Raw genomic sequence first — 285,071 nt, 5'->3', positions numbered from 1 at the left:
CACACACACACTGGCAGCACACACACCAACACACACACTCAGCACACACACCAACACACAGCACACACACCAACACACTGGCAGCACACACACACTCACACACTGGCAGCACGCACAAACACACACTCACACACTCACCCGCAGCACACACACACCAACACACACACACTGGCAGCACACACACACTGGCAGCACACACACACACTGGCAGCACACACACACTGGCAGCACACACACACACTGGCAGCACACACACACACTGGCAGCACGCACACACACACACACTGGCAGCACACACACACACTGCCAGCACACACACACACTGGCAGCACACACACACACTGGCAGCACGCACACACTCACCCGCAGCACACACACACTGGCAGCACACACACACACACTGGCAGCACGCACACACACACTGGCAGCACACACACACACTGGCAGCACGCACACACTCACCCGCAGCACACACACACACACTGGCAGCACACACACACACTGGCAGCACACACACACTGGCAGCACACACACACTGGCAGCACACACACACTGGCAGCACACACTGGCAGCACGCACACACACACTGGCAGCACACACACACACTGGCAGCACACACACACACTGGCAGCACGCACACACTGGCAGCACACACACACACTGGCAGCACACACACACACTGGCAGCACACACACACACTGGCAGCACGCACACACACTGGCAGCACACACACACACTGGCAGCACGCACACACTCACCCGCAGCACACACACACACTGGCAGCACACACACTTGCAACACACACACACTGGCAGCACACACACACACTGGCAGCACACACACACACTGGCAGCACACACACACTGGCAGCACACACACACACTGGCAGCACACACACTTGCAACACACACACACACTGGCAGCACACACACACTGGCAGCACACACACTTGCAACACACACACACACTGGCAGCACACACACACTGGCAGCACACACACTTGCAACACACACACACACTGGCAGCACACACACACACTGGCAGCACACACACACTGGCAGCACACACACACACTGGCAGCACGCACACACACTGGCAGCACACACACACACTGGCAGCACGCACACACACACTTGCAACACACACACACACTGGCAGCACGCACGCGCACGCACGAGCAGCGTGCTGCTGCTGCTCTCCGTGTGTCCGAGACGCCTCCTCGCACGCAGCGCGCGCTGCGCGGTGTGGGCAAGACGAGGAGGATTCAAGTCCCGGGCCAATGGGAGGGGCGTACGGGGTAGGGATGGCTGGGGGGGGGGGGTCCTCCGCCCCCCCCCGCCCAAACGACACCCCCCTCAAATACCCACCACGGGTCACACACACAAAGACCCCCCCCCCCCCGTATCTTCTTGGCAAGACTGTTTCGGCAAGCGAGTCGCGCCTATGACGGCGGGTGCTGCGCCCGAGGGGCTGCGTGGCCAGCACCACGCCCGGCCGCCTTTGTCTCCCTAAGTGGCGATGTTTACACACGGCGCCACGTCTTTACTCATTTGAGACCCGTCACTGGGTTCGGATAATCGCCACTGGTGGTGGCCATCAGCGGGAATCGAAGTCGTGTCGCTTGGTTCGTAGCGCAGTGCGCTAACCATTGCACCACCGCTCCCCCACTATATACTGTGTACAGTACCTCTTATCACACAACCGAACGACGCACTGCCACTGCACGTATCATGCTACGTACTGTACCCCAAGCACAAGTCAACGAATTCCACTTCACAACCATACCCCAACCCCCGATCACACACACCCCCAATCACAACCACAACCCCGATCACACACCCCCCCAATCACCACCGCAACCACCAACAACCCCAGCTACGATCGCCACCCCAACCACACCCCAACCACCACCCCAACCACCACTCCAACCACATCCACAATCACCACTCCAACCACATCCACAATCACCACCGCAACCATCAACAACCCCAGCTACGATCTCCACCCCAACCACAAACTACCCCCCCTAACCACACCCCTAACCAGAGACCCCCCCCCCAACTACAACTCCCACCGCTCTCCAGCGCTGAGCGGTGCACGTGGGGACGTGATGTCACGGCAAGGCACCAGCCAATCGGCGAGCGGCGTTTGAGCCCCCGGCAATTTGCGCCCCGCCCCTCGGCACGTCAATCAAAGTAACGTGGCGGCGGCTCTGTCGCGTGAGCCCGCGCCGCTCTAATTGGTGGTAATTGCCCCCCCCCCCCTCGCTCATCCCGAGTGGGGTGGGGGCTGCGGATCTGTCGTGCGGCCGCGCGCAGTGGCGGTTGACTGGTTTACTAGTTAGTGGTAGTGGTGTACTAGTCAGTGGTAGTTAGTGCACGTGGCTAGGTGAGTAGGGGTAGGGTTAGTGGGTGTGGCTAGGTAGGTAGGGTTAGTGGGTGTGGCTAGGTGGGTAGGGGTAGGGTTAGTGGGTGTGGCTAGGTGGGTAGGGGTAGTGGGTGTGGCTAGGTGGGTAGGGGTAGGGGTAGTGGGTGTGGCTAGGTGGGTAGGGGTAGTGGGTGTGGCTAGGTGGTAGGGGTAGGGTTAGTGGGTGTGGCTAGGTGGGTAGGGGTAGGGTTAGTGGGTGTGGCTGGGTGGGTAGGGGTAGGGTTAGTGGGTGTGGCTAGGTGGGTAGGGGTAGGGTTAGTGGGTGTGGCTAGGTGGGTAGGGTTAGTGGGTGTGGCTAGGTGGGTAGGGGTAGTGGGTGTGGCTGGGTGGGTAGGGTTAGTGGGTGTGGCTAGGTGGGTAGGGGTAGGGTTAGTGGGTGTGGCTAGGTGGGTAGGGTTAGTGGGTGTGGCTAGGTGGGTAGGGGTAGGGTTAGTGGGTGTGGCTAGGTGGGTAGGGGTAGTGGGTGTGGCTAGGTGGTAGGGGTCAGTTAGTGGGTGTGGCTAGGTGGGTAGGGGTCGGGTTAGTGGGTGTGGCTAGGTGGGTAGGGGTAGGGTTAGTGGGTGTGGCTAGGTGGGTAGGGGTAGGGTTAGTGGGTGTGGCTAGGTGGGTAGGGTTAGTGGGTGTGGCTAGGTGAGTAGGGGTAGGGTTAGTGGGTGTGGCTAGGTGAGTAGGGGTAGGGTTAGTGGGTGTGTAGGGGTCGGGTTAGTGGGTGTGGCTAGGTGAGTAGGGGTAGGGTTAGTGGGTGTGGCTGGGTGGGTAGGGGTAGGGTTAGTGGGTGTGGCTAGGTGGGTAGGGGTAGTGGGTGTGGCTAGGTGGTAGTGGTCGGGTTAGTGGGTGTGGCTAGGTGGGTAGGGGTCGGGTTAGTGGGTGTGGCTAGGTGGGTAGGGGTAGGGTTAGTGGGTGTGGCTAGGTGGGTAGGGGTAGGGTTAGTGGGTGTGGCTAGGTGGGTAGGGTTAGTGGGTGTGGCTAGGTGAGTAGGGGTAGGGTTAGTGGGTGTGGCTAGGTGAGTAGGGGTAGGGTTAGTGGGTGTGTAGGGGTCGGGTTAGTGGGTGTGGCTAGGTGAGTAGGGGTAGGGTTAGTGGGTGTGGCTGGGTGGGTAGGGGTAGGGTTAGTGGGTGTGGCTAGGTGGGTAGGGGTAGGGTTAGTGGATGTGGCTAGGTGGGTAGGGTTAGTGGGTGTGGCTAGGTGGGTAGGGGTAGGGTTAGTGGGTGTGGCTGGGTGGGTAGGGGTAGGGTTAGTGGGTGTGGCTAGGTGGGTAGGGGTAGGGTTAGTGGATGTGGCTAGGTGGGTAGGGATTGTTTTCGACTCGCCAGTCTGCTTGTCCCGCAGATTGCTTGCCTCTCATCTCGCACGTCACTCAAACCAGGAGTTCCGGATTCCAAGAGCAGAAATTAAGAACAACATCGAGTCCACGGGAGTCTCATAGGAAGGGCACTGGTTGTCCGAACGTGGCTGAGTTCAGGCTGAGACCCCGGGCTTTCATCACGGGCGGCCGAGACCCAGATTTGAACCCAGGACCCCAATAGGTTAACTTCCTCGCCTGTTATATACAGGAAAACGGGGGTTCGATCCCCAATCCTGACGCTTGCTGTATATTTGGAGTTTGCGTCTCTCTCTCCGTGGTCGCGTGGATTTTTCTCCGGGCTCTCGGGGTTTCCCTCCACATTTAGAGTCAACCCCACGTGTTTAGAGTTATTTAGCTGCAATGTTTCCACGCGAGGATAAGCCACTTCGTTGAGCTATCACTTGTGATAGCCAGGTCGCTTCTAAAAAAAAAGAGGTCTTTAGCTCAGTGGGCGTTACCGGTAAATTAAATAAGTCGTGGTGGCGGCTCGGTGCTGATGACACCTCAATGGTCCCCCTTGAGCTACCGGGCCCAACTCTCCCCTTCATCTTGAGACGAGGCAATTCCCACGCATGCGGAAAGCTTCCCCCCCACCCCCACTTTGCTCGGCACGATGTTCCCCCCACCGCCCCGCCCCCACTCCTTCCACAATTAAGTTCCATTTCTGCCAATCTCGCCGTGTCCTCGGCACAAGGCAATCGGCGCTCGCTCAAGAATGCTCACCCAGCTGGACTCCTACGAGAGGCGGGCGTTGGTATCCACAGCCAGCGCCTCAGTGCAGCCTGCATGGCCTTGAATCCCAAAAACGAGGCTCAATTTCTCTCACTTGCTGCTCCACCATTAGAATTCGCCTCCCATCGTCTTTCTCGTATTTTTCTTCCGCGAATTCCTGCAACTAAAGCCCCCTGGTGGCCTTTAGTTGCGGCCTCCCGACAACACAAAAATGTGAATACACTCCCCCCCCCCCATCATCATGCTGTGGTTACAACCCCGCAATTGTTTCAAATGTGTAGCGGCCCCTCATGCTGATGATGGCTTATCGGCGAAAGTGGGCCCTCCCCTCCTCTGAAAATTAGTGAACAACACTGCCTGATAACCTTACTCGAGTCAAGAAACGTATTAACTATTCGGTTGTTTTTTTTGCTATCAATTTCTCCACAGTGCTGTTTCTTGCTGCCCACTTGGTGTTTTGGTCCCGCGTCTCAGCAACCGTGGACATGTCAACAGGGACCGGCCCAAGAAATTAATTGAGATCATCTCTCGCTGGCCCTGCGCAGAGTGTACGGATACAGTCATTGGGGGGGTGATTAGAACGCACAGTTGTTTGGCTCCAAAGTGAGCGCTTGACATGGATCGTGTTTTGGTTTTGTGTGTTGTGTGTGTTTCTGTGTAATGTGCGTGTTTGTGTGTGTTGTGTGTGTTTGTTGGGCAATGGTTAGCGCGCTGCTCTACGAACCCGGCCACCCGAGTTCGATTCACGGCCAACACCAGTGGCTCACGGCCAACACCAGTGGCGATTATCTGAACCGGTCCTGGGCCTCCTTTAGGTCGACTCAGCCTCAAATGAGTCCTGGCGCGGTGTGTAAACATCGCCACTGGAGAGACAAAGGCGGTCGGGCGTGGTGCTGGCCACCCACCCCTTCGTGTATCGTTCCGGCTGTCATAGGTGCTCGCTAACAGCACTTGCCCCCAATAGTCTGTTCAGGCTATACGGGGGATCTTTATCTTTGTGTTTGTGTGATTGTGTTGTTTGTGTGTTTTTCTCCACAAAGTGCAAGATGCAATCGCACGTTGCTAAGTGCGTGTGTACGTGCTCGCTAACAGTACTTTCCCAATCAGCCTCTTTTAAGGCTATACGAGAGGATCGTTGTCTTTGTCCTGTGTGTGTGTGGAGTTTTCACATCAAGGCGAGCAGTGGTGGGCGACAACCACCCAGCGACCAGAGTTCACTTCCCGCTAGGCCTCGGCAAGGTAAGGTAAAAGGTAAAAAATTAACCCGTAAAAACAAAGTTTTTCACTATAAAAATATTTATATGCGTGGCATCGGTTTTATTTTATTATTCATTTCTGTTTTTCTTGAGTAAGAGTTTCATTTTTGTCACATTGGTATTTTAAATTAAATATAAGGAAAGTCGTATATAAGGACATTGGTCTTTGAAACGGGCGGCTAGAGTCCTCTCGTCCTCTGGCTTGAGATGGCTGCCACCTATGCGTCAGATGATTGCCTGCCAACATTAAGCAATTGGTAATTAAATATAGAATTTTTTTTCCTAAAAAGTGTAAAATTTTGGAAATTCTTTTTTCACGAAATTTAATTGTCACGCACAACGAGTCTGTGTGGAAAATGTCAGCTCGATTGGATCACGGGAAGTGGGTTAAAAACGACCGAAAGATTTGCACGGTCGTAAGCGCGCAAGCAAGCAAGTGAACTTAATATAAAGGATTTAAAAACAACGAGCCTACCTTTACCCTACCCTTTACCACAATACAATCACTCTACCCTTACCTTTTACCCTTTAGCAAGGAAAGGTTAAAGGTAAAAATTAACCCGTAAAAACAAAGTTTTTCACTATAAATCCTTTATATGCGTGGCGGCTAGAGTCCTCTCGTCCTCTGGCTTGAGATGGCTGCCACCTATGGGTCAGATGATTGCCTGGCAGCATTAAGCAATTGGTAATTAAATATAATTTTTTTTTCCTAAAAAGTGTAAAATTTTGCAAAAAAATTTTCACGAAAATTTATTGTCACGCACAACGAGTCTCTGTGGAAAATGTCAGCTCGATTGGATCACGGGAAGTGGGTTAAAAAAACGACCGAAAGATTTGCACGGTCGTAAGCGCACAAGCAAGCGAACTTAATATAAAGGATTTAAATAAAAAACGACCGAAAGATTTGCACGGTCGTAAGCGCGCAAGCAAGCAAGCGAACTTAATATAAAGGATTTAAAAAGTAATTAACCCATAAAAACAAAGTTTTTCACTATAAATCCTTTATATGCGTGGCGGCTAGAGTCATCTCGTCTTCTGGCTTGAGATGGCTGCCACCTATGGGTCAGATGATTGTCTGCCACCATTAAGCAATTGGTAATTAAATATTTAATTTGTTTTTCCCTAAACAGTGTAAAATTTTGGAAATTCTTTTTTCACGAAAATTAATTGTCACGCACAACGAGTCTGTGTGCAAAATGTCAGCTCGATTGGATCACGGGAAGTGGGTTAAAAAACGACCAAAAGATTTGCACGGTCGTAAGCAAGCAAGCACGCAAGCACGCAAGCAAGCAAGCGAACTTAATATAAAGGATTTAACAAGCCTACCTTTACCCTACCCTTTACCCTTACCCCATACAAATTACCCGATTACAGGGTAATTACTGGGGTACTACACATGAAAAAGGTTTATAACAGGTACATGCTAGGTAGAGCGTTTTATTCAAATAGAATACTCTCGATGATTCCAATTTTAAATGGAGATCATGGACTGTGCCACGGAGCTTTTAGCGAGCGGTAAACAAGGTATTTACCGGGTAACACTTCACGCTACCTTTACCCTAACGGGTAATTCTTCGACGCTACCTTTACCCTACCCTTTACCTTACCCCTTGGCATGTCGACACCTTTACCCTTTTACCCGGTAAAAATGGTAAATTACCTTACCTTGCCGAGGCCTACTTCCCGCTCGCGATCAATAACAAGTGGTGAATATTTGAACCGGTCGCTGGGCCTCCCCTAGGTTGACTCAGTCGTAAATTATGCGGTGGGTTGTGTCTACATCAGCAATGGGGAGACAAAGGCGTCCCAGCGTGGCGTTGGCCCATACCACCCCCTTCGTGCGCGCCGTGCCGACCTTCAAAAGGTGCTCGCTAACAGCACTTCCCCCAAAAGTCTGTTTAGGCTATACGGGGGATTTTTGTCTTTGGAGTTTTCACCCAAAGGCGACGGTTTAATATGTAACCGTGGCAGCTGGCTTAATGAGCCGCATCTTAGAGCCGCATGTTTTTTTTACATTCTAAAAATCATCCCAACAATTCAACTTTTTTATCAGCAGATTCTTCTCCAGTTTTTCCTCCACTCACAATTTTCTGAGAGCAAACTCGGACTTTGCTAATGTATAAAAGACATCGCGGTGATAGTATATCTATATCGGTAAAAAAATTATAATACCCCCCCCCACCTCCCACGGAGTCATTAATTTGGCCCGGCACGATTTCGTTTTTTACATTGAGTGACCGAGGCCACGTTGGGACCAGGGTGCAGGCAATGAGGGCAGAGTCTCGAGGCCACGACCACCAATTCACATAGCCCCCCCCACCACTCCCCTCCCCCGCCCCCATCGTTGAAGACAATCACTGACAATCTATCACAGCGCCAGGAACGTGAAGGGGCTCTCATCGAGATCATTGGTAAGCCATCAATCAAGGCGCCAAGGCGGGCGCAATTTATATTTTGTCCTCCTTCGTGTTGGTCCGAGGTAGCCTGAGATTGGTGGCCAGAAACCATTCACACCTACCCGCCGGGGGGTGGGGGAGGGGGGCTGGGGGATAGGGGCGTGTGAGAGTCTGTGAAGAGAACTCAAGCAGATCTGGGGGAAAAAATGCGGAAAGGTTTTTTTTGGTCTCTCTGGATTTCAGAAAAAATGAGGTGGTAAGCAACGAAGACAGAGAAGTGACGTGCCGTGTGTGTGTGTGGTGTCGGTGAGGGGCACGTGGTGTCTTCACTGTCGGTGAGGGTCGTGTGATGCCTTTATTGTGGGTGAGGGTCGCGTGGTGACTTTATGGGGGCTGACGCCCACCTCCTCCTCTCCCCCCTCCTCCTCGGCTACTTCTCGCCGGGCCCCTGCCGATCGGGTGATCGCCCCCCCCCCCCCCCCCCGCTGGTGCGGGGGGGCCGAGAAAAAAGATGCTGGAAGGTGACACTGACGGCTGCTCTGTGCTTCCAGTGTTCAGAGGCCTGCTTAAGGCGCGGCTCCGGCTGGAGCACGCCATGTACCACACACATGTCGGTGATGTGTACGTCTTCGAACACTGGGGAGCCGGAAAACCCCTCTCTGCACCAGCGTGGACGGCACCCTCGTGTTCACCTTCTGAAGCGCTCGCTCGTCACCGTGGCGTGTGCGATGTCAACCACAACCACGTGACTTTTCTTTAATGTTGTGCACGGTGCTTTTAGCGCCACAGCGCGTGGATTTGTAGCGTTTATTTTCATTTGTTTGCTGGTGACTGTGTATTTCATATCGAAATTGCCTCCAGTGCTTTTGCTGCTGGCGGCAATAAAAGTTGTTTAAAGTCTCTCTCTGAGGGACATGGCTAAGTGGCTGGCTCACCACCGCCCGGAGTTACCCCACACACTCCCCACGTACACCACCACTAATGCGGAGTTGGCTGCGTCCACGCGCGTGCCCACGTAGGCGCACGTCACTCACCACGGCTCGCGCTAAAAATAGCAGTATGAATATGCACGCACCCCTGCCCCCTCCTGTGGGTCGGCCTTAATCAGCTGCTGGAGCGTGAGCACGCGTAAACAATGACGGCCGTAAATTTCGTAAGGCACATGCGTCCCACCGTTAAATGCTATTGTCGCTACGTAAACACACTGCGTAAAACGCGCTCGTGAACGGATTTTAATTCACCCCTCCCTCGCCCTATTAATCGCGCGGCTGCACGGACACAGGAGCCGTTAATGAATTACTGCCCGCGTGCCTCTCACACACACGCTAGAATTACGCACCACGCCGACACTCTCCCACACAGACAGAAATCACGCGGCGCCGATGCTCTGTGCTAAAGTTTATTAATGGCGTGTCTATAGCAAGCCCTGGGCGGCCCGGAGTAAATACGTAACGAGCAGCGCCTAGCCTACCCCTATTCAATCCCTGAGTGTACCCTCCCTCTACTTCTCACCTCGCGGACGTACTCACGGGGTCGTACGGACGCAGTGGGGGTTGGAGGGACGAGGGTACGAGAGGTCTCTGCCTGGGGTCGAGTTATAGCAGCACCCGCCAGCGTCGCTCGGACGCTGCGAGCGGCTGGGAGTCGGACCGGGCAGCTGAACGGCTGGAGGAAAACTGCTCAACGTTTTTCCCCTCCCTCCCTTTATGCTCTCGGAATCCAAAGATCCAGGGTCACGTGGTGTTATCCTGCACGGCCAATCGGGCGCCTACCTTTATCCATTGTCTATGCCCCCGTCCTCCCACCCCGTCCCGCGGCTTTGGCAGTTGCAGTCAGTCCACGAATATTCCTCCCACCTCTTATGCGCTGCCCGCTGAGTGTTTGCCCTCGAGGCCCTATCCCCATGTGCTGTGTCTCCTTGTGGTTAGCCTGGTGGGCTTCATCGTGCCCATACAATTCTAATTCACGGGGGCCGCAATGCAATTTGGCCTTGGGGGGGGGGGGGGGTCGGCCAATCTCCTGGCACTGGGAAACCATAGGACATCCCCGCTAGGGGCCCCTCGGGTAAAAACTCATGGTACCAGGTGACCCCCCCACGAGACCCTACGTGGGTGCGTGTGTGTGTTTAGTGGGGGTGTGCGTGTGTTCGTGTGGAGGGGTGCGAAGGGATGGCAGCGCCGGCGGACATGCTCTGTTGCTGTGGCACCACAACTTCACTGTTGGTGAGGGTCGCGTGGTGACTTCTCTGTCAGTGAGGGTCACGTGGTGACTTCCCTGTCAGTGAGGGTCACGTGGTGACTTCCCTGTCAGTGAGGGTCACGTGTTGACTTCACTGTTGGTGTGGTTCACGTGGGGACTTCAGTTTTGGTGAGGAACTACATTATCAGTAGCATAGTAACTGGATTAACAGTGGCGTAGTAACTACATTATCAATTTCGCAATAACGACATTATCAGTGGCATAGTAACTACATTTTCAGTGGCGTGGTAACTACAATACCAGTGGCATAGTAATGACATCATCAGTGATGTATGAACTACATTAACAGTTGCAGAGTAACTACATTAACAGTTGCAGAGTAACTACATTTTGAGCGTTGTGGTAACTATAGTACCAGTAGTATAGTAAATACATGATCAGTGGCGACATAACTACATTATCAGTGGTGTAGTAACTGCATTATTAGTGGCGAAGTAACGACGTAATCAGTGACGCAGTCAGTACATTATCCGTTGCGTAGTAACTAAATTATTAGTTACGTAGAAACGACATCAGTGGTGTAATAACATTACTAGTGGCATAGTAACTACATTTCTAGTGGCATAGTAACTACATTATCAGTGGCGTAGTAACTACATTATCAGTGGCGTAGTAACGACATTATCAGTGGCATAGTAGCTACATTATGAGTGGCGTAGTAACTAAATTATCAGTGGTGTAGTAATAACATTATAGGTGCGGGAGTAACTACATTATCATTGGTGTAGTGTCTATATTATCAGTGGCGTAGTAACTACATTATCAGTTGCATAGTAACGACATCTGAGGGGTAGTAATGACATTACCAGTGGTGTAGTAACTACATTATCAGTAGCATAGTAACTACATTACCAGTGGCGTAGTAACTACATTTTAAGTGGTGTGGCAACTACATTACCAGTGGCGTAGTAACTACATTATCAGTGGCATAGTAGCTACATTATCAGTGGTGTAGTAACTACATTACCAGTGGTGTAGTAACTACATTACCAGTGGCATAGTAACTACATTATCAGTTGCGTAGTAACGAGATTTGCAGTGGTGTCGTAACTACATTATCAGTGGTGTAGTAACTATATCGTCAGTGGTGTAGATACGAAATTCAGCTTAGTTATAACGCCATTATCAGTCGCGTAGTAACTACATTATCATTGGCGTAGTAACTACATTTTAAGTGGTGTGGTAACTACATTACCAGTGGCAGAACAAGTACATTATATGTGGCAAAAAAACTAATGACATTATCATTGGTGTATTATCTACATTATCAGTGGCATAGTAACTATATTATCAGTTGTATAGCATCGCCATCAGAGGGGTAGAAATTACATTACCAGTGGCGTAGTAACGACATTATCAGTGGCGAAGTAACTACATGATCAGTGGCGTAGTATCTACATTATTAGTGGTGTAGTAACTACATGGCCAGTGGCATAGTCACTACATTTTCTGTGGTGTAATAACTACATTATCAGTGGTGTAGTAACAACATTATCAGTGGCGTAGTAACTACTTTATCAGTGGTGTGGTAACGACATTATCAGTGGCGTTATAACGCCATTATCTGTGGCGTAGTAACTACATTATCTTTGGCATAGTAAATACATTATCAGTAGCTTCACAATGGCATTTTCAGTGGTGTAGTAACTACATTACACTGGTCAACAAAAAATAATAATTCTGGCCTGGACTTTTGCAGTTGTTTTAGACTAATTTCAGGGTGCTGATTCCAAATCTGATCTCAGATTTGCTCTATCACATCTCATTTTTATGCTATCGGCATACCCCATTTTCATTGATTTTATCCGAAATTAACTCTGTCACTTATGATTGCAAGTTGTTGCGAGTCAGTGACTGCTTTAGTGTTAAAATATGGTGCTGTATTTTTAGGATAGTGTGTTTATAATATCATTTTATGTAGATATCCACATTTATTTAATATTTTTCTTCTGCAGGGCATGATCTAACAATGGCTACAATATCCGAAAGAAGGAAATGCAGTAATGACCCAGATATCTTCTGCTACATCTGTGGCAGCTTCACTTAGCAGGATCAAAGGCGCAACATCAATACCTTTGTCAATAAGGTTTATCTTGCCTACTTTAAAGTACGACTTGGAGACCAAGACAAAAATTGGGCTCCTCACAAAGTGTGTAAAACCTGTGTTGAAACTTTGCGATCATGGTCTAAAGGAAAGAATGCTAAGCTGAAGTTTGGTGTGCCAATGGTTTGGAGAGAACCTACAAACCATTTGGATAGCTGCTACTTCTGCCTTGTCAATGTAAAAGGTTTCAATAAGAAAAACAAACAACACTTACAATACCCAGATATCCCATCTGCCAGACGACCAGTTGAGCACTGTGAGGAAATACTTGTGCCTGTATTTACTGAGCTACCAGAGATTGATGTTGAATTCCTCAGTTTACCTGCTTCTACAGATGATGATGCTTAGATGGAATATACGCCATCTGATGCAGATTGTGATAAAATGTCTCTGTTTAGTCAGCTTGAATTGAATGATCTTGTAAGAGATTTGTATTTGCCAAAGCAGTCTGCTGAATTGTTGGCTTCCAGGCTGCAAGAGAAAGGACTACTCAGACCTGGCACGAGTGTCTCCTTAAATCGTAACAGAGAAGCAGCACTGCGAAAGTACTTCCATTCAGATGGTCAACTTGTTTATTGTAATGATGTTGAAGGGCTTCTTCTCAATGTGGGACTGCCCGCATATGATTCAAGTGAATGGAGACTTTTTGTTGACAGTAGTAAAAGCAGTTAGAAATGTGTGTTACTTCACAACAGATATATATATGGTTCAATCCCAATAGGACACTCTGTAAAAATGAATGAAGAGTATGCCAACATCAAGATTGTTCTGGATAGATTGGAATACTATGTTCATGGATGGCTGATGTGATCTGTTGGATCTCTCCAAATCATTGGCACTGCAAAAGGCACAGATTTACTTTTTCACCAACCTGTCGCCTCACCCCCCCCCCCTTCCCCGAGCTTCTCAAACCGTGGGTCCCTCCCTCCACCTTCTGTGGCCGCCACCTCGGCGGCTAACGAGCTATGGCGGTATTGATGCGGCGAACAATCAGCTTTTGTTACTGAGCAGAGTGTTTCGTCCACACAATGGTGGGACTATGCGAAACTTGACGATGCCGAGACGACTCCTGGGAGGCTCGGGACAAATCTCACGCACGCGCTGGTGCCCAAAGTGTTGCAAATTTACTCTGAAATAATATATTGCGAATAAAAAAAATCCTGCCACAGATGTGATTACATTATATATGTAAACACGTGTGTGTGTGTGTGATGCAGTCTCATAATTGCTCTGTGCCGGTTTGCACCAGCGCTCTTTGGTTGTGCGTGTGGGGAGCGGTGGCGCCGCGGTCATCGCGCTGCGCTGCACACCCAGCGACACGAGTTCGATTCCCGCTCACGGCTGACACCAGTGACGATTATCTGAACAATCAGTCGTGGGGCTCCCCTACGTCGAATCAGCCTCAAATGATTACCTGGTGCGGTGTGTAAACATCGCCACTGGGTAGACAAAGGCGGTCGGGCGTGGTGCTGGCCACCCACCCCCCTCGTGTGCCTCTCCGGCCTTCATAGGGGGTCGCTAACAGCACTTGCCCCAACAGCCTGTGAAGGCTACACGGGGGGTCTTTGTGTGTAGCGGCATTCGGGGGAGCGTAGCGCAGTGGTTAACGCATTGTGCTACGAACCCGGCGGCCAGAGTTTTATTCCCGCTCACAGCCCACATCGGTGACGAATTTCGACTCAGGCTTCAATGAGTAAGCAGTACCAGGTGCGATGCGTTAACAACAGCACTGGGAAGACAAAGGTGGACGGGCGTGGTGGTGGCCACCCCCACCCCCTCGTGCGCCGTGCCAGCCTTCAAAGGTTGCTACTCGCTAATGGCACTTGCCCCAACAGCCTGTGCAAGGGGATACGGGGGAACGTTGTCTCTGCATCACCAATGACAACCACAATGGGGCGCCACGGAGGCGAGTTAACCACCTCGTTGAGTCGACAGGAGTTCGTATAAGTTCGATCCCGACCCTGAGACGCCTCCTGTATATTTAGAGTTTGCGGCGTCTCTCCCCCCGTGGCCTCATGGATTTTTATCCAGATCCTCCGATTTTTCCCTCCACGTGTATAATTAAGATGCGTTTAGAGTATTTGGCTGCTATAAATGTCCACGTGATAAGCCACTTCGTTCAGCGATCATTTGTGATAGCCAAGTCGCTGATGAAAAAAATCTATATAGCTCAGTGGGCCTCACAGCAGACATACACTGCATACACACACACTGCATACGCACACACACTGAATACTACACACGCATACTGAACACTATACACACTGCATATTGCACACACACACTGCACACACACACACGCGTGTCGGCTCCCCGGTGTGTTCTCGCGTAGTCCCGCGTGTGGTTCTACGCAACGTTCTCACTCTTTGTTGTGACGCTGCCTTTTCGCACTATCACGGTGTCTCATCATTTTTGGGCACTTTGACAAAGGTGCTGGGCCTTTTATTATTTTTTTTTATTCATTTGTGTTAACACACATACACACATCTGCTTCTTACAACAACAAAACACATATCTTTAATATTATCATCTTCGTGTGCTCTCAACTTGTGAATAAATGAAGATGATTCCTGCCTATGCTTCTATTGAGACCAAAGCAAGCACGTGGCTGTGTACCCGTGGCTCTGTATTTGTGTTTCTCTCTCCCAGCTGTGAGGCAGCTGCAGTGTTCATCCCTGCGATCTGGGATTCGGGTTGTCCAACTTGTCCCATGCCGCTGTTGTTCATACGGCATGACGCCTCTACAACGTAGTTCCCCAGAAGATGCTCCCCAGGAAAGTGCAGCAAAACATCGGACATCGTTGCCGAGATGTTGACTTCCTCGCCTGGTATGAAGGAGGTCGTGGGTTCGATCCCGACCCTCACGCCTGCTGTATATTTGGTCTCTCTCCCCCTGGTGGCGTGGATTTTTCTCCGCGTCCTCTGGGTTTTCCCTCCACATTTAGAATCAACATCACGCGTTTAGAGTTATTTGGCTGCGATGAATTTCTACGTGAAAAGCCACTATGTTGAGCTATACATCGCGATAGCCAGGTCGAGGTCGTTAATATCTCGCTACTACAAAACTTCCGTGGATGCGTGCACCACCGTGCATTGACACCGTCACGATGAGACTCAACACTCACTCAGAACTTGAGAGACACCCAAGGAATAGGAAAGAGCCTGGGCACCGGGTATGAATTGGTAACGGTGGTAGGGGTTGCACATACTCGTGTCGAGATGCGAGATCCTCCGTCTGTCCGCATGAGTGCCCAGTCTTAGAGGAGGGCGGCTTGGTGGATCAGAGATCAGATGGGAGTATGACCTATTAGCACGGTTGGCTACGTACGGTTACGAAATAAGTTTAACATACACATCCGATTAGCATGGTTGACTACGTACGGCGCGAAATAAGTTTAACATACACCTCCGATTAGCACCGTTGGCTACGTACGGCGCAACAGAAGTTCAACATATACCTCCGATTAACACGGTTGACTATGTACGGTGCGAAATACGTTTTACATATAATACATACATATGAAGTGACATCGGGGATGTCACTGTATGGTGCCGGCCTGAGAGGGCCACGGTACGCGATGTACCGTCATCGCGTACACCCTGTGGGTGGGTGTAGTACCAGCTGTAGAGGGGCTTGGCGTGCGCTGGGATAGCGCGGGCACCACGTACAGCGTGTGGTGGGGGATCCCACGAGGGGGAGCAGGAGAGTGTCATCCCAGGGGCCGGGTTGCCCCGGGCCATGGCACTCTGGTTGACCCTGCAGACACGTGATCTAGAGTGTCCATAGAGAGGGCCCCAGGAGGGGGGACTCGGGGGTGATCACGTGTCCGGGGAGAGCTCTCGAGAGGGATCGAGAGGGAGCTTGAAGGCTCCAGAAGGTGGGTGGGGCCGAGGGCGGAGCAGCCTAAACCCGTGGGGGGATATATGGCGGGTCCCTGAGAGGGACCGGGGTCGCTGCATCCTACAAGTTGAAGCTCTACGTCCTGCAAGACATTAACACGTGGTCGAGGGCCCGAGTGAGAGGGCCCGACCCTTCGTAGCAGTAACTCCTCAGTATAGTGTAGTTAGCTGGGTGGTCATCACCCTAGGCTGTATCTGGTGAAGGGGCAGTTACCCCTTTGTGTTACGTGTTGATGTTATAATAAAAGTGTTGCCTCCAAAGAACAACGTCTGCGACTCAGTTGGACTCACTACACATACAGTGAGGGAAAAAAGTATTTGATACCCTGCTGATTTTGTACGTTTGCCCACTGACAAAGAAATGATCAGGCTATAATTTTAATGGTAGGTTTAAAACGCATGTCAAAAATGTTATAAATTGATTTGCATTTTAATGAGGGAAATAAGTATTTGACCCCCTCTCAATGAGAACGATTTCTGGCTCCCAGGTGTCTTTTATACAGGTAACGAGCTGAGATTAGGAGCACACTCTTAAAGGGAGTGCTCCTAATCTCAGCTTGTTACCTGTATAAAAGATACCTGTTCACAGAAGCAATCAATCAATCAGATTCCAAACTCTCCTATAATGTAGACTGTAGCCTTGTTCTTCACCTGAGTGAGCGTACTGGGAGTTTTAAGTCAAAATATAATACAGTACATACAATTCTACATTCGTCCGATAGGAGACACTAGCCGCTCTGTAGGGGATGCAGGAAATTCACCACGGAGTGAACGGCGAGCGGGGGGGCGGAGTGGGGGGCGGTCAAGTTACTCGGTTCACACCGAGGCTCGTTCTCCTGCCGTGCGGTGTTTCGTGTTTCCTTTCACAGTGACGTGCGGGAGACGACGCAGCGATCGCCCTGGCATTTGCATTATTGGTTCTGTTGGATCACAAAGAGAACCAGCTGCTCACAGCGACCGCATCCCACCCCCGCCCCCTTTCTTTGTAAGGACGAGGCTCGCCAACGCTGCTACAGCGTTACCTTGATGGGGGGCAGTGGGGGCTGAGGGGGCCGTGACGCAGTCAACGCTCAACGATCTTCTCTCGACGCCGACCGTGCGTGCAGCGCTCACACTCCCCATGCTATACACAAGGTGGACCCAAAGTCACGGCACGTGTCATTTATTTTACTTGAATTGTCTACCATTTAAGTGAACGTTGTATCTATCTAACTATCGAGTTATAAATATCCATGTTCCGTCTCATTTTTGTTGGTGTTGCACCTAATCTGCCGTTTACAAAACCCGACCAAGAACCCCGAATGAATTGACGAACACTCACAGTAAGTGATGAACGTTCAAAGAATGCAGCTGTAATGTAAGAACAAAACCCCTTCGTCATTCATTTTTAAAAGAGAGTTCATGCGCCACGCATTAATGTCAATGGAAGTAGGTTTGAATGTTTGTTAAAATAAATGAAATAATCCTTCGCGATTTGGTAAAAACATAATAGAACGATGTTTCCTGACTTTTGGGTCACCCTGCCTCCCGATCGCCATGGAGCGACAGGCCAGGTGACTTCCACACCACAGAGGGAACCCTTTCCACTGACTCAGGGTGACACCTCCCCAACCAAAACCGGAGCTGCTCATTAACCACAGCCTAGGGCGGACGAGCGACGGTCACAGCAATGAGCGGAACGCCGGGCGGGATAAAAACGCAGCGATGTAAATGCTCAAGGAGGCAATGGTGCCGCTCCGCGCGTGCTGCGGCTTACGGGGCCACCTCTCAATGTCCCGCGGCCAGGCCAGAGTTGGGGGCCCGCAGGACTCCGGGCAGGCCGGATGAGGCCCGCATTTACCGTGGCAACTCCCCCCCACCGCCGGCGTGTTTGTCTCCGAGTGGGCGGCGCGTTTCGGTCTAATCGAGACAAATTGATTCCGCTTACGAGGATAGCCGTTTAGCTACGGAGGGAGAGGGGGCGAGGTGGGGTTGGGGGGAAGCGCGGTGTCGATGAATGATCAGGAGCCCCAATCCACCATCGATAGAGACGAATACAGACGAAAGGACGGCGGTCTAATTGAGGGCCTTAATTCTAGATGTGAAGTTTTCGTGACTGCAAGGATTCATACTCTTTGGTTTTTTCGGTAAAGTCACGTAGGTAAAAAATTAAAATATATTTAATCACGACGTTTCGGAGGCAACACAAGCTTCCGTCTTCAGGTGGAACCGTCACAGCAAAATTACTGTATCAATTTATTTTAATTTTTTACCTACGTGACTTTACCGAAAAAACCAAAGAGTAGAATGGAGGGCCCTCTCGCCGTAATGTGTGTGCCCTCTTCTCCGCGTGTCACCGCTTGTCTCGGAGAGTCGCCCTCGTTTGGGACACGGCTCCGTCGCCCGCCCCCCACCCCGCCACCAACTCCTGCCCCCCCCCCCCACCTCGATCTCGGCATGGAGGCCGGAGACGTCCGTGGCTCTCCGGGCTCCCTTCGTGCTGCGGTGTTCGTGCTGGTGATGTGCCCCAGAGCGTGAGCGCGTTCGCCCCTTGTTGTTGCGCAGAGGTGCGCGGTTTGTATCCAGAAGGCCGCCCTGGTTATCGCTACTGTCAGTGGCCATGAGCCGTAGAACACTATGCGTGGCCTGCTTCACTCACAGTGGACGTGAAAGATCCCCTGACGTCATGGGAAACAAGTAGGCCATTGTGTGCCGGGCGTGGTGGTCCAACATTTGAAAAAACAAAAACAAAGATTGACATATATCTTCAAATTACTCATCACGTACACAAAGCAACATCTCCCCCCACCGTCAAACGAATGATTTGTTTACCTTTCATCTACTTTATTTTGCACTCCTATCGTGTGTTCGGGTTGTTTGTTTTTGTAATGTTCTGACCCGCCTCTACTGGACATCTGTGCAAAAAGGAGCTTTATATGAGAATAGGTTTTTTCCTTTTTTCTGGCAACAAAAGAGGTGTTAAGATGTTCACTTAACTGAAACCTTTTACAAGGAATCATGTCTGCATTAACCACAATACTTGTGGTCCGAATGCAAACAAAAAACGTACTCTGATAATATATGCGTCGTCTTTGACACTGATTGGTCCACACCGTTTTGAGACGAGGCTCAAAAGAAAGCTGTTTCTGGTACCGTAGCACCTTTTGTCAGGATCCTCTTGGAACAAGGAGTCTTGAGACTCGGCGTGGGATTCATGGGTAAATAAAGGACATGACCAGGGGGTGACCCAGACGATACTTCCGCACCCGGCACACCGCATTCAGTCCACCTCTCCCTCACCACCACGGCTGTGAGGACTACCAGGCACGTGCAAAGCTATTCCAGTCGACGCCAACGACCCCTGGACATACGCAGTGACCAATTACGCTACGTGCATGTTTACTCCTATTAATTATTATTATTGAAATCAATGTTCACCGGCCCTGTGGTTCACCTGCCCGGCGAGAAGTGTCAGCTGTCCAAAGGTGAACACACACAGTCACGGTGGCACTGTGTGTGTGGCGTTGTTAGGTTATCCCACAGCGCCCCCTCTTGGCTACGCCTGGGACCCAGAGGGGACCATCAACGCCCCGGGACCCGCTCGCCCCGCGCCTGTACGCTGGGCCTGAAGAGCCACATCGACACGAAGACCCCCGTATAGCCTTAACAGACTGTTGGGGAAAGTGCTGCAAAGACCCCCCGTATAGCCTTAGCAGACTGTTGGGGAAAGTGATGCTATCGAGTAGCACATATGAAGGCCGGCACGACACACCAGGGGTTCATCACTGCCAACTTTGTAAGCGTCGCCACACTTCGCCACCACTGCTGCTGACCCTCCAGGGTTTGGGGTTTGCTCAATCTCAATCCCACTCCTGCGTGGGTCACGTCTGGTGGTGCCCCACCCGGTGTCCCTATTCCTGTGTCCAACAAATCACCGTCTTTGTCCGATGGGCAGCTAAAAGTAGCTGCGAGGATAACCGGAATCCATGTGATGATGGTTTATTATCCTTGACGAGATCCCCAAGTGGCACAACGGGCGCGAGATGTTAACTACAGGAGGTCGTGGGTTCGATCCTGACCCTGACGCCTGTGGTATGTTTGGAGTGTGCGTGTCTCTCTCCCTGTGGTCGTGTGGATTTTTATCCGGGTCCTCCGGGTTTGCCCTCCACATTTAGAATCAATAACATGCGTTTAGAGTATTTGGCTGCAATACATTTCCACTTGATAATCCACTTTGTAAAGATATAATTTGTGATAGCCAGGCCGCTTCTGCAAAAGACATAAACAGCTCAGTGGGCCTTACCTGGCAAAAAAAAAGTTGTATGGTTTAGTTTAGTTATTGTGGTTCATTTATGAACGCCGTAGTATTTATTAGTATTATTACTACAGCGCATTACACACTGTAGTTATTAGCATTACTACTACAGCGCATTACACGCTGTAGAAATTAGTACTACTACTACAGCGCGTTACATGCTGTACAAAGTATTACTACTACAACACATACGCTGTAGTTGTACCCATGATGCAATGTGCCAGCAACATGTTATGATTTGTACTCTGAATGCAAATGTATTTCTTGAGTAGTGCAATTGGTGAGTAGTGAAGGGTTTGTCACTTGGCTAAGAGACAGGTAACTATTTGCACGCCAATTTAAAAAGCAGGCTCCATAGTGACAAGTGCAGTAGCAAAACTCTTATTATTTATTATCCACTCTCTCTCCCTATGGTCACATCTATTCATGCATCATGGAGAAGGGCGATTGCATATTATACGCCTTTCATTTCAAGGCCACGGTGTTATTGACGAACGTGTTGAGGTGATTTTAATTTGAACACCCCCTTTTACAGGCGTATTTGTGAAACAGTTGGACAGTTTGCTGTCACTTTAGTTTTCACTCTTGTCCTACTTAACCCCAACGTGCAATCGCTAGTGGCAACAAATACAATCCACCTCGTTTTTCCAGCCTCAAGAGGTGATACCGCGTGCAGGTGGCTTCCTTGAGAAACTACAATTTGCTGGACCGTGGCTCCATCATAAGTTCTTCCTTGCATTGGAACCCATAGACACGCGTATAGAAACATGGACTTTACACGACAGAGGCCCACAGACGCACACTGAATCCCAAAGACTCAAATTGAACCCGATAGGCTCAGTGATCTATTGACCTTCGTAGATGACCCAGATATTCATGGAAACCAATTGAGAAGCTGGAATACGCTGGCAATGGCTTAATCATCACCATCATCGGCGCTTTTTCACAGAGACCCATAGATTCAAGTAGAGACTATATAGACTCATATAGAGGCCCATAGACTTACATGAAGACTCGGAGAGTCAAACAGTGACTCTGTAATGGAATGCGCTGCCAGTGATTTAATAAAATTACTCAACCTGGATTATGAGGAGTGATAAACGCGCCTGACGGCAAACAATAACCTGGAAGGACTATATTAAGCATAAGCTACGCCTCGAGTGTCCTGGCTGGCTGGGCTCCTGTCCACCCCAACAATGACTCCGTTGCTGTTAGTGACTGCTGCGGGGCCATTGCCACGGTAGCTTCTTGGGTCATTGGCTAAAGGGGATTTTTCCTTTTAACAAATAAACATTGAGTTGAGTTGAAACGGCGGAAGAATAAGTTTGTAAGACGTTTAATAATAATAATGAGTGATACCACAATGGTGGGAGTAACTAATACAGAAGACTGACCACGGTTCATTTGAAATTGTTCTAACTTTCAATTTGTGCTCCTATTAATGTATTTTTCACCAGAATATGATTTAAACGTATATATATATATATTATCTTAGCATTTTATTACGACGTAAAAAAGTAGATTATTTTTAGTGCTCCGAGTACAAGAGGATCGTGAAAAGAGCATTGCAGCGAAACGCGTTCTCTACTTCAGAATAATAATTATAACTATAATTATAATACCAATAAATGTTAATATTATTAATATTGGGGCTCTCTCTCTCCAGTCGATAGGCGCTCGCAGCTCACGCAGACTCCCAGGAGAACCGGTCTGGTGGGAGTCCAGCACAAGTGCACCATCGACATCATCACGATCGTCACCATACGTTGCCTTCGTGTTACAATCATCAATCAGTCCCATATACTCCGGTTATCAATGAGTCAACCTGCGGGCATTCGCACCCTAAAATGAAAAACCCAAGGCGGACTCCGTTGCTTTGCTAAACCCAAAGCCACGAACCGCCACTGAAGCGCGCGTTGACTGAGCGGTTTTCCATTACGGACCACGTGGACACGGCGCGGTGGTCCTCTTCATTAGTGGCCCCTAACTGACGGCGGAAATTAGACATTCCTATGGCCGGATGGGATTCTGGGTCGAACTAGATTCAAACCCGCGTCCTCGTGCTTGCGACTTTGAGGTTTGTAGCTGCAGCATCGTCGGGAGCCTGAGGTCGACATTCACATTGGCAGCGAGAGACACCAGCGGTGACTCCTGCGTGCCCAGCGCACTTGTATGCTGCACGGAAGAAATAAAGCATTTGATAGACCCGTGCCAATCCACTGCTGGATGAAGGCCTCCCCACAACGCAAATAAGTGAGCGCAGGCTGGTGGTGGGCTGAGCTGCCTCGCCGCGGGCATCACGCGTTGCGAGTTTAATTTGGGTCTCTCGGAAGACGCGCACTCAAACGCGACAGATTGTTTGCGAGCGACCGCTCGGCTGTCTGGTGTTGTATTTATGCCCCTTTTTCCAAAAATTTATATTAAGAATAATTAGGCCAAAATATATATATATCTTCTTGGTTCTTTCGGTAAAGTCACGTAGAATGGAAATAATAAAATAATAAAAATAAAACATAATAAAATAATTCATACGACGTTTCGGCCACAACGCAAGTAGCCGTCCTCAGGTAGAGAACAGGTCTGTCGAGGAGACAGAGTCTGAATGATAAGCCCCAGGCTTGGAGCGACTATTTAAGCTGGGATGGAGGGGCGAAGAGCACCTTTACAAAATAATTTGCATATCAAGAGGAATTTAGCATATTTATGGGAAATGCAGATATGCGATTAGTACTTCTTGTGAAATGCGTAGGAGGTTTGGCGAGGGGTTTAAAGTCATTATGCCCGTGCATTATGCAGGATTAGCAGCATCAAAGGGAGGGGATAGGGGTAGCATTAATAAAGGGAAGGAGTGTTAATAGTATGTAGCTGCAGTAACTAAACCACCACGTAAACAACTAAAGTATAAACTACATAGTATCATCAGTATACTAAATATACTCTACAATAAGCTGAGTTACTAACAGTAAGTAATACATTACAATTCTACGTCGCAAAAAATATAATATGCTTCCATCTAAACTTTATTCTCTTACATCACACGAGTCTACACCGTACTATATACTGCCATAGACAAACCCAATATTAAATTATATACTGTATTGCTATAGATTGTAATATTACACTATGTATTATTCTACCCACCCTAATGTATATCACACTGCTGTATATTCACTATACAATTACGATACTATGTATTACTTTGTACATTGTATTAAGCATTACAATTTTATACTATTTATTATTATACACTACCATTGACCGTCGTGTGAAAGATACTAAGAGGAAGCAACGAAATATGTCAATGGGAGAGTAGCTGGAGGAGACTTGCAGCGGAGCAAAGAATCCATTCCCTGCAGAGAATACAAGATTTATAGTCAATGCCAGTGAGTGGAACGCGGTCTGAAATTCACCGTAAACGTGAACAAATCAGTTAAGATCCGAAATGGTTTATTACGTCCTTCCAATGATTGCTGAGCCAGAATCCATCTTCTCGGTCAAGAGGGATTTAGCATATTTATGGGAAATGCAGATATGCGATTAGTACTACTTGTGAAATGCGTAGGAGGTTTGGCGAGGAGTTTAAAGTAATTATGCCCTTGCATTATGCAGGATTATTATTTCCATTCTACGTGACTTTACCGAAAGAACCAAGAAGATGAATCCCTGCAGTCACGAAAGCTTTAAATCGAAAAAAAAATATATTGTAATTAAATAATGAAAACAACCCACTACTCGTCACATTCCACGCTGGGCATCTGGAAAACGTGGAATGCCATCAAAAACAGCAAACGTCAGGACCTCCCCGCCATCTTTGTCTTCCAACGGTTTGGCACAAACACATGCCTGCCATGAAATACGTATGGCGAGGTCTGGCCTCGGGATGACCCACTCAGGGGGATGAGGGGTCAAAGGGTCGCGAGGGGGGGGTCTGTGCCTGGCATTCCTAGCGTCTGTTTTTTTCATGTTTTTGGGTTTTAAGCACAAACGCACATCACGCAGTTCAGTCTGGTTCGAGTCGTGCTCAGTCTTGTGACTCGGCTTGTGATGCAGCGTTGCGAGGGAGGCTCGCAAGGGAGTTGGGGCGGAGGCTTGCCGAGGCATCAACACCAACCATGGGTGCCGTGCCTCGAGGGGAGATGGGACGAGGAGGGGTCGTTAGGGGCTGAGTTCGGTATGAGCCGACAGAGTTGCGACAACAAGCAATCAACCTGGAGAGAAGGGCAGAAATCGCAAAGCATCGACCAAGCGAGCATCGCAGAGGACTAGCAGCAGCGGATGAGCAACGAGAGCTATCGTGCATCGCCAGAGAGAACGGAGCTGTGGAAAGAGCCTGATCGGCCGCCCGTGAGGAAGAGGAGAGCGCCATCGAATGTGCCGTGTGTTTAATACACACACATCGACCAGCACCCGCTGAGAACCGACTCCTCATCCAGCAGTGGAAGAGCTGCGCGATATCCGACGACGGAATCATCGCGCACCACGACGGCGAGCGTCGTGCCGACGCCACTCATCTAGCAGTGGAGAGAGAGAGTGCCCGAGCAGCACCACCCGGGCGCCACCGAGCGTCAAGCGACTGAGCCTCTTCGAGGACATCGTGCCAACGCCGCTCAATCTAGCTGCGGAGAGAGAAAGCCGGCGACGGGCTCGCTGCGGCCACGCCCAAGCGAGAGGGAACCTCTGAAGAGCTGGTTGTATACCCCTCCCCCACCCCACAAGCTCCGACACAGCGCCCTGCCTCTGCTTAAAACAATAATTATCAAGGGAACAATACAACGCACACACAACACGCACACGAAGAAGACTATTTCAAAAAGTTATCTTTGTGTTTCGAAAAGGGTTGCCATTTGAAGGTGGTGCGTTCAATATCAACTGATCATGCAAAGCAGTTGCTGCCCGTCGAGTTACGTGAATAAGAAGTGTTTTGGTAATTTATTTTCGTTCATTGCATAATCTTGCCGATGAATCTATTGACGTATACTTTTGCCTTTGCATATTAGAGTGTCATATGTTTCGATTTAAAGCTTTCGTGACTGCAGGGATTCATCTTCTTGTTTCTTTCGGTAAAGTCACGTAGAAGGGAAGTAATAAAATAATAAAAATAAAACATAATAAAACAATTCTCACGACGTTTCGGCTACAACGCAAGCAGCCGTCTTCAGGTGAAGAATGAGACACTACCAAACTAGGAGCTTATATATAAGCTGCATTGGGGGTTGAAGAGCGCCTTAACAAAAAGAATGTGCATGTGAAGAGGAATTTAGCATATTCATGGAAAATGCGTAGGCGTTGGGCGGGGGGGTGTCAAAGTCATATTATGCCCATGCATTATGCAGGATCAGCAGCAACCAAGGGGGGTGCAGGGATTAGCAGTAACAAAGGGAAGGAATGTTAATGATATGTAGCTGCAGTTACTCAACAACCACGTAGAAAACTAAAGTATAAACTACATAAAAAACTAAAGTATAAACTGCATCGCACCATCAGTATACTTACTATACTCTATAATAAGCTGAGTTACTAACAGCAAGTAATACATTACCATTCTACCTCGTAAAAATTCTATAATATGCTTCCATCTAGACCTTATTCTCTTACATCACACGAGCATATACCGTACTATATACTGCCATAGATAAACCCAACATTAAATTATATACTGTATTGCTGTAAACCAACCTATATCTTATACATTTAATATAACACTATGTATTATTCTACACACCCTAATGTGTGTCGAAATGGTTTATTACGTCCTTCCAATGATTGCTGAGCCAGAATCCATCTTCTCGGTTAAAATTGTCTCTGTGTTTGTATATGTGGATCGCCTCATGAACGAATCTCTCATGATAGCCAGATGGCTTGCAGAGAACCTCTGTCTTGGAGAAGTCAATATCATGTGAGCCCACTGAGTTGTAACAGTGATCTGCCACGGCTGAGGTGTTTGTCCTACCGTGTTTCAGGTCAGCTTTATGTTCACGGATGCGGTCCGAGACATGTCGTTTGGTTTCCCCAATGTAACTGCTACCACAGAGGCAACTTAGTTTGTAGACGCCAGGGTACTGTATGTCTGGAACCACATCTTTTACAGACGGTACCAGATCACGGATTTTATGTACTGTGTTGAATCGGACCTGGATCTTGTGTTTAATCAGGATTTTGGAGATCTTTTTTGTGACCCCAGCAATGTAGGGTAAGGTGATGGTCTTGAAAGGCTCCTCAACAGGATCCTTCTTGATGGTTGGAGTGATGGCTTTGCGGATTGTATAGTCGGAGTAACCATTTGCCTTAAGAGCTTGGCGTACGTGTTTGAGTTCACTGGAAATGTGTTCATGGTCGGAGATGCATTGGGCTCTATGATATAGAGTCTTGATGAGGGAATTCTTCTGGGATGGATGGTGGTGGGAATCCGGTTTTAGATAAGCATCCGTGTGGGTGGCTTTCCTGTAGACAGAGTGGCTCATTGAACCATCAGGTCTCCTTTTGATTAGGACATCCAAAAAGGGTAGCTTGCCATCATTTTCGACTTCCATGGTGAATCTGATGGCTGGGTGTATGGAATTGATGTGGTCGAGAAATTGGTCTAGAGCAGGCCGGCCATGTGGCCAGATGACAAAAGTGTCGTCTACGTACCTCTTCCATAAGGTCGGGCGTAGAGTGGCAGTCTGGATAGCGTCCGTCTCAAATTTCTCCATGAAGATGTTGGCTACAACCGGAGATAGGGGGGAGCCCATTGGGGTGCCCTCAATTTGCTTGTAGAAGGTTCCATTCCAGGTGAAGTATGTATTGGTTAAGCAGTGTCTCACCAGGGGGGGTACCCCAGCATTCAGTCCTTGATGAACCAAGTCTTCAATGATTGCGATGGTGTCAGGCACAGGTACCTTGGTGAACAAGGAAACCACATCAAAACTGACAAGCAGGTCGTCTGGGGACAGGGCAATCCCCTTGATTGTCGATACCAGGTCAGTAGAGTTTAGTACTGCAGAGGTGGTTTTTCCAGTGAAAGGCCGTAGGATTTCGGACAAAAAACGAGCCAGTTTGTAAGTGGGGGAGTTGATAGTAGAGACAATGGGACGAAGAGGTGTATCTTCTTTATGTATCTTTGGCAAGCCGTACAATCTTGGTGGTCTGGCTGCAGAAGGTTTCAACGAGAACTGTTTGGTCTGATCAATTAATGCGGTTGAAGCAGAAATGATGTTGTTGGTTTTGGAGACGAGGCTGTTGGTGGGGTCTCTTTTTATTTTTGTATAGCTGCCATCGTTTAATAGTTCTTGAATTTTGTTGTTGTATTCTATTTTGTCCATGATGACAGTGGCATTGCCTTTGTCGGCTGAGAGGATGACAATGTCATCCCTCTTTTTTAATTGAGCTAATTCAAAACGCTCCTCTTTGCTGATGTTGCTAGCTGGCATCTTAGCGTTTTTGAGGGTTACAGAGATTTCAGATCTTGCTACGTCTGCAGCGATGTGACTCAAGCCCTTGAGAGCTACATCTACTCGAGCAATTATATCATTAACTGGTATGTGTCTAGGTGTGACTGCAAAGTTTAGTCCTTTAGCTAAACTTTGCAGTCACACCTAGACACATACCAGTTAATGATATAATTGCTCGAGTAGATGTAGCTCTCAAGGGCTTGAGTCACATCGCTGCAGACGTAGCAAGATCTGAAATCTCTGTAACCCTCAAAAACGCTAAGATGCCAGCTAGCAACATCAGCAAAGAGGAGCGTTTTGAATTAGCTCAATTAAAAAAGAGGGATGACATTGTCATCCTCTCAGCCGACAAAGGCAATGCCACTGTCATCATGGACAAAATAGAATACAACAACAAAATTCAAGAACTATTAAACGATGGCAGCTATACAAAAATAAAAAGAGACCCCACCAACAGCCTCGTCTCCAAAACCAACAACATCATTTCTGCTTCAACCGCATTAATTGATCAGACCAAACAGTTCTCGTTGAAACCTTCTGCAGCCAGACCACCAAGATTGTACGGCTTGCCAAAGATACATAAAGAAGATACACCTCTTTGTCTCTACTATCAACTCCCCCACTTACAAACTGGCTCGTTTTTTGTCCGAAATCCTACGGCCTTTCACTGGAAAAACCACCTCTGCAGTACTAAACTCTACTGACCTGGTATCGACAATCAAGGGGATTGCCCTGTCCCCAGACGACCTGCTTGTCAGTTTTGATGTGGTTTCCTTGTTCACCAAGGTACCTGTGCCTGACACCATCGCAATCATTGAAGACTTGGTTCATCAAGGACTGAATGCTGGGGTACCCCCCCTGGTGAGACACTGCTTAACCAATACATACTTCACCTGGAATGGAACCTTCTACAAGCAAATTGAGGGCACCCCAATGGGCTCCCCCCTATCTCCGGTTGTAGCCAACATCTTCATGGAGAAATTTGAGACGGACGCTATCCAGACTGCCACTCTACGCCCGACCTTATGGAAGAGGTACGTAGACGACACTTTTGTCATCTGGCCACATGGCCGGCCTGCTCTAGACCAATTTCTCGACCACATCAATTCCATACACCCAGCCATCAGATTCACCATGGAAGTCGAAAATGATGGCAAGCTACCCTTTTTGGATGTCCTAATCAAAAGGAGACCTGATGGTTCAATGAGCCACTCTATCTACAGGAAAGCCACCCACACGGATGCTTATCTAAAACCGGATTCCCACCACCATCCATCCCAGAAGAATTCCCTCATCAAGACTCTATATCATAGAGCCCAATGCATCTCCGACCATGAACACATTTCCAGTGAACTCAAACACGTACGCCAAGCTCTTAAGGCAAATGGTTACTCCGACTATACAATCCGCAAAGCCATCACTCCAACCATCAAGAAGGATCCTGTTGAGGAGCCTTTCAAGACCATCACCTTACCCTACATTGCTGGGGTCACAAAAAAGATCTCCAAAATCCTGATTAAACACAAGATCCAGGTCCGATTCAACACAGTACATAAAATCCGTGATCTGGTACCGTCTGTAAAAGATGTGGTTCCAGACATACAGTACCCTGGCGTCTACAAACTAAGTTGCCTCTGTGGTAGCAGTTACATTGGGGAAACCAAACGACATGTCTCGGACCGCATCCGTGAACATAAAGCTGACCTGAAACACGGTAGGACAAACACCTCAGCCGTGGCAGATCACTGTTACAACTCAGTGGGCTCACATGATATTGACTTCTCCAAGACAGAGGTTCTCTGCAAGCCATCTGGCTATCATGAGAGATTCGTTCATGAGGCGATCCACATATACAAACACAGAGACAATTTTAACCGAGAAGATGGATTCTGGCTCAGCAATCATTGGAAGGACGTAATAAACCATTTCGACACACATTAGGGTGTGTAGAATAATACATAGTGTTATATTAAATGTATAAGATATAGGTTGGTTTACAGCAATACAGTATATAATTTAATGTTGGGTTTATCTATGGCAGTATATAGTACGGTATATGCTCGTGTGATGTAAGAGAATAAGGTCTAGATGGAAGCATATTATAGAATTTTTACGAGGTAGAATGGTAATGTATTACTTGCTGTTAGTAACTCAGCTTATTATAGAGTATAGTAAGTATACTGATGGTGCGATGCAGTTTATACTTTAGTTTTTTATGTAGTTTATACTTTAGTTTTCTACGTGGTTGTTGAGTAACTGCAGCTACATATCATTAACATTCCTTCCCTTTGTTACTGCTAATCCCTGCACCCCCCTTGGTTGCTGCTGATCCTGCATAATGCATGGGCATAATATGACTTTGACACCCCCCCGCCCAACGCCTACGCATTTTCCATGAATATGCTAAATTCCTCTTCACATGCACATTCTTTTTGTTAAGGCGCTCTTCAACCCCCAATGCAGCTTATATATAAGCTCCTAGTTTGGTAGTGTCTCATTCTTCACCTGAAGACGGCTGCTTGCGTTGTAGCCGAAACGTCGTGAGAATTGTTTTATTATGTTTTATTTTTATTATTTTATTACTTCCCTTCTACGTGACTTTACCGAAAGAAACAAGAAGATGAATCCCTGCAGTCACGAAAGCTTTAAATCGAAATTTAACCGCCTCTACGGGGAGGGTTTCCACATAACTTTGAGATCCTTCAACAAGCTCCGGGATAAGAAGGCTCAGCTAATCGAGTCTCTCACCTTTCTGAAGAGATGCCGCGACTCTAAGGTAATACCAAACGCATTTACACTAACATCTGCTGCTGTAACTTCTTCTAATGCGAAACGAATTCTGTCTAGAACTAGCTTAGCTCTTATCTCAGAGAAAATCAGACTTACGCGCACCGAACTAGATCAGTTAGACAAGACACTCTACAAATCACACTTATCTTTGAGTGTAACAATGTCCACATCGGATTGGGAACATGTGGAAAAAATGACTGCCTCTTCAGCTGCCGCTATGTCGACTAAATGTAAGGACAACTTGATTTCCAAATTCAATCGCCTCTCAAACAAGAAACCGGACCCACACATTGAAAAGCTAGATATTAACAAAGTCGTAATTAATCGCAGTAACAGTCCTATTTCTGAAGGTTTGAAATCCGTTTTAGCTAAAGGACTAAACTTTGCAGTCACACCTAGACACATACCAGTTAATGATATAATTGCTCGAGTAGATGTAGCTCTCAAGGGCTTGAGTCACATCGCTGCAGACGTAGCAAGATCTGAAATCTCTGTAACCCTCAAAAACGCTAAGATGCCAGCTAGCAACATCAGCAAAGAGGAGCGTTTTGAATTAGCTCAATTAAAAAAGAGGGATGACATTGTCATCCTCTCAGCCGACAAAGGCAATGCCACTGTCATCATGGACAAAATAGAATACAACAACAAAATTCAAGAACTATTAAACGATGGCAGCTATACAAAAATAAAAAGAGACCCCACCAACAGCCTCGTCTCCAAAACCAACAACATCATTTCTGCTTCAACCGCATTAATTGATCAGACCAAACAGTTCTCGTTGAAACCTTCTGCAGCCAGACCACCAAGATTGTACGGCTTGCCAAAGATACATAAAGAAGATACACCTCTTCGTCCCATTGTCTCTACTATCAACTCCCCCACTTACAAACTGGCTCGTTTTTTGTCCGAAATCCTACGGCCTTTCACTGGAAAAACCACCTCTGCAGTACTAAACTCTACTGACCTGGTATCGACAATCAAGGGGATTGCCCTGTCCCCAGACGACCTGCTTGTCAGTTTTGATGTGGTTTCCTTGTTCACCAAGGTACCTGTGCCTGACACCATCGCAATCATTGAAGACTTGGTTCATCAAGGACTGAATGCTGGGGTACCCCCCCTGGTGAGACACTGCTTAACCAATACATACTTCACCTGGAATGGAACCTTCTACAAGCAAATTGAGGGCACCCCAATGGGCTCCCCCCTATCTCCGGTTGTAGCCAACATCTTCATGGAGAAATTTGAGACGGACGCTATCCAGACTGCCACTCTACGCCCGACCTTATGGAAGAGGTACGTAGACGACACTTTTGTCATCTGGCCACATGGCCGGCCTGCTCTAGACCAATTTCTCGACCACATCAATTCCATACACCCAGCCATCAGATTCACCATGGAAGTCGAAAATGATGGCAAGCTACCCTTTTTGGATGTCCTAATCAAAAGGAGACCTGATGGTTCAATGAGCCACTCTGTCTACAGGAAAGCCACCCACACGGATGCTTATCTAAAACCGGATTCCCACCACCATCCATCCCAGAAGAATTCCCTCATCAAGACTCTATATCATAGAGCCCAATGCATCTCCGACCATGAACACATTTCCAGTGAACTCAAACACGTACGCCAAGCTCTTAAGGCAAATGGTTACTCCGACTATACAATCCGCAAAGCCATCACTCCAACCATCAAGAAGGATCCTGTTGAGGAGCCTTTCAAGACCATCACCTTACCCTACATTGCTGGGGTCACAAAAAAGATCTCCAAAATCCTGATTAAACACAAGATCCAGGTCCGATTCAACACAGTACATAAAATCCGTGATCTGGTACCGTCTGTAAAAGATGTGGTTCCAGACATACAGTACCCTGGCGTCTACAAACTAAGTTGCCTCTGTGGTAGCAGTTACATTGGGGAAACCAAACGACATGTCTCGGACCGCATCCGTGAACATAAAGCTGACCTGAAACACGGTAGGACAAACACCTCAGCCGTGGCAGATCACTGTTACAACTCAGTGGGCTCACATGATATTGACTTCTCCAAGACAGAGGTTCTCTGCAAGCCATCTGGCTATCATGAGAGATTCGTTCATGAGGCGATCCACATATACAAACACAGAGACAATTTTAACCGAGAAGATGGATTCTGGCTCAGCAATCATTGGAAGGACGTAATAAACCATTTCGACACACATTAGGGTGTGTAGAATAATACATAGTGTTATATTAAATGTATAAGATATAGGTTGGTTTACAGCAATACAGTATATAATTTAATGTTGGGTTTATCTATGGCAGTATATAGTACGGTATATGCTCGTGTGATGTAAGAGAATAAGGTCTAGATGGAAGCATATTATAGAATTTTTACGAGGTAGAATGGTAATGTATTACTTGCTGTTAGTAACTCAGCTTATTATAGAGTATAGTAAGTATACTGATGGTGCGATGCAGTTTATACTTTAGTTTTTTATGTAGTTTATACTTTAGTTTTCTACGTGGTTGTTGAGTAACTGCAGCTACATATCATTAACATTCCTTCCCTTTGTTACTGCTAATCCCTGCACCCCCCTTGGTTGCTGCTGATCCTGCATAATGCATGGGCATAATATGACTTTGACACCCCCCGCCCAACGCCTACGCATTTTCCATGAATATGCTAAATTCCTCTTCACATGCACATTCTTTTTGTTAAGGCGCTCTTCAACCCCCAATGCAGCTTATATATAAGCTCCTAGTTTGGTAGTGTCTCATTCTTCACCTGAAGACGGCTGCTTGCGTTGTAGCCGAAACGTCGTGAGAATTGTTTTATTATGTTTTATTTTTATTATTTTATTACTTCCCTTCTACGTGACTTTACCGAAAGAAACAAGAAGATGTCATATGTTTGTTTAGAATAAAAATTGCTTAACACAAAGTGGTTGAGTGTTTCTTTCCAAGTCCATGCAAAACTCTTATTTATAAGAACTGTATCCTGCGTTGAGATATGAATTTGGAGACCTAACATAACCTAAACACACTAAGATAATCAATAAATGTTTAATCAAAGATAATCGTTATCCTGATTGATAAATACGATACTGGGCAGCGAAGCTAAGCCTAATTATCATAACTGCCCGCATTAACATAATCACACGCATTCGCATAATTTAATACGATTATCTCCGTGAATATCATAATTTATGCATATAATTACACGCATTAGCATAATTTCCGCGCTTTACGCATTTTTGTAAAATTGTAAAAAAAAAATTATTTTATCAAAATTTCATAATCCGACATATACAACACTGGGACGTCTTCCCGTGCGGATGTGCGAGAGGCAACCTTGGCGGAATGAGGCACAGATACAGCATCAAGCATCCGCACACTCGTCGCCTCTTTGGTTTCCCGTGAAGGCTCAGCAGGGGCGTTAAGCCATCATCGTCGTCGTTGTTGTCGTGGTGACCCCAAGGGTTCATTGACAACGCGAACTCGCTCTCGGCGCGACCGTGACTCCGCCACCCACGCCACCTTGTGCCCGCACACCGCAGTAGCCGCCGCTCGCAATCTAAAGCGCGGGTGATGTCACCACGGTGCTTGTCCCAGGCTAGTTGTACGTTGAGGCTCTCGCGTGAAGTATGGAAGTGCTTGCTGCTGGCAGGACGTCATGGGACAGATCCAGCAGGTGCCACAGGTCGACAGACTGAGATGACTGGCAAATGCACCAGCTGTGCTCCCCACTGTGCCAGCTCGCTGGTTTTAGCCGACCGGCGCTCTGCTCGTTGTTGTGGGCATCGCTCCTCTGCCCTCCGTTGTTGCTGGAGGGCGACTGCCTCCAACTGCCCAGTAGCGTCCTTCACGAGTCTCCTCCACATAGGCCGCTGGTACCGGTCATCTGCAAGTCCAATCAGCTTCACATCCTCGCGTACCACATCATTTCATCTCTTATCTTGTCCGTGTCCACGCCATGTTAGCTCCCTCTATCCAGCTTAACAGAAGCTGCTTGGGCACGTGGCGGCCGGGCACGCGGGCTACATGATGAAGCCAACAGGCTTCTGCTGGAGGAGCTCACGAATGGGACTGTGTCCAGATGTTTCAAGGATATTGGAGCTCCGTACACAATCAAATATAATTAAACCCAGGTGCTCCTGTAAAGGGGTCCACGTTTCGCAAGCAGAGAGAAGAGATCCATTGGTCAGGCAGCTTCCACAAATCATCAGTTGAAAAGAAAATTCCGCTCAACTGCATGCATGCACAAAGACAAATATCCCCCGTGTAGACTTTAACAGGCTGTTTGGGCAAGTGCTTTTGGTGAGCGCCTAATGAAGGCCGGTACAGCACACGATGGGGTGGGTGGCCAGCACCATGCCCGTTCACCTCTGTCTCCCCAATGTTGATCATTATACACCGAACCAGATACTGATTTAAGGCTGAGCCGACCTAGGGGAAGCCCAGGACTGGTTCATATAATCGTCAGTGATGTTGGCCCTGAGTAGGAATGAAACTCGGGTTGCCCGATTCATAGTGCAGCGTGCTAACCACTACACTATCGCTCTCCACACGAACACACAAAAACACTTAAACATATGTAGGGGTGTCAGGGGAAGGATTCCTACCAATAGGAGGGTTAGTGGGAGGGGTGATCGAGGGGATATAAGGGGAGAACAGGCGGGAAGAGGGGGCCTTTGGCGGGAACAATATTGGGACGGCTGGGGACAGGTGTGGATGGGAGAAAAGGATTAAAGGACGAAACCCCTGCAATCTTGTGTCGGCTCTCCTTTACATCTGGTGGCAGCGGTGGGATCTACAATGGCTACAAAGAAGAATTCCCGCGGAAAAGAGCCAAGAGAAGAGGAAGCAGGGGCCGGGGATCCTTCCCATCCTGGGCAACAAGGGGGCCTGCTATCAGAAGCAGCAGCAGGGGGCCCGGATCGCCTGGAGGACCCCATGGAGGACTGCATGGCCCGCGTGTAGAGGGCACTCCAGGAGCTACTGCAGAGGCTCCCTATGGGGGGCCCGCCAGCACCGGGACCCCCACCCCCACGCATACTACGGGAGGAGAGGCCACGGGACCCAGAGGCCGACCAGCTGGCCGGGCAGGAGCCGCAACCAACCTCGTCACGCCAGCCGCCGCTGCACCCGCCAAAACCCCCAGGGCTAAACACCCAACACGGAGAGCAGGTGGCAGGACGGCTGCGTCGGCTGGGGCCCGTCGACAAGTTCGTGGCTGAGGAAGAAGATTTGGAGGGGTTTGTCCGCCGATTCGAGGCTTCCTTCCACACTCTCGAGTGGACAGACGAAGAGGCACTACGAGCGCTGCCATCCGTTCTGGGCGAAGAGGCACTCTCCTCTTACACCTCCCTTCCCTCGCACAGCAAGACCACGCTACAGGCGGCCTACGAGGCTTTGGGGGAGATCTATTGCCCGGCGGAAGGAGCCTTTAAACGGTTCCAGGACCGCCAGCGAGGGGCTGGAGAATCCCCTTTAGCCTACAGGGGTGCGCTGCTCGTGTTGGCGAGGAGAGCTTTCCCTCGCCTGGCTGAAGAAGCGCTCAAGGACCTCGTGGTCGAGCACCTCATCGCCTACGCTTGCCGCGCTGGCGTTGTAATGCCCGTGGTGACGCCGGAGGAACGCACCTCGCTGTGGGCTGCCCGGACCATCCAAGCCCACGAGCAGGTCATGGGCCGGGCGCCACCCGTGGGCCCGGTGGCTGGCGCGGCGGGGGGGAACAGCCGAGCCGTTGCCGCGGCGCTACTGGGTCCAGCGACACCAACTGCCGAACCTGCACCGTCGCCACAGGCTGCCTGTGGGGCAGCTGGGAACGGACCCCCGACGTCTGAGCCGGAGCCATCGCTGCGGGAGGTGTACGCGGCGATCCGGGGACTGGCGGAGCAGAGGGACAGGGGCGCGACCAGCCGCTGCGTTGCTGGCAGCCGCCTCTACAACATCGCGCCGAGCCCCCCCGACGGAACGCCCCGTGGGTCTGCCACCGTTGTGGTCGAGAGGGGCATGTGGCGAGGGGGTGCCGCACGGAGCCGGAGGCCGCCAACGCCACCTGGAACCCGCCGGGGCCGAACGCCGACAGGATCCAGGCGAGTGATGCCGTCCTGCCCGGCCTCTCGGTCGGGCCGAGCAATTACAACCCCGACGCCGCGAACTCACCGGGAGTCTCCTCGGGGTGGGCGCCGTCGGTGTCGTTTCCCGGTCCCCACTGTCCTGGTCGGGGGAAGGGGATCGCGCCGGGGATAGCGCCGGGGCCGGTGATCGCGGCGCGACTATAAGTGGCGTCGCGACCCGGAGTGGTGTCGCGAACGGATGTGACGTTGCATCCGGAAGTGACGTCGCGGCCGAAAGTGGTGTCGCGGATCGCGCCGGGAATTGCGCTGGGGCCGTGGACCGTGCCGGGAATCGTGCCGGGGCTGGGGACCGCGCCGGGGATCGCACCAAGGCCGGGGACCGCGCCGGGAATCGCGCCGAGGCCGGGAGGGACGTCGCGGGCGGAAGTGACGTCGCGGGCGGAGGTGACGTCGCGGGCGGAGGTGACGTCGCGGGCGGAGGTGACGTCGCTGGTGGAAGTGACGTCGCGGGCGGAAGTGACGTCGCGGGCGGAAGTGACGTCGCGGCCAGGGGTGACGTCGCGGCCGGCAGTGACGTCGCAGCCGGGCGTGGCGTCGCGGGCGGGCGTGACGTCGCGGGCGGGCGTGGTTTCGCGGGCGGGCGGGCGTGGTTTCGCAGGCGGGCGTGACGTCGCCGGCGGGCGTGACGTCACCAGTTACCTGCGACACCGGCGAGTTGCCAGGGGCAACGGCCCTGGGGCGGAGGCAGCCCACAAAATTGACAGTTCCACGGCCTGCCTCACCACCGCTTTGCGGCAGAGCGAGACGGAACCAGGGGGACCACGCCCCCGTGACAAAGGAAAGGGAGGGGAGAAGGGAGGGGCTCACGGGAAGGCCCACCCCCCAGTCCCCACCGCCCCCTACAATGGGGGGGAGGCCCCCCACACCACAAGGGGGGCCCATCCTACGTCACCAAGGGGGGGCAATTTGCACCACATAGAGAGCCCAGCCAGCAACCCAGGGGGAAGCCCACACTATGTAACAAGGGCGCGTTCACCCTGCTGCGACGCACTCCAAAGGGAGGAACCCCATCTTCGGTCCATTCACATCCATCCCCCATCATCTCACCATGCACCACAGGATAACGAGACGCCGCCTGGTCAGTGGCCAGACTCAGCCACACAATGGAGGAAGCTGGCAAGGTGGGTGGTAGCGGCCACGTCAGGAACCTGGTCGGTGAAATCGCGGGAGTGTCGGCACGTATCTTGGTGGATACGAGGGCATCAGCCACGATCATCTCGAGCACCATGCACGAGATGCTGCCGGATAAAATCCGACCTTTAGTCCCCGTCAAGACAACATTCATTGCAGCAAATGGAGGCAGCATGGGCTTCCTGGGCCAGGTTGAAGCCCCGATACAGATTGGGCAGCTTTCGGTAGCAGGACCCATCCTTGTCTCCGCAACGTTGCCCGTACCCTGCCTGTTGGGGACGGACTTTCTGAGGCGGATGCCAATGAAAATCGATCTGGCCAATGGGCGGGTGGAAGTCCAGGGAACGCATCTCCATTTCCTAAAGGCGGAGGGGGCCAGCCGGGGTGTACCCTACGTGCAGGCTCTGGTCAGTAAGTCTGTCTCCATTCCCCCGGCAGCCCAGATGCTAATTCCGTTGCAATATCGGTCCCCCCTCGTGACAGCCCGTCCAGACTCACCCATCCTGGTGTCTCCGGCGTCAGCTGCCATGGATCGCCATGCGCTGGTGGGAGCTGAAACTATTGTACAGAGGAACCAGCATCTCTTCATTCAGGTGCTGAACACCTCCGATAGAACAGCGACGGTGCAGGAGGGAACAGTTCTGGCCCACGTTAGTCCCTTGTCACTAGGAGCCCCAGGGACAGAGCCCGAGCTTGTAGGCAGCATCAGCCAGTCCAAGGACAGAGGGGCCGAATCGTGGATGGACCAGCTGGCGGGGCCTGAGCCGGGATTGCCGCCCGACCAGAAACAGCAGCTGCACTCGTTATTGCAGGAGTTCTCGGACGTGTTCAGCCGGGGACCGTTCGACCTAGGGCGCACAAATCTGTCGCAGCACCACATCAACACGGGAGATGCCGCACCCCTGCGCCAAAACACATATAGAATGAGCCCAATGGAAAAAGGGCACATTCAACAAGCGGTGCAGGAGATGCTGCGGGCCGACATAATTTCTCCATCCTCGAGTCCCTGGGGGGCACCGGTGGTCCTAGTCAGGAAGTCAGATGGGTCACTGAGATTCTGTGTGGACTTCCGACGCCTCAATGCCGTCACGCTGGCCGACGTATATCCCCTACCACGTATTGACGACTCATTGGATGCACTGGCGGGACGGAAGACACTGTACACATTACAGGGTCGGTACTTTTGGCCAGGTATGACCACTGACGTGCATCGATGGGTCGCTTCTTGCGTCGAATGTGCGCGGCGAAAGCCGCCACCCCGGGTAAGCTGGGCGCCCCTACAGCCCATCACGGTGACCAGGGTCAACGGGGAAATAAATACCTGTTGGTCGGAGTCGAGTACTGCACGAGGTGGCCGATGGCGTGGGCCCTCCCGGACCAAACGGCACAGACCATCGCCGATGCCTTCGTGGGAGGCTATGTCCTTGATAAGGGGGCACCGGAGCGGTTGCTCACGGATCAGGGCAGGAATTTTTCCTCACAGCTATTGAAGGACGTCTGCGGTATCCTGGGCACTAAAAAGGTCCGAACATCTCCGTATCATCCCCAGACCGATGGGATGGTAGAGCGGCTTAACCGCACCATAGCGGCCATGCTGTCCCAAGTGGTGGACGAAAACCATTCCGACTGGGACCTCCACATTCCCTCGGTCTTAGCGGCGTACAGGGTGGCCCCGCATGCGGCGACGGGGTTCTCGCCAGTTTTTCCTGATGTACGGACGGGATCCCGTTCCGCCTATTGAGGTGCAGCTGATGGACATTCCCGCAAGAGCCGACGCATGGCCGAAGGTACTAAAGACCTCCCTCATTTATTTGAGAGAGGCCCGCCAAGCAGCCGAGGCCGCATCGGCCACGAGCCAAGAGAGTAATGTACGGATACGGGAGAAGACAGTGACAGCCAAGCCCTTTAAAGTCGGGGACCAGGCATGGCTACACTGTCCTCAGGTGCCAGTTGGCCTCTCACCAAAGCTGCACCGACCCTGGAAAGGGCCGGTCGAGGTCATTAAAGCACTCCGACCGCAGTGCGTCCAGGTCCAACTGGGTAAGCGACGATGGTTTGTACACCCCACCCGCCTTAAGCCATACATCTCTCCACCGTCATCTTCACCAACATCACCACCAACATCACTGCCAACATCATCATCATCATCATCATCCCTACCCAGGCCAAGGTCGCCGACCACCACGTGCCGACCGGCAGGGGGTTTGGTGCCCTGTGTTCCCTTGTCACCTACAGCACCCCATGTGAGGCCTGACGGAGCGGCGGCACGAGCGGGGGCCGGAGAGACAGCGGTGCCAGGCAAGGCGACACCGGCACCACCGAACCAGGGACCGCGACGAGAGGGCCTTCGAAGGAGGGGGCCGCCACGGTCATCTGCTGCCTGTGGATGTCTGGGCTGTTACGGGATGCTGGCTGGAGACCTGGGCAGGCCGCGCAATTGAGTTTGTTGTGTTATATTGCATTGTATGGTTGTGGGGGGGTTAAGGGCTGTCGTCACTGTCAGTGGGGGGAGGCATGGGGAGACTTAAATGGTCCATGGGGGAGGCAGAACCGAGGACGGTTTTTTTCTCCGGGGGGGGGGGGGGGGGGGTGATGTAGGGGTGTCAGGGGAAGGATTCCCACCAATAGGAGGGTTAGTGGGAGGGGTGATCGAGGGGATATAAGGGGAGAACAGGCGGAAAGAGGGGGTCTTTGGCGGGAACTGTATTGGGACGGCTGGGGACAGGTGTGGATGGGAGAAAAGGATTAAAGGACGAAACCCCTGCAATCTTGTGTCGGCTCTCCTTTACACATACACACACTCATAAACACCCCCACAGGAGGACCTGTGGCGGGGACAGCTCCGTCTTCCTTGGGGATATACGCCCAAGTGCTTCATGTGTGGTCGGTCGGGCCACACTGCTGCGGAGTGTCGAGGTGACGAATTAACACGTGCAAGGTAACCCGTGCTCACTGGGCCGCCGGCATAGTCAACTCAAGCCCCGTCGGACCGGGTCTCTGAGGCCTACTGAGACCGCCAAGTGCGAGGTCTTGGGGGCCAGACCCGAGCGGGCGCTGCCGAGCGGTGAGGAGCCACGCCCTTTGAGCCAAGGACTCCGTGTCCATCGCCTCTTGGCCCTCCGGGTTCCGGAGGTGCAGGACCTCGCTGGGACGGGGGTGACTGGCCGCCATGGACCGGATCACGTGAGCTATGTCCCCGAATGGGAGGATTCTCCTTTGCACTGAGCGGGGATCCGAGGGTGAGGGGTGTTGGGGCTAAGGGCCTGGGTAAAAGGGAAATTGAGGTGGTGTGTCGGTTGCGGGGGGGGGGGGGGGGGGGCACCGTGTTGTGTGTGTGGGGTGTCGCCGATTCGCGGATGGGGGGCCTGTGGGAGGGTTTCCAATTCGCGAGTTCGGGGGCGTATCGTTGGAGTAAGTGTTAATTTGTTATGGGGGGGGGGGGGCACCGGGGAGCAGAGGAGTGTGTTGTTGATTGCGGGGGATGCCACGGTTGTAACAGGATTGTGGGGAAGTTTTTTTTTCTCGTTGGTGTTCCTCGTGTTGGGGGAGTTGCTCTGCCTGCCTACCAGTTGCTGCTGCTGGCAGGGCGGAGGAACTGGAGCAACGGTCACGGTAGACCTCGTGGGGAAGCCCCTGGAACCCTTTGGTGGTTTTGAGAAGGGAGGCGTGGCTAGGGCGGAGCCAAGCCGCACTGAGGGGAATAAAAGCAGTGGACAGCGAGAACTCCGGGCTGCCGGTTCTGGGATTGGACTCGTCTCGTTGTCGCTGTCATCGCCGCCCTCGTCACTGCCGCCTTTGCCCGATTATTGTGCGGCCGGAGAGTCGTTGGCTGTCCCGGTTGACGCCGTCGGTGCAACGTGGACAGAGTCGTATCTGGGACGGGTCGTGTGGCAGCATGGTCGTGAGAGAGAGGGGGCCCGAGTGGTGGCGTGAACTCAACAACAATAAAAGGGGAGGACGGTACCTCCTGCGACTACCTCGTCTCCGGCTGAGTGTGTGAGCGACGCACGCCACCCGCATGCACACACAAGCCTTGAGCGAGAAGGAAGAAGAAACCGACGACACTACACAATTATTTGCCGCTGGGAGGTTGATAACAAATTCTGTTGAGAAAAAAAACAACATTATCATCATCATCATCTCTGCCGGACTGTTAGACTGGTAAGTTCGTGTGTATATTGAACGTTGTCTCGGCCTCGCTGTGAGTTGCGTTGCACCACTCTCCGAGTAGTCAACTTCGCATTCAATAAAACTTCAGCGCCAGGGTGAACATCCAACTTCAAACGTATTTAATGAATTGAACGAAGTAAAACTGATGGAAAAACACAGCACAAAATACAGAATCTGCTAATACTTGGAATATCAATACAATTAACACTGCAGCATCGTAACAGTCTTAGATAACATGAAACTCCACAATAGATCCTGGGTGGACCAGGCACCTACATTAGCACTGAATAGCTATACAAGAGAATAAGCTGTGTTGAATAAGGTCACTTCGTGTCATCACCATACTGCAGCATAAATGTACGGCGCTGCAAATAACACTGAACTGTGGATGAGATACTTCTTCATCCTTGCTCTCAAAATCGCATTAAAGTTACATGGGTACAAGTCTGACTTGACTTATTAAATTACAAGTAACATGCACAATAATGCAAGTGGCAGGCTTCGTTGTTAACTAAGCCTCATATTTATTATTGCAATTGAACAGCATGATAAAGGCATTTACAGCATTATAACGACAATCCTAACATTATAACAGCATTCCCAGTATTATAAGAACGTAAATGAACTTACAGACAATGCTTCTTAAAGTCCCACAATGAACAGATCCACCTGTCGTCACTGAGATGCTATTTGTGCATCCATTTTGTACTCTGTGTAATGGCTGATACCCTGCCTCATGGCTTAGAGACCCTTAAATCGTCACTTCCTGGTCACGTGACCAAACTCAACATCATACCAGAAAATTCCTGTGTACGCACACCGTCACACCTGCCGTGAGGCAGAACAAACTTCCTTTGCACCGTGCATAGCCAACCGTGCTAATTGGAGGTGCCGGGGCTTGCGGTTGCTTGCGAGAGTGTGGCTGTGGTATGGACGACAAGACAGTACAGATATTATTATTATAGCTATTATTACAGCTATTATTATTACATATATTCTTATTGCAGCTATTATTACATATATTATTATGACACCTATTATTACAGATATTATTATTACAGATATTATTATTACAGATATTATTATGACACCTATTATTAAGTATATTATTATTACAGATACAATTACAGATATTATTATTACAGATATTAGTATTGCTACAGATATTATTATGACACCTATTATTACATATATTATTATTACAGATATTATCACAGATATTATTATTACAGATATTAGTATTGCTACAGATAATATTACAGCTATTATTATAACTATTATTACTACAGATATAATTACAGATGTAGGACTTGAGATGACATGCGCCACGCGTTTGGTTGCGATGCGAGCGTGCAGCGGACAGTGGGGGCAACTGAGGACATACAGTTGTTGTTGCGCCAATTAAGGGGTGAGGTCGTTAAGAGACACCACAGGTGTTAGGGGTAACTGAGGACATACAGTTGTTGTTGCGCCAATTAAGGGGTGAGGTCATTAAGAGGCGCCACAGGTGTTAAGAATAACTGAGGACGCAGGCCGGTGATTGGTCGAGAGGGTAAATGTCTGGGACTGGCGTCGGGGTGTCCACGAAAACAACATCACGTGACATCACGTGAGGCTGGGGGCCATGGGGGCGAAGGGAGGAGGGGGGATGACATAACTAATTGGGACTAATTGATTCGGGGATAAAGGCAGAGCGTAGAGGAGAGACGGGGGTCATTGTGAGAGTTGGAGTTGGCGTTGGAGTTGGTGCCTGGATAAGAGTGTATAGTATAAGGTAGCAGTGGACAAGAGTGTATAGTATAAGGTAGCAGTGAATAAGAGTGTATAGTATAAGGTAGCAGTGGATAAGAGCGTATAGTATAAGGTAGCAGTGGATAAGAGTGTATAGTATAAGGTAGCAGTGGACAAAGAGAATACAGTATACGGTAGCAGTGGATATAGAGAGTATGGACAGAGTAGCAAGGATGGAGCGAGTACAGCGTAGCGAAGCAGTGGAGTAACAGACCTTGGTGGAGAGAGAGAGAGCGAGCGAAGCAGCAGAGTGAGCGAACGGAGGGACATCGAGTGGTGCTGATGGAGAATTGTACATTGAAGAGTAGGGAGGAACATTGAACGATGCTCTCGGAGATGTGAACTATATGCGAAATAAAAGGAACGAAAAAGACAAAGAAGTTGTCGCGTCAGTAAGAGTCATACACAGATATTGATGTAGTGACTGTACTTGTCACTGTGTGGTGCTGGGACTTGCGAAGTCGCGCGTTGACTCAGCGGTTAAACCAAATCACGGTCTTAAATTCCGGACCACGTGGACACGGCGCGGTGGTCCTTTTCATTAGTGGCCCCTAACTAACAGCGGGAACATTCGAGAAGGAGCCCGAGGAGCCTGGAAGGTGGGCGGGGCTAAGGGCGGAGCCAGCCCCAGCCCAGGAGCATTCTGTTGAGGAGCTCATTAAGGACGCGCATCGCCGTCTCGCTGACCTCCAAGCGGCGTCCTCCATCCTCGTCGAAATGTGATCCTTCCCCTCGACGGTGAAGGAAGGGGCGACGGAGCCGTCTGGGCGAGGCGACTTGCGGGCGCCATTTTGCCACCGGCGGGGAGCGCGGAGCCTGCCAAGCTTGAAGCGGGGACGTCCTCGTCATTTCACGTCCAGTCGCTCCGCCGTCGGCTGCCCTTCATTAAATAATTTGTGGCCTCCAGCAGAGATTGGGTGGCGTTTAAGAGAAGATTCCTCACGAATGCCGACAGGGCGGGGTGGTCGGTGGCGGACGCGCTGAAGGCGCTTCGCACTGCCCTCGATGACGATGCTTTAGCGGCGTTCGTTGCCATCCCGCCATTCGAGAGGTCGACCGTCATGCAGGCGTTTGACCAAATGGCCGCCACTTTTGAGCCTCCACTGAACACCCGCCAGAAGTTCACGGTGAGGCGGAGAGGTGATGGTGAGTCGGTCCTCGCGTACAGGATTGCTTGAGCGTATCCGCTCATGGGTCACGATGGCCATGACGCGCTGGTGCTTGAGAAGATGTTGGAGCTCGCCAAGGATTTTCGCACTGTACTTTCTGCTGATGGCGGGGACGTGTCTTTGCTCAAGATCGCCAGGTGTATCCAGACGCCACAGACCCTGCAGCATGACAGGGTGTTGGTGGCGTGCTCCGCGTCTTCCGCGGAGCTTGAGGATCACACGGTCGGAAAGGCCGTGTCTGCATGCTCGCTGCATCAGCGGGGCACCGATTGATGGGGTGATGGTGATCGGCGGCGGGACGAACGGCGGCGGGCGAGGTCTGCTTCGTCCCATTCCAACAACGGACGGGTCACCTGCTACAACTGCGGCCTGCTAGGGCATGTCCAGTCGGGCTGCCGGGTTCCTCGACGGCGGGCCTTGGGACGTCTGCCTTCCTACAACTCCATCCCCCCTAAGGCGAGTCGCAGTGCACCTCACACTCAGCCCCGGGGTTCCCTTCATTCATTGGGGGGAGTCGGGTCATGTTCGCGACGCGCGGCCGCTCCGACCTGATCAGTGGTCGGAGCTGGCAGGTCGTGCGGTTGTGGCAACCGCGGGGTCGTCGACCATGCTCGGGTTTGTTGAGGGAGTTGAGGTGCGCATGTTTGTGGATACTGGCGTGTCCTCGACCATTATATCCGAGTTGATTTATAACGCGTTTTAGAGCCGGTAGATGCTCCGTGTTTCACCGCTAATGACGGTTCGTTGGGGATAATAGGCCAGATCTCTGTTGCGTTGCGCATTGCCGATGTCCAATTGTCGGGCCACGTGTTGGTTTCCACGGCCCTGGCTGTCCCATACCTGCTGGGGACTGATTTTCTCTGCAAGATGCCCCTGAAAATTCGTATCGATCAGGGATGTTTGGAGTTGCCATCGGGATGGCGTATAGCTTTTCTTCCATTCCCGACTTGGATTAATGTTGCTAATGCTACGGTACAGGCGCTTGCATTCTGCACGGTGCGGATCCCCCCCGGCGCGCAAATGCTAGTGCCTCTTCGTTTGCGAAAACCGCTCGATGTGCACGCTGTGAGTGACGGCATTGTGCTTGTTCCCTCGAATAAAATAAGTTGAGGGATGTCGCTGGTTGCGGCACAGACGCTGGTCTCTCAGGACCAGCCGCTGTTTATACAGGTCCTTAACACCGGGTCTGACACTATGATTATTCAAGAGGATTCCGTGATCGCTCACACGTCCCCGGCGTGTCCAAAAGCGGATGTTGTGGGAAACGTCGGGGTCGGCGTTTGATCTCATGGACCTCCGGAAGTCGAGGAGGCATGGATCGACAAACTATGTCCGTGGGACAAACTTGGAAGCTAAGAGCGCTCCTGCGGAAATTTTCCGACATTTTTAGTAAGTCGAAATTTGATATTGGTCGGACATCTCTATTGAGCCACCATATTGACATGGTTAATGCTGCCCCCATTCGCCAGAGTCTGGCTGAGACGGATCATGTTCGTGTGGCGGTGGATGAAATGTAGGCCGCGGATATCATTTCGCCATCCACCAGTCCATGGGGGGCTCCGATTGTCCTTGTTAAGAAGCACAATGGCAGTCTGCGGTTTTGCATCGATTTCAGGAAACTTAACAAAGTGTCAGTCGCGGATGCCTACCCCCTGCCTCACATGGACGATTCATTGGACGCTCTGGCAGGCGCGTGGTATTTTTCGACCCTCGACCTTTTATCTGGGTTTTGGCAATTGCCGCATGACGAGGCCTCGAGGCCCAAGACAGCTTTTCGGACGCCCCAAGGGCTGTTTGAGTTCAATTGACTTCCGATGGGGCTCCATTCCATGCCTGCCACTTTCCAGAGGCTGATGGAATTGGTTTTGGCAGGCCTCCAGTGGGTTTCGTGCCTGATATATTTAGATGACGTCATCGTTTTTGGCCGCACGTTTGATGAGCATTTGGATCGCCTGCGGGCTGTTTTTGTTAAGATGCGCGCTGCCGACTTGAAGTTCAAGCCCCAAAAATGTCATCTGCTCCGAAAATTTGTCCATTACTTGAGCCACATAGTCAGTGAAGTGGGCATCGCGACGGACCCCGAGAAAACTGCTTGTGTCTGGATGTGGCCGACACCCACCTTGGCTACCGAGGTGCACAGTTTTATTGGCTTTACCTCTTATTATCGCCGGTTTGTTGCGGGGTTTGCGTCCATTACTAAACCTCTCCATGCCCTGATGGCCAAGGGCCAGAAATTTCATTGGGGGGAGGTGGAGGAGGCTGCGTTCCGCTCCATTCGCGATGGCCTTGTTAACGCTCCTCCCCTACGTTATCCAGACTTTTTGCTGCCGTTCATCTTGGACACGGATGCCAGTAATACCGGCATTGGTGCCATGTTATCTCAGATCATTAATGGCGTGGAGCACGTGGTTGCGTATGGCAGCAGGGTGCTGTCTCCGTCGGAGCAGCGGTACTGCGTTATGCACCGGGAACTGTTGGCCATTGTCGTGTTTGTGCAGCAGTATCGGCCGTATTTGTACGGGCGGCACTTCGAAGTGCGCTCGGACCATGCGGCACTCCAGTATTCATTGCGTGTGGACCAGCCCTCAGGCCAATTGTCGCGCTGGCTTGAATTCCTACAGGATTTTTTGTTCAATGTCACATATTGTGAGGGTACTCGCCATTCGAACGTCGATGCCCTCTCGCGATTGCAAGCGACCGGGGAGTGCGCATGTTTTTCCGGTTCGGATCGCTATTGGCCATGTGGCTCGACCTCCCCCTCCCCTCTCGTTGCGTCTGCCACGAACGCCATTGAAGGGACGGGCGACGTCCCTATTGCGTGTGATGCTACCTTGGGTCTTGATTATGAGGTATGGGGACGTCGACAGGCGGAGGATTCGTCCCTCCTTAAGCTGCTCCGGCGTGTCAGGGTGACCGCCGGTGGTGAGATACCACGGGATGTGAACTCGTTTGTGCTGCGGAGAGGATTGCTCATGTATTGGGGTGGAGGATTGCGCCGTTATGCTATTGTTATCCCTATTGCCCTGCGGGGCGTGGTCGTGTGGGCTGTGCATAAACGGCTGTTGCACCTCGGAGTGCAGAAGATGCTGGCCGCGCTCAAATTGGCCGGCCATGGCCTCCGACGTTGAGGATCTACTTAAAGGATGCGTGCAATGTGCCCGACGCAAGCCGCCGGCGAGATCCTGTTGTTTTCTGCTGCAATCCATCCAGGTGTCAAGGGTAAATTATAGCCATAGGCGCTGACCTATGGCTTGGCCGCTCCCAAATCAGTCAGCTGTTGCTATCACCGACGCGTTCTCGAATGGCTATCTCCTGGATAAGGGGGCTCCTGAGCACCTATTGACGGACCAAGGTAAAAAATGTTCTTCCACGCTGCTGCGTGAAGTTTGCGACCTGCTGGGTACAAAGAAGGTATGCACGTCCCCGTACTACCCGCAAACAGGATGGCATGGTCGAGGGCTTACACCGGACTCTGACCACCATGTTGAGTCACTTGGTCGGCGAGTCGCAGGTCGATTGGGATTTGCATATCCCTGCGGTTCTTGCCGCTTACAGGATGACCCCGCACACGTCCACCGGCTACTCTCCATTATTTTTGATGTATGGTAGAGAGTATGACCCTCCCATCGATGCACAGTTGCAGGCCGCGCCCACCCCGAAGGTATCCAAAATTTCCGACTTGATTCGATTCACAATGGGCAAACTTTCTGAGGCGTGGGAAGCCGCCAGCATTAACTCTTGGGCCAAGCAGCTAGCCAACGAGTGGCTCAAGGGTTGCCGCGTTTCCCTGAACGATTAGTCGCCAGGTGACAGGGCCTGGTTGCATTGCCCGCAGGTGCCAGTGAAAACGTCACCTAAATTGCTGCAACCTTGGAGAGGGCCGGTTGATGTCGTTCGGGTCGTGAGGATCCAATGTGTCCAGGTTCGGTTTGGTAAACGGAGCTGGTTTGTGCACCCATCTCGCCTGAAACCATTCATCACGCCGTGCAAGTTTGTTTCATCTCCATATCGAAGGAGCCAAGTGTCGGGTGTGCCCGATGAGCTGGGGCATGCGTCTGCCGATGCGGGTCCTCAGGAGATTGTTTCTGTTCCGCCCCCAGGCGCCGCGCTACTGATGCCTCACATGTGGCCGCTCATGTCGGCCTCGCGGCCTACTGCTCTGCGTGAGGAGCCGGCTTCATCGGGTCAATTTCTTGCTCCCCCCGGCCCTCCCAAGGCGGTCGAGCTCAACCCGTCTGGAGGACCGGCGTCACGGACTCTTTCAAAGACTCGTTTTGCATGATCCCGCACATTGCACACTCCCACACCGTCATGGGCTGTTGCGCTCGCGTGAGCCATGGCCAGTGTTTGGCTGATCCTGCTCGCCATCGAGCTCACGAGTGTTATTACACGTTGAGGGTGGGAGATGGTGTTGTGGGGATTTTGTGCACCGTGGTTGTCGGTTTGACCGGTTGTTTTTTTGTCTTATTGTCGTGTGTATATTTTCTACAGTTGGGTTGGGTTATTTATTATTGCCTTGTTATGTTGTTGGATCACACTTGTTGGTTGTTATGTTAGTTTACGTCGGTTGCTTGCTTTGGGGGGAATTAGCAGCCGGGACGGCTGGAAGCTACGTAGGGGGGGGGGGGGTGATGTAGTGACTGTACTTGTCACTGTGTGGTGCTGGGACTTGCGAAGTCACGGCCAGTAATGTTGTTGTGGGGGCCGTTGGCCCCCGGGGTCTCTCCCTCACGCATTCCCTATTCCGTTCGCGTTGCCACACCGCCCTAATACCCGCTAGGGTGTCGCCGGCATTCGAACGCGACGCCCCTACTCGTCCAGCCTCACGCAGCGCTCCCACGCTGCGAGCATACGTACGCACAGCATGATCAATCAAACGCCATACACCGTTACGTACAGCTCTCGCACGCTGCGAGCGTGTGCCCGTCTACCGCCCTGTGCAGCACTCGTCTCCACGTCGAATAACCACGTTACCAATCGCGCACCTGTATCATACACGGAGCGAACGTACGCACACACACGCAGCTCCATGCACTCCAACTCAACACTGACTACTCACTTTATGATCGCGCACCTGTATCATACACGGAGTGAACGCACGCGCACACACGCAGCTCCACACGCGACACCCACTCTCGCGCCGCTCTGCGCAGCGCTCCCTGGAGGCGAGCCGCTGTGTACGCAGCACTACACGCGTTCACACTTCTCAACGAGATCACACGAGGCCACGATCAGCTATTAATGATTTATTGTCTGCCACCTGGGACTTGTTGTTAAATCAGTACGTATCGACGAGGCTGGCCTATCCTACTACCCCTGGGCCTATTCCCTATTTATCGGCTTACGATACCCTTTCACCTTGCTACTCACGGTTCGAAGTATTCAGCGTCCTGTGGCTTTTCTTCGATGCTCGTCTGGACACGTCACGCGGACGTCCGGAGGGCAGAGCTGGGAGCCGACTTGAACGCGGGCCTCTTGAAGTGAAGTGAGATCCCTCTACCTCGCTACGCTCCCTTTTATCCTAATTCCCGGACTCAGGCCCCCCTCCCTTCCCTCGTACTCTTCGCTCCTCCTCCTGCCATGTGTGGGGCATGTGCTGTGCAATCGCTTTCTTATGCAGGGTGCCTTAGTTATGCACATTATGCGGCGGCGTCCATCACAAAGGCTCGCCGTCAGATGCGCTGCGTGTGTGGCGTTTATTCTAATTATGCTCCTCCATCACAATGCTCATGCGCGGCGCTCACTCCAACTATGCTCCTCCATCACAATGCTTATGCCCCTCTTCTTGCCCCATCGATACTTGCGTGTGTGGGGTGTGTGTGGTGCGTTTCACTCGCGGTGGCCGAATGGCCCCTCGCTGCGACCTTGCAATCTTAATGCCGGTCGCAGTGCCGCGAAGTAGCATCGGGGGAGGTCGTCCAATTCCCTGGTCACCGGAAACCGTGAAAGTTATCCCGATAAGGGTTTCTCGGATTAAAACCGGTCGGCCAGGTGACTTCCCCTCGAAGCTCTATGGGGGGGGGGGAAATGCGTGCGGGTGTGTTCATGTGAGGTGAGGTGAGGGGGACGCGGGGTTGGCTCCGTCGCTTGGTGGTGGCGAGGTCGTAGCTTGGGCGCCTGTTGAACGGCTTCGTGGTGGCGGCATCACATTGTCATTGCGGACAGCCCTGGTTTCGGGCTGCAGTACCAACACTATCAGTGGTTGGGTGAGCGCTGGTGAGCGCGAAGGCACTGCGAGCAGTGTGCGGTGCCGGCTCCCAGTGAGGGAGCGAGAGCGAGCATCAGCCAGTCAGGGTTACTCTGGGGCATGATACTCTGACTGACCTGTTGTCACGTGACCGTACGATACTGGAGGTGGACCACCGGTGGACGGGGGCCGAGGGGCGGTCACGTGGTCCCGGAGAGCTCTCGGGAACATTCGTGAAGGAGCCCGAGGAGCCCAAGGAGCCTGGAAGGTGGGCGGGGCTAAGGGCAGAGCCAGCCCCAGCCCGGGAGCATATAACGAGAGCTCTGTGAGGAGCTCGGGGTTCTTCAAGTGTTGGTGTTCGAAGATCCACGTTGGGGAGAAGAAGCCTCGAGCCACGCGGTCCGGGACCTAGCTTGTGGTCCGGACCGGGAGAGCGAACCGTGTCTAGTTCTGCCGTAGCGTGGCTAGATGGGCATTCGAGACCCGGGCGTAGGTTGTGTTATGTTCGTGCTGTTGTGTGAATAAATAGTGTTGCTCCCAAGATAACGTCTGCGACTCAGTTGGACTCACTACATTATTATTACAGCTATTATAGCTATCATTATTACAGATATTATTTTTACAGCTATCATTATTATAGCTATTATTATTCCAGATATCATTATTACAGATATTATTAGATATTATTATTATAACTATTATTATAGCTATTATGATTACATATATCATTAGTATTACAGATATAATTATTATTACAGATATATCATTGGACCTCCTTTGCCAGTACCAAAATTTAATAATAGGGCTTTTCACCTTTTTTTCTGGCAACAAAACTGAAACCTTTTTACAAGGAATCATGTGTGCATTAACCACAATACTTGTGGTCAAAATGTGAACAAAAAACACACTGATAATATATGCATTGTCCTTGAAACTGATTGGTCCACACGAGAGAAGGCTTTCTTTTGAGCTTCGTCTCAATTTGTGTTTGCAATGCCAAAGTAATGAGGGCTCGGGGTGAGCATGATGTAGATGCTCACCCCGAGCCCTCATTACTTTGATAGTGCATTGTCTTTGAGCTGTACGCCTTTTAGCGTCCTCTGGTCGAGCACCAATTGGGTCGAGGCTCCAAAGAAAGCCGTCCCTTGGTGTGGACCAATCAGTTTCAAGGACAATGCATATATTATCGTAGTTTTTTTTGCATTTGACTGCAGGTATTGTGGTTAATGCAGATATGAATCCTTGTAAAAAGGTTTCAGTCTTGTTGCCAGAAAAAAAGGGGAAACCCCTATTATTATTACTACAGATATAATTAGTATTACAGCTATTATGACCAACTATTATGATTATAACTATTAAGATTCAAACGATTGTGATTACAAATATTATTACAGCTAAATCTTGACTTAAAGCTTTCGTGACTGTATTTATTCAAAGAAGCTATCTACGTGTTATTTTCTTTGAACCTATCTACGTGACTTTACCGAAAGACCCAAATAATATTATTACAGCTATTATTACTACAACTACCATACTACTATTATTATTACTACCGCCACCATCTGTCACCGCCGCCATCTCAATGACCTCTGCCACCGACGCGAAAGAAGCTCTCGCGAGTGCTCTCGACAACAGCAGACCCTGGTGCTCCCCTTCGCACGAGGAGCCCAGTGCATTGTGATTTTGTATTAATACTAGCTGTACTACCCGGCTTCGCCCGGGACTTGGATCCACCACGCCCGGCCGCCTTTGTCTCCCCAGTGGCGATGTTAATACGCCACACCAGTTACTCGTTTTGAGGCTGAGTCCCTCCCTCACCACTCTCCCTCCCTCACCACTCTCCCTCCCTCACCACTCTCCTTCCCTCACCACTCTCCCTCCCTCACGACTCTCCCTCCCTCACCACTCTCCCTCCCTCACCACTCTCCCTCCCTCAACACTCTCCCTCCCTCACCACTCTCCCTCCCTCAGCACTCTCCCTCCCTCAGCACTCTCCCTCCCTCACCACTCTCCATCCCTCACCACTCTCCCTCCCTCACCACTCTCCCTCCCTCACCACTCTGTAGAGGACGTGAAACTTTGATGAATTTACCTCAGAGTCACGTGGTGGGTGTCGAGGCCTAGCACCATGCAGAGCCTCCGGCCTCGCCTGATTTTCCCACCCGGCTGAGGCTGGGTACGGGTGCCGTTCCCCCCCCCCCCCGCGCTACAATAATACTGTCTAATCGCTATAATTTTATAATCGACCGACCCTATAATAGTAATTGCACACATTGTGGTGGGGGGGGGGAGTGAAGAGGACGTGAAATTTTAATGAATTTACCTCAGAGTCGCGTGTTAATGCGTGCGCGTATTTTTAACGGGAATTAAAAATGGCGTCCACCCCGCGGCGAAGGCGTCGCTACCTGTTGCCAGGGGCAACCGCCGTCCAATGAAACTGCGTATGGTCCGATACACAGACACACACACAGACAGACAGATTCGCGATTTTATATATATAGATTTTTCTAAAAAAATTACTTTTACACCCAGTATTTTGATTCAAAGCACAATCGATTTATTTTGCTCTGCTTTTACCAAGGACGTCTCGATTGTCACGTGACACATACATAGCAAATATAAATGACAAATATTCCACGTATAGCCTTTATAGACTATTGGGACAAGTGCTGGTAACACCGATGAAGGCCAGTATGGCACACGAGGGGATGGGCGGCCAGAACTAAGCCCGGTAGCCTTTGTTTCCCCAGTGCTGATGTTTACACAGTGTACTAGGTACAGGACTCACTTACGACTGAGTCAACCTAGGGGAGGCCCAGGACTGGTTCAGATATTCGTCACCGATGTTGGCCATGAGCGGGACTCAATCTCGGATCCCCCCCGGTTTGAAAGCACAATGCTATAACTACTGCGCCACCGCTCTCCCACACGAGTTGGTGCACACACATATATACACACGTACAACAACAACCGACATTCGCCACTAAATGGCGGTGACGTCACCACGGCGCTTGTGCCAGGCTATGTGCACGTTAAGGCCACGTGAAGTGTAGAACGCCCGCTGGAAGGTCACGGGACAGAACCAGGTGCCATGGGTCGACTGACTGAGATGACTGGCCGACGCACTACCTGTGTCCCCCACTGTGCCAACTTGCTGTGTTTAGGCCACCCGGCGCTCACGCTCGTTGTTGTGTGCGCCGCTCCTCTATCCTCTGTTTTTGCTGGAGGGCGACTGCCTCCAACTGCCCAGTCGCGTCCTTCACGAGCCTCCTCCAGAGGTCGATCTTGACACCGCTGGTACCAGTCATCGGCAAGTCCACTCAGCTCGACATCCTCTTGTACCACATCACTCCACTTCTTTCTTGCCCGTGCCACGCCCGTTTAGCCCCCTCTATCCGGCCGAACAAAAGCTGTTTAGGCATGCGGTGGCTGGGCATGCGGGCTACGCAGCTTTGCCTGCCGGAGAAGCTCATGATGGGACTTTGTCCAGATCTTTCAAGGATGTGTGAGCTCCTCACACAATCCATCCTGGTTAAACCTAAGATGGATCGTAGGCAGGCCAGCCTAAATGTTTTTAACCGACGCAGATGTTCCATTAGGGGGGGGTCCACCTTTCGCAAGCGTAGAGAAGGGAGGACATGACCATGGCTGAGAAAATCCGAAGCTTCGTGTGGAGCGACAGACCAGGTAGCTTCCACACAGCGTTATGCAGCCGATGAAAAGATAATGCTGCTCGACTGATTTGGAGTGAGACCTCTGCTGTCAAACAGGAGCTGGTCATGAGCACACTGCCCAGATATGGGAAACTCTCCACTGCCCCATCACCAAATGGGAGTGGGGGTGCAGTATGCGATGGCACAAAATACCCAGGCAGGTGCTTAGTTTGGTGGGGCTGATGGTAAGGCCCCACCTCTTAGTGGCACGCTCCAGGTTCAGCTGCAGCGCCTCCAACTCCTCCTCCAAGTGAGCGGCAATCACCAAATCATCGGCATAGATAACATGGTTGAGCAATAGGGAGCCATCCCTTGACAGCACCCGGGCATCGATCAGCCTCCCATTGTATCTGTACCAGATGGAAATTCCTCCGGTAAACTCATTAAAGCGTTCACGAATTGTGGTCGAAATAGATGTTAAATAATGTGAGAGCCAGAGGACATCCCTGTCACACTCCAAAGTGAACAAGGAATGGCTCAGACACCCAGCCACGTAGCTTAACCCAGGCCTGCCCACCATCATGAAGGTCCTTAATGATTGTGAGCAGAGAGTCAGGGACTCCGAAAGCACGAAAAACAACCCAGAATCCAGACCTACTGATTGGTATCATAGGCCTTGACGAGGTCAATAAAGCAGGAATGTAGGTCCTGTTTGAATTCCCTACACCTCTGCTGTAACAGACAGAAAATATGGCATCTGTGCAGGACCGCCCTTCCTGAAACCACATTGGGGCTCTGCAAGCCTCTCCTCAGCATGCCTGGCAAGGCGATGTTGAAAAATCCTTGCTCGGACCTTTCCCGGCACATTGAGGAGGGAGATGCCCCTGTAGTTGTTACAATATGTGCGGTCCCCTTCCTTAAAAAGGGGGACCACTTGGGCATCACATACACACATACAAAGGCAAATATCCCCAGTATAGTCTTAACAAACTGTTGGGGCAAGTGCTGTTCGCGAGCACCTATCAAGGCCAGCACGGCACACGAGGGAGTGGGTGGCCAGCACCACTCATTTGAGGCTGAGTCGTCCTATTGGGTTTCCAGGACCGGTTCAGATAATCGTCACTAATGTTGGCGGGAATCGAACTCGGATTGCTGGATTCGTAGTGCAGCGTGCTAACTGCTACACACATACACACACACACACATATACCAACATACAGTTGTCGGGGTGCAGCTGACTCCTTTTGTATTTTCTATTGTACATACAGTGAGGGAAAAAAGTATTTGATCCCCTGCTGATTTTGTACGTTTGCCCACTGACAAAGAAATGATCAGTCTATAATTTTAATGGTAGGTTTATTTGAACAGTGAGAGACAGAATAACAACAACAAAAATCCAGAAAAACGCATGTCAAAAATGTTATAAATTGATTTTCATTTTAATGAGGAAAATAAGTATTTGACCCTCTCTCAATCAGAAAGATTTCTGGCTCCCAGGTGTCTTTTATACAGGTAACGAGCTGAGATTAGGAGCACACTCTTAAAGGGAGTGCTCCTAATCTCAGCTTGTTACCTGTATAAAAGACACCTGTTCACAGAAGCAATCAATCAATCATATTCCAAACTCTCCACCATGGCCAAGACCAAATAACTCTCCAAGGATGTCAGGGACAAGATTGTAGACCTACTCAAGGCTGGAATGGGCTACAAGACCATCGCCAAGCAGCTTGGTGAGAAGGTGACAACAGTTGGTGCGATTATTCGCAAATGGAACAAACACAAAAGAACTGTCAATCTCCCTCGGCCTGGGGCTCCATGCAAGATCTCACCTCGTGGAGTTGCAATGATCATGAGAACGGTGAGGAATCAGCCCAGAATTACACGGGAGGATCTTGCCAATGATCTCAAGGCAGCTGGGATCATAGTCACCAAGAAAACAGTTAGTAACACACTACGCCGTGAAGGACTGAAATCCTGCAGCGCCCTCAAGGTCCCCCTGCTCAAGAAAGCACATATACATGCCCGTCTGAAGTTTGCCAATGAACATCTGAATGATTCAGAGGACTCTGGGTGAAAGTGTTGTGGTCAGATGAGACCAAAATGGACGCAGATGTTCCATTAGGGGGGGGTCCACCTTTCGCAAGCGTAGAGAAGGGAGGACATGACCATGGCTGAGAAAATCCGAAGCTTCGTGTGGAGCGACAGACCAGGTAGCTTCCACACAGCGTTATGCAGCCGATGAAAAGATAATGCTGCTCGACTGATTTGGAGTGAGACCTCTGCTGTCAAACAGGAGCTGGTCATGAGCACACTGCCCAGATATGGGAAACTCTCCACTGCCCCATCACCAAATGGGAGTGGGGGTGCAGTATGCGATGGCACAAAATACCCAGGCAGGTGCTTAGTTTGGTGGGGCTGATGGTAAGGCCCCACCTCTTAGTGGCACGCTCCAGGTTCAGCTGCAGCGCCTCCAACTCCTCCTCCGAGTGAGCGGCAATCACCAAATCATCGGCATAGATAACATGGTTGAGCAATAGGGAGCCATCCCTTGACAGCACCCGGGCATCGATCAGCCTCCCATTGTATCTGTACCAGATGGAAATTCCTCCGGTAAACTCATTAAAGCGTTCACGAATTGTGGTCGAAATAGATGTTAAATAATGTGAGAGCCAGAGGACATCCCTGTCACACTCCAAAGTGAACAAGGAATGGCTCAGACACCCAGCCACGTAGCTTAACCCAGGCCTGCCCACCATCATGAAGGTCCTTAATGATTGTGAGCAGAGAGTCAGGGACTCCGAAAGCACGAAAAACAACCCAGAATCCAGACCTACTGATTGGTATCATAGGCCTTGACGAGGTCAATAAAGCAGGAATGTAGGTCCTGTTTGAATTCCCTACACCTCTGCTGTAACAGACAGACAGAAAATATGGCATCTGTGCAGGACCGCCCTTCCTGAAACCACATTGGGGCTCTGCAAGCCTCTCCTCAGCATGCCTGGCAAGGCGATGTTGAAAAATCCTTGCTCGGACCTTTCCCGGCACATTGAGGAGGGAGATGCCCCTGTAGTTGTTACAATATGTGCGGTCCCCTTCCTTAAAAAGGGGGACCACTTGGGCATCACATACACACATACAAAGGCAAATATCCCCAGTATAGTCTTAACAGACTGTTGGGGCAAGTGCTGTTCGCGAGCACCTATCAAGGCCAGCACGGCACACGAGGGAGTGGGTGGCCAGCACCACTCATTTGAGGCTGAGTCGTCCTATTGGGTTTCCAGGACCGGTTCAGATAATCGTCACTAATGTTGGCGGGAATCGAACTCGGATTGCTGGATTCGTAGTGCAGCGTGCTAACTGCTACACACATACACACACACACACATATACCAACATACAGTTGTCGGGGTGCAGCTGACTCCTTTTGTATTTTCTATTGTACATACAGTGAGGGAAAAAAGTATTTGATCCCCTGCTGATTTTGTACGTTTGCCCACTGACAAAGAAATGATCAGTCTATAATTTTAATGGTAGGTTTATTTGAACAGTGAGAGACAGAATAACAACAACAAAAATCCAGAAAAACGCATGTCAAAAATGTTATAAATTGATTTTCATTTTAATGAGGAAAATAAGTATTTGACCCTCTCTCAATCAGAAAGATTTCTGGCTCCCAGGTGTCTTTTATACAGGTAACGAGCTGAGATTAGGAGCACACTCTTAAAGGGAGTGCTCCTAATCTCAGCTTGTTACCTGTATAAAAGACACCTGTTCACAGAAGCAATCAATCAATCATATTCCAAACTCTCCACCATGGCCAAGACCAAATAACTCTCCAAGGATGTCAGGGACAAGATTGTAGACCTACTCAAGGCTGGAATGGGCTACAAGACCATCGCCAAGCAGCTTGGTGAGAAGGTGACAACAGTTGGTGCGATTATTCGCAAATGGAACAAACACAAAAGAACTGTCAATCTCCCTCGGCCTGGGGCTCCATGCAAGATCTCACCTCGTGGAGTTGCAATGATCATGAGAACGGTGAGGAATCAGCCCAGAATTACACGGGAGGATCTTGCCAATGATCTCAAGGCAGCTGGGATCATAGTCACCAAGAAAACAGTTAGTAACACACTACGCCGTGAAGGACTGAAATCTTGCAGCGCCCTCAAGGTCCCCCTGCTCAAGAAAGCACATATACATGCCGTCTGAAGTTTGCCAATGAACATCTGAATGATTCAGAGGACTCTGGGTGAAAGTGTTGTGGTCAGATGAGACCAAAATGGAGCTCTTTGGCATCAAATCAACTCTCCGTGTTTGGAGGAGGAGGAATGCTGCCTATGACCCCAAGAACACCATCCCCACCGTCAAACATGGAGGTGGAAACATTATGCTTTGGGGGTGTTTTTTTGCTAAGGGGACAGGACAACTTCACCGCATCAAAGGGACGATGGACGGGGCCATGTACCGTCAAATATTGGGTGAGAACCTCCTTCCCTCAGCCAGGGCATTGAAAATGGGTCGTGGATGGGTATTCCATCATGACAATGACCCAAAACACACGGCCAAGTCAACAAAGGAGTGGCTCAAGAAGAAGCACATTAAGGTCCTGGAGTGGCCTAGCCAGTCTCCAGACCTTAATCCCATAGAAAATCTGTGGAGGGAGCTGAAGGTTCGAGTTGCCAAACGTCAGCCTCGAAACCTTAATGACTTGGAGAAGATCTGCAAAGAGGAGTGGGACAAAATCCCTCCTGAGATGTGTGCAAACCTGGTGGCCAACTACAAGAAACGTCTGACCTCTGTGATTGCCAACAATGGTTTTGCCACCAAGTACTAAGTCATGTTTTGCAGAGGGGTCAAAAACTTATTTCCCTCATTAAAATGCAAATCAATTTATAACATTTTTGACATGCGTTTTTCTGGATTTTTTTTGTTGTTATTCTGTCTCTCATTGTTCAAATAAACCTACCATTAAAATTATAGACTGATCATTTCTTTGTCAGTGGGCAAACGTACAAAATCAGCAGGGGATCAAATACTTTTTTCCCTCACTGTATGTTGAACTTATTTTGCACTGTACGTAGCCAACCGTGCTAATCGGAGGTATGGCCTGTCGGATTGGAACCTCTACCAAGCAGCAGTGACGTGCTAAGGCTGAGCCATGTCCACCGTCTGTGTTGGGTTTGCGAATTCGAATGGTGGGGTACAGTGTGGGTACGCTCATCTCTTTGTTTTCCCCATCATCCAGCGCCCCATAGAAACACACACCAAGAAACAAAGTTGCCCTTTCTATTATGCGTCCAGATGTTCACCGGGCGCAATGCGGGAACTTGCAGGGCGAGATCATGGCGAGGAGGCATTGTTGGACAGGTAGGTGTGCGTAGAACACGAAGAGAAACGGCGCCGTGTCTACCGTGAGAAGGAGTCAAATTCACTGAGTAGTTTGCTCAGCCGAGCAAGTTGTGGAGCTCCATGGCGCCTCATCTGGGGACGGACGTGGCAGAGAAACCAGGGAGAAAAGTGTCCGTCAGCGCAGGACCTCATGAATGATTTCACTCAAAAGGTTGTTGCCGTTCGTCGAGAAACGAAAGGCAATACTCCTGAATCATTTCTGGCCACCAGCTCCGGCAGTTCTAGATATGTTCGTGCTATCTACAGCTGAGGAAATCGGGAGGATCATAATGGCTGCTCCAACAAAGTCCTGTGCACTGGAACCAAATGCCGACACATTTTTAAGAAGTTTCTTCCAGAGCTTCTGCCTTTCATCACGAGCATGCGCAATGCTTCACTCACGCTGGCTTAGCTATCAACTAGCTAGCACCATGCTATAGTCACACCACCGTTGAAGAAGACTGAAGCAGACTCCTCTGACAAGAATAAATACAGGCCAATCTCCAATTTGACATGTCGAAAATAGTCAAGAGACTGGTATGTCGTCAGCTTATGGCCAATCTAGATAAAAACAGCCTCGTTCCAAGCCTTCAATCAGCATAACGGCGTGATCACTCAACAGAGACGGCAATGCTGAAGGTCATCCATGACACACTCATGGCAGCTGACCGTGGTGAAGTCACGCTACTCTGCTTACTAGACCCTTCTGCTGCGTTTGACACCGTTGATCATAACATCTTAGTCAGCCGCCTTAAAACTGCTTATGGTATACAGGGTACCGTGCTTTCATGGATTGAGTCATTAATTACAGGTCGGATACAAAGGGTCAGCAGCTTTGCCGGTAACCTGTCACACAGGTCACCGGTGATATGTGGTTCACCACAGGGAAGTGTACTCGGCCCGGTGCACTTCCAACTTTACACCGCTGATGTAATCGGCAATGCCCACCGTCACAGTATCGGCGTGCATTCACATGCCGACGACACACGACTTCACTTTCAAACAAAAGCGGACTCGTGTGTCTCACATGTTCCATGCCTCAGATTGCGTATCAAAGACATAAATAACTGGATGACATCAAACCTTCTGAAGCTAAACTTGAACAAGACTATATTTATCGTATTTAAGACCCGCCATCAGCATGCTCGTCAACTGTGAGTCTATCCACATAGATGGCTGTGGCATCCCAGTCTCGGATAAACTAACGTGCCTTGGTGTTTTTGTCGACAGCGAACTGACATTTGCCACTGACATCAGGAGCATGACTGCACGGAGCATATGTAGTGGGTTCCACGGAGACGTACACTGGAATCTGGAGGCACCACGTTTATTATACAGCCCAATGGGGCTACTACATTAACGGTACTACGGTTTACTAGACCCCAACCGGGTCACTACATAACTTGGTCAGGACGCTAACTCTCCTGACCCACGGAACCTAAATTACTATCTAACCGATGACCGAAGACGCAACATGGTGAGTTCCCTTGCCCAGACAACCACAATCGCTCTGCCCCCATCTCTCTTATCCACTTGAGCGAGGCCTCGCTCTGCCTTCGGCCACGCCCTCTGCTCGATCTCACCCGACGGAACCGGGGCCAGCATCACGTGTCCCTCAAGCCCCCTTTCCGGGTCTCCTTCACTACCCCGTGTCGTTAACGTGCCCTCTCTCTCTCTCTCCGCAACTAGACCATGCCCCCTAGGACCCGCTTCCCTGCCATATCTCCGCCAGTGCCAGAAAGAGGTACGTGATCTACACAGTTATCTGCTCGTAAACATAGATGGCGTACATGCCCTAGAGACTCTATTTACATCTCTACATCACCCCCCCCCTCATAATACCCAGCCATCCCGGCTGATCAATATTATTATCTACCAAAGTGTGGCCCTCCGAATTAATTTTTTTTACAATAACAATTTTAATCTCCGAACGACCAAGAAATACACTATCTACAATATATACAGTAACAGAGAATGGGAGAGAGAGAGGGAAGGAAAAAAAGTTTGTAACAATGTAAAGGGCCAACCCACCCTCCAGACAAGCACACCTCTACTCTCCGTATGTGTGTCCCCGCACACGAGCACAAGATGAGCCCGGGTCAGCCAATGACCCACCCGGCTCATGCGGGCGACCACCAACCATTGGTGTAGGGGTACTTTGACGCTGGAGGAGGTCATTTAAAATGGGCAGTCTTTGAACGGGTCCTTGTTGCCGGGCATTCAGGCAAGGTGGGTGTGGGCTCCCTGGAGGCTCCGGGAACAGCTTGAAGATGGCCTAATGGGCGCGGCACCTCCTGAGGCGGAGAATTGACATGTGGCGGAGGATCGGGCGATGGCAGCTCCGTACTCCCTAGTCCACCCCAGGCCGACATGACCGGTGACGTTGAGGGTGTCAGGTGCTTGGGTCCTGTGGGCGGAACAATAGAACCCTCCTGAGGCACGACCTCAGCCGACGCGCGATCCAGCTCATCGGACTGACACCTGGCGCTTGGGAAGTGGAGATGAAAGAACAATGGTAGGTGGAAAAAAACGTTTCAGACGCAATGGGTACACAAACCAGCGTCTGCGACCGCACTGAATCCACATGCACGGTGGACTCTTTACCTCTACCACTTCTACCGGGCCCTGCCATGGTTTATGCAATTTCGGGGATGTACCCATCAGGACATGGGGGCAGTAAAGCCAAGCTTTATCCCCTGGTGTCCATTGAGTTACAGACTGGCGGAGCTTCACAAGCTGTTCGTTGGCAGCCTGCCGCAAGGCCGAATTCCCCCGGGACGCTTCCCTAGCTTCTGACAACCTCTGTAGGGTAAGGCGCATGGGGCTCGGCATCTTTTTACAATTTTGCACTGGATTCAGCTGAACATCAATTGGGGGTCTTGCTCTCTCCCATATATAAGAATGGAGAGAACCTGGTCGAAGCAAAAGGGGCCGATCTATATGCAGCGAGTACACTCGGAACATGTAAGTCCCAGTCAGACTGGGCTTCATTGACCCGTTGGCACAATATAGAAGTCAGGGTCCTGTGTAACCGTTCCACCATTCCATACATTTGGGGGTGATAAGGCAAAGTACGCACCTTTTTGGTATCCAATTGATCGCATACTTCCTTTAACAGCTTTGACAAAAAAATTTTTCCATGGTCAGTAAGGAGACGTTCCCAGGGCTCCTTTGTCCAAGACATAGCCATGAAGGAACGCGTCAGTGATGGTTTCAGCCAAATGGTTTGGTAGTGGCCAGGCCATCGGCCAACGCGAGAGGTGCTCCACCCCCACCAATAAATATTTATTCCCCTGTGGAGTGGTGCGAAACGGACCGAGGACGTCGAGCGTGACGAGTTTGTTAAACCGAGATACGCAAATGGATTTCAGAGGTGGGCGATCCGTTCTCGGTGGGGGTTTGCTGCGAGCGCATTCCGTGCATCCGTGCAGTACATTATAGACGTCCTCTGCCATTCCCGGCCAGAAAAAGTGAAGTTTAAGAGTCGCCAATGCTTTTTGAACAAGGTGCATCAAGCGTTCATGCTCCGCCCATATAACTTTACCCCGCAGAACTGTGGGCACAACAATGGTGTATCGATGGAATTCCCCATCCCATCTCATCAGTAGTCCCCCTGTTAAGGATCACCGGAGACACCCCTCATCTGTTCCCACCACCCTCTGCCTTTCCAACAAGGCGCCGTAGTTTTACCAGGGAAGCGTCCTCCACTTGGAGGCGCCCCCATTAAGCATGCGTGAAGCCAATCATTTTGTCACACATTTGAACCGTGTCCGGAGGTGGAACGTTCGCTGACGCTGCCATAGCCTGAGGCAACCCTGTAGCAGTGGTTTTGCATCATCCCACGCCCGTTAGACACGCACATTGGTTCCGAGGCGACAAACTCGAGAGTGCGTCCGCATTACCGTGTCGAATCCCTTTCCTATTGGAGATCTTGAACGCATAGTCCTGGAGGAACTCCAGTCACTGCAAGAGTTGCCCGGACGGTTGTTCGACCCGTAACACATACTGGAGGGCCGCGTACTAACCTCAAACTCCCTCCCGTAGAAGTATGGACGGTATTGCTGGATGGAATACACGATTTTCCAACAACGCTCGTCGCGTCACACAGTATCGCTGTTCTGCAGGGGATAACACCCGACTCCCATATGCCACAACCTTTTCCACCCTGTCCACGACCTGGGACAACACGGTGCCAATTCCAGTGTCACTGGCGTCTGTGTCGAGGATACAAGGCAAGGAGAAACCAGGGTATCGGAGAGGAAGTGCCTCGACCAGACCCTCCCGCAGCGTGACAAACTCCGTCTCCTCCTCTGCCCCCCATCGGAATTTCTGACCTTTCATCGTGAGGACATGTAGAGGTTTTGCATTAGTCACAAAGCCAGGCACGAACCGACGGCAAAAGGAGGCGGACCCGACAAAACTTCGCACTTCACCCACCGACTTGGGGGTCGGCCATGTACGCACACACGCCGTTTTGTCAGGGTCTGTCGCTATTCCCGATTCACTCACAATGTGCCCCAGATATCGAACCGATCTCTGCAGATGGCATTTTTGTGGCTTAAATTTCAGATTAGCTGCCTGCATTTTAAAAAAGCAGCCTGAAACCACTGTAGGTGCTCCTCAAATGTACGTGCAAACACAATGTCATCGAGATAAATCAGACATGAGTCCCATTGGAGTCCTGTCAAAACCAACTCCATTAGTCTCTGGAATGAGGCCGGGCTGGAAGGGAGGCCCATGGGGAGGTGGTTAAATTCAAACAATACTTGAGGAGCTCGAAACGCCGTCTTCAGTTTTGAACTATCGTCCAAAGGCAACTGCTAAAATCTGGAAAGTAAATCAAGGGTTGAGAAGAACCGTGCCCCCGACAGGGCTTCCAGGGAATCATCCTTCCGCGGGAGTGGGTACGCATCAGCCACGGATACTTTATTTAACTTAAAAAAATCCACACAAAATCTCAAGGCCCCATCTTGCTTTTTTGACAAGGACTGTTTGAAGGAGCGATAATATCTGCAGCCAACATCTCGACTGCTTGGTGAACATGCTCCTTCTCTGTCGGGCTTAACCTATACGGGTTCTGACAAATGGGGGCCGCGTTGCCTGTGTCAATATGGTAATGCACCAATGATGTGCGGCCAATGTCATATTTGGACTTAATAAAGAGGAGCATGCGCAATGCGGACCTTTGTACCCCGGACAAGTCGGGGCTCTCGGAGCAGAGTGCGTCCATCCACGACTCATCACAACTCTCACCCCGCTCCGCAGCCGCGACAATCTTGACAGGGCCGGCCATTACTAAATCACAATCTGCCGGCGATGCATCAGCCAGGACCATGCCCGCCTGTATGACAGTGGGGCCCAGCCCTATATTGAAAATTTGGATAAAGGGTTCTTGATCATTCCTGATCATAGTTTGGGCTCCCACTAACGTAACGCTCTGGGCGGCTATGTTTGACGGTGTTAAAAGGATACCTCCCTCGGTAGCGTCCCGATCGAGTTGCTTCCTGAGCCGCAAAGGCACCAACATTTGCGCCCGGGGGGAATTTTAACAGTCTCCAGCACGAGTGCCTGGATTGTGGCGTTCACCTTACACAACCGAGTTGGGGAGGGCAAACAGGCCATTCGATGGCCCAATGGCAACTCAAGGCACCCTTGGTCAACCAGGATTTTAAGAGGCATTTTCCCCATAATATCGGTTCCCAACAAGCAGCGATTTAGAAACCAATACCGGTCCGGTCCTCTGAATATCGCCAATGGCCACGGTCGCCGATATTTGCCCCATAATGCCAAATGAGCCGCCATTTGCAGCAAAACACGGGACCTCAACAGGACAGAGGTTAGACAATTTAGTCGACAAACTATTAAAAATAATTTCTGATATAATGGTAGCGGATGCTCTGGTGTCAATGAGCACCCGTACCGCTACCCCTTGAACGGTACCGATGATGGGTGACGATGCCGTGGCTGCGGCAACAATGCGGTGGGCCAACGCCGACCACTGACCAGGCTGCCGTGGCCATCTGTCGGCCGCTAAATCCTGAATTTCACACCCGTGACCTGACCAGAATGCCCCACGCGCGAACCTGAGCCGACGCACGACTCGGATGCCTGAAGTGAGTGCAAGGGCCGGGTGTGTGGTGTATCGCGACTCGCCTGGGGACCCTGCGGAGTGAAGGAAGGCCGGTTGGAGGATGACGGCATCCTGGATGGTCTCCCTTGGTCGGCCCGGCATCCTTTTGAGATGTGTCCCGGGAGGCCGCACTTGAAGCAGATGACGGCGGTCGACCCCAGGCGAGCGAAGGTCTCCGTCCGCCAATCTCAGCCTTCTCTTCGCCCCACCTCGTCCTTCTTCTACCTGCTGCTGTCAAGCGATGCAAAGGCCTGGGGGGAATCGACCTCCTCGGGTGCTGCCGCCCCTTCGGCAGGTCCGGTGCACGCCGCCACCTTCGACCGGCGTTTAACATTGAAATGGGCCTGGAGGCATCGTGCGACTTTTAATGAGGATAAGTCGTCTTCTTCAGTGGCTGGAAGGACGATGTCTAGATCCTGGGCCAGCCCCAACATGCGCTCCAGGACCAGTGAGGCGAAGCCATCCTTATCCATTTTAGGATACGCCGCTTGTGTTAGCGATATAAGTGCGCTGCGGAAGACAAGAGGCGTCTTGACCTCCCCTCGTCTCCGCGCAGCAAACCTATGGCGTATGTTAGATGGCGGGTCAATAATTCCCACCATATGTGTGAGAGCCTGCGACAATGTTACACGATCTTCTGATGGGATGGAGTAAAACGCTCCCAAGGCATCGTCGTCCAGAACAGTCGGGAGTGCCCGTAGCGCTTCCAAATCCGTCCACCCCACCAGGTCACAGGTAGCGGTGAACCGGCGGCTGAAGCCGCCTAATTTCTTCCCGCAGCCACAAATTCTTTCACAAAGGGCAGGCGCTTCCTCAGTGCTGGCACCTCTGATTGCAGTTTCGGTGGGAGGTTCATTATGGCGGGAACCCCGCCCCGCTCTCCGCTCAAATCGTCGGCCGCGCGCGCGGGCTGCTTTTCCCGCATTTCCTGCGTGCGGGACGTAGCAGCGGCGGAGTCGTCATGCCGCGGCTCCGGCCTACCAACTCGCTCGCCCGGCTCGTCCAGCTCCAACTCCGCGACGAACACTGCCGCAGCGGACAGTAAGTTGGCCAGGCGCCGGCTACGCGCCCGCCTGTCTCTCCCCAACGCGGGCGGCACGGTGAGGTCATCTTCTTGGCGCTGGTCTACCTGCCGAGCTCCCTCGCGCTCCATCTCTGGGGCGGCCTTTCCTGGGGCTGTCTGGGAGTTCACCCCCTCTTCGTCTTCCTCCTCTAAGAAACCTTGGTGGGTTGTTTCCACCTAGTAAACATGTTGCTACTCTAAGCTATCACCTAGCTAGAGTATTGGCCCTTCTGGCACCAGATGTAGTGGGTTCCATGGAGACGCACACTGGAATCTGGAGGCACCATGTTTATTATACAGCCCAACGGGGCTACTACATTAACAGTACTATGGTTTACTAGACCCCAACCGAGTCACTATGTAACTGGGTCAGGACGTTAACTCTCCTGACCCACGGAACCTAAATTACTATCTAACCGACGACCGAAGACGCAACACGGTGAGTTTCCTCGCCCAGACAACCATGGTCGCTCCGCCCCCTTTCCTCTTATCCTCTTGAGCGTGGCCTCGCTCCGCCTCCATCCATGACCCCTGCCTGATCTCTCCCGACGGAACCGGGGCCAGCATCACGTGTCCCTCAAGCCCCCTTTTCGGGCCCCCTTCACTACCCTGTGTCGTTAATGTGCCCTCTCTCTCTGCAACGAGACCATGCCCTCTAGAGCCCGCTTCTCTTTCATATCTCCGCCAGTGCCAGAGTTAGGTACGTGATCTATACAGTTACCTGCTTGTGAACATAGATGGCGTAGATGCCCTAGAGACTCTATTTATGTCTCTACACTTCTACCAGCTTCGACAACTGCGCGCAGTCCGTCGTTCTCTGACCATGGAGACTGCAAGGATGCTCGTCCACGCATTCATCCACAGCCATGTGGACTACTACAACAGCAGCATCTTCAGCTGTGCCAGCGCTGTCCACCTGTGGCCACTCCAGTCAGTGTCTCGTCTGATATTTAGGAAACAGAAAAACATGATCAGATCACGAGTTTGATACGTGATGAGCTGCACTGACTATCAATTAAATACAGGATTGCATATAAACTATGCCTACTCGTCTTTATGAGTCTCCATGAACCTTCTCCATCCTATCTCATCGTTCAGTGCGTACCAGCTTCAACAGACCCAAATAGACTCCGACTCCGACTACGATCCACGGCTCGCGAAGACCTGCTGCTGTACCCGCTGCATGTAAACCTCGTGCGATACGGTCATCGCAGTTTTGGGGTCTTCAGCCCAAAGACCTGGAACACGCCACCCAGCTCCGTGAGTCTGAGCCAGTTCCGCAACAGACGCAAAACAGTGTTGTTTCAGAGAGCCTACTTCAACGTGTGATCTGCAATGCATGCAGTGATGGTAGCCGCACAAAAATCTCTGCAAGCAGAATACATGATCTCGGGATTAATAGGTACTAGTGGCATAGTAACTACATTATCAGTGACGTAGTAACTACATCATCAGTGGCGTAGTAACTACATTATCAGTGGCATAGTAATTACATTATCAGTGGTGTAGTAACTACATTATCAGTGGCGTAATAACTATATTATCAGTGACGTAGTAACTACATCATCAGTGGCGTAGTAACTACATTATCAGTGGCGTAGTAATTATATTATCAGCTCAGGGGGTGCTGTAATCGATCAGGTGGGGCCCCGACATTTGATTTGTCTTACTCGGTCGCACCTAGAGGCTATCCTATATCGCGGTCCCTCTTGCCTAATCACGTCGTTACGCTCACCGTTTCGAACATTTAACGCTGTAGGGGCACTGTGTCTTTGCAAATTGCAGCCACTACAGCTCCGTAAGTACCTCTTTGCAACATTAGGTTACTGCTCTAAATTAATTCAAATAAAACATATAACGTAAGCGAAAGCGTTTTCATAAAAAAGAAATTACACGGCGTTGTAAACAAGTCCTTGGTCTTTGACACTTTTGATGAAAACAAATCTCATGGTGGTTGTCAAGGGGGCCCCAACTCGTAGCTTTGGACACCGGGGGGAGGGGGTGGCCAGCTACCACACGCTCGTGACACCGTTACTGATGGGTTATTTTGTTTCATTCATTGTTAAAACCAGACTCCAGCACTCTTTTCAATGTACCAGGTAAAGCTCACTGAGCTTGTAGACAACACGGCCACACATTACGTCTCATCGCCACGCGTGGGAATTTATCGGAGCAGCCAAATGATCTGAGCGCCGCATGTTGTTTATAAATGTGGGGGGGGGGGGGGGGGGGGGCGGAGGTGGAGGGGGGGGAAACCGGAGGAGGAACCAGGAGAACAATCCACGTGAGAGAGAGAGAGAACACACCAACTCAAAATATACAACAGACATTGTCGGGATCTTTGATCGAACCCACCGCGACGTCCAGGCAAGCGAGATGATATCCCGGAAGCAGTTGCGGTCGCCCAGGTCTACGTCTTGAATGCGAAAAGAGCAAAGGATTGGGCATACAGGAGAGGGAGAGTGTGAGGCATCCGATTGTACACAATCCGCATTTGGTCTGAAAGCAAAATTGTGTTTGCTACAAACCCTGCCATGAACTCAATGCGTTTGTTCCAATCACAAATATCGTACATGATTGTATAATCTTATCTTTATTTATATAGCGCCTTAACTGAGCCGTTTTACTGAGAATTAAGAACGGTACAAGGTGTAAATGTGACGGTGGGGATGAGGTGAATACAATAAATTAAAGGAAGCAATGGGGGCGAATCTGTGACGTTGCGTGAATTCGATCAAAGTGAAATTGATCACAATTAATGATGAATTGTGTTAATGAGTTAATGGGTGAATGAATGGGGTGGATGAGTGAATTGGGTGAATGAGTGAATGGGGTGAATGAATGGGTTTGATGAATGAATGGGGTGAGTGAATGAGTGAATGGGGTGAATGAGTGAAAGCCATGTAATGAGAATATGAAGAGGGAACAGTAACGGTGGTGGTCGTGGGGTGAGCTAGGGAACAATAAGTTAGTTGTGAGTGTGGAGCGGAAACGAGTCAACCAAGATAACCGCTTAATGTGGAGGGAAAGTTTGTTCCAGTGAAGGGGGGCGACAAAAATAATAAACGTTTCTTAAGTGCTGCCCGTGATGGTCGATGGTGGCTATGCACGTGGCTTGTAATCCAGCACTGGGGAGGCAGTGAGGGTTGGTGGATCACACACAGATGTCGTGAATCTCCCTTCCGGGGAGCATCGAGGAGGAGTCATACCCTTGACTCGCCGTGACAGGGTGGTAGAGTCCAGCGAGAAATGTAGAACCTCACCTGTTCCATCTGTATAGGACAGAGCGGCGTTCTTCGGTGCAAGGCCCGCGGGCCACTGACGGCCCCTGGTGGCCTTTAGTGCGGCCCCCCGACAACACACGGACACGTGACAAAACCCCACCGACCCTCGCCGCTGCCGCCTCCACAGTGCTGCGTTTACAGGCCACGTGCATAGCCACCGCCACCAATTCTCTTGGGCACGCAGACGATGAGCAAGTCTCACGTTTGTTCACCCCTTTCCAATGTCTCACAGACCCCATAAGGAGTCTCACAGACCCCATAAGAAGTCTCACAGCCCCCATAAGGAGTCTCACAGATCTTCTTGGTTCTTTCGGTAAAGTCACGTAGAAGGAAAGTAATAAAATAATAAAAATAAAACATAATAAAATAATTCGCACGACGTTTCGGCCACAATGCAAGCAGCCATCCTCAGGTGAAACCAGGTCTGTCGAGGCGACAGCGTCTGAATGAAACCATAAGAAGTCTCACAGACCCCACAATGAGTCTCACAGACCCCATAAGGAGTCTCAGATTCCCATCAACCGCAGACTACAAACGAGCGCCCGGCCTGGCTAATGCGTGTGTGTTGCACTTCTTTGGCACCTTACGTAAGCCAACCGTGGTAACCGGAGGTGCGGGGAAAGGACAACAAACTAAAGGCAAAACGCAGTTCTAAAGAACGGAGTTTGTCAATCTAGATCATCTAAACGTGCATAGCTCCAATGGCTTCCTTTTATTGGAAGTTAAGGCGTTTCCGATTGCCGCAGAAGCACACCTGAAAGTGCAGGGTGATGCAGTGACCACCGTCGATGGCCAGCCAAAAGCCGGCGCTGCTGCTGCGGTTTATGCTCCTTGCCTAAGGTGCTGACAAATCTTGTAAGGCACGTAACCGGCGGGGCGACAGGAGGGATGCAAAAAGAGGAAAGTGTCAATTTCCGTGGCAGATTGTAATTGAGGTTAAACACAAATGTCAACAAGACTGCGAAATCTCCAGGTAGATGCTTGCAAATCCGAGGTGACATTCATCCTGAGAGCCAGGGAAGGGCGGGCGGCAAAAGCCGTGGCAGCGCTCCAGAGAGCGACCGCTTCATCTATCACAAGGTCATCAGTTGCACGGTCATAAAAAAAAACCTAAGAGTACGGTCATAACGTATCTGTCGTGTACAATGTCTCTCTCGTGTACAATGTCTCCGTGGTGTACAATGTCTCTCTCGCCACTACGGTGTGACCTCTCGTAATGTCCGTTGATAAATAACCTTATGCGCTTATGTGAACCAATCCACCAGTTTCATGCAAACAGACGGGAGGAATACAGGTTTTTTTTCGGGTTAGATTGCATAAATATAAATGTGTCGTTAAACCCGCCACCACCCGCCACAGCCAATGAGTAAGGTTTGTCACGTACAAATACATGATCAAACCAAGGGCGTCAAAACCACCAAGACTTTATGGGCTACCAAAGATGAACAAACCTGATGTCCAATTAAGACCCATAGTACAATCGGCTCTGCCACATACAAATTAGCACAATACGCGATGAAACAAATACAGCCCTACATTGTTTGGACCTCTTCGTGCATTGAAAATTCTGAACATCACGTAAATATCGTTACGGATATTTAGCCTAACCCTAATCATATTCTCGGAAGTTGTGATGTGACTTCTCTGTTCACGGGGGTTCCGGTCAATGAGTCAATTACAACCGCATAATCGTGGCAGTCCAATGTGAACTGATTTGAACCACTGTTTTTTTTCTTTCTTGTAAACCAACAATAACTCGTCTTCGTGTTTGCTCCAACTCGTGATATTGACCGAGCCTCCAGATCTCAGGGGGGGGGGGGGGCCGCGACCCCCCCCCCCCCATTCACGAGAGTGCAATTTGATGCTTCGCGGCCATTCATTCAAGACGAGCACCTCCGATTAGCACGGTTGGTTGTGTACGGTGCGAAAGGAGTTCAACATACATGAATCCAAGATTTTGCGTTATATACATTTGGCAGTGCCGATGTTTGGCCGCAAGCAATAGAATCGGTTTTAGTGCCAGGTTGGGCCGACTGACGCACAGCGGCTCACGTCAGTGACAATCCAGCATCCGCCAGTCGTTGTTAAGAACAGGAAGAAATAAAAAAATAGTATTTTTTGGGTTAGAAACTAAATTGGGATTTTTCTTCTTCTAACAATTAACAAATTGGTGAAGGGGGCGTAAAATTCTAGGAAGACAATTCCCACATTTTCTTTCAAGACCTGCACACATTCAACCCGGCCGCACGGTGCTCTTATACCGTTCCCCTTGGTGCATCTTTTTGTTTTACCAATTGTGGGAATTTTGGGGAAATGTCCCCAGCGCTTTCGTTTCTTCCGTACGGCGCTTTGCGGGGAGTGACGTTGGGGGGAAGGCGCATCTGTGTGAGAACGACACGAGGCCCGGCGCAGCTGCTTCACTCGCAGAGGTTTTTTTCTTGTTAACACAAACTCGCATCAATAAACCCTTGACCCCTCGTGGAACAACAACAATGTGTCTACCTAATCGCAATGGGGTGTTGCGAATGCACGAGGACCCCCAGCAAGATGCCCTGAAGTAAACCACTCAAGTGACCACAACTCAAGGATAAAGTTCGCATGGACAGTAGCTCTTTCTTAAGACAGGGTAAAACCTATTATTTTTCATACTTTGATATTGGCCAAAAAGGTATCAAATGATATAGCTGCTCACCACGAGCTATAAATGCTCTTAGCTTTGTGCTGTTAACCTTTTCGCATTCTCTGGTCTGATACCGGTGAGACTAAGCCATAAAGAAGGCAGTCTCTGGTATAGGCCAATCAGTTTCAAAGACAACGCATTATCAAAGCATGTTTTGTTTGCATGTTCACCGCAGGTATGCGTGGTTAATGCAGACTTAATTCCATGCAAGAGGTAACCATATGGTGTTTGAACATCTTAACCAGTGGCGGCTCCTGCAAAATCTCTCAGGGGGGGCAAATGTCTGGATGATTGATAAGGATAAGGTCCACCCCATGCAATGGATAAATTAACAGCTTAAGCATGTAAAGGCAACTTCACTTCTTTAATATTAATGAAAAATAAAGTGACTCTTACAATACATCTTGTTTGTTTCTATACTCACTATTAAAACAAACCACTCAAGTTTATTTTATTAAAGATTCCACTAGATTTTGATTTAAAACTTTCGTGACTGCAGGGATTCATCTTCTTGGTTCTTTCGGTAAAGTCACGTAGAAGGGAAGTAATAAAATAATAAAAATAAAACATAATAAAATTATTCTCACGACGTTTCGGCCACAACGCAAGCAGCCGTCCTCAGGTGAAAACCAGGTCCGTCGAGGCGACAGAGTCTGAATGAAACAGCACACGAGCTTGGAGCATATATATAAGCTGGGCGCCTTGACAAAGGAATTTGCATATCAAGAGGAATTTAGCATATTTATGGGAAATGCAGGAATGTGATTAGTACTGCATATGCATGTGCATTATGCAGGATTAACAGCATCAAAGGGAGCTGCAGTTGCTGCTGCTGCTGCAGTTGCTGCTGCTGCTGCAGTTGCTGCTGCTGCTGCAGTTGCTGCTGCTGCTGCAGTTGCTGCTGCTGCAGTTGCTGCTGCTGCTGCAGTTGCTGCTGCTGCAGTTGCTGCTGCTGCTGCAGTTGCTGCTGCTGCTGCTGCAGTTGCTGCTGCTGCTGCAGTTGCTGCTGCTGCTGCTGCAGTTGCTGCTGCTGCTGCAGTTGCTGCTGCTGCTGCAGTTGCTGCTGCTGCTGCAGTTGCTGCCTTATCCATTTTAATATAACACTATGTATTATTCTACCCACCCTAATGTGTATCACACTGCTATATATTTACTATACAATTATGACACCATACATTACTCTGCACACTGCACCATGCCAGTGAGTGGAATGTTGTGGCCGAAACGTCGTGAGAATAACTTGCGTTGTGGCCGAAACGTCGTGAGAATATTTTTATTATGTTTTATTTTTATTATTTTATTACTTCCCTTCTACGTGACTTTACCGAAAGAACCAAGAAGAAGATTCAACTAGGTGGCGATAAATTATATTGTTGGATGAAACGTGCTTACGTATGATGACGTTAGCACGTATGATGACGTAAGCACGTTAGGGCTTGCCCTCCCGGAAGCCATAGAGAATGCATTGGAGCGCCCCCGTTCGAAAAAAACATCTTTCAATGTAAGTCTATGGGGCCACTCGGGGCGATTCTCAGCCGGAGTGAAATCGCCCAAAAAGAGGCGGTACTCCACAGAACGTGACATGACGCTGATTGGACTATATCCAGAGGCTGACAGTGACGGCTAGCGTGACTCTGTGGTTCAATGACATTGGTGGTGCGTCGCCCAATCGCCCTAATGAAGAAACCGCCCCTGATCTTAACAACCGTTTTATTGCCAGAAAGAGTAAAACCTACAGTGATACCTCGGTTCACGAACACTTCTGTTCACGAACAACTCGGTTCACGAACAGAAAAGTTCATAAAAATATGCTCCGGTTCACGAACTCCGCTTCGGTTCACGAACAGGAGCCGCGGCCATTTTAATGCTATTTCCAGGCTGTCACATGGTCGTGACTTCCTGTAGGAAGATCGTGGAGAGAAGAAGAGACACAGAAAGAAGTACTGTGAGTACTGTGAAGACACTTTCAGTGACTTTTTGCTTTTTGGTGTGCTTTTTAGCACATACAGTACTGTACTACTGTACTGTACAATACTATACTTACTGTATTGTACAGTTCACCCGTTTGAGTGCTTACTGAAGTCATCTCAAGCAAGGTTAGTGTTCTCTCTTTATACATTACTATACTGTACAGTACTAATGTGTATTGTAATTTGTTTCATATTTTTGTGCTTCAAAAACCAAAAAAAAAGGTCAGAACGGATTAACCGGATTTACATTGAACCCTATGGGAAAATGTGCCTCGGTTCATGACCAATTCGGTTCGCGACCAGAGTCAGTTCACGAATTAAGTTCGTGAACCGAGGTATCACTGTATTCTTATTTTTCAGACATCAGTCTGCCAGTAGGCGGGCGACATTGCTACGTAGTTTGCCCCTATTAAGTAATTTGCGAACGATTAATACAATTTGGCGAAGTTGCACCGCGATACTGGCATGCACGGCCTGATCTAGTTCGAATAACGTCACTGGATCGTTTAATGTCTGCCGTGAAGCAGATGGCGCAAGCATCTATGGTTCACATTCCCGCAGCATTCACCAGGACAGCCACTGGGCTCGAGCTGGGAACCTCTGCAAGGCGCGGCAAAAACACGACACACCGCGTACGAATTAATGCGCGTTCGTTTGAGCGATTAAACAACAAGCATTTGACCTTTGGAAGACATCAACTTCGTGTTTATTAACTGTAAAGTTACATTGTGAGAACCTAATACTGTACACAGAAACATCACAATAACGATGTTAAGCCGTGAAAACCCGAGTTAAACGTTAAGTTTACAACCATACGTTTTATTCTCAGCACAGATGTAAAAAAACCCGCCAGACACACTATTAACGCTGCCTCACAACTGAGGAACGTATAGGTAACAAGTCAACGTTTCAGGCGATGACCTATCTTAAAGGGCACAAAAGAGTGGAAATAATTATGGACATAGTCCGTGAGGCTTTCTTTATTTACTTTTCCCCTAACGAAGAGGCCTATTTATTGTTTTAATATTAGTGACAGTGATAACATTGGCTTAGAAAATAAACAGGAGGCTTTCTTGCAAAACTTGAAAGCCACGCGTCGCCCAGTGATTCAATACAATATTTCGCCATTTTCATCTCCAAGCGACATGACTGCCTCTTCCAAACGATAGCGACGGGTGGCGTCTGTCTAAAACGATCGCCCATGGCGTCTACGCGGCCAGCGGCTGCACTGCGCGCGGTGCTGGCTGCCGGTCCCGTCTGCGACCACCAGCCAGTCACACGGGAAGAACAAGACGATGTGAACGACGGTATGCAACGAGAATTCTCTTAAGCACGTCATTGTTCGCAACGCCCTTCCTCAAACTCTACACCTCCCCCCCACCACCATACTCCCTTCAACCTCTGCGCTCGCCCCCCAGACTCTGCCTCTCTCTATGGAAACGAAGCGGTGGCACGAAGCAGTATAATCTATTTGCATGCACACAGCTTCAGCCGTGACAAATTAATGCACGGAAACAATAATGCATTTTATATATAAAGAGCCCTTATGTAAAGGCTTATGAATAAAACACTTCAAAGCTTTATATATGCTGCAGTGAATATGACGCTTTAAGTGCATCCTTCCTAAATGGGGAAAAATGCTCCGAGAGGAGATGTTCGCTCCGAGCTCCATCATGTCCGACCTTTGCCTCCTCTCACTCTTGGATTATTATACGGCCTTCCGGTGGTACTCTGGTGGGGCCACTTCATAGTCATTCGCGCTGAAGAGGGCGGCAGAGTTTTTCACGAGGTACCTTCGACCGAAAAAGGGGGGGGGGGGGTGGGCGATTGCATGAGCAGTCCACATGTCATCATCACTGACACCCCTAACAATATTATTACCAGTCACTAGAATATCTGTCATCATCATCGTGGATGGAATCATCACACTCACCACTGTCACGTTTAGCACCATCAACATCGCAACATTGTTACCGCCATTATCACCACCACCACAACTCTTGTGGTATCCACATTTGAAAATTATAGCAAATCACTCAACTGGGAAAGACATAGTTATCGTCTGCCCCATCCCCCAATGCGATAAACTATTTCAGGATACCCCCCTGAAAAAAGGGTCTTTGAGACTGAGTGAGACATTCCTGGGACAAAGAACCGTATTACTATAATAATAAATTATTTGGTGATGCTGTTGCATTGGTAGTGGTTCACAAGCACAAATAACCAGGCGGTGCCCTTTGAGAGGTCTCTACGCACGGTGTCAGATTTAGGGGACCGGGTCACTAATGGGGACATTAGTTCATGACAAATCATCCAGGGAGGGCAGTGAATAAAAGCACGTTACATTTGTGGCATTAAGAAAAGTAGCAGTTTATCTATATTTGACGTTTTAATGCGAACAGTGTAAACAAGGAGTGTGCGGGAGTGAGGAGTGGTGGCGAAGCGGTTAGCGTGCTTTGCCACGAATCTGGCGAACCTGGGTTTCGAATCCTGCTCACGGCCAAAGCCAAACTCAACACATTCGTCAAAAAGTCTGCCTTCAAGGGCCCATTATTTTAGACATTTCCCGAAACGTCACTCAAATTGTTTTTTCTTCCTTTGCTTTAAAGGCAAGTGTTATTGACAAATGTGTTGATGTTTTTCTAAGATGCGGTACCTGGCAGTGCAGAGGGCGAATGGGTGACACTCACTTGAGAAAGTCGTGCAGGAAGATGAGAAGCAGAGCCATGCCTTTCTCGTCCAGAGGAGTGTAGGCCAGCATGGAGCCTATCCGAACTAACCAAGACAAAGACCCCCGTATAGAATTAAAAGCCTGTTGGGGCAACTGCTGTGAGCAAGTAGCACCTATGAAGGGTGGCACAGCACACGAGGGGGTGGGTGGCCAACACCACGCCAGGCCGCCTTTGTCTTCCTAGTGGCAATGTTTACATACCGCGCCAGGTACTCATTTGAGGCCGAATCGACCTAGGGGAGCCCCAGGATCGGTTCAGATAAACGTCATGGATGTTGGCCATGAGCGGGAATCACACTCGGGTCACCACCACTACATTGCCCCTCCCCACCTAACACACGCACGCTACAACCGCCATTTGCTACCAAGTGGCGGTGACGTCACCATGGTGCTTGTGCTAGGCCATGTGCACGTTAAGGCCACGTGAAGTATAGAATGCCTGCCGGCAGGTGGTCACGGGACAGACCCAGGTGCCAATGGGTTGACTGACTGAGATGACCCTCCGATGCACCACCTGTGCCCCCTATTCTGCCAACTTGGTGTTATAGCACTCCAGCGCTCTGCTCATTGTTGTGATCGTCGCTCCTCTGTCCTCTTTTGTTGCTGGAGGGCGACTGCCTCCAACTGCCCAGTAGCATCCTTCACGAGCCTCCTCTACAGAGGCCGATCTTGACACCGTTGATACCAGTCATTGGCAAGTCCACTTAGCTCCACATCCTCTTGTACTACATCACTCCATCTCTTCTGCAACCCATGCCGCGCCCGTTTAGCCCACTCTACCCCGCCGAACAAAAGCTGTTTAGGCATGTGGTGGCTAGGCATGCGGGCTAAATGACCCAGCCAACGCAGCCTTGCCTGCCGGAGAAGCTCACCGATGGGACTTTGTCCAGATCTTTCAAGGATTTGTGAGCTCCTCACACAATCCAGCCTGGTTAAACCCAGGATGGATCGTAGGCAGGCCAGCCTCAATGTCTTTAACTGGCGAAGATGTTCCATTAGGGGGGTCCATGTTTCGTAAGCATAGTGAAGGGAGGGCATGACCGTGGCCGAGAAGACCCGAAGCTTCGTGGAGTGACAGACCAGGTACGCAGTCGATGAAAAGATGCCGCTCGACTGATTCGGATTGAGACCTCTGCTGTCAAACCGGAGCTAGTCATGAGCACATGCGCACACACACATACACGAGTGCGTGCATGTGCCAAACTTGTTGTCATAACATCTTCATTATCGCTGCCTAGCAGCAGAAACATATAACAGTGGTTAAGGTGTCGGGCAATAGCACGAGAGCGGAAAGAATGACAGCTTCTGAGATGGAATGTTATAAAAACGATCAAGTTCATAAATGTGTAGTGACATCGCGAGATGTCAACGTGTAGTACCGGCCCTAGAGGGGCCCGGTGAGCATTGATTGATAACGCGAGATGGCACTACACTTGGCGTGCAGTGCCAACCCTACAGGACAGGGTGTGTGAGTGTGGGCCGTAGGATGAGGTTACTAAAGGCCATGGCACTCTGGTTGACCCAGGAGGACACGTGGCCAGTCAAGTCTGCAAAGGGGCCCCAAGTGGGGGCTAGGGGTGGTCACGTGGTTGGGATCCAGATCTCTCCCGAGGATTCTAGAAGGTGGTCGTGGCAAAGGGCGGAGCCAGCCACGCCGCAGAGAATATAAGCCGGGTTCCGAGAGAGATCAGGGTTGTTGTTCATCATGGAAGAAACCTTCGTCTACATTCTCCGTTCAACGAGTCTCCAACACGTGGACCTGGACACAAGCTGTTGGTCCCCGTCCGTCGTAGCAGTTACATTGTGATTAGTGCAACTAGCCTGGTGGTCACCACCATAGGTTGTTATTCTGTTAAGGGGAAAGTTACCCCGTGTGTTGGAGTTGATAAATGTGTTGCCTCCAAGTCTATGTTTGCGACTCAGTTGAACCCACTACAAATGTACATTGCTGAATTGATATATGAAGTAATTTTTTTCCCCATCAACAGACAATGAGTACCAAACCTTCACACACACCAATACCCGCCATTCACCACTAAGTCAGGGTGATGTCACCATGACGCCTGTGCCAGGCTAGGTGGACTTTGAGGTCACGTGTGAAAGGCACGCTAGCAGGTCACTGGACAGACCCAGGTGTTATTGGTTAACTGTCTGAGGTAACTGACAGATGCACCACGTGTTCCCTACTGTGAAAAATGTCAGCGTTTTAGCCGCCCGGCGCTCCGCTAATTGTTGTTAGCATTGCTCCTCTACCTGGTACCAGTCATTGGCAAGTCCACTCAGTTCCACATCCTCCAGTCCTTCATCAGCCCGTCTGTGCCGCGTGTTTTTTCCCCCTCGATGTGGCCAACAGAAGCTGCTGTGGCATGCGGTGGATGGGTATGCAGGATACATAACACAACCAATGCAACCTCGCCTGGCAGAAGAGCTCACTGATGGGACTGTGTCCAGACCTTTCAAGGATCTACGAGCTCCTCACGCAATCCAGTCTGGTCATACCCAGGATGGATTGTAGGCAGGCCACAATGAATTTTTCGAATCCAGTGCAGATGCTCCAATAAAGAGATCCAACCTTTTGCAAGCATAGAGAAGGGAGGGCAAAACCGAGGCTGAAAAGACACGGAGCGACAGGACAGGCAAAAGCTTCCACACAGCGTTACCCAGCCAACGAAAAAAGAATGTCACTCGAATGAATCAGTGAAGCAACGCATGTATACGCCCACACACACACATGCAAACACACGCATACACCCACGCAGATGTAATGACATAAGCACGCACACAAGCATTTGCACCCACGTGGACATAGATGTGCACATCAACATCGCCCTATTTCATGTATCGAGGCGGGATGTACGTGTATGTAAGGTGCCCATATATACTATATACAGATCAAAAACCTAAGAATATGAATATTCAGGGGCAGGGTTGACAGTGATGGAGAGGCCCAGGCCGAACGTACTTTATGCATGTCATAAATAACACACTGCCTTGCAACCAGTAAAACAGACACAAATGAATATATACGAGGTCTTAAATTATGGCGAAAACATAAAAAAGACACGGCACTAAATGCTCAAATAAAATACGACACGCTGACAGAAGAAGTACCTGCAACACTTAAGCATCTCCAGAAATCGAACACGGAATTTTACGATTGGAAAACTCTCAAGATATCATTTTCTCAGCTCGCGTGAAATGCTCTGACCAAAAAAAAGGATAGGTTTTATTCAAACATAGGGCCCAACAACAGGCCAAGAAGATGTGCAGATGTGTATCTAACCTATAAACGTAATTTTTTGTCTGTCTGTCTGCGTGTCTGTATACGAAACTTGCGAAGGATTTGGCTCGCAAACCGTGGGGCTTACATTTAAAAACAGTAGCCAGGTACCACGCCATAAGCCCCGTGGTGAGCCAGCGCTATTCCATTTTCCCATCCGTCAACTTTAAAGTAGTTAAATTAGCAATTTAGCGCTATTTATTATTAATTTTTTTCCAAACCTGAGGTAAATTCTTCAAAGTGTCATGTCCTCTTCTCCCCCACCCCATTGTGTTCACTTACTACTATAGGGTCGGTAGATACAAATATTATAGCGCTTAGATAATATTATTGTAGAGCGGGTGGGGGGGATGGTGGGGGAGGGAGAGGGTAGCAACCCAGCCTCAGCCTGCCAAGGTGACGCGTCATCTGGTCCAACACCATGTGAGACTAGGCTCTAAGGAAAGCTGTCTCGGGTGTGGACCAATCAACTTCAAGGACAGTGCATACATTATCAGAGTTATGTTTTTTGTTTGCATTCCGACTGCAGGTATTGTGGTCTATGCAAAAATGACTCCTTGTAAAAAAGGTGTCAGTTTTGTTGCCAGAAAAAAGGGTAAAAAAACAATTATCATATTTTTCTACTGGCAAATGAGGTTCCAATGGTGTAAGATGAGGCTGTTTATTTGTGGTCATCTTATTTTCTCCGAGTGATTTCTAATCAGATTCTTTCGGGTCGCATCATCATTTTACGATAACCCTCGACACCCGATAGAACCAATCACAGGTGAAGAGTATTTGGCTGCTATAATTATCCACTTCGTTGAGCTATCATATGTGGCCAGGTCACTTCTGAAAAAAATAGCTATATAGCTCAGTGGGCCTTACCTGGTAAAATAAACATACCTCGATTTAAACTAAACTTTCATGTCATGGGAAAATTTGAGGAACTTATGCATATATGTATGTTGAACTTCTTTTGTACTGTACGTAGCCAACCGTGCTAACCGGAGGAGCAGAAACATTGAAAAGCCCAACCAACATTTTGACAATTTTCTACGCCGTTCCGCTGGAGATTACGTGCAGCATCCTGAGGTGTTAACAGATGCTGAGCTCTCATCGTATGCGAGCTGAGCTCCGGACTGTAATCTCGCGCAAAGTGTCATATAAAATTGTCAAAATTGCTTTTCAACATTACTCTGGTGGTTTGCTAAAAGAAAAAAAATCGATTGGCATATTTGGCCATGACGTGATAACTTCATTTGATTGGTTATGTTGGGTGGTGGGAGGTGATATGTATAATTGGCATTGTGCCTGACCGATGATCTAGCCCATAAAAACCCAATTATGAATCGTAACATTGGCAGTGAATGCCTTACACGTATGAAATGTCTCCTGTGTTTTTTTATTTTCTGTTAATGATACCGTGTTGCCCCATCTGCCAACCCCAAGAAAAATGTTGAATTTCAGCGCTTTGTGTTAACGTTTAAATAAAACCTTAATTCTTAATATACACGAGGGCAAAACACACTAATAAAAGGGGACTTCAATGCAGGAGTAAAATCAAGGGAGCATGGGATGAGAGGATGATTGGTAAATATGACATCACAGAGCAAGAGAGGGCTTCTGTTTGAGTTAGCAGCCAGCAAATGGCCTAAAAAAGATGACACTTTAAAATAATAAAAAAAAAGTTCTCAAAAACGGGACACACGATAGGGTATCAAAATTGGAGGGATTAGGGATGAAATTTACATTATTTGCACACAGGCAAAACGATGGGAAATGAAATCACAGGAAGTGATCACTGGCTCACCGATGTGACAGAAGCTGGGCTTCAACATCACAACAACAAAGTGGATGCCAGCAACAAAGAAACAACAAAAACACCCCAAGAGGGTTAAACATCAACAATCTCTAGATGAGGAAGGGAACATGGACTGATTAAGATAAACATGACCGAGATCCCGACAGGAAAACGAATAAACGTATTTAATAATTAAATAACTAACTTCGTTATGGTCATTACGGAGAGTGGCACATGCTTGTCATGCAGCACCGTGGAGGCAGCAGCGAGGAGGGTTGGTGGATCACATGAAATGCCTTGGGACTCCCTTCCCGTGGCGGCGTCGAGGAGGCGCCATATTCTGACTTGGCAGGAGAAGGCGTTCTAGCAAGGGTGGACTCTACCTGTTCCATCTCTATGCGATAGAGCATTGCCCCCTTGCATGTGTGGGTTTTTATCCAGATGCTCTGGTTTCCTCCCACATATAAAACACTCATAAGTGATCGAACAAAAAACCTTAATATATGGAGGACCTTGACTTAAAGCTTTCGTGACTGCAGGAATTCATATTCTTTGGGTCTTTTGGTAAAGCCACGTAGATAGAAAAAATAATACAATATCACAACGTTTCGATCGCAACACAAGCAATCGTCTTTGGGTGAAAAAAGAGGGGGAAATCTTCCGAGGCAGGCTGTTTATAAAGGTTTAGAGATGGGCGGGGCAGCTAATGTTAATGTAGGAGAGGTCTCCGTAGCCTGCAGTAGGTCTACACCAATCAAAGAGCGGTTATTAAATGGTTTAGAGATGGGCGGGGCATCTATTGCCAACGTGAGAGAGGTACTACGGAGCTGTGGGGGGTGGCCAATGTATTGTGAGAGATTAGCATGTCAATGTAAGAAATTTGAAGCTCGGCGGGAGCTCGGACAGCGCAGTAGCCACATGGAGGTGGAATGTTTCCAAAGAACACAGGGTGAGATGTTACTATCCTTTGTGCAAGCACTTCCAAGAGTTCCTGAACAGTGAGCCTGGTGAAATTTGGGGAGCGCATCGTCAGTAGTGAACCTTTGGTTCCTAGGGTGTTTCAGCCTTTCATACTATACACCCTCCCCAAAAGCGGCCAGCGACAGGGTGATCAATCCTAAGCTTGCGTCCCATTCCCAACTAGTCATAGGAGTTGCCTTGTTGTTGATAGCCAACATTCCATGGGACTATGCAAATGTATTGTGAGAGATTAGCATGTCAATGTAAGAAATTTGAAGCTCGGCGAGAGCTCGGACAGCACAGTAGCCACATGGAGGTGGAAAAGAAAGGCAAGCCGCCATTTACTAACACAGCTAACGGTGGCTGGGTTAGTGAATGTGGCTGTGGCGGGTGGCCATTGTATTGCGAGAGATTAGCATGCCACGGCTGATTATTATTCTAACGCTGTGGGCACACACGAAATTGATTTTGCCAAGAGGAAGGTACTCTGCAAATCCACTGGCTATGAACAAAAATTCATTCATGAAGCCATCCAGATATATAAACACTGACACAATTTCAACCGAGAAGATGGGTACAAACTGAGCAATCATTGGAAGGACTTTATTAACCAGTTTAGGTCATAACTGGCTGTGATGTTCCGATCCTACCTACCTATGTTAGCAGTTATTCTCGACTCTCTGAGTTACATTCACTAACAAAGCCACCATTAGCTGTGTTAGTAAATGGCGACTTGCCTTTCTTTTCCACCTCCATGTGGCTACTGCGCTGTCCGAGCTCTCGCCGAGCTTAAAATTTCTTAAATTGACATGCTAATCTCTCACAATACATTGGCCACCCCCCACAGCTCCGTAGTACCTCTTCCACATTGGCAATAGCTGCCCCGCCCATCTCTAAACCATTTGTAAACAGCTCTTTGATCGGTGTAGACCTACTGCAGGCTACAGAGACCTCTCCTACATTAACATTAGTTTCCCTGCCCATCTCTAAACCTTTATAAACAGCCTGCTTCGGCAGATTTCCCCCTCGTTTTTCACCTGAAGACGATTGCTTGTGTTGCGATCGAAACATCGTGATATTGTATTATTTTTTCTATCTACGTCGCTTTACCGAAAAACCCAAAGAATATGAAGAACCGCAGAGCTTGGGTGGGGAATTTGGATCCGGCTCTCCGCCACGCCGATGCCTTTTGCACTCGAGTGTGGTCTCAAGATGTCCTCTTTCTTTGTGAGCGAGCGGGATAGTATGCAGCGAGTTTCAAGTTGAAATTAAGAATTATTATTATTAATTAGCTGGCAGGGCAAAGCACAAAAAGCAAAGAGGAGAAAAAGCTATCCCGAAGCAACAAAAAGGCACGATGACGAAAAGCTGACATGGAAACGGATGAAAATGTCAAAATACAAACATAATACAAATAACTCTGTGAAGCCATTCAGGCAAGGTACAAGACTTGAATTGAAAGGACACAATGAGAACGTGATTGAAGATTTCACAATTACCACCGAGAACATGAAAGGAGAACCGTAACCCTGAGAGCGCAAGACGGAACAATAATAAACGACACAAATAAAAAACTAATTATTAAAGGGATGCTGCTGCTTAGGCAGTTGTGCATAAGTGCAATCAACAAAAACAATAAACACATCACGTGCTATGAATAATGTCACCTATTATTTAGTTTTCTTTTAAAGCCAAAGTTTTACAGATGAATGTGTTGAGTTTTTTTTTTTTACAGAGATAGAATTTGAAGCAAATCTCTCAAAGAAACGAAACCCAAAAAGCCTCCTATACATTTCGGGGAAAAGCCATACCCATTAAGAAGCAAGCAGCGCCCTTCACAATCCGAAATGAGCGAAAGCCTAAGGTGGAATAACGGTGGAGCCCCTGTTAATTTTATAACATATTTCCAAAACATTTGATTGCAGGCATAAACACATACGTGGGAGAAAGCCAACTCTGATTTTCTGAGGCGAGCATGTGGGTTGGTGACTGTGTGGGGAGGCCTTCATCCAACAATAGACTGACCATGGCCGATGATGGTGATGGTTACGTTAATGATAATTCGTGACATTGATTGTGAGTGCTCACTTTGCAAGTGTCATTCGTGGGGCGGTGATATGGCCCAGCGGTAGCACGCATGCCGATCCTTTGCAGTCGTTCGTGGCTAAAATCCAAGCAGGCTGCCCTGGTTAATACTGCAGCGGTATTCACTGTAAAGTACATGCCGCCTGCTTCTTCAACAGTGGAATTTCAAAAACTCTGCTCATTATTTTATTTAAATACACCCCTTCGCAGTAAAATGCCTTGCATTTACAATAACCTTAATGCTCCTAGCTGCACCTTGAGATCAGTGAGCGCTGAACTTTCAGAAGTTGTCTTAGAGAAGGGAGAGTGGGCAAGGGGGGCCTATAGTTGCTATACTCCGTGCATCAGAGACTCAATGTCCTGACAAATCAGCAATGCTGCTGGACAATCAAACCTTTTAAATAAAATTTTAAAACACATGCAATTGCAGTTAGTTTATTTTAGAGCAGGATTGATCAGCAAATGGGTTTGAGTTTTTACTTTTTGTGTGTCTGTGCGATTGCAAAGCACTCTAGGATGCTCTGAATGAAGAGCATTCTGTAAATGCCAGTCTATTATATAACGTGCCGTGAATTGGGGTGAATATTGGCGAAGAGTGGTGCCGTAGAGGTGGGTGGTATAGAGCCCTTCCCACAGAAGAAACCGTTATGGTGATGCCTGCCCCCCCCACCTGGGCCCCCTCCCCCACCAGGCGCCCCCACCCCGAGCTGGCAGTGGTATCGGCAGCAGCGACATCCCCTAAGCCAGGCACCGGTGGCCAGGAGCACAGCCACTGTGAGTGCCGTGGATGTCCAGACACCCCCACCATGTTTAGATACGGCTAAGAGACTCCCACACCATTTTGTAGAAAAGTCCTGCTGTTTCTGAGTTCGCGTTTAACGAGGCGACCTAAATCCCTTTGAATGCTCACAACGGAATCTTTAAAATACACAGAAGCGCACACGAAAAGTAGGTTCAGTCCTCGCCAGCAGTTGCACAGACTTATAATACCTATTGCTGTAGAATTCCTCTTATCCGTGATGAAGTGAAGGGGGAGGTGGGGAGTGAGTAGGGGGGGGCTGCCGCCAGATCCCATCGGTAATCTGACCAACGACCCACAGGAACCACTCGCAAGTGAGGCCACACCCGCGACTTCAGGGGATGCGCTCACCAAAGAGGCGCAGGAGGTGGGGGGCGCCATAGACGTGGGACATGGGCGCGTCGGGGTGGTCGGCCAGGATGTCGGCGTACTGCGGCCGCTCGAACTTGTAGAGCAGCTGCGTGCCGAGCATGACGTTGAAGTACTCGCGGATCCCCGCCACCACGTCGCTCACCGCGTACTCCCTCAAGGGGGGGGGGGAGAGGTGGGTGGGGGTGGTGGGTTGGGGCGCGATGACATCCGTGAGTGCTTGTGAGGGGAAGTAAAAATTAACAGTTTGTGCGAATTGTTTTTCCAACAGAAGTTGAGTGGTAAATAAATCCCTCAGGTGCACACGACACACAAACAAAAATCCCCCCTTCCCCCATATAGCCTTCAAAGGTTGGCACAGCACACAAGGAGGTCGGTGGTCATAACCATGCCCAGCCGCCATCGTCTCCCCAGTGGTAATATGTCGCACCAAGTTCTAATTTGAGGCTGAGTCAACCTCAGGGAGGCCCAGGGCTCGGTTCAGTTGTCACCTGCATTGGCCATGAGCAGGAATCGAAGTTAGGTTGTCGGGTTCGTAAAGAAGCACACTTACCGCTGTACTACCGCTCCGCACACACCGGACACACGTGAACATGGTCGCACATGCTGGGGCACACACATGGACAGACATGCCGGGACACGCACGGACATGCAGGGACAACGCACGTTCCGGGACAAGCAGGTTCCGGGATAAGCACGCGCTGGGATGGACACACACATGCCGAATGCGACAATGGCCATCAGCCTCCACTGTGAAACCCAACGGGATTACGGCTTAGAAATTGGCCTTTGATGATGTGAGGTCACCGGGCAATTTTGTACAATTCCCACCCCAATAATGTGGCTGCAAATGGGTAAAGTACCAGGCTTCGCCCACGGATTAACTGCGCGCTGCTCTCAAGGCGATCAATCATGTAATTAAATGCATGACGCACACCTGACCCCAGTGCCGTGGTAAACACGCGTGGACTTATCCCGCGCTGTGCCGCGCGGTTTAAATTGAACCCTTTTGGGTTCACTTTGGGTCGCCGGTGGTTCAAGAGGGATTACACTGCGTAACAAAAAATATGTTTTTGTTCCTGGGTAGTAAGTGTTATTTTCCAATTGCTTATGCTTCAAAAGTACAGAAAATGGCTATTATTCCCCACAAACTTTGCTTTTGTGACCAGGACAGCGATATTTTTAAATTTACCTATTTTAAATGAGAAAACATGGTGTGCATTTGTGTAATTCCTTCACATAAAGTCCTGGTCACAAAAGCAAAGTTTGTGGGTTTTCCATACCAACTCACGCGCCTTTGGTGGGGGGGGACGGCCCATGCCAAGTCACACGCCTTCGGTGGGAGTGAGGGGGACATTTTCTTTCGCGTTAAAAATGCTATAAAAATACACTAAACGCTGACATTAATTCTTCACTGTGCAATGTCCCCCCCCCCACCCTGATGCGTGCAGTTATTACTACTATACAGTCGGTAGATGCTACCACTATAGGCCATAGATATTACTGCAGAGCGGCTGGGAAGATTGTGGCTGGGGGGGGGGTCAGGGGTAGCAGCCCAGCCCCAGCCTGCCAAGGTGCCACCTCGGCCGGTACCACCAGTCAGTACGCACTGCTGTTAGATTTTTAAGAGTATTTTTTAAATATCTTTTGGACCCAGGCAACGCCGGGTACTTCCTGCGAGTGGTAAAATAAAAAAAATAGTTTAATCGTTATGAACCTGTCCGTCCAGATATTTTTGAGTTACTCTCATATTCAAGGGTTATTTCCACGTACTCGGGTTTCTCCCCAGATAATAATAACTCTATATAAAGAAACTGGCCATAAACAAGCCACACAGGAGCCTCCTGAGAAAATCTTGAGATTCATTGAGGCTTTCCTGGGAAAACATTATTATTGAGTGCTGTCTTGTGCTAGGCAACTTACTTGTTGTCCGAATTCCCCCGTGACTTCTTGTAATTGGAGTAGTCTTCAAGGATGGAATCGACATTTTTCTTCGCGGGAAGGTGAAATAGCTGAACAAGAAAAGAGCGAGAGAGATGGAAGGTGAAAGTGCCTTTGTTACCACGAGAACATCACAGCTCTCTCCCGTCGCAGCTCTGACAACAGCATGGGACATTGCGTTCCTGTTCCTCAATTGCGTTCTAAATGTGCTACCAAAGTCACACGCCACGACACAAAAACATTCACATCGTGAACTCTCACACACAGCAGTCTAACATCATCACCTGTTATAGAAGGGTTCTGGAAGGTGACACCATACAACCACTGTTGAGGTCCCTTCGTTTGCCTGTTGCACGTACTAACGACCGTATTTTTAGTTGTGGCTTGGCTCCGGCTCGCCCCCTATTACTCAGGCTCGCCCCCTAACACTCAGGCTCAGCTCATGTATGAGCCACTCAGTTGCTTGTTTAGAGATGCACGAGTGGCTCAGCCACTACTCAACTCAAGCTCCGGAGTGTGGCTGGGACAATACTCAGAGCCAGCTCAAGGTAAGCATGGATTTGAGCTAAGCCGTGACTAAGGATTTGGGCTTAATTGGTGCCACCTTCTCACCTGCCTTAATAAAGAGGTTTTCATTGCAAGGCAATCAAATAGGTAAATATATGATACTATTCAGAGGCAGAATGTGATTTAAATGATAAACCACATTCAATATTACGGGTGTATTGTGCAGCGAATCGGTGACCATCTTGAGACAATCAACTTGGTACAAATGAAAACCCGGTTTGAATCGAGGATCTCAAGCTTCAAATCTAGAATCTCAGTGGTGCTTACTCAGAGCTCTGACACGGTGGTATGAGCCCCCATGACTCCAGAGCCACGGGGTCAGTTTGGCACGGGACATTCATGAAAAGCAATTACAATTCTCGGGGACAATGGGTCAAGGCCAGCTTCTGTTTAGAATTATGCTGCTAGCAGGAGGCGAGGGCTGGCGGTGGCCGGCGATTGAGAGACTTTTACGAACGTGCGGCAGCACACTGCTCAGAATTCCCGGGGAAGCATTCATCGCATTGGTGGCGTCCTGCTCGCTAAGCGGCAGGCCTGCGGGGGGGGACGAGGCATGTACACAAGTATGAATCAATGACAAACGAGGGACTGGCGCCACTGGCTACGTGCTCGCACATTTGATCATTTTGCCACAATACAACTGTTGGTTTATTTATTTAAAACATTTGTCCGTTTGAATGTCACGTGGTTGGTATGGAGTTTGAAGCTTTCATGTCATCATTTCCAGTTACCGAATGGTAAAAATATTGGGTGTACGCAGTCAACAACCATTAAATAATTAATAAAGAGGCTGTATTGAAAATTGTGTGCATAAAAACATACAGGGAGGGAAAAAAGTATTTGATCCCCTGCTGATTTTGTACGTTTGCCCACTGACAAAGAAATGATCAGTCTATAATTTTAATGGTAGGTTTATTTGAACAGTGAGAGACAGAATAACAACAACAAATATCCAGAAAAACGCATGTCAAAAATGTTATAAATTGATTTGCATTTTAATGAGGGAAATAAGTTTTTGACCCCTCTGCAAAACATGACTTAGTACTTGGTGGCAAAACCCTTGTTGGCAATCACAGAAGTCAGACGTTTCTTGTAGTTTGCCACCAGGTTTGCGCACATCTCAGGAGGGATTTTGTCCCACTCCTCTTTGCAGATCTTCTCCAAGCCATTAAGGTTTCGAGGCTGACGTTTGGCAACTCGAACCTTCAGCTCCCTCCACAGATTTTCTATGGGATTAAGGTCTGGAGACTGGCTAGGCCACTCCAGGACCTTAATGTGCTTCTTCTTGAGCCACTCCTTTGTTGCCTTGGCTGTGTGTTTTGGGTCATTGTCATGCTGGAATACCCATCCACGACCCATTTTCAATGTCCTGGCTGAGGGAAGGAGGTTCTCACCCAAGATTTGACGGTACATGGCCCCGTCCATTGTCCCTTTGATGCGGTGAAGTTGTCCTGTCTCCTTAGCAGAAAAACACCCTAGAGCATAATGTTTCCACCTCCATGTTTGACGGTGGGGATGGTGTATTTGGGGTCATAGGCAGCATTCCTCCTCCTCCAAACACGGCGAGTTGAGTTGATGCCAAAGAGCTCCATTTTGGTCTAATCTGACCACAGCACTTTCACCCAGTTGTCTTCTGAATCATTCAGATGTTCATTGGCAAACTTCAGACGGGCATGTCTATGTGCTTTCTTGAGCAGGGGGACCTTGCGGGCGCTGCAGGATTTCAGTCCTTCACGGCGTAGTGTGTTACCAACTGTTTTCTTGGTGACTATGGTCCCAGCTGCCTTGAGATCATTGACAAGATCCTCCCGTGTAGTTCTGGGCTGATTCCTCACCGTTCTCATGATCATTGCAACTCCACGAGGTGAGATCTTGCATAGAGCCCCAGGCCGAGGGAGATTGACAGTTATTTTGTGTTTCTTCCATTTGCGAATAATCGCACCAACTGTTGTCACCTTATCGCCAAGCTGCTTGGCGATGGTCTTGTAGCCCATTCCAGCCTTGTGTAGGTCTACAATCTTGTCCCTGACATCCTTGTAGAGCTCTTTGGTCTTGGCCATGGTGGAGAGTTTGGAATCTGATTGATTGATTGTTTCTGTGAACAGGTGTCTTTTACACAGGTAACAAGCTGAGATTAGGAGCACTCCCTTTAAGAGCGTGCTCCTAATCTCAGCTCGTTTCCTGTATAAAAGACGCCTGGGAACCAGAAATATTTCTGATTGAGAGAGGGTCAAATACTTATTTCCCTCATTAAAATGCAAATCAATTTATAACATTTTTGACATGCGTTTTTTTGGAATTTGTTGTTGTTATTCTGTCTCTCACTGTTCAAATAAACCTACCATTAAAATTATAGACTGATCATTTCTTTGTCAGTGGGCAAACGTACAAAATCAGCAGGGGATCAAATATTTTTTTCCCTCACTGTATCATCGCACTCAGAGCTAATGCTGCCTTACAACAGAAAGCATCTCAAAATGAGCACGTCATGGTCAAGAGGTCATCATGGCCAATGCCATGATTGCCACCACACTTCACCATCACTCCCGTCCCTCTGCCAGATCCCACAGTACATGCACAGCCACCACCTGACCTCCAAGGTCTGCTATTGCAGTATCTGATCATGTGGACTTCGTTTTCCCCTTGATATCAAACTCCCAATGACGGTCGAGCATGCCGCTTCTAAACCACTCGCATAACCCTCCTCCCACCTACCCCCCCACCCCCCACCCCATGGATGTGTCAACAGAGGTCGCTGGCTCAGTCCGATCTTTCAGCGTGGGAGTTAATTGGGCGAGGTTTTTAAGAAATCCCCCGCCACCTCCGTCCACTCACAGCAATTATAAACGGGTACACGATAGTTGGCAGATTGGTAGCTCGTTGAGTGTGGAGGGGTAAAGTTGTGGGGTACTTGCACCTCTTCCAAGATGCCTGGCCAGCATAGAAGAAGGGAAGCTACATACGCTCTAGATACGTTCTCGAGAGGCCCGATAGAGCTCCCTCTAGGAGAGGCCCTTCGGCCAACAGGTACCCGAGCAAGTAATTGTAGGAATGCACCTTTAAATTTACCTTATCCCACCCACCCGTGGTCATGTGGCAGGAATCGGTTAAATGTCCCCTCCCACCACCTCTCACCCGCTCAGCCCTTTCATCTGGCGTGACAGCGGTATTTGGAAAATGGCCATGGCAACGGCGGGGGATGCGAGCTGATTTTTGTCACGGTGGAGAGGAGCGGGCGTCGACTCGTGCGCCGAGTGCTCCCACAGACGACCGCCATCATGGTGCGTGCGCGCGCGCGCCACGACCACCACCACGGTGCGTGTGCACACGTCGCACTTGTTCATCGACCCAGCGCCTTAAATCCACCGCTGAAGGCCCACCCAAACCAGCGCCATTTCTCACATCCTCAGAGTGTGTAGTGGAAAGCAGGGTGTCGGTCACCACGGATGCGTGGGGCTAACCAGGGGTCGGCAAACCTGCAGCTATGGAGCCGCATGCTGGCTATTTAGCTTCCCCCCTGTGGCTCTTTGGCTGCCCCGTGGCTCTTTGGATATATTTTGCACGAGAAGTGCAAAATATATCCATTATTGCGCCGCCCCCCCCCCCCCCCCAAATGTCAATTTTGATACTTTTGCATTGTGTACAGTCTGGAAGCTACCCACATGCCAAATTTCAAGTTTGTTGCATGTTGGGAAGTATGCTAAACATTTCGAACAGTCACACATTCACAAATTTCCATTTAGTATATATAGATGACAGGGAATGGGTCACTATGGAATTTCTTGGTGACAACTAAATGCACAGTATTGTTCAAGAATAAATAAGGAGGAAAAAAGAAAGATACAGTTTAGTTCATTACATTTTGTGTATTTAAATCTGAATTTGCTTGTCATCTGCTGTATATCTGCTGTGTTTGTGTACAAAAGCCTCTTCTTTTTTGAAAGGTTGCCGACTCCTGGGCTAGTGCAAGGAAACGTACCCACGGCCCTCCCCCTTCCCCCCCAGAGCGCCCGCACAATGGGTCGACGGCGAGACGGAGCGCTCACCTGCTTCTGGCGCGTGATGAGATCCCAGTCGTCCACGAGCCAGGGCTTCAGCTCCTCCGGGATCTTCACCTTCACCTCCACGCGGCTCATAAACGTCTCTTCCTGCACACGCGTGGGCACAAAGATTCCCCATACTGTATATCCTTCAATAGACTGTTGGAGCGAGTGCTGTTAGCGACCACCTATGAAGGCCGGCACAGCACACGAGGGGGTGGGTGGCCAGCACAATGCCCGGCCGACTGTCTCCCTAGTGGCGATGTTTACACACCACACCAGCTGCTCAATTGAGGCCAAGTTGACCTAGGTGAGACACAGGACCGGTTCAGAAAATCGTCACTGGTGTTGGCCGTGAGCAGGAATCGAACTTGTGTCGCCGGGTTCATAGTGCTGCACGCGAAGCGTTAGGCTACCTCTCCCCACGCACATGCACACATACATACGTACCCACACATAAATTCGGATACATCTATGCTCATGCACAACACACGTTCAACAATGTTTTGTACTTTGGTAAAAACCTCTTCCTCTAGTCCATACTTGCAGCTACTGCCCCAATGCGAGACCAGAGCTGGTGCTTGCTGGAGGGATCGGCCACTCCTTAAGACGGCAGCAGACAAAAGTGCTCTCCTGAAGGAGGCATCCTGTGAAGGCAATGTTTCCTGTCTGCAATGCCCGACAAACGTGTGTGGCGCCCACAATTTTCACCACTGCCCTGAGCTTGCGCCTGATCCTACACCTCAACGAGCATATGAAATCTCGTGGGAACATCCATTTTTTAGCTCTCTCTTCGTCCAATGAATCCCGGTCGGAGGACGACTCTGCCGATGAGTTACGTCGCCTATTTGTTTTTTTCCGATTTGCTTCTCTCCTGTTTAGCTCCACTCTCACAGCTTCGCACGTCAAGGCGAGCCGCTGATGCTGCATCCAGGGTTCCTGGGAGACGTACACGTCCAGGTCAATGACATCGTCTTTGGGTTCCTGGGAGATGTACTCGTACAGGCCAATGACATTACAGCGAGATGCAAGTGGACGCTCCGACGAGTTGGTCCCAGGAAGATTTTATCATCTTCAGACACCGACGCTCCCACTGCAGCATGCAGGGTATTTGGTAGCCTCGGACCAACGATGGCAGGTGGGTCCCTGGTTGAGTCCGATTTGTTTCAGGAAGAGGTTTTCGTCTTCAGAGGCTCTCACTGCCCTAGCAGAATGTGGGGTCTGTAGAAAAATCCTAAGCTGTCTAGTCAAGACCATCAGAGTCTCTGTGGCCACCGAGGGCAGAGATGCCCAGTCGTTCTGGTCAGGACATACTTGTCCGCATGGAATATGCGGGAAAGTCCCCGACGAGACTTGCGTCAAATCCATGCCCACGTCCCTCCTCTTATCCACGAAGAGAAGCCGCCCCTGCAATGAGATCCTCATACCTGGATGACTGGTCAGGGGTGCTGACGAGCGTATCCACCACCTATCTTCTACCGCTGTTGTCAGCTGGTGGGGTAGCTTGGGTCTCATCTGCAGCTTTTGAGCACAAGCAGTAATCGCGACTGCGATGCTCATGCATGCTCACTACGGCACGCTCGCTGCAGCACGCACCAAGTGAGCGCTTGGAACGGTGGATGCTGACAACGGCCAAATAATCGTGAGTGCTTCCAGACTCATCATTGTTACTGCTCGCAAGTGCTATCCACGCGCCGTGATCCTTCTTCTCTTCAGCTGTCCATCGCAAATGACTGCGGAGATCGGCTCGCAGCGTTTTCCTGCACGCTGGTGGGAGGCCAGTCCTTGAGTGGAAGCATTGGCCGTATTGTGGGCAAGAGTTCCTACTCGTCTGCTGAATGGGATGTGCGTTGCGGCATTGCTGCTGGTGTTGATGCCAATAGGCCTTTTCCCTTTTTACTTCAACCCTCTTGACAAATCTCTTTGGTTCTTTCTTGACCAAGTCGGCTACAGAAGCCACTTCTCCACTGCTTACGGTTTGGCTGACATTTACTCCCACGTGTCCACATTGACATTGGCTGTTTTGAGATGTCTTTTAAGGGCAGTAGTGCTCGCTCTGCTGGGGAACGCAAGCGGTTCCAGGCATTGCCGTGTCTCATGCCGACGCAAGTGGCGTCGCGGTCCAGTATTGGCTCGAGGGGGAATTTCTAGATGTTAAGAAAAACATTAAACCCATGGCAGGCAATACAGGACAAAGAGCAAACACGCACACACACATACAAATATAGATGCGCGCACATGTGGACAAAGGTGTGCAGGCACAGGCATAAGCATGTGCACAAACACACAGATACATTCACACGTATAAAGGATAAAGATGCTGCATGTAGCCATTAATAGCCTGTTTGGGCAGGAGCTGTTGACGAGCATCTCTGAAGAGGGGATGGGTGGCCAACACCATGCCTGGCTGCCTTTTGTCTCCCTACTTATGATACACACTTCACGAGTTACTCAATTAATGTTAAGTAACCTAGCGGGGGGCCCAAGACCAGATGAGATTCCGCTTTTCACTGTTATCCATGGCAAGAAATATAATATAGGTCACTGGGTTTAGCAGCACATGGTAAGTCACACACACACAAAATTAGACGTCCATAGAGACGCTAATCCGCACAGAAAACAAATGCAACGGCCTCATACACTTCCAAAATCAGTAGCTGTGCAGATAAGTAACAAACAGGTCCTGCGGCTCATTGTTGTCATTAGTTAATTCCACCAAAGCCTTTTACTTAACATTAAAAAGCATTCAATCCTTTTGCCTGGCTCTTCCCCTTCATGCATGCAAGATACAAACCCGATGATGCATCAATAGCCTCAGGGTACACATGCATACACACAAACAGGAGCTGTTTTGGCGACGATAAATCTAACTTCATCTACATTGAAGATTGAAGGGAAGTTGTTTCTCAAAAATGTATTTCTTACTGTCTTCACGTGTGACTGCCTCTGCGGGGTCGGGCCTGGTGGTCTCTTCGATTGGAAGCCGAGTAATTTGTGAACCTGTCAGACGTAACCAATACTTTCTTGCATTTTTTTTTGTCTCCCATCGTTAAAAGCCCATCCGTAAGCGATGCACAGTTCTCTATCGACGAGGGTCTGTGACGCATAGCGACTCTTCAAAAATGCTAGCCGCTTTATTCTCCATCGCCATAAAGAGCAATTACGAAGAAGGTGCAATTTTTCACAGGGCGAACAACAAAAAAAATGGCGTGGGGCGGGGGCGGCAGTATGACGCCATCATAAAATAATGCAGCCCTTTCCCCCCATCCCCACACAATCTCGCTCCCACATTCAGGGTACTCTTTTCGGGCGGCGAAAGGAAACATTTTTTACTGCGTTTCGCCGCACCACACTTTATCTGCAGACAAAAGAAGCGACCGAGCGAGGAGAGGGGAGAGATTCTGATGCAATCACGGCTCCCTTTCACGGCGAGTGGGCGACCACGGCCGCTGGCTACTCGGTGGCACAGAGAATCGGCTCGCAAAAACGGGATGGGGATGACTCTGCCGACACGGCGCATGGTCGACCTCATCGCTTCGTCCTCGCCACACCAATTTGGAATTAGCATCATGTACTTCAAGGAAGAACCAACCACAACACACACAAAACTGCTGTGGTCGTGTAAATACACCCTGAACACAGATGACCCGAGTTTGTCCCACACAAGCTTAAAGCTTCGTAAAATAAGGTTTTAAAGATCATTGCTATTATGCTGTGGGCTCTCATGAGATTGTCTTTTCCGAGACCAAGGTGCTCTGCAAACCTTGTGGCTACCATCAAAGGTTTGTACACGAAGCCATCCAGATATATAAACACAGACATAACTTCAACCGTGATGATGGGTACAAACTGAGTAATCATTGGAAAGATGTTATTAACCATGCAAAAAAGATTTAACTACACATTTTTGGACCATCTTATTTGACAGGTACTATTCTACTTTACTTAGTGTTGACATCCCCAGCGTTTAACAGTACTCTCCTTTTTGTATTTGGATTGTCAACCAACACCGGGTAACACAACATGTGCACCTATTGTTCTCTTTTAGCCCCGCCCACCCCCCCAAAACGTTCCATTCATTGGCTACAACATGCAGATAATCCCCTCCCCCCTTAACTTGTATTTAAGGGCTTGTCTCTTGGAATTTTGCCTCACTTGATACAGTAAATCTAGCTGCGACGGTCCCACCTGATGACGGAGACTTGTGTTGCCTCCGAAACGTCGTGATTTATAATTTTATTTCTATTATTATTATTTTTTTTTATTTTACCTACGTGACTTTACCGAAAAAATCTAAGAGTATGAATCCTTGCAGTCACGAAAGCTTCAAATCTAGAATTAGGTTTTAAAGGGACGTTCATGAGTGCCGCCGTAACGATTTTGCTGCCATGTACCTTGTGACACGTCACTGCGATGAGGTCACGATAAGGCTGACTGCTCGCAACACACATTGCAGGTGCATAGCTACAAGATAAAGTAAAAAATAATTCTCGCCCTCATTAATCTTCTGTTACGTAGTTTTTTTTACCAGTATCACACGTTTTTCCCAGCAGTAGATTAATTTCAAGCCGTGGAAATAAAAGTGACGTGTTTGACTCGGGATTGAAACCAACAACAGCCTCCTTCCATCTGAAGGATTGAGTTTTCCTTTACAAGTTGAAATCTTCAGGTTACTGCGATTGATCAAGCCAAGACATATCTCCCTGGTCAAATGAGCAATCTGCTGCACTCATCTCTGTTGGTGGCCTTGAGGAAGTTATGAAAATTCGATATTCCAATGGTAGGGGGTGGTCCCTTAATGGTACAAGAATGGCCAACTTCTTACAAAGTGCTATTCATTCTACCGATATCAGAATCAATTTATTTTTACTGGAGGAATCCGATGAGCTATAAAGCTCTTTTTCACAGACGTCCAGTAGGGGCAGGTCAGAACGTGACAACAAACAATACAAAAACACGATAGGAGTGCAAAGTATAGTAAAGGTAAACAAATCACTTAAAAATGTATTATCTTACCAGGTAAAGCCCACCGAGCTATTCGCTTATTTTTCAGAAGTGACCTGGCCACAAATAATAGCTCAACAAAGTGGCTTATCATATGGAAATTTATAGGAGGAAAATAATATAAATAATCTAAGCGCATGTTTATGAATGGGGTGAGGAGCCGAGTTGACCCCTGAATTTGAACCCTTAACCTAGCAGAGGTGATGGAGTGGCAGCCAAAGAGCAAAACGTGTCTGAGGGGATGTCCACCTGAAGAGATGGAGGCATGAAATCATCTCGTGCACAGGTGGATTAATTATTACACCAAAACATCTTGAGAGATGGCATCTTGATGGGGGTCTTCATTCAGCAGTGGATTGTCAATGGTTGATGACAATGACGATGAACCATGCAATACCCAGGCCTGCCCTAATTTCCACGGGTCCACATTGAGGCAAGGCATGGCGTTTGCATTGGACCAACTTTGTGAAGTAAACAAGTCTTGTTTTCTCAAAAGTACACAGAGTACTTTAAAAGGGCAGTGACTCACACTGCCAGAGCACCCAAGTGGGTGGAATGACAGCTCTCCACGTTCTTGTTTAGGCACAGTAATCGCATAAAAGCAAACATTTAAAATAAAAAAAGGATAACACATTGTTTAAAGCAACATGTGCAGATCATTTCAGGGTATGGGCGTAGGCATCACACAAGTGAAAAATGACCACGGCCGCTGTGTGCGCTTAAGCTTCATTGGGTTCGCTGTCGAAACGCTCAAGAGAGCCAGAGAATAGCTAAAAATGAGTGAGCAAGCGAGTATGGAAGGTTAAAATGTAAGGAGTGAAAAAGATGGTCAAGGATTGGACGAGTGAGGGAAAGAGAAAACGATGGAGACAGTGAGTGAGTTAGCAAGTCACAGAAGCAAGCGAGCGGGAGTCAGTGGATGAGTCAGTCGGGAAGGGGACCGACTTGATTAGTGAGTGAGTGAGCTAAGGATATGGTGTGAGGGGAGCGAGAAACTGAGTGAGACAGTGAATGAGAAAATGGTGTGAATGAGGGATTGAATTAGTGAATGAGCAAAGAGTAATTGAGTGATGAGCAAGATACAAAGAGAGTGTGAGTGACCAACTCAGAGAAGGAATTAGGTAGATCTCCGGTGGCATCCACTAAACCCCGAGTGGTTAATCAGCGACCACACAGTTATCAGGCAATGAGCAGCGCTCCCATTGCTCGCTCGTGCGCCTTTGCAGCTTTGGCTGGGAGTAGTTCGTTTTTGTTTTGGCATGCAAATTTCCTATCAAACGAGAATATATTAAAAAAAGATGGAGATCTGTTCAATGGTGTGCAGAAAGCTCTCGGATAACAACATCAGTGGTGCAAATCCATGACCGGCTTGGGTCACGATGTAGCTGCAATCCCGCTTCAAGGGAGTAAATAAATAGCTCCCTGCAGCGCTTGTTAACTCCGAAACTACCCTCCACGCCACAATCCACAATGAGCCGATCAGGCACCAGCACAAAGACAATGCACTCAGGACAATGAGAGCTCGGGGTGAGCAGCTGCATCATGGGACCTCCTTTGCCAGTGTCAAAATATAAGAATAGGTTTTCCCTTTTTTTCTGGCAACAAAACAGGTCAGCTTACCGTCAAAACTACTTCACAAAAATAGCACTCACTAGAGTGCTCGATGATATTTGAACGATTATTGATTCCGGCTCCATTGTTGCACTTGTAAGTCTGGAAATTTCGTCAGCCTTTGAGACCGTCAACCACTCGCTCCTTAGTTCCCTCCTGAAATCCGACTTCGGTATATGTGGCTCAGCACTCAAGTGGATACTGTCGTACCTTTCGGACCAGCCATCTTCAGTCAGGGTGGGCACGTCCACATTGCCTGACACAAAAGCACTATATGGGGTTCCCCAGGGCTCCATCCGAGGTTCCCTGCTCTTCACAGCCTACACTTCCCCGATCGGCCGGCTCATCGCAAGCTTCGGTGATAAGCACCACTCATACGCGGATGACACTATTCTATTCGCTGCCATCGATTCTAGCAATGCATCTGGATTCGAGAGGCTCTCGGAATGTACCACCGCCTTGCAACAGTGGTCCACTGCACACAACCTAGCTTTTAATCCGAAAAAGTCAGTGGCCATCATGTTAGGTACCAAGCAACGTTTTAACTCATCAGCACTAACAACACACATACACCTCTTTGGTCACAGCATCAGGTTCACTGATCACTTCAGCTACCTCGGTGTCATCCTAGATTCAACTTTATCCTTCGACCGTCAAACCAATCATATCATCAGTTCATGTAACTTTCACTTGATAGCTCTCAGACACCTACGTCCTCTCATCTCCACTGAAACTTCCAACACATTGGCATTTTGCATAGTTGGGTATCGCCTCGACTATTGCAACTCCGTCCTAGTCCGGACCTCCACTGGCAACCTAAAAAAACTTCAAAGATTTACAAAACAACCTGGCACGAGTCATCATTGGCCGCACTCATCCCCGTCTCAACTCATTTGCCTGTCTCCGTGCCCTCAACTGGCTACCCATTGCCAGCAGGTCATATACAAGATCACCTGCCTCTGCCACCTTGCCTTCACATCTGCCTGCCCGCCGTACCTTTCTTCATTATTGAAGACTTGCAGCTCAGCACACGGTAGATGCCTGCGCAGCGCGACTCACGACCTCCTCTTGATACCAAGATCCGGGATGGTCATGTCTATGCGCCGCTTCTCGGTGGCAGCCCCAACAGTCTGGAAAGCCATCCCTCTGCACATTCGCAGCATAACCTCAATCGTCTCCTTCAAGAGACACTTAAAAACTCACCTCTACAACCACGCTTTCGAGTGACTCCGAGCTTGGCTCCGCGCCTCCGAGTTGCGGCCGTTACTGTCCGCAAATTTGTGCGCGTTATAAATTGCATTATTATTATTAAGATGTTAAAACACCAAACTGAAATCTTTTGCAAGGAATCATGTCTGCATTAACCAGATACTTGTGGTGAAAATACAAACAAAAAACATGCTCTGACAGTATATGCATTGTCTTTGAAACTGATTGGTCCACACCAGACAGCTTTCTTTAGAGCCTCGTCTCAAACAGCGTTAGACCAGAGGGCTCGAGCAGTTGGCCAGAAAAAAATGGTAAACGACGAGCCAACATCCCCAAGCGATAAGCGGATGATGCAGCCAATTGTGTGAATGTTGGGCGTTGCACGCAAACACGGCAGGACACACACACACACACCACCACACTGCTAAGACGAGCTTGTGCAGATGTGCGTTTCACTTCCAGATTGACCCGGTGTCCGGCTCCTTCACATTATTTACAAGGCTCAGGTCTATCAGATCAGGGGTCGTCCGTCAGTCAGAAAGTGACAATTGATTTGCAATTAGCAACGAGTTGCCTGCAATCAGCGAGGACGTTTCTGCCTAAGTGCCACGTTGATGACACGCTCGTCAGCGTGCAATCTGTTTTAATTGCGAGCCTGCTGTCGACGACCTCCTCAAATGAAAGCATCTTCAGGGTCTCCATCATCACACCTATTCATTGCTAAATGGTCTCCCCACTCCGTAGCAATCCCTCACTGTGCTGCGACACTACAATGCGTCTAACGGCCACATATGCAATGGCCTGAACCTGTTCATTTCTAACATCTTTGGCCCTTTGTGGATAACGTGGCGCTTCAATGAAGCGACGTTCAAATACACGAGCGAATACCCCCACTAAGATTTACAACTGATCAACAGACCAAAATTGAAGCGATCAATTTAAATCGCCCACATTTGGGGCACCTTTTTGGCGAGAGCTGGCGGCTACAATATGGAAGTGGTGAGCAGTGTCGTGATATTCGGTCTCCCCAGCTGCTGTGCGGCAAAGTCGTCCTCAGAGAGTAGCAACCGCAAGACCAGAAACTCTGGCGGCCCCGAACAGACACACGGCCATCCGCTTGTCCGCCTGGGGACAAGCGGACGGCCGATGTGGCAACAGGCAATTAAATAAAAGGAAATGTTACATGAAATGTCACCAGTGGAAATGAAGAAAAGCTATTTAGTCAATCCGTTGAGTGACTTAGCAGGATAATATGACTGGCAGCGGGAATTGTGATGAACAGCGGCGATCATGTGAGCCCATTGTGCTCGCGAGGGCTTACTAAGTAAGCGCTGCAAGCGCAGCTGCCGAGTGCCGTGGAGGAGCATTCATTGAGCTCGTTTAAATCAGCAGCTGGGCGGATTGTTCGGCTGCCGAGTCGCATTTGAGATGCGCTCGTACGCGGTGCGAGAAGAGAACCCGAGTGGAGAAATGAAGTGGTTTTTGAAGTTGCAAGTAATTATCCAGCCAGATGGGTCACGCCATGTTTTCGCGTCTCGTTGGAAATGTGTTTTTACGAATCGTTCCCATCCCATCGCAAAATAATTCCCTCCGAGTGTTCTTTTCATCGTGTTTAAGTTTGTGCAAACTATAAAGCTGCATTTTCTCCAAATGTGGGATTAAATACTCTCCTGAGGCGCTGCGAAAGATGGCCATTGCAAAGGTTGGAAATCAATACTTAACTAGTTAGGGGTGGTAGAATAATTATGCATCCAATCAAAGAGTAATATACATTTTTAGGCTCTCGACGAAAGCTAAATAATTAGTTATCGTGTTGAACCGTGCCTCCAAATTTCAAAAGAATTGTCGATTTGCCATGGGGGTGAATAGTTTTCTCTGGAATAAATAGCAATCATGCTCTCCGCAGTACTCCAGCAATGAATCCCACTCCCCACCCTCTGCCTCCGAAACACTCTTGGGAAATGTCAAACTATTACAGACAGCAAAAAATGTACAGAATGTATGCAACACTTTATAAACCTCTATCTCTCAAATATCTGAAAAAAATGGCCATTGCAGTGTTTCTCTTGCAAGATAGTTACAGGTGAAGAAAGGTAGTGAATACAGTAATCCCTCGCCACTTCGCGGTTCAAGTTTCGCGGCCTCAGTGCATCGCGGATTTTTCGAACTGATTTAAAGGCCTCATTATACCTGTGCAGTAACACCATCATCATCATCATTCATCATCACATTCATCGAACTGCACAGGTCTGTCATCGTCGTCATTGTCATCGTCATTGTCATCGTCGTCATTACTGGAGTCAAGTCTCAAGATACTACTGTCATTGGTGAGTGTAGAACAGCATAATATGTATCATATGAGAGAGAGAGAATGTATAATATTAAGGTTTTATAATTAAATAGATTTAAGTAAAATATACTGTATATATAAAGAATAAATATACATATTTTAAACATTCTGGTACCCACACACACCTATACGGAAATTCCTAGTGGGCCAATCCTACTTCGTGGATTTTCACCTATCGCGAGGGGTTCCGGTCCCCATTAACCGCGATAGACGAGGGATCACTGTATATGTTTTAGTATGTTGTATGAACGCTGGGGTGGAATAGTGTTACAGTGTTTAGTACACTGCGCGATGAATCCAGCAACCCGAGTTTGACTCCCAGCCACAGCTAACATCAGTGGCGAGTGATTTATGAACCGGTTGCGACACCTCACTCCCAATACACCCTTCACGAGCCTGCAATGAACTGCGTGAAGTATAATCAAGCAACCGCCATGACTTATCGAGGACCATCCAGCAGTGGATTGACAAAGGGCCGTATGCATTAATAAGAGCGGAAGTAATGCATCACATGGCCATGTGAGAGGTACTCACTGTACTGTGGATCCACATATTGGGCATAGCTGTTACGGTCAACCACCAATCACGGCAGTCAACCACCATCACACAATCAAAGCAGTCACCCATGGAGTAGTTAACCTGACGCAACCATGTGGACATGAGAGACGTACGCTCTCGACTGTGGGGTCCACCCGCGCGCGCTTCTTGCGAGGAACCTGCGAGGGAGGGGGGTTGGGTGGCTCGCTGGGGCCAGGGCCGTCGCCTATGGGCGACACGCGCAGCACAGAGCACGCCAGAGTCAACCACAGCCGCAGTCACCCGCTGAAGTCAACCGTTACACAATCACCGCACAGTCACCCGCTGAAGTCAACCGTGACACAATCAACGACACTGACACAGCCATGTCACAACTGCATTGTGGTTTCAAAATCACCTGAGGGCTGATTTGACCTCAATTAGATACTGGAGCACTAACAATGCATTCTGATTGGAACCCGGGAAACATTTCATCCCATGTGGGGGATGTGGGGGGGGGGTCCGCAAAAAATCCAATCCAGCTGCAAATCAGACGTCGAATTATGAAACTGCTCGGTGTCAATTTGAACGCTCGCTTGTGAAGGGAGGAGTCGTGTCCATAAGTCACAGGAACACGGGCTGCTGCCGCTGCTCAAGCCCACCAATTAGTGCCACTAACTGCAGCGCTGCCTCCCGAGCATCTGTGCGCTAAGCGTCTCAAGGCTGCGTACAAAACAACCCCTTTACTCTGCGCATCTGCTAGGGCCGATTCCTTGCAGTGATAAAACGCAGTGCTGGGGGGGGGGGGGAACAGCCCCTTGCCTTCACTGTGCGGTTTAAGTGAAACGGCCAGGATGACATGAGCGGAACGCTGAATTAGGACGTGGGCCTCCATACCTGTATACTTAACTTTCATAAAGTATTGTCTATCATCTGGAATAAGTTTGGCGAGCTCTTATCTCCATGGCTGAATGTGTGACGTCATTGCAGCTACTCCATGTTTGTTTTCACTCATAAATATTAGTTTATTTAGGCCTTTGTATGCGAGTACTTGGATGAGTGTCAATTTCCACCGAGTCAAATGCATTTTCAGTATACAAAAACCAGGCATGTTGATATTTGATATTGATTTGTCTTTTCCAGAATCTGATCCATTGTACTGTAAAGTACTTTTACTCTTCTCGAATAGTATTAAATGTTTTTATTATTACTCTGTACTGCCCACACATTTGTGGGGGAGCCACGGCCGGGGTGGAGGGTGGGGGAGAGTCGACGTGATATTAAAATGATGCTCAAACCCGGCTCAACGCTGTGGGATGCAGGTGACATCATAGCACAGATCTGCTTGGTGGCATAAGCACTTTGAACTTCTCCGCCCGCGTGCCAGCCAGAAATCTTTTTAAAATAATATAGTAAGAGCACTCTTGTTTTCCCAAGAAAGTAGTCTCAATACTCTTTATTCGTACGTTCCCACCCAATTTTTCAGTGGGGCGCAATGTTGCTATGTGTAATCCCAATAGAACAATTTGCAGGTAATTTTTCAGCATTGGGATGTTTTGGCCAAAAGACCTGTTAAGAGTGTACTTTTTTTTTTAGCGAACCCCCGTTGGAAACCCACACAGAAAATGGTCGAGTTGGGAATTGAACACATGGCCATTTTTCTCCGTGGCACACGCGTTACCATTGCACCGCCCTGCCACCCAATATTACAGAATAATTTTGAATAAGCGGCACAAAGCAGTTATTATATTTCACATTAAGGTGCTTCTATCCATACAATGGAATTCGTGCACAAGTTGTTTCCAGGTCACTTCGATGAAAGTCATGGGCAGTGCGATAGGAAAGCAACTCAGCCCCACACTCAATGGGTACTTGGGCCGATCAGCTTTGGGAAAGGCTGCCGCTGGGAACGTTTTTGTCAGTCGTGCGGCATGCCAGCGTGCAGTTGTTAGTCGCTCAAACGGGCAGATGCACCTTCAAAGGGAGGCGGGTGGGGGTGCGTCTTTAGAAACATCAAATGGCAATGACGAGGATGATGAGAAGAGTCACTTTCACAGGCCGACCGCGAGCGACGGCCAAACGTTTCGTTCTCTAACCTACACCTAACAGCTTAATAAATGAAATATCTAAAAGATGACAAAGACAAATTTCTGGAATGTAAACCATACCTTTTTGTTTGTTCTTTTTCCCTTTGCTGCAAAAAAAACGCACACACAAAACCTGTTAAGTCATCGTTAAAATTTCATTCACTGTAAATTAACAGACCCAGGCCAAAGGGGCCTTTGATTAAAGCTTACTCTCAATAGCACTTGGTTATCACAATCTGCAAATCCTTCCCTGTCGTAGCATGTTAGTAATTACGCACAGCGTGCCTCGACTCACTAGAGCGTGCATTGTTCGAATCTTAAATATTCGGGGGGCTTAGGAGAGGTCGCACTCTAAAATACGGTGGAGGAAAATAAATAAGCATGCAAACGAAATGAACCTCAATACACATAATCACATTGCTCTCCATGCCTGCGAGGTTAAGATTACATTTAAGAATCATAAAAATGGCATTACGTTCGCTTGTATTTCATTACTTTCTTTATAACGCGTCCGTTGTAAAAATGCGAATGCGATGCCAAAAAAACCCCAAAAGAACGAGGGAAAATAAATTCCGCCTCGTGGCGCGCAAATCCTCAGCTCGACACACCGCACATGCCAAATGTATGTGCAAGCGGACGTCAGCAGACGCAGTACTCATTAAATCCTCTGTCCCTGAAGCGCACTTCTGCATAAGAGCCCTGTGCCATTAAAATCACCGTAATTATCAAGATAAAAAGCATTACCTACTGTGGCCGGATTGGCTAAGGCTTATCAAGCTCCTTGACAAAAGAACGGCGTTTTGAAATTTTTACACGGCTGGGTGGTTGCAAACAAAAAAAAACAGCGCCGGCATCGCCATGTCCGAAGCACATTTAAGAAAGGTACAATTCATTATCTTGGACAAGTGTGCGAGGGGGTCACAGAAACCCAGCGGACATTAGATTCTACATGCACCACATGGATGAGAAGTTAATTGACTCGTGATCCCAATTCGTGACAATTCAACAAATGTTGAAGGGGTGAGTCATTATAGCTCAACACTCCATGTCCATACAACATCTTGGATTGACATTTTTTTCAAAAGCTCTTTTATGAATGTGCGGCGTTTTCCAATTACACAAAGATGGGGGCGCTTAAGTGTTCATGATCGCCACTAAAACGAAGGCAAGCATCGCCGTCCGTGTTATGCACAGCATCGTGAGATGCGGTTGCATTTATCTTCATAAACCCGAATCGTATGTCACTGCATTATTGCGTGATCTCATCAAAAGATGCATCTGGGATCTTAAAAGGTCACCAAAGAATATGTGAGCATCGGGAATTTAAAATTGTACTGAATAAGATTTAGTCTTATGCTTACTTGCATAAAATCGGCACGTGAAAATTAATATATCGTTTTTGCAAGCGGTACGTTAATTTATCTGCCGTGACATTTAGCCTGGGGTGCAGCGGTGGTGCAGTGGTTATCGCATTACGCTATGAACCCAGTGAGTTTAATTCCCGGCCATGGCTAAGATCAGTGGTGAGTGATATCTGAACCGGTCCTGGGCACCCCCCTTCACCAACCCGTACTGACCAGTGTGGTGAAGTAAGGTCAAACAATCCCCTGCAACACAGTGTGGGCAGGCCTTCATTCAGCAGTGAATTGATCAAGGGCTGTACATTACACTACATGTATATCAATATATATTTTACATTTAGGCTAACGGAGAAAACAAGACAATACAAATGAGATTAGAACAAAATTTGGAGAAAAAATACTTGCTTAAGCATGGATCATGTAACACTTTCATTAGCAGTACGCAAGCCGACGATGGATAGCTGTCGAGACAAAATTCATTTTGCATATCTGAAAAGTTATATTTTTTCACTCTCTGGATTGTGCCTCAAAGTTTTGGGCAACCTGTCCCGAATTGCAACAAAACTTTACACAAGTTTAATTCACAACGGATAGTCTTTACACAAATTATAATGCTCCTCCCACCCCTACCACCCCATTACGGATGAAAATACAGACCAACAGATACAATGCAAAAACACTTTCAAACTTCATTGGAAATCTTTTAAAATAATTATTTTACTAATTAAATCGTGTCCCAGAAAACATAACAAGTCGAATCGCATGGCAGATGAATCGTTACGTGCGTAGCGCGTGATGGCATGTGCGAACGGGCGCCCTGAGGGACACTTACGGGTTTCCCTTCTGCAGCTCCTTCTGCTTCTGCAGGTTTGCCTCCACGTACTTCAGCACGCGGCTCTCAGGGACCCACTCGTCCCAGCTGGGGAACAACAAACATGGCAGCCTAGCGTGAGCATCATGGTTGGCTACGTACCGTGTGAAAGAAGTTCAACATACGTACATAACATCACGTGGCCCCGACGATTCCTTCACGAATTTGTAGCCAACATCACGCGATTCGTAATTAAAGAGCGGTCTTGCAGGCTTCTACTCAAAGCTTGCAGAAGGCACGACTACGGGCATCTTTAGGAATTAAATTGAGGAACATCACCTGGTCCAAATTTCTATGTAACAAATTATATCATGGTGATGCTGTTGTGTTGGCAGTGCTGCACAAACATAACTAACAAATAAACTCTCAACGCATTCAACAAATAAATGTATAATATGCGACGTTTCTGGCAAGTGCCCTTGTTCATAGCACAAGAAGAAGTCAGAGACGGAGTGGATAACAATAAGAGTTGGAGACTGCACCATACACCATCGGGCTTGATGAGAATAAAACTTCAAAAATGTTCTTCGATGACAAGCTTTGACATTTCATTACTTGGTTGTACATTTATATTTGGTCGTTTGCATTGATTTCTATTGACTGCATTGTCGTACGTAATGTGTTTGTTTGAATGTTTTTCTGCTGCCTTATGCAAATTTATTTTCATTTTTATCACAATGTCAATAATTTTCTCCACTGCTTCTATTTGCCTAATCTAGTAAATTTCCTTTCCAGGAATGACTTTATATTTCTTGTACATTCGAATTTGAAGGCGTAATTCACCTCCTTTACTTAGCCATATGAAAAAACCATGTTATTAAGTCATTGTTCAATGCAGTCTAGACTTATGATTAAAACAAATCTCAAAATATCGCATTTACATAAAATTACTTCATGTAATAACTCAGGTTTGCCTTTCAAAAGCAATGTTTTACGTGCCTCTAAATGGAATATTTTAATGTGCTGGTTAAATAGCAGAATATTACTGCTACTATGTGACTAAATTTGTGACAATTTGTTTGTATTGTTTGGGGTGCCAAGTTGTTTCGTACCTATTCTGCAGCCCAAGGTACTTAATTACAGGCCATATGAAAACGATAGCAGCAGATATGATGGCAAACAGCTAAAGTGTGTGTACACTGAATTTCAAGTAATTACATATTTTTTCTGTGATGGGCCAGGTTGGAAAAATAATAATTTTTCACGAAACATTTTGCAAATAGCAACCACTCAGTAAAAGACCAGCACGTCTGTGTGTGAGAGCTTTGTGTGCAGAAATGCTCCACTCACTTTTTGTTCCATCCATTGTAGTGAACAAAGTATTTGATCTGCTTGTCTTTTATCACGATCTTCACACACTGCAACAAAAACCAACCGATTTTAATATAGGCTTTCACGATCGAATCACATGATGATTCGTAATTAGTTTAATTTGGGTTAGATCATCGAGTGGGTACGTTAATTTTCAGCAAGACCCTCTGCCACCAGACAGGGCCAACAAATCACATTGTCGCATCATGGACAGAATTTAACACTGATTTGGTTTAACAGCCAAACTAGTGGAGGAGGAATGTTACAAATCCCAAGCACAACAAGCGACAATTTTACACGACGTTTTGGCAGGAGATTACATCCAACATCAGCCGTTCATAAAAGTTCAGTTCTGGGTAAGCCTGCAGTGATCTAACCCAAAGGAAATTAATTATGAATCGCAAACAACCAAGCCAATTAACAAAACAAAACAGCAGCACAATAAATACGTCGCCTGTCTTGAGGCCCGCCCGCAAACACGTGTGCTGCAGAGGAGCTAAAACTTGCACGCGTCCCATTGAACGAGGGTTTGTTAAACTAGTTGCTCGTGTTAATTCGTGAACGCGATTACCGATCGGTTTACCAACAACCTTTGCCAATCCCGCACCGAACAGCGTGAAGTATGGTCGAACAAGCAACACGACCCAATACGGCGTGGTTGAGGCCTTCTTCATGCAGCAGTGGACTTACAAATTACTGTAAGTTATATCTCTGTACTGTATACAGGACTATACTGTGGTGTGTATTGTACGTAACGTTGTCACGCCGATGTGCCGTGACGTTAAACGCATGTGTGTGCTTTTCGGCCCAATCGGTTATCAAATCGCCGACGCTCGATTCCATAATCTATTTTCGAAAGAAAAGAAAAAAAACACCGATTAATTGACTTGACCCGCGAGGGAAACCGAACTGGCTTCGCGAGAGTAATCATGTGTAGGGTGCAGATAAGATGTAAATTAGCTTCACTTCAACCTTGGCTTCATACAGCAGGGGCCCGTGGAAACAAAGAACCCTCTCTCCTGAACAAAACAACAACAACACGCAAGCAAAGCGCGAATCAATCAGCCGTCGATGACCATCATTTATCGCCGCTCAGCCACCACCACCGCTCAGCCACCACCACCACTCAGCCACCACCACCACCGCCGCCGCTCAGCCACCACCACCGCCGCCGCTCAGCAACCACCACCACCGCTCAGCCACCACCACCACCGCTCAGCCACCACCACCACCACTCAGCCACCACCGCCGCTCAGCCACCACCACCGCTCAGCCACCACCACCACCGCTCAGCCATCACCGCCGCTCAGCCACCACCACCGCTCAGCCACCACCACCGCTCAGCCACCACCACCACCACCGCTCAGCCACCACCACCGCTCAGCCACCACCACCACCATCACCATCGCTCAGCCACCACCACCATCGCTCAGCCACCACCACCACTCAGCCACCACCACCGCCACCACCACCACCACCACTCAGCCACCACCACCACCACCACTCAGCCACCACCACCGCCGCCGCTCAGCCACCACCACCGCTCAGCCACCACCACCACCACTCAGTCACCACCACCGCCACCACTCAGCCACCACTCAGTCACCACCACCGCCACCACTCAGCCACCACCACCACCGCTCAGCCACCACCACCACCGCTCAGCCACCACCACCACCGCTCAGCCACCACCACCACCATCGCTGCCACTCAGCCACCACCACCACCACCGCCGCCGCTCAGCCACCACCACCACTCAGCCACCACCACCGCTCAGCCACACCACCACCGCTCAGCCACCACCACCACCGCTCAGCCACCACCACCACCGCTCAGCCACCACCACCACCGCTCAGCCACCACCACCACCATCGCTGCCACTCAGCCACCACCACCACCACCGCCGCCGCTCAGCCACCACCACCGCCACCACTCAGCCACCACCACCGCCACCACTCAGCCACCACCACCGCCACCACTCAGCCACCACTCAGCCACCACTCAGCCACCACCACCGCCACCACTCAGCCACCACCACCGCCGCCGCTCAGCCACCACCACCACCACCGCCACCACTCAGCCACCACCACCGCCACCACTCAGCCACCACCACCGCCGCCGCTCAGCCACCACCACCACCACTCAGCCACCACCACCACCACCGCCGCCGCTCAGCCACCACCACCACTCAGCCACCACCACCACCACCGCCGCCGCTCAGCCTATCCGTTTAACACAGACACACGACCCCGGTCCCTATAGAATTGACAAAGGCCGCATTCCCTACAAGGATGGTTCCCTACAACACAGGCTGCATACCCTAAAGCCTATAGGTTCAACACAGGCCACATACCCTACAGTGTATAGGTTCAACACAGACCGCATACCCTACAATGTATAGGTTCAACACAGGCCGCATACCCTAGATATAGGTTCAACACAGGCCGCATACCCAAGAGGGTATGGGTTCAACACAAGCCGCATACCCTAGAGGGTTATAGGTTCAACACAGGCCGCATACCCTAGAGGGTTATAGGTTTACACAGGCCGCATACCCTATAGAGTATAGGTTCAACACAGGCCACATACCCTAGAGGGTTATAGGTTCAACACAGGCCGCATACTCCAGAGAGTTATAGGTTCAACACAAGCCGCATACTCCAGAGAGTTATAGGTTCAACACAGGCCGCATACTCCAGAGAGTTATAGGTTCAACACAGGCCGCATACCCTAGAGGGTTATAGGTTCAACACAGGCCGCATACCCTAGAGGGTTATAGGTTCAACACAGGCCGCATACCCTACAGGGATAGGTTCATCACAGGCCGCATACTCTATAGGTTCACACCGCTCACCTTCCTGAAACTTGGGCTTGGGTTCAGGCTTCGGAGCCATTCGCCGCAAGACCCCCAACCCCCACAACCACCCCAACGTGCGCGCGCCTCGCTTTAAACGGCGAACATTACCAATTACTACAGATTAAAAAAAGGTGCAACTTAAAGAAAAAGCAGAAGAATGAAAGCAATAAATATAAAAATGTTCATGCAAATTCGGCGACTCAAGAGGAATTCTGGCGGGAAGCGCTCACGGCAGCAGCAACGGGGGCAGCTTTCACTCGCGGCGGCTCAACTTGTGACCCACGTGACGTGACGCTTTGAGTGCGCGAAGCGCCCCGAGGGCCGCCTAAAATTGGTCATCGAGAGTACGTCGCGGCGACGATCCACCCCGAGGGCGGAGAGCGGCGAGCAAAACGGTGGCGTCGTTTCTGTTGTTTGGGTACTCCGCGGTGAGTCCGTCGTCCGTTGTTGTTATCATTGACTGCGATGCAATAATTCTAAATTGTAATATGTTGACATTGTTGTCATGAACGTTATTCGTTCGGCGTGAAGGGGAGTTGGCTGTTGTACGCAGTTGTCATTAAGTGGATGGAGCGTGAGGTGGTGTCCGCTCGTTCGCGCAGTCCTCACTCAGGGTGACAAGGTCACTCACATTTACATTTAATGTCGGGCTACTCTCTCCTCAAACGATTCAAATTAGAAGATATTTAATTACGGGCACACAATCTGAGCGTCGGCCCTGCTAAAACCGGCAATGACGGCGTGCGAAACTTATTTGACGTCACTGCGACAGGGCAAAGTATATCCACCGGACGACCGCTGTTCAATCGCCATCACACTCATTGTATGGACCCCCCCTCCCCCACCTCGCGTGAGTGACCTCGGGTGCCCCCCGGCCGACAGGGGTCGCCGGGCACGAGGTGGCCGGTCACTTAAAACAAGTCCAGTTAATTTTGTCAAACGTTACCGCAGGTAGCAACATTAAAGGGAAAACGTTTAATGTGCAGCCGAACGAGGGGTATCATTTGCAACATTTCTAGTGAGAAATAAACATACACTTTGAAGAAAGATGTAAATGCATTGTAAATACAGTACCGTAATTTTATCTGCGTTGTGATTTATCCTTAAATTCTTAACTAGGGTGGCCAAAGGCCAAATGTTAAGAGCGGTGTTGAGCCTGCTTCGTGGTTGGACACGAGACCCCAGCAATACGCAGGTGTTGTAGGTTTGGGCTACAAGGTGCTCTAAATGTCAGAATAGCAAATGGATTTTTTTTTCGATTTAAAGCTTTCGTGACTGCAGGGATTCATCTTCTTGGTTCTTTCGGTAAAGTCACGTAGAAGGGAAGTAATAAAATAATAAAAATAAAACATAATAAAATAATTCTCACGACGTTTCGGCCACAACGCAAGCAGCCGTCCTCAGGTGAAGAACAGGTCTGTCGAGAAGACAGAGTCTGAATGACAACCCCAGGCTTGGAGTGTCTTTTTAAGCTGGGTTGGAGGGGGGGAAGAGCGCCTTGACAAAATAATTTGCATATCAAGAGGAATTTAGCATATATATAAGCTGGGTTGGAGGTGGAAGAAGAGCGCCTTGACAAAATAATTTCCATATCAAGAGGAATTTAGCATATTTATGAGAAATGCGTAGGAGGTGGGCTGGGGGGTTTCAAAGTCATATTATGCCCATGCATTATGCAGGATGAGCAGCATCAAAGGGAGGGGGTAGGGGGTAGCATTAACAAAGGGAGGGAATGTTAATAGTATGTAGAAGCAGGAGACCTGCAGCGGAGCAAATAATGCATTCCCTGTGGAGAACACAAGATACACAGTCAATGCCAGTGAGTGGACTGTGGTCTGAAAGTCACCGTAAACGTGAACAACAATCAGTTAAGATCCGAAATGGTTTATTAGGTCCTTCCAATGATTGCTGAGCCAGAATCAATCTTCTCGGTTGAAATTGTCTCTGTGTTTGTATATGTGGATCGCCTCATGAACGAATCTCTCATGGTAGCCAGATGGCTTGCAGAGAACCTCCGTCTTGGAGAAGTCAATGTCATGTGAGCCCACTGAATTGTAACAGTGATCTGCCACGGCTGAGGTGTTTGTCTTACCGTGTTTCAGGTCTGCTTTATGTTCACGGATGCGGTCCGAGACATGTCGTTTGGTTTCTCCAATGTAACTGCTACCACAGAGGCAACTTAGTTTGTAGACGCCAGAGTACTGTATGTCTAGAACCACGTCTTTTACAGACGGGACCAGATCACGGATTTTATGTACTGTGTTGAATCGGACCTGGATCTTGTGTTTAATCAGGATTTTGGAGATCTTTTTTGTGACCCCAGCAATGTAGGGTAAGGAGATGGTTTTGATAGGCTCCTCAACAGGATCCTTCTTGATGGTTGGAGTGATGGCTTTGCGGATTGTGTAGTCGGAGTAACCATTAGCCTTAAGAGCTTGGCGTACGTGTTTGAGTTCACTGGCAATGTGTTCCTGGTCGGAGATGCATTGGGCTCTATGGTATAGAGTCTTGATGAGGGAGTTCTTCTGGGATGGATGGTGGTGGGAATCCGGTTTTAGGTAAGCATCAGTGTGGGTGGCTTTCCTGTAGACAGAATGGCTCATTGAACCATCAGGTCTCCTTTTAATTAGGACATCCAAAAAGTGTAGCTTGCAATCTTTTTCGACTTCCATGGTGAATCTGATGGCTGGGTGTATGGAATTGATGTGGTCGAGGAATTGGTCTAGAGCAGGCCGGCCATGTGGCCAGATGACAAAAGTGTCATCTACGTACCTCTTCCATAAAGTCGGGCGTAGAGTGGCAGTCTGGATGGCGTCGGTCTCAAATTTCTCCATGAAAACATTGGCTACAACCGGAGATAGGGGGGAGCCCATTGAGGTACCCTCAGTTTGTTTGTAGAAAGTTCCATTCCAGGTGAAGTATGTATTGGTTAAGCAGTGTCTCACCAGGGGGGGTACCCCAGCATTCAGTCCTTGATGAACCAAGTCTTCAATGATTGCGATGGTGTCAGGTACAGGAACTTTGGTGAATAAGGAAACCACATCAAAACTGACAAGCAGGTCGTCTGGGGACAGGGAAATCCCCTTGATTGTCGATACCAGGTCAGTAGAGTTTAGTTCCGCAGAGGTGTTTTTTCCAGTGAAAGGCCGTAGGATTTCAGACAAAAAACGAGCCAGTTTATAGGTGGGGGAGTTGATAGTAGAGACAATGGGACTGAAGAGGTGTATCTTCATGTATCTTTGGCAAGCCGTATAATCTTGGTGGCCTGGCTGCAGAAGGTTTCAACGAGAACTGTTTGGTCTGATCAATTAATGCGGTTGAAGCAGAAATGATTGTGTTGGTTTTAGAGACAAGGCTGTTGGTGGGGTCTCTTTTTATTTTTGTATAGCTGCCATCGTTGAGTAGTTCTTGAATTTTGTTGTTGCATTCTATTTTGTCCATGATGACAGTGGCATTGCCTTTGTCGGCTGAGAGGATGACAATGTCATCCCTCTTTTTTAATTGAGCTAATTCGAAACGCTCATCTTTGCTGATGTTGCTAGCTGGCATCTTAGTGTTTTTGAGGGTTGCAGAGATTTCAGATCTTGCTACGTCTGCAGCGATGTGACTCAGGCCCTTGAGAGCTACATCTACTCTAGTAATTATATCATTAACTGGTATGTGTCTAGGTGTGACTGCAAAGTTTAGTCCTTTAGCTAAAACGGATTTCAAACCTTCAGAAATAGAACTGTTACTGCGATTAATTACGACTTTGTTAACATCTAGCTTTTCAATGTGTGGGTCCGGTCTCTTGTTTAAGAGGCGGTTGAATTTGGAAATCAAGTTGTCCTTACATTTGGTCGACATAGCGGCAGCTGAAGAGGCAGTCAATGTGGTTACATGTTCCCAATCCGATGTGGACATTGTTGCAACTGATCAAGATCGGTGCGCGTAAGTCTGATTTTCTCTGAGATAAGAGCTAAGCTAGTTCTAGACAGAATTCGTTTAGCATTAGAAGAAGTTACAGCAGCAGATGTTAGTGTAAATGCGTTTGGTATTACCTTAGAGTCGCGGCATCTCTTCAGAAAGGTGAGAGACTCGATTAGCTGAGCCTTCTTATCACGGAGCTTGTTGAAGGATCTCAAAGTTATGTAGAATCCCTCCCCGTAGAGGCGGTTAAATTTCGATTTAAAGCTTTCGTGACTGCAGGGATTCATCTTCTTGGTTCTTTCGGTAAAGTCACGTAGAAGGGAAGTAATAAAATAATAAAATTAAAACATAATAAAATAATTCTCACGACGTTTCAGCCACAACGCAAGCAGCCGTCCTCAGGTGAAGAACAGGTCTGTCGAGAAGACAGAGTTTGAATGACAACCCCAGGCGTGGAGTGTCTTTTTAAGCTGGGTTGGAGGGGGGGAAGAGCACCTTGACAAAATAATTTGCATATCAAGAGGAATTTAGCATATATATAAGCTGGGTTGGAGGTGGAAGAAGAGCGCCTTGACAAAATAATTTGCATATCAAGAGGAATTTAGCATATTTATGGCAAATGCGTAGGAGGTGGGCTGGGGGGTTTCAAAGTCATATTATGCCCATGCATTATGCAGGATGAGCAGCATCAAAGGGAGGGGGTAGGGGGTAGCATTAACAAAGGGAGGGAATGTTGATAGTATGGAGAAGCAGGAGACCCGCAGCGGAGCAAATAATGTATTCCCTGTGGAGAACACAAGATACACAGTCAATGCTAGTGAGTAGACTGCAGTCTGAAAGTCACCGTAAACGGAAACAACAATCAGTTAAGATCCGAAATGGTTTATTACGTCCTTCCAATGATTGCTGAGCCTAGACACATACCAGTTAATGATATAATTGCTAGAGTAGATGTAGCTCTCAAGGGCCTGAGTCACATCGCTGCAGACGTAGCAAGATCTGAAATCTCTGCAACCCTCAAAAACGCTAAGATGCCAGCTAGCAACATCAGCAAAGATGAGCGTTTTGAATTAGCTCAATTAAAAAAGAGGGATGACATTGTCATCCTCTCAGCCGACAAAGGCAATGCCACTGTCATCATGGACAAAATAGAATGCAACAACAAAATTCAAGAACTGCTCAACGATGGCAGCTATACAAAAGTAAAAAGAGACCCCACCAACAGCCTCGTCTCTAAAACCAACAAAATCAGTTCTGCTTCAACCGCATTAATTGATCAGACCAAACAGTTCTCGTTGAAACCTTCTGCAGCCAGGCCACCAAGATTATACGGCTTGCCAAATATACATAAAGAAGATATACCTCTTCGTCCCATTGTCTCTACTATCAACTCCCCCACCTATGAACTGGCTCGTTTTTTGTCTGAAATCCTACGGCCTTTCATTGGAAAAACCACCTCTGCGGTACTAACTCTACTGACCTGGTATCGGCAATCAAGAGGATTTCCCTGTCTCCAGTCGACCTGCTTGTCAGTTTTGATGTGGTTTCCTTATTCACCAAAGTTCCTGTACCTGACACCATCGCAATCATTGAAGACTTGGTTCATCAAGGACTGAATGCTGGGGTACCCCCCCTGGTGAGACACTGCTTAACCAATACATACTTCACCTGCAATGGAACTTTCTACAAACAAACTGAGGGTACCTCAATGGGCTCCCCCCTATCTCCGGTTGTAGCCAATGTTTTCATGGAGAAATTTGAGACCGACGCCATCCAGACTGCCACTCTACGCCCGACCTTATGGAAGAGGTACGTAGATGACACTTTTGTCATCTGGCCACATGGCTGGCCTGCTCTAGACCAATTCCTCGACCACATCAATTCCATACACCCAGCCATCAGATTCACCATGGAAGTCGAAAAAGATGACAAGCTACATTTTTTGGATGCCCTAATTAAAAGGAGACCTGATGGTTCAATGAGCCATTCTGTCTACAGGAAAGCCACCCACACGGATGCTTACCTAAAACCGGATTCCCACCACCATCCATCCCAGAAGAACTCCCTCATCAAGACTCTATACCATAGAGCCCAATGCATCTCCGACCAGGAACACATTGCCAGTGAACTCAAACACGTACGCCAAGCTCTTAAGGCTAATGGTTACTCCGACTACACAATCCGCAAAGCCATCACTCCAACCATCAAGAAGGATCCTATTGAGGAGCCTATCAAAACCATCTCCTTACCCTACATTGCTGGGGTCACAAAAAAGATCTCCAAAATCCTGATTAAACACAAGATCCAGGTCCGATTCAACACAGTACATAAAATCCGTGATCTGGTCCCGTCTGTAAAAGACGTGGTTCCAGACATACAGTACCCTGGCGTCTACAAACTAAGTTTCCTCTGTGGTAGCAGTTACATTGGAGAAACCAAACGACATGTCTCGGACCGCATCCGTGAACATTAAGCAGACCTGAAACACGGTAGGACAAACACCTCAGCCGTGGCAGATCACTGTTACAATTCAGTGGGCTCACATGACATTGACTTCTCCAAGACGGAGGTTCTCTGCAAGCCATCTGGCTACCATGAGAGATTCGTTCATGAGGCGATCCACATATACAAACACAGAGACAATTTCAACCGAGAAGATGGATTCTGGCTCAGCAATCATTGGAAGGACGTAATAAACCATTTCGGATCTTAACTGATTGTTGTTCACGTTTACGGTGACTTTCAGACCACAGTCCACTCACTGGCATTGACTGTGTATCTTGTGTTCTCCACAGGGAATGCATTATTTGCTCCGCTGCGGGTCTCCTGCTTCTACATACTATTAACATTCCCTCCCTTTGTTAATGCTACCCCCTACCCCCTCCCTTTGATGCTGCTCATCCTGCATAATGCATGGGCATAATATGACTTTGAAACCCCCCAGCCCACCTCCTACGCATTTGCCATAAATATGCTAAATTCCTCTTGATATGCAAATTCTTTTGTCAAGGCGCTCTTCTTCCACCTCCAACCCAGCTTATATATATGCTAAATTCCTCTTGATATGCAAATTATTTTGTCAAGGCGCTCTTCCCCCCCTCCAACCCAGCTTAAAAAGACACTCCAAGCCTGGTGTTGTCATTCAGACTCTGTCTTGTCGACAGACCTGTTCTTCACCTGAGGACGGCTGCTTGCGTTGTGGCCGAAACGTCGTGAGAATTATTTTATTATGTTTTATTTTTATTATTTTATTACTTCCCTTCTACGTGACTTTACCGAAAGAACCAAGAAGAGCAAATGGATTCTTAAATCCATTTTGTGCGGAGTTTTGAGCGTTACCCCATCGTATTCGTTGTGGGTCTTCTCTGGTTTTCTGTGACAGAAACCAGAGCCTTCTTAATGTACGGTAATTAACAAATGTTACTTTAAATGAATTATTGAGACTCACAAATTGCTGGATAAAGGGAATGATCGTGTTTCTATGTAACTGTTAAACAATGCAAGTCGTCATTTATTCTGCTGATAAAGATGAAGCGTGCAATGTTAGGTTCTGAATAAAACGTTGGAATGGTTTTAAATTTGAATTAAGTAAAAATCATAAACTTTTAGAACTCTCTCGAATATTTTCAACTGAACTCTGTGAAGAGGAATCATTTTGTTGTTCAACATTTTCACGCACATTTAAACCAACACTGAGTAGATCATTTACAGGGTTAGGTTTGCTGTTATGCCCAACAATGGCTTACACAGTAGTCGACTTTGCCCCAAACGTTAGCCGCATTGCTCGCAGCGCATTACTGATAAAAGGAGCCAACTTTGTAACATTCGCATGTTCGTTTAAAAACAGATTGCGAGCATCAATATTTGCACCAGGAGGCTTGCAAGCATTGGTGAACACATCTCCATTATTTATAACCAGGTGAGAGTCCTTTAAGACATTTAAGCATCTCTCAAAATTTAAATTTTTGTGTTGCAAACATCTTTTGCGATGCGTATGCGGTGTGTGTGGTGTAGTTTTGCGCATTGAAATGGAATCTGAACTTGGGGGCTCCTCTAAGTTAAATCGGCATAGAATGTGTGCCTGGTGCAGTGTGTACCTGGTGCACTCGAAAGATACAGGTGGTCTGACGTACATCTGACAACACCACCCCTTGCGTGCCACGTTGACCTTAATAACAGTTCAACAATAGCACTGTGGTCAAAACATTATTTTGACTTTGTCGGAAGTCAACGGTGGTTGTCCTAAGAAAATACTGCCCTCGACCATGGGAATATGGAATTTCCACCACTGGCGTAGAGCGTGGATAAACTTACTCTATTTACAGGGTTGTCTGATGTGTATTGTGTTTGCACAGCGTGTTATTCGGTATGATGTCTGACGTTTGGCTGTACGTTCTTGGAGCTTCTTCAGGAACTGAGGAATAGTTCTGGCCTCGAACAACGTGTGTTCCAAACCAAAAACACAGAGAAACCTATACCGCAGAATCTTGGAATCCGACACCATGGCAGACGATTTACAGCGCCTGCCATGGCTAAACACATCACCTTTGTATTCACAGCATTGCGAGCGATGGCGATTGCCGGCACGCGCGTTGTGGAGCTGGCTGGCCTGGCCCCGGCGCCCTTCTGTGGGATGGTGCTAGCGGACTTTGGGGCACAGGTGGTGCGTGTTGACCGCGCGGGGACGCGTGCCACCATGCCGGATGTGCTGGCACGGGGGAAACAATCGCTGACGCTCAACCTGAAGTGTCCGCAAGGCGTAGCCGTGCTGCGCCGGCTGTGCCTTGCCTCCGATGTTCTCATTGAGCCCTTCCGTCCCGGTACCAGCAGAGAAGCGCACACAAATGCAAACACTCCACCCCCCACCACAGTACAGCCTTAACAGGCTCTTGGGGCAAGTGCTATTAGCGAGTAGCACCTATGAAGGCTGGAATGGCACACGAGGGGGTGGATGACCAGCACCACGCCCGGCCGCCTTTGTCTGCCTTGTGCTGATGTTTTTATACCCCGCACCAGGTGCTCATTTTTGGCTGAGTCGACCTACGGGAGGCCCAGGACTGGTTCAGATAATCATCATTGGTGTTGGCCGTAACCAGAATTGACCTCGGGTTGCTGGGGCCATAGTGGAGAGAGCTAACCGCTGCACTACTGAGCAGCACACAGGTACACACACGCATGCATCAGTGCTGGCAGGAGGCACTGTTATCTTACAGCATGGTGGTGCATGCCTACGATCGAGCACTTCGAAGGTGAGGGTTGGTATATCTCAAAGATCTGTAAAACTCCAAAACCTACCGGGCTGTTGGAGGGGTGGCCAGGAGATGTTAGTATGGTAGGTAAGACCTTAAATGCTTTATGGTGTTGCCTTCATATCCGCATCTCCTGTTGCTTCAGCTCCCCACTCCCAGCCCTGCTCTCTTCCCCTCCCCACCCCCCGACATTTTGTCTCTGCTCGCCCTTTAATCCCTTCTAGCTGCTCTTCACTCGGCAGCGCTCCACTCCCCCTACCCCACAGTCCCCCCCCCCTCTGCCTCTCCTCCCTGGCTCTTCCCCCCCTCTCTTGCCTAGATAGCCTCTTGTTACAGCAGCCCTTTTGCCCACTTCAGCAATTGTTTCTTGTTGTGGTTGTCCCACCTGATGACGGATGCTTGTGTTGCGCCCGAAACGTCGTGATTTAATTTATTTTATTTTATACCTACGTGACTTTACCGAAAGAACCAAAGAGTATGTGGGTTTGTGAACTCTGCTGTACGGACCAGTGAGTGTTATCTCCTCTTGTTTTGTGTTGCGTTTTCTCTGGTGACACCAGTTTCTTCCCACAAGTAGAACATTAAAGTATCTAAAAATGAATCGGCAAAAACATCCCTCTGTGGCTGTCCTGTCCTCATGTTCCTACATCCCCACGTCCTCATTGTCTCTGTCCTGTGTCCCCATGTCCCTCCACGTGCTCCCTTTTCCCCAAGGTGTAATGGAGCGGCTTGGCCTGGGCCCAGACGTGCTGCTTGGCGAGAACCCTCGTCTCATCTACGCGCGGCTCACCGGCTTCGGCCAGAGCGGCCCCTATGCCAGCATGGCCGGCCACGACATCAACTATGTCGCCGTGTCCGGTAGGACCCGCGATGCACGGCGTAGATAAGTTCGGGGGGGGGGGGGGCAGGGGGGGCGCTGACGTTGCCGGCAATGTGGAGTCGCCACGGGAGACAACAGAGCAGTGGTTATTCGTGCTTTCCAACAAGTGTTGAAAGCTTTCATGCATTAGCTTCGGTTCGTAAATCTGTTGCTATAATGGGCTTACCGAATGTAAAACCGGGAGCGTAGACTTTAGAGCAAAGTACAGCGCAACAATGGATTTTGGTGCACTGTCCTCTGCTGGCTACGTTGTCCTGCAGCCCCCTGTGACACATGTTATGTATGCGGTGCCAACCCGAGCACTATCGATGCTCAGCCCTGCTTAGCTTGTGAGATCTGAAAAAAAATTGGGCACATGTATGTATGTTGAACTTCTTTCGAAACGTATGTAGACAACCATGCTCATTGGAGGTGTGGGGAAGGACAACAGACTAAACAAACACACATGCAAAAAAAGGCAGTGGGCTCTCATAAACAGAGTCCATGTATGTATGCAATATTTGTGAAATGTTTTAAAGTGGATTTGTAGAGGGAGGGGAATCCTTCTGCTGAGCTGGAGCTTCTCGCGTGGCGGTGGCTGCGTCATAATATTGTGTGTGGCCGTTTCTCCTTGACCCTGCAGGCTTGCTGTCCATGCTGGGGCGCCAGGGCGAGAAGCCCACGCCGCCTCTGAACCTGCTGGCGGACTTTGCGGGCGGTGGGCTCATGTGTGCCATGGGCATCACCATGGCCATGCTGGAGAGGAACAGGTCTGGTCTCGGGCAAGTCATCGACACGAGCATGGTGCGTACTTCCCCGCGTAATTTTTTTTGCCGATGCTGCTGTTGAAAGGAAACTGAGCCCTGTCGATGTTGTGCTCAGTGTTGGTGGTGACGTGGCCCCTAGCAGTGGGGCGTTCGCCATTTGTTGCAGAGGTTCACAGCTCGTATCCAACTGCTGTCCTGATTATTACTGAGGGTCTATTAACCATTAAATCCTACATACCGTTTGTTTGACAGCAGACATTAAAGATCCCCTGACTTCATCCACAAGCTAACAATGTGTAACAGTGACAAGGTCCAAATTTGGCGAGTAATTTTTTTTACCACAATATACTTAATCGAGATTATACCTTGCATTCATCACCCCCTACTGGCAGACCAATGCCCCAGGTGTTGCAAATTAGACTATCCTGGTTTCCTGAGTTTGCACCCATTTGAACAAAATAAGCTAAGTATTTGAGTTGGACTTTTGTTGAGTTGAGAATGGAGGGAACGAGACCAAGAGGCATGGCCAAGGAAGGAGGTGGAAAGTTGGTGTCATATAGGCCTAGGAAAGGAGAGAAGATCACTGAAGAGTGATGAAAACAGCAGATGGGAGGATATGAAGGCAATGGGAGATGTTGCCCTCCAATCGACTTGGATGTCTGGATACAGACTGATGATGAGGATGATGATGAACATAATGATGATGATCATAATGAGCCTCGTGTTGTGTGGTGGCCGGGTGGCCTAGTGTTGGGCTGGTGTTGCATCAGACTGCCTATCCCTGCCCAATATTTACGTCAGGATTTTTATTGTACATATTAATCAAATGTTATGTTGAGAAACATTTTTCACTTTAGTTTTTTTATTATTGCATTTATTCCTTTCCCCCAGTGAAATATGTTTGCATACTGCATCATTTGTTTTTCACATTCGGTTTCCTTTGCCAAAGAGACCTTTGCCTGTATGGGTTCTCACACTGTTTAGAAATGAAATCTTACTTGTTCTCTGTGTGGTGTAATAGCGCCGGCTGGTGGGCAACAGCAGCAACTGTGGTAGACAGACAATACACACACACCGGTGAGCGTGTGCACAGGCGTGTTGGCAGGGTGGAGGAACTGGGGCAAGGGTCACGGAGGACCCCGTCTGGAAGTCTCTGGAACCTGCTAGTGGGTAGGATAAAAGGAGCCGAGAGCGGGAGCTCGAGGCTGCCGGTTCTGGGACTGCATTTGTCTCGTCGTTGCTGTTGTCTCGTCACCGTCGTCGCTGCCATCTTCGCTTGATATTTCGCTGCCAGATAGTTGTTGGCTGTCTCAGTCAGCGCGTGTTGTGTATAGGCGAGGTTAAGAGACTGTAGAGAGTGTGCAGGCAAGACCATGAATGTTCTAAATAAAATAAGGTGCCTCCTACAAACCTCATCTCCGAATCACTGACACTACATCTGTATGAGGGTAAAAGTGGCACAGTGGTGAGCCCACTGCTTTAGGAACTTGGTTACCTGAGTTTGATTCCTGACTCCGGCCACTCATATAAGTGGCGAGAGATATTTGAACCGGTCTTAGACCCTCCTCTAACCACCGTCACCAACTCGCATTGACCAGCTTCATGATTAACATAACATGGGAATACCTTCATCCAGCAGTGGATTGACAAAGGGGCTGTGTTTCGTTTATGGTCCTTCCCTCGAAGCTCAGATTAGCATGGTTGGCTACATACGGTGCGAAAGAAGTTGAACGTACATACATACATAAATTGTGTGACTTTAATTCTGTGATGCACGCAACACGAGGGGGAGTTTTCACGTTAAATCAGCTGCGATGTGTCATGTGCCTTATGCCCACTTCACATTCCCACGTGTAAAAACACGCACCAAGCATTGTCCTGCATTGTGCAGCACACACACATTCCCATTTGCCTACTTCACGAATATCAAGTGAGCATTGCTATCACACTTGTCACCGTGTTAATGACTGAACCATCTTGCGACCAATATCCATAATACAGGTTTTGTTTGGTTAGATCATGTAAATATATAAATGTGTCGTTAAACCCACCACCACCCGACACAGCCAATTAGTAAGGTTTGTCATGCAAACAGAACATGCCAATTCGTTACTAGTGAAGTATTGGAATTGACGGCAGGAACTTCTTGACGGGTAACACACTTTTATTAAATCTTGACGTGTCACAATACAACGGGTGGTCTCTATCCTTTGGACTATACACTCCACTTAACTCGTGTAGACTCTATGCCTCTGGCTACACACAATACACTTGACTCGTGTAGACCCTATGCCTCTGGCTACACAATACACTTGACTCGTGTAGACCCTATGCCTCTGGCTACACAATACACTTGACTCGTGTAGACCCTATGCCTCTGGCTACACACAATGCATTCGGCTCGTGTAGACCCTGTGCCTATGGCTACACACACTACACTTGCCTCTGGGTTACACAGAGTCCCGGTCCCGTTAGGACAGCGGGACTAGGTACCGCAGGGCCCTATGTCTTCATCCCCGTCTTCATTCTTCGCTGGTTACATACTGCCCTTACGCCTGTGTGCATCCCCTTTTATAGCCCCTGCTCACGAGAGACGGAGCTGATGCGGACGTCGACGTGAGCATCGTTCCTTAGTGAACCAATCACGACGCACTCTCTCTACGATCCGTTTTCCCCAGCGCGTGTTAACACTACTCCACCAATCACACCGCGCTGCCACCCGGTCACTCCCTCTCAGCGCGTCACCGGCACACAGCCAATCAGTACCCCGTAACCCACGACCCCGCGCTGACCCCTGATCCTCCACCGTCAGCGCGCGTCACCACATACACAGCCATTTATTACGCGCTGGCATACGATCCCTAATCCCAGCGCGTATCACCACTACATCACCCCCTCCCACATAGCTTGCAGCCGGCCCGGCTGTTAACCAACAACACAACCTAACGTCAACGCAGTAATAAAGAAACCCCACCCCCCAGTGTGCCCCGTAACGCAACAACAACAACACAACAACAACACTTAAATAAGAAGCAATATACAGCCCGACGAACAACACAGTAAAAGCGAACACCCGAAAACGAACGCGCCAAGTGTCTCTGTGACTAAACGCAGTGACGAGGCGCTCCGGCTGCCTCGACTCCTCACGTGGTAGGTCATAAAAAGTAGCGCGACCTAGCGCGAGTCCGTCTGGCCGGTCCGTCGTATGGGACGGGACGCTGGCATACGTCCGGTGGCTCCGGCAGCTCTAGACGGCGCGGATCGGGCCTGGAAGGACCGGCCCCGCCGCGAAGATCCGGCCGCCGGTGGTCGGCAGCTGTCAGTTCCGAGACACCTGGGAGCGGATCAGGCGGAGACATGTGAGGAGCAGGCAAAGACAATTCCCCCTTAGGGTCGTCGGTCACGTCACATGCTCGGCCCTCACGACACAAGGGGAGGCCATATGGAGGCGAGAACGGTTTCAGTCGGGAGGGGTGGACGTACCAACGGCGTTTTCCCCATTTTATCTGAACGCACTGGGGGCGTGCAACCCGCACGACCTCCACGGGTCCCCGCCATGGCTTCAATAATTTAGGCGACGTAGCCAAAGGTGCCTGAGGGCAATGCAGCCAGGCCCTGTCACCTGGTTCCCAGTTGTGCACGGACACCTTCCGTGCACGCAACCGCTCGTTTGCAATTTGGCGAGCCCGCGAATTAAGCCGTGCGGCCTCCCTTGCCTCTGTCAGCTTATGAATGTTAAATTTAATATGCTCTGCCAATTTCGAATTAGTCCGTGGTGCGGGCAGACCCAGCTGCGTTTCCATGGGCGGGTCGGCTTCCCGACCGTACATCAGATAAAACGGGGAAAATCCCGTAGCTGCATGGGGGGCCATTCTATACGCGGCGAGGACCCCAGGAACCTGCAGGTCCCAATCAACATGTGCCTCACACACCTGCTGGCACAGCATAGAAGTCAATGTCCTGTTGAGCCTCTCCACCATCCCGTCCGTCTGCGGGTGGTACGGGGAGGTACGCACCTTCTTAGTACCCAACAGGTCGCACACCTCTTGCAGTAATTTACTCGAAAAATTTTTCCCTTGGTCGGTCAGTAAGCGTTCGGGAGCCCCCTTGTCCAGGACGTAGCCCTGGACAAAGGCGTCCATCACAGCCGCCGCCGACTGGTTGGCGAGTGGCCACGCCATAGGCCACCGGGTAAAATATTCGACCCCCACCAACAGGTACTTATTACCCCTAGGCGTGACTGGAAAAGGCCCCAGAATATCGAGTGCAACGAGCTCGTTAGTGCGCGAGACCTGAATAGATTGCAGCGGTGGATTAGCTGCCACAGGCGGTGGTTTCCGTCTGGCGCACTCAACACAACCCTTCAGAATATTCACCACGTCACCCCCCATTCCCGGCCAATAATAGTCACGCTGAAGCAGGGCAAGCGTTTTGTTCACTCCCAAATGCAAGAGGCGTTCGTGTGCGGCCAAGACAACCTTCCCCCTCACAGCAGAAGGCACCACAATCGCGTGCCGCCGGGACAAACTGTCCCATCTCATTAACAGGCCCTGCTTAAGCACGTAGGAGCCAGTTCGTTCATGGTCACCTTCGGAACCCCCCGTCCTGCGGCGCAATGCTAGCAGGGAGCTGTCCGCCATTTGGAGACGGCCCCACTCAATCAACGACAGTGAGAACAGCGAGTCCTGACCCCCTGGGGTAGCGGGAACATCCCCAATTGGTGTGCCCGCGGTCGCAACCAACTCCTCCATACCTTCCGTAACTGGCGGTTTACAGCGCGCCGATCCCGACAAGCACGCACATTTGTGACAAGGCAACAACCGCGACAGGGCATCGGCATTTGTGTGTCGCAACCCCTTACGGTATGTAGTCGTGAACTGATAGTCCTGGAGGACTTCCAACCACCGCGACAATTGGCCCGAGGGCTGGGCGACCCGCAATGAATACTGGAGCGCCGCGTGGTCCGTCCGGACCGTAAAGTGACGACCATAGAGATATGGTCTGAATTGTTGTACGAAAAAAACAATGGCAAGCAGCTCGTGACGGGTGACGCAGTAGCGCTGCTCTGCCGGCGACAACACCCTGCTACCATAGGCGACCACCCGTTCGACCCCTCCAACGACTTGGGACAGCACCCCCCCAATGCCCGTGTTGCTAGCATTCGTGTCTAGCAAGAAGGGACTCGCAAAGTCCGGATAGCGCAAGGGTGGGGCCCCTACCAAGGCGTCCCGGAGGGAGCAGAATGCAGCCTCCTCCTCCGGTCCCCATCGGAACTTCACTCCTTTCGCCGTTAGAGCGTGCAAGGGTTTTGCAATGGTGGCGAAGTGCTCAACGAATCGGCGATAATACGAAGCAAAACCGATGAAACTGCGCACGTCCGACACTGACGTAGGCGTCGGCCACGAACTGACACAGTCCGTCTTCGCAGGATCGGTAGAAATCCCCGAAGAGTCGACAATGTGACCCAAGTATCTAACGGATTTACGAAAAAGGTGGCATTTGGCCGGTTTAAACTTTAATTTAGCCGATCGCATTCGCAAGAACACCCCTCTTAATCGCTGGAGGTGTTCTTCAAACGTTTTACTGAAAACAATGACATCGTCAAGGTAAATCAGGCACGTATCCCACTGCAAGCCCGACAAAACCAACTCCATAAGGCGCTGAAACGTCGCAGGAGAGGAGTGAAGTCCCATGGGTAACCGGTTAAACTGAAACAGGCCCCCTGGAGTCCGAAATGCAGTCTTAGGCTTAGACTCTTCGTCGAGTGGCAACTGCCAGAATCCGGATAATAAATCAAGAGTCGAAAAGTATCGCGCACCAGACAATGCGTCGAGGGACTCGTCCATCCTGGGGAGCGGATACGCGTCGGCCACAGAGATCTTATTCAGGCGACGGAAATCGACGCAAAATCGCAAGGACCCGTCCTGCTTTTTAACGAGCACAATAGGTGCTCCCCAAGGACTGGAAGAAGGCGAAATAATGTCGGCTTCTAGCATATCGTTAACGGCCGACTGAACATGTTCCTTCTCAGTAGGACTCAGTCGGAAGGGATTTAGCCTGACCGGTGCCGCATCGCCCGTTTCAATGTGGTGGCGTAGCAGGTCCGTGCACCCAATGTCATACTTATGTTTACTGAAGACATCCGAAAATTCAATCAGCAACCCGCGCAGCGCACCCAACTGTACCGCTGACAAATCGTCCGAGTCCGCGCACAGCGAATCGACCCATTCGAGGTCCTCCTTCTGTTTGACGTTTTGCGTGGGGCTCGGATCAGCCTGCGCAACCAGCCGCTCTTCCGCAGGGACCCGCGCCGCGTGAGCTAGCACGGTGCCCTGCTGAATGACGGCCGGCCGCGACCCAGCGTTCAAAACCATCACAAACGGATCCCTGTCAGCCCCAACCAAAGTGTGAGCCACCGACAAATCGAGACCTCCAACAGCCCTATTAGAAGGACCCAAAAGCATGCCTTGTTCCGAGGCCTCCCTCACCCATGGTTTCCGCAACCGGAGGGGAATTAACATTTGTGAACCCGGGGGCACGTGCACGGTCTGTGTCGCTAACGCTTGTATCGTAGCGCACGCCGTCCGAATTTCAGTAGGGCTCGTCAAAAATGAAATACGGCGACCCGATGGTAGTTCAATGCAACGCTGATCAATGAGAATTTTGATGGGCATTTTTGCCAAAAAATCAGTGCCCAATAGACAAGGAACCGCCAGGGAGGACGAAACGAAAACGGGTCCCGACAATTTGATATCACCAATGCAAATGGACGCCCTAATCTGACCGATAATGCCCAACGATCCCCCGTTAGCGGCGTAAAATGGCACATCCACCGGAAGAAGCGGACGACATTGTACAGGGAGAATGTTATAAATGAGGTCCGATATAATAGTCGCCGATGCCCCCGTGTCCACTAACACCCTGACCTCGACCCCATCAATAGATCCCGTAACGACGGATGAACCCGCTGAGGCAGCCACTATTCTGTGCCCCAACTCCGACCATTTAATGTCTCCCCGGTCCCGGCCGAACCCCCCTCGCCGAACCGAATCCCCGAACCCTACTCGGCTCTCCTCCGCCGCAACGCGACGGCCCATGCGTGTCGAGTATGCGGGCCGAGCATGTGAGGTGCCGCGACTTGCCGGGGTTTGCAGGGATGACTTGGGGCCTTGTTCGTCGTCCAGCCGAGGTCCCATGGCGCGCTGACGTGGGGCGCGGCAACCGGAGGCCACGTGGCCCCGGAGGCCGCAGTTATAACACGTGATGACAGTCGTCGGAGATCTCTGTTGCTCCAGCTTGCGGGCCGATCGCAGAGGTGAACGACCCCCCGACCTCCAGTCCCCCGGTCGTCCCGCGATGAACGCCTCCTCTCGTGGGCTGACGACTTGGGGCACGGTGACTACCGGGCCCGGAGCTGAGGCCACGGCAGCGTTGCAGACGACCCCCTGTTTACGTTGGAGGACCTCGTGCGCTTGTATGCTCGTAGCGACCCGTAAGGAAGAAATATCGGTCTCGTCGGCCGTGTTGATGGGGACCCCCAGGTCCTGCGCCAACTTGAGCAGTTGCTCCAAAACCATCGCATCTTGGCCCTCCTCGTCCATACGAGGGAACGCGGCGTCGGCGAGAGCCAGCAACGCCGTGCGATAGGCGAGCACGGTCTCCGTGTCCGCCTTCCGTCTTGCATAAAAATGATGGCGACACGCCGAGGGAGGACCATAGACCTTGGCCATGAGAACCAGCGCATCCTTGAGCGTGGAGCGGTCCGACCTGCGTGCGGACGTGAAGGCCGCGAGCGCGTTGTCGTCCAGCATGGCAGGCAGTGCCCGCAGTGCCGTAGCGTCGGACCAGGCGGACATCTCCTGATGCGCCAAAAACCTGCGCTGGAATTGGCCCCAATCCCCGCCTTCCGCCTTGAAGGCTGACAACGTGGGAAGGCGCTGTTGAAAGATGAAGTCGTCCTCCTCGTGCTTCCTCTCCGCCGCCCCGTCGGTGTGTAAGATGGCGGCCCCAGTGGCGGGTGTCTGATGGCGGTCCGCAGCGAGCGTTGGTGACGTAAGCGGGCGCGCTTGGAGAACCGCTGCCACGTGGTGATGGCCGTTCCCGCCAAAAGTCGGCGCAGATGAAATGGCGGGAATCGCCAAGTCGTTTTGGCGGGAATCTGCGGGGCGACCCTGTAGAACGTCCGCCGCCGTCCCCGCTCCTCCCGACGAGCTGATCTCCGCCAGGATGGACGCGGCGGCGAGCAGCAGCTCCGCCAGGCGGGAGTGCGCCTCGCGGAGCACGGCGTCGGTCCCCCGTCGCTCGTCCGGCGCCGTCGGCGGATCCTGCAGCGTGGGCAATTCCTCGTCCTCACCCCCCGATGCCAGCTGGCCCGAGTCGTCGAGGTTGTCCCCGCGGTCAATCCCGTGGGTCCGACCGGGTCTTCCTTGTCTCCATGCTTGGAAGACCGTTTCACTTCTGACGCCAGTTGAAGTATTGGAATTGACGGCAGGAACTTCTTGACGGGTAACACACTTTTATTAAATCTTGACGTGTCACAATACAACGGGTGGTCTCTATCCTTTGGACTATACACTCCACTTAACTCGTGTAGACTCTATGCCTCTGGCTACACACAATACACTTGACTCGTGTAGACCCTATGCCTCTGGCTACACAATACACTTGACTCGTGTAGACCCTATGCCTCTGGCTACACAATACACTTGACTCGTGTAGACCCTATGCCTCTGGCTACACACAATGCATTCGGCTCGTGTAGACCCTGTGCCTATGGCTACACACACTACACTCGCCTCTGGGTTACACAGAGTCCCGGTCCCGTTAGGACAGCGGGACTAGGTACCGCAGGGCCCTATGTCTTCATCCCCGTCTTCATTCTTCGCTGGTTACATACTGCCCTTACGCCTGTGTGCATCCCCTTTTATAGCCCCTGCTCACGAGAGACGGAGCTGATGCGGACGTCGACGTGAGCATCGTTCCTTAGTGAACCAATCACGACGCACTCTCTCTACGATCCGTTTTCCCCAGCGCGTGTTAACACTACTCCACCAATCACACCGCGCTGCCACCCGGTCACTCCCTCTCAGCGCGTCACCGGCACACAGCCAATCAGTACCCCGTAACCCACGACCCCGCGCTGACCCCTGATCCTCCACCGTCAGCGCGCGTCACCACATACACAGCCAATCATTACGCGCTGGCATACGATCCCTAATCCCAGCGCGTATCACCACTACACTAGTATAGTGTAATAGCGCCGGCTGGTGGACAACAGCGGAAACTGTGGTGGACAGATAGTACACACGCCGGTGAGGGTGTGCACAGTGTGTGGGCAGAAGGGAAGAACTAGGGTAAGGGTCATGGAGGACCCCGTCTAGAGGCCCCTGGATCCTGCTAGCCGCTAGCAGGTTCAAAAAGGGAGGCACGGTGAGGGCGAAGCCAGGCCGCGCTGGGAGCATAAAAGGACCCAAGAACAGGAAGGAGCTCGAGGCTGCCGGTTCCGGGAATAGACTCGTCTCGTCGTTGCTGTCGTCTCATCGGCATCGTCGCTAAACGCCTTCGCTAGATATTGCGCTACGAAGGATAGCAGTTGGCTATCTCAGTCAACACTGTCAGTGTTAGACGGCTAGTGTTATGTACAGGCTGAGCTACTATGGAGAGTGTGCGGATGAGACCGTGATATTTGTTAATAAAGAAAGTGCCTCCTAGAAACTCTGTCTCTGAATCGTTGACACTACACGAGTATAGCACACCGGTGTGTTGGAGAGCAAAGCCACAACATTTACAATCTGATTGTAAATGTTTATCTCGACGGCGAAACGTCATACTCATTGTAAATGTTGTGGCTTTGCTCTCCAACACACCGGTGTGCTGTACTAGTAACAAATAGGCATGTTCTGTTCACGTGACAAACCTTCCTGATTGGCTGTGTCGGGTGATGGCGGGTTTAATGACATTTATATATTTACGCGATTGAACCCAAAAAACCTGTATTATGGATGATCATGTTTAGTTTTGTATATTTGCGCTGTTCATTCAAATTGCATCACAATCGCCGAAGAACCACAGACAAGCTGGTAGGTAGCATAGAGACGGTGAGCCGGCGCCACCAACAATTTACCAAGCTCTTCGGTTCTCTATATATTAAGATGTTTGCAGCCAGTTAATGAGTGTTTATACATGTGTAGTGTAGTAGAACGACACTACTGTGTTGGCTCGGTATGGGGGCTGTAGGCGGATGTCACGGAGGTCGTGTCAGACCGTGACACCAGGGGCCCCAGGGGGTCACGTGGTTGGCGGCTCGGGCCTTCCCGAAGGATCGGAAAGGGGGGTGTGGCCTGGGGCGGGGTGTGGACAGAGAGCTGGGCTGTTCTGCTGGGTCAACTCTGGGATGAAGCCACCATCTACGATCCTCGGTCTCCGGTCCAGTAATGTAGTATCCCCGTGTGTTAGCTAAGTTAGGAACGGTGGTTACCACCCTATGTCGTTATCCTGTTAATGTTAAGAGTTACCCATTGTGTTTAGCTAATAAATAGTGTTGCCTCCAAAGTTCCAGTGTGCGCCTGAATGTAACCCACGACACATGTGGGAGGAAACTGCAGCACCCCGAGAAAACCCACTGTGCGTGGGTGCAACACTCTACAAGAGTGGCCCCTACGCGAGGCAGGGTATGGCACCTCAATGACCACAAGAAGGGAGGTTTGCAATATTTATGTCATCTACCAATCCTTGCTGCCTGCACAGTGCTGGATTACAGGTGTGCGTAGCCACCACCGCTCTGCTATCGGTGTGAGTAAACCAAGCCTTTTTTAGCAATGTGGCCAGTTTTTAATGAAGTAAGTCCCAAATACAGTGAGGGAAAAAAGTATTTGATCCCCTGCTGATTTTGTACGTTTGCCCACTGACAAAGAAATGATCAGTCAATAATTTTAATGGTAGGTTTATTTGAACAGTGAGAGACAGAATAACAACAAAAATCCAGAAAAACGCATGTCAAAAATGTTATAAGTTGATTTGCATTTAATGAGGGAAATAAGTATTTGAACCCCTCTTAATCAGAAAGATTTCTGGCTTCCAGGTGTCTTTTATACAGGTAACGAGCTGAGATTAGGAGCACACTCTTAAAGGGAGTGCTCCTAATCTCAGCTTGTTACCTGTATTTAAGACACCTGTTCACAGAAGCAATTAACAATCAGATTCCAAACTCTCCACAATGGCCAAGACTAAAAAGCTCTCCAAGGATGTCATGGACAAGGTTGTAGACATACACAAGGCTGGAATGGGCTACAAGACCATCGCCAAGCAGCTTGGTGAGAAGGTGACAACAGTTGGTGCGATTATTCGCAAATGGAAGATAGACAAAATAACTGTCAATCTTCCTCAGCATGGGGCTCCATGCAAGATCTCACCTCGTGGAGTTGCAATGATCATGAGAACGGTGAGGAATCAGCCCAGAACTACACGGGAGGATCTTGTCAATGATCTCAAGGCAGCTGGGACCATAGTCACCAAGAAAACAGTTGGTAACACACTACGCTGTGAAGGACTGATATCCTGCAGCGCCCGCAAGGTCCCCCTGCTCAAGAAAGCACATATACATGCCCGTCTGAAGTTTGCCAATGAACATCTGAATGATTCAGAGGACAACTGGGTGAAAGTGTTGTGGTCAGATGAGACCAAAATGGAGCTATTTGGCATCAACTCAACTCGCCGTGTTTGGAGGAGGAGGTGGAATGCTGCCTATGACCCCAAGAACACCATCCCCACCGTCAAACATGGAGGTGGAAACATTATGCTTTGGGGGTGTTTTTCTGCTAAGGGGACAGGACAACTTCACCGCATCAAAGGGACGATGGACGGGGCCATGTACCGTCAAATCTTGGGTGAGAACCTCCTTTCCTCAGCCAGGGCATTGAAAATGGGTCGTGGATGGGTATTCCAGCATGACAATGACCAAAAACACACGGCCAAGGCAACAAAGGAGTGGCTCAAGAAGAAGCACATTAAGGTCCTGGAGTGGCCTAGCCAGTCTCCAGACCTTAATCCCATAGAAAATCTGTGGAGGGAGCTGAAGGTTCGAGTTGCCAAACGTCAGCCTCGAAACCTTAATGACTTGGAGAATATCTGCAAAGAGGAGTGGGACAAAATCCCTCCTGAGATGTGTGCAAACCTGGTGGCCAACTACAAGAAACGTCTGACCTCTGTGATTGCCAACAAGGGTTTTGCCACCAAGTACTAAGTCATGTCTTGCAGAGGGGTCAAATACTTATTTCCCTCATTAAAATGCAAATCAATTTATAACATTTTTGACATGCGTTTTTCTGGATTTTGTTGTTGTTATTCTGTCTTTCACTGTTCAAATAAACCTACCATTAAAATTATAGACTGATCATGTTTTTGTCAGTGGGCAAACGTACAAAATCAGCAGGGGATCAAATACTTTTTTTCCCTCACTGTAGCAACGCAACGTTATTTTAAGTTTTGGTTCATATTGTATCACCTACACGGGAGTTATGTTGTTATGGACGGACAGACAAACGGAGCGCAGAACAGAGAGATGTATGGATGGACAGCTAATTCAAACAAACTTTCAGTCTTATTAGGTAAGCATTACAAAGTGTGTATAATTCATATTCATGAGTTTTGCTACAAAGATCCATATTACATTATACACTAATGTCGTCCCAATCATGTGTAATGCTTCCGTCTTTCTACCAAATGGCAATCTTTTGTGAACAGTCAATCAACTGCTATCATGCTCCCATTCATTGTTTGATATGACGTCTTCAGGCATGCATCTATCAATCAGATTCTGGGAAAAAATAATGAATATAAAATACCATGATAACCTACACATTTTTAGGCTGTCAAAAGGCAATTTACATGAAAAAGTAATCAGTGCATGTTACCGCAATTCCATTTGAACCAGAAAAAGGACACTCGCAAAGAAAATGGAATAGGAGATGAACAGTGTACAAAGACACTTGGAAAGGTGCACGCTGGGAATTGCACTGAGAGACATGAAGACGGAGTGCATAGATCGGGAACAAATGAAATTAGATGCTTGATATTGGCTGTTTAAGAAAATAAGTCTTCTTGGGCAGGATGCATTTCTGGCCGAAGAACAAGTATTATGGAAAAACTGGTAATGGAACGGCAGGCCACCCACACCTTTTGCATGTGACGTGAGGGGTGCCAAGTGTCCTGCCCCCTTGGCTGCTCTGTCTTCTTGTAGAGCAGCAGTAGCCAACTGGGCGTCTTCCGACCCACATGCGGCTCTTTAATCCACCACATGCAGTTCTTTTTAAAGGGCATAACATAGAACACGCTTTCACAGTAGCAAAGAATAATGAATGTCCCCCGTGCTGTGCCGAAATCTGTCAATAGAAATACACTTGGCTCTTTGCAGAACTCATGGGTAATTTTTGGCTCTTGATCTGTTACAGGTTGGCCACCCCTGTTGTAGAGAGATGCAACCAGGACCGGATTATGACATTGCTGGGGGCCCTAAGCTATGTCAAGCTTAAGAGGCCCCATCGAAGAATACCTCTATATTTTTGTCATATCGGAATGAAAAAAAACATTTTAGAGAGTCTTTTTTCCTCGTCTCTTTTATTTTTCAACCGATTATGTAAAACTTGACACTTCATATCAGATATTTTTTTGTATATTTAAAGGCCCCTCATAATGTGATCCCCTAAGCTCTAGCTACATGAGGGGCCTTCAGAGTACAGGTGGTTTTCCATCGGCTATTTGCCCAGCCAAGCCAGAACTAAACCGTGAAACCCTGGCCTCCCATCGGATTCTGGCTGGGGGCCAAGCAGGGCCAGGGGCGGGGTTAATAATTTCCGTTATACATATCACTATCTGCACGCGACTCGACTCGTTTATTGCAAGTAATGTCAGCAGCACAGGCTCATGTCCTGCAGTGGGAAAACAACCTGGCGCCTTCTGAGCCACATCACCATGGCCTCGATTGTACAGTGGAAGGAGATATATTATTTGGATGATTTTGCTGCTGTAAATTCCAATATGGTAAGCGATCTCGTTGCGCTATCATTTATGGGCAGGTCACTTCTGAAAAATAAGCTAATGGTTCGGTGGGCTTTGCCTGGAAAGATAAAAATAGTTTATTTTTATATATTTTTTAAGCAATTTGTTTACCTTTCCTATATTTTGCACTCCTGTCGTGTTTTTGTATTGCTTGTTGTAGCGCTCTGACCCGCCCCACCTTGACATCTGTGAAAACTAGCTACATAGCTCATCGGAATCCCCCAGTATAAATACATATTTTGATTCTGATAAATCTCTCCCAAGTCGGTCACTGGGACGACGTCGCTTGGGGGCTGCTGTCTCACCTCACCTCCTGTCTACTTTGCGCTCCCGGGCAGGTGGAGGGGGCGGCCTATGTGGGCTCATTCGTGTGGCGCACACGGCCCGCGGGCCTGTGGGCCCGGCCTCGCGGAGAGAACATGCTGGACACCGGGGCACCCTTCTACGACACGTACCGCACGGCCGACGGGCAGTATGTGGCGGTCGGGGCCATCGAGCCTCAGTTCTACTCCGCCCTCCTCAAAGGTCTGCCGTGTTTAGAAATCCTCGGAAGTCCGGCACTACTAGAACTACTTCTTTTGTATTGCATTTCAAAAGCAACGGAATTTATTTGTGCGCATATACATGTTTACTTGTGTACGTTTGCAGCCGTTATGCCAATCCACTGCTGTATTGAGGGCCTCCCCATGCCGTGCGGGTCTTGGGGGTTCAATTACCATACTTCAGTATGTTGCTCAATGTGGGATGGTGAAGGTGGGGAGCATATATGTTGGAGTACAGTACACCAATGTATTTTATGCACTGTCCCATGCAACATCCTTTAACACCCATTTTATACACGGTGTTCACCCAGCCAAGAACTAACCAGGCTTCACCCCAGCTTAGCTTCTGATATTTTGATGCGATTGAGTGCAATCCGGGTGATTTGGCCAAAGGCTCCCATTCCATTTGTACCTCCTGCAAAAATGTGTATTGGGGCAATGACTGCAGTGCAGTTACAATCACGCGACTCCTTAATCCTGCACTGTTATCGGAGGTGGCCGCGCCAGCCATGTGCAGTAGCCCAGCACTTGTGTCCATGGAACTCAACTGAGAGCTCGGAGGATTTGTCAGGGCATCATTATAGATGTAAAAAAAGACAGCATTTTTATGCAGGGAAATCAAGAGCATCTGCCTGGCGAAATCAGCTCTTGAAAATTGTACAGATTTCTCACCCGCCGCCACCCCCCCTTGGCTGTGTGCCTCGACGGAGGCAATTTATTGACTCATTTAAATTCCTGGCGAAATTCCTCGTGGGAGAGAGGTCTCTGGGTCCCCCGGGGGCACGCTCACAAGTGGGACGAGAACGCGTGCGAGTCAGACCAGGCGAATCGGGTTTTGCAGGAAGCCACGGGGGAGCGCAGAGCCAGCGGCGAACCCTACGCCCCGATTGTGCGTGTGAAGGAGGAGGACCGAGAATATAGCGAGCGAAGGAGCGATGCAGTCGGCGCCCGCGTCTAATTGGAACGTGTCAGCGTGCTTTGTATGGCCGTGTGTGATACGTAGGTTATGTGCCAGCCGCCCCCGCTGCCAGGGTTTTGGCACTCCCCAACCCGCCGTGGTTAAACCTCCCGCTAAGGTCGCGCCTCATGGAGAAGTCACGATGCTCTCAATTAAACAGCGTCAATGGAGCGCGGGGGGGAAAAAAAGGGGATGCAGAAACTGTGACTGAAAAGTGCTCGGGAGCGGCGTCCACCATTTGAAACACGAGCGCGACAAATTAAAAACACAAAACAAGATGGTAATCACTCGCTGACACGATTACCATCTCGTTAATCGCCCACTAGTTTTGGGGCTGTGACATCATCACGGCCCAGCAGTGGTGCGTTGGCTGCGTGTTGCAGCGGTATGTGGTTTCGAACCCGGCAGGTCGCTGTGATTATTGCTGCAGGTGTACTAGCCGTAATTGCACGCCACCGGCTACTCGGTGGATGTTAACCATGTTGTGCCGGTGTCATGGTCTACATTTGTCAAATGAAATAAATTACAGGGGTCCCCCTATATACGTCGCCCCGATGTACGTTGTTTCGCACTCACTTTGCCGACTTTCTGAGGAACGCAACGTAACATTTATTGAGGATTAGCAGCGTTAGTAGACTTAGGATCTGGCACGAGCAATAAACTCTGCCTGCGGGAGTGCGATCCGTTGCTTGTTTTAAAATTACCTCATTTGTACGACGTTTCACTGGAGATCAGAACCGGCATCTTCAGATATTCGCAAAAAGGCAGGACTCAAGTGATTGCCTGCGACTTAATTGACCTGGGTCCTTAAGTAGGTCTCATTTACGTCATCAGACCGGCCATGACGTCATCACACCACCCCTGCAGGTTAACCGGATATTGGAGTTGATTGCATATTGATTGGTTGTAACTTACAGGGTTAATTAGTGTAATAATAGTTGATCGCAGATTGTTTTTACGTACTTTACAGGGTTCATTCGTGTAATTAGGTAAATATTTTAATTCGTGAAAATAGGCTATCCTTAATTATGTTAAAAATAATAATTGAAATGTATAATGCGCATTCCACCCTAGGATCCCAATGCATAATGCAAGAAAAGTAGGAAACAAAAACAAAACCAGAGCAATCGACCAAACTAAAGAGTTGGTCAAGGCCTATTTCAGTGGTAAGTGAAGACGGCGCTCTGGCCCCATGACGGCTCAGGGGTGTAGCGTGCAGCTCGCAATTGGAAGGTCGAGAGTTCAACTCCGAATTGGGTCTTGACTTATCCCTCCAGTGTCGTCCCTTCGGGGCCAAAGAAACGAGTGACATTTAGTGGGATAGCCAACAGTGGTCCTACGGAGGGACCCGCCGCCGCCATAGGAATGTGGAGTTTCTTCCGTTGGCTCTGCAGCGCTGTAAAGAGGAGATGAGCACCGATGCCTCAGTGCTCACTTGAGGCAGGAAATCATTTCCATTTTTTGCATCTTCAAGTCAGTGTTGTGTTGAATAAAATAATTATTGACATGCCATTGCACGATAGAGGGAGTTAATTTATGTCTCTTCCTTGAATAAATGTCTGCGAATTTAGTTAAAACAGCTGGCCCTCCTCGTTTGATCATTTCCACACTTATTCCAATCTGGTACAGGAGCGTTCCAGTTTGTTCATGCTGTGAATGAGAAAATATCTGCATGAGATTGCTTGATTCTCTGACATACCTCGCGAGATGGTCCGTTTTGCTAAAGGCCACCGTTAGTAAATATTCAATTATCGAAGTAGTGCTTTCTTTGACCCATCATTTATGACACCTGCAATCACGCATGTGTTTGTGCGATAATTTACATTACCATTATTTCCAGAATGGTTTTACACAATTGTGCATCTTCGATATAGTTTGTCTGTATTCGTTCATGATGGTTTTTTTAATCAAAATTTGTACGTATATAGCAGCATCAATCATGAAAATCGCATCTCAAAAACACTGCGCAATTTTTAACGCAGCGCAATTTTTGCACAGATGAGCAGGGAAAACCACAGACAAGTGGGAAGGTGGCCAGAACCGGAGCTACCAGCAGTTGCCCAAGCTCTGTGGTCTTATTTTGATGTGTTTGGCCAACTCCATTAATAATGAACACCGCTTTCCACAGGTGTTCGTTGTGCGGGGTGGTCGTGTAGCGGTTAGCGTGCCGCACGAGCTCGACGACCCGGGTTCGATTCCCACTCATGGCCAACACCAGTGATGATTATCTGACCCGGTCTTGGGCTTCCCGTAGCTCGACTCGGCCTCAAATGAGTACCTGGTGCAGTGTGTAAACATTGCCACTCGAGCAATAAAGACGGCTGGGTGTGGTGCTGGTCACCCACCCCCTGTGCTGTGCCGGCCTTCATTGGTGCTCGCTAATAGCATTTGCCCCAACAGTCTTTGAAGTCTATATGGGGAATCTTTATTTCGTTTATTTGTTTTAGAAAACCAGAACACATGGAGAAAACCACGCGTGCCAGGATGAGGTCACACTCAATCTCCTCTACAGATGGACTACCGATGGAAATTAATGTGCATTCCATCCTAGTGTAATAAAGCTCGTTGAGGCAACTTCTGGATTTCGTCTTTTATTCAACTTATCTTACAGTTTACTCCATGCTGCTGACAGGGCCATGCCCCCAGGCTTCCCCCCATTGGCTGATAGGCAGCATGAGAGGGACAGATATAGAGAGAGAGACGCACTGCCACGTGGCAACTCGGAGCCCCGCTCCCGCGTGGCCTCCCCCCTCTGTCCGTTCCCGTTCTGACCACGTGTCGTCCGTCTCCACCCCTATTTAATACCCGGGTCACGTGGTATGTTTCCGCCAATCCTCGTTAGCCTGCATCAAATCTTCCAGGATCCATCGTCAGCTCCCGGGACCACGCCCCTGACTCATCTCCCCATTGGCTGAGGCCAAAGCCAGCAAAACCAATCCTTATAGCTGTCACCTTTCCATCACGTCAGGGCCCCCAGGCTTCCCCACATTGGCTGTAAACCAGGACCGGCAGAGCCAATCACCATGACGAGTTGTGATACGTCAGTGAGCCGGATATAGCCTCATTACACTAGGATCTCAACTGACCGCACCGCCATCATGCTCTGGTGAGCCAGGAGATGGCGACCTCGACGCCGTTGGGTAGTCTGAGCTTTGCCGAGTCGTGTGATCCACCAACTGGCCACGTGTAGCATGGCCGTGATCTCAAGGTAGCTTGTTCGCGATGATTTGCTCTCCCTCCCACTCTCAGTTCACTACACTATAAGTTAACGCATTCATTTGGGTGCTGCCATTGAATTATTCAAACAACTCAGCACATTTGTCAAGAACACCCTGGCCTGAGAAGGAAATGGTAGACATTTCAGGCAATGGACCTTCTTCATGGCACGTAAATGAAGAAGGTCTATTGTGCCTGGGCACCACTGCTAATGTAGCAGTATGACTAAATATATATATTTTTACTTCGATGTAATAATTTTGCTTCTTTATGGCTTTCAGTCTATTGCTTAGAGTAAGTGTAAATTATTCTAACTCCTGCACTTTGTTTTTCATGTTAACGGTCTTGATGTTGCCCGTGATTAGCTCTGCCCTCTCCTTGGCAATGTTGAATTGTAACTTACATCGCACCCTTCCCGTTTCGAGTTTTATGAAGGGAGGAGACATCTCTGACAATCTGGGGTTTGTCCATCAGAATCGAGTCAATTTAAAATTTTCTCATTGGGACTAATTTTTTTAACTCAATATCTCAAGGGTGCCAGTGCAGTGGTAACACTCACGGCTCGCAGCAATAAGGGTCTGGGTTCGATTTCCTACTTCAGCAGTTTTTTTTCGTAGAGTTTGTATGTCCTCCCCTTAGTCTGTGTGGTTTTCCCCTGGTTTTCCGGTTTCCTCCCAGAGAGTCTTTCATGAGGCTTTCATCAGTAAAGAAACATAATTATGTTCGAAAATAAACATTTTACATATTCTCCAATCTTATTACTTTTGAATAACGTTGTTCATTATCACCATGTGCCTTCTGGCTTTGAACTCTAATAGGCATCCTCCCCTCTCATGTCCCTCCGAGGTGCCAGAGCCTCTTATCTCTGCACCTGTTTCCTACCTTCACGCTTGAAGCTGCCTATTATGGTGTTGTCCCGTGTTCTGCTCTCATTTAAAAGTTGATTCATTTTCGTTGCACATTTGGTCTATTTGTACGTATTTCAATGCATGCTGTTGTGACATATATTTGATTTAGCTTGTAGCGGTTTCGACAGTCTTAATGTTAGCCGGAATATGATTCTTAGACAGGCTAAGAATCATACTCCTCCATTATTCCGGTCACGTTTCCCCTCATGCTATAAACGGTTGCCACTCTTTACACACATGGAGTTCTCTTGAGTTCGCACCTGGTTAAACAAATTAAACTCTTTCTGAAAATAACTACTTCCCTAGTTAGATTCCCTGGAATCCGTCTCCGGCTCAAAGTGGGCACGGTGGAGTCCGCGTGTCATACGGAGTCTGCGTGTCGTGCGGAGTCCGCTGGTATTTACGGAGTCTGCATGTTGTACGGTGGAGTCGCGTGTTGCACGGTGGAGTGCGTGTGTAGTACGGTGGAGTCCACGTGGAGTCCGTGTGTAGTACGGTGGAGTACGCGTGTTGTACGTTGGAGTACGCGTGTTGTATGGTGGAGTACGCATGTTGTATGGTGGAGTACGCGTGTTGTATGGTGGAGTACGTGTGTTGTACGGTGGAGTACGCATGTTGTATGGTGGAGTACGCGTGTTGTATGGTGGAGTATCGCATGTTGTATGGTGGAGTGCGCGTGTTGTATGGTGGAGTGCGTGTGTAGAGGTGTAATTATGCATGGGCACGGATGGCTAACAAACACAAGGGGCGTGGTTAGAGCCGTACACAGAGGAGGTGCTCACACCAACGTCCGCACTCATCCCCCACGGGCCCCTCCCGGGGGGGCCGAGTATTATAAAAGGTGGTGAGCCGGAGGGCTCGAGGTCGGGTATTAGCTTAAACCAGCGAAGACGGAAGACCAGCTAGAATAGGCCCCGGAGCTCCCCTGGCTCGCTGTCCTTGTCAGGGCCGACCAGGGCAAGCCGGTGGCGTGGCCCCGAGAGCCCAGACTGACGTTCTTATAAGAGCCGGTCTGGATACTCAGGGTGCCGGGATCCCAGCTTGACCAGGGCTGGGATAGGTAGCCTCCCCTAGCTCCGTAGTGGAGGACTCGGGCGTAGGTTAGCGGGGTTAGATGTTGTGTCTCCCTGTTAGACGAGTGAAGGGGACGATACCCCTTTAAGTACTGTGTGTACCCGTTACTGTGCACGAGTTGGTGTTAATAAATAAGTGTGCCTCCGACCCCGTCGTCCAAGCCTCCTAAATACTTACTACATCTGGCGTCAGAAGTAAACGTTCAACGATGGACACACGAGGGACGACACGTACCAGGGATTCGGAGATGGAAGACACCACGGCTGAATCACCACCAGAGATGGCCGAGGTCGGATCGGAGCAGCCGGGGCCGAGTACACCCGCGCTGCTACGACAGGAAGGGGGGGATGCGTCGGCCGAGGGACTTCGGCTGGCTCACTCCCGCCTGGCGGAGCTGCTCTACGCTGCGGCCGCCGCGTTGGAAGAGATCACGCGGCTGGGGGCTGGAGGGGCTGCGCGGGACGACGACAGCAGCCGACGCGCGGCCACATTTCCCGCCACCCCGACGCGGCTCGCGGTTAAATTTCCCGCCATCACTACAGTGCGAGCAGAGGGCGGGGCCGGCCCGCGTCAGATGACTGCTGAGGGCCAAGCACAAGCCGTGACATCATCAACACCGGCCAGCGCGTCAACAACGGAGCGACCGGCGATGCCATGCTCGCAGCCCGCCCTCACTGTAACGTTTGCTGGGAACGACGGAGCGCGATCCGCAGCCACGGACGTCGCGTTACAGCAGCGTCTGCCGCCTCTCAAAGAATTCGTGGGCGCGGACGGAGACTGGGGCGGCTTCAAAAGGCGGTTCATCGCTCATCAGGAGATGGCGAACTGGACGGACGCCGAAGCACTACGCGCGCTGCCGGCGATGCTGGACAACGACGCCCTGGCTACTCTCACCTCGGCGCCTAAGGAAAAGCGTGCCACGCTGCACTTGGCGCTGCAGCTGCTGTCAGCTGTCTATGGCCCGCCTTCGGACTGCAGGCAGCTATTCCACGATCGTCATCGGGGCGCCAACGAATCGCCCCTGGCCTTCCGGACGGCTCTCCTGGCCCTGGCAAAGGCAGCTTTCCCGCGGATGGACGAGGAGGAGGTGGACGCTATGGTGGCTGAAAAGCTGCTGCTACTCGCTGATGAGCTGGATGTCGCCGTCTTGGCTCAAGACGACGCAGAGATGTCGTCCTTGCTGGTCGCGTGCCACATCCACGGGGGCTTGCGGTCCCTGCGTCGCAAGGCCGCCAAGGGGGTGGCCGGCCATGCCATGGCGGCCACCACCCTCCCATCGGAGGGGGTCTGCGGGGTGGAGCGGCGGGGGGAATGGAGATCGGCGGCACCACAGGCTCGGAACGGACCGAGCCGCCAGGAGCAGCCCAGGCCATCTGGGGCGCTCACACGGTGCTACAACTGTGGCCTTCAAGGCCACGTTGCGTCAGGATGCCGGGCTCCCCGTCAGCGCGGGGCGACACCTCGTCAGGACGCCCCGCCGTCTCCACCCAAGCTCCAGCAGAGAAATACGGCGAGTCGTGGCACCTCACACGTTTGGCCCATGCACACATCCGACACACACTCACGCGCTGAAACGAACAGGGCTCGCAAATCGACGGCCGTTGCGTCAGATTGTTCTGAAATGCGGCGAGCGCTCCAACTGGGTCAGTGGTCGGAGCTCGCCCATCGTGTCGTTGCAGCGTCGGCGGGATCGTCGGTCGTGGTCGGTCATATTGATGGGGTAGAGGTGCGGATTTTAATTGACACAGGGGCATCGGCGACCATTATATCTGATTTGATTTATAACATCCTTCCCGTTCAAAGTCGTCCCTTGCTCCCCGTTGACGTGCCATGCTATGCTGCTAACGGGGGCTCGCTGGGCATCTTTGGGCAAATCCGCGCCAGAATTTGCATTGGAGACATTAAATTATCCGGGCCTGTTTTGGTTTCCTCCTCACTGGCGGTTCCGTGCCTGTTGGGGACAGATTTCTTGGCCAAAATGCCCATTCGTATCTTGATTGACCAGGGGTGCATCGAGCTCCCGTCGGGCCGACGTGTTACATTTTTGTCTTCCCCCGCCACGGAGCGTCGGGCGTTTGCGACCGTGCAGGCGCTCGTGACAAAAACTGTGCGTGTACCCCCGGGGGCTCAGATGCTCGTCCCTCTTAGGTTGCGTCGGCCGTTTGCCGAAAGGGTTGCGGATCGGGGGGTCTTGTTGGGACCATCTCGGGCCGGGGTCAATGGACCCGATTTGCTAGCGGCTCAGACCATGGTGAAAGGGGATGGGGACCCCTTCATTGCAGTCCTTAATGTAGGATCGCGAACGGCCGTGGTTCCTCAAGGGACCGTGCTTGCACACGCAACGCCGGTACCCTATGAGGAACCACTCGTGGGTCAGGTAAGCACCGATCCTCCGTCGCAACCGCATTCAGACTGTGATGACGGATGGCTGGATGCCATCCGTCATCACAGTTTTGCGCGGGATCAGAGGACCTGTCCGACTCGCAGCGTGCGCAGCTGCGAGTTCTCCTGAACGAATTTGCCGACGTTTTCAGTCAACACAAATTTGATATTGGTTGTACTAAATTGCTGCGACACCATATTGACACGGGTGACAGCGCGCCAATCCGCCAAAATCCCTTTCGGTTGAGTCCCGCCGAAAAGGATCATGTCAAATCGGCCGTTGATGACATGCTAGCCGCCAATATCATTTCCCCTTCCAACAGCCCGTGGGGCGCGCCGATCGTTTTGGTGAAAAAGCACGACGGCTCACTGCGGTTTTGTGTCGACTATCGGCGATTGAACAAAATTTCTGTGGCAGATGCGTACCCGCTTCCTCGAATGGATGAGTCGCTCGATGCCTTGGCGGGGGCGCGATTCTTTTCCACCCTGGATTTACTTTCTGGATTCTGGCAGCTTCCTCTGGATGACGAATCCAAACCTAAGACGGCTTTCCGTACACCGCAAGGCCTCTTCCAATTTAACCGCTTGCCGATGGGCTTACATTCTGCGCCAGCAACTTTTCAGCGGTTAATGGAACTGGTCTTGGCAGGCTTGCAATGGGATTCGTGTTTAATTTACTTGGACGATGTCATCGTCTTTAGCAAATCATTCGATGAACACCTCCAGAGGTTGCGTGCTGTTTTTCTAAAAATGCGGGCTGCCAATTTGAAATTTAAACCGCAGAAGTGCCATTTGCTCCGCGAATCGGTGCGGTATTTGGGTCACATTGTGGGGCGCTCGGGGATATCCACTGATCCCGCCAAAACGGAATGCGTCAGCTCCTGGCCAACTCCCACCTCGGTGGGAGAGGTCAGGAGTTTCATTGGGTTCGCGTCGTACTACCGACGGTTTGTGGCTGACTTCGCTACGATCGCGAAACCATTGCATGCCTTGACGTCCAAGGGAGTCAGGTTTCATTGGGGGCCGGAGGAGGAGGCTGCTTTTTGCGCCCTCCGGAATGCCCTGGTGGTGGCTCCGCCGTTGAATTACCCCGATTTCTCACAACCCTTCTTGCTCGATACAGACGCAAGTAACACGGGCATTGGGAGCGTGCTGTCCCAGCTCATTGGGGGCGTAGAGCATGTGGTGGCTTACGGTAGTCGAGTACTGTCTCCGGCGGAACAACGGTACTGCGTTACCCGTCGGGAATTATTGGCAATTGTTTATTTCATTCAGCAGTACCGCCCGTATCTGTACGGTCGGCGTTTCACCGTCCGTACAGATCATGCCGCTCTACAGTACGCCCTGCGGGTTCAACAACCATCGGGGCAGTTGTCTCGATGGTTGGAGATTCTCCAAGACTACGACTTTGTCACCACATATCGTAAGGGCATCCGCCACACGAACGCTGACGCCCTGTCGCGGTTGCCACCCACTTCGGAGTGCGCCTGCCTCTTGGGTTCGAGGCGTTGTAGGCCCCCGAACGTGACCACCGATTCGGTCTTCATGGCCGCCGCCGATGCGCCTTCGGCTTCGGGTCCTATCGAGCAAGAAGGGAGGGATTCATTGCTGGGGTTATCGGTTGCGGAGTGGGGACGCCTCCAAATGGAGGACACCTCCCTCCTCGCTCTGCGCCGTCGCACCGGGGGGGTGGGTCCGGGGGTGGAAAACGTTGACTCGTGGGGGTTGTTCCAGGGGCTTTTAATGCACTGGGACGGAAAATCCCGCCGCCAACGGCTCGTGGTGCCTGCAGCATTGAGGGGTAAGGTGGTATGGGCTGCGCATGAGCGGCTCCTGCACTTGGGGGTTCACAAGACCTTTGCCATGCTCCAGCTCGATTTCTTCTGGCCGGGCATGGCAAAGGACGTGGGGGATCTCCTGGGGTCGTGCACGCAATGCGCGCAGCGGAAGCCACCAGCGAGGGGGTCCAACCCTCCGCTGCAGTCCATAAAGGTTTCCCGGGTTAACGAGCTCGTTGCTCTGGATATTCTCGGCCCATTTCCCGCTACACCCAGGGGAAATAGGTATTTATTGACAGGGGTCGAATACTTCACGAGATGGCCTATGGCCTGGCCTCTGGCCAACCAGTCGGCAGCAGCCATCGTGGAGGCCTTTGTCCAGGGCTATGTCCTCGACAAGGGTGCTCCAGAACGGCTGCTGACTGACCAGGGTAAGAATTTTTCGGGGAAACTCCTCCGCGAGGTGTGCGACCTCTTGGGTACGGAGAAAATTCAGACCTCCCCGTATCACCCACAAACTGATGGGATGGTGGAACGGCTGCATCGGACTATCACGTCCATGCTGTCCCAGCAGGTATCGGAATCCCAGACAGATTGGGACCTTCGCATTGCCGGTGTGTTACAAGCCTACAGGATGGCTCCCCACGCGGCCACCGGATTTTCTCCTTTCTTTTTAATGTATGGCCGCGAGGCTAACCCCCCTGTGACGACCCAGCTCAAGCTCTCGGCGCCTCAGGCGAAGTCTACCTTGTCCGAACACGTTAAATTTAACATCGCCAAATTATCTGAGGCGCGGGAAGCGGCCGTGCAAAATTCTGAACTCCGCCAGAAGGCGAACGAGAGGCTTAGGCTGGGGCGGGTACATGTGTTCAAATGGAAACCAGGGGACCGGGCATGGTTGCACTGTCCCCAGGTGCCGCTGGAGACCTCGTCAAAGTTGGTACGGCCGTGGCGGGGGCCCGTGGAGGTCGTACAGGTCTTGCGGCCGCAATGTGTTCGCGTCAAATGGGGGAGGCGTCGGTGGTACGTGCACCCCTCAAGGTTGAAACCGTTCATTGCGCCGCCCCGTGGTTCACACACACACACGCATGGCCAAACGTGTGAGGGGTCCGCCGATTCCCCGACGTCGCTGCTCTCGCCTAACCTGACATCAACTGTTCCATCTCCAGGTGCAACAGGAGTGATGGGTCCACGCCCGCCAACCCCTTCCGGGGGGGTCGGGGGTCACTCGGCTGCGAAGCCAGACTCTCTCGCACCCGGACCGTCAACAACCGCCACTGAGCGTGCCGGGACGGGCCCTTGTGACGGGCCCGCCGCGAGAACGCGCGCCAAAACGCGCAGACTATTGTGAGGTCGGCCGTTGGGGGGCCCTTGCGGACAGTGGGGGGAGGCGTCCGGAGTGTGTGTATATATGTTGGTTTTGGGGAATGGGGTATTTATTCGGGGGGGGGGTGCGTCGGGTTATTTTTTTTCTCTTGTTGTTGTTGTTATGGTTGTCATTGTTCTTGTTAAAATTACGTGAGGCACACACGGTTTTGGGGTGGGGAGCACCTTTATTCTGATTTTGTTGCAGCCGGGGACGGCTGCGAGCTGTACAGGGGGGGGGGGGGGTGATGTAGAGGTGTAATTATGCATGGGCACGGATGGCTAACAAACACAAGGGGCGTGGTTAGAGCCGTACACAGAGGAGGTGCTCACACCGACGTCCGCACTCATCCCCCACGGGCCCCTCCCGGGGGGGCCGAGTACTATAAAAGGTGGTGAGCCGGATGGCTCGAGGTCGAGTATTAGCTTAAACCAGCGAAGACGGAAGACCAGCTAGAATAGGCCCCGGAGCTCCCCTGGCTCGCAAGCCGGTGGCGTGGCCCCGAGAGCCCAGACTTACGTTCTTATAAGAGCCGGTCTGGATACTCAGGGTGCCGGGATCCCAGCTTGACCAGGGCTGGGATAGGTAGCCTCCCCTAGCTCCGTAGTGGAGGACTCGGGCGTAGGTTAGCGGCGTTAGATGTTGTGTCTCCCTGTTAGACGAGTGAAGGGGACGATACCCCTTTAAGTACTGTGTGTACCCGTTACTGTGCACGAGTTGGTGTTAATAAATAAGTGTGCCTCCGACCCCGTCGTCCAAGCCTCCTAAATACTTACTACACGTGTGTTGTATGGTGGAGTACGTGTGTTGTATGGTGGACTACGCGTGTAGTACGGTGGAGTACGCGTGTTGTATGGTGGAGTTCGCGTGTTGTATGGTGGAGTACGTGTGTTGTATGGTGGAGTACGCGTGTTGTATGGTGGAGTTCGTGTGTTGTACGGTGGAGTTCGTGTGTTGTATGGTGGAGTACGCGTGTTGTACGGTGGAGTTCGTGTGTTTTACGGTGGAGTATGTGTGTAGTACGGTGGAGTACGCGTGTTGTATGGTGGAGTACGCGTGTTGTATGGTGGAGTACGCATGTTGTATGGTGGAGTGCGTGTGTTGTACGGTGGAGTACGCGTGTTGTATGGTGGAGTACGCGTGTTTTATGGTGGAGTACGCATGTTGTATGGTGGAGTGCGTGTGTTGTACGGTGGAGTACGCGTGTTGTATGGGGGAGTACGTGTGTTGTATGGTGGAGTACGCGTGTTGTATGGTGGAGTATGTGTGTTGTACGGTGGAGTACGCGTGTTGTATGGTGGAGTACGCGTGTTGTATGGTGGAGTTCGCGTATTGTATGGTGGAGTACGCGTGTTGTATGGTGAAGTTTGCGTATTGTATGGTGGAGTACGCTTGTTGTATGGAGGAGTACGCGTGTTGTATGGTGGAGTACGCGTGTTGTATGGTGGAGTGCGTGTGTTGTATGGTGGAGTACGCGTGTTGTATGGTGGAGTACGCGTGTTGTATGGTGGAGTACGCGTGTTGTAAGGTGGAGTACGCGTGTTTTACGGTGGAGTACGCGTGTTGTACGGTGGAGTACGCGTGTTGTACGGTGGAGTGCGTGTGTTGTATGGTGGAGTGCGTGTCTTGTATGGTGGAGTTCGTGTGTTGTATGGTTGAGTGCACGTGTTGTATGGTGGAGTGCGTGTGTTGTACGGTGGAATGCGCGTGCTGTATGGTGGAGTACGTGTGCTGTATGGTGGAGTACGCGTGTTGTATGGTGGAGTGCGCGTGTTGTATGGTGGAGTTCGCGTGTTGTATGGTGGAGTACGCGTGTTGTATGGTGGAGTACGCATGTTGTATGGTGGAGTTCGCGTGTTGTATGGTGGAGTTCGCGTGTTGTATGGTGGAGTACGCGTGTTGTACGGTGGAGTACGTGTGTAGTACGGTGGAGTCCACGTGGAGTTCGTGTATAGTACGGTGGAGTACGCGTGTTCTACGGTGGAGTACGCGTGTTGTATGGTGGAGTACGCATGTTGTATGGTGGAGTACGCGTGTTGTATGGTGCAGTACGCGTGTTGTACGGTGGAGTACGCGTGTTGTATGGTGGAGTACGTGTTTAGTACGGTGGAGTATGTGTGTAGTACGGTGGAGTACGCGTGTTGTATGGTGGAGTACGCGTGTTGTATGGTGGAGTATGCATGTTGTATGGTGGAGTATGCGTGTTGTACGGTGGAGTACGCGTGTTGTACGGTGGAGTACGCGTGTTGTATGGTGGAGTTCGCGTGTTGTATGGTGGAGTTCGCGTGTTGTATGGTGGAGTACGCGTGTTGTACGGTGGAGTACGTGTAGTACGGTGGAGTCCACGTGGAGTTCGTGTATAGTACGGTGGAGTACGCGTGTTCTACGGTGGAGAACGCATGTTGTATGGTGGAGTACGCATGTTGTATGGTGGAGTACGCGTGTTGTATGGTGGAGTTCGCGTGTTGTATGGTGGAGTACGCGTGTTGTATGGTGGAGTATGTGTTTAGTACAGTGGAGTATGTGTGTAGTATGGTGGAGTACGCGTGTTGTATGGTGGAGTACGCGTGTTGTATGGTGGAGTACGCGTATTATATGGTAGAGTGCGTGTGTTGTATGGTGGAGTTCGTGTGTTGTATGGTGGAGTACGCGTGTTGTATGGTGGAGTACGCATGTTGTATGGTGGAGTGCGTGTGTTGTATGGTGGAGTTCGCGTGTTGTATGGTGGAGTACGTGCGTTGTATGGTGGAGTACGCGTGTTGTATGGTGGAGTTCGTGTGTTGTATGATGGAGTTCGTGTGTTGTATGGTGGAGTATGTGTGTAGTACGGTGGAGTGCATGTGTTGTACGGTGGAGTACGCGTGTTGTATGGTAGAGTATGCGTGTTGTATGGTGGAGTACACGTGTTGTATGGTGGAGTTCGTGTGCTGTATGGTGGAGTTCGTGTGTTGTATGGTGGAGTGTGTGTAGTATGGTGGAGTATGCGTGTTGTATGGTGGAGTTCGTGTGCTGTATGGTGGAGTTCGTGTGTTGTATGGTGGAGTACGCGTGTTGTATGGTGGAGTATGCATGTTGTATGGTGGAGTACGCGTGTTGTACGGTGGAGTATGCGTGTTGTATGGTGGAGTACGCGTGTTGTATGGTGGAGTTCGCGTGTTGTATGGTGGAGTATGCGTGTTATATGGTGGAGTACGCGTGTTGTATGGTGGAGTTCGCTTGTTGTATGGTGGAGTTCGCGTGTTGTATGGTGGTGTACGCGTGTTGTACGGTGGAGTACGTGTAGTACGGTGGAGTCCACGTGGAGTTCGTGTATAGTACGGTGGAGTACGCGTGTTCTACGGTGGAGTACGCGTGTTGTATGGTGGAGTACGCATGTTGTATGGTGGAGTACGCGTGTTGTATGGTGGAGTACGCGTGTTGTATGGTGGAGTTCGTGTGTTGTACGGTGGAGTTCGTGTGTTGTATGGTGGAGTACGCGTGTTGTACGGTGGAGTTCGTGTGTTGTACGGTGGAGTATGTGTGTAGTACGGTGGAGTACGCGTGTTGTATGGTGGAGTACGCGTGTTGTATGGTGGAGTACGCATGTTGTATGGTGGAGTGCTTGTGTTGTACGGTGGAGTACGCGTGTTGTATGGTGGAGTACGCGTGTTGTATGGTGGAGTACGCATGTTGTATGGTGGAGTGCGTGTGTTGTACGGTGGAGTACGCGTGTTGTATGGGGGAGTACGTGTGTTGTATGGTGGAGTACGCGTGTTGTATGGTGGAGTATGTGTGTAGTACGGTGGAGTACGCGTGTTGTATTGGTGGAGTACGCGTGTTGTATGGTGGAGTTCGCGTATTGTATGGTGGAGTACGCGTGTTGTATGGTGGAGTTCGCGTATTGTATGGTGGAGTACGCTTGTTGTATGGAGGAGTACGCGTGTTGTATGGTGGAGTACGCGTGTTGTATGGTGGAGTGCGTGTGTTGGATGGTGGAGTACGCGTGTTGTATGGTGGAGTACGCGTGTTGTATGGTGGAGTACGCGTGTTGTAAGGTGGAGTACGCGTGTTGTACGGTGGAGTACGCGTGTTGTACGGTGGAGTACGCGTGTTGTACGGTGGAGTACGTGTGTTGTATGGTGGAGTGCGTGTCTTGTATGGTGGAGTTCGTGTGTTGTATGGTGGAGTGCACGTGTTGTATGGTGGATGGCGTGTGTTGTACGGTGGAATGCGCGTGCTGTATGGTGGAGTACGTGTGCTGTATGGTGGAGTACGCGTGTTGTATGGTGGAGTGCGCGTGTTGTATGGTAGAGTTCGCGTGTTGTATGGTGGAGTACGCGTGTTGTATGGTGGAGTACGCGTGTTGTATGGTGGAGTTCGCTTGTTGTATGGTGGAGTTCGCGTGTTGTATGGTGGAGTACGCGTGTTGTACGGTGGAGTACGTGTGTAGTACGGTGGAGTCCACGTGGAGTTCGTGTATAGTACGGTGGAGTACGCGTGTTCTACGGTGTTGTACGCGTGTTGTATGGTGGAGTACGCATGTTGTATGGTGGAGTACGCGTGTTGTATGGTGCAGTACGCGTGTTGTACGGTGGAGTACGCGTGTTGTATGGTGGAGTACGTGTTTAGTACGTTGGAGTATGTGTGTAGTACGGTGGAGAACGCGTGTTGTATGGTGGAGTACGCGTGTTGTATGGTGGAGTATGCATGTTGTATGGTGGAGTACGCGTGTTGTACGGTGGAGTACGCGTGTTGTACGGTGGAGTACGCGTGTTGTATGGTGGAGTTCGCGTGTTGTATGGTGGAGTTCGCGTGTTGTATGGTGGAGTACGCGTGTTGTACGGTGGAGTACGTGTAGTACGGTAGAGTCCACGTGGAGTTCGTGTATAGTACGGTGGAGTACGCGTGTTCTACGGTGGAGAACGCATGTTGTATGGTGGAGTACGCATGTTGTATGGTGGAGTACGCGTGTTGTATGGTGGAGTTCGCGTGTTGTATGGTGGAGTACGCGTGTTGTATGGTGGACTACGCGTATTATATGGTAGAGTGCGTGTGTTGTATGGTGGAGTTCGTGTGTTGTATGGTGGAGTACGCGTGTTGTATGGTGGAGTACGCATGTTGTATGGTGGAGTGCGTGTGTTGTATGGTGGAGTTCGTGTTGTATGATGGAGTTCGTGTGTTGTATGGTGGAGTATGTGTGTAGTACGGTGGAGTGCATGTGTTGTACGGTGGAGTATGCGTGTTGTATGGTAGAGTACGCGTGTTGTATGGTGGAGTACACGTGTTGTATGGTGGAGTTCGTGTGCTGTATGGTGGAGTTCGTGTATTGTATGGTGGAGTGTGTGTAGTATGGTGGAGTATGCATGTTGTATGGTGGAGTTCGTGTGCTGTATGGTGGAGTTCGTGTGTTGTATGGTGGAGTACGCGTGTTGTATGGTGGAGTATGCATGTTGTATGGTGGAGTACGCGTGTTGTACGGTGGAGTATGCGTGTTGTATGGTGGAGTACGCGTGTTGTATGGTGGAGTTCGCGTGTTGTATGGTGGAGTACGCGTGTTATATGGTGGAGTACGCGTGTTGTATGGTGGAGTTCGCCTGTTGTATGGTGGAGTTCGCGTGTTGTATGGTGGAGTACGCGTGTTGTACGGTGGAGTACGTGTAGTACGGTGGAGTCCACGTGGAGTTCGTGTATAGTACGGTGGAGTACGCGTGTTCTACGGTGGAGTACGCGTGTTGTATGGTGGAGTACGCATGTTGTATGGTGGAGTACGCGTGTTGTATGGTGGAGTACGCGTGTTGTATGGTGGAGTACGCATGTTGTATGGTGGAGTACGCGTGTTGTATGGTGGAGTACGTGTGTTGTACGGTGGAGTACGCATGTTGTATGGTGGAGTATGTGTTTAGTACGGTGGAGTACGCGTGTTGTATGGTGGAGTACGCGTGTTGTATGGTGGAGTATGCATGTTGTATGGTGGAGTACGCGTGTTGTACGGCTGGAGTACGCGTGTTGTATGGTGGAGTACGTGTGTTGTACCGTGGAGTACGCATGTTGTATGGTGGAGTATGTGTGTAGTACGGTGGAGTACGCGTGTTGTATGGTGGAGTTCGCGTGTTGTATGGTGGAGTATGCATGTTGTATGGTGGAGTACGCGTGTTGTACGGCTGGAGTACGCGTGTTGTATGGTGGAGTACGCGTGTTGTATGGTGGAGTTCGCGTGTTGTATGGTGGAGTACGCGTGTTATATGGTGGAGTACGCGTGTTGTATGGTGGAGTTCGCCTGTTGTATGGTGGAGTTCACGTGTTGTATGGTGGAGTACGCGTGTTGTACGGTGGAGTACGTGTAGTACGGTGGAGTCCACGTGTTCTACGGTGGAGTACGCGTGTTCTACGGTGGAGTACGCGTGTTGTATGGTGGAGTTCGTGTATAGTACGGTGGAGTACGCGTGTTCTACGGTGGAGTACGCGTGTTGTATGGTGGAGTACGCATGTTGTATGGTGGAGTACGCGTGTTGTATGGTGGAGTACGCGTGTTTTATGGTGGAGTACGCATGTTGTATGGTGGAGTACGCGTGTTGTATGGTGGAGTACGTGTGTTGTATGGTGGAGTACGCATGTTGTATGGTGGAGTATGTGTTTAGTACGGTGGAGTATGTGTGTAGTATGGTGGAGTACGCGTGTTGTATGGTGGAGTACGCATGTTGTATGGTGGAGTATGCATGTTGTATGGTGGAGTACGCGTGTTGTACGGTGGAGTACGCGTGTTGTATGGTGGAGTACGCGTGTTGTATGGTGGACTTCGTGTGTTTTATGGTGGAGTACGTGTGTTGTATGGTGGAGTACGCGTGTTGTATGGTGGAGTTCGCGTGTTGTATGGTGGAGTTCGCGTGTTGTATGGTGGAGTACGCGTGTTGTACGGTGGAGTACGTGTAGTACGGTGGAGTCCACGTGGAGTTCGTGTATAGTACGGTAGAGTACGCGTGTTCTACGGTGGAGTACGCGTGTTGTATGGTGGAGTACGCATGTTGTATGATGGAGTACGTGTGTTGTATGGTGGAGTACGCGTGTTGTATGGTGGAGTACGCATGTTGTATGGTGGAGTACGCGTGTTGTTTGGTGGAGTACGTGTGTTGTACGGTGGAGTACGCGTGTTGTATGGTGGAGTATGTGTTTAGTACGGTGGAGTATGTGTGTAGTACGGTGGAGTACGCGTGTTGTATGGTGGAGTACGCGTGTTGTATGGTGGAGTATGCGTGGTGTATGTTGGAGTATGCGTGTTATATGGTAGAGTGCATGTGTTGTATGGTGGAGTTCGTGTGTTGTATGGTGGAGTATGTGTGTAGTACGGTGGAGTGCATGTGTTGTACGGTGGAGTATGCGTGTTGTATGGTGGAGTACGCGTGTAGTACGGTGGAGTACGTGTAGTACGGTGGAGTCCACGTGGAGTTCGTGTATAGTACGGTGGAGTACGCGTGTTCTACGATGGAGTACGCGTGTTGTATGGTGGAGTACGCATGTTGTATGGTGGAGTACGCGTGTTGTATGGTGGAGTTCGTGTGTTGTATGGTGGAGTTCGTGTGTTGTATGGTGGAGTATGTGTGTAGTACGGTGGAGTGCATGTGTTGTACGGTGGAGTACGCGTGTTGTATGGTGGAGTACGCGTGTTGTATGGTGGAGTACACGTGTTGTATGGTAGAGTGCGTGTGTTGTATGGTGGAGTACGTGTGTTGTATGGTGGAGTACGCGTGTTGTATGGTGGAGTTCGTGTGTTGTATGGTGGAGTTCGTGTGTTGTATGGTAGAGTGTGTGTAGTACGGTGGAGTACGCGTGTTTTATGGTGGAGTACGCGTGTTGTATGGTGGAGTACGCGTGTTGTATGGTGGAGTGCGTGTGTTGTATGGTGGAGTGCGTGTGTTGTAGGGTAGAGTACGCGTGTTGTATGATGGAGTACGCATATTGTATGGTGGAGTACGTGTGTTGTATGGTGGAGTACGCGTGTTGTATGGTGGAGTACGTGTGTTGTATGGTGGAGTACGTGTGTTGTATGGTGGAGTACGTGTGTTGTATGGTGGAGTATGCGTGTTGTATGGTGGAGTACGCGTGTTGTATGGTGGAGTACGCGTGTTGTACGGTGGAGTGCGTGTGGTGTATGGTGGAGTATGCGTGTTGTATGGTGGAGTACGCTTGTTGTATGGTGGTGTGCGTGTCTTGTATGATGGAGTTCGTGTGTTGTATGGTGGAGTACGTGTGTTGTATGGTGGTGTGCGTGTCTTGTATGGTGGAGTGCGTGTGTTGTATGGTGGAGTATGCGTGTTGTATGGTGGAGTACGCTTGTTGTATGGTGGTGTGCGTGTCTTGTATGGTGGAGTTCGTGTGTTGTATGGTGGAGTTCGTGTGTTGTATGGTGGTGTGCGTGTCTTGTATGGTGGAGTGCGTGTGTTGTATGGTGGAGTATGCGTGTTGTATGGTGGAGTACGCTTGTTGTATGGTGGTGTGCGTGTCTTGTATGGTGGAGTTCGTGTGTTGTATGGTGGATTACGTGTGTTGTATGGTGGTGTGCGTGTCTTGTATGGTAGAGTGCGTGTCTTGTATGGTGAAGTACGCGTGTTGTACGGTGGAGTACGTGTGTTGTACGGTGGAGTGCATGTTTTGTACGGTGGAGTACGCGTGTTGTATGGTGGAGTACACGTGTTGTATGGTAGAGTGTGTGTGTTGTATGGTGGAGTACGCGTGTTGTATGGTGGAGTTCATGTGCTGTATGGTGGATTTCGTGTGTTGTATGGTGGAGTGTGTGTAGTACGGTGGAGTATGCGTGTTGTATGGTGGAGTACGCGTGTTGTATGGTGGAGTATGCATGTTGTATGGTGGAGTACGCGTGTTGTACGGTGGAGTACGCGTGTTGTTTGGTGGAGTACGTGTTTTGTATGGTGGAGTTCGCGTGTTGTATGGTGGAGTACGCGTGTTATATTGTGGAGTACGCATGTTGTATGGTGGAGTTCGCCTGTTGTATGGTGGAGTTTGCGTGTTGTATGGTGGAGTACGCGTGTTGTACGTTGGAGTACGTGTAGTACGGTGGAGTCCACGTGGAGTTCGTGTATAGTACGGTGGAGTACGTGTGTTCTACGGTGGAGTACGCGTTTTGTATGGTGGAGTTCGTGTGTTGTATGGTGGAGTTCGTGTGTTGTATGGTGGAGTACGCGTGTTGTATGGTGGAGTACGCGTGTTGTATGGTGGAGTGCGCGTGTTGTATGGTGGAGTACGCGTGTTGTATGGTGGAGTACGCATGTTGTATGGTGGAGTACGCGTGTTGTATGGTGGAGTACGTGTGTTGTATGGTGGAGTACGCGTGTTGTATGGTGGAGTTCGTGTGTTGTACGGTGGAGTTCGTGTGTTGTACGGTGGAGTACGCGTGTTGTATGGTGGAGTACGCGTGTTGTATGTTGGAGTATGCGTGTTATATGGTAGAGTGCATGTGTTGTATGGTGGAGTTCGTGTGTTGTATGGTGGAGTATGTGTGTAGTACGGTGGAGTGCATGTGTTGTACGGTGGAGTATGCGTGTTGTATGGTGGAGTACGCGTGTTGTATGGTGGAGTACGCGTGTTGTACGGTGGAGTACGTGTGTAGTACGGTGGAGTCCACGTGGAGTTCGTGTATAGTATGGTGGAGTACGCGTGTTCTACGGTGGAGTACGCGTGTTGTATGGTGGAGTACGCATGTTGTATGGTGGAGTTCGCGTGTTGTATGGTAGAGTACGTGTGTTGTATGGTGGAGTACGCGTGTTGTACGGTGGAGTACGTGTAGTACGGTAGAGTCCACGTGGAGTTCGTGTATAGTACGGTGGAGTACGCGTGTTCTACGGTGGAGAACGCATGTTGTATGGTGGAGTACGCATGTTGTATGGTGGAGTACGCGTGTTGTATGGTGGAGTTCGCGTGTTGTATGGTGGAGTACGCGTGTTGTATGGTGGAGTACGCGTATTATATGGTAGAGTGCGTGTGTTGTATGGTGGAGTTCGTGTGTTGTATGGTGGAGTACGCGTGTTGTATGGTGGAGTACGCATGTTGTATGGTGGAGTGCGTGTGTTGTATGGTGGAGTTCGTGTTGTATGATGGAGTTCGTGTGTTGTATGGTGGAGTATGTGTGTAGTACGGTGGAGTGCATGTGTTGTACGGTGGAGTATGCGTGTTGTATGGTAGAGTACGCGTGTTGTATGGTGGAGTACACGTGTTGTATGGTGGAGTTCGTGTGCTGTATGGTGGAGTTCGTGTATTGTATGGTGGAGTGTGTGTAGTATGGTGGAGTATGCATGTTGTATGGTGGAGTTCGTGTGCTGTATGGTGGAGTTCGTGTGTTGTATGGTGGAGTACGCGTGTTGTATGGTGGAGTATGCATGTTGTATGGTGGAGTACGCGTGTTGTACGGTGGAGTATGCGTGTTGTATGGTGGAGTACGCGTGTTGTATGGTGGAGTTCGCGTGTTGTATGGTGGAGTACGCGTGTTATATGGTGGAGTACGCGTGTTGTATGGTGGAGTTCGCCTGTTGTATGGTGGAGTTCGCGTGTTGTATGGTGGAGTACGCGTGTTGTACGGTGGAGTACGTGTAGTACGGTGGAGTCCACGTGGAGTTCGTGTATAGTACGGTGGAGTACGCGTGTTCTACGGTGGAGTACGCGTGTTGTATGGTGGAGTACGCATGTTGTATGGTGGAGTACGCGTGTTGTATGGTGGAGTACGCGTGTTGTATGGTGGAGTACGCATGTTGTATGGTGGAGTACGCGTGTTGTATGGTGGAGTACGTGTGTTGTACGGTGGAGTACGCATGTTGTATGGTGGAGTATGTGTTTAGTACGGTGGAGTACGCGTGTTGTATGGTGGAGTACGCGTGTTGTATGGTGGAGTATGCATGTTGTATGGTGGAGTACGCGTGTTGTACGGCTGGAGTACGCGTGTTGTATGGTGGAGTACGTGTGTTGTACCGTGGAGTACGCATGTTGTATGGTGGAGTATGTGTGTAGTACGGTGGAGTACGCGTGTTGTATGGTGGAGTTCGCGTGTTGTATGGTGGAGTATGCATGTTGTATGGTGGAGTACGCGTGTTGTACGGCTGGAGTACGCGTGTTGTATGGTGGAGTACGCGTGTTGTATGGTGGAGTTCGCGTGTTGTATGGTGGAGTACGCGTGTTATATGGTGGAGTACGCGTGTTGTATGGTGGAGTTCGCCTGTTGTATGGTGGAGTTCACGTGTTGTATGGTGGAGTACGCGTGTTGTACGGTGGAGTACGTGTAGTACGGTGGAGTCCACGTGTTCTACGGTGGAGTACGCGTGTTCTACGGTGGAGTACGCGTGTTGTATGGTGGAGTTCGTGTATAGTACGGTGGAGTACGCGTGTTCTACGGTGGAGTACGCGTGTTGTATGGTGGAGTACGCATGTTGTATGGTGGAGTACGCGTGTTGTATGGTGGAGTACGCGTGTTTTATGGTGGAGTACGCATGTTGTATGGTGGAGTACGCGTGTTGTATGGTGGAGTACGTGTGTTGTATGGTGGAGTACGCATGTTGTATGGTGGAGTATGTGTTTAGTACGGTGGAGTATGTGTGTAGTATGGTGGAGTACGCGTGTTGTATGGTGGAGTACGCATGTTGTATGGTGGAGTATGCATGTTGTATGGTGGAGTACGCGTGTTGTACGGTGGAGTACGCGTGTTGTATGGTGGAGTACGCGTGTTGTATGGTGGACTTCGTGTGTTTTATGGTGGAGTACGTGTGTTGTATGGTGGAGTACGCGTGTTGTATGGTGGAGTTCGCGTGTTGTATGGTGGAGTTCGCGTGTTGTATGGTGGAGTACGCGTGTTGTACGGTGGAGTACGTGTAGTACGGTGGAGTCCACGTGGAGTTCGTGTATAGTACGGTAGAGTACGCGTGTTCTACGGTGGAGTACGCGTGTTGTATGGTGGAGTACGCATGTTGTATGATGGAGTACGTGTGTTGTATGGTGGAGTACGCGTGTTGTATGGTGGAGTACGCATGTTGTATGGTGGAGTACGCGTGTTGTTTGGTGGAGTACGTGTGTTGTACGGTGGAGTACGCGTGTTGTATGGTGGAGTATGTGTTTAGTACGGTGGAGTATGTGTGTAGTACGGTGGAGTACGCGTGTTGTATGGTGGAGTACGCGTGTTGTATGGTGGAGTATGCGTGGTGTATGTTGGAGTATGCGTGTTATATGGTAGAGTGCATGTGTTGTATGGTGGAGTTCGTGTGTTGTATGGTGGAGTATGTGTGTAGTACGGTGGAGTGCATGTGTTGTACGGTGGAGTATGCGTGTTGTATGGTGGAGTACGCGTGTAGTACGGTGGAGTACGTGTAGTACGGTGGAGTCCACGTGGAGTTCGTGTATAGTACGGTGGAGTACGCGTGTTCTACGATGGAGTACGCGTGTTGTATGGTGGAGTACGCATGTTGTATGGTGGAGTACGCGTGTTGTATGGTGGAGTTCGTGTGTTGTATGGTGGAGTTCGTGTGTTGTATGGTGGAGTATGTGTGTAGTACGGTGGAGTGCATGTGTTGTACGGTGGAGTACGCGTGTTGTATGGTGGAGTACGCGTGTTGTATGGTGGAGTACACGTGTTGTATGGTAGAGTGCGTGTGTTGTATGGTGGAGTACGTGTGTTGTATGGTGGAGTACGCGTGTTGTATGGTGGAGTTCGTGTGTTGTATGGTGGAGTTCGTGTGTTGTATGGTAGAGTGTGTGTAGTACGGTGGAGTACGCGTGTTTTATGGTGGAGTACGCGTGTTGTATGGTGGAGTACGCGTGTTGTATGGTGGAGTGCGTGTGTTGTATGGTGGAGTGCGTGTGTTGTAGGGTAGAGTACGCGTGTTGTATGATGGAGTACGCATATTGTATGGTGGAGTACGTGTGTTGTATGGTGGAGTACACGTGTTGTATGGTGGAGTACGTGTGTTGTATGGTGGAGTACGTGTGTTGTATGGTGGAGTACGTGTGTTGTATGGTGGAGTATGCGTGTTGTATGGTGGAGTACGCGTGTTGTATGGTGGAGTACGCGTGTTGTACGGTGGAGTGCGTGTGGTGTATGGTGGAGTATGCGTGTTGTATGGTGGAGTACGCTTGTTGTATGGTGGTGTGCGTGTCTTGTATGATGGAGTTCGTGTGTTGTATGGTGGAGTACGTGTGTTGTATGGTGGTGTGCGTGTCTTGTATGGTGGAGTGCGTGTGTTGTATGGTGGAGTATGCGTGTTGTATGGTGGAGTACGCTTGTTGTATGGTGGTGTGCGTGTCTTGTATGGTGGAGTTCGTGTGTTGTATGGTGGAGTTCGTGTGTTGTATGGTGGTGTGCGTGTCTTGTATGGTGGAGTGCGTGTGTTGTATGGTGGAGTATGCGTGTTGTATGGTGGAGTACGCTTGTTGTATGGTGGTGTGCGTGTCTTGTATGGTGGAGTTCGTGTGTTGTATGGTGGATTACGTGTGTTGTATGGTGGTGTGCGTGTCTTGTATGGTAGAGTGCGTGTCTTGTATGGTGAAGTACGCGTGTTGTACGGTGGAGTACGTGTGTTGTACGGTGGAGTGCATGTTTTGTACGGTGGAGTACGCGTGTTGTATGGTGGAGTACACGTGTTGTATGGTAGAGTGTGTGTGTTGTATGGTGGAGTACGCGTGTTGTATGGTGGAGTTCATGTGCTGTATGGTGGATTTCGTGTGTTGTATGGTGGAGTGTGTGTAGTACGGTGGAGTATGCGTGTTGTATGGTGGAGTACGCGTGTTGTATGGTGGAGTATGCATGTTGTATGGTGGAGTACGCGTGTTGTACGGTGGAGTACGCGTGTTGTTTGGTGGAGTACGTGTTTTGTATGGTGGAGTTCGCGTGTTGTATGGTGGAGTACGCGTGTTATATTGTGGAGTACGCGTGTTGTATGGTGGAGTTCGCCTGTTGTATGGTGGAGTTTGCGTGTTGTATGGTGGAGTACGCGTGTTGTACGTTGGAGTACGTGTAGTACGGTGGAGTCCACGTGGAGTTCGTGTATAGTACGGTGGAGTACGTGTGTTCTACGGTGGAGTACGCGTTTTGTATGGTGGAGTACGCATGTTGTATGGTGGAGTGCGCGTGTTGTATGGTGGAGTACGCGTGTTGTATGGTGGAGTACGCGTGTTGTATGGTGGAGTGCGCGTGTTGTATGGTGGAGTACGCGTGTTGTATGGTGGAGTACGCATGTTGTATGGTGGAGTACGCGTGTTGTATGGTGGAGTACGTGTGTTGTATGGTGGAGTACGCGTGTTGTATGGTGGAGTTCGTGTGTTGTACGGTGGAGTTCGTGTGTTGTACGGTGGAGTACGCGTGTTGTATGGTGGAGTACGCGTGTTGTATGTTGGAGTATGCGTGTTATATGGTAGAGTGCATGTGTTGTATGGTGGAGTTCGTGTGTTGTATGGTGGAGTATGTGTGTAGTACGGTGGAGTGCATGTGTTGTACGGTGGAGTATGCGTGTTGTATGGTGGAGTACGCGTGTTGTATGGTGGAGTACGCGTGTTGTACGGTGGAGTACGTGTGTAGTACGGTGGAGTCCACGTGGAGTTCGTGTATAGTATGGTGGAGTACGCGTGTTCTACGGTGGAGTACGCGTGTTGTATGGTGGAGTACGCATGTTGTATGGTGGAGTTCGCGTGTTGTATGGTAGAGTACGTGTGTTGTATGGTGGAGTACGCATGTTGTATGGTGGAGTTCGTGTGTTGTATGGTGGAGTTCGTGTGTTGTATGGTGGAGTATGTGTGTAGTACGGTGGAGTGCATGTGTTGTACGGTGGAGTATGCGTGTTGTATGGTGGAGTACGCGTGTAGTACGGTGGAGTACGTGTAGTACGGTGGAGTCCACGTGGAGTTCGTGTATAGTACGGTGGAGTACGCGTGTTCTACGATGGAGTACGCGTGTTGTATGGTGGAGTACGCATGTTGTATGGTGGAGTACACGTGTTGTATGGTGGAGTACGCATATTGTATGGTGGAGTACGTGTGTTGTATGGTGGAGTACACGTGTTGTATGGTGGAGTACGTGTGTTGTATGGTGGAGTACGTGTGTTGTATGGTGGAGTACGTGTGTTGTATGGTGGAGTATGCGTGTTGTATGGTGGAGTACGCGTGTTGTATGGTGGAGTACGCGTGTTGTACGGTGGAGTGCGTGTGGTGTATGGTGGAGTATGCGTGTTGTATGGTGGAGTACGCTTGTTGTATGGTGGTGTGCGTGTCTTGTATGATGGAGTTCGTGTGTTGTATGGTGGAGTACGTGTGTTGTATGGTGGTGTGCGTGTCTTGTATGGTGGAGTGCGTGTGTTGTATGGTGGAGTATGCGTGTTGTATGGTGGAGTACGCTTGTTGTATGGTGGTGTGCGTGTCTTGTATGGTGGAGTTCGTGTGTTGTATGGTGGAGTTCGTGTGTTGTATGGTGGTGTGCGTGTCTTGTATGGTGGAGTGCGTGTGTTGTATGGTGGAGTATGCGTGTTGTATGGTGGAGTACGCTTGTTGTATGGTGGTGTGCGTGTCTTGTATGGTGGAGTTCGTGTGTTGTATGGTGGATTACGTGTGTTGTATGGTGGTGTGCGTGTCTTGTATGGTAGAGTGCGTGTCTTGTATGGTGAAGTACGCGTGTTGTACGGTGGAGTACGTGTGTTGTACGGTGGAGTGCATGTTTTGTACGGTGGAGTACGCGTGTTGTATGGTGGAGTACACGTGTTGTATGGTAGAGTGTGTGTGTTGTATGGTGGAGTACGCGTGTTGTATGGTGGAGTTCATGTGCTGTATGGTGGATTTCGTGTGTTGTATGGTGGAGTGTGTGTAGTACGGTGGAGTATGCGTGTTGTATGGTGGAGTACGCGTGTTGTATGGTGGAGTATGCATGTTGTATGGTGGAGTACGCGTGTTGTACGGTGGAGTACGCGTGTTGTTTGGTGGAGTACGTGTTTTGTATGGTGGAGTTCGCGTGTTGTATGGTGGAGTACGCGTGTTATATTGTGGAGTACGCGTGTTGTATGGTGGAGTTCGCCTGTTGTATGGTGGAGTTTGCGTGTTGTATGGTGGAGTACGCGTGTTGTACGTTGGAGTACGTGTAGTACGGTGGAGTCCACGTGGAGTTCGTGTATAGTACGGTGGAGTACGTGTGTTCTACGGTGGAGTACGCGTTTTGTATGGTGGAGTACGCATGTTGTATGGTGGAGTGCGCGTGTTGTATGGTGGAGTACGCGTGTTGTATGGTGGAGTACGCGTGTTGTATGGTGGAGTGCGCGTGTTGTATGGTGGAGTACGCGTGTTGTATGGTGGAGTACGCATGTTGTATGGTGGAGTACGCGTGTTGTATGGTGGAGTACGTGTGTTGTATGGTGGAGTACGCGTGTTGTATGGTGGAGTTCGTGTGTTGTACGGTGGAGTTCGTGTGTTGTACGGTGGAGTACGCGTGTTGTATGGTGGAGTACGCGTGTTGTATGTTGGAGTATGCGTGTTATATGGTAGAGTGCATGTGTTGTATGGTGGAGTTCGTGTGTTGTATGGTGGAGTATGTGTGTAGTACGGTGGAGTGCATGTGTTGTACGGTGGAGTATGCGTGTTGTATGGTGGAGTACGCGTGTTGTATGGTGGAGTACGCGTGTTGTACGGTGGAGTACGTGTGTAGTACGGTGGAGTCCACGTGGAGTTCGTGTATAGTATGGTGGAGTACGCGTGTTCTACGGTGGAGTACGCGTGTTGTATGGTGGAGTACGCATGTTGTATGGTGGAGTTCGCGTGTTGTATGGTAGAGTACGTGTGTTGTATGGTGGAGTACGCATGTTGTATGGTGGAGTTCGTGTGTTGTATGGTGGAGTTCGTGTGTTGTATGGTGGAGTATGTGTGTAGTACGGTGGAGTGCATGTGTTGTACGGTGGAGTATGCGTGTTGTATGGTGGAGTACGCGTGTAGTACGGTGGAGTACGTGTAGTACGGTGGAGTCCACGTGGAGTTCGTGTATAGTACGGTGGAGTACGCGTGTTCTACGATGGAGTACGCGTGTTGTATGGTGGAGTACGCATGTTGTATGGTGGAGTACACGTGTTGTATGGTGGAGTACGTGTGTTGTATGGTGGAGTACACATGTTGTATGGTGGAGTATGTGTGTAGTACGGTAGAGTATGTGTGTTGTATGGTGGAGTTCGCGTGTTGTATGGTGGAGTACGCGTGTTGTATGGTGGAGTACGCGTGTTGTATGGTGGAGTTCGTGTGTTGTATGGTGGAGTTCGTGTGTTGTATGGTGGAGTATGTGTGTAGTACGGTGGAGTGCATGTGTTGTACGGTGGAGTACGCGTGTTGTATGGTGGAGTACGCGTGTTGTATGGTGGAGTACACGTGTTGTATGGTAGAGTGCGTGTGTTGTATGGTGGAGTACGTGTGTTGTTTGGTGGAGTACGCGTGTTGTATGGTGGAGTTCGTGTGTTGTATGGTGGAGTTCGTGTGTTGTATGGTAGAGTGTGTGTAGTACGGTGGAGTACGCGTGTTTTATGGTGGAGTACGCGTGTTGTATGGTGGAGTACGCGTGTTGTATGGTGGAGTGCGTGTGTTGTATGGTGGAGTGCGTGTGTTGTAGGGTAGAGTACGCGTGTTGTATGATGGAGTACGCATATTGTATGGTGGAGTACGTGTGTTGTATGGTGGAGTACGCGTGTTGTATGGTGGAGTACGTGTGTTGTATGGTGGAGTACGTGTGTTGTATGGTGGAGTACGTGTGTTGTATGGTGGAGTATGCGTGTTGTATGGTGGAGTACGCGTGTTGTATGGTGGAGTACGCGTGTTGTACGGTGGAGTGCGTGTGGTGTATGGTGGAGTATGCGTGTTGTATGGTGGAGTACGCTTGTTGTATGGTGGTGTGCGTGTCTTGTATGATGGAGTTCGTGTGTTGTATGGTGGAGTACGTGTGTTGTATGGTGGTGTGCGTGTCTTGTATGGTGGAGTGCGTGTGTTGTATGGTGGAGTATGCGTGTTGTATGGTGGAGTACGCTTGTTGTATGGTGGTGTGCGTGTCTTGTATGGTGGAGTTCTTGTGTTGTATGGTGGAGTTCGTGTGTTGTATGGTGGTGTGCGTGTCTTGTATGGTGGAGTGCGTGTGTTGTATGGTGGAGTATGCGTGTTGTATGGTGGAGTACGCTTGTTGTATGGTGGTGTGCGTGTCTTGTATGGTGGAGTTCGTGTGTTGTATGGTGGATTACGTGTGTTGTATGGTGGTGTGCGTGTCTTGTATGGTAGAGTGCGTGTCTTGTATGGTGAAGTACGCGTGTTGTACGGTGGAGTACGTGTGTTGTACGGTGGAGTGCATGTTTTGTACGGTGGAGTACGCGTGTTGTATGGTGGAGTACACGTGTTATATGGTAGAGTGTGTGTGTTGTATGGTGGAGTACGCGTGTTGTATGGTGGAGTTCATGTGCTGTATGGTGGATTTCGTGTGTTGTATGGTGGAGTGTGTGTAGTACGGTGGAGTATGCGTGTTGTATGGTGGAGTACGCGTGTTGTATGGTGGAGTATGCATGTTGTATGGTGGAGTACGCGTGTTGTACGGTGGAGTACGCGTGTTGTTTGGTGGAGTACGTGTTTTGTATGGTGGAGTTCGCGTGTTGTATGGTGGAGTACGCGTGTTATATTGTGGAGTACGCGTGTTGTATGGTGGAGTTCGCCTGTTGTATGGTGGAGTTTGCGTGTTGTATGGTGGAGTACGCGTGTTGTACGTTGGAGTACGTGTAGTACGGTGGAGTCCACGTGGAGTTCGTGTATAGTACGGTGGAGTACGTGTGTTCTACGGTGGAGTACGCGTTTTGTATGGTGGAGTACGCATGTTGTATGGTGGAGTGCGCGTGTTGTATGGTGGAGTACGCGTGTTGTATGGTGGAGTACGCGTGTTGTATGGTGGAGTGCGCGTGTTGTATGGTGGAGTACGCGTGTTGTATGGTGGAGTACGCATGTTGTATGGTGGAGTACGCGTGTTGTATGGTGGAGTACGTGTGTTGTATGGTGGAGTACGCGTGTTGTATGGTGGAGTTCGTGTGTTGTACGGTGGAGTTCGTGTGTTGTACGGTGGAGTACGCGTGTTGTATGGTGGAGTACGCGTGTTGTATGTTGGAGTATGCGTGTTATATGGTAGAGTGCATGTGTTGTATGGTGGAGTTCGTGTGTTGTATGGTGGAGTATGTGTGTAGTACGGTGGAGTGCATGTGTTGTATGGTGGAGTACGCATGTTGTATGGTGGAGTACACGTGTTGTATGGTGGAGTACGTGTGTTGTATGGTGGAGTACACATGTTGTATGGTGGAGTATGTGTGTAGTACGGTAGAGTATGTGTGTTGTATGGTGGAGTTCGCGTGTTGTATGGTGGAGTACGCGTGTTGTATGGTGGAGTACGCGTGTTGTATGGTGGAGTTCGTGTGTTGTATGGTGGAGTTCGTGTGTTGTATGGTGGAGTATGTGTGTAGTACGGTGGAGTGCATGTGTTGTACGGTGGAGTACGCGTGTTGTATGGTGGAGTACGCGTGTTGTATGGTGGAGTACACGTGTTGTATGGTAGAGTGCGTGTGTTGTATGGTGGAGTACGTGTGTTGTTTGGTGGAGTACGCGTGTTGTATGGTGGAGTTCGTGTGTTGTATGGTGGAGTTCGTGTGTTGTATGGTAGAGTGTGTGTAGTACGGTGGAGTACGCGTGTTTTATGGTGGAGTACGCGTGTTGTATGGTGGAGTACGCGTGTTGTATGGTGGAGTGCGTGTGTTGTATGGTGGAGTGCGTGTGTTGTAGGGTAGAGTACGCGTGTTGTATGATGGAGTACGCATATTGTATGGTGGAGTACGTGTGTTGTATGGTGGAGTACGCGTGTTGTATGGTGGAGTACGTGTGTTGTATGGTGGAGTACGTGTGTTGTATGGTGGAGTACGTGTGTTGTATGGTGGAGTATGCGTGTTGTATGGTGGAGTACGCGTGTTGTATGGTGGAGTACGCGTGTTGTACGGTGGAGTGCGTGTGGTGTATGGTGGAGTATGCGTGTTGTATGGTGGAGTACGCTTGTTGTATGGTGGTGTGCGTGTCTTGTATGATGGAGTTCGTGTGTTGTATGGTGGAGTACGTGTGTTGTATGGTGGTGTGCGTGTCTTGTATGGTGGAGTGCGTGTGTTGTATGGTGGAGTATGCGTGTTGTATGGTGGAGTACGCTTGTTGTATGGTGGTGTGCGTGTCTTGTATGGTGGAGTTCTTGTGTTGTATGGTGGAGTTCGTGTGTTGTATGGTGGTGTGCGTGTCTTGTATGGTGGAGTGCGTGTGTTGTATGGTGGAGTATGCGTGTTGTATGGTGGAGTACGCTTGTTGTATGGTGGTGTGCGTGTCTTGTATGGTGGAGTTCGTGTGTTGTATGGTGGATTACGTGTGTTGTATGGTGGTGTGCGTGTCTTGTATGGTAGAGTGCGTGTCTTGTATGGTGAAGTACGCGTGTTGTACGGTGGAGTACGTGTGTTGTACGGTGGAGTGCATGTTTTGTACGGTGGAGTACGCGTGTTGTATGGTGGAGTACACGTGTTATATGGTAGAGTGTGTGTGTTGTATGGTGGAGTACGCGTGTTGTATGGTGGAGTTCATGTGCTGTATGGTGGATTTCGTGTGTTGTATGGTGGAGTGTGTGTAGTACGGTGGAGTATGCGTGTTGTATGGTGGAGTACGCGTGTTGTATGGTGGAGTATGCATGTTGTATGGTGGAGTACGCGTGTTGTACGGTGGAGTACGCGTGTTGTTTGGTGGAGTACGTGTTTTGTATGGTGGAGTTCGCGTGTTGTATGGTGGAGTACGCGTGTTATATTGTGGAGTACGCGTGTTGTATGGTGGAGTTCGCCTGTTGTATGGTGGAGTTTGCGTGTTGTATGGTGGAGTACGCGTGTTGTACGTTGGAGTACGTGTAGTACGGTGGAGTCCACGTGGAGTTCGTGTATAGTACGGTGGAGTACGTGTGTTCTACGGTGGAGTACGCGTTTTGTATGGTGGAGTACGCATGTTGTATGGTGGAGTGCGCGTGTTGTATGGTGGAGTACGCGTGTTGTATGGTGGAGTACGCGTGTTGTATGGTGGAGTGCGCGTGTTGTATGGTGGAGTACGCGTGTTGTATGGTGGAGTACGCATGTTGTATGGTGGAGTACGCGTGTTGTATGGTGGAGTACGTGTGTTGTATGGTGGAGTACGCGTGTTGTATGGTGGAGTTCGTGTGTTGTACGGTGGAGTTCGTGTGTTGTACGGTGGAGTACGCGTGTTGTATGGTGGAGTACGCGTGTTGTATGTTGGAGTATGCGTGTTATATGGTAGAGTGCATGTGTTGTATGGTGGAGTTCGTGTGTTGTATGGTGGAGTATGTGTGTAGTACGGTGGAGTGCATGTGTTGTATGGTGGAGTACGCATGTTGTATGGTGGAGTACACGTGTTGTATGGTGGAGTACGTGTGTTGTATGGTGGAGTACACATGTTGTATGGTGGAGTATGTGTGTAGTACGGTAGAGTATGTGTGTTGTATGGTGGAGTTCGCGTGTTGTATGGTGGAGTACGCGTGTTGTATGGTGGAGTACGCGTGTTGTATGGTGGAGTTCGTGTGTTGTATGGTGGAGTTCGTGTGTTGTATGGTGGAGTATGTGTGTAGTACGGTGGAGTGCATGTGTTGTACGGTGGAGTACGCGTGTTGTATGGTGGAGTACGCGTGTTGTATGGTGGAGTACACGTGTTGTATGGTAGAGTGCGTGTGTTGTATGGTGGAGTACGTGTGTTGTTTGGTGGAGTACGCGTGTTGTATGGTGGAGTTCGTGTGTTGTATGGTGGAGTTCGTGTGTTGTATGGTAGAGTGTGTGTAGTACGGTGGAGTACGCGTGTTTTATGGTGGAGTACGCGTGTTGTATGGTGGAGTACGCGTGTTGTATGGTGGAGTGCGTGTGTTGTATGGTGGAGTGCGTGTGTTGTAGGGTAGAGTACGCGTGTTGTATGATGGAGTACGCATATTGTATGGTGGAGTACGTGTGTTGTATGGTGGAGTACGCGTGTTGTATGGTGGAGTACGTGTGTTGTATGGTGGAGTACGTGTGTTGTATGGTGGAGTACGTGTGTTGTATGGTGGAGTATGCGTGTTGTATGGTGGAGTACGCGTGTTGTATGGTGGAGTACGCGTGTTGTACGGTGGAGTGCGTGTGGTGTATGGTGGAGTATGCGTGTTGTATGGTGGAGTACGCTTGTTGTATGGTGGTGTGCGTGTCTTGTATGATGGAGTTCGTGTGTTGTATGGTGGAGTACGTGTGTTGTATGGTGGTGTGCGTGTCTTGTATGGTGGAGTGCGTGTGTTGTATGGTGGAGTATGCGTGTTGTATGGTGGAGTACGCTTGTTGTATGGTGGTGTGCGTGTCTTGTATGGTGGAGTTCTTGTGTTGTATGGTGGAGTTCGTGTGTTGTATGGTGGTGTGCGTGTCTTGTATGGTGGAGTGCGTGTGTTGTATGGTGGAGTATGCGTGTTGTATGGTGGAGTACGCTTGTTGTATGGTGGTGTGCGTGTCTTGTATGGTGGAGTTCGTGTGTTGTATGGTGGATTACGTGTGTTGTATGGTGGTGTGCGTGTCTTGTATGGTAGAGTGCGTGTCTTGTATGGTGAAGTACGCGTGTTGTACGGTGGAGTACGTGTGTTGTACGGTGGAGTGCATGTTTTGTACGGTGGAGTACGCGTGTTGTATGGTGGAGTACACGTGTTATATGGTAGAGTGTGTGTGTTGTATGGTGGAGTACGCGTGTTGTATGGTGGAGTTCATGTGCTGTATGGTGGATTTCGTGTGTTGTATGGTGGAGTGTGTGTAGTACGGTGGAGTATGCGTGTTGTATGGTGGAGTACGCGTGTTGTATGGTGGAGTATGCATGTTGTATGGTGGAGTACGCGTGTTGTACGGTGGAGTACGCGTGTTGTTTGGTGGAGTACGTGTTTTGTATGGTGGAGTTCGCGTGTTGTATGGTGGAGTACGCGTGTTATATTGTGGAGTACGCGTGTTGTATGGTGGAGTTCGCCTGTTGTATGGTGGAGTTTGCGTGTTGTATGGTGGAGTACGCGTGTTGTACGTTGGAGTACGTGTAGTACGGTGGAGTCCACGTGGAGTTCGTGTATAGTACGGTGGAGTACGTGTGTTCTACGGTGGAGTACGCGTTTTGTATGGTGGAGTACGCATGTTGTATGGTGGAGTGCGCGTGTTGTATGGTGGAGTACGCGTGTTGTATGGTGGAGTACGCGTGTTGTATGGTGGAGTGCGCGTGTTGTATGGTGGAGTACGCGTGTTGTATGGTGGAGTACGCATGTTGTATGGTGGAGTACGCGTGTTGTATGGTGGAGTACGTGTGTTGTATGGTGGAGTACGCGTGTTGTATGGTGGAGTTCGTGTGTTGTACGGTGGAGTTCGTGTGTTGTACGGTGGAGTACGCGTGTTGTATGGTGGAGTACGCGTGTTGTATGTTGGAGTATGCGTGTTATATGGTAGAGTGCATGTGTTGTATGGTGGAGTTCGTGTGTTGTATGGTGGAGTATGTGTGTAGTACGGTGGAGTGCATGTGTTGTACGGTGGAGTATGCGTGTTGTATGGTGGAGTACGCGTGTTGTATGGTGGAGTACGCGTGTTGTACGGTGGAGTACGTGTGTAGTACGGTGGAGTCCACGTGGAGTTCGTGTATAGTATGGTGGAGTACGCGTGTTCTACGGTGGAGTACGCGTGTTGTATGGTGGAGTACGCATGTTGTATGGTGGAGTTCGCGTGTTGTATGGTAGAGTACGTGTGTTGTATGGTGGAGTACGCATGTTGTATGGTGGAGTTCGTGTGTTGTATGGTGGAGTTCGTGTGTTGTATGGTGGAGTATGTGTGTAGTACGGTGGAGTGCATGTGTTGTACGGTGGAGTACGCGTGTTGTATGGTGGAGTACGCGTGTTGTATGGTGGAGTGCGCGTGTTGTATGGTGGAGTGCGCGTGTTGTATGGTGGAGTACGCGTGTTGTATGGTGGAGTACGCATGTTGTATGGTGGAGTACGCGTGTTGTATGGTGGAGTACGCGTGTTGTATGGTGGAGTACGCGTGTTGTATGGTGGATTACGTGTGTTGTATGGTGGTGTGCGTGTCTTGTATGGTAGAGTGCGTGTCTTGTATGGTGAAGTACGCGTGTTGTACGGTGGAGTACGTGTGTTGTACGGTGGAGTGCATGTTTTGTACGGTGGAGTACGCGTGTTGTATGGTGGAGTACACGTGTTGTATGGTAGAGTGTGTGTGTTGTATGGTGGAGTACGCGTGTTGTATGGTGGAGTTCGTGTGCTGTATGGTGGATTTCGTGTGTTGTATGGTGGAGTGTGTGTAGTACGGTGGAGTATGCGTGTTGTATGGTGGAGTACGCGTGTTGTATGGTGGAGTATGCATGTTGTATGGTGGAGTACGCGTGTTGTACGGTGGAGTACGCGTGTTGTTTGGTGGAGTACGTGTTTTGTATGGTGGAGTTCGCGTGTTGTATGGTGGAGTACGCGTGTTATATTGTGGAGTACGCGTGTTGTATGGTGGAGTTCGCCTGTTGTATGGTGGAGTTTGCGTGTTGTATGGTGGAGTACGCGTGTTGTACGTTGGAGTACGTGTAGTACGGTGGAGTCCACGTGGAGTTCGTGTATAGTACGATGGAGTACGTGTGTTCTACGGTGGAGTACGCGTTTTGTATGGTGGAGTACGCATGTTGTATGGTGGAGTGCGCGTGTTGTATGGTGGAGTACGCGTGTTGTATGGTGGAGTACGCGTGTTGTATGGTGGAGTGCGTGTGTTGTATGGTGGAGTGCGTGTGTTGTAGGGTAGAGTACGCGTGTTGTATGATGGAGTACGCATATTGTATGGTGGAGTACGTGTGTTGTATGGTGGAGTACGCGTGTTGTATGGTGGAGTACGTGTGTTGTATGGTGGAGTACGTGTGTTGTATGGTGGAGTACGTGTGTTGTATGGTGGAGTATGCGTGTTGTATGGTGGAGTACGCGTGTTGTATGGTGGAGTACGCGTGTTGTACGGTGGAGTGCGTGTGGTGTATGGTGGAGTATGCGTGTTGTATGGTGGAGTACGCTTGTTGTATGGTGGTGTGCGTGTCTTGTATGATGGAGTTCGTGTGTTGTATGGTGGAGTACGTGTGTTGTATGGTGGTGTGCGTGTCTTGTATGGTGGAGTGCGTGTGTTGTATGGTGGAGTATGCGTGTTGTATGGTGGAGTACGCTTGTTGTATGGTGGTGTGCGTGTCTTGTATGGTGGAGTTCTTGTGTTGTATGGTGGAGTTCGTGTGTTGTATGGTGGTGTGCGTGTCTTGTATGGTGGAGTGCGTGTGTTGTATGGTGGAGTATGCGTGTTGTATGGTGGAGTACGCTTGTTGTATGGTGGTGTGCGTGTCTTGTATGGTGGAGTTCGTGTGTTGTATGGTGGATTACGTGTGTTGTATGGTGGTGTGCGTGTCTTGTATGGTAGAGTGCGTGTCTTGTATGGTGAAGTACGCGTGTTGTACGGTGGAGTACGTGTGTTGTACGGTGGAGTGCATGTTTTGTACGGTGGAGTACGCGTGTTGTATGGTGGAGTACACGTGTTATATGGTAGAGTGTGTGTGTTGTATGGTGGAGTACGCGTGTTGTATGGTGGAGTTCATGTGCTGTATGGTGGATTTCGTGTGTTGTATGGTGGAGTGTGTGTAGTACGGTGGAGTATGCGTGTTGTATGGTGGAGTACGCGTGTTGTATGGTGGAGTATGCATGTTGTATGGTGGAGTACGCGTGTTGTACGGTGGAGTACGCGTGTTGTTTGGTGGAGTACGTGTTTTGTATGGTGGAGTTCGCGTGTTGTATGGTGGAGTACGCGTGTTATATTGTGGAGTACGCGTGTTGTATGGTGGAGTTCGCCTGTTGTATGGTGGAGTTTGCGTGTTGTATGGTGGAGTACGCGTGTTGTACGTTGGAGTACGTGTAGTACGGTGGAGTCCACGTGGAGTTCGTGTATAGTACGGTGGAGTACGTGTGTTCTACGGTGGAGTACGCGTTTTGTATGGTGGAGTACGCATGTTGTATGGTGGAGTGCGCGTGTTGTATGGTGGAGTACGCGTGTTGTATGGTGGAGTACGCGTGTTGTATGGTGGAGTGCGCGTGTTGTATGGTGGAGTACGCGTGTTGTATGGTGGAGTACGCATGTTGTATGGTGGAGTACGCGTGTTGTATGGTGGAGTACGTGTGTTGTATGGTGGAGTACGCGTGTTGTATGGTGGAGTTCGTGTGTTGTACGGTGGAGTTCGTGTGTTGTACGGTGGAGTACGCGTGTTGTATGGTGGAGTACGCGTGTTGTATGTTGGAGTATGCGTGTTATATGGTAGAGTGCATGTGTTGTATGGTGGAGTTCGTGTGTTGTATGGTGGAGTATGTGTGTAGTACGGTGGAGTGCATGTGTTGTACGGTGGAGTATGCGTGTTGTATGGTGGAGTACGCGTGTTGTATGGTGGAGTACGCGTGTTGTACGGTGGAGTACGTGTGTAGTACGGTGGAGTCCACGTGGAGTTCGTGTATAGTATGGTGGAGTACGCGTGTTCTACGGTGGAGTACGCGTGTTGTATGGTGGAGTACGCATGTTGTATGGTGGAGTTCGCGTGTTGTATGGTAGAGTACGTGTGTTGTATGGTGGAGTACGCATGTTGTATGGTGGAGTTCGTGTGTTGTATGGTGGAGTTCGTGTGTTGTATGGTGGAGTATGTGTGTAGTACGGTGGAGTGCATGTGTTGTACGGTGGAGTACGCGTGTTGTATGGTGGAGTACGCGTGTTGTATGGTGGACTACACGTGTTGTATGGTAGAGTGCGTGTGTTGTATGGTGGAGTACGTGTGTTGTATGGTGGAGTTTGCGTGTTGTATGGTGGAGTACGCGTGTTGTACGTTGGAGTACGTGTAGTACGGTGGAGTCCACGTGGAGTTCGTGTATAGTACGGTGGAGTACGCGTGTTCTACGGTGGAGTACGCGTTTTGTATGGTGGAGTACGCATGTTGTATGGTGGAGTGCGCGTGTTGTATGGTGGAGTACGCGTGTTGTATGGTGGAGTACGCATGTTGTATGGTGGAGTACGCGTGTTGTATGGTGGAGTACGCGTGTTGTATGGTGGAGTACGCGTGTTGTATGGTGGATTACGTGTGTTGTATGGTGGTGTGCGTGTCTTGTATGGTAGAGTGCGTGTCTTGTATGGTGAAGTACGCGTGTTGTACGGTGGAGTACGTGTGTTGTACGGTGGAGTGCATGTTTTGTACGGTGGAGTACGCGTGTTGTATGGTGGAGTACACGTGTTGTATGGTAGAGTGTGTGTGTTGTATGGTGGAGTACGCGTGTTGTATGGTGGAGTTCGTGTGCTGTATGGTGGATTTCGTGTGTTGTATGGTGGAGTGTGTGTAGTACGGTGGAGTATGCGTGTTGTATGGTGGAGTACGCGTGTTGTATGGTGGAGTATGCATGTTGTATGGTGGAGTACGCGTGTTGTACGGTGGAGTACGCGTGTTGTTTGGTGGAGTACGTGTTTTGTATGGTGGAGTTCGCGTGTTGTATGGTGGAGTACGCGTGTTATATTGTGGAGTACGCGTGTTGTATGGTGGAGTTCGCCTGTTGTATGGTGGAGTTTGCGTGTTGTATGGTGGAGTACGCGTGTTGTACGTTGGAGTACGTGTAGTACGGTGGAGTCCACGTGGAGTTCGTGTATAGTACGATGGAGTACGTGTGTTCTACGGTGGAGTACGCGTTTTGTATGGTGGAGTACGCATGTTGTATGGTGGAGTGCGCGTGTTGTATGGTGGAGTACGCGTGTTGTATGGTGGAGTACGCGTGTTGTATGGTGGAGTGCGCGTGTTGTATGGTGGAGTACGCGTGTTGTATGGTGGAGTACGCATGTTGTATGGTGGAGTACGCGTGTTGTATGGTGGAGTACGTGTGTTGTATGGTGGAGTACGCGTGTTGTATGGTGGAGTACGCGTGTTGTATGGTGGAGTTCGTGTGTTGTATGGTGGAGTTCGTGTGTTGTATGGTGGAGTATGTGTGTAGTACGGTGGAGTGCATGTGTTGTACGGTGGAGTACGCATGTTGTATGGTGGAGTATGCGTGTTGTATGGTGGAGTACACGTGTTGTATGGTAGAGTTCGTGTGTTGTATGGTGGAGTACGCATGTTGTATGGTGGAGTACACGTGTTGTATGGTGGAGTACGTGTGTTGTATGGTGGAGTACGCGTGTTGTATGGTGGAGTTCGTGTGTTGTACGGTGGAGTTCGTGTGTTGTACGGTGGAGTACGCGTGTTGTATGGTGGAGTACGCGTGTTGTATGTTGGAGTATGCGTGTTATATGGTAGAGTGCATGTGTTGTATGGTGGAGTTCGTGTGTTGTATGGTGGAGTATGTGTGTAGTACGGTGGAGTGCATGTGTTGTACGGTGGAGTATGCGTGTTGTATGGTGGAGTACGCGTGTTGTATGGTGGAGTACGCGTGTTGTACGGTGGAGTACGTGTGTAGTACGGTGGAGTCCACGTGGAGTTCGTGTATAGTACGGTGGAGTACGCGTGTTCTTCGGTGGAGTACGCGTGTTGTATGGTGGAGTACGCATGTTGTATGGTGGAGTTCGCGTGTTGTATGGTGGAGTACGTGTGTTGTATGGTGGAGTACGCATGTTGTATGGTGGAGTTCGTGTGTTGTATGGTGGAGTTCGTGTGTTGTATGGTGGAGTATGTGTGTAGTACGGTGGAGTGCATGTGTTGTACGGTGGAGTACGCGTGTTGTATGGTGGAGTACGCGTGTTGTATGGTAGAGTACACGTGTTGTATGGTAGAGTGCGTGTGTTGTATGGTGGAGTACGTGTGTTGTATGGTGGAGTTTGCGTGTTGTATGGTGGAGTACGCGTGTTGTACGTTGGAGTACGTGTAGTACGGTGGAGTCCACGTGGAGTTCGTGTATAGTACGGTGGAGTACGCGTGTTCTACGGTGGAGTACGCGTTTTGTATGGTGGAGTACGCATGTTGTATGGTGGAGTGCGCGTGTTGTATGGTGGAGTACGCGTGTTGTATGGTGGAGTACGCATGTTGTATGGTGGAGTACGCGTGTTGTATGGTGGAGTGCGTGTGTTGTATGGTGGAGTACGCGTGTTGTATGGTGGAGTACGCGTGTTGTATGGTGGAGTACGCGTGTTGTATGGTGGAGTACGCGTGTTGTATGGTGGAGTACCCGTGTTGTATGGTGGAGTTCGTGTGTTGTACGGTGGAGTTCGTGTGTTGTACGGTGGAGTACGCGTGTTGTATGGTGGAGTACGCGTGTTGTATGTTGGAGTATGCGTGTTATATGGTAGAGTGCATGTGTTGTATGGTGGAGTTCGTGTGTTGTACGGTGGAGTATGCGTGTTGTATGGTGGAGTACGCGTGTTGTATGGTGGAGTACGCGTGTTGTATGGTGGAGTACGCGTGTTGTATGGTGGAGTACGCGTGTTGTATGGTGGAGTATGTGTGTTGTATGGTGGAGTATGTGTGTAGTATGGTGGAGTGCATGTGTTGTACGGTGGAGTTCGTGTGTTGTATGGTGGAGTTCGTGTGTTGTATGGTGGAGTATGTGTGTAGTACGGTGGAGTGCATGTGTAGTACGGTAGAGTGCATGTGTTGTATGGTGGAGTTCGTGTGTTGTATGGTGGAGTATGTGTGTAGTACGGTGGAGTGCATGTGTTGTACGGTGGAGTATGCGTGTTGTATGGTGGAGTACGCGTGTTGTATGGTGGAGTATGCGTGTTGTATGGTGGAGTACGCGTATTGTATGGTGGAGTTCGCGTGTTGTACGGTGGAGTACGTGTGTAGTACGGTGGAGTCCACGTGGAGTTCGTGTATAGTACGGTGGAGTAGGCGTGTTCTACGGTGGAGTACGCGTGTTGTATGGTGGAGTACGCATGTTGTATGGTGGAGTACGCGTGTTGTATGGTGGAGTACGTGTGTTGTATGGTGGAGTACGCATGTTGTATGGTGGAGTATGTGTGTTGTATGGTGGAGTTCGCGTGTTGTATGGTGGAGTACGTGTGTTGTATGGTGGAGTACGCGTGTTGTATGGTGGAGTTCGTGTGTTGTATGGTGGAGTTCGTGTGTTGTATGGTGGAGTATGTGTGTAGTACGGTGGAGTGCATGTGTTGTACGGTGGAGTACGCGTGTTGTATGGTGGAGTACGCGTGTTGTATGGTGGAGTACACGTGTTGTATGGTAGAGTGCGTGTGTTGTATGGTGGAGTACGTGTGTTGTATGGTGGAGTACGCGTTGTGTATGGTGGAGTTCGTGTGTTGTATGGTGGAGTTCGTGTGTTGTATGGTAGAGTGTGTGTAGTACGGTGGAGTACGCGTGTTTTATGGTGGAGTACGCGTGTTGTATAGTGGAGTACGCGTGTTGTATGGGGGAGTGCGTGTGTTGTATCGTGGAGTGCGTGTGTTGTAGGGTGGAGTACGCGTGTTGTATGATGGAGTACGCATGTTGTATGGTGGAGTACGTGTGTTGTATGGTGGAGTATGCGTGTTGTATGGTGGAGTACGTGTGTTGTATGGTGGAGTACGTGTGTTGTATGGTGGAGTACGTGTGTTGTATGGTGGAGTATGCGTGTTGTATGGTGGAGTACGCGTGTTGTATGTTGGAGTACACGTGTTGTATGGTAGAGTGTGTGTGTTGTATGGTGGAGTACGTGTGTTGTATGGTGGAGTACGCGTGTTGTATGGTGGAGTTCGTGTGCTGTATGGTGGAGTTCGTGTGTTGTATGGTGGAGTACACGTGTTGTATGGTAGAATGTGTGTGTTGTATGGTGGAGTACGTGTGTTGTATGGTGGAGTACGCGTGTTGTATGGTGGAGTTCGTGTGCTGTATGGTGGAGTTCGTGTGTTGTATGGTGGAGTGTGTGTAGTACGGTGGAGTATGCGTGTTGTATGGTGGAGTACGCGTGTTGTATGGTGGAGTATGCATGTTGTATGGTGGAGTACGCGTGTTGTACGGTGGAGTACGCGTGTTGTATGGTGGAGTACGTGTTTTGTATGGTGGAGTTCGCGTGTTGTATGGTGGAGTACGCGTGTTATATTGTGGAGTACGCGTGTTGTATGGTGGACTTCGCCTGTTGTATGGTGGAGTTTGCGTGTTGTATGGTGGAGTACGCGTGTTGTACGTTGGAGTACGTGTAGTACGGTGGAGTCCACGTGGAGTTCGTGTATAGTACGGTGGAGTTCGCGTGTTCTACGGTGGAGTACGCGTTTTGTATGGTGGAGTACGCATGTTGTATGGTGGAGTGCGCATGTTGTATGGTGGAGTATGCGTGTTGTATGGTGGAGTACGCGTGTTGTATGGTGGAGTGCGCGTGTTGTATGGTGGAGTACGCGTGTTGTATGGTGGAGTACGCATGTTGTATGGTGGAGTACGCGTGTTGTATGGTGGAGTACGTGTGTTGTATGGTGGAGTACGCGTGTTGTATGGTGGAGTTCGTGTGTTGTACGGTGGAGTTCGTGTGTTGTACGGTGGAGTACGCGTGTTGTATGGTGGAGTACGCGTGTTGTATGTTGGAGTATGCGTGTTATATGGTAGAGTGCATGTGTTGTATGGTGGAGTTCGTGTGTTGTATGGTGGAGTACGCGTGTTGTATGGTGGAGTACACGTGTTGTATGGTAGAGTGCGTGTGTTGTATGGTGGAGTACGTGTGTTGTATGGTGGAGTACGCGTGTTGTATGGTGGAGTTCGTGTGTTGTATGGTGGAGTTCGTGTGTTGTATGGTAGAGTGTGTGTAGTACGGTGGAGTACGCGTGTTTTATGGTGGAGTACGCGTGTTGTATAGTGGAGTACGCGTGTTGTATGGGGGAGTGCGTGTGTTGTATGGTGGAGTGCGTGTGTTGTAGGGTGGAGTACGCGTGTTGTATGATGGAGTACGCATGTTGTATGGTGGAGTACGTGTGTTGTATGGTGGAGTATGCGTGTTGTATGGTGGAGTACGTGTGTTGTATGGTGGAGTACGTGTGTTGTATGGTGGAGTACGTGTGTTGTATGGTGGAGTATGCGTGTTGTATGGTGGAGTACGCGTGTTGTATGGTGGAGTACGCGTGTTGTACGGTGGAGTGCATGTGTTGTATGGTGGAGTATGCGTGTTGTATGGTGGAGTACGCTTGTTGTATGGTGAAGTACGCGTGTTGTACGGTGGAGTACGTGTGTTGTACGGTGGAGTGCATGTTTTGTACGGTGGAGTACGCGTGTTGTATGGTGGAGTACGCGTGTTGTATGGTGGAGTACACGTGTTGTATGGTAGAGTGTGTGTGTTGTATGGTGGAGTACGTGTGTTGTATGGTGGAGTACGCGTGTTGTATGGTGGAGTTCGTGTGCTGTATGGTGGAGTTCGTGTGTTGTATGGTGGAGTGTGTGTAGTACGGTGGAGTATGCGTGTAGTACGGTGGAGTCCACGTGGAGTTCGTGTATAGTACGGTGGAGTACGCGTGGTCTACGGTGGAGTACGCGTTTTGTATGGTGGAGTACGCATGTTGTATCGTGGAGTGCGCGTGTTGTATGGTGGAGTACGCGTGTTGTATGGTGGAGTACGCGTGTTGTATGGTGGAGTGCGCGTGTTGTATGGTGGAGTACGCGTGTTGTATGGTGGAGTACGCATGTTGTATGGTGGAGTACGTGTGTTGTACGGTGGAGTTCGTGTGTTGTACGGTGGAGTACGCGTGTTGTATGGTGGAGTACGCGTGTTGTATGTTGGAGTATGCGTGTTATATGGTAGAGTGCATGTGTTGTATGGTGGAGTTCGTGTGTTGTATGGTGGAGTATGTGTGTAGTACGGTGGAGTGCATGTGTTGTACGGTGGAGTATGCGTGTTGTATGGTGGAGTACGCGTGTTGTATGGTGGAGTACGCGTGTTGTACGGTGGAGTACGTGTGTAGTACGGTGGAGTCCACGTGGAGTTCGTGTATAGTACGGTGGAGTACGCGTGTTCTACGGTGGAGTACGCGTGTTGTATGGTGGAGTACGCATGTTGTATGGTGGAGTTCGCGTGTTGTATGGTGGAGTACGTGTGTTGTATGGTGGAGTACGTGTGTTGTATGGTGGAGTATGCGTGTTGTATGGTGGAGTACGCGTGTTGTATGGTGGAGTACGCGTGTTGTACGGTGGAGTGCATGTGTTGTATGGTGGAGTACGCGTGTTGTATGGTGGAGTACGCTTGTTGTATGGTGGAGTTCGTGTGTTGTATGGTGGAGTATGTGTGTAGTACGGTGGAGTGCATGTGTTGTACGGTGGAGTACGCGTGTTGTATGGTGGAGTACGCGTGTTGTATGGTGGAGTACACGTGATGTATGGTAGAGTGCGTGTGTTGTATGGTGGAGTACGTGTGTTGTATGGTGGAGTTTGCGTGTTGTATGGTGGAGTACGCGTGTTGTACGTTGGAGTACGTGTAGTACGGTGGAGTCCACGTGGAGTTCGTGTATAGTACGGTGGAGTACGCGTGTTCTACGGTGGAGTACGCGTTTTGTATGGTGGAGTACGCATGTTGTATGGTGGAGTGCGCGTGTTGTATGGTGGAGTACGCGTGTTGTATGGTGGAGTACGCATGTTGTATGGTGGAGTACGCGTGTTGTATGGTGGAGTGCGTGTGTTGTATGGTGGAGTACGCGTGTTGTATGGTGGAGTACGCGTGTTGTATGGTGGAGTACGCGTGTTGTATGGTGGAGTACGTGTGTTGTATGGTGGAGTACGCGTGTTGTATGGTGGAGTTCGTGTGTTGTACGGTGGAGTTCGTGTGTTGTACGGTGGAGTACGCGTGTTGTATGGTGGAGTACGCGTGTTGTATGTTGGAGTATGCGTGTTATATGGTAGAGTGCATGTGTTGTATGGTGGAGTTCGTGTGTTGTATGGTGGAGTATGTGTGTAGTACGGTGGAGTGCATGTGTTGTACGGTGGAGTATGCGTGTTGTATGGTGGAGTACGCGTGTTGTATGGTGGAGTACGCGTGTTGTATGGTGGAGTACGCGTGTTGTATGGTGGAGTACGCGTGTTGTATGGTGGAGTATGTGTGTTGTATGGTGGAGTATGTGTGTAGTACGGTGGAGTGCATGTGTTGTACGGTGGAGTTCGTGTGTTGTATGGTGGAGTTCGTGTGTTGTATGGTGGAGTATGTGTGTAGTACGGTGGAGTGCATGTGTAGTACGGTAGAGTGCATGTGTTGTATGGTGGAGTTCGTGTGTTGTATGGTGGAGTATGTGTGTAGTACGGTGGAGTGCATGTGTTGTACGGTGGAGTATGCGTGTTGTATGGTGGAGTACGCGTGTTGTATGGTGGAGTATGCGTGTTGTATGGTGGAGTACGCGTGTTGTATGGTGGAGTATGTGTGTAGTACGGTGGAGTGCATGTGTTGTACGGTGGAGTACGCGTGTTGTATGGTGGAGTTCGTGTGTTGTACGGTGGAGTTCGTGTGTTGTACGGTGGAGTACGCGTGTTGTATGGTGGAGTACGCGTGTTGTATGTTGGAGTATGCGTGTTATATGGTAGAGTGCATGTGTTGTATGGTGGAGTTCGTGTGTTGTATGGTGGAGTATGTGTGTAGTACGGTGGAGTGCATGTGTTGTACGGTGGAGTATGCGTGTTGTATGGTGGAGTACGCGTGTTGTATGGTGGAGTACGCGTGTTGTATGGTGGAGTACGCGTGTTGTATGGTGGAGTACGCGTGTTGTATGGTGGAGTATGTGTGTTGTATGGTGGAGTATGTGTGTAGTACGGTGGAGTGCATGTGTTGTACGGTGGAGTTCGTGTGTTGTATGGTGGAGTTCGTGTGTTGTATGGTGGAGTATGTGTGTAGTACGGTGGAGTGCATGTGTAGTACGGTAGAGTGCATGTGTTGTATGGTGGAGTTCGTGTGTTGTATGGTGGAGTATGTGTGTAGTACGGTGGAGTGCATGTGTTGTACGGTGGAGTATGCGTGTTGTATGGTGGAGTACGCGTGTTGTATGGTGGAGTATGCGTGTTGTATGGTGGAGTACGCGTGTTGTATGGTGGAGTTCGTGTGTTGTATGGTGGAGTTCGTGTGTTGTATGGTAGAGTGTGTGTAGTACGGTGGAGTACGCGTGTTTTATGGTGGAGTACGCGTGTTGTATAGTGGAGTACGCGTGTTGTATGGGGGAGTGCGTGTGTTGTATGGTGGAGTATGCGTGTTGTATGGTGGAGTACGCTTGTTGTATGGTGAAGTACGCGTGTTGTCCGGTGGAGTACGTGTGTTGTACGGTGGAGTGCATGTTTTGTACGGTGGAGTACGCGTGTTGTATGGGGGAGTACGCGTGTTGTATGGTGGAGTACACGTGTTGTATGGTAGAGTGTGTGTGTTGTATGGTGGAGTACGTGTGTTGTATGGTGGAGTATGCGTGTTGTATGGTGGAGTACGTGTGTTGTATGGTGGAGTACGCGTGTTGTACGGTGGAGTGCATGTGTTGTATGGTGGAGTATGCGTGTTGTATGGTGGAGTACGCTTGTTGTATGGTGAAGTACGCGTGTTGTACGGTGGAGTACGTGTGTTGTACGGTGGAGTGCATGTTTTGTACGGTGGAGTACGCGTGTTGTATGGGGGAGTACGCGTGTTGTATGGTGGAGTACACGTGTTGTATGGTAGAGTGTGTGTGTTGTATGGTGGAGTACGTGTGTTGTATGGTGGAGTACGCGTGTTGTATGGTGGAGTTCATGTGCTGTATGGTGGAGTTCGTGTGTTGTATGGTGGAGTGTGTGTAGTACGGTGGAGTATGCGTGTTGTATGGTGGAGTACGCGTGTTGTATGGTGGAGTATGCATGTTGTATGGTGGAGTACGCGTGTTGTACGGTGGAGTACGCGTGTTGTATGGTGGAGTACGTGTGTTGTATGGTGGAGTACGCGTGTTGTACGGTGGAGTGCATGTGTTGTATGGTGGAGTATGCGTGTTGTATGGTGGAGTACGCTTGTTGTATGGTGAAGTACGCGTGTTGTACGGTGGAGTACGTGTGTTGTAGGGTGGAGTGCATGTTTTGTACGGTGGAGTACGCGTGTTGTATGGGGGAGTACGCGTGTTGTATGGTGGAGTACACGTTTTGTATGGTGGAGTACGTGTGTTGTATGGTGGAGTACGCATGTTGTATGGTGGAGTTCGTGTGTTGTATGGGGGAGTGCGTGTGTTGTATGGTGGAGTGCGTGTGTTGTATGGTGGAGTGCGTGTGTTGTAGGGTGGAGTACGCGTGTTGTATGATGGAGTACGCGTGTTGTATGGTGGAGTACGCGTGTTGTATGGTGGAGTACACGTGATGTATGGTAGAGTGCGTGTGTTGTATGGTGGAGTACGTGTGTTGTATGGTGGAGTTTGCGTGTTGTATGGTGGAGTACGCGTGTTGTATGGTGGAGTACGCGTGTTGTATGGTGGAGTACGCATGTTGTATGGTGGAGTACGCGTGTTGTATGGTGGAGTGCGTGTGTTGTATGGTGGAGTACGCGTGTTGTATGGTGGAGTGCGCGTGTTGTATGGTGGAGTACTCGTGTTGTATGGTGGAGTACGCGTGTTGTATGGTGGAGTACGCGTGTTGTATGGTGGAGTGCGTGTGTTGTATGGTGGAGTACGCGTGTTGTATGGTGGAGTACGCGTGTTGTATGGTGGAGTACGCGTGTTGTATAGTGGAGTACGTGTGTTGTATGGTGGAGTACGCGTGTTGTATGGTGGAGTTCGTGTGTTGTACGGTGGAGTTCGTGTGTTGTACGGTGGAGTACGCGTGTTGTATGGTGGAGTACGCGTGTTGTATGTTGGAGTATGCGTGTTATATGGTAGAGTGCATGTGTTGTATGGTGGAGTTCGTGTGTTGTATGGTGGAGTATGTGTGTAGTACGGTGGAGTGCATGTGTTGTACGGTGGAGTTTGCGTGTTGTATGGTGGAGTACGCGTGTTGTATGGTGGAGTACGCGTGTTGTATGGTGGAGTACGCGTGTTGTATGGTGGAGTACGCGTGTTGTATGGTGGAGTATGTGTGTTGTATGGTGGAGTATGTGTGTAGTACGGTGGAGTGCATGTGTTGTACGGTGGAGTTTGTGTGTTGTATGGTGGAGTTCGTGTATTGTATGGTGGAGTATGTGTGTAGTACGGTGGAGTGCATGTGTAGTACGGTAGAGTGCATGTGTTGTATGGTGGAGTTCGTGTGTTGTATGGTGGAGTATGTGTGTAGTACGGTGGAGTGCATGTGTTGTACGGTGGAGTATGCGTGTTGTATGGTGGAGTACGCGTGTTGTATGGTGGAGTATGCGTGTTGTATGGTGGAGTACGCGTGTTGTATGGTGGAGTTCGTGTGTTGTATGGTGGAGTTCGTGTGTTGTATGGTAGAGTGTGTGTAGTACGGTGGAGTACGCGTGTTTTATGGTGGAGTACGCGTGTTGTATAGTGGAGTACGCGTGTTGTATGGGGGAGTGCGTGTGTTGTATGGTGGAGTGCGTGTGATGTAGGGTGGAGTACGCGTGTTGTATGATGGAGAATGCATGTTGTATGGTGGAGTACGTGTGTTGTATGGTGGAGTACGCGTGTTGTATGGTGGAGTACGTGTGTTGTATGGTGGAGTACGTGTGTTGTATGGTGGAGTACGTGTGTTGTATGGTGGAGTATGCGTGTTGTATGGTGGAGTACGTGTGTTGTATGGTGGAGTACGCGTGTTGTACGGTGGAGTGCATGTGTTGTATGGTGGAGTATGCGTGTAGTATGGTGGAGTACGCTTGTTGTATGGTGAAGTACGCGTGTTGTACGGTGGAGTACGTGTGTTGTACGGTGGAGTGCATGTTTTGTACGGTGGAGTACGCGTGTTGTATGGGGGAGTACGCGTGTTGTATGGTGGAGTACACGTGTTGTATGGTAGAGTGTGTGTGTTGTATGGTGGAGTACGTGTGTTGTATGGTGGAGTACGCGTGTTGTATGGTGGAGTTCGTGTGCTGTATGGTGGAGTTCGTGTGTTGTATGGTGGAGTGTGTGTAGTACGGTGGAGTATGCGTGTTGTATGGTGGAGTACGCGTGTTGTATGGTGGAGTATGCATGTTGTATGGTGGAGTACGCGTGTTGTACGGTGGAGTACGCGTGTTGTATGGTGGAGTACGTGTTTTGTATGGTGGAGTTCGCGTGTTGTATGGTGGAGTACGCGTGTTATATTGTGGAGTACGCGTGTTGTATGGTGGACTTCGCCTGTTGTATGGTGGAGTTTGCGTGTTGTATGGTGGAGTACGCGTGTTGTACGTTGGAGTACGTGTAGTACGGTGGAGTCCACGTGGAGTTCGTGTATAGTACGGTGGAGTACGCGTGTTCTACGGTGGAGTACGCGTTTTGTATGGTGGAGTACGCATGTTGTATGGTGGAGTGCGCGTGTTGTATGGTGGAGTACGCGTGTTGTATGGTGGAGTACGCGTGTTGTATGGTGGAGTGCGCGTGTTGTATGGTGGAGTACGCGTGTTGTATGGTGGAGTACGCATGTTGTATGGTGGAGTACGCGTGTTGTATGGTGGAGTACGTGTGTTGTATGGTGGAGTACGCGTGTTGTATGGTGGAGTTCGTGTGTTGTACGGTGGAGTTCGTGTGTTGTACGGTGGAGTACGCGTGTTGTATGGTGGAGTACGCGTGTTGTATGTTGGAGTATGCGTGTTATATGGTAGAGTGCATGTGTTGTATGGTGGAGTTCGTGTGTTGTATGGTGGAGTATGTGTGTAGTACGGTGGAGTGCATGTGTTGTACGGTGGCGTATGCGTGTTGTATGGTGGAGTACGCGTGTTGTATGGTGGAGTACGCGTGTTGTACGGTGGAGTACGTGTGTAGTACGGTGGAGTCCACGTGGAGTTCGTGTATAGTACGGTGGAGTACGCGTGTTCTACGGTGGAGTACGCGTGTTGTATGGTGGAGTACGCATGTTGTATGGTGGAGTACGCGTGTTGTATGGTGGAGTACGTGTGTTGTATGGTGGAGTACGCATGTTGTATGGTGGAGTATGTGTGTAGTACGGTAGAGTGTGTGTGTTGTATGGTGGAGTTCGCGTGTTGTATGGTGGAGTACGTGTGTTGTATGGTGCAGTACGCATGTTGTATGGTGGAGTTCGTGTGTTGTATGGTGGAGTTCGTGTGTTGTATGGTGGAGTATGTGTGTAGTACGGTGGAGTGCATGTGTTGTACGGTGGAGTACGCGTGTTGTATGGTGGAGTACGCGTGTTGTATGGTGGAGTACACGTGGTGTATGGTAGAGTGCGTGTGTTGTATGGTGGAGTACGTGTGTTGTATGGTGGAGTTTGCGTGTTGTATGGTGGAGTACGCGTGTTGTACGTTGGAGTACGTGTAGTACGGTGGAGTCCACGTGGAGTTCGTGTATAGTACGGTGGAGTACGCGTGTTCTACGGTGGAGTACGCGTTTTGTATGGTTGAGTACGCATGTTGTATGGTGGAGTGCGCGTGTTGTATGGTGGAGTACGCGTGTTGTATGGTGGAGTGCGTGTGTTGTATGGTGGAGTATGCGTGTTGTATGGTGGAGTACGCGTGTTGTATGGTGGAGTACGCGTGTTGTATGGTGGAGTACGTGTGTTGTATGGTGGAGTACGCGTGTTGTATGGTGGAGTTCGTGTGTTGTACGGTGGAGTTCGTGTGTTGTACGGTGGAGTACGCGTGTTGTATGGTGGAGTACGCGTGTTGTATGTTGGAGTATGCGTGTTATATGGTAGAGTGCATGTGTTGTATGGTGGAGTTCGTGTGTTGTATGGTGGAGTATGTGTGTTGTACGGTGGAGTGCATGTGTTGTACGGTGGAGTACGCGTGTTGTATGGTGGAGTACGCGTGTTGTATGGTGGAGTACGCGTGTTGTATGGTGGAGTATGTGTGTTGTATGGTGGAGTATGTGTGTAGTACGGTGGAGTGCATGTGTTGTACGGTGGAGTTTGTGTGTTGTATGGTGGAGTTCGTGTGTTGTATGGTGGAGTATGTGTGTAGTACGGTGGAGTGCATGTGTAGTACGGTAGAGTGCATGTGTTGTATGGTGGAGTTCGTGTGTTGTATTGTGGAGTATGTGTGTAGTACGGTGGAGTGCATGTGTTGTACGGTGGAGTATGCGTGTTGTATGGTGGAGTACGCGTGTTGTATGGTGGAGTATGCGTGTTGTATGGTGGAGTACGCGTGTTGTATGGTGGAGTACGCGTGTTGTACGGTGGAGTACGTGTGTAGTACGGTGGAATCCACGTGGAGTTCGTGTATAGTACGGTGGAGTAGGCGTGTTCTACGGTGGAGTACGCGTGTTGTATGGTGGAGTACGCATGTTGTATGGTGGAGTACGCGTGTTGTATGGTGGAGTACGTGTGTTGTATGGTGGAGTACGCATGTTGTATGGTGGAGTATGTGTGTAGTACGGTAGAGTATGTGTGTTGTATGGTGGAGTTCGTGTGTTGTATGGTGGAGTTCGTGTGTTGTATGGTGGAGTATGTGTGTAGTACGGTGGAGTGCATGTGTTGTACGGTGGAGTACGCGTGTTGTATGGTGGAGTACGCGTGTTGTATGGTGGAGTACACGTGGTGTATGGTAGAGTGCGTGTGTTGTATGGTGGAGTACGTGTGTTGTATGGTGGAGTTTGCGTGTTGTATGGTGGAGTACGCGTGTTGTACGTTGGAGTACGTGTAGTACGGTGGAGTCCACGTGGAGTTCGTGTATAGTACGGTGGAGTACGCGTGTTCTACGGTGGAGTACGCGTTTTGTATGGTGGAGTACGCATGTTGTATGGTGGAGTGCGCGTGTTGTATGGTGGAGTACGCGTGTTGTATGGTGGAGTGCGTGTGTTGTATGGTGGAGTATGCGTGTTGTATGGTGGAGTACGCGTGTTGTATGGTGGAGTACGCGTGTTGTATGGTGGAGTACGTGTGTTGTATGGTGGAGTACGCGTGTTGTATGGTGGAGTTCGTGTGTTGTACGGTGGAGTTCGTGTGTTGTACGGTGGAGTACGCGTGTTGTATGGTGGAGTACGCGTGTTGTATGTTGGAGTATGCGTGTTATATGGTAGAGTGCATGTGTTGTATGGTGGAGTTCGTGTGTTGTATGGTGGAGTATGTGTGTTGTACGGTGGAGTGCATGTGTTGTACGGTGGAGTACGCGTGTTGTATGGTGGAGTACGCGTGTTGTATGGTGGATTACGCGTGTTGTATGGTGGAGTATGTGTGTTGTATGGTGGAGTATGTGTGTAGTACGGTGGAGTGCATGTGTTGTACGGTGGAGTTCGTGTGTTGTATGGTGGAGTTCGTGTGTTGTATGGTGGAGTATGTGTGTAGTACGGTGGAGTGCATGTGTAGTACGGTAGAGTGCATGTGTTGTATGGTGGAGTTCGTGTGTTGTATTGTGGAGTATGTGTGTAGTACGGTGGAGTGCATGTGTTGTACGGTGGAGTACGCGTGTTGTATGGTGGAGTACGCGTGTTGTATGGTGGATTACGCGTGTTGTATGGTGGAGTATGTGTGTTGTATGGTGGAGTATGTGTGTAGTACGGTGGAGTGCATGTGTTGTACGGTGGAGTTCGTGTGTTGTATGGTGGAGTTCGTGTGTTGTATGGTGGAGTATGTGTGTAGTACGGTGGAGTGCATGTGTAGTACGGTAGAGTGCATGTGTTGTATGGTGGAGTTCGTGTGTTGTATTGTGGAGTATGTGTGTAGTACGGTGGAGTGCATGTGTTGTACGGTGGAGTATGCGTGTTGTATGGTGGAGTACGCGTGTTGTATGGTGGAGTATGCGTGTTGTATGGTGGAGTACGCGTGTTGTATGGTGGAGTACGCGTGTTGTACGGTGGAGTACGTGTGTAGTACGGTGGAGTCCACGTGGATTTCGTGTATAGTACGGTGGAGTAGGCGTGTTCTACGGTGGAGTACGCGTGTTGTATGGTGGAGTACGCATGTTGTATGGTGGAGTACGCGTGTTGTATGGTGGAGTACGTGTGTTGTATGGTGGAGTACGCATGTTGTATGGTGGAGTATGTGTGTAGTACGGTAGAGTATGTGTGTTGTATGGTGGAGTTCGCGTGTTGTATGGTGGAGTACGCGTGTTGTATGGTGGAGTTCGTGTGTTGTATGGTGGAGTTCGTGTGTTGTATGGTGGAGTATGTGTGTAGTACGGTGGAGTGCATGTGTTGTACGGTGGAGTACGCGTGTTGTATGGTGGAGTACGCGTGTTGTATGGTGGAGTACACGTGTTGTATGGTAGAGTGCGTGTGTTGTATGGTGGAGTACGTGTGTTGTATGGTGGAGTACGTGTGTTGTATGGTGGAGTTCGTGTGTTGTATGGTAGAGTGTGTGTAGTACGGTGGAGTACGCGTGTTTTATGGTGGAGTACGCGTGTTGTATAGTGGAGTACGCGTGTTGTATGGGGGAGTGCGTGTGTTGTATGGTGGAGTGCGTGTGTTGTAGGGTGGAGTACGCGTGTTGTATGATGGAGTACGCATGTTGTATGGTGGAGTACGTGTGTTGTATGGTGGAGTATGCGTGTTGTATGGTGGAGTACGTGTGTTGTATGGTGGAGTACGTGTGTTGTATGGTGGAGTACGTGTGTTGTATGGTGGAGTATGCGTGTTGTATGGTGGAGTACGCGTGTTGTATGGTGGAGTACGCGTGTTGTACGGTGGAGTGCATGTGTTTAATGGTGGAGTATGCGTGTTGTATGGTGGAGTACGCTTGTTGTATGGTGAAGTACGCGTGTTGTACGTTGGAGTACGTGTAGTACGGTGGAGTCCACGTGGAGTTCGTGTATAGTACGGTGGAGTACGCGTGTTCTACGGTGGAGTACGCGTTTTGTATGGTGGAGTACGCATGTTGTATGGTGGAGTGCGCGTGTTGTATGGTGGAGTACGCGTGTTGTATGGTGGAGTACGCGTGTTGTATGGTGGAGTACGTGTGTTGTACGGTGGAGTGCATGTTTTGTACGGTGGAGTACGCGTGTTGTATGGTGGAGTACGCGTGTTGTATGGTGGAGTACACGTGTTGTATGGTAGAGTGTGTGTGTTGTATGGTGGAGTACGTGTGTTGTATGGTGGAGTACGCGTGTTGTATGGTGGAGTTCGTGTGCTGTATGGTGGAGTTCGTGTGTTGTATGGTGGAGTGTGTGTAGTACGGTGGAGTATGCGTGTTGTATGGTGGAGTACGCGTGTTGTATGGTGGAGTATGCATGTTGTATGGTGGAGTACGCGTGTTGTATGGTGGAGTACGCGTGTTGTATGGTGGAGTACGTGTTTTGTATGGTGGAGTTCGCGTGTTGTATGGTGGAGTACGCGTGTTATATTGTGGAGTACACGTGTTGTATGGTGGACTTCGCCTGTTGTATGGTGGAGTTTGCGTGTTGTATGGTGGAGTACGCGTGTTGTACGTTGGAGTACGTGTAGTACGGTGGAGTCCACGTGGAGTTCGTGTATAGTACGGTGGAGTACGCGTGTTCTACGGTGGAGTACGCGTTTTGTATGGTGGAGTACGCATGTTGTATGGTGGAGTGCGCGTGTTGTATGGTGGAGTACGCGTCTTGTATGGTGGAGTACGCATGTTGTATGGTGGAGTACGCGTGTTGTATGGTGGAGTACGTGTGTTGTACGGTGGAGTACGCATGTTGTATGGTGGAGTATGTGTTTAGTACGGTGGAGTATGTGTGTAGTACGGTGGAGTACGCGTGTTGTATGGTGGAGTACGCGTGTTGTATGGTGGAGTATGCATGTTGTATGGTGGAGTACGCGTGTTGTACGGTGGAGTACGCGTGTTGTATGGTGGAGTACGCGTGTTGTATGGTGGAGTTCGCGTGTTGTATGGTGGAGTACGCGTGTTATATGGTGGAGTACGCGTGTTGTATGGTGGAGTTCGCCTGTTGTATGGTGGAGTTCGCGTGTTGTATGGTGGAGTACGCGTGTTGTACGGTGGAGTACGTGTGTTGTACGGTGGAGTACGCGTGTTGTATGGTGGAGTACGCGTGTTGTATGGTGGAGTATGCATGTTGTATGGTGGAGTACGCGTGTTGTACGGTGGAGTACGCGTGTTGTATGGTGGAGTTCGCGTGTTGTATGGTGGAGTTCGCGTGTTGTATGGTGGAGTACGCGTGTTATATGGTGGAGTACGCGTGTTGTATGGTGGAGTTCGCCTGTTGTATGGTGGAGTTTGCGTGTTGTATGGTGGAGTACGCGTGTTGTACGGTGGAGTACGTGTGTAGTACGGTGGAGTACGCGTGTTCTACGGTGGAGTATGCGTGTTGTATGGTGGAGTACGCATGTTGTATGGTGGAGTACGCGTGTTGTATGGTGGAGTACGCGTGTTGTATGGTGGAGTACGCATGTTGTATGGTGGAGTACGCGTGTTGTTTGGTGGAGTACGTGTGTTGTACGGTGGAGTACGCATGTTGTATGGTGGAGTATGTGTTTAGTACGGTGGAGTATGTGTGTAGTACGGTGTAGTACGCGTGTTGTATGGTGGAGTATGCATGTTGTATGGTGGAGTACGCGTGTTGTACGGTGGAGTACGCGTGTTGTATGGTGGAGTTCGCGTGTTGTATGGTGGAGTTCGTGTGTTGTATGGTGGAGTACGCGTGTTGTATGGTGGAGTATGCATGTTGTATGGTGGAGTACGCGTGTTGTACGGTGGAGTACGCGTGTTGTATGGTGGAGTTCGCGTGTTGTATGGTGGAGTTCGTGTGTTGTATGGTGGAGTACGCGTGTTGTATGGTGGAGTACGCGTGTTGTATGGTGGAGTTCGCGTGTTGTATGGTGGAGTACGCGTGTTGTACGGTGGAGTACGTGTAGTACGGTGGAGTCCACGTGGAGTTCGTGTATAGTACGGTGGAGTACGCGTGTTCTACTGTGGAGTACGCGTGTTGTATGGTGGAGTACACATGTTGTATGATGGAGTACGCGTGTTGTATGGTGGAGTACGCGTGTTGTATGGTGGAGTACGCATGTTGTATGGTGGAGTACGCGTGTTGTATGGTGGAGTACGTGTGTTGTACGGTGGAGTACGCGTGTTGTATGGTGGAGTACGCGTGTTGTTTGTTGGAGTACGCGTGTTATATGGTAGAGTGCATGTGTTGTATGGTGGAGTTCGTGTGTTGTATGGTGGAGTATGTGTGTAGTACGGTGGAGTGCATGTGTTGTACGGTGGAGTACGCGTGTTGTATGGTGGAGTACGCGTGTTGTATGGTGGAGTACGCGTGTTGTACGGTGGAGTACGAGTGTTGTATGGTGGAGTTCGCGTGTTGTACGGTGGAGTACGTGTGTAGTACGGTGGAGTCCACGTGGAGTTCGTGTATAGTACGGTGGAGTACGCGTGTTCTACGGTGGAGTACGCGTGTTGTATGGTGGAGTATGCATGTTGTATGGTGGAGTACGCGTGTTGTATGGTGGAGTACGTGTGTTGTATGGTGGAGTACGCATGTTGTATGGTGGAGTATGTGTGTAGTACGGTGGAGTATGTGTGTTGTATGGTGGAGTACGTGTGTTGTATGCTGGAGTACGCGTGTTGTATGGTGGAGTTCGTGTGTTGTATAGTGGAGTTCGTGTGTTGTATGGTGGAGTATGTGTGTAGTACGGTGGAGTGCATGTGTTGTATGGTAGAGTGCGTGTGTTGTATGGTGGAGTACGTGTGTTGTATGGTGGAGTTTGCGTGTTGTATGGTGGAGTACGCGTGTTGTACGTTGGAGTACGTGTAGTACGGTGGAGTCCACGTGGAGTTCGTGTATAGTACGGTGGAGTACGCGTGTTCTACGGTGGAGTACGCGTTTTGTATGGTGGAGTACGCGTGTTGTATGGTGGAGTGCGCGTGTTGTATGGTGGAGTACGCGTGTTGTATGGTGGAGTACGCGTGTTGTATGGTGGAGTACGCGTGTTGTATTGTGGAGTACGTGTGTTGTATGGTGGAGTACGCGTGTTGTATGGTGGAGTTCGTGTGTTGTACGGTGGAGTTCGTGTGTTGTACGGTGGAGTACGCGTGTTGTATGGTGGAGTACGCGTGTTGTATGGTGGAGTACGCGTGTTGTACGGTGGAGTACGTGTGTAGTACGGTGGAGTCCACGTGGAGTTCGTGTATAGTACGGTGGAGTACGCGTGTTCTACGGTGGAGTAAGCGTGTTGTATGGTGGAGTACGCATGTTGTATGGTAGAGTACGCGTGTTGTATGGTGGAGTACGTGTGTTGTATGGTGGAGTACGCATGTTGTATGGTGGAGTATGTGTGTAGTACGGTAGAGTATGTGTGTTGTATGGTGGAGTTCGCGTGTTGTATGGTGGAGTACGTGTGTTGTATGGTGGAGTATGCGTGTTGTATGGTGGAGTTCGTGTGTTGTATGGTGGAGTTCGTGTGTTGTATGGTGGAGTATGTGTGTAGTACGGTGGAGTGCATGTGTTGTACGGTGGAGTACGCGTGTTGTATGGTGGAGTACGCGTGTTGTATGGTGGAGTACACGTGTTGTATGGTAGAGTGCGTGTGTTGTATGGTGGAGTACGTGTGTTGTATGGTGGAGTACGCGTGTTGTATGGTGGAGTTCGTGTGTTGTATGGTGGAGTTCGTGTGTTGTATGGTAGAGTGTGTGTAGTACGGTGGAGTACGCGTGTTTTATGGTGGAGTACGCGTGTTGTATGGTGGAGTACGCGTGTTGTATGGGGGAGTGCGTGTGTTGTATGGTGGAGTGCGTGTGTTGTATGGTGGAGTACGCGTGTTGTATGGTGGAGTACGTGTGTTGTATGGTGGAGTACGTGTGTTGTATGGTGGAGTACGTGTGTTGTATGGTGGAGTATGCGTGTTGTATGGTGGAGTACGCGTGTTGTATGGTGGAGTACGCGTGTTGTACGGTGGAGTGCATGTGTTGTATGGTGGAGTATGCGTGTTGTATGGTGGAGTACGCTTGTTGTATGGTGAAGTACGCGTGTTGTACGGTGGAGTACGTGTGTTGTACGGTGGAGTGCATGTTTTGTACGGTGGAGTACGCGTGTTGTATGGTGGAGTACGCGTGTTGTATGGTGGAGTACACGTGTTGTATGGTAGAGTGTGTGTGTTGTATGGTGGAGTACGTGTGTTGTATGGTGGAGTACGCGTGTTGTATGGTGGAGTTCGTGTGCTGTATGGTGGAGTTCGTGTGTTGTATGGTGGAGTGTGTGTAATACGGTGGAGTATGCGTGTTGTATGGTGGAGTACGCGTGTTGTATGGTGGAGTATGCATGTTGTATGGTGGAGTACGCGTGTTGTATGGTGGAGTACGCGTGTTGTATGGTGGAGTACGTGTTTTGTATGGTGGCGTTCGCGTGTTGTATGGTGGAGTACGCGTGTTATATTGTGGAGTACGCGTGTTGTATGGTGGAGTTCGCCTGTTGTATGGTGGAGTTTGCGTGTTGTATGGTGGAGTACGCGTGTTGTACGTTGGAGTACGTGTAGTACGGTGGAGTCCACGTGGAGTTCGTGTATAGTACGGTGGAGTACGCGTGTTCTACGGTGGAGTACGCGTTTTGTATGGTGGAGTACGCATGTTGTATGGTGGAGTGCGCGTGTTGTATGGTGGAGTACGCGTGTTGTATGGTGGAGTACGCATGTTATATGGTGGAGTACGCGTGTTGTATGGTGGAGTACGTGTGTTGTACGGTGGAGTACGCATGTTGTATGGTGGAGTATGTGTTTAGTACGGTGGAGTATGTGTGTAGTACGGTGGAGTACGCGTGTTGTATGGTGGAGTACGCGTGTTGTATGGTGGAGTATGCATGTTGTATGGTGGAGTACGCGTGTTGTACGGTGGAGTACGCGTGTTGTATGGTGGAGTACGCGTGTTGTATGGTGGAGTTCGCGTGTTGTATGGTGGAGTACGCGTGTTATATGGTGGAGTACGCGTGTTGTATGGTGGAGTTCGCCTGTTGTATGGTGGAGTTCGCGTGTTGTATGGTGGAGTACGCGTGTTGTACGGTGGAGTACGTGTGTTGTACGGTGGAGTACGCGTGTTGTATGGTGGAGTACGCGTGTTGTATGGTGGAGTATGCATGTTGTTTGGTGGAGTACGCGTGTTGTACGGTGGAGTACGCGTGTTGTATGGTGGAGTTCGCGTGTTGTATGGTGGAGTTCGCATGTTGTATGGTGGAGTACGCGTGTTATATGGTGGAGTACGCGTGTTGTATGGTGGAGTTCGCCTGTTGTATGGTGGAGTTCGCGTGTTGTTTGGTGGAGTACGCGTGTTGTACGGTGGAGTACGTGTGTAGTACGGTGGAGTACGCGTGTTCTACGGTGGAGTACGCGTGTTGTATGGTGGAGTACGCATGTTGTATGGTGGAGTACGCGTGTTGTATGGTGGAGTACGCGTGTTGTATGGTGGAGTACGCATGTTGTATGGTGGAGTACGCGTGTTGTTTGGTGGAGTACGTCTGTTGTACGGTGGAGTACGCATGTTGTATGGTGGAGTATGTGTTTAGTACGGTGGAGTATGTGTGTAGTACGGTGTAGTACGCGTGTTGTATGGTGGAGTATGCATGTTGTATGGTGGAGTACGCGTGTTGTACGGTGGAGTACGCGTGTTGTATGGTGGAGTTCGCGTGTTGTATGGTGGAGTTCGTGTGTTGTATGGTGGAGTACGCGTGTTGTACGGTGGAGTGCATGTGTTTAATGGTGGAGTATGCGTGTTGTATGGTGGAGTACGCTTGTTGTATGGTGAAGTACGCGTGTTGTACGTTGGAGTACGTGTAGTACGGTGGAGTCCACGTGGAGTTCGTGTATAGTACGGTGGAGTACGCGTGTTCTACGGTGGAGTACGCGTTTTGTATGGTGGAGTACGCATGTTGTATGGTGGAGTGCGCGTGTTGTATGGTGGAGTACGCGTGTTGTATGGTGGAGTACGCGTGTTGTATGGTGGAGTACGTGTGTTGTACGGTGGAGTGCATGTTTTGTACGGTGGAGTACGCGTGTTGTATGGTGGAGTACGCGTGTTGTATGGTGGAGTACACGTGTTGTATGGTAGAGTGTGTGTGTTGTATGGTGGAGTACGTGTGTTGTATGGTGGAGTACGCGTGTTGTATGGTGGAGTTCGTGTGCTGTATGGTGGAGTTCGTGTGTTGTATGGTGGAGTGTGTGTAGTACGGTGGAGTATGCGTGTTGTATGGTGGAGTACGCGTGTTGTATGGTGGAGTATGCATGTTGTATGGTGGAGTACGCGTGTTGTATGGTGGAGTACGCGTGTTGTATGGTGGAGTACGTGTTTTGTATGGTGGAGTTCGCGTGTTGTATGGTGGAGTACGCGTGTTATATTGTGGAGTACACGTGTTGTATGGTGGACTTCGCCTGTTGTATGGTGGAGTTTGCGTGTTGTATGGTGGAGTACGCGTGTTGTACGTTGGAGTACGTGTAGTACGGTGGAGTCCACGTGGAGTTCGTGTATAGTACGGTGGAGTACGCGTGTTCTACGGTGGAGTACGCGTTTTGTATGGTGGAGTACGCATGTTGTATGGTGGAGTGCGCGTGTTGTATGGTGGAGTACGCGTCTTGTATGGTGGAGTACGCATGTTGTATGGTGGAGTACGCGTGTTGTATGGTGGAGTACGTGTGTTGTACGGTGGAGTACGCATGTTGTATGGTGGAGTATGTGTTTAGTACGGTGGAGTATGTGTGTAGTACGGTGGAGTACGCGTGTTGTATGGTGGAGTACGCGTGTTGTATGGTGGAGTATGCATGTTGTATGGTGGAGTACGCGTGTTGTACGGTGGAGTACGCGTGTTGTATGGTGGAGTACGCGTGTTGTATGGTGGAGTTCGCGTGTTGTATGGTGGAGTACGCGTGTTATATGGTGGAGTACGCGTGTTGTATGGTGGAGTTCGCCTGTTGTATGGTGGAGTTCGCGTGTTGTATGGTGGAGTACGCGTGTTGTACGGTGGAGTACGTGTGTTGTACGGTGGAGTACGCGTGTTGTATGGTGGAGTACGCGTGTTGTATGGTGGAGTATGCATGTTGTATGGTGGAGTACGCGTGTTGTACGGTGGAGTACGCGTGTTGTATGGTGGAGTTCGCGTGTTGTATGGTGGAGTTCGCGTGTTGTATGGTGGAGTACGCGTGTTATATGGTGGAGTACGCGTGTTGTATGGTGGAGTTCGCCTGTTGTATGGTGGAGTTCGCGTGTTGTATGGTGGAGTACGCGTGTTGTACGGTGGAGTACGTGTGTAGTACGGTGGAGTACGCGTGTTCTACGGTGGAGTATGCGTGTTGTATGGTGGAGTACGCATGTTGTATGGTGGAGTACGCGTGTTGTATGGTGGAGTACGCGTGTTGTATGGTGGAGTACGCATGTTGTATGGTGGAGTACGCGTGTTGTTTGGTGGAGTACGTGTGTTGTACGGTGGAGTACGCATGTTGTATGGTGGAGTATGTGTTTAGTACGGTGGAGTATGTGTGTAGTACGGTGTAGTACGCGTGTTGTATGGTGGAGTATGCATGTTGTATGGTGGAGTACGCGTGTTGTACGGTGGAGTACGCGTGTTGTATGGTGGAGTTCGCGTGTTGTATGGTGGAGTTCGTGTGTTGTATGGTGGAGTACGCGTGTTGTATGGTGGAGTATGCATGTTGTATGGTGGAGTACGCGTGTTGTACGGTGGAGTACGCGTGTTGTATGGTGGAGTTCGCGTGTTGTATGGTGGAGTTCGTGTGTTGTATGGTGGAGTACGCGTGTTGTATGGTGGAGTACGCGTGTTGTATGGTGGAGTTCGCGTGTTGTATGGTGGAGTACGCGTGTTGTACGGTGGAGTACGTGTAGTACGGTGGAGTCCACGTGGAGTTCGTGTATAGTACGGTGGAGTACGCGTGTTCTACGGTGGAGTACGCGTGTTGTATGGTGGAGTACACATGTTGTATGATGGAGTACGCGTGTTGTATGGTGGAGTACGCGTGTTGTATGGTGGAGTACGCATGTTGTATGGTGGAGTACGCGTGTTGTATGGTGGAGTACGTGTGTTGTACGGTGGAGTACGCGTGTTGTATGGTGGAGTACGCGTGTTGTTTGTTGGAGTACGCGTGTTATATGGTAGAGTTCATGTGTTGTATGGTGGAGTTCGTGTGTTGTATGGTGGAGTATGTGTGTAGTACGGTGGAGTGCATGTGTTGTACGGTGGAGTACGCGTGTTGTATGGTGGAGTACGCGTGTTGTATGGTGGAGTACGCGTGTTGTACGGTGGAGTACGAGTGTTGTATGGTGGAGTTCGCGTGTTGTACGGTGGAGTACGTGTGTAGTACGGTGGAGTCCACGTGGAGTTCGTGTATAGTACGGTGGAGTACGCGTGTTCTACGGTGGAGTACGCGTGTTGTATGGTGGAGTATGCATGTTGTATGGTGGAGTACGCGTGTTGTATGGTGGAGTACGTGTGTTGTATGGTGGAGTACGCATGTTGTATGGTGGAGTATGTGTGTAGTATGGTGGAGTACGCGTGTTGTATGGTGGAGTACGCATGTTGTATGGTGGAGTACGCGTGTTGTTTGGTGGAGTACGTCTGTTGTACGGTGGAGTACGCATGTTGTATGGTGGAGTATGTGTTTAGTACGGTGGAGTATGTGTGTAGTACGGTGTAGTACGCGTGTTGTATGGTGGAGTATGCATGTTGTATGGTGGAGTACGCGTGTTGTACGGTGGAGTACGCGTGTTGTATGGTGGAGTTCGCGTGTTGTATGGTGGAGTTCGTGTGTTGTATGGTGGAGTACGCGTGTTGTACGGTGGAGTGCATGTGTTTAATGGTGGAGTATGCGTGTTGTATGGTGGAGTACGCTTGTTGTATGGTGAAGTACGCGTGTTGTACGTTGGAGTACGTGTAGTACGGTGGAGTCCACGTGGAGTTCGTGTATAGTACGGTGGAGTACGCGTGTTCTACGGTGGAGTACGCGTTTTGTATGGTGGAGTACGCATGTTGTATGGTGGAGTGCGCGTGTTGTATGGTGGAGTACGCGTGTTGTATGGTGGAGTACGCGTGTTGTATGGTGGAGTACGTGTGTTGTACGGTGGAGTGCATGTTTTGTACGGTGGAGTACGCGTGTTGTATGGTGGAGTACGCGTGTTGTATGGTGGAGTACACGTGTTGTATGGTAGAGTGTGTGTGTTGTATGGTGGAGTACGTGTGTTGTATGGTGGAGTACGCGTGTTGTATGGTGGAGTTCGTGTGCTGTATGGTGGAGTTCGTGTGTTGTATGGTGGAGTGTGTGTAGTACGGTGGAGTATGCGTGTTGTATGGTGGAGTACGCGTGTTGTATGGTGGAGTATGCATGTTGTATGGTGGAGTACGCGTGTTGTATGGTGGAGTACGCGTGTTGTATGGTGGAGTACGTGTTTTGTATGGTGGAGTTCGCGTGTTGTATGGTGGAGTACGCGTGTTATATTGTGGAGTACACGTGTTGTATGGTGGACTTCGCCTGTTGTATGGTGGAGTTTGCGTGTTGTATGGTGGAGTACGCGTGTTGTACGTTGGAGTACGTGTAGTACGGTGGAGTCCACGTGGAGTTCGTGTATAGTACGGTGGAGTACGCGTGTTCTACGGTGGAGTACGCGTTTTGTATGGTGGAGTACGCATGTTGTATGGTGGAGTGCGCGTGTTGTATGGTGGAGTACGCGTCTTGTATGGTGGAGTACGCATGTTGTATGGTGGAGTACGCGTGTTGTATGGTGGAGTACGTGTGTTGTACGGTGGAGTACGCATGTTGTATGGTGGAGTATGTGTTTAGTACGGTGGAGTATGTGTGTAGTACGGTGGAGTACGCGTGTTGTATGGTGGAGTACGCGTGTTGTATGGTGGAGTATGCATGTTGTATGGTGGAGTACGCGTGTTGTACGGTGGAGTACGCGTGTTGTATGGTGGAGTACGCGTGTTGTATGGTGGAGTTCGCGTGTTGTATGGTGGAGTACGCGTGTTATATGGTGGAGTACGCGTGTTGTATGGTGGAGTTCGCCTGTTGTATGGTGGAGTTCGCGTGTTGTATGGTGGAGTACGCGTGTTGTACGGTGGAGTACGTGTGTTGTACGGTGGAGTACGCGTGTTGTATGGTGGAGTACGCGTGTTGTATGGTGGAGTATGCATGTTGTATGGTGGAGTACGCGTGTTGTACGGTGGAGTACGCGTGTTGTATGGTGGAGTTCGCGTGTTGTATGGTGGAGTTCGCGTGTTGTATGGTGGAGTACGCGTGTTATATGGTGGAGTACGCGTGTTGTATGGTGGAGTTCGCCTGTTGTATGGTGGAGTTCGCGTGTTGTATGGTGGAGTACGCGTGTTGTACGGTGGAGTACGTGTGTAGTACGGTGGAGTACGCGTGTTCTACGGTGGAGTATGCGTGTTGTATGGTGGAGTACGCATGTTGTATGGTGGAGTACGCGTGTTGTATGGTGGAGTACGCGTGTTGTATGGTGGAGTACGCATGTTGTATGGTGGAGTACGCGTGTTGTTTGGTGGAGTACGTGTGTTGTACGGTGGAGTACGCATGTTGTATGGTGGAGTATGTGTTTAGTACGGTGGAGTATGTGTGTAGTACGGTGTAGTACGCGTGTTGTATGGTGGAGTATGCATGTTGTATGGTGGAGTACGCGTGTTGTACGGTGGAGTACGCGTGTTGTATGGTGGAGTTCGCGTGTTGTATGGTGGAGTTCGTGTGTTGTATGGTGGAGTACGCGTGTTGTATGGTGGAGTATGCATGTTGTATGGTGGAGTACGCGTGTTGTACGGTGGAGTACGCGTGTTGTATGGTGGAGTTCGCGTGTTGTATGGTGGAGTTCGTGTGTTGTATGGTGGAGTACGCGTGTTGTATGGTGGAGTACGCGTGTTGTATGGTGGAGTTCGCGTGTTGTATGGTGGAGTACGCGTGTTGTACGGTGGAGTACGTGTAGTACGGTGGAGTCCACGTGGAGTTCGTGTATAGTACGGTGGAGTACGCGTGTTCTACGGTGGAGTACGCGTGTTGTATGGTGGAGTACACATGTTGTATGATGGAGTACGCGTGTTGTATGGTGGAGTACGCGTGTTGTATGGTGGAGTACGCATGTTGTATGGTGGAGTACGCGTGTTGTATGGTGGAGTACGTGTGTTGTACGGTGGAGTACGCGTGTTGTATGGTGGAGTACGCGTGTTGTTTGTTGGAGTACGCGTGTTATATGGTAGAGTTCATGTGTTGTATGGTGGAGTTCGTGTGTTGTATGGTGGAGTATGTGTGTAGTACGGTGGAGTGCATGTGTTGTACGGTGGAGTACGCGTGTTGTATGGTGGAGTACGCGTGTTGTATGGTGGAGTACGCGTGTTGTACGGTGGAGTACGAGTGTTGTATGGTGGAGTTCGCGTGTTGTACGGTGGAGTACGTGTGTAGTACGGTGGAGTCCACGTGGAGTTCGTGTATAGTACGGTGGAGTACGCGTGTTCTACGGTGGAGTACGCGTGTTGTATGGTGGAGTATGCATGTTGTATGGTGGAGTACGCGTGTTGTATGGTGGAGTACGTGTGTTGTATGGTGGAGTACGCATGTTGTATGGTGGAGTATGTGTGTAGTACGGTGGAGTATGTGTGTTGTATGGTGGAGTACGTGTGTTGTATGCTGGAGTACGCGTGTTGTATGGTGGAGTTCGTGTGTTGTATAGTGGAGTTCGTGTGTTGTATGGTGGAGTATGTGTGTAGTACGGTGGAGTGCATGTGTTGTATGGTAGAGTGCGTGTGTTGTATGGTGGAGTACGTGTGTTGTATGGTGGAGTTTGCGTGTTGTATGGTGGAGTACGCGTGTTGTACGTTGGAGTACGTGTAGTACGGTGGAGTCCACGTGGAGTTCGTGTATAGTACGGTGGAGTACGCGTGTTCTACGGTGGAGTACGCGTTTTGTATGGTGGAGTACGCGTGTTGTATGGTGGAGTGCGCGTGTTGTATGGTGGAGTACGCGTGTTGTATGGTGGAGTACGCGTGTTGTATGGTGGAGTACGCGTGTTGTATTGTGGAGTACGTGTGTTGTATGGTGGAGTACGCGTGTTGTATGGTGGAGTTCGTGTGTTGTACGGTGGAGTTCGTGTGTTGTACGGTGGAGTACGCGTGTTGTATGGTGGAGTACGCGTGTTGTATGGTGGAGTACGCGTGTTGTACGGTGGAGTACGTGTGTAGTACGGTGGAGTCCACGTGGAGTTCGTGTATAGTACGGTGGAGTACGCGTGTTCTACGGTGGAGTAAGCGTGTTGTATGGTGGAGTACGCATGTTGTATGGTAGAGTACGCGTGTTGTATGGTGGAGTACGTGTGTTGTATGGTGGAGTACGCATGTTGTATGGTGGAGTATGTGTGTAGTACGGTAGAGTATGTGTGTTGTATGGTGGAGTTCGCGTGTTGTATGGTGGAGTACGTGTGTTGTATGGTGGAGTATGCGTGTTGTATGGTGGAGTTCGTGTGTTGTATGGTGGAGTTCGTGTGTTGTATGGTGGAGTATGTGTGTAGTACGGTGGAGTGCATGTGTTGTACGGTGGAGTACGCGTGTTGTATGGTGGAGTACGCGTGTTGTATGGTGGAGTACACGTGTTGTATGGTAGAGTGCGTGTGTTGTATGGTGGAGTACGTGTGTTGTATGGTGGAGTACGCGTGTTGTATGGTGGAGTTCGTGTGTTGTATGGTGGAGTTCGTGTGTTGTATGGTAGAGTGTGTGTAGTACGGTGGAGTACGCGTGTTTTATGGTGGAGTACGCGTGTTGTATGGTGGAGTACGCGTGTTGTATGGGGGAGTGCGTGTGTTGTATGGTGGAGTGCGTGTGTTGTATGGTGGAGTACGCGTGTTGTATGGTGGAGTACGTGTGTTGTATGGTGGAGTACGTGTGTTGTATGGTGGAGTACGTGTGTTGTATGGTGGAGTATGCGTGTTGTATGGTGGAGTACGCGTGTTGTATGGTGGAGTACGCGTGTTGTACGGTGGAGTGCATGTGTTGTATGGTGGAGTATGCGTGTTGTATGGTGGAGTACGCTTGTTGTATGGTGAAGTACGCGTGTTGTACGGTGGAGTACGTGTGTTGTACGGTGGAGTGCATGTTTTGTACGGTGGAGTACGCGTGTTGTATGGTGGAGTACGCGTGTTGTATGGTGGAGTACACGTGTTGTATGGTAGAGTGTGTGTGTTGTATGGTGGAGTACGTGTGTTGTATGGTGGAGTACGCGTGTTGTATGGTGGAGTTCGTGTGCTGTATGGTGGAGTTCGTGTGTTGTATGGTGGAGTGTGTGTAGTACGGTGGAGTATGCGTGTTGTATGGTGGAGTACGCGTGTTGTATGGTGGAGTATGCATGTTGTATGGTGGAGTACGCGTGTTGTATGGTGGAGTACGCGTGTTGTATGGTGGAGTACGTGTTTTGTATGGTGGCGTTCGCGTGTTGTATGGTGGAGTACGCGTGTTATATTGTGGAGTACGCGTGTTGTATGGTGGAGTTCGCCTGTTGTATGGTGGAGTTTGCGTGTTGTATGGTGGAGTACGCGTGTTGTACGTTGGAGTACGTGTAGTACGGTGGAGTCCACGTGGAGTTCGTGTATAGTACGGTGGAGTACGCGTGTTCTACGGTGGAGTACGCGTTTTGTATGGTGGAGTACGCATGTTGTATGGTGGAGTGCGCGTGTTGTATGGTGGAGTACGCGTGTTGTATGGTGGAGTACGCATGTTATATGGTGGAGTACGCGTGTTGTATGGTGGAGTACGTGTGTTGTACGGTGGAGTACGCATGTTGTATGGTGGAGTATGTGTTTAGTACGGTGGAGTATGTGTGTAGTACGGTGGAGTACGCGTGTTGTATGGTGGAGTACGCGTGTTGTATGGTGGAGTATGCATGTTGTATGGTGGAGTACGCGTGTTGTACGGTGGAGTACGCGTGTTGTATGGTGGAGTACGCGTGTTGTATGGTGGAGTTCGCGTGTTGTATGGTGGAGTACGCGTGTTATATGGTGGAGTACGCGTGTTGTATGGTGGAGTTCGCCTGTTGTATGGTGGAGTTCGCGTGTTGTATGGTGGAGTACGCGTGTTGTACGGTGGAGTACGTGTGTTGTACGGTGGAGTACGCGTGTTGTATGGTGGAGTACGCGTGTTGTATGGTGGAGTATGCATGTTGTTTGGTGGAGTACGCGTGTTGTACGGTGGAGTACGCGTGTTGTATGGTGGAGTTCGCGTGTTGTATGGTGGAGTTCGCATGTTGTATGGTGGAGTACGCGTGTTATATGGTGGAGTACGCGTGTTGTATGGTGGAGTTCGCCTGTTGTATGGTGGAGTTCGCGTGTTGTATGGTGGAGTACGCGTGTTGTACGGTGGAGTACGTGTGTAGTACGGTGGAGTACGCGTGTTCTACGGTGGAGTACGCGTGTTGTATGGTGGAGTACGCATGTTGTATGGTGGAGTACGCGTGTTGTATGGTGGAGTACGCGTGTTGTATGGTGGAGTACGCATGTTGTATGGTGGAGTACGCGTGTTGTTTGGTGGAGTACGTCTGTTGTACGGTGGAGTACGCATGTTGTATGGTGGAGTATGTGTTTAGTACGGTGGAGTATGTGTGTAGTACGGTGTAGTACGCGTGTTGTATGGTGGAGTATGCATGTTGTATGGTGGAGTACGCGTGTTGTACGGTGGAGTACGCGTGTTGTATGGTGGAGTTCGCGTGTTGTATGGTGGAGTTCGTGTGTTGTATGGTGGAGTACGCGTGTTGTATGGTGGAGTATGCATGTTGTATGGTGGAGTACGCGTGTTGTACGGTGGAGTACGCGTGTTGTATGGTGGAGTTCGCGTGTTGTATGGTGGAGTTCGTGTGTTGTATGGTGGAGTACGCGTGTTGTATGGTGGAGTACGCGTGTTGTACGGTGGAGTACGTGTAGTACGGTGGAGTCCACGTGGAGTTCGTGTATAGTACGGTGGAGTACGCGTGTTCTACGGTGGAGTACGCGTGTTGTATGGTGGAGTACGCGTGTTATATGGTGGAGTACGCGTGTTGTATGGTGGAGTTCGCCTGTTGTATGGTGGAGTTCGCGTGTTGTATGGTGGAGTACGCGTGTTGTACGGTGGAGTACGTGTGTAGTACGGTGGAGTACGCGTGTTCTACGGTGGAGTACGCGTGTTGTATGGTGGAGTACGCATGTTGTATGGTGGAGTACGCGTGTTGTATGGTGGAGTACGCGTGTTGTATGGTGGAGTACGCATGTTGTATGGTGGAGTACGCGTGTTGTTTGGTGGAGTACGTGTGTTGTACGGTGGAGTACGCATGTTGTATGGTGGAGTATGTGTTTAGTACGGTGGAGTATGTGTGTAGTACGGTGTAGTACGCGTGTTGTATGGTGGAGTATGCATGTTGTATGGTGGAGTACGCGTGTTGTACGGTGGAGTACGCGTGTTGTATGGTGGAGTTCGCGTGTTGTATGGTGGAGTTCGTGTGTTGTATGGTGGAGTACGCGTGTTGTATGGTGGAGTATGCATGTTGTATGGTGGAGTACGCGTGTTGTACGGTGGAGTACGCGTGTTGTATGGTGGAGTTCGCGTGTTGTATGGTGGAGTTCGTGTGTTGTATGGTGGAGTACGCGTGTTGTATGGTGGAGTACGCGTGTTGTATGGTGGAGTTCGCGTGTTGTATGGTGGAGTACGCGTGTTGTACGGTGGAGTACGTGTAGTACGGTGGAGTCCACGTGGAGTTCGTGTATAGTACGGTGGAGTACGCGTGTTCTACGGTGGAGTACGCGTGTTGTATGGTGGAGTACACATGTTGTATGATGGAGTACGCGTGTTGTATGGTGGAGTACGCGTGTTGTATGGTGGAGTACGCATGTTGTATGGTGGAGTACGCGTGTTGTATGGTGGCGTACGTGTGTTGTACGGTGGAGTACGCGTGTTGTATGGTGGAGTACGCGTGTTGTATGGTGGAGTACGCGTGTTGTACGGTGGAGTACGCGTGTTGTATGGTGGAGTTCGCGTGTTGTACGGTGGAGTACGTGTGTAGTACGGTGGAGTCCACGTGGAGTTCGTGTATAGTACGGTGGAGTACGCGTGTTCTACGGTGGAGTACGCGTGTTGTATGGTGGAGTATGCATGTTGTATGGTGGAGTACGCGTGTTGTATGGTGGAGTACGTGTGTTGAATGGTGGAGTACGCATGTTGTATGGTGGAGTATGTGTGTAGTACGGTGGAGTATGTGTGTTGTATGGTGGAGTACGTGTGTTGTATGCTGGAGTACGTGTGTTGTATGGTGGAGTTCGTGTGTTGTATAGTGGAGTTCGTGTGTTGTATGGTGGAGTATGTGTGTAGTACGGTGGAGTGCATGTGTTGTACGGTGGAGTACGCGTGTTGTATGGTGGAGTACGCGTGTTGTATGGTGGAGTACACGTGTTGTATGGTAGAGTGTGTGTGTTGTATGGTAGAGTACGTGTGTTGTATGGTGGAGTACGCGTGTTGTATGGTGGAGTTCGTGTGTTGTATGGTGGAGTTCGTGTGTTGTATGGTAGAGTGTGTGTAGTACGGTGGAGTTCGCGTGTTGTATGGTGGAGTACGCGTGTTATATGGTGGAGTACGCGTGTTGTATGGTGGAGTTCGCCTGTTGTATGGTGGAGTTCACGTGTTGTATGGTGGAGTACGCGTGTTGTACGGTGGAGTACGTGTAGTACGGTGGAGTCCACGTGTTCTACGGTGGAATACGCGTGTTCTACGGTGGAGTACGCGTGTTGTATGGTGGAGTTCGTGTATAGTACGGTGGAGTACGCGTGTTCTACGGTGGAGTACGCGTGTTGTATGGTGGAGTACGCGTGTTGTATGGTGGAGTACGCATGTTGTATTGTGGAGTACGCGTGTTGTATGGTGGAGTACGTGTGTTGTACGGTGGAGTACGCATGTTGTATGGTGGAGTATGTGTTTATTACGGTGGAGTATGTGTGTAGTATGGTGGAGTACGCGTGTTGTATGGTGGAGTATGCGTGTTGTATGGTGGAGTATGCTTGTTGTATGGTGGAGTACGCGTGTTGTACAGTGGAGTACGCGTGTTGTATGGTGGAGTACGCGTGTTGTATGGTGGAGTTCGTGTGTTGTATGGTGGAGTACGCGTGTTGTATGGTGGAGTACGCATGTTGTATGGTGGAGTTCGCGTGTTGTATGGTGGAGTTCGCGTGTTGTATGGTGGAGTACGCGTGTTGTACGGTGGAGTACGTGTAGTACGGTGGAGTCCACGTGGAGTTCGTGTATAGTACGGTGGAGTACGCGTGTTCTACGGTGGAGTACGCGTGTTGTATGGTGGAGTACACATGTTGTATGATGGAGTACGCGTGCTGTATGGTGGAGTACGCGTGTTGTATGGTGGAGTACGCATGTTGTATGGTGGAGTACGCGTGTTGTATGGTGGCGTACGTGTGTTGTACGGTGGAGTACGCGTGTTGTATGGTGGAGTACGCGTGTTGTATGGTGGAGTACGCGTGTTGTACGGTGGAGTACGCGTGTTGTATGGTGGAGTTCGCGTGTTGTACGGTGGAGTACGTGTGTAGTACGGTGGAGTCCACGTGGAGTTCGTGTATAGTACGGTGGAGTACGCGTGTTCTACGGTGGAGTACGCGTGTTGTATGGTGGAGTATGCATGTTGTATGGTGGAGTACGCGTGTTGTATGGTGGAGTACGTGTGTTGAATGGTGGAGTACGCATGTTGTATGGTGGAGTATGTGTGTAGTACGGTGGAGTATGTGTGTTGTATGGTGGAGTACGTGTGTTGTATGCTGGAGTACGTGTGTTGTATGGTGGAGTTCGTGTGTTGTATAGTGGAGTTCGTGTGTTGTATGGTGGAGTATGTGTGTAGTACGGTGGAGTGCATGTGTTGTACGGTGGAGTACGCGTGTTGTATGGTGGAGTACGCGTGTTGTATGGTGGAGTACACGTGTTGTATGGTAGAGTGTGTGTGTTGTATGGTAGAGTACGTGTGTTGTATGGTGGAGTACGCGTGTTGTATGGTGGAGTTCGTGTGTTGTATGGTGGAGTTCGTGTGTTGTATGGTAGAGTGTGTGTAGTACGGTGGAGTTCGCGTGTTGTATGGTGGAGTACGCGTGTTATATGGTGGAGTACGCGTGTTGTATGGTGGAGTTCGCCTGTTGTATGGTGGAGTTCACGTGTTGTATGGTGGAGTACGCGTGTTGTACGGTGGAGTACGTGTAGTACGGTGGAGTCCACGTGTTCTACGGTGGAATACGCGTGTTCTACGGTGGAGTACGCGTGTTGTATGGTGGAGTTCGTGTATAGTACGGTGGAGTACGCGTGTTCTACGGTGGAGTACGCGTGTTGTATGGTGGAGTACGCGTGTTGTATGGTGGAGTACGCATGTTGTATTGTGGAGTACGCGTGTTGTATGGTGGAGTACGTGTGTTGTACGGTGGAGTACGCATGTTGTATGGTGGAGTATGTGTTTAGTACGGTGGAGTATGTGTGTAGTATGGTGGAGTACGCGTGTTGTATGGTGGAGTATGCGTGTTGTATGGTGGAGTATGCTTGTTGTATGGTGGAGTACGCGTGTTGTACAGTGGAGTACGCGTGTTGTATGGTGGAGTACGCGTGTTGTATGGTGGAGTTCGTGTGTTGTATGGTGGAGTACGCGTGTTGTATGGTGGAGTACGCATGTTGTATGGTGGAGTTCGCGTGTTGTATGGTGGAGTTCGCGTGTTGTATGGTGGAGTACGCGTGTTGTACGGTGGAGTACGTGTAGTACGGTGGAGTCCACGTGGAGTTCGTGTATAGTACGGTAGAGTACGCGTGTTCTACGGTGGAGTACGCGTGTTGTATGGTGGAGTACGCATGTTGTATGATGGAGTACGTGTGTTGTATGGTGGAGTTCGCGTGTTGTATGGTGGAGTACGCGTGTTGTACGGTGGAGTACGTGTAGTACGGTGGAGTCCACGTGGAGTTCGTGTATAGTACGGTGGAGTACGCGTGTTCTACGGTGGAGTACGCGTGTTGTATGGTGGAGTACACATGTTGTATGATGGAGTACGCGTGCTGTATGGTGGAGTACGCGTGTTGTATGGTGGAGTACGCATGTTGTATGGTGGAGTACGCGTGTTGTATGGTGGAGTACGTGTGTTGTACGGTGGAGTACGCGTGTTGTATGGTGGAGTACGCGTGTTGTATGGTGGAGTACGCGTGTTGTACGGTGGAGTACGCGTGTTGTATGGTGGAGTTCGCGTGTTGTACGGTGGAGTACGTGTGTAGTACGGTGGAGTCCACGTGGAGTTCGTGTATAGTACGGTGGAGTACGCGTGTTCTACGGTGGAGTACGCGTGTTGTATGGTGGAGTATGCATGTTGTATGGTGGAGTACGCGTGTTGTATGGTGGAGTACGTGTGTTGAATGGTGGAGTACGCATGTTGTATGGTGGAGTATGTGTGTAGTACGGTGGAGTATGTGTGTTGTATGGTGGAGTACGTGTGTTGTATGCTGGAGTACGTGTGTTGTATGGTGGAGTTCGTGTGTTGTATAGTGGAGTTCGTGTGTTGTATGGTGGAGTATGTGTGTAGTACGGTGGAGTGCATGTGTTGTACGGTGGAGTACGCGTGTTGTATGGTGGAGTACGCGTGTTGTATGGTGGAGTACACGTGTTGTATGGTAGAGTGTGTGTGTTGTATGGTAGAGTACGTGTGTTGTATGGTGGAGTACGCGTGTTGTATGGTGGAGTTCGTGTGTTGTATGGTGGAGTTCGTGTGTTGTATGGTAGAGTGTGTGTAGTACGGTGGAGTTCGCGTGTTGTATGGTGGAGTACGCGTGTTATATGGTGGAGTACGCGTGTTGTATGGTGGAGTTCGCCTGTTGTATGGTGGAGTTCACGTGTTGTATGGTGGAGTACGCGTGTTGTACGGTGGAGTACGTGTAGTACGGTGGAGTCCACGTGTTCTACGGTGGAATACGCGTGTTCTACGGTGGAGTACGCGTGTTGTATGGTGGAGTTCGTGTATAGTACGGTGGAGTACGCGTGTTCTACGGTGGAGTACGCGTGTTGTATGGTGGAGTACGCGTGTTGTATGGTGGAGTACGCATGTTGTATTGTGGAGTACGCGTGTTGTATGGTGGAGTACGTGTGTTGTACGGTGGAGTACGCATGTTGTATGGTGGAGTATGTGTTTAGTACGGTGGAGTATGTGTGTAGTATGGTGGAGTACGCGTGTTGTATGGTGGAGTATGCGTGTTGTATGGTGGAGTATGCTTGTTGTATGGTGGAGTACGCGTGTTGTACAGTGGAGTACGCGTGTTGTATGGTGGAGTACGCGTGTTGTATGGTGGAGTTCGTGTGTTGTATGGTGGAGTACGCGTGTTGTATGGTGGAGTACGCATGTTGTATGGTGGAGTTCGCGTGTTGTATGGTGGAGTTCGCGTGTTGTATGGTGGAGTACGCGTGTTGTACGGTGGAGTACGTGTAGTACGGTGGAGTCCACGTGGAGTTCGTGTATAGTACGGTAGAGTACGCGTGTTCTACGGTGGAGTACGCGTGTTGTATGGTGGAGTACGCATGTTGTATGATGGAGTACGTGTGTTGTATGGTGGAGTACGCGTGTTGTATGGTGGAGTACGCATGTTGTATGGTGGAGTACGCGTGTTGTATGGTGGAGTATGTGTTTAGTACGGTGGAGTATGTGTGTAGTATGGTGGAGTACGCGTGTTGTATGGTGGAGTACGCGTGTTGTATGGTGGAGTATGCGTGTTGTATGTTGGAGTATGCGTGTTATATGGTAGAGTGCATGTGTTGTATGGTGGAGTTCGTGTGTTGTATGGTGGAGTATGTGTGTAGTACGGTGGAGTGCATGTGTTGTACGGTGGAGTATGCGTGTTGTATGGTGGAGTACGCGTGTAGTACGGTGGAGTACGTGTAGTACGGTGGAGTCCACGTGGAGTTCGTGTATAGTACGGTGGAGTACGCGTGTTCTACGGTGGAGTACGCGTGTTGTATGGTGGAGTACGCATGTTGTATGGTGGAGTACGCGTGTTGTATGGTGGAGTATGTGTGTTGTATGGTGGAGTACGCATGTTGTATGGTGGAGTATGTGTGTAGTACGGTAGAGTATGTGTGTTGTATGGTGGAGTTCGCGTGTTGTATGGTGGAGTACGTGTGTTGTATGGTGGAGTACGCGTGTTGTATGGTGGAGTTCCTTGTGTTGTAAGGTGGAGTTCGTGTGTTGTATGGTGGAGTATGTGTGTAGTATGGTGGAGTGCATGTGTTGTACGGTGGAGTACGCGTGTTGTATGGTGGAGTACACGTGTTGTATGGTAGAGTGCGTGTGTTGTATGGTGGAGTACGTGTGTTGTATGGTGGAGTAAGCGTGTTGTATGGTGGAGTTCGTGTGTTGTATGGTGGAGTTCGTGTGTTGTATGGTAGAGTGTGTGTAGTACGGTGGAGTACGCGTGTTTTATGGTGGAGTACGCGTGTTGTATGGTGGAGTACGCGTGTTGTATGGTGGAGTGCGTGTGTTGTATGGTGGAGTGCGTGTGTTGTAGGGTGGAGTACGCGTGTTGTATGATGGAGTACGCATGTTGTATGGTGGAGTACGTGTGTTGTATGGTGGAGTACGCGTGTTGTATGGTGGAGTACGTGTGTTGTATGGTGGAGTACGTGTGTTGTATGGTGGAATACGTGTGTTGTATGGTGGAGTATGCGTGTTGTATGGTGGAGTACGCGTGTTGTATGGTGGAGTACGCGTGTTGTACGGTGGAGTGCGTGTGTTGTATGGTGGAGTATGCGTGTTGTATGGTGGAGTACGCTTGTTGTATGGTGGTGTGCGTGTCTTGTATGGTGGAGTTCGTGTGTTGTATGGTGGAGTACGTGTGTTGTATGGTGGTGTGCGTGTCTTGTATGGTGGAGTGCGTGTGTTGTATGGTGGAGTATGCGTGTTGTATGGTCGAGTACGCTTGTTGTATGGTGGTGTGCGTGTCTTGTATGGTGGAGTTCGTGTGTTGTATGGTGGAGTACGTGTGTTGTATGGTGGTGTGCGTGTCTTGTATGGTAGAGTGCGTGTCTTGTATGGTGAAGTACGCGTGTTGTACGGTGGAGTACGTGTGTTGTACGGTGGAGTGCATGTTTTGTACGGTGGAGTACGCGTGTTATATGGTGGAGTACACGTGTTGTATGGTAGAGTGTGTGTGTTGTATGGTGGAGTACGTGTGTTGTATGGTGGAGTACGCGTGTTGTATGGTGGAGTTCGTGTGCTGTATGGTGGAATTCGTGTGTTGTATGGTGGAGTGTGTGTAGAACGGTGGAGTATGCGTGTTGTATGGTGGAGTACGCGTGTTGTATGGTGGAGTATGCATGTTGTATGGTGGAGTACGCATGTTGTACGGTGGAGTACGCGTGTTGTATGGTGGAGTTCGTGTGCTGTATGGTGGAGTTCGTGTGTTGTATGGTGGAGTGTATGTAGTACGGTGGAGTATGCGTGTTGTATGGTGGAGTACGCGTGTTGTATGGTGGAGTTCGCGTGTTGTATGGTGGAGTACGCGTGTTGTATGGTGGAGTACGCTTGTTGTATGGTGGTGTGCGTGTCTTGTATGGTGGAGTTCGTGTGTTGTATGGTGGAGTACGTGTGTTGTATGGTGGTGTGCGTGTCTTGTATGGTAGAGTGCGTGTCTTGTATGGTGAAGTACGCGTGTTGTACGGTGGAGTACGTGTGTTGTACGGTGGAGTGCATGTTTTGTACGGTGGAGTACGCGTGTTATATGGTGGAGTACACGTGTTGTATGGTAGAGTGTGTGTGTTGTATGGTGGAGTACGTGTGTTGTATGGTGGAGTACGCGTGTTGTATGGTGGAGTTCGTGTGCTGTATGGTGGAATTCGTGTGTTGTATGGTGGAGTGTGTGTAGAACGGTGGAGTATGCGTGTTGTATGGTGGAGTACGCGTGTTGTATGGTGGAGTATGCATGTTGTATGGTGGAGTACGCATGTTGTACGGTGGAGTACGCGTGTTGTATGGTGGAGTTCGTGTGCTGTATGGTGGAGTTCGTGTGTTGTATGGTGGAGTGTATGTAGTACGGTGGAGTATGCGTGTTGTATGGTGGAGTACGCGTGTTGTATGGTGGAGTTCGCGTGTTGTATGGTGGAGTACGCGTGTTATATTGTGGAGTACGCGTGTTGTATGGTGGAGTTTGCCTGTTGTATGGTGGAGTTTGCGTGTTGTATGGTGGAGTACGCGTGTTGTACGTTGGAGTACGTGTAGTACGGTGGAGTCCACGTGGAGTTCGTGTATAGTACGGTGGAGTACGCATGTTGTATGGTGGAGTATGTGTTTTGTACGGTGGAATATGTGTGTAGTACGGTGGAGTACGCGTGTTGTATGGTGGAGTACGCGTGTTGTATGGTGGAGTACGCGTGTTGTATGGTGGAGTGCGTGTGTTGTATGGTGGAGTGCGTGTGTTGTAGGGTGGAGTACGCGTGTTGTATGATGGAGTACGCATGTTGTATGGTGGAGTACGTATGTTGTATGGTGGAGTACGCGTGTTGTATGGTGGAGTACGTGTGTTGTATGGTGGAGTACGTGTGTTGTATGGTGGAATACGTGTGTTGTATGGTGGAGTATGCGTGTTGTATGGTGGAGTACGCGTGTTGTATGGTGGAGTACGCGTGTTGTACGGTGGAGTGCGTGTGTTGTATGGTGGAGTATGCGTGTTGTATGGTGGAGTACGCTTGTTGTATGGTGGTGTGCGTGTCTTGTATGGTGGAGTTCGTGTGTTGTATGGTGGAGTACGTGTGTTGTATGGTGGTGTGCGTGTCTTGTATGGTGGAGTGCGTGTGTTGTATGGTGGAGTATGCGTGTTGTATGGTGGAGTACGCTTGTTGTATGGTGGTGTGCGTGTCTTGTATGGTGAAGTACGCGTGTTGTACGGTGGAGTACGTGTGTTGTACGGTGGAGTGCATGTTTTGTACGGTGGAGTACGCGTGTTATATGGTGGAGTACACGTGTTGTATGGTAGAGTGTGTGTGTTGTATGGTGGAGTACGTGTGTTGTATGGTGGAGTACGCGTGTTGTATGGTGGAGTTCGTGTGCTGTATGGTGGAATTCGTGTGTTGTATGGTGGAGTGTGTGTAGAACGGTGGAGTATGCGTGTTGTATGGTGGAGTACGCGTGTTGTATGGTGGAGTATGCATGTTGTATGGTGGAGTACGCATGTTGTACGGTGGAGTACGCGTGTTGTATGGTGGAGTTCGTGTGCTGTATGGTGGAGTTCGTGTGTTGTATGGTGGAGTGTATGTAGTACGGTGGAGTATGCGTGTTGTATGGTGGAGTACGCGTGTTGTATGGTGGAGTTCGCGTGTTGTATGGTGGAGTACGCGTGTTATATTGTGGAGTACGCGTGTTGTATGGTGGAGTTCGCCTGTTGTATGGTGGAGTTTGCGTGTTGTATGGTGGAGTACGCGTGTTGTACGTTGGAGTACGTGTAGTACGGTGGAGTCCACGTGGAGTTCGTGTATAGTACGGTGGAGTACGCATGTTGTATGGTGGAGTATGTGTTTTGTACGGTGGAATATGTGTGTAGTACGGTGGAGTACGCGTGTTGTATGGTGGAGTACGCGTGTTGTATGGTGGAGTACGCGTGTTGTATGGTGGAGTGCGTGTGTTGTATGGTGGAGTGCGTGTGTTGTAGGGTGGAGTACGCGTGTTGTATGATGGAGTACGCATGTTGTATGGTGGAGTACGTATGTTGTATGGTGGAGTACGCGTGTTGTATGGTGGAGTACGTGTGTTGTATGGTGGAGTACGTGTGTTGTATGGTGGAATACGTGTGTTGTATGGTGGAGTATGCGTGTTGTATGGTGGAGTACGCGTGTTGTATGGTGGAGTACGCGTGTTGTACGGTGGAGTGCGTGTGTTGTATGGTGGAGTATGCGTGTTGTATGGTGGAGTACGCTTGTTGTATGGTGGTGTGCGTGTCTTGTATGGTGGAGTTCGTGTGTTGTATGGTGGAGTACGTGTGTTGTATGGTGGTGTGCGTGTCTTGTATGGTGGAGTGCGTGTGTTGTATGGTGGAGTATGCGTGTTGTATGGTGGAGTACGCTTGTTGTATGGTGGTGTGCGTGTCTTGTATGGTGGAGTTCGTGTGTTGTATGGTGGAGTACGTGTGTTGTATGGTGGTGTGCGTGTCTTGTATGGTAGAGTGCGTGTCTTGTATGGTGATGTACGCGTGTTGTACGGTGGAGTACGTGTGTTGTACGGTGGAGTGCATGTTTTGTACAGTGGAGTACGCGTGTTATATGGTGGAGTACACGTGTTGTATGGTAGAGTGTGTGTGTTGTATGGTGGAGTACGTGTGTTGTATGGTGGAGTACGCGTGTTGTATGGTGGAGTTCGTGTGCTGTATGGTGGAATTCGTGTGTTGTATGGTGGAGTGTGTGTAGAACGGTGGAGTATGCGTGTTGTATGGTGGAGTACGCGTGTTGTATGGTGGAGTATGCATGTTGTATGGTGGAGTACGCGTGTTGTACGGTGGAGTACGCGTGTTGTATAATGGAGTTCGTGTGCTGTATGGTGGAGTTCGTGTGTTGTATGGTGGAGTGTATGTAGTACGGTGGAGTATGCGTTTTGTATGGTGGAGTACGCGTGTTGTATGGTGGAGTTCGCGTGTTGTATGGTGGAGTACGCGTGTTATATTGTGGAGTACGCGTGTTGTATGGTGGAGTTCGCCTGTTGTATGGTGGAGTTTGCGTGTTGTATGGTGGAGTACGCGTGTTGTACGTTGGAGTACGTGTAGTACGGTGGAGTCCACGTGGAGTTCGTGTATAGTACGGTGGAGTACGCATGTTGTATGGTGGAGTATGTGTTTAGTACGGTGGAATATGTGTGTAGTACGGTGGAGTACGCGTGTTGTATGGTGGAGTACGCGTGTTGTATGGTGGAGTACGCGTGTTGTATGGTGGAGTACGCGTGTTGTATGGTGGAGTTCGCGTGTTGTATGGTGGAGTACGCGTGTTATATGGTGGAGTACGCGTGTTGTATGGTGGAGTTCGCCTGTTGTATGGTGGAGTTCGCGTGTTGTATGGTGGAGTACGCGTGTTGTACGGTGGAGTGCATGTTTTGTACGGTGGAGTACGCGTGTTGTATGGTGGAGTACACGTGTTGTATGGTAGAGTGTGTGTGTTGTATGGTGGAGTACGTGTGTTGTATGGTGGAGTACGCGTGTTGTATGGTGGAGTTCGTGTGCTGTATGGTGGAATTCGTGTGTTGTATGGTGGAGTGTGTGTAGTACGGTGGAGTATGCGTGTTGTATGGTGGAGTACGCGTGTTGTATGGTGGAGTATGCATGTTGTATGGTGGAGTACGCGTGTTGTACGGTGGAGTACGCGTGTTGTATGGTGGAGTTCGTGTGCTGTATGGTGGAGTTCGTGTGTTGTATGGTGGAGTGTGTGTAGTACGGTGGAGTATGCGTGTTGTATGGTGGAGTACGCGTGTTGTATGGTGGAGTTCGCGTGTTGTATGGTGGAGTACGCGTGTTATATTGTGGAGTACGCGTGTTGTATGGTGGAGTTCGCCTGTTGTATGGTGGAGTTTGCGTGTTGTATGGTGGAGTTCGCGTGTTGTACGTTGGAGTACGTGTAGTACGGTGGAGTCCACGTGGAGTTCGTGTATAGTACGGTGGAGTACGCATGTTGTATGGTGGAGTATGTGTTTAGTACGGTGGAATATGTGTGTAGTACGGTGGAGTACGCGTGTTGTATGGTGGAGTACGCGTGTTGTATGGTGGAGTAAGCGTGTTGTATGGTGGAGTACGCGTGTTGTATAATGGAGTTCGCGTGTTGTATGGTGGAGTACGCGTGTTATATGGTGGAGTACGCGTGTTGTATGGTGGAGTTCGCCTGTTGTATGGTGGAGTTCGCGTGTTGTATGGTGGAGTACGCGTGTTGTACGGTGGAGTACGTGTGTTGTACGGTGGAGTACGCGTGTTGTATGGTGGAGTACGCGTGTTGTATGGTGGAGTATGCGTGTTGTATGGTGGAGTACGCGTGTTGTACGGTGGAGTACGCGTGTTGTATGGTGGAGTTCGCGTGTTGTATGGTGGAGTTCGCGTGTTGTATGGTGGAGTACGCGTGTTATATGGTGGAGTACGCGTGTTGTATGGTGGAGTTCGCCTGTTGTATGGTGGAGTTCGCGTGTTGTATGGTGGAGTACGCGTGTTATATGGTGGACTACGCGTGTTGTATGGTGGAGTTTGCCTGTTGTATGGTGAAGTTCGCGTGTTGTATGGTGGAGTACGCGTGTTGTATGGTGGAGTACGCATGTTGTATGGTGGAATACGCGTGTTGTTTGGTGGAGTACGTGTTTTGTACGGTGAAGTACGCATGTTGTATGGTGGAGTATGTGTTTTGTACGGTGGAGTATGTGTGTAGTACGGTGGAGTACGCGTGTTGTATGGTGGAGTATGCATGTTGTATGGTGGAGTACGCGTGTTGTATGGTGGAGTACGCGTGTTGTATGGTGGAGTTCGCGTGTTGTATGGTGGAGTTCGTGTGTTGTATGGTGGAGTACGCGTGTTGTATGGTGGAGTATGCATGTTGTATGGTGGAGTACGCGTGTTGTACGGTGGAGTACGCGTGTTGTATGGTGGAGTTCGCGTGTTGTATGGTGGAGTTCGTGTGTTGTATGGTGGAGTACGCGTGTTGTATGGTGGAGTATGCGTGTTGTATGGTGGAGTTCGCGTGTTGTATGGTGGAGTACGCGTGTTGTACGGTGGAGTACGTGTAGTACGGTGGAGTCCACGTGGAGTTCGTGTATAGTACGGTGGAGTACGCGTGTTCTACGGTGGAGTACGCGTGTTGTATGGTGGAGTACGCATGTTGTATGATGGAGTACGCGTGTTGTATGGTGGAGTACGCGTGTTGTATGGTGGAGTACGCATGTTGTATGGTGGAGTACGCGTGTTGTATGATGGAGTACGTGTGTTGTACAGTGGAGTACGCGTGTTGTATGGTGGAGCACGCGTGTTGTTTGTTGGAGTACGCGTGTTATATGGTAGAGTGCATGTGTTGTATGATGGAGTTCGTGTGTTGTATGGTGGAGTATGTGTGTAGTACGGTGGAGTGCATGTGTTGTACGGTGGAGTATGCGTGTTGTATGGTGGAGTACGCGTGTTGTATGGTGGAGTACGCGTGTTGTACGGTGGAGTACGCGTGTTGTATGGTGGAGTTCGCGTGTTGTATGGTGGAGTACGCGTGTTGTATGGTGGAGTATGCATGTTGTATGGTGGAGTACGCGTGTTGTACGGTGGAGTACGCGTGTTGTATGGTGGAGTTCGTGTGTTGTATGGTGGAGTTCGTGTGTTGTATGGTGGAGTACGCGTGTTGTATGGTGGAGTATGCGTGTTGTATGGTGGAGTTCGCGTGTTGTATGGTGGAGTTCGCGTGTTGTATGGTGGAGTACGCGTGTTATATTGTGGAGTACGCGTGTTGTATGGTGGAGTTCGCCTGTTGTATGGTGGAGTTTGCGTGTTGTATGGTGGAGTTCGCGTGTTGTACGTTGGAGTACGTGTAGTACGGTGGAGTCCACGTGGAGTTCGTGTATAGTACGGTGGAGTACGCATGTTGTATGGTGGAGTATGTGTTTAGTACGGTGGAATATGTGTGTAGTACGGTGGAGTACGCGTGTTGTATGGTGGAGTACGCGTGTTGTATGGTGGAGTACGCGTGTTGTATGGTGGAGTACGCGTGTTGTATAATGGAGTTCGCGTGTTGTATGGTGGAGTACGCGTGTTATATGGTGGAGTACGCGTGTTGTATGGTGGAGTTCGCCTGTTGTATGGTGGAGTTCGCGTGTTGTATGGTGGAGTACGCGTGTTGTACGGTGGAGTACGTGTGTTGTACGGTGGAGTACGCGTGTTGTATGGTGGAGTACGCGTGTTGTATGGTGGAGTATGCGTGTTGTATGGTGGAGTACGCGTGTTGTACGGTGGAGTACGCGTGTTGTATGGTGGAGTTCGCGTGTTGTATGGTGGAGTTCGCGTGTTGTATGGTGGAGTACGCGTGTTATATGGTGGAGTACGCGTGTTGTATGGTGGAGTTCGCCTGTTGTATGGTGGAGTTTGCGTGTTGTATGGTGGAGTACGCGTGTTATATGGTGGACTACGCGTGTTGTATGGTGGAGTTTGCCTGTTGTATGGTGAAGTTCGCGTGTTGTATGGTGGAGTACGCGTGTTGTATGGTGGAGTACGCATGTTGTATGGTGGAATACGCGTGTTGTTTGGTGGAGTACGTGTTTTGTACGGTGAAGTACGCATGTTGTATGGTGGAGTATGTGTTTTGTACGGTGGAGTATGTGTGTAGTACGGTGGAGTACGCGTGTTGTATGGTGGAGTATGCATGTTGTATGGTGGAGTACGCGTGTTGTATGGTGGAGTACGCGTGTTGTATGGTGGAGTTCGCGTGTTGTATGGTGGAGTTCGTGTGTTGTATGGTGGAGTACGCGTGTTGTATGGTGGAGTATGCATGTTGTATGGTGGAGTACGCGTGTTGTACGGTGGAGTACGCGTGTTGTATGGTGGAGTTCGCGTGTTGTATGGTGGAGTTCGTGTGTTGTATGGTGGAGTACGCGTGTTGTATGGTGGAGTATGCGTGTTGTATGGTGGAGTTCGCGTGTTGTATGGTGGAGTACGCGTGTTGTACGGTGGAGTACGTGTAGTACGGTGGAGTCCACGTGGAGTTCGTGTATAGTACGGTGGAGTACGCGTGTTCTACGGTGGAGTACGCGTGTTGTATGGTGGAGTACGCATGTTGTATGATGGAGTACGCGTGTTGTATGGTGGAGTACGCGTGTTGTATGGTGGAGTACGCATGTTGTATGGTGGAGTACGCGTGTTGTATGATGGAGTACGTGTGTTGTACAGTGGAGTACGCGTGTTGTATGGTGGAGCACGCGTGTTGTTTGTTGGAGTACGCGTGTTATATGGTAGAGTGCATGTGTTGTATGATGGAGTTCGTGTGTTGTATGGTGGAGTATGTGTGTAGTACGGTGGAGTGCATGTGTTGTACGGTGGAGTATGCGTGTTGTATGGTGGAGTACGCGTGTTGTATGGTGGAGTACGCGTGTTGTACGGTGGAGTACGCGTGTTGTATGGTGGAGTTCGCGTGTTGTATGGTGGAGTACGCGTGTTGTATGGTGGAGTATGCATGTTGTATGGTGGAGTACGCGTGTTGTACGGTGGAGTACGCGTGTTGTATGGTGGAGTTCGTGTGTTGTATGGTGGAGTTCGTGTGTTGTATGGTGGAGTACGCGTGTTGTATGGTGGAGTATGCGTGTTGTATGGTGGAGTTCGCGTGTTGTATGGTGGAGTACGCGTGTTGTACGGTGGAGTACGTGTAGTACAGTGGAGTCCACGTGGAGTTCGTGTATAGTACGGTGGAGTACGCGTGTTCTACGGTGGAGTACGCGTGTTGTATGGTGGAGTACGCATGTTGTATGATGGAGTACGCGTGTTGTATGGTGGAGTACGCGTGTTGTATGGTGGAGTACGCATGTTGTATGGTGGAGTACGCGTGTTGTATGATGGAGTACGTGTGTTGTACGGTGGAGTACGCGTGTTGTATGGTGGAGCACGCGTGTTGTTTGTTGGAGTACGCGTGTTATATGGTAGAGTGCATGTGTTGTCTGATGGAGTTCGTGTGTTGTATGGTGGAGTATGTGTGTAGTACGGTGGAGTGCATGTGTTGTACGGTGGAGTATGCGTGTTGTATGGTGGAGTACGCGTGTTGTATGGTGGAGTACGCGTGTTGTACGGTGGAGTACGCGTGTTGTATGGTGGAGTTCGCGTGTTGTATGGTGGAGTACGCGTGTTGTACGGTGGAGTACGTGTGTAGTACGGTGGAGTCCACGTGGAGTTCGTGTGTTGTACGGTGGAGTACGCGTGTTCTACGGTGGAGTACGCGTGTTGTATGGTGGAGTACGCGTGTTGTATGGTGGAGTACGTGTGTTGTATGGTGGATTACGCATGTTGTATGGTGGAGTACGCGTGTTGTATGGTGGAGTATGTGTGTTGTATGGTGGAGTACGTGTGTTGTATGCTGGAGTACGCGTGTTGTATGGTGGAGTTCGTGTGTTGTTTGGTGGAGTTCGTGTGTTGTATGGTGGAGTATGTGTGTAGTACGGTGGAGTGCATGTGTTGTACGGTGGAGTACGCGTGTTGTATGGTGGAGTACGCGTGTTGTATGGTGGAGTACACGTGTTGTATGGTATAGTGTGTGTAGTACGGTGGAGTACGCGTGTTTTATGGTGGAGTACGCGTGTTGTATGGTGGAGTACGCGTGTTGTATGGTGGAGTGCGTGTGTTGTATGGTGGAGTGCGTGTGTTGTATGGTGGAGTACGTGTGTTGTATGGTGGAGTACGCGTGTTGTATGGTGGAGTTCGTGTGTTGTATGGTGGAGTTCGTGTGTTGTATGGTAGAGTGTGTGTAGTACGGTGGAGTACGCGTGTTTTATGGTGGAGTACGCGTGTTGTATGGTGGAGTACGCGTGTTGTATGGTGGAGTGCGTGTAGTACGGTGGAGTCCACGTGGAGTTCGTGTATAGTACGGTGGAGTACGCGTGTTCTACGGTGGAGTACGCGTGTTGTATGGTGGAGTACGCATGTTCTATGATGGAGTACGCGTGTTGTATGGTGGAGTACGCGTGTTGTATGGTGGAGTACGCATGTTGTATGGTGGAGTACGCGTGTTGTATGATGGAGTACGTGTGTTGTACGGTGGAGTACGCGTGTTGTATGGTGGAGCACGCGTGTTGTTTGTTGGAGTACGCGTGTTATATGGGAGAGTGCATGTGTTGTATGATGGAGTTCGTGTGTTGTATGGTGGAGTATGTGTGTAGTACGGTGGAGTGCATGTGTTGTACGGTGGAGTATGCGTGTTGTATGGTGGAGTACGCGTGTTGTATGGTGGAGTACGCGTGTTGTACGGTGGAGTACGCGTGTTGTATGGTGGAGTTCGCGTGTTGTATGGTGGAGTACGCGTGTTGTACGGTGGAGTACGTGTGTAGTACGGTGGAGTCCACGTGGAGTTCGTGTGTTGTACGTTGGAGTACGCGTGTTCTACGGTGGAGTACGCGTGTTGTATGGTGGAGTACGCGTGTTGTATGGTGGAGTACGTGTGTTGTATGGTGGAGTACGCATGTTGTATGGTGGAGTACGCGTGTTGTATGGTGGAGTATGTGTGTTGTATGGTGGAGTACGTGTGTTGTATGCTGGAGTACGCGTGTTGTATGGTGGAGTTCGTGTGTTGTTTGGTGGAGTTCGTGTGTTGTATGGTGGAGTATGTGTGTAGTACGGTGGAGTGCATGTGTTGTACGGTGGAGTACGCGTGTTGTATGGTGGAGTACGCGTGTTGTATGGTGGAGTACACGTGTTGTATGGTAGAGTGTGTGTAGTACGGTGGAGTACGCGTGTTTTATGGTGGAGTACGCGTGTTGTATGGTGGAGTACGCGTGTTGTATGGTGGAGTGCGTGTGTTGTATGGTGGAGTGCGTGTGTTGTATGGTGGAGTACGTGTGTTGTATGGTGGAGTACGCGTGTTGTATGGTGGAGTTCGTGTGTTGTATGGTGGAGTTCGTGTGTTGTATGGTAGAGTGTGTGTAGTACGGTGGAGTACGCGTGTTTTATGGTGGAGTACGCGTGTTGTATGGTGGAGTACGCGTGTTGTATGGTGGAGTGCGTGTGTTGTATGGTGGAGTGCGTGTGTTGTAGGGTGGAGTACGCGTGTTGTATGGTGGAGTACGTGTGTTGTATGGTGGAGTACGTGTGTTGTATGGTGGAGTACGTGTGTTGTATGGTGGAGTTGGCGTGTTGTATGGTGGAGTACGCGTGTTGTATGGTGGAGTACGCGTGTTGTACGGTTCGAGTGCGTGTGTTGTATGGTGGAGTACGTGTGTTGTATGGTGGAGTACGTGTGTTGTATGGTGGAGTACGCGTGTTGTATGGTGGAGTACGCGTGTTGTATGGTGGAGTACGCGTGTTGTATGGTGGAGTACGCGTGTTGTACGGTGGTGTGCGTGTCTTGTATGGTGGAGTTCGTGTGTTGTATGGTGAAGTACGCGTGTTGTACGGTGGAGTACGTGTGTTGTACGGTGGAGTACGCGTGTTGTATGGTGGAGTACGCGTGTTGTACGGTGGAGTACGCGTGTTGTATGGTGGAGTACGCGTGTTGTACGGTGGAGTACGTGTGTTGTATGGTGGAGTACGCGTGTTGTATGGTGGAGTACGTGTGTTGTATGGTGGAGTACGTGTGTTGTACGGTGGAGTACGCGTGTTGTATGGTGGAGTACGCGTGTTGTACGGTGGAGTACGCGTGTTGTACGGTGGAGTACGCGTGTTGTATGGTGGAGTACGCATGTTGTACGGTGGAGTACGTGTGTTGTATGGTGGAGTTCGTGTGTTGTATGGTGGAGTACGTGTATTGTACGGTGGAGGACGCGTGTTGTATGGTGGAGTACGCGTGTTGTATTGTGGAGTATGCATGTTGTATTGTGGAGTATGCGTGTTGTATGGTGGAGTTCGTGTGTTGTGCGGTGGAGCCCACATGTTGTACAAGCGGAGCGGAGGCTGGCTAAAACATAGCAAGTTGGCACAATAGGGGGCATAGGTGGTGCATTGTCCAATCATCTCAGTCAGTCGATCCATGGCACCTGGGTATGTCCCGTAACCTCCTGCTAGCGGTCGTTCGACACTTCACGTGGCCTTAATGTGCACATAGCCATGCACAAGCGCTGTGGTAACGTCACCACCACTTAGTGCCGAATGGCGGGTGATGTTATTGTGTCAGCAGTGTAGGCATATGCATGCTACTGTAATGTGAGGTTTTATCCGGGATTACAACTCGTCACGATGATTGGCTCTGCCGGTCCTGGTCCATAGCCAATGGGGGGAAGCCTAGGGGCGTGGCCCTGACGTAATGGAAAGGTGACAGCTGTTTGTAGAAGATTGGTTCTGCTGGCTTTAGCCACAGCCAATGGGGAGACGAGTCAGGGGCGTGGTCCCCGGGAGCCTACGGTGGAGTCTGGAAGATTCCATAGAGGCTAACCAGGATTGGTGGAAACGTACCACGTGACCCGGGTATTAAATAGGGGTGGAGATGAACAACACGTGGTCAGAACTGGAACGAACGAAGGGGAGAGGCCACGCGAGAGCGGGGGTCCAGGCTGCCACGTGGTTGCGCGCGTCTCTCTTTTCTATCCCTCTCACGCTGTCTGTCAGCAGCGTGAAGGAGTGCTGTAATGAAAGACGAATAAAGACTGGATTCCAGAAGTCGCTTCAACGACCTTTATTACACTACAATACGAACCCAGTAACCCGGGTTTGATTCCTGCTCATGGCCAACACCGGTGACGATTATCTGATCCGGTCTCGGGCCTCCCCTAGGTTGACTCAACCTCAAATGAGTACCTGGTGCGGTGTGTAAACAACTCCACTAGGGAGACAAAGGCTGCGGGGCGTGGTGCTGGCCACCAACCCCCTCATGTCTCGTGCCGGCCTTCCTGGGTGCTCGCTAACAGCACTTGCCCCAACAGTCTGTTCAGGCTATACGGGGGATCTTTGTTTTTGTGTGTGTGTACCGAGCGGTAATATAGTGGTTCGTGCACTCTACTACAAACCTGTCGACCCGAGTTCGATTCCTAATGTACTGGTTTGTGAGCTTCCCCTAGGTCAACTCGGCTCTAAATGAGTACCTGGTGAGGTCTGTAAACATCAGTACTGGGGAGACAAATCCGTTAAGGCTATAAGTTGGGGGATATCTTTCTTTGTGTTTACCAAATAGGCTTGGGCTTGGACCCGGCGACCATGCCGCACCAGATGAGCATGGACGACTGGCCGGCCACCAAGCGCGAGTTCTCACGCTGCTTCGCCCAGCGGTCGCGCGCCGACTGGTGCCGCGTGTTCGAGGGCATGGACGCGTGCGTGACGCCCGTGCTCACGCCGGAAGAGGTGGCGGGCGACGCGCACGCCGCGGGGCGCGGCTCCTTCCTGCGCAACGCCGATGGCACCAACGTCCCCGCGCCGGCGCCGCGCCTGTCGCGCACGCCGGCGCGGCCCGGCGACGGCACCACTGCCGCCGATCCTGTGGTCGGACAGCACACGGAGAGCGTGCTGCGCGAGCTCGGCTATGGCGAGCAGGAGGTGCGGCAGCTTCTTGCTGACGGAGTCGTGGAGAGCGCCGGCAGCAAAAACAAGCCACACCTCTGAGTTATTGCAGATGGGGGAGGCCAAGTGGTAATTTTACCCAAATTATTAAAGCTCTAATGTGTTTTCTGGTTGTAGCACGTGTTTGGTGCCATGGTGGCGAGATGTTAATTACCTCGCCCGGTATATAGGAGGTCATGGATTCAATCCCGACCCTGTCGCTTGTATATTTGGAGTGGTTGTGTGGTTTTTCTTCAGGTCCTCCGGTTTTTCCCTCCACATTCAGAAACATGTGTTTAGAGTATTTGGCTGCTGTATATTTCCAAATGATAAGCCATTCCGTGGAGCAATCATTTGTGGCCAGGTCGCTTTTGAAAAATAATTATATAGTTCAGTGCGGCTTACCTGATAAAATAAAAAATAGTTTAGTATAGTTTGGTGCCAGCTTCTTCAGAAACTCAATTGGGTTCCTGAGAAAGCTTCCAGCATGTGGGGCGAATGTCGAAAACATTTGCCGGACAACGCGTGGTGCAAACCCCACGACACGTCAACGAGCTGAACGGCACCACTGGGAAATTCTTCATCGTGGCATCCTGAGTTTATCTAGCAGTGTGAACGCACTACTTCTCGTAGACTTGGATGGATCTGGTTGCCAAAATATACAAGAGACAAGAATAAAGACACTGCATAAGCATGTTAGCCCCACGGGCTGCGTTTATAGATTAAATTACAGGGATTAAATTGGCGGTTGTGTACAAAGCAGGGGACTATAATTACCATCCTTCTATATTCAGTCATAAATAACAAGTGCTCCCTGATAACAACTGAAAAATACGTACAGTGCGAAAGAAGTTCAACACCCATGTTTTTCCAAATTTGAAACCTTGTTTGCAATGAGACAAATATCAAATGCTGCCATTATTGTGTATGTTCATGAATTAACAGAGATTGCGGTGGCTTGTGGTGAATTGTTTTGTAAGTTGGTTTCCAATTTTTAAAAACGGGGGTTTGTTATTTCAGGGTTTTCTGGGTGATTTTTCTGATATGTCGGCCACGCGGTATGGAATAGACAACGGCACTTTTTCTTTTCTAACAATGTCACTCAATTATGCGAATTCAACAGTCAAATAGCACATTGTTGCGCATACTGCATATTATATTTGTTGAAATTAGCGTTGGCAGGGTGTGCTTTCAATCAGCTTTTGTTGTGAATTTCTGTAACGACTGGTTACGTGATTAACCCTTGTTTTTTGTTCGCTATGTAAAAATATGTAATTTAAACATCTGACGATAATAAAAAGCAATTTATATATCAGTCATTCAAAACTCATGGGATATTTTGTGTGTGTGTGTGTGAGATTTGCTTACATGCTTATCTGCTTTTTTAAACCACCCTCAGAATGCCAAATGTAATTCTGTTTTCTCGCGCACTGATTGTCGCGTCTCATGCATAACCCACGGGACTATCTCTCCGGCAAGGAGCATTGCTCGCGGTGTTTATTTGCCATCAAGTGCTGCTGTGTAATTTAGCCGCATGGCGCAACCTCAAGGGTTGCAAAAATTGGAAACAAATTGACCAAATTCAACATTTTCCACCTATTTTGTTCCGCAGTGCTTTTCTATCAGCGCCTGATGGGAAACCGGCCAGAATAATAAATTTGCGCCACAATTACATAAATTCAGCCAACCACAGGGGAGTCTTTCAGCAAAGTGCTTCTGAGGTGATCGATTTTCAAAGGCCAGTTATATTTTAAAGTTTCGTCAAAATACTGTGTAGATTTCTGCTTTCAAAAAAGAGTTTACATCATTGAAACCTCATTTGCCAGTAAAAAATATGATAATTGGTTTTTTACCCTTTTATCTGGCAACAAAACTGACACCTTTTTTTTACAAGGAGTCATGTTTGCATAGACCACAATACCTGCAGTCATAATGCAAACAAAAAACATAACTCTGATAATGTATGCACTGTCCTTGAAGTTAATTGGTCCACACCCGAGACAGCTTTCCTTAGAGCCTAGTCTCACATGGTGTTGGACCAGATGACGCCAAAAGGCGCACAACTCACAGACAATGCACCATCAGAGTATGAGAGCTCGGGGTAAGCATTTACACCATTGGAACCTCATTTGCCAGTAAAACATATGATACTTGTTTTTTTACCCTTTTATCTGGCAACAAAACTGACTCCTTTTTTACAAGGAGTCATGTTTGCATAGACCACAATACCTGCAGTCATAATGCAAACAAAAAACATAACTCTGATAATGTATGCACTGTCCTTGAAGTTGATTAGTCCACACCCGAGACAGCTTTCCTTAGAGCCTAGTCTCACATGGTGTTTTTTGTTTACATTATGACTGCAGGTATTGTGGTCTATGCAAACATGACTCCTTGTAAAAAAAGGTGTAAACAACCAATTATCATATTTTTTTACTGGCAAATGAGGTTCCAATGGTGTAAATGCTTACCCCGAGATCTCTTACTCTGATGGTGCATTGTCTTTGAGTTGTGCGCCTTTTGCGTCATCTGGTCCAACACCATGTGAGACTAGGCTCTAAGGAAAGCTGTCTCGGGTGTGGACCAATCAACTTCAAGGACAGTGCATACATTATCAGAGTTATGTTTTTTGTTTGTATTATGACTGCAAGTATTGTGGTCTATGCAAACATGACTCCTTGTATTAAAAGGTGTCAGTTTTGTTGCCAGATAAAAGGGTAAAAAAACAATTATCATAGAGTTTACATCTCAATCGGCCAAATTGCCGGCCGGTGGTTGAGACCCATGGCACTGATTGTCTGTGGTTATGATAATTTGTTTTCATCTTCTGAAAGGGGAAAAAACCACACCTTTTGCATACCTGCGCTACAATCTTACGGGAGTTACAATGGCTGACTGAAAACGCTTTGCAAAGCACGTCAAATAAGGTGGCTGGCTGTAAAGGTGACGTACAGTTGAAAAACGCTTGGCTGTGTATGTGTGTATTTTGAACTTGTTCGAACGCTGGCACCTGGGATTGAGTGATTGGAAGGCATGAGCCAGATCTGCTCAATAACAGCAGAAGGAAGCTGCTAGACTTCTCTGCAGCCCATGGGCTTGTATACCAACATGCTGTTTCGGCATCGGCACATCTGCACAACACCACGGATGCACGCCGGGTCCAAGCAAGAACATTTGCGGGACTATATAGTAACGGAACAACGGATGCGAGCCCATGTCCTTGACACCAGGACCTACCGTGGAGCTGATATGCCCACTAACCATTGGCTTGCCATTTGTAAGATGCGCCTGCCATATTCCCACTCCGGTGGTGAGTGTCCATCTAGGACCCCATTCAAACCCACAGTGGCCTGGTCTCATTGCATGCAGCGGGGTTGGCACCGACCCCCCCTCCTGATGCCGAGGGGTAATAGGCAAGGTTTAGGACTATGGCTCATGTTGCTGCAATGGCAGCTTGGGATACACAGTCCAAACCTGCCCGGAGACACTGGCTGATGGAGGTGTTCCAGCTGCCTGATAAAATGTGACAGGCCCACTCCCACCATCCACAACATTCCCCGTCGGAGAATGAGGCACAGCCTTCCCTCAGAGGTTGGGAGAGCCGTGCGGCGCTGCAAGGATGAGTGGTGGTCGCGGGTTGCTGAAGAGATGGAATTTGTCTCATTAGCTCACAATCACAAATCACTCTTTAATTCCAGGAAAAGCGCCGTGAAGAGTTGAGCTCCCAAGCGAACTGCTGAGGGAGGGTGGTGTTTATGTGCACAATAACAGTCTGGACAACTGGATGGGTTATGCAGGATTGGAAGGGGGACTGCACATACTGTAACAACTACAGGGGTATCTCCCTCCTCAGTGTGCCAGGAAAGGTCCTGGCATGGATTATTGAAGATCACCTTGCCAGATACGCTGAGGAGAAGCTTGTGGAGCACCAATGTGGTTTCAGGCCAGGGCGGTCCTGCACAGATGCCATATTTTCTGTCCGTCTGGTATAGCAGAGGTTTAGGGAATTCCAATGGGACCTACATCTCTGCTGTATTGACCTGGTCAAGGTCGAGGATACCATTAATAGGCCTGGGCTCTGGATTGGTCTTCGTGCTTTCAGAGTCAATAACTCTGCTCACAATCATTAAGGACCTTCATGATGGTGGGCAGGCTCGGGTAAAGCTACGTGGCTGGGAGTTGGAGCCATTCCCTGTTCACTTTGGAGTGCGACAGGGATGTCCTCTGGCACCTACATTTAACATATTTTTCGACCACGTAGTACGAGAAGGTTCCATGGCTGTAGCGGAGGAATTTCCATCTGGTACAGATAAAATGGGAGGCTGATCGATGCTCAGGTGCGGTCGATGATCTGGTAATTGCTGCTCACTCAGCCCCACCAAACTAAAGCACTCGCCTGAGTAGTTTGTGTCTTCAAACACTCCACCCCCTCAACGCCCCATCGGTGGGGTAGTTGTGGAGTGGAAAGGTTTCCATAACTGGGTAGTGTGCTTATGACCAGATCTGGTTGACAGCAGAGCTCTCACACCGAATCAGTCGAGGGACATTATATATTTTCATCGGCTGCTTAACGCTGTGTGGAAGCTACCTGGTCTGTCGCTCCACACGAAGCTTCGGGTCTTCTCGGCTACAGTCATGCCCTTCCTTATCTATGCTTGCGAAACGTGGACCCCCTTAGTGGAACATCTTCGCTGGTTAGAAACATTCAGGCTGGCCTGCCTACGGTCCATCCTGGGTTTAACCAGATGGGATTGTGTGAGGAGCTCACAAATCCTCAAAAGATCTGGACACAGTCCCATCGGTGAGCTCCTACGGCAGGCAAGGTTGCGTTGGCTGAGGTAGCCTGCATGCCCAGCGACCGCATACCCAAATAGCTTTTGTTCAGCCAGATAGAGGGGGCTAAACAATGCGCTGCACGGGCTAGAGAAGGGATGGAATAATGTGGTATGAGAGGATATGGAGCTGAGTGGACTTGCCAATAACTGGTACCAGCGGTATCAAAATCTGCCTCTGTGGAGGAGGCATGTGAAGGACGCTACTGGGTAGTTGTAGGCAAACGCCCTCCCGCAACAACAGAGGGCAGAGGAGCAACGCTCACAACAACGAGCGGAGCACCAGGCGGCTAAAACACAGCAAGTTGGCAGAGTAGGGGGCACAGGTGGTACTTCGGCCATCCATCTCAGTCAACCCATGGCACCTGGGTATGTCCCGTAACCTGCCAGCGGGCGTTCGTCACCCCACGTGACCTTAAAGTGCACATAGCCTAGCACAAGCACAGTGGTGACGTCACCACCACCTGGTGGTGAATGGCAGTTGTTGAACCTCTTTTGCACCGTACGTAGCCATCCGTGCTAATTGGGAGGTGCGGAAAAGGAACACGTGGCAGAGCACGAGATTTCTGGCCAATCGGTACACACAGTGCCTGCAGCGCCTCCCTCACTACCCCTGTGTGGACCGCAGGGCAAGCGAGGCGCATGGTGTCAACTGTACCGTGGGGGTTTACCACGAGCTCACCGCGCGGCCAGTGGCAATGGCACGATTCGCTACGCACGGTACGAAAGAAGTTAAACATACACACACGCACACGAGACGTCGGTACGGCTCTCCGGGGGATCCGAGCCACTCGCTCTCACCACCCGCTCTCCCCACCCGCTCTCACCACCCGCTCTCCCCACCCGCTCTCACCACAAGCTCTCCACTCGCTCTCCTCTCCCCACCGCTTTCCTCGAATTGGACCGTCGTGTAATTGGCGTCACTGTCATCTTTGCGCACGTTGTGCAGTTTCTTGGGCTGAACATGGGATTGTCATGAGACTTTAGATGCATTGTGTTAACATTTTACATATCGCTTAATTATCCAGAAAAGCCTAATTGAGTCCCCAGACTCTTTTGTTGGAGGGTCCTGCTAGATTTTGGCATAAGAAGAGGGGAGGGTGGCACCCATTACTACTTTTTTCCAAATTCAGTAATTAGCGATGGAAAATTTCAAATTTGGCAAATTTGGACCATTAAACTATTAAAACTACTATTATACTACTTTTTTTATTTTACCCGGTAAGGCCTGCTGAGCTATGTAGCTCTCTTTCAAAAGCGACCTGGCCACAAATGATGGCGCAACGAAGTGGGTTATTATCATATGGCAATTTATTGCAGCCATATACTCCAAACGCATGTTTCTAAATGTGGAGGAAATAAACGGAGGAACTACAGAAAAATTCACACGACCACGGGAAGAACATGTCAGGATCGATCCCACGACCTCCTATATACCAGGCGAGGTTACCATCTCGCCACCGCGGCACCATTCATGGTGTCACTGGTTCTTTAACCACCGTCTGAATCAGACTGTATTTCACAGTTAATACACCCGGAGTATTTACCAAGGCGGCCTGTCGGATTCAAAAGCCGAACCTCTCCAACAATCGGCAAATGCACTACCGCCGGCCCACCGAATGCATAAAAACCCAGCACCTGTTCGCATCGGTACAGGAGAATGCACGGAACGCACGTTGTACGTAACATACCAAGGTATGTGCACACCATAAGGAAGTAACTGATAACCTCAACGCTGAATCTAGCATGGTTCACAACTCTCGGAGCGAGCAACGCCCCCCACCTTGGGTCAAACATAACTGCATGGGAAGGTGATTAGACAGAATTCCTGCTCGAGTCTCTTGAATCGGTATTTTTTTGTATTTGCACCAAGGGCACACATTTTACATTCCTTCCAAAATTAGTATTCCTAGTATGTTAATAATTACTTAGTTATCCAGGTAATCCTATTTTTCAGGAGAGTTCTGCATGGGTTTTGTTTTCATATTTACAGCCAATCACTGATGAGTGTTTATACATTTGGGAGGAAACTCAAGCACTCGGATAAATCACACGCGCACGAGGAGGAAGCACACTATCCCTGTGTAGTAAGTTCGAGGAGACGATGTCGAAGTTGAGGCACACTCTGTTTATTAACCCAGGGACAGGCACAATAGTTGAAGGGGTATCGGCCCCTTCACCCGTACTATGGGAAACCCACCCTAGTACTAAGCCCCCTGTCCTGTTCCCCAGTCCTCCTTTACTGGGCTACGGGAGGCTGACTGATCTGGCCCTGGCAAGCACAGATCTCGGCACCAGCTAACCAGCTTTGCCCTGATAAGGGCAGCGGTCTGGAAGCTTTTGGGCCGCGCCGCTGGCTTACCCGGCTCGGCCCTTATAAGGACGGCGAGACCGGGGAGTCCCAGGGCCTAATCTCCGAGTCTTGGATCTTCACTGGTCAGCTTCGTGTCGAACTCCCTCGAGCTCTTTGGGTCTCCACCTTTTATAGGGATCACCTCCGAGGCTGGGGGCGTGGGCAATAACGGATGCGGACGTCGGTGTGACCACCCGTGTATGTGAGTGCCAACACCCCTGTGTTTGTTGTCCGCCGTTTCTCCCGTAATAATCCCTACATCACCCCCCCCCTGTACAGCTCGCAGCCGTCCCGGCTGCAACAATCCCTCAACCCCCAAGAATAAAGATTAACACAGTCAACACACGTGTGCCTCGTAACAGTAACAATAACAAGAACAAGTGTAACAACAACCGATGGTCCCCTATAAAAACCCCCTCCCCAAAAATGCAACACATATACAGAACGCGGTTCGCCATCCCCACGCACAAGAAGCATCCATACACACACACACACAAACAAAAAAAATATATAATGAGCGGGTTCCGCAGCAACGGAACACGCGCGGAAAGCTATTCATAACAACCGGCGCGTTTTGGCGCGTGTCCGTGCAGCGGGCCCGTCACAAGGGGCCGGCTTGGTAGAGTCGGCGGCAGGTGTCGCATCTGCAGGTGCCTGGTCGTCGGGTTTCTCGGACGTGCCAGCGCCGACCCCCACGGGGGAGGCTGGCAGCCAAGAGGGCTTCAGTCCTGGGGCTCCTGAAGACGGGACAGTCATTAGCGGATCAGAGGCTGGCGGTGACCCCGCTCTCCCGGAGTCAGTGGACTCCCCACATGTTCGGCCATTTTCGTGAGAGGAAGCGTGCGGAGCAAAAAATGGCTTTAACCGTGAAGGGTGCACAAACCACCGACGCTTCCCCCACTTAATGCGCACACATTGAGGCCGCATAACCTGCACAATTTCTACGGGGCCCCTCCATGGTCGCAACAACTTAGCCGAGGTGGCCAATGGCACCTGGGGGCAGTGCAACCATGCTCGGTCGCCCGGGTGCCATTCGTGCGTGTGTGTCCGGCGCGATCGCAATCTCTCGTTTTGTTTCTGGCGAGAGTCAGAGTTTTGCATGGCCGCCTGCCGTGCCTCCGCCAACCGAAGGATGTTAAATTTAACATGGTCCGCGAGTTTGGACTTAGCATGAGGCGCGGCAATCGTCAGCTGAGTCGCGACAGGCGGGTCAACCTCGCGGCCATACATAAAAAAAAATGGCGAGAATCCGGTCGCCGCGTGAGGAGCCATCCTGTATGCTGCCAGGACTCCCCCGATCCGTAGATCCCAATCGGTTTGGGACTCAGATACCTGGTGGGATAGCATGGACGTAAGAGTCCTATGCAGGCGTTCCACCATCCCATCCGTTTGTGGATGGTAAGGTGAGGTACGAATTTTCTTTGTACCCAGAAGGCCACATACCTCGTGTAAAAGGGTACTAGTGAAATTCTTTCCCTGATCGGTCAACAACCGTTCCGGAGCGCCCTTGTCGAGGACGTAGCCCTGAACAAAAGCCTCCGCAACGGCTGCTGCGGACTGGTTGGCGAGGGGCCAAGCCATAGGCCATCGCGTGAAATATTCCACGCCAACCAGCAGGTACTTATTACCCCTCGGCGTGGAAGGAAACGGTCCCAAAATATCAAGGGCGACCAGCTCATTAACCCGGGTGACCGAAATAGACTGGAGCGGTGGATTGGCTCCCTTTGCTGGCGGCTTCCGTTGTGCACACTGGGTACAGGACTGCAGCAGATCGTCCACGTCTCTTGCCATGCCCGGCCAAAAGTAATTAAGCTGGAGCATGGCAAGTGTTTTGAGGGTACCCAGGTGCAGGAGCCGTTCATGAGCAGCCCATACAGCCCTACCCCTCAACGTGGAAGGCACCACCAGCCTGTGACGGCGGATCGTCCCGTCCCAATGCATGAGTAGGCCCTGGCACCACCCCCATGAGTCAACGCCCGACTTCCCTTGACCTGATCCTTCCGCGCGACGTCGTAGCGCCAGGAGGGTCGCATCCTCCATTTGGAGGCGACCCCACTCAGCACTTGACAAGCCTAGTAGAGAATCTTTCCCTCCCCCCGAAATAGGACCAGCGTCCGAAGGGGTGTCAACTGCGGCCGCAAGAACCCGATCCCGGCCGTCACTTGCCGATTTGCAACGGCCCGAACCCAAGAAACAAGTGCAATCCGGAGCGATCGGCAGGCGTGATAGGGCATCGGCATTGGTGTGGCGAATCCCCTTTCGGTAAGTTGTCTCGAAATCGAAATCCTGCATGATCTCCAGCCATCGGGACAACTGCCCCGATGGCTGGTTAATTCGTAGGGCATACTGCAACGCCGCATGATCTGTACGGACGGTGAAATGCCGGCCGTACAGATATGGTCGGTACTGTTGGATAAAGAACACGATAGCCAACAGTTCGCGGCGGGTGACGCAGTACCGCTGCTCGGCCGGAGACAATACTCTACTACCATAAGCCACAACGCGCTCCACGCCACCCACAATTTGTGACAGCACGCCTCCAATCCCGGTATTGCTTGCGTCCGTGTCGAGCACGAAGGGCATGGAAAAATCGGGGTAGCTTAACGGCGGGGCCCCCACCAGGGCATCCCGAAGAGAGATAAAAGCGGCGTCCTCCTCCGGCCCCCAATGAAATTTGACCCCTTTTGACGTTAAGGCATGTAGTGGCTTAGCGATGGAAGCAAAGTCCGCGACAAACCGGCGGTAATATGAAGCAAATCCGATGAAGCTTCTAACCTCCCCCACCGAGGTGGGAGTAGGCCAGAGCTGACACAACGCGTTTTGGCGGGATCGGTTGAGATGCCTGACCGGCCGACGATGTGACCCAAATATTTAACAGATTCGCGCAGCAAATGGCACTTTTGTGGCTTGAATTTCAAATTAGCAGCGCGCATCTTGAGAAAGACGGCCCGAAGCCTATCAAGATGTTCCTCGAACGTCTTACTGAATACGATAACGTCATCCAGGTAAATCAAACACACCTCCCATTGCAAGCCAGCGAGAACCAATTCCATCAGGCGCTGGAACGTCGCGGGAGCAGAGTGTAATCCCATGGGTAAGCGATTGAATTGGAAGAGGCCGTGCGGCGTTCGGAAAGCTGTTTTGGGTTTAGATTCGTCGTCCAAGGGAAGTTGCCAAAATCCTGAGAGCAAATCCAAAGTGGAGAAGAATCGCGATCCCGCGAGGGCATCCAGCGATTCGTCCATTCGAGGAAGCGGATAAGCATCGGCCACCGAGATCTTATTTAATCGCCGGAAATCGACACAGAACCTTAGGGACCCGTCGTGCTTTTTAACCAACACTATGGGTGCACCCCAAGGGCTGGTCGAGGGAGAAATGACGTCAGATTTCAACATGTCATCTACAGCCGATTTGACATGATCCTTTTCGGCGGGACTTAACCGAAAAGGATTTTGGCGGATAGGAGCGTTGTCACCGGTGTCAATATGGTGGCGTAGCAATTTGGTACATCCGATATCGTATTTATGTTTACTGAAGACGTCGGAAAATTCTCGCAATAAGGCGCGTAATTTAGCACGTTGTGCGTCGGACAGGTCAGGTGACTCAGCACACAACGCCTCCAACCAACCCTCGTCAGTGTCTGAGGATAATCGCGTTTGAGAATCGGTGGCCACCTGGCCAATGATCGGCGTTTCCGCAGGTACCGGAACCGCATGTGCGAACACGGTACCCTGCGAAACCACCGCCGTCCGTGTCCCGACATTGAGGACCGCGATAAACGGGTCCCCATCCCCTTTAACAATAGTCTGGGCCGTCACCAGATCTGGCCCACTCACCCCGGCTCTCGATGGTCCCAACATAATGCCCCGGTCAGAGACCCCTTTATCGAACGGTCGACGCAACCGCAGGGGTACTAGCATCTGTGCCCCCGGGGGTACACGCACCGTTCGAGCAACGAGCGCCTGTACCGTAGCACAGGCAGTATGCAAGGCATGGGTGGAAGGCAGGAACGTAATACGTCGGCCTGATGGAAGCTCGATGCATCGCTGGTCAATCAGAATTTTGATGGGCAATTTGGCCAAAAAGTCTGTCCCCAACAGGCACGGAATAGCCAGCAAGGAGGAGACGAACACCGGGCCAGATAGTTTAATGTCCCCGATAGAAATTTGCGCTCGAATTTGGCCGATAATACCCAACGAGCCCCCATTCGCAGCGTAAAACGGTATGTCGACAGGGAGCAACGGACGACTCTGAACGGGCAGGATATTATAAATCAAATCCGAAATGATAGTTGCCGAAGCTCCCGTATCGACCAGTACCCGTACCTCCACCCCGTCAATATGCCCCGTGACAACGGACGACCCCGCCGATGCAGCCACAACCCGGTGAGCCAACTCGGACCATTGGCCCGGTTGGAGCGCCCTCCCCGACATGCCGCGACCCGACGCACCAGCACCCAAACCCCGAGAATCGTGTATCGGACCTTGTGAGAGGAAAGTGGGTGTGTGTGCAGGCCGAACATGTGGGGTGCCATGACTTGCCCGAGGATGTTGCGAAGGCTTGTGGGGAGGGCCGTCCGCAGCTCCAGGTCTCGCTCCGCGCTGTCGAGGAGCCCGGCATCCGGACGCCACGTGGCCCCGGAGGCCACAATTGTAGCAGACGACGAGCGCTCCAGAGGACTTGGGCTGATCTCGGTGGCTCGGAACGTCCCGAGCCGGTCGCTCGGCAGATCGCCATCCTGCAGAACGGTCCGCAGCGAAGGCCCCCTCCATTCCGGAAGAGGTCGCCGCCACGGTGTGTCGTGCAGCTGCCTTGTTTGCCTTCCTCCGCTGGGAGATGAGATTGGCGTGAATGTGCCTTGCAGCCCGCAATGATGACATATCCGCATCATCCTGTGCTAGGATGATGAAGTCTAAGTCGTCGGCCAGCAGCAAAATTTTCTCGGCCACCATCGCATCGATCCCTTCTTCGTCCATACGCGGGAAAGCGTCTTTCGCCAATGACAGCAGGGCCGTGTGATAAGCAAGTGGCGATTCCTTGTCGCCCTTCTGCCGTTCATAGAAGAGCTGGCGACAATCGGAAGGCGGCCCATAAACCGTGGCCAGCAGCTGCAGCGCCGACTGAATCGTGGAGCGTGCCGACTTGGGTGCAGCGGTGAGGGTGCCCAGGGCGTCGCCATCCAGCATCGCCGGGAGAGCACACAGCGCCTCGTTGTCCGACCAGCCCGCCATTTCTTGGTGGGCAAGGAACCGGCGCTGGAACCCCCCCCCAATCGCCGTCGCTTGCTACGAATACCTGCAGGGCCGGCAGGCGTTGCTGGAATGTCGGCTCCGTCTCCGAACCTCTTGCAGCATCCGTATCGCGTCCCCGTACTGTACGAGTAATGGCGGACTCTAATGGGTGTCGCGCCGTCAGTGACGTGCTGGTTGGGGCTTGGTCGGTGCCGGCGTCCAATGGTGGTGACGTTGCAACCCCCGATAGGCAGCCACTGCGACCCGCCTCCGCCGATGACGTGGCGGCTGCTGGCTGGGCTCCGTCCCCCGCGTGACGAGCTGGAGCTCCTCCCTCTGCCCCTACTGTCTTTGTGGCGGGAATTTCGAGTCTCCTCTCTGTTGTAAAGGCGGGAGTTTCTGGCGGGCGTTGTCCATCTTCCCGCCGCGTCGCTCCTCCCGGCCCCAGGCGAGTTATTTGTTCCAGCATGGCGGCCACTGCATACAGGAGCTCGGCCAGCCGCGAGTGAGCCAACGCCAACTCGTCAGTCGACGTCCCGGCCCTCTCCGACGACCCCGCCGATGTCGGAGCCGGCAGCGGTTGTGTAGGTACGTCGGCGGTGATGTCTTGCACCGCCCCTCCCTCGTCGTCATCCTCTCCTGGGTCTTGGGCACGAGTCGTCCGTCTCGTATCCATGCTTGGACCACTTCCAACACCAGATGTAGTAAGTTCGAGGAGACGATGTCGAAGTTGAGGCACACTCTGTTTATTAACCCAGGGACAGGCACAATAGTTGAAGGGGTATCGGCCCCTTCACCCGTACTATGGGAAACCCACCCTAGTACTAAGCCCCCTGTCCTGTTCCCCAGTCCTCCTCTACTGGGCTACGGGAGGCTGACTGATCTGGCCCTGGCAAGCACAGATCTCGGCACCAGCTAACCAGCCTTGCCCTGATAAGGGCAGCGGTCTGGAAGCTTTTGGGCCGCGCCGCTGGCTTACCCGGCTCGGCCCTTATAAGGACGGCGAGACCGGGGAGTCCCAGGGCCTAATCTCCGAGTCTTGGATCTTCACTGGTCAGCTTCGTGTCGAACTCCCTCGAGCTCTTTGGGTCTCCACCTTTTATAGGGATCACCTCCGAGGCTGGGGGCGTGGGCAATAACGGATGCGGACGTCGGTGTGACCACCCGTGTATGTGAGTGCCAACACCCCTGTGTTTGTTGTCCGCCGTTTCTCCCGTAATAATCCCTACACCTGTAAGATGAAAACAGGTGGAGATTAGTCCACTTGCTTGTATTCCTGGCGATCCAAGGTATAGCACCTCGACACCCACGGGAAGGGAGTTTCACAGCATGCGTGCGGTGATTCACCAACACTAGCAGCTGCTGCCTCCACAGTACTGGATTACAGGCAGCCACGTGCAGGGCCACCACTGCCCAGCTCAGTTATTGACCGTAAAGCCCGTCCAGCTAATAAGCAATTTTTCCTATCTTAAAATGTAATGGGTTTATTGTACAGCCATTGGTGACCAGACTGAGATCATGTACCCACTACGCATGGGAACTTGGTTTAATGATGGGCGGCTAAACCCCCGATTTGAACCCACGACATCCACGATGCCGGCTCAGTGCTTTGATGCTTTATCATCCCCATGAGCCACCCAGTTACCTTTCAGAAAACCTGCGTTGTGTTACAGTGACTTGGTCTTCTAAACTAAACTAATTATTTGGTGACGCTGCATTTGCAGTAGTGCCAAAGTACAAATCAACAAAAAACACTCAACACGTTCGTCAATAACATTGTGGCCTTAAAAGGACAAATATATAATAGGCAAGGTTTTGGGCAATTTCGAAGGGTCATTGCCCGAAACATCGCTGATTACATATTTGTCCTTTTAAGGCCACCGTGGTATTGAAAACATGTGTTGAGTTAGTCATGACTGGGTCTTCTGAGCATGAGAGTTCCGTACAAATCAATACGAAGGTGAATCCAATTGCAATGAAGTGGCCCGCAGCATAAGAGCCAAAGAAATGTACGCCAAAAATTAGATTATAGAATTCTAGATTTGAAGCTTTCGTGACTGCAAGGATTCATATTCTTAGGTTTTTTCGGTAAAGTCACGTAGGTAAAACATCAAAATTAATAAAAAAATAAAATAAAACAAAAATCACGACGCAACCGCATCCACGCCGTCGTTCATTCTTTTGGTCCCCCCCCTCCCCCTCCCGATGCGTTGTACGTTGGCACTCCGTGCCGTCTTTGAGCCCCGCCCCCCTCCCTCCCGATACGTTCCATTCATTGGCTACCACATTCTGATGAGCTCCCCCCCCTCTCCTCCCCCTCAACTTGCTTTTTAAGGGATTACATCTTGAATCATTGCCTCACTTGATGCAGCTAATCCGGCTGTGACGGTCCCACCTGATGACGGAGACTTGTGTTGCCTCCGAAACGTCGTGATTTTTGTTTTATTTTATTTTTATTAATTTTGATGTTTTACCTACGTGACTTTACCGAAAAAACCTAAGAATATAGATTATAGAATTATTTATTTCCCGGGTGAAGTAAACGCACTGGAATAAATTATAGCACCGTCAACACACGCCCGTGACCGGACTATGCGTAGGTCGATAATGCAGAACAAACTGTCAGGCCGCTCAAATAAAGGAGCCTCTTTTTGTTGTTAGAGGAAGCAAACCGCGCGCAGTATAAACATGTTCACGCAAACACGCAAACGCGCGCACAAACACACCTTCCGTCGCATTCTGATGATCGCATGCGCGCCAATGCCCAGGTCACGATGATATTTGACTCGTGTGTGAAAATACAGCAAATTGTTATTTTCATCGTATTTCATTCCAACTAATATTTCCCCGACCACACGGTCAAAGGTGCGTGCGATTTTTTTGGTCCCTTTGGTATTGGGGAGGCCGTGCGATGAGTTTTGCGGCGATTTTAATTTCCATGCATTCGCAGGACACTCAGCCAGACAAGACAGAAAGACACTCTCCAGGGATCGTAGTAGTGAGCAGCTTCGTCTGTCCCAAAACTAAAATAAGAACAGCAAGAGGACCCAAACACTCTGCCCCTTTGAATCATCTCACAGCTGATGGCGGAGTGACTCACACGAGTGCACAACGAGACACGGCAGCTGCAGCTCATACTGGGTGTGTCTCATGAAAACAGATTGGAAGAAAGCTAAGGTGAGCGCGGTGTTGGCTCGGCAGAATGCAATGGTTGACCCAGTCATACACTCGTGAGGTCTAAGGCTACACAGTCGCCACTATCTCACAGCCAACAACGGCCTCGCGGCAGAAATATGAAGTGACTCAGACACGACAGCAGCGGAGCGAAATTTTCCTAAGACGAATTGAGCTTTGTACGGTATTGATGGCAGTTTAAAAATTTAATCAGCTGTTCAGGCCACAATTTACCATTCTTATTGTCTCTGCATAAATGATGGAGAGAGGCCTAACATGTATACATTGCCCCTTGAAAGACAGATAGAACACCCGAACGAAGGTGAACTCAATTAAATGCTTTAGTAAACAAATAGGTATTTAAAAAAATTGTAATGGACTGAAGTTGACGAATATGGAGCGGGAGTGCGTTCCACGCCACGGGAGCTACAGATGGGAAGACACGCACACCCCACGTGCCTTGCATTTAACCTGAAGCTAAATGAGCAGCTCCATACCCGATGAACGAAGCACCCTGAGTGGGGTGTAGGTTTCAATGAGGGCAGATTTATAGGCAGGGGCAAGTCCATTCAAATTGCGTGCACGTCATTCGTGAAATCTTAAACCGAATTCTAAAACAGATCGGGAGCGAGTCAAAGTACGCCATTGCCTACCCGTCGCAACCCGTGCTGTTATGTGCGCGCGTGCATATGCACGTGAACTAACGAGCGTCGGTGTGCGTGAGTGGGGAGTGTTACCTACCCGAATTTCGATTCCTGCTCACGGTCAACACCGGAGATGATTTTCCGAACCAGTCCGGGACCTCCTCTAGGTTTACTCAGCCTCAAATGAATACCTGATCTGATGTGTACTCATCGCCATTGGGGCGGTTGTGGTGCTGAAGACTCACCGCCTCGTGTGCCTTGCCGGCCTTCAAAGGTGCTCGCTAACAGCGCTTGCCCCAACAGTCTGTTAAGGATTTATCTTTGTCTTTGTGTCTGCCTGCTGCAGGCCTGAGCCAGCTGATGACCCCGGAGGAGAAAGCCAAACTCTTCTCTGCCATCGACTACAGCGAGACGACAGCTGATCGCAACATCCCCGAGGACGCGAGGGCTCGCCTAACATCGCACACTGCCTGTTCATATTCTTTGGTTCTTTCGGTAACGTTACGTATATAGAAAATACAATTTAAAAAAACCTCACAACGTTTTGATCGCAATACAAGCGGTCGTCATCATTTTTAAAATAAATTGTATTTTCTATCTACGTGACTTACCGAAAGAACCAAAGAATATGAATTCCTGCAGTCACGAAAGTTTTAAGTCAAAATTGAAGCAGTTAAATCAGAGCATATAACAGAGAATTGTAGTGATTCAGTGTGGAGGTTACAATGGCATGTATGAGTGCTTCAGCAGCAGCTTGAGTTCCCTGTTGGGGTGCCACCTCCTTTACCACGTAGCCCCCCAATTCCCTTATACACGAGGCAATATCTTCAAAGAGATTGCATTCTACTACAAAGACAAAGATCTCCCATATAGCCTTAACAGACTGTTGGGGGAAGTGCTGTTAGCGAGCACCTATGAAAGCCGAACGACACACGAGGGGGTGGGTGACCAGCATCACGCCCGGCCGCCTTTGTCTCCCTAGTGGCAATGTTTACACACCGCATCAGGTACTCATTTGAGGCTGAGTCGATCTAGGGGAGACCCAGGACCGGTTCAGATAATTGTCACTGGTGTTGGCCACAAGCGGAAATCGAACTTGTGCCACAGGATTCATAGCGCAGCGTGCTAACCCCTATACTACCGCTCCCTACATAGACACACACGCTTGCACAAACACACACCCGTGTACATATGTAGGGGTGTTACGGAGGGGGTGTTATACAGTTGTGTCGGACGGTAAACAAACACACTGGGCGTGGCTATGTCTGTGCACGGGGAGGTGCTCACAGCGACGTCCGCACCGTTCAGCCTGGGGGGCTGACACGGAGCTGGGATCCCCCGCGGCCCCACCCCTCAACGGGGGAGGGATATATAAAGGGGTGAGCCGGAGGGCTCGAGGCAGTATGTATTAAGCTTAAACCAGTGAAGAAGGAAGATCTACTAGATAGAGCCCTGGGACTCCCCTGGATCGCTGCCCTTCTCAGGGCCGACCAGGACCGAGCCAGTGGTGTGGCCCCGAGAGCCAGAGCCGATGCTCTTGTCAGAGCCGGTCTGGGGACTCCGGGCGCCGTAATTCCAGCTTAACCAGGGCTGGGTTAGCTAGCCTCCCCTAGCCCGATAGTGGAGGACCTAGAGGTAGGCTAGGTGTAGCCTAGAGCGTGACTTCCCAGTTAGACGGGTGAAGGGGCCGACACCCCTTCCAGTGCTGTACGTCCCGGTCTGTGTTGTACCTTGTACTGAATAAATAAGTGTGCCTCCAACCCCGACGTCCAAGTCCTCCTGAACATATTACACATACACACACACACACGTGCACATAGATACACACGAGAGCACATACACAGCAATGTACATACACACGCACACACACGAGTGCACATGCAAACACACGAGTGTACATGTGTAGTGACTGACTCAGAGACACAAAGAGAAGGAGGCCCCCTGCAGCAACAAATTATTTGACAAAAGGCAGCCGCTTTTGAAGAGAAGGCACCTCCGGACGAGGCGCCGACGGCAACTCGAATTTTGCAGGAAGTGGTTCCCACTAAGGTCGACAAAATGGCGGGCGATTTTGGCGCCCCGCTCATGGCGGGCAAAATAGCGGCGCTTCCACGGCGGCGACAGTAGAGCTGGCCGCCTGCCCGCTGCCCCCGTGCTGCAGCATCCTCGGTAGGTGTTGCAGACCCGAGCTGGACAAGCAGTTCTGCTGCGACAGAAAGCAAGCCCGCGAGATGTGAGGTGAGCTCGCGCCACCCTCTCCGGCCACAGGCAGCGAGGTGACAACATCCCTGCTTTGCTGCTCCTTGGGGATCGCCGCTTCAGGACTTATCTCCGGAGTCCTTGATTATGGAGCTATTGGGTGGATCATGTCCCCATCGTCGACACAATAGGTGGAATCTGTGTGTGTGTTCCAATGACCCTCAGAGCCATGTCGCCTGGAGTCTTGTACTTCTGGTAGGGTCTGCCTTGGCGAACGGGCCTGGGGGTAGGATCCACACAAGTAACAGTCCAATAAAAGCCCCTCCTGAATGGTTAAACAAAACAAAAATCAGAGAACCTCGCCCGAACAAGGGATATCGGGACACACCATTTGGAGCCAGGCCTGGGAGTGGTGTTCGCCGGCAAGCGCCTGTTGGCTGGGTGACCCACGTATTCCAATTAGGTCCAGCCTGAAATTGCTACATGGCACTGTCCTGTGGGCCCACGATCTGTAGGATGAAGGGTGAGAGGTGGGTGCTATGCCAGCATGGCAGGGAGAGGGATTGTCTCAGACGGACTGGACCTTGGCGATGGATACTAGTTATTGGGACGTGGAATGTCACGTCACTGGGGGGGGAAGTCAGAGCTGGTAGAGGAGGTGGAAAGGTACCGACTATATATAGTCAGTCTCCCCTCCACACACACCATTGGCACTGGAACCAAACTTCTCGATCGGGGGTGGTCTCTCTCCTATTCCGGAGTAACCACTGGTGAGAGGTCTTAGGCGGGTGTGGGGATACTCACAAGCCCCCGGCTGGGTGCTGTTCAGTTGGAGTTTCTCCCAGTAGACAAGAGGCCGTCTCAATGAGACTTTGGGTCTCAGAACGGAAAACTGTGACTGTTGTCTGTGTTTATGCACCAAACAGCAGGTCAGAGTATTCGACCTTCTTGGAGATGGTAGGAGCAGTGTTCGACAGAGTGCCACCTACTGACTCCATAGTCTTACTGGGCAACTTCAATGCCCACGTGGAAAACTATGGAGATACCTGGAGAGGCGTGATTGTGAGGAATGGTCCTCCTGATCTGAACCTGAATGGTGAGATGTTATTGAAATGTTGCGCTAGTTACGGAATGTCAATAACAAACACCGTGTTCGAACACAAGTATGCTCAAAAGTGTACTTGGTACCAGAGCACATTGGGCCGAAGGTCTATGATTGACTTCATAGTTGTATCATCGGACCTAAGGCCATATGTTCTGGACACTCGGGTGAAGAGAGGGGCAGAGCTGTCAACTGATTACCATCTGTTGGTATGTTGGATCCGACGCTTGGGGCACCGACCAGATAGATGTGGAAGGCCCGAACGAATAGTGTGGGGTTTCTGGGAACGTCTGGCGAAAGACCCAGTGCAGAAAGATTTCAACTTCCACCTCCAGGAAACTTCTCCTGCACTCCAGGGGAGGTCATGAACATTGAATCTGAGTGGAAGATGTTCAGGACTTTGATTGTGGATGCAGCTGCGAAAAACTGTGGCCTGAAAGCAGTTGGTGCCTGTCAAGGCGGCAACCCTAGGACCCACTGGTGGATACCAATCATGAGGGAAGCTGTCAATTTGAAGGAGGCTGAGCTATGCTCGTAAAAATGTCTCCCGACTCGAATTAGAAGTACTGGCTTACCAAGAGGGCGGTAGCTGCAGCAGTTGCTGAAGCGAAAGCCCAGGCACGGGTGGAGTTTGGAGAGGAACTACCGGGCAGCCTCAAAGATATTCTGGCAAACCATCCGACGCCTTAAGAGGGGTCGACGGGATGTGGTCCAAAATGTTTTCAATAAGGGTGGCGTAATATTGACCTCAACCAAGGAGATAGTCGAGAAGTGGAAGGAAGACTTTGAGGAGCTCAACCCGGTGGACATGCCCTCCTCTCAGAAGGCAGCCCTGGAAACAGCTGGGGGGGGGGGGGGGGGGGTCGGATCCAGCATGGCTGCTGAAGTCGTTGCGGTGGTCTAGGGCCTTCATAGCGGAAAAGCTGCTGGAGTGGACGAGATTCGCCCAGAGTTGTTGGTTGTTGAAAGGGCTGGACAGTGCAGTAATGTCATGGTTAACACTCTTTTCAATGTTGCATGGAAGGCGGATACAGTACCTCTGGATTGGTAAACTGAGGTCGTGGTTCCCATGTTCAAAAAAGGGGACCAAAGGGTGTGCTCCAACTACAAATGAATCACACTCCTCAGTGTCCCAGGTAAAGCTTATGCCAGAGTGTTTGAGAGCAGGCTGCGCCCGTTGGTCGAGCCTCAGATTCAGGAGGAATCATTTGGATTTCGGTATGGTCGTGGGACAATGGACCAACTCTTTTCCCTCTCGCAGATATTTGAGGAGTCATGGGAGTATGCTTCTCCAGTCTACCTCTGCTTTGAAGACTTGGAGAAAACATATGACTGTTCCCTGCAATGTCGTGGGAGGTGCTGCGGGAGAATGATGTACTGTTGCCGTTTTTGTGTTCTATCCAGTCCCTCTGTTCCCAGAGTGAGAGCTGTATCCATATTATTGGTGTTAAATCCAAGTCGTTCACTGTGGGTGTTAGACTCCACCAAGGGTGCTTCTTGTCTCCACTCCTGTTTGTGATTTTCATGGACAGGATATCAAGGCGAGGTATGTAGAGTATCCAGTATGGGGGCATGGAGGTGGTGGGGCCGGTCCTGGACACGCTGGCAGGACTATGTTTCTCAGCTGGCCTGAGAATACCTGGGAATTCGCCAGGAAGAGCGAGAGTCTGTCGCCAGCGAAAGGGAGGTCTGGACCACCATACTCAACATGGTGTCGCCGTGACCCTCATCAGGACAAGCGGACTGAGAAACACATTATCACTGCATGGCTCCGGTTTCGGAGTGTGGCTAGAACTAGTGGCTGGTTTGTTAATTGGTTTGGGTCAATGAGAGGGCTAGAACTAGTGGTTGATCAGTTAGTTTATTCCGCATAGGGTTAGTGTTTGTGGTTGGTTAGCTATTTCGCTAGAGTTAGGGATAGCATTTGTCTAAGGCAAGACGAAGATCCCCCATATAGCCTTAACTTGCTTTTTTACGACAAGTGCTGTAAGTAAGCACCTCTCACACACACGCACATTCATATACACACACGCTCAAAAAAAGACAAAGATCCTCCGTAAAGCCTGAACAGACTGTTGGTGCAAGTGCTGTTAGTAAGTCGCACCTATGAAGGCCGGCACGGCACACGAGGGGGCGGGTGGCCAGCACCACGCCCGACTGCCTTTGTCCCCAAGTAGCGATGTGAGTACATGTTTTACACACCGCACTGGGTACTCATTTAAGGCGAGTCGATCTAGGGGAGACCCATGACACGCTCACACGCGCTCACACACCACACGCGCGCATCCGTTACATGTGCACAGACAAGACATTCACACTTGAATAACAACAAAACACCAATCCTGTCACGTTTATTTACACATACAAAGTGCAGCCCAGCAAGACCCAATTAGTGCTGATTATCAACCGTGTGCGTGTGTGTGGCTTTTAATCAGCTTCAGAACTCCCACAATACGCAGAATCACGTCCACCCACCTCATTCCCAAATTACAGGAAAACAGCCATTAACCGTGGCTAAATTACACTCATTAGCACACTCATTATCCCCCTGTGCTCGCTCGTCGTGTGGAGTGTGCGTCGTGGGTGACCGAGTGATGAATGCGCTAAACTACAAACTACAAACCTTGGCCAGGCTAACATCAGTGACAAGTGAGAGCAGAACGGGTCCTGTGCCTCCCCTAGATCTACTCAGCCCTAAATTAGTACCGGATGCAGTGTATACACAGCACTGTGGAGACAAAGGCGGACTGGTCATGGTGTTAGCCACACCTTCCCCTTGTGTAATGTGCCTACATTTGTAGTGTCGTGTAGAATCACTGTCGGACACGTTGTTCCAAGTCACCTGCTTACACTTTATTACTCTCTCTCGCACCAGTTGTAGGCAGTCCTATCTCTGTCTATATGGTCACTTTGTTAACCAACTTACCCTATCTACTTTACACCTCGCTGACCTGCCTGCGGCAGCTCTTCCTCACTCACAGCTTCGCACACAGACAGCAGCTCACACACTCGTGCTCACACAGAGATTGCACACAGCTGCTTTCCCTCTGCGCCGCTGCCGTCGCCTACGTTCCCTCAGACCGCACTCCCTCGTCCGATCCGGGTGGGGGGGATCAACCATCACCCGCCCGTCGACTCGTGAGGGTTGAAGTCCGTCCATGGCTTGAGCGGCAGCGGCGAGATGTCTTCACCTTGGTCCCAGAACCCGAACTCCTGCTCCGCTCTCACACACCCCTTTAAATCCTTCTTCCAATTATCCAACTCCACCCTCGTGTCTCTTTAGGGCCCGACAGGCTGGCGCCTGTCAGGTCATCAACCACTCCTTATCGCACATTTTCAAGGCGACACCTCCAGTGCCAGCGTACGACCCCGGACCGACCCTGTCTGCAACCGAATCTCCCGTTAAAGAGGTGGCGGTTTGCACGTGCAACCTTACGTTGCACACGCGCACCTGCCTGCCCTCGGTTGCCCTTGGGCAGCAATGTGCACCGCGTATTTTACCACACTACATCATCCCCACCCACGAATAAAAACGCAGCCGTCCCAGCTGTAACATATGTAGAGCCGTTGTAGCCGTTGTAGACGGCCTGATTTAGACTTGCCGCGGGTGGCAAAAAACACAATGGGCGTGGCTACGTCGGTACGCGGAGCAGGTGCTCGCAGCGACGTCCTCGCCATACACTGGGATCCCCCACAGCCCCTCCCCTCGGGGGGAGATGGCTATTTAAGGCGGTGAGCCGAAGGGCTCTGGGTCTAGTGTGTTAAGCTGTAACCAGTGAAGAAAGAAGACCAGCTAGACCGGCCCTGGAACTCCCTGGGATCGCTGTCCTTTTAAGGGCCGACCAGGCAAGCCAGCGGCGTGGCCCCCAGAGCCCAGAACCGACGCTCTTCTAAGAGCGGGGTCTGGGTGTTCGGGGTGCCGTAACCTAGGTGTAAGCTAGCTGTGAGCTAGGCTGTTGTGTTCCGTAGCTAGACGGGTGAAGGGGCCGATACCCCTTCAGTTACTGTAAGCTTCCGAGTTACGTGCTGGTGTTAATAAATAAGCGTGTGCCTCCAACTACGTGTCAAGTTTCCCTGGAACCATACTACATCTGGTGTCAGGAGTGGTTCTACAAGGATGGAGACGCGAAGCACAGCTCGTACCAGAGAGACGGAGGCGGAGGAAACCACGGCCGACTTCGAGCCAGAGATGGCTGCGGGCGGACCCGAGCAGCAGGAGCCAAATCCACCTACACCGCAGCGTCAGGACGAGTGGGGACCGTCGCCTGAAGGACTGCGGCTGGCACACTCTCGACTGGCCGAATTGCTGTATGCTGCAGCCGCGACGCTGGAAAAAATTACCCGGCTGGGTGCGGGTGGAGCTGCGCGGGCCGATGGCGGCCGGCATAAGATGCCGCTTCCCGCCATTTCCAAGGATGCTGAGTTTGAAGTTCCCGCCATAAGTACAGTGCAGGCTGACGGCCAGGCGAGGCTACGTCACGTGGCCGATACTCACCAACCACAAGCCACATCGGCAGCGGCAGACAGCGAAACGTCACCACAGCAACCGCCGTTGCCACGCGACCAGCCCGCCAAAGCTGCACGGAGTGACGGAGAGCGTTTTTCGCCTACGGACGCTGCGCTGCAACAGCGACTGCCACCTTTCAAGGAATTCGTGGGAGGAGAAGGCGACTGGGGTGGCTTCCAGAGGCGCTTCCTCGCCCATCAAGAGATGGCGAAATGGACCGACGACGAGGCGTTGCGTGCGCTGCTGGCGATGCTTGACAACGATGCCCTCGCCACTCTCACCTCGGCACCAAGGGCGAAGCGCGCCACGCTGCAAATGGCGCTGCAACTCCTCGCCGCGGTCTATGGACCACCCTCGGACTGTCGTCAGCTGTTTTACGATCGCCAGCAGGGCTCCAAGGAGTCACCCCTGGCGTACCGCACGGCTCTCCTAGCCCTGGCGAAAACGGCTTTTCCACGGATGGACGAGGATGGGGTGGACACCATGGTCACGGAGAAGCTGCTGATGCTGGCCGATGATTTGGACATCGTCGTCTTGGCTGAAGACGATGCGGAAATGTGTTCGTTGAGGGTCGCCCGGCACATTCATGCCAACCTGCTGGCCCAACGTCGGAAGGCCAGCAAAGCGACGGCCAGCCATACCGTGGCTGCGTCTGCCCTCCCAGCGGAAGACATCTGCGCTGTGGATCGCCCGACGGAGTGGAGGTCCGGAGTACGGCCAGCTCGGGACGGACCGAGCCGCCGGGATCAGCCCAAGTCATCAGCAGCACTCACGCGCTGCTACAACTGTGGCCTCCGGGGCCATGTGGCCTCGGGATGCTGGGCTCCTCGGCAGCGTGGTGCGACACCTCGCCAGGACGTCGCGCCTCGACCCAAGTCTCCCCAGCAAAATTCGGCGAGTCGTGGCACCCCACATGACTGGCCCACACACACACCTGCCACTCACTCACACACCGCAACTAACGGGGGTCAGAAATTATCCATTGTCACGCCAAAACGTACCTCCAGGGGGTGTGCGGTCCAACCGACCCAGTGGTCCGAGTTGGCTCATCGTGTTGTTGCCGCGTCGTCGGGGTCGTCGGTTGTTGTGGGATAAATTGATGGGGTCGAGGTACGGGTCTTGATTGATACGGGAGCATCGGCGACTATTGTGTCCGATTTGATTTACAACATTCTCCCCATTCAAAGTCGTCCCTTGCTCCCTGTTGATGTCCCATGTTATGCTGCTAATGGGGGTTCGTTGGGCATTATCGGACAGATCCGCGCGCAAATTTGTATTGGGGACATTAAATTATCCGGCCCGATATTGGTCTCCTCCTCGCTGGCGGTTCCGTGCCTGTTGGGGACGGATTTCTTGGCCAAAATGCCCATTCGTATAATAATCGACCAAGGATGCATTGAACTCCCGTCGGGGCGACGTATGGCCTTTTTGTCATCACCCGCTACCACTGTCCATGCGGCGTTTGCAACGGTACCGGCGCTGGTCGCGAGGACGGTACGCATACCGCCGGGAGCTCAAATGCTCGTACCTCTTAGGCTGCGCCGGCCGTTTGCGGAGGGCGTCGGGGATCGGGGGGTTCTATTGGGACCATCGAGGGCCGGGGTCAACGGACCCAACTTGGTAGCGGTTTGATTATCCTTCAGGATTTCGATTTTGCGACTACCTATCGTAAGGGCACTCGCCACACCAACGCGGACGCTCTGTCCCGGTTACCACCCACCTCTGAGTGCGCTTGCCTCCTTCTGGGTTCGGGGCGTTGCAGACCTCCGAATGTCAGCTCTAATTCGGTTTTAGCAGCCGCCGCCGATGCGCCTTCCGTTGCCGGTCCTATCGAGCAAGAAGGGAGGGATTCCTTGCTGGGGTTGTCGGTTGCGGAGTGGGGGCGCCTCCAAATGGAGGACACCTCCCTCCTCGCTTTGCTCCGTCGCATCGGGGGAATTGTGCGGGGGGGTGAAAATGTCGACTCCTGGGGGTTGGTCCAGGGCCTTCTCATGCACTGGGACGGCAAATCCCGTCGACACCGGCTGGTGGTGCCTTCTGCGTTGCGGGAAAGGGTCGTGTGGGCTGCGCACGAGTGACTCCTCCACTTAGGGACCCACAAAACCCTTGCCACACTCCAACTAGATTTTTCATGGCCGAGCATGGCAAGGGATGTGGAGGACCTGTTGGGGTCATCACCCAGTGCGCGCAAAGGAAGCCACCAGCCAAGGGGTCTAACCCACCCTTACAGTCCATAAAAGTTTCCCGAGTTAACGAGCTCGTCGCACTAGATATTCTGGGCCCATTCCCCGCTACGCCTAGGGGGAATAGATACCTGTTAACCGGGGTAGAATATTTTACGAGATGGCCTATGGCCTGGGTCCTCGCCAATCAGTCAGCAGCAGCCATCGTGGAGGCCTTTGTCCAGGGCTATGTCCTCGACAAAGGTGCTCCGGAGCGGCTGCTGACCGATCAGGGTAAACATTTTTCGGGGAAGCTTCTCCACGAGGTGTGCGAGCTCCTGGGAACGAAAAAGATTCGTACCTCCCCATATCATCCGCAAACGGACGGAATGGTGGAGCGGCTGCATCGGACCATCACGTCCATGCTGTCCCAGCAGGTGTCTGAATCCCAGACCGATTGGGACCTTCATATCCCGGGGGTTTTGGCAGCATACAGGATGGCACCCCATGCGGCGACCGGGTTTTCGCCCTTTTTCCTAATGTATGGCCACGAGCCTAACCCACCTGTTCCGACTCAGCTGCGGATCTCCACGCCGCATAGTAAATCCAAATTGGCCGAACATGTGAAATTCAACGTCGCTAAATTGACAGAGGCGCGGGAGGCGGCCATGCAGAACTCTGAACTCCGCCAGAAGGCAAATGAGAGGCTCAGGCTGGCTCGGGTGCACGTGCTTCAGTGGAAGCCGGGTGACCAGGCGTGGTTGCACTGTCCCCAAGTCCCGCTAGCAACCTCGTCTAAACTGGTGCGGCCGTGGCGGGGGCCCGTGGAGGTGGTGCAGGTTTTGCGCCCACAATGTGTGCGTATCCGATGGGGGAAACGTCGGTGGTTTGTGCACCCCTCCAGGTTAAAACCGTTCGTTGCACCCCATGTTCCTACTTCACACACGCGTGGCCAATCATGTGAGGGGTCCACCGACTCCCGGAGTACGACTTCTCTGCTGTCATCTGACTTAACACCGTCTGTTCCACCTCCAGGCGCACCAGGAGTGACACGCTCACGACCGCCAACCCCTCCCGGGGGGGTCGGGGGTCGCTCTGCAGCGGAGCCGGACACCCTCACACCCGGACTGCTAACAACCGCCACTGGCCAAACCAGAGGGGTCCCTTGTGACGGCCCCGCTGCAAGGACGCGCGCCAGAACACGTAGACTTTTGTGAGGCCGGCCGCCAACGCGACCCTTGCGAGCGACCGCCCTCGGTTCTTGTATATATGTTGTTTTTACGGGATGGGGTATTTATTCGGTCGGGGTGCGTCGTGTTGGTTTGTTCTTCTTGTTGTTGTTGTTGTTAAAGATTTGTGAGGCACACACGGGTTCAAAGGGGGGGATGCATCTTTATTGCTATTTTGTTGCAGCCGGGACGGCTGCGAGCTGTACAGGTGGGGGTGATGTAGAGCCGTTGTAGCCGTTGTAGACGGCCTGATTTAGACTTGCCGCGGGTGGCAAACAAACACAATGGGCGTGGCTACGTCGGTACGCGGAGCAGGTGCTCGCAGCGACATCCTCGCCGTACGCTGGGATCCCCCACAGCCCCTCCCCTCGGGGGGAGATGGCTATTTAAGGTGGTGAGCCGAAGGGCTCTGGGTCTAGTGTGTTAAGCTGTAACCAGTGAAGAAAGAAGACCAGCTAGACTGGCCCTGGAACTCCCTGGGATCGCTGTCCTTTTAAGGACCGACCAGGCAAGCCAGCGGCGTGGCCCCCAGAGCCCAGAACCGACGCTCTTCTAAGAGCGGGGTCTGGGTATTCGGGGTGCCGTAACCTAGGTGTAAGCTAGCTGTGAGCTAGGCTGTTGTGTTCCGTAGCTAGACGGGTGAAGGGGCCGATACCCCTTCAGTTACTGTAAGCTTCCGAGTTACGTGCTGGTGTTAATAAATAAGCGTGTGCCTCCAACTATGTGTCAAGTCTCCCTGGAACCATACTACACATACATCCCTCGTGCGCACACAACGTGCAACCCCTAACACAACTCTATAGTGACCAGTGACCGACCCCTAACTACAAGACAATCATAAGCAGTGACCATGAACAAGAACAAGGGAATGGGGAATTAACTAAAAAACGTCGCGAACGGGTATGTGCAGCAGGCCTGTCCCCGTGGGTAGAGACGGGTCAGCTTAAGTGTGATGAGTGGTCCGATGAGGGAGTCCACAATGCTCCGTCCGTGGTCTTTAGGTCCTCCGGCCCTGCAGGCGATACAGAACATTCCTCCTCACGGCCTATTAATTTAGGCGTGGTGGTCGGCGTACCAGACGCATCAGACACCGGCCGGCAGGGATGTGGGGATGAATCGATTGGACTGGACGTATGTTTTTAACCATGAAGGATGCACAAATCAGCGCCGCCGGCCCAAACGGATATGCACACACTGTGGTCGCCGAACCTCAATGACCTCGACGGGCCCGTGCCACGGATGATACAGTTTCGTGGACGTGCCCACAGGTAACTGGGGGCAATGTCGCCAAGCCTTGTCCCCCACTTGCCACAGTATTCCGGGCCCTTTATAACCCTTCAGCCGCTTGTTACAGGCCTGTCTGCGGGCCAAGTTGACCCTAGCGGCTTCACGGGCCAACCGTAGCTGCTCCAGTGTTTTCAACATGGGGTCAGGCACTGCCGAACTTTTCCGCGGGGGGCTCAGTCCCAACTGAATTTGCACAGGGGGTTCGGGCTCCCTCCCATACATCAAGTAAAATGGTGAGAAGCCTGTCGAAGCATAGGGAGCAAGTATCCCCGGGATATGCAGATCCCAATCCGACTGTCCCTCGGTCACTTGCTGGCATAGCATAGCGGTCAGGGTTCTATGCAACTGCTCAACCATCCCATCAGTCTGTGGATGATACGGTGAGGTGCATATTTGCGCATGCCCAAGGACTCACACACCTCCTGATCCGTGAGCAGTTGCTCCGGGGCTCCCTTATCCAGAACATAGCTGTTCACAAAGGTGTCGGCTATAGACGCAGCTGACTGGCCAGCCAAGGGCCAGGCCATAGGCCAACGAGTCAGATATGACCCCCATGAGGAGGTACTTGTGCCTCCTCCGGTAGACCGGGAAGGGACCCAAAATGTCCAGGGCAACCAATTCATTCACCCGTGACACAACAATAGACTGTAGCTGAATCTGTGGTCGCGTGGCAAAAGATTTCTGATGCACACAATCGACACAACTTTTAATCAGGAGGAGGACATCACTCTCCATTCCGGGCCAGTAAAAGTATTTTTCAATGTCGCCAACGTTTTTTGCACACCCAAATGCATTAACTTTTCGTGTATGGCCTTTGTAAGTTTGCCTCTAAGGACCCTGGGTATGATCAGGGCATATCGCTGGGACTCCCCCTCCCACTGCATGAGGAGTCCCTCCCGCAGCACGATGGAAGGGAGACCCGCAGGACCTGGGCCCCGAGAAACAAACCGGCGCAATGCCAACAACGAAGCATCATCAAACTGCAGCTTAGCCCACGTCTCGTGGTTGAGATTCAGAATAGAATCACATGGCGACTGAGCGCCTGCATACCGCGTTGTCCCTGCTGCAGTGAGCACCATGGGCGCCTTCCCTTGCGGGGGCTTACATCTCGATGCGCCTGAAGCACACGTGCATACGAAATGGGGCGGCAGCCGGGACAAGGCGTCAGCGTTGACGTGCCAGGTGCCCTTCCTGTGCACCACCGTGAACGAGAATCCCTGGAGGATCGAGCCATCGGGACAACTGGCCAGACGGCTGGTCGATGCGCAGGGAATACTGGAGGGCCGCATGGTCCGTGCGAACTACAAAGTTCCATCCGTACAAATAAGGACGATTGAGCTGAATAAAGTGGACCATGGCCAGTAGCTCCTTGCACGTGATGCAATAGCGCTGCTGGGCAGGAGACAGGACTCGACTGCCGTAAGCAACCACTCTCTCCGTTCCCTCGATAAGCTGGGAAAGGACCGCCCTGATGCCTGTGTCGCTGGCGGAGTCCAAAACGAAGGGTTTAGTGAAATTGGGGTACGCGAGCATGGGGCATCGGCAAGGGAAGAGCGGAGGGCGAGGAAGGAATCCTCTTCAACCCTATTCCACCGAAATCTCTGGCCCTTGGCGGTAAGGGCATGGAGTGGTTTAGCAATGGTGGCAAAATCTTTAATGAACCGCCGGTAGTAAGAAGCGAATTCAACGAAACTGCGGACGTCTGCTACCGATTTAGGCGCCTCCCACGTGCACACACACAAAGTCTCTTCTGGATCCGTGGCCACACTAACTACATGCCCCAAGTACCTAACCGACGTCTTAAGCAAGTGGCATTTCTGTGGCTTGAATTTGAATTTGGCCGCACGCACTCTCTAAGACCGAGTGCAATCGCTGAAAATGTTTGTCAAAGGTTTTTGCTAAAGACGATGACATCATCCAAATATGAGGCAAGAATCCTATTGCAACCTTGCTAGGACCAACTCCATTAGCCGCTGAAAAGGTGGCCGGCACTGAATTCAATCCCATTGGAAGGCAATTAAATTGATAAAGGCCTTGGGGCATATGAAAAGCGGTCTTTAGTTGACTCGTCATCGAGGGGAAATTGCCAACATCTGGACAATCGAGCGTCGAAAATAATTGCGTGCCCGACAATGCAGAGTGAGTCGTCCATATGAGGCAGAGGGTATACATCCGCCACATATATTTGATTTAATTTGCGAAAGTCAATGCAAAATCTCAAATTTCCATCATGCTTCTTTACTAGGACAATGGGCGCTCCCCATGGGCTGTTTGATGGAGCAATAATGTCTGCTGCTAGCATCTCGTCAACAGCCAGGTGCACCTGTTCCTTCTCCGCGGGGCAGAACCTATGCGAATTAATCCGAATTGTGGAGGAGGGAAGTGCGCCCAATATAAAATTTGCCAGTGCTAAAGACGTCAGAAAAATTGTTCAAAATCCGGCATAGTTGAGCTCGCTGCACTACCATAAGTGCAGGGTTCTCAGAGCATAGGGATTCCAACCACGTGGAATCTGGCTCCTCAGCATTACTGATGTTTCCAACAACCAATCGAGTTGGCCCCGCATCATCAAGACAATGGGCTTCTGAAGCGCGTGCCAGGACCGTACCCGCCGGAATCTCAACCGGCGCACGTCCCACTTTCAACACTTGCAGAAACGGTGTCTGCACGGCGGACACAACCGTCACAGCTCCCACTAACGAAGCGGACCGCGACAAAACCTTAGAAGGAGGCATCTGAGCGCGTCCGCGTCCGGCCCCAATGTGCTGGCCGCCACCACCGGCCGGTCGTTGAGGTCGAGGTGGCGGCCCTTGCCTACGTTCCCTCAGACCCACTCACTCGTCCAATCTGGGCAAGGGAATCAACCATCACCCGCTCGTCGACTCGTGAGGGTTGAGGTCCGTCCCTGGCTTGAGCGGCAGCGGTGAGATTTCTTCACCCTGGTCTCAGAACCCGAACTCCCGCTCCGCTCCCACACACTCCTTTATATCCTCCCAATTATCCAACTCCTCACTTGTGTCTCTTTAGGGCAGGGGTGGGGAACCTTTTTTCTCCCAAGGGCCATTTGGATATTTATAACATCATTCGCGGGCCCTACAAAATTATCAACTAAAAAATTAGCCTGTTATATTTGGTCAAATATTTTATTAACTCACCTCTAATGTGATGGCGGGAACTGCTTCTCTTTGGTGAGGTGTGTGATGTTAGCTGGTATTGATGATGTTGCTACTCGCAAGAGCTTTTCCAGGTTTGCTCTTAGATTTATGTAATTTTGACAGGGCCAGACCAAATGATTTCGCGGGCCTCATACGGCCCGCGGGCCAGACATTCTCCACCCCTGCTTTAGGGCCTGACAGGCGCCAGCCTGTCAGGCCATCAACCACTCCTTATCGCACGTCTCCAAGGCGACACCTCCAGTGCCAGCGTACGACCCCGGACCGACCCCGTCTGCAACCGAATCTCCCGTTAAAGAGGTGGCGGTTTGCACGTGCAACCTTACGTTGCACGTGCAACCTCACGTTGCACACGCGCACCTGCCTGACCCCGGATGCCCTCGGGTAGCAGTGCCACACTACACATTAATAGTGTATTTTATGCAGGCTACAACAAGGGATCTTTATTTACTGGGGAGGAGTGGTGCAGTGATTCACACTGCTATCTGGTTACATATTCGAACCACGGGAGCCGCATTCGTGGCAAGTGGAATCTGAATCTATCCTGGGACTCTGAGGTAAACTCGGGCTTACATGAAAACCTGACGGTGTGTTAATAGCAGCACTCCACCCTGCGTGGAGTGCTGCTCTCTCCACCACCCCCATGTGCCAAGATGGACTTAATAGGTGCTCGCTGACAGCACATCCTTTTCTTTGTGCAACATTAGTGGTACTCGATACACACAAGGACATGCTACGGCTAGGAAGATAACAGAACGCTGATTCACAGCGATTTCGGAGTCGCCTTTGTCCTTCACCTGATTGAACAAGATTACTGACGCGGCAGAGTAGCGCAGTGAACATACTCTCGCTTTACGGCAGTGAGAACCCGGAGTCGAGTCCCAACTCACGCACCCTTCTGTGTGGAGTTTGTACGTTCTCTCCCCCCCCCCCACTGTTCTGCAGTGTGCGTGTGTGAGCGAACGTGTGGCCACCCACCCCCTCGTGTGCCGTGCCAGCCTTCATAGGTACTGCTCGCTCACAGAACTTACCCCAAAAGTCTATTCAGGCTGTGCGAAGGATTTTTGTCTTTGCTTGTGAGCGAACGGTAGTGTAGTGGATAGCGTAATGCGCTACGAAACCAGCAACCCGAATTTGATTCCCATTCACAACTCGTGTTCGGCCTCACCTAAGTCGACTCAGCCTTAAATGAGTGCCTTATGCTGTGTAAACATTCGCACTGGGGGGGGACAAAGGCGACCAGGCGTGGTATTGACCACCCACCCCCTCACGTGCTGTTCCAGCCTCAGATGCTCGGTAGCAGCGCTCGCCCCAACAGTCTGTTAAAGGCTACAGCGGGATCTTTGTCTTTCTGTGTGAGGCTATGGAGACATGGGTGAGGTTCTGGATTTGACTCGTGCAACAGCAATGACTGCATTGCCTATGCCGTCCAGACCTTACCAGAGACCCTGGCTGATGGTGTTCTGACGAGCCGAGAGAAAGCGTCAGGCCCACTCCCACTGTCTAAAGCCATCCCACATCCAAGAGCGGAGGATGCTTACTGCAGCCTTTGCTCCAATGTTCAGAAAGCTGCGCAGCGCTGCGAGGATGAGTGATGGTCGTGGGTTGCTGAAAAAAATGGAAGCTCTCTCAGTATCACGCAAACAATCACAGATGACTCTTTAATTGCATTATTGTGAAGGGAAAAAATGGGGATCTTATCTCCAACCACCATGGAACAGGTTTGCAGATTTAGCTGAGTGTTTCTGTGAGGTCTTTGGCTAGGGGAAATCCCTCAGCTCAGATTACATCATGCAGCAGGATGGGATTGACCTTGCTAAGGTCTGTCGTGTCTCAAATATTGGAGGAAGTAGCCACTCCGGGAGAGCCTTGCTTCTCTGATCTGTGGAGAAAGTGCAAAGGGCAATCCAGAGCCTGAGACTTAGTGCAGTTAAAGGCAGCGATGACCTCTTATGCAAACTGTGGTGTTTGTGTGTCGACTGCCCTATCTTTATAACTGTCTGGTCAGAGCCATTTCCTATTGACATTGGGACGCGATGGGGATTCCTCTGGTTGCTACATTATTTATCTTCTTTGGGTACAAAGTTCGAAACGATTTTCATGGTTTTATAGGATCAATTTCCATAATGGTACATATGTAGTGTTCCAAACTCAAGACACTAGGTGGAGGTAATCTCTCTTTATTTCCGGCCTTCACAGCCTTCGGGGAAAACTCCATACCGGGTGGGGGGGGGGGGTCACATTCTCTCCCATACATCAAAAAAACCAGAGAGAACCCGGTAGAGGTATGAGGGGCCATCCTATAGGCTGCAAGAACTCCAGGAACATGTAGGTCCCAAAATCGGATTGTGCTTCGTTTGACTTGGCACAACATGGACATAAGTGTCCTGTGTAAACCCTCTACCATCCCGTCAGTTCGAAATTTCATCGTACCCAACAAATCACATACCTCTTGCAATAGTTTAAGAAAAATGCCGGCCCTGGTCCATAAGGAGACGTTCTGAGGCCCCCTTATCTAATACATCATCATGCAGGAACGTGTCTGTAATGGACACCGACTGATCCAGTAGGGGCCATGCCACCGGCCACCGTGACAGGTACTCCACCCCTACCAACAGGAATTTATTTCCCCTCCGAGTGGTTGGAAATGGCCCTAGGATGTCGAGGGTCACGAGCTCATTTACACGGGACACCCCAATGGACTGCAGCGGTGGTCAGGTCAGTCTCGGTAGGGGCTTCCTTGAGCATGTTGTGAACGTCCTCTGCCATTCCGGGCCAAAGAAAGTCCCGTTTCAACGTGGACAACGTTCTCTGCACCCCTAGGTGCATTTCACATGGGCAGCTCTCGTTACTCTACCCCTTAAAGCAGATTTTGGGTTTTGAACTTTAATCCAGGGGCAACTGCCAAAACCCTGACAATAGATCCAGGGTGGAGAAAAACCGCGCCTCGACAGGGCATCCAACGAATCGTCTATCCGTGGGAGCGAATACGCATCTCCCACGGAGACCTTATTCAATTTCCGAAAGTCCACACAGAACCGAAAACTCCAATTCTTTTTAACCAGGACAATGGGAGCACCCCACGGACTGGTTGACGGGGAGATATCAGCAGCCAACATATCGTCGACTGCCTGACGAACGTAGTCCTTTTCTTTCGGACTAAACCGAATTGAGTTCTGACGAATGGGAGCGGCGCTACCCGTATCAATATGGTGACGCATCAGGAACGTGCGGCCCACATCGAATATACTCGTACCAAATGCATCGGAGAAGTCCTAAAGCAATGCCCACAACTCACCCCTCTGCTCCCATGCACAACGGATCAATCCACGAGTCATCCAACACCGCTTTCCATTCAACCGCTGCGACTACCCGAGTGGCCACATCATCCGTATCCTCAACACGCAGCCGTCGCGTGGGCCAACACCGTACCAGGCTGTACGACTGCAGTATCTAGCTCAGCACTTAATACTTACAGGAAGGGCTCCTGATCCCCCTTTACTATCGTCTGAGCCCATGAACTGCTCTACTCCAAGGGGTTAAAAGAACCCCACCCCCAGTTATTTTCTGGTCGAGCCGCTTCTGCAGCCTCAAGGGTACAAGCATCTGTGCACTCGGGGGGGACCCTAACAGTTTCACGCACCAGGGCCCGAACCACAGCGTTAGCCATACACCACCCAGTAGGGACTCCAAAAACCTCAACCGATGCCCCGACGGCAACTCCACACAACCCTGGTCCACTAAAATCGAGAGGGGCATCCTCTTAAAAAAAATCCGTCCCCAATAAACAAGGCACCGCCAATGAACGTGAAACCAAGACCAGGCCCGTCCTTGCAATATTGCCAATCCGTATCGATGCCTTAATTTGGCCCACAATGCCTAAGCTCCCGCCATTAGTGGCAACCCACCGTCGACAGCAGAGTCCTAAAAATAAACTCAAAACCATGGTGGTGGATGCCCCCGTATCTAAGAGCATCCGCACCTCAATACACTGCACAAATCCACCTACTATGGATGATCCCGCTCCCGCTGCCATGACAGGGTGCGCCAGTGCGGTCCATTGCCCGGACCCCTGCGGCCAACCATCACGCACCGAAGCACCACCTTAGTTCCCCGTATCCCTATGAGGGGTGATGGCGTGTGTACCCGACACTGACTGCAATGCGGAGGCATGAGGTGGCTGTGTCGGCCGGGTATGTGACATATCACAACCTGCCTTTGGACGCAGAGTGGACGCCGGCAGGGCAGAGGACCGTGAAGGTGGGAAAAACTGCCCCAAATCAGCATAGCAGCCCCTGGAGATGTGGCCTGAGAGGCCACACCTGTAGCAGGTAACGGGGCCCCGCCCCAGCGGAGGCAAGGTTCTCCTCCGCTGGTCCCATCGTCATCCCGGTCCGCATACTGCGTGTGGGCGTATACGTTAATTAGCCGTACTGTAGTGCCATCGTATGTGGCGTCGACATATTGCAGACAGCCAGGGACCACTTCCTGAGCCTCCTGTACCTCAGCCCTTCTACGTCCTAGGAGGATGGCTACCCCAGTGCACTTAGCGTTGGTACGTCTTCGTAGCATTCTCGCTCAGCCTGGCAGAGACCACCTCCCTTTGCACCGGTACCTCTGTTCCCCTTGGCAGCTGCCTCCAGGCATCCCCCGCAGCCTGCCGCCTCTCAGTCGAGGTTGCCGCCTGAGCTGCATCGCCCTCTTTCAATGACCTCCGTCCTCCAAGTAGTTGAGTCGCGGCCATTTCCACCTCAGCAGCTGTCGACGGGGCTTGGTCGTCCTCGCTCATCATGGCAGCTCAGCAGGTCTTCATGCCCACTGGAAAATGGCAAGGCAGACACTGACCCGACAGCCAGGGTGCCTGCCTCTCCACGCAGAGCCTTGGCGAAGGCTGAAGAGACAGATTCGCGGCCCCTGCAAAATAGACGTCTGCAGCAGCATCGACGACCCCTTCTCTCTCCTACACTGTCCACACCTGCTCAAGACAAGGAAGAAAGTCGAGAACCACAGTAACAGCAGCAGCAACCGCAATCCGTACAGGGGGCGTTTCCGCGATACCGGGATCCCATACCACACCCCCACACACCGAGTGTGCCGCTAATGAAAAAAGGAGGAATCTTGCTCTCTCATCCACCACATTGAGGCAAAAGACAATGTTCACCGGAAATAAAACTCTCAATTTCCGGTGCTGCGGTGGAAAAACTTTCCCAAGTACCGTTTATTCCATCCCATGCCCTATGGAGGCGGAGGCCACCGCCACTTCTCATTTGCAGCTTTGCTGCCCATTCTTATCCCGTCAGCCTCCACCACTCGGCCGACCAGCCACCTGGCTAGGTGGTACACCTCGTATGGCGACATGTGGGCACCCTTGATCATCCGCCCACGCGCCTTCCACAGGGCTTCCTTTATTGCCCCCACTACGGCCCACGCCTGAGTCCAAGCCCCTCCTGCTTTTCGTCGGAAAAGTGCCCATATAATATTTGGCACTACAGCTTTGACTGGAAAAAACGGGCTAGCCAAGGTTGGCTTAGCTCCCACACCTCCTGAGCAATGGGACAATCCAGGAAAACATGGCACGTGTCTTCATCTGAATCGCATCCCCTCGGGCACTTGGGGGTGCGGGCCATATGGTGGGAATACATAAATTGTCTGCATGTCAACCTGTTCCAGGCCGCCAGCCAAGATATGTCTGTCTCTGTTAGGGCTCCAGACGTCACATTTTCCCATATTTGTTGGTGTGTGGTACGTCGTGCACCTGGTACCTCTGCACAGGCTTCCCGCTTTCCAATAACACCTCGTGGGTGCCACGACTCTCTTACCAAGGCCGGCTCGTATTCTGTAATGTATTTGTTAACTGCAGTACACAGCCACCCGTGCGTCTAGGCGAGGGGCCTGCAAGTGAGGCAATGGAGCCATCCCTAGTCTGCGCAGGAGCCACGCCAACCTATATTGCAAAAAATATGAGGCCTTTGTCTGAGACCCATTTAAAAAAAACAAGCGTAGCGTATTGCAAACAGAAATCTTATTGAAATTACGCGCGACGTCAGGGGCTCCCCTCTCACCATTCACAGAGCCTTTGCACAGTCTCCCTCTTTACCCGGTCCATCCTTCCTCCCCAGATAAACTTGAAAAACAGTGTCCCCAACTTGTGTATCATTCGCGCGCCTGGCGGAAAGATATACGCCAGATAATTCAGTGCAGGTAGTATTTCCGCCTTCAAAACCAAAATTCTCCTTTCCATAGTAGGGCGTTTGGCTGTCCACCTGGCCAGCCTGCCCATCTTTAATCTTTTCTTTCCAGTTCTTTATTTGTCGATCCTTCCCGGTAGGTGACGCCCAGGACTTAAATCCCTTCTGTCTGTATTCTTAGCTCTTTTGGGCGTCCTTCGAAAAGCCTGGGGTCCCCGAAGAGCATCATCGCGCTCTTACTTAAGTTAACCCTGGAACCCGAGGCCAGATAAAAAATCATTGAAAGCTCCAGCACCTCCCACACCGAGGATACCTCTGCAAAAATACCATGATGTCGTCCATGTACATGGCTATTTTTGCCTGGTCGCTGCACCCCAGGATATGGAGCCCTCGGATCCTCTGGTTAGCTCTGATCACCTGGGCGAAGGGCTCCATGCATATGACAAACAAAACCGGTGACATGGGGCATCCTCGTCTCACCCCCGACCTAACTGGGACTACCTCCGAAAGGGTCCCGTTTATCAAGTCTGCTCGAGAGCCCATGGTATAGTTTCCTTACCCACCCTACTAAAAGTTCACCTACCCCCATGTGTCAGCACTGAAAACAAATAGTCATGTGAAATGCGATGGAATGCTTTCGCCTGGTCTTCTCTATCATGGATTCTATGACATCTCAGCAGGATAAGATTATCTGACATGTGTCTGCCCGGGACCGCACATGTCTGGTCTGTTTGTATTATCTCCACTACCACTTTCCCTAAACGTGCTGCGATGGATTTCGCTAAGATCTTGTAGTCAGTGTTCAACAGCGTAATTGGGTGCCAGCTCCCAAGGTCGCTGCGGGCCCTCTTCCCCTTATTTAGGGATATTACCCCCTTCCCCCATGGACCCTCTTCCAAGATCTCTATACAAATGCAGCAAGTCGTGCTTGGTGTCCCAGGATCTGTCATAAAACTCAGCCGGTATTCGATCCTGCCCTGATGCCCTGTGCCGATGTAGTCCTCACTGCCTCGCCCAGCTCCTCAAACTGAATTTGTTTGTTCATTTCCTCAAGAGCCTTTATTTTCTGCTTAACCTCCCTAAGGAAGATGTCTCGGGCGCCCGCCTCTGACGTCTTACTTCCATACAGTTCTGCGTAATATTCCCGCGCAGCCTCAACTATACCCTCTGTCTGCGTCAGTCTGCCCAGGTTCGGGCTGACCAGCTCTTGGATTGTGCTTTCAGCCTTCCTGCACTCTTAAAAAATAACACGTGCACTTTTTCCCCTCTTCCACTGCCCTAACCCGTGTCCTAAAGACGAGCTGCGCAGCCCGCTTATCCAGCAACAAGGAGATTGTTCTTCAGCCACCTTATCTTGTTCATCACCGGGAAACCTAACTCCAGCAACCTATACACTTTCTTTAACTGATCGTTCAAACCCCTCATTCCTGACACTTCCGTTTACTGTGTGCCTGAAAAGAACCCTTGATCCGGTTCTTAATAATTTCCCACCACTCTGCCATTCTTCATATAATTTGATAAAAGTTTTCGTCACCGTTTCATCGGCTAAAAGACTCGTGTTCATCCTCCATATCCCTTTCCCCAACCTCAGTCCACCTGGAATTCAGTACCTCGAAGCAATCAGCTTGTGGTCCGAAAAAAGAAAAAAAATGTTCAATTTCCACATACTCTGCTTTATTTTAGCGGAGACAAAAATAAAATCTATTCTTGAATGTAAAGAACCCAAACTATTAGTCCAAGTCAAACCTGGGTGTGTTGGGTGCATCAACCGAAAAGTGTCAATTAAGTCAAAGTCCTTAAGCAAGCCACCGAGTTCCCTGGAAGAGGGGTCAATTCTCCGACACCCGGATGCAGGCAGCACGTCCAATAGGCCGAATGGGCAGTTAAAGTCACCCCCCAAGATGACGTGCCTCCGCGTAACCAACAGGGCTGCTATGTTAGCCCACAGTTCCAGTCGCTCAGTATATCGTGTGGGGGCATAAACATTGAGACGAAAAGCCATTCCATCAGATGTGGTGTCCACATATTGGAGACAGCCAGGGACCACTTCCTGGGTCTCCTGTACCACGACGCTTTTACGTCCCAGGAGGATGACTACCCCAGTGTTTTTATTGATGTTACTCCCTGACTAGAAGCAGTGCCCGTCCCAGGACTTAAAACAGCTTTGCCCAGGCGAGAGAGTATGGCAGGTGGTACTCCAGCTAGAAGTAAATGTCTTTCTTTAAGGTTCGCAAATGCTCCATTACTCCTCGCCTGGCCGCACCCCAGGATCCCCCTCACATTGACCGACGCAATGGAGAGCTCCAGCAATGCATAACCAGTTCCTGTCGACCAGGTCCAGGAGGCTTTCTGCACTCCTGGGTTTCGGGGAAAACACCCTCCCTTGGCACATCTTTGCTGTTTTTGTTCACTCTTCAGATGTCAACAGGTCTCTTGAAGAATGACGACTGTGGTACATGCAAGGGGACCGTCTTGAGGGGGTGCCCGGTGCCCTCCGCTTCCTCTTTGTTGTACTCTCAGACGACTCCCTCTTGGTCGCCTTTCTTCCGTTACGCCACCTCGTCCTTTCTCGCCTCCACCTCTTCCGCCCAACCGACCATGGATGGTTCAGGGGCCGCCTCCTCCATCTCCTTGGCTTCAGGGTCGTCTCTTCGCCGGCTTTCGGTTGTTTCCCGATCCTCGGACGACGCCTCTCCCTCCTCCTTCTCATCCTGTGGTGGTGTTCTCGGTCCTGTCTTCTCTCCACTAACGCCACCAGTTGCCCGGTTGCTTGGTGCGTGCTCAGACCCGACCTCAGTCGTCCCTGTCCTCTCCTTCAGCCGTCTGGATCTTGTGTGCCCAGACCATATTAGCGTATGATTCCGGGCAATTCCGATATAGACAGAGCTCACTTTCGCACAGATTACATTGCGCAGGGACTCTGCACTCTTCCACTACGTGGTCCAGTGCTATGCAGCGGTAGCACATTCGCACCTCACTTGCCGCTGCCAGGTGGCCTCTTCCCCCGCACCTCCTGCATAGTTTGGGTTGTCCTTCGTACACGACGTAGCCCCTACTACCGCCAATATTAAGGGCACTCAGGATATGTTGCAGGGCCCCGTCCGCGGCTCTAAACCTCACTTGCCACTGCCTGGCACCTGTCCGGTAGTGCCTCATTATACTGGAAAAACAGTCACCATTTTCGTGTTCAGCTCTGATAATAGGTGCAGCTTAAGTAGCGATAGAGGCCTCTCGCCTGCCTTTTCCTCAAAAAGAGTCAGAAAACGCTGCAATAAGTTGCTTGTCTTAAAGCTAATGTCGAAAGCCCTGCCGCCCCGCAAGGCTATTAAACAAAACAGGTCCATTGCCTCAACTTCTAGCGACCCTACCACCACTCTCCGCACAAAACTCGGGCAGTCCATGGTCACTTCCTCTGGCACATCATCTTTAAAGGCCACTCAGACGCAGTTGTGTCTCCTGGCGTGGACCGGTGTAAAACTCACCCCCAGTCCACGTGTTCCTGGTGTCGTCCTGCCCCTATTGGTCCAGCATCTGCCTTGATGGTCTCGCCACAATTGCCTTGCGCCTGCTGGCCAGCAAAGGCCCCAATTTCCGAAGCATCCTCGCTCAATCTGGCAGAGACCACCTCCCTCCGCGCTGGTACCTCTGCTCTCCTTGTTTATTGCCTCAAGGCGTTCTCCCAAGCCCGCCTCCTCCCGGTCGAGGTTGACGCTTTCGCCACATCGCCCTCCTGCACGGACCTCCGTCCTCCAGGTAGTCGAGACGCGGCTGTTTCCGCCTTGGCAGCCGTCAACGGAGGAGGGGGGGGGGGGGGGTTGGTCGTCCTTGCTTGTCTCGGCAGCACGGCTGATCTCCATGCCGGTTGAAAAAAAAAATGGCAAAGCAGCCACTGGCCTGACAGCCAGGGTGTCTGCTTGGGGTAAGGGAGAAAAAATGATCACGACGACGCCAGCTATTTTAAAATGTATTAATTCCTCAGCAATGAACAGACCGTTGCTGGCAAAGATGCAAGAAACCCACACCACAGCCCGCGCAGGGGCTCTTAACGCGTCGCCGGAGGAAGGCAAGACAACTTTACTACAGACCCGCGTGTCCATTACACCAGTTAGAGGAAGAAAAAAAACAGGAAAGGACCGGCAAGTTGGCACCACACCATTTTGGGTTAGCAACAAGATACGACTGTGGCTGCCATGACAAACACTCGCACGTCCCTTCTCCGAGTCAGAGGGCATCCCCAGGCCCAGTCTCTCATTCGGTTCCACACACGGAGGGGGGGGGGGGGAAAGGGTGGGGTAAAGGTCACCACCATTTCTCGTTCGCCATTCGGTTCCCCATTCTTACCCATTCCACCTTCACCACTTTTTTATTAGCCATCTGGCCAAGCAGCATACCTCTAGCGGTGACATATGCGTGCCTTTCATCTCTCGCCTGCGTGCTCTCCAGAGAGCTTCCTTAATGGCCCCAATAATGGCCCATACCTGGGCCCAGTTCCCTCCCGCCTTCCGCCTAAAGAGCCCCCAAACCACATTTGGCACCGTTGTTTCAACCGAACAAAAGGGAGACAGCAGCGGCCCACACAACTCCCACACCTCCTTTGCGAAAGGGCACTGTACGAGGACGTGTACCGAGCTCTCATTCGCACCGCATCTCCTCGGGCATTTGGGGGTTCTGGCCATGTGACAGAACATAAATCTTCTACAGTCTAATCTGTCCCAGGCAGCCAGCTAGGACAGACCACATTGCCTCCTCGTCAGGGCTTCCGATAAAACATTTTCCAAGATCTGGCGGTGCATGTTCCCCCGCACTCCTGGCACTGCTGTGCAGGTCTCCTTCTAGTCCATCTCTGCCTGTATGTCTTTTGGGCACCATGTTTCCCGTTTCCGGGCCAGCCCGTATTCTGTAATATAGCTTTCAAGCACCGCATTCAATCAACCCTACGGCCAGGCAAGCGGTATGCCTCGCGGCAATGAGGCGAACCCCAACCTCCGCAGGAGCCATGTCAATCTGTATTTCAAGAAATACGAGGCTTTCCCTTGGGGCCCTTTGGAAAAGAAGAGGCGCAATGTGTTGCACACAAAGACCGTGTTTGAGGCGCGCTTGACATTTGGAGCGCGCACGGCCCGCATGGCGTACGCGTCATAAAGCACGTGGACAGCCGGAAACTTCTTCTACAGATGGCAGTCGTCTGTATTTGTTAGCGCTACGCTGCGCTACCAACCCGGCGAAGCGAGTTCGATTCCCGCTCACGGTCAACACGAGCGACGATTATCTGAACTGGTCCTGGGCCTCCCCTAGGTCGACTCAGCCTCAAGTGAGTACCTGGTGCGGTGTGTAAACATCGCCACTGGGGAGGCAAAGGCGGCCGAGCGTGGTGTTGGCCATCCAACCCCTCGTCTGCCGTGCCTGCCTTCATAGGTGCTATTCGCTAACAGCACTTTCCCCAACAGCCTGTTAAGGATATACGGGGGATCTTTATCTTTACACAACAGGCAGCCCCTTTGAAGTTCCATTCAGGTGTCTCTCGAGAGCACGCACTGGCCTAACCCTCACCGGTATCATGCATCCAGGGCTGGAGTGAGCACTCACCTGTGCAATGCACGCAGTCGACGCTCGCCTACAAACAACACCCGATAACATCACCTGCAAACTAACAGCAAGAGCTCTTGCCTGCAAAGACATCAACATCTGCAAATTCTTGCACGTTCAATGTCACCTGTAGGATTTCCGTGGTACTTGTATGCAACGTACAGGCAGGCTGTAAACTCTGACTTGTATCATGTCTCAGCTCGTCATTCCTCCCAAGGCCACTTCCTTCCTGGAGACATATCTCCTTCTGCTCGGACAGACGTATATCCGTCATGTCTCTCTGCTCCTACGTTCTGTCCATTGATGCCGGCTTGATAGACCTCCCAGAAATCAGACAATGCCACGTCGTCTACGACCGTGAATGATCTGGCCCCTCAATAACCTCCTTAGCCCCCCCCCCTCCGCCCCCCCCCACTCACCTACGCATCCAGCCAGTATACAACCACCCTCCGTGAGCAATAACTTAATGGGCTAAGACTTAAGAGACAGTGGGGAAAATCTAGTCCTCAAATTAATCGACCACCAGACCTGGAATGCTCTGTCAATGATATCGGTCAGCTCTGGCGACATACAAATCAGACCTCTATTGTGCTCTGGTGCTGCATGTAAGGGTCGTTACCTGTCCAGGTTTGACTCGGAGCTAGGGTTGTCACCTGTCCGGTTTGACCCGGGTTTAACCCTTGACTGAATGTCGTAGTCCGAGAGTTGGCATCTGTGTTCGGGTGGCAGTCATTGATTTGTGCCTATGTCTGGTACCACTCGTGCTGTGTGGAACGTTATCCCAGAATACTACAGAATATCTCCCCCCCCCCCTCTGGTGGCCAAGGCTACGAGTTGGGCCCCCCTTGAAAACCATGGAATTTGTTTTAAACAGTTTAGTATTGGAAGTAATACCGTTTTTATGTTACCGCAATGTCGCGTAACGAAACGTCATTTGCTTTGAATGAGAGTAACTTGAGTAAAAGAACATTGGACATAGAACTCCTTACTTGGGATATTTATTTCATTCAATACGCGTCAATTATATTGCAAACAGGTACTTACGGAGCTGCAGTGGCTGCATTTTGCAAAAGACGGAGCGCCCCTACAACGTTAAATGTTCGAGACCGTGAGCATAACAAGTATGTGACGAGGCAAGATGAGCCGCGATATCGGATAGCCTCTAGGTGCGACTGTGTGAGACAAATCAAATATTGGGGCCCCCATCTGACCGATTGCCGCACCCCCTGAGCAGATAACACTGTGAAACATTATTGTTGTTCCTGGGTAGTAAGTGTTATTTTCTAATTGCGCATGCCTCAAAAGTACAGAAAATGGCAATTATTCCCCACAAATTTGCGTGACCAAATCAGTGATATTTTGAAATGTACCTATTTTAAATGAGAAAACTGGCGAATTGTGTCTTTTCGTTCACTTAAAGTCAGAAAAAAACCCAACATATGAATCAAAATTAACATGTATTTATACTAAAGTAATACGAAAATTACTACAAAAAATGTAGACACCAAGGCACACTACCACAGGCGGGACTGGCCACAGCGGACCGAGTTCTCTGTGGGGAGGAACAACGTCAAGTGGGAGCCACTGGTGGACCCCCGGAAGGTGCTGATGCCACCACTGCACATCAAATTGGGCCTTATGAAACAATTTGTCAGAGCTGTAGATAAGGAGTCGGCAGCCTTTAAGTACCTTCAAGACTTCTTCCCTAAGCTGCCTGAGGCAAAGGTCAAAGCTGGACCACAGATAAAGAAGATTCTGGAGTGCAATGAATTCCCCAAGAAGCTCACTAGTAAGGAGAAAGCGGCTTGAAACAGCTTTGTCGCAGTGGTTCGTGGCTTCCTGGAAAATCAAAAGGTCGAAAACTATGTGGAGCTGGTTGAGACTGGTGAAGAACTATGGCACAATGGGCTGTAGGATGTCCCTCAAAGTCCATATCCTTGATGCTCATCTTGATAAATTCAAGGAGAACATGGGAGCGTACTCGGAGGAGCAAGGTGAACGCTTCCACCAGGATATACTGGACTTTGAATGCCGCAACCAATGACAGTATAACGATAACATGATGGGAGACTACATTTCGGGGCTGATTCGTGAAATTGATTTACAGTATAATCGTAAATCTCGAAAAACTACTCACTGTTGCAGTAATTTTTGTATTACTTTAGTATAAATACATGGAAATTTGTATTCATATGTTTTTTTTTCAGACTTTATGTGAACGAAAAGACTCAAATTCGCCCGTTTTTTCATTGAAATAGGTAAACTTCAAAATATCACTATCCTGGTCACAAAAGTAAATTTGTGGGGAATAATAGCAATTTTCTATACTTTTTAGGCATAAGCAATTACGAAATAACACTGACTACCCAGGAACAAAAATTGTGTTACATAGTGTTATCAGTGGCGTAGTAACTACATTATCAGTGGTGTAGTAACTACATTATCAGTGGCGTAGTAACTACATTATGTGGCGTAGTAACGACATTATCAGGGGCGTAGTAACTGCATTATCAGTGGCGTAGTAACGACATTATCAGTGGCGTAGTAACTACATTATCAGTGGCGTAGTAACTACATTATCAGTGGTGTACTAACGACATTATCAGTGGCGTAGTAACGACATTATCAGTGGCGTAGTAACTACATTATCAGTGGCGTAGTAACTACATTATCAGTGATGTACTAACGACATTATCAGTGGCGTAGTAACTACATTATGTGTGGTGTAGTAACTACATTATCAGTGGCGTAGTAACTACATTATCAGTGGTGCAGTAACTACATTATCAGTGGCGTAGTAACTACATTATTGGTGGTGTAGTAACTACATTATCAGTGGTGTAGTAACTACATTATCAGTGGCGTAGTAACGGCATTATCAGTGGCGTAGTAACTAAATTATAATAGTTACGACATTATCAGTGGCGTAGTAACTACATTATAATAGTTACGACACCACCGATAATGTCGTCACTATGCCACTGCCTCCATTGAAACTTCGCTTCGTCGTCGGTTGTTCACTCTCCTGTGCTGATCCCTCCCCCGAGTCTGGCACTCTCTCCCATCAACCAATCAGTGCTGTCGACTCCCTGCCGCTGGTCAATCACAATTAGATTCTCTTCTAGCCGTGACAATCTTTTTTTTACAAAACAACAACGTACATTTGTAATGCGCCCTTAACTTAAGACGTCTCAGAGAGCAGGAACGCACATGACGAAGGGACGAGAAGGGAACAAGAGGGAAGGAACAAGGGAAGGAGAGAAAGGAAGAGTGGAGGGGTCCGTGCGTTGGGGGGGGGGGGGTCGTGGAGGGAGGGCGGGGGGGCTAAATACATAAATAACCATACTTCGCTGGAATGTCGCAGGGTTGCACTGTTGTGTCGTCCAGCGCCTTGAAACGCAGTAGCATTTATATGCAACATAAATCTAAATTCTATTGCAAAATATTTAGTGGTTAAACCTCACCTGCAAGAAAAAACATACGGCTACTTCATATAAATACATACAGATATATACACAACACACAGTCGTGTGTTTAACTCTCACCCATATGATAACACCTGTTTTACTATTCACGATTATTACGATGATGATGAGATTCAGAAATTAGAGACGGGCCCGGAGCATGCCTCCTGAAATGAAAGCCGACAGAAGAAGGCCTTGGTCCGCAAAGGCCACACAGACGGCCGTTTGGTTGTCTACAGCGAGTATCCGGCAAGGCCTCTCGGACTCTCTACGGCGTGTAACTAAGGGCACAGCGATCAACCCTTGCAATTGCCAGATGACGTCAATGCTCGCGGGGCCTCCACTGCATGCGAATTCTGGAGGGGGGTTTTGGCCTCCTCTTTCGCGTTGACCAGACGTGTTGGAAGAGGCGGGCCTACCCACACTCTTCACCACTTGCGACCTGCCTGATAGACTGTGATGGTAACTCGCCCCTCCCCCATCATACCAATGGGTGAGGGGAGATTTAAGAAACTCGCTCCATCGTCTCAACTTGCCGCGCCGGGAGGTGGCACCGGCGACCTGGCTTGCGAGTCCCGCTGTGCTGACCGTGACACCACGAGCGGCTCCCACGCCGTGCGTGGACGTCAGTCGGTTCATGAGCGGTCAAACTATCGCCAGACCCGTGGGGCCGGGGGGAGTCCTTAAAGTTAAGAGGTCAACACTTGGCAGTGTCAGTGATGCTGCCACATGTCGCCGTCGCTTCCTTCCTTCTGCTAGATTACGTTCAGAAAGCATGACATCATAAACACGTGCACGACGCATTTGATTTCCCTATCTCACTTATACGCTACTTCATTAAAACTCCAAAGACAAAGATCCCCCGTATAGTCTTAACAGACTGTTGGGGCAAGTGCTGTTAGCGAGCACCTATGAAGGCCGGAACGGCGAGTAGCACTACGCCCGGCCGTCTTTGACTTACCAGTGGCGATGTTTACACACCGCAGCAGGTACTCATTTGAGGCTGAGTCGACCTAGGGGAGGCCTAGGACCGGTTCAGATAATCGTCACTGGTGATAGCCGTGGGCGGGAATCAAACTCGGCTTGCCGGGTTCGCAGCGCAGTGCGCTAACTGCTACAGCACCGCTCCCCACAGGTGCTCAGTACACGCACACCCACACACAGCACGAAGTGTGTAGCACACAGCAGGACACGGTACATCAATCACCAACTCCACACACACAGGATACACCTCAGTCATTGTAGACTGCAGAACAATGCACATCATGATCCGAAGCTAAACGTTTAAACCATTCCAGGATTAACGCGGTAACTTCACCATCAATATCATCACTATCACCGCCACTGTCATCACTCATCATCATCACTACTGGTTTGATCTTCCACGAAGCTCATGGTCCATCCTAAACCACATACGCGCAAACCATGACATATATGGATACCCGATCCACAAATACGAAGGAGACATCACAGCGATGATAATACACTCCGCAACTCCTGACGCGGTTATCTACCTTGATAACCGCGTGAATGTGAAATTGTAGTTGATGCTCTGCATCTACATCAGCAGCCGTACAAAAGACGGACATTATCATCCAACTGAGGCTGGTAACATGAATCTCGCCTTCTGAATCTGCGCGTCTTTGCACAGCGAAGTCGAGTTCATACTTGGTCCCGCCATAGGAACGAGGAATGTCCATTGCAGATGAGCCCTGCACAGTTGCTGATGAGACACCGCCTGTCGAAACCAGTGCAGAGTTTTTCTTGTCTTGAATCAATGTTGCTGAAATGATGCACTCCCAAAAGGTCGCATGGCTGACGGGCTGTGTATGTATAACTATGATTGTTTGAGGTGGAGAGACGGACACGCGAAGGACACATTGCTTATTATTTTCTGCTGTTATTGATATGACTGCTGCTGGGGGCGAGATGTTAACTAGCTCGCCTGGTAAACAGGAGGTCGTGAATTCGATCCTGATCTCGACCCTGATGTCTGCTGTATATTTGGAGTGTGTATGTCTCTCTCCTCGTGGTCGCGTGGCTTTTCCTCCGGGTCCTCCGGGTTTCCCCTCTACATTAGAACCAACAACACGCGTTTAGAGTATTTGGCTGCTATACATTTCCACGTGATAATAAGCAACTTCGCTGAGCTTTCATTTGTGATAGCCGTGCAGCTTCTGAAAAGGAGCTACGTTAGCGCAGTGGACCTTACCTGGTCAAATAAAAATTGTTTAGTTTTAGCTGCTGCTACTACTGCTGTTGGTGTTCGTACTTCCACTCTTGCTGCTACGGGTGCAGCTTCTGATGCTGGTATTCTTAATTCGAATTATTATTGTTAATAATTATTACTCCTAATTTCAGTTATCCAGAGAAGCCACAATGAGTCCCATGATTATTTTTTCACTTTCGCAATAGGGCGATGGCGATGATTGCGAAGTATAATTAGGTCGACTCAGCCTCAAATGGCTACCTGGTGCGGTGTGTAAACATCGCCACTGGGGAAATGAAGGCGACCGGGCGTGGTGCTGGCCACTCACCCACCCACCCCCTCATGTGCCCTTGCCGGGCCTCACACGTGCTGATATTCGCTAACAGCACTTGCCCCGACAGTGCGTTACAGGCCACGCGGGTTGATCGTCGTTGCGCAATGCGGACTGAGTAATGCTGCTGCTGCGGTGGTGAAGGACGCTGTGGGGAGCTCGACGGTCCCCTTCGCGGAGCAGGCGGCGCGTGGTGCGTTTCGGAGCTGTGCGCCGTGAAATGAGAGTCAGCTCGCCTGTTGATGCTCCTCCCCGCGACCCACCCACCCGTTCTCGGAGCACTGCAAGTAATCTGCCTTTGAATGAAATGGTGAAATGAGGAGGTAATGCGTGTTCCGAATATGTAATTATATCCTCCAGGATTTCAAGGCTGTTCCGGCGAAATAATAACTTGAATAGGAGAACAAATTGTAAAGTAATAACAATGCTAAATTAATCGTGCTCGGTATTCTGTATTCCTTTCCCCCACCTCTTCTGTGCTGCTATTACTTTGATCATCATTGCCATTATTGTTATTATTAAATGTCTTCCGAACTTCATCTTCCGCCGTTTCCAATCAACTCAATGTGTATTTGTTCCACGGAAAATCTCGTTTAGCCAGTTACCCGTCAAGCTTGAGTGGCAACTGCCCTGCAGCAGCCGCTCACAACCGTGTCACTGTTGGGGTGGACAGAAGAACAGCCAGCAGCCAGCCAGGACACGAGAGGCGTCGATGTTGTTTAAGAGTCGTCTTAGTCATAGAGATGTCGCCTATTCTCGTCAAGTCTCACAAGCTAAGCAACTGTGAGCCTGTCTATGTGCTTGGATGGGCGACCACCATGCGCAACGGGTTGCTATCGGCTGCTGTGGAGCTACGTGGTGCTCAGCAGAGGGCAGTGCAGCTTCGTTTATTGGGTTGTACTGTGCTTCTAGGCTCACGTCCAAACTTTACAGCCCGCCTTCCCCAACGCGCACTGACCGGCGTGGTGAAGTATGGTCAACGAACCCTCACGACCCGTCGCATGGCGTGCGGCGATGGGGAGGGGCTCTCTCTTATCCAGCAGTGGACTGATCAAAGTGGCGGTAGGTATTGTGCAGCAGCTTCCGCTGCTTGTGGTGGTGGTGGTTATGACGATGCTATTGGAACAGATGGCCTGGTGCCGCTGCTCCTGCTGAGTTACGAACTCCGCTACTGGTAGTGACTCACACCGCCGCTACTTACAGGAGTACACGACTACAGCTGCTGCTGTTTACTCTGCGATCACCGACTGTGCTGCCGCTGCTGCAAGCGGCGCGACTATTGGCCACGCTATTGCTACTGCTGCTACAGATGCGGGTCAACGAAGACGCCTGTCGGCTCAGCGTTCCTGCATCGGCAGCGCCACCTGCCCCTGCGCGGATATTAAATCCCCGTCCGCTGCCTGAAGCAGATCGGCGGCGCACATCTGCTGCACTTGCAGCTGCTGCTCCTGCATTATCGCCTGCTGCTGGAGCTGCTGCTCCTGCTGCTGGGAGTCGCGCGGCTCCATGGGCCGTACGCGACAGCGGCGCGACGCAGCCACGGGAGAGCCGCACTGCGCGCAGCAGTGCAGGGCGCGCGCCAGGCGCTTCCTGAACTCTGCGCGCATGAGGCAGTAGAGCACGGGGTCCAGGCAGCTGTTGGCGTGCGCCAGGCATACGGTGGCGGGGAACACGTAGGTGTGCGCCGTGTAGAAGGCGCTGCCGAAGGGCACGGCATTGTGCTTGACCAGCACGCCCCACAGCGTCACGGCGTGGTTGGGCAGCCAGCAGAGGAAGAAGGAGAGCACCACGACGGTGATGGAGAGCGTGACGCGCCACTTGCGGCGCTCGCCCGGCACGCCGTGGCACCGCAGGTAGCGTAGCAGCAGCAGGTAGCAGATGCTGATGACCAGCAGTGGCAGCGCGAAGCCGAGCAGCACCTTCTGCAGCTGGTAAAGGCCGAGCCAGAATTGGGCGGCGTCCTCCGAGCCGGGGAATCGAACGAGGCAGAGGACGTCGCCGGACACGGCGCGAGTGCTCGCGAAGACGGCGTGCGGGGCGGCGACGAGCGCGGCCGACAGCCAGATTAGGACGCACACCCAACGGGCCGCGGCCGACGTGGGCCTCGGCCGCGCGCGCATCGCTGCCGCGATGTAGCGGTAGCGCGTGACGCAGATGGCCGTGAGGAAGAAGACGCTCGCGTACATGTTCATGAGCGTGGTGGCCGACACGAGCTTGCACATGAGGCGTCCGAAGGGCCAGCTGTAGTCCAGCGCCACGTCGGCCGCCCAGAAGGGCAGCACCAGGACGAAGTGGAAGTCGGTGAGCGCCAGACCCAGCACCAGAGTGTTCACGGCCGACTTGCGCCATCGTTGCTTGGCGCGCATCAGCAGCACCACGATCAAGTTGCCCAGGAGGCCAGCGCCGCACACGAGGGAGTAGACGGCGGAGATGGCGATGCGCAGCCCTGCCGAGCCGTCCGCCGCCACGTCGATGTCGTACAGGGTCAGGTAGCGGCGCGTCACGTTCGCGTCTCCGCCGAACAGGCGCGTCGCGTTCATCTTTGCTCGCGAACTCTCGGCGCCCGAGTGGTCGTGGGTTTTTCTTCGAACCGAGTGATGATGATGGCGATGATGCTGTTGATGGTGGTGGTCGTGGTTCGAACGATGCCGAATTCGTAACGCTGATTATTCGAGTGTTGCTAAGTGTGAATGGTGATGATCTGCAAGTCGATCTGTCGAATATCAATTGTTCCAACGACGGCGAAACAAATGTCGACGATTAGAATGGGAATGTTTTAATCCGACGAATGATGTGTGTTGGTGATGCGAATGCTGATGGTTTAAAAGTCGAGCATTTCTTTTCCAATAACTCGAACCCGAATGATGCAAATCCCGATCGTTGGAGCGCTGATTTCCAATGGTGTCGATCCGATAACTATTCGATTAAACCCGAGCGCCGTTGCCCGACCCATTGCGCTGAACTTGTGCCCGATAACGCCACCTCAGCTTGCCACTCGACTCCTTGTTCAGCCCTCGGTTTACTTCCCGACTAGCCACGCACCGAGACGCACGCTGCCACCGTTACAATGTCGGTGCCCAGTACCGTCTGCGTAGAGACGCGCCCAGCGAAGCGTGACAGAGTGAGCGGCTCGGAGCAGCGCTCGGCTCTTTATGAAGCAGACGCGACATTCAGAAATCTGCGGAAGCTCCCCACCACTACGAAGGCAGGCGACGACACTCGGGAGTGCAGGGAGAACGTCCGACGACGTCCGTGAGAATTAATCAATGAAGCTATCGTGACGTCAAATGTCCAATTCAGAGCTCTCGCAGTGAGCCGTGCACCCACCACCTCGCGCCCGCACCTCCGATTGGCACGAGTGGCTACGTACGGTGCGAAAGAAGTTCAACATATGTCAGATAATGCCCCCCCCCCCCCCTTAAGAAGATGACGCCACAGAACAACTCCTCGCAGTACTCGAATGGCGATTGTCATTTACGCGAGTGGGACGCTTCCAACGCGACGTGCCCTGCCAAGAGTGCATGTGCACAGCACGTCAATCAAACCACAGCGCACGCGATGGTATTAGCTCACGACATCTCACACACGCAAAGTGATAACACTACTCACTCAATGGGCACGTGACAACTCCAGTGATGCTCTTGAAGGTCTTGCAAAGATGAATCCGGAACGCACACGCAGTAGTTGAGCCCAAAATGTATCCAAAAGATCACGTTTCATCATCGCTCCATACCCCGTGCTGAACACTTACAGACACACGATGCCAATGTACAAGAGGACCGAGCGGTTCGCCCCTGCCGTGGAGTGCGACGCTCCAGCCGACCAATGGGAGAAGCCCGTTTACAAAGCGCCAGGTTTCGCCGTGAAATGGGTCCGGTGGATTCAGAATGTATAATTGGAAATTATTTAAAAGAAAAAAAACCCCTCAACATTGGCATGCCCATTTACATATAGTTTTAGTTAAATCGTCGTCTCCCACACACCTCCAGCTAGCATTGTTACCATGAAGGCGCGTAATGTATGATTCGTACACTCACAGTGGTAACTGGAGCAGCCTTCTGGATTTGAATCGCAAGCCTCGGGGTCAAGCAGAGATCTCCCTACCGCTGTGCCATGTCACCGCCCCGGCTACGCAACATATTTACTCAGACTGGAGGAATCCGATGAGCTATAAATCTATTTTTCACAGATGTCCAGTAGGGTGTACTCAGCCTAAAATCACGCACAGTCATTAAAAATGAGGTGCGTCATGGTGCAATTTTTCCAAATTAAAAAATAAATACTTCTGGAAATTACTCCTAGTAATTATCCCCCCCAACCCCGACTGGCTGGCAGACTAATGCCCTTGTGCCCCACAGTGACAGCTGCTACTGGGGGTGCCCTTGGAATATTCTTATGGTTTTTCGGTAAAGTCACGTAGGTAAAAAAAAACTAAATTAATAAAAGTAAAATAAATTAAAAATAAAATAAAAATAACGACGTTTCGGAGGCAACACAAGCTTCCGTCTTCAGGTGGAACCGTCACCGGACGCTTGCTGTAATCAAGTAAACGAGAGATTCCAAGGGATACTACCCCGTATATATACTAGTTTAGGGGAGGGGGATGGGCCAGGACCGGCCCACTTTTATTATTATGGTAAGGTGCGGCTTGAGACTACGGATAGTCTACATAACAAAGGACTGAGCCTTTATTATGGTAAGGTGCGGCTTGAGACTACGGCTAGTCTACATAACAAAGGACTGAGCCTTTATTATGGTAAAGTGCGGCTTGACACTACGGCTAGTCTACATAACAAAGGACTGAGCCTTTATTATGGTAAGGTGCGGCTTGACACTACGGCTAGTCTACATAACAAAGGACTGAGCCTTTATTATGGTAAGGTGACAGTAGCTCAAGAATAGTTGTCTGTCAAATAAGATGGACACATCCATGCGGATGTAGCAAGAGCTGAAATAGCCACTATTCTTAAGAATGCTAAGAAACCCACTAGTAACATTAGCAAAAACGAACGCTCTGAACTCGCGGACCTAAAAAAGAGAGATGATATAGTCATCCTCTCGGCAGACAAGGGCAATGCCACGGTCATCATGGATAAAGATTCATACAACAACAAAATCCTGGACCTACTTGATGATGGGAGTTACTCCAAAATGAAAAACGATCCTACTAACAGCCTAACGACAAAAACTAACAAAATCATCACGAGTTCGACTTCCCTAATCGAACCAACCAAACGTTCCTCTCTAAAACCATCGGCGGCAAGACCTCCCAGACTCTATGGTCTTCCCAAGATCCATAAAGAAGGCACCCCGCTACGACCCATCGTGTCGACGATCAACTCTCCTACCTACAAACTAGCCCGGTTTCTATCAGATACTCTGCTTCCCTTCACAGGCAAGACCTCTTCGGCAGTACTCAACTCAACCCAATTAGTCTCTATGGTCAAGGACATGGTACTTTCTCCTGATGACATCCTCGTCAGTTTTGATGTAGTATCTCTGTTTACCAAAGTCCCAGTACCGGACACCCTAACAATAATTGAGGACTTGGTCCAACATGGATTGAATTCGGATGTACCTGCGCTGGTTAGGCATTGCCTCACCAACACTTATTTTACCTGGAATGGCACCTTCTACAAACAGAATGAGGGTACCCCTATGGGCTCCCCCTTGTCACCAGTGATAGCCAACATGTTCATGGAAAAGTTTGAATCAGACGCCATCCAGACATCCATCCTGCGTCCTTCCCTGTGGAAGAGGTATGTGGATGACACTTTCGTCATTTGGCCACATGGCCTCCCAGCATTGAACCACTTCTTGGACCACATCAATTCCAGACACCCATCCATCAGATTCACCATGGAAGTGGAGAAAGATGGTAAACTACCATTCTTAGATATTCTGTTTGAGAGGAGACCTGACGGATCCTTGGGACATTCTGTCTACAGGAAAGCCACCCACACAGATTCCTACTTGAAACCGGATTCCCACCACCACCCATCTCAAAAGAATTCTCTCATCAAAACGCTATACCACAGAGCTCATGGCATTTCTGACCAACACCACCTGTCCAGTGAATTAAGACATGTACATCGGGCCCTCAGGATGAATGGATACTCTGACCGCACCATCCGCCAAGCTGTTTCTCCCACCATACAGAAACAGCCACATGAAACTCCGATCAAAACTATCACGTTGCCATACATAGCAGGCGTGAACAAAAAGATCTCCAACATTCTAAACAAACATAAGATCCAAGTCCTATTCAGTACAGTGCATAAAATCCGTGATCTGATTCCATCTGTGAAGGATGTCGTTCCTGACTTACAGTATCCTGGAGTCTACAAGCTGAGTTGCAGTTGTGGTGATTGCTACATTGGAGAAACGAAACGTCATGTCTCTGATCGTGTCCGCGAGCACAAGTCAGATTTGAAACACGGCAGAACTGATTCTTCGGCCGTTGCCGATCATTGCTACAACTCTGTGGGCTCTCATGAAATTGTCTTTTCCGAGACCAAGGTACTCTGCAAACCTCCTGGCTACCATCAAAGGTTTGTACACGAAGCCATACAAATATACAAACACAGACATAATTTCAACCGTGATGATGGGTACAAACTGAGTAATCATTGGAAAGATGTGATTAACCATGCAAAAAAGATTTAACTACACATATTTGGACCATCTTATTTGACAGACAACTATTCTTGAGTTACTGTCACCTTACCATAATAAAGGCTCAGTCCTTTGTTATGTAGACTAGCCGTAGTCTCAAGCCGCACCTTACCATAATAAAGGCTCAGTCCTTTGT

At 50.4% G+C, this 285,071-nt stretch overlaps 3 protein-coding genes and 1 long non-coding RNA gene across 9 annotated transcripts; 1 reads left to right on the top strand and 3 right to left on the bottom strand.

The window, feature by feature from the left end:
• Positions 1–76,353: 76,353 nt before the first annotated feature.
• MORF4L1 (mortality factor 4 like 1) lies at positions 76,354–113,698 on the bottom strand. Of its 5 annotated transcripts, none has more exons than XM_061570876.1 (12): positions 113,400–113,695; positions 111,512–111,564; positions 110,525–110,592; positions 109,196–109,282; positions 108,580–108,609; positions 107,084–107,109; positions 105,071–105,162; positions 94,232–94,333; positions 89,601–89,689; positions 87,660–87,832; positions 78,361–78,445; positions 76,354–77,463 (listed from the first exon to the last, which is right to left on the bottom strand). In XM_061570876.1, exons 1-12 carry the CDS (start codon positions 113,437–113,439, stop codon positions 77,379–77,381), a joined length of 930 nt encoding a protein of 309 aa, XP_061426860.1. In that variant the 5' UTR covers positions 113,440–113,695; the 3' UTR covers positions 76,354–77,378. The 5 variants fall into 5 exon arrangements, with proteins under 5 accessions (XP_061426860.1, XP_061426861.1, XP_061426864.1 ...); XM_061570877.1 differs by having other exon boundaries at positions 111,518–111,564; positions 113,400–113,694; XM_061570880.1 differs by lacking the exon at positions 78,361–78,445 and having other exon boundaries at positions 113,400–113,698.
• A 65-nt stretch (positions 113,699–113,763) lies between these two features.
• AMACR (alpha-methylacyl-CoA racemase) lies at positions 113,764–229,915 on the top strand. 2 transcript variants are annotated; one of them, XM_061570874.1, is made up of 7 exons: positions 113,767–113,830; positions 121,159–121,230; positions 121,871–122,131; positions 123,275–123,418; positions 124,063–124,223; positions 138,580–138,766; positions 228,228–229,915. In XM_061570874.1, the coding sequence occupies exons 3-7, from the start codon at positions 121,882–121,884 to the stop codon at positions 228,650–228,652; spliced, it is 1,167 nt and encodes a 388-aa protein (XP_061426858.1). In that variant the 5' UTR covers positions 113,767–113,830; positions 121,159–121,230; positions 121,871–121,881; the 3' UTR covers positions 228,653–229,915. The 2 variants fall into 2 exon arrangements, with proteins under 2 accessions (XP_061426859.1, XP_061426858.1); XM_061570875.1 differs by lacking the exon at positions 121,159–121,230 and having other exon boundaries at positions 113,764–113,830.
• A 26,983-nt stretch (positions 229,916–256,898) lies between these two features.
• LOC133354220 (uncharacterized) lies at positions 256,899–281,910 on the bottom strand. The gene is made up of 3 exons (XR_009756551.1): positions 281,870–281,910; positions 265,098–265,300; positions 256,899–257,034 (listed from the first exon to the last, which is right to left on the bottom strand). It is a non-coding gene; the product is annotated as an uncharacterized LOC133354220 (long non-coding RNA).
• Positions 278,536–281,351, bottom strand: LOC133354210 (relaxin-3 receptor 1-like). The gene has a single exon (XM_061570873.1). It carries the CDS (start codon positions 280,798–280,800, stop codon positions 279,598–279,600), a length of 1,203 nt encoding a protein of 400 aa, XP_061426857.1. The 5' UTR covers positions 280,801–281,351; the 3' UTR covers positions 278,536–279,597.
• Positions 281,911–285,071: the final 3,161 nt, after the last annotated feature.

Source organism: Lethenteron reissneri, chromosome 46 (genome assembly GCF_015708825.2).
Source record: "Lethenteron reissneri isolate LAM-NWPU_2019-01 chromosome 46, ASM1570882v1, whole genome shotgun sequence".
Classification (NCBI taxonomy): Eukaryota; Metazoa; Chordata; class Hyperoartia; order Petromyzontiformes; family Petromyzontidae; genus Lethenteron; species Lethenteron reissneri.
Note: the sequence above shows the minus strand (reverse complement) of the source record. Positions and strands in the feature narration are given on the sequence as shown.

Bases quoted from the DNA above. Each gene is read 5' to 3' on its own strand.
- MORF4L1 (XM_061570876.1), bottom strand. From the start codon at position 113,439: ATGGCTCCGAAGCCTGAACCCAAGCCCAAGTTTCAGGAAG. The intron at 78,446-87,659 runs GTGAGCGCATCC...TGTCTTGGTTAG, and splicing joins CCACCTCCTGCGCCTCTTTG to TTCGGATAGGCTCCATGCTG. The intron at 77,464-78,360 runs GTGAGTGTCACC...TTTCGGTCGAAG, and splicing joins TTCCTGCACGACTTTCTCAA to GTACCTCGTGAAAAACTCTG.
- AMACR (XM_061570875.1), top strand. From the start codon at position 121,882: ATGGCGATTGCCGGCACGCGCGTTGTGGAGCTGGCTGGCCTGGCCCCG. The intron at 122,132-123,274 runs GTACCAGCAGAG...CTTTTCCCCAAG, and splicing joins CATTGAGCCCTTCCGTCCCG to GTGTAATGGAGCGGCTTGGC. The intron at 138,767-228,227 runs GTCTGCCGTGTT...TTTACCAAATAG, and splicing joins CTACTCCGCCCTCCTCAAAG to GCTTGGGCTTGGACCCGGCG.
- LOC133354210 (XM_061570873.1), bottom strand. From the start codon at position 280,800: ATGAACGCGACGCGCCTGTTCGGCGGAGACGCGAACGTGACGCGCCGC.